The sequence below is a fragment of the Mytilus trossulus genome, chromosome 8 (genome assembly GCF_036588685.1).
Source record: "Mytilus trossulus isolate FHL-02 chromosome 8, PNRI_Mtr1.1.1.hap1, whole genome shotgun sequence".
In the NCBI taxonomy this organism is placed as follows: domain Eukaryota; kingdom Metazoa; phylum Mollusca; class Bivalvia; order Mytilida; family Mytilidae; genus Mytilus; species Mytilus trossulus.
The window spans coordinates 53,727,999-54,007,578 of record NC_086380.1 but is presented as its reverse complement, the minus strand read 5'-3'; the positions used below and the strand labels follow the sequence as shown (position 1 = coordinate 54,007,578).

The 279,580-nt window shown below is 32.2% G+C and overlaps 13 protein-coding genes across 20 annotated transcripts; 6 read left to right on the top strand and 7 right to left on the bottom strand.

The window, feature by feature from the left end:
* Positions 1-13,590: 13,590 nt before the first annotated feature.
* LOC134681150 (actophorin-like) lies at positions 13,591-17,430 on the top strand. Its single transcript, XM_063540606.1, has 3 exons — positions 13,591-13,707; positions 14,879-15,150; positions 16,659-17,430. Exons 2-3 carry the CDS (start codon positions 14,879-14,881, stop codon positions 16,813-16,815), a joined length of 429 nt encoding a protein of 142 aa, XP_063396676.1. The 5' UTR covers positions 13,591-13,707; the 3' UTR covers positions 16,816-17,430.
* A 2,975-nt stretch (positions 17,431-20,405) lies between these two features.
* On the top strand, positions 20,406-27,248 carry LOC134681982 (uncharacterized). Of its 2 annotated transcripts, none has more exons than XM_063541602.1 (8): positions 20,406-20,756; positions 21,768-21,874; positions 23,670-23,757; positions 24,223-24,380; positions 25,066-25,102; positions 25,405-25,491; positions 26,018-26,053; positions 26,914-27,248. In XM_063541602.1, exons 1-8 carry the CDS (start codon positions 20,697-20,699, stop codon positions 27,040-27,042), a joined length of 702 nt encoding a protein of 233 aa, XP_063397672.1. In that variant the 5' UTR covers positions 20,406-20,696; the 3' UTR covers positions 27,043-27,248. The 2 variants fall into 2 exon arrangements, with proteins under 2 accessions (XP_063397672.1, XP_063397673.1); XM_063541603.1 differs by having other exon boundaries at positions 20,408-20,756; positions 26,018-26,094; positions 26,914-27,033.
* Positions 27,249-34,317: 7,069 nt separating this feature from the next.
* On the bottom strand, positions 34,318-40,478 carry LOC134681149 (deleted in malignant brain tumors 1 protein-like). The gene is made up of 5 exons (XM_063540605.1): positions 40,340-40,478; positions 39,403-39,598; positions 37,664-37,806; positions 36,773-36,814; positions 34,318-35,245 (listed from the first exon to the last, which is right to left on the bottom strand). The coding sequence occupies exons 1-5, from the start codon at positions 40,383-40,385 to the stop codon at positions 34,950-34,952; spliced, it is 723 nt and encodes a 240-aa protein (XP_063396675.1). The 5' UTR covers positions 40,386-40,478; the 3' UTR covers positions 34,318-34,949.
* A 5,888-nt stretch (positions 40,479-46,366) lies between these two features.
* On the bottom strand, positions 46,367-50,734 carry LOC134681148 (mediator of RNA polymerase II transcription subunit 31-B-like). The gene is made up of 4 exons (XM_063540604.1): positions 50,636-50,734; positions 49,284-49,358; positions 47,996-48,092; positions 46,367-46,711 (listed from the first exon to the last, which is right to left on the bottom strand). Exons 1-4 carry the CDS (start codon positions 50,667-50,669, stop codon positions 46,516-46,518), a joined length of 402 nt encoding a protein of 133 aa, XP_063396674.1. The 5' UTR covers positions 50,670-50,734; the 3' UTR covers positions 46,367-46,515.
* Positions 50,723-75,009, top strand: LOC134681147 (integrator complex subunit 2-like). Its single transcript, XM_063540603.1, has 22 exons — positions 50,723-51,117; positions 52,817-52,955; positions 53,515-53,617; positions 54,987-55,100; positions 55,797-55,927; positions 56,336-56,524; positions 56,960-57,123; positions 57,669-57,794; positions 58,426-58,497; positions 60,213-60,321; positions 62,971-63,039; positions 64,489-64,623; positions 65,196-65,523; positions 65,973-66,099; positions 67,999-68,132; positions 68,686-68,887; positions 69,611-69,739; positions 70,542-70,758; positions 71,138-71,248; positions 71,830-71,937; positions 73,387-73,492; positions 74,224-75,009. Exons 1-22 carry the CDS (start codon positions 50,831-50,833, stop codon positions 74,550-74,552), a joined length of 3,429 nt encoding a protein of 1,142 aa, XP_063396673.1. The 5' UTR covers positions 50,723-50,830; the 3' UTR covers positions 74,553-75,009.
* Positions 75,010-80,854: 5,845 nt separating this feature from the next.
* LOC134681145 (uncharacterized) lies at positions 80,855-102,589 on the bottom strand. Of its 3 annotated transcripts, none has more exons than XM_063540600.1 (19): positions 102,372-102,589; positions 101,304-101,472; positions 100,280-100,454; positions 99,105-99,277; positions 97,935-98,007; positions 95,020-95,094; positions 93,956-94,105; positions 93,204-93,406; positions 91,685-91,909; positions 88,882-88,998; positions 88,321-88,472; positions 87,488-87,765; positions 86,799-87,001; positions 86,009-86,155; positions 85,564-85,648; positions 85,450-85,488; positions 84,010-84,189; positions 82,925-83,021; positions 80,855-82,221 (listed from the first exon to the last, which is right to left on the bottom strand). In XM_063540600.1, exons 1-19 carry the CDS (start codon positions 102,500-102,502, stop codon positions 82,092-82,094), a joined length of 2,802 nt encoding a protein of 933 aa, XP_063396670.1. In that variant the 5' UTR covers positions 102,503-102,589; the 3' UTR covers positions 80,855-82,091. The 3 variants fall into 3 exon arrangements, with proteins under 3 accessions (XP_063396670.1, XP_063396668.1, XP_063396667.1); XM_063540598.1 differs by lacking the exon at positions 85,450-85,488 and adding an exon at positions 85,000-85,038; XM_063540597.1 differs by lacking the exon at positions 85,450-85,488 and having other exon boundaries at positions 85,525-85,648.
* Positions 102,551-123,958, top strand: LOC134681146 (adenosine deaminase domain-containing protein 1-like). 2 transcript variants are annotated; one of them, XM_063540601.1, is made up of 13 exons: positions 102,551-102,693; positions 105,301-105,416; positions 106,166-106,445; positions 107,120-107,220; positions 110,281-110,393; positions 113,666-113,783; positions 114,931-115,069; positions 117,551-117,680; positions 118,765-118,941; positions 119,901-120,010; positions 120,497-120,679; positions 121,378-121,603; positions 122,382-123,958. In XM_063540601.1, the coding sequence occupies exons 2-13, from the start codon at positions 105,309-105,311 to the stop codon at positions 122,626-122,628; spliced, it is 1,932 nt and encodes a 643-aa protein (XP_063396671.1). In that variant the 5' UTR covers positions 102,551-102,693; positions 105,301-105,308; the 3' UTR covers positions 122,629-123,958. The 2 variants fall into 2 exon arrangements, with proteins under 2 accessions (XP_063396671.1, XP_063396672.1); XM_063540602.1 differs by having other exon boundaries at positions 102,581-102,720.
* Positions 123,959-136,730: 12,772 nt separating this feature from the next.
* LOC134681144 (elongin-B-like) lies at positions 136,731-142,323 on the bottom strand. The gene is made up of 4 exons (XM_063540596.1): positions 142,113-142,323; positions 140,029-140,172; positions 139,078-139,177; positions 136,731-138,205 (listed from the first exon to the last, which is right to left on the bottom strand). Exons 1-4 carry the CDS (start codon positions 142,113-142,115, stop codon positions 138,093-138,095), a joined length of 360 nt encoding a protein of 119 aa, XP_063396666.1. The 5' UTR covers positions 142,116-142,323; the 3' UTR covers positions 136,731-138,092.
* A 6,079-nt stretch (positions 142,324-148,402) lies between these two features.
* Positions 148,403-166,701, bottom strand: LOC134681142 (proline-serine-threonine phosphatase-interacting protein 2-like). Of its 2 annotated transcripts, XM_063540593.1 has the most exons (14): positions 166,544-166,701; positions 164,496-164,596; positions 163,436-163,510; positions 161,714-161,855; positions 161,041-161,103; positions 159,620-159,724; positions 159,081-159,126; positions 157,804-157,883; positions 156,663-156,761; positions 154,326-154,422; positions 150,944-151,174; positions 150,609-150,653; positions 150,118-150,209; positions 148,403-148,923 (listed from the first exon to the last, which is right to left on the bottom strand). In XM_063540593.1, the coding sequence occupies exons 1-14, from the start codon at positions 166,574-166,576 to the stop codon at positions 148,783-148,785; spliced, it is 1,350 nt and encodes a 449-aa protein (XP_063396663.1). In that variant the 5' UTR covers positions 166,577-166,701; the 3' UTR covers positions 148,403-148,782. The 2 variants fall into 2 exon arrangements, with proteins under 2 accessions (XP_063396663.1, XP_063396665.1); XM_063540595.1 differs by lacking the exon at positions 150,609-150,653.
* A 3,686-nt stretch (positions 166,702-170,387) lies between these two features.
* On the top strand, positions 170,388-193,244 carry LOC134681141 (G-protein coupled receptor 143-like). 2 transcript variants are annotated; one of them, XM_063540591.1, is made up of 9 exons: positions 170,388-170,520; positions 171,591-171,905; positions 172,750-172,844; positions 173,624-173,712; positions 174,008-174,100; positions 174,975-175,087; positions 191,104-191,212; positions 192,102-192,186; positions 192,602-193,244. In XM_063540591.1, the coding sequence occupies exons 2-9, from the start codon at positions 171,632-171,634 to the stop codon at positions 192,800-192,802; spliced, it is 1,059 nt and encodes a 352-aa protein (XP_063396661.1). In that variant the 5' UTR covers positions 170,388-170,520; positions 171,591-171,631; the 3' UTR covers positions 192,803-193,244. The 2 variants fall into 2 exon arrangements, with proteins under 2 accessions (XP_063396661.1, XP_063396662.1); XM_063540592.1 differs by having other exon boundaries at positions 170,425-170,484.
* Positions 193,245-195,074: 1,830 nt separating this feature from the next.
* Positions 195,075-241,962, bottom strand: LOC134727765 (VWFA and cache domain-containing protein 1-like). Its single transcript, XM_063592151.1, has 24 exons — positions 241,239-241,962; positions 236,695-236,894; positions 234,077-234,139; positions 232,783-232,950; positions 232,106-232,314; positions 231,172-231,337; positions 230,181-230,412; positions 225,457-225,582; positions 224,244-224,317; positions 223,571-223,715; positions 222,033-222,312; positions 220,807-220,918; positions 219,046-219,223; positions 216,360-216,496; positions 211,064-211,230; positions 209,909-210,019; positions 207,294-207,389; positions 205,118-205,232; positions 203,005-203,100; positions 202,140-202,280; positions 199,787-199,890; positions 198,169-198,288; positions 197,409-197,542; positions 195,075-195,959 (listed from the first exon to the last, which is right to left on the bottom strand). The coding sequence occupies exons 2-24, from the start codon at positions 236,824-236,826 to the stop codon at positions 195,649-195,651; spliced, it is 3,417 nt and encodes a 1,138-aa protein (XP_063448221.1). The 5' UTR covers positions 236,827-236,894; positions 241,239-241,962; the 3' UTR covers positions 195,075-195,648.
* A 5,901-nt stretch (positions 241,963-247,863) lies between these two features.
* LOC134681140 (VWFA and cache domain-containing protein 1-like) lies at positions 247,864-277,542 on the bottom strand. Of its 2 annotated transcripts, none has more exons than XM_063540590.1 (20): positions 277,338-277,542; positions 276,667-276,832; positions 275,561-275,795; positions 275,009-275,134; positions 273,817-273,881; positions 272,753-272,897; positions 270,245-270,521; positions 269,175-269,286; positions 268,288-268,468; positions 267,500-267,636; positions 265,013-265,179; positions 263,326-263,436; positions 262,576-262,677; positions 260,880-260,982; positions 259,974-260,069; positions 259,480-259,614; positions 252,211-252,311; positions 251,643-251,762; positions 249,369-249,502; positions 247,864-248,364 (listed from the first exon to the last, which is right to left on the bottom strand). In XM_063540590.1, exons 2-20 carry the CDS (start codon positions 276,760-276,762, stop codon positions 248,051-248,053), a joined length of 2,757 nt encoding a protein of 918 aa, XP_063396660.1. In that variant the 5' UTR covers positions 276,763-276,832; positions 277,338-277,542; the 3' UTR covers positions 247,864-248,050. The 2 variants fall into 2 exon arrangements, with proteins under 2 accessions (XP_063396660.1, XP_063396659.1); XM_063540589.1 differs by having other exon boundaries at positions 247,867-248,367.
* On the top strand, positions 257,110-258,574 carry LOC134681483 (uncharacterized). The gene is made up of 2 exons (XM_063541119.1): positions 257,110-257,666; positions 258,035-258,574. Exons 1-2 carry the CDS (start codon positions 257,157-257,159, stop codon positions 258,572-258,574), a joined length of 1,050 nt encoding a protein of 349 aa, XP_063397189.1. The 5' UTR covers positions 257,110-257,156.
* Positions 277,543-279,580: the final 2,038 nt, after the last annotated feature.

Sequence of the window (279,580 nt, the reverse complement as noted above, 5' to 3'; positions counted from 1 at the left end):
GGCCAAAAAGGGCCCAAATAAGCATTTTCTTGGTTTTCGCACTATAACTTTAGTTTAAGTTAATAGAAATCTATGAAATTTTGACACAAGGTTTATGACCACAAAAGAAAGGTTGGGATTGATTTTGGGAGTTTTGGTTTCAACAGTTTAGGAATTAGGGGCCAAAAAAGGGCCCAAATAAGCATTATTCTTGGTTTTCGCACAATAACTTTAGTTAAAGTAAATAGAAATCAATGAAATTTAAACACAATGTTTATGACCACAAAAGGAAGGTTGGTATTGATTTTGGGAGTTTCGGTCCCAACAGTTTAGGAATTAGGGGCCAAAAAGGGACCCTAATAAGCATTTTTCTTGGTTTTTGCACCATAGCGTTAGTATAAGTAAATAGAAATCTATGAAATTTAAACACAAGGTTTATGACTATTAAAGGAAGGTTGGTATTGATTTTGGGAGTTTTGGTCCCAACAGTTAAGGAAAAAGGGGCCCAAAGAGTCCAAAATTAAATTTTGTTTGATTTCATCAAAATTGAATAATTGGGGTTCTTTAATATGCCGAATCTAACTGTGTATGTAGATTCTTAATTTTTGGTCTCGTTTTCAAATTGGTCTACATTAAGGTCCAAAGGGTCCAAAATTAAACTTAGTTTGATTTTAACAAAAATTGAAACCTTTGGGTTCTTTGATATGCTGAATCTAAAAATGTACTTAGATTTTTATACGACCGCAAATTTTGAAAAAAATTTCGTCGTATATTGCTATCACGTTGGCGTCGTCGTCGTCGTCGTCGTCCGAATACTTTTAGTTTTCGCACTCTAACTTTAGTAAAAGTGAATAGAAATCTATGAAATTTTAACACAAGGTTTATGACCACAAAAGGAAGGTTGGTATTGATTTTGGGAGTTTTGGTCCAAACATTTTAGGAATTAGGGGCCAAAAAGGGCCCAAATAAGCATTTTCTTGGTTTTCGCGCTATAACTTTAGTTTAAGTAAATAGAAATCTATGAAATTTTGACAAAAGGTTTATGACCACAAAAGAAAGGTTGGGATTGATTTTGGGAGTTTTGGTTTCAACAGTTTAGGAATTAGGGGCCAAAAAAGGGCCCAAATAAGCATTATTTTTGGTTTTCGCACAATAATTTTAGGTTAAGTTAATAGAAATCAATGAAATTTATACACAATGTTTATGACCACAAAAGGAAGGTTGGTATTGATTTTGGGAGTTTAGGTCCCAACAGTTTAGGAATTAGGGGCCAAAAAGGGACCCAAATAAGCATTTTTTTGGTCTTCGCACCATAACTTTAGTACAAGTAAATAGAAATCTATGAAATTTAAACACAAGGTTTATGACCATAAAAGGAAGGTTGGTATTGATTTTGGGAGTTTTGGTCCTAACAGTTTAGGAAAAAGGGGCACAAAGGGTCCAAAATTAAACTTTGTTTGATTTCATCAAGAATTGAATAATTGGGGTTCTTTGATATGCCAAATCTAACTGTGTATGTAGATTCTTAATTTTTGGTCCAGTTTTAAAATTGGTCTAAATTAAAGTGCAAAGGGTCCAAAATTAAACTAAGTTTGATTTTAACAAAAAATGAAATCTTGGGGTTCTTTGATATGCTGAATCCAAACATGTACTTAGATTTTTGATTATGGGCCCAGTTTTCAAGTTGGTCCAAATCAGGATCTAAAATATTATATTAAGTATTGTGCAATAGCAAGTCTTTTCAATTGCACAGTATTGCACAATGGCAAGAAATATCTAATTGCACAATATTGTGAAATAGCAATAATTTTTTTTAATAAGAGTTATCTTTCTTTGTCCAGAATAGTAAGCAAGAAATATCTAATTGCACAATATTGTGAAATAGCAATATATTTTTTTAATTGGAGTTATCTTTCTTTGTTCAGAATCAACTCAAATCTTTGTTATATACAATGTATATTCACTTTTTACTACCAACTGATAAATTAAAATAATCTTTACCATTCAGTGATAACAAGCAGTTTTTTTACATCTTAATATTTTATGATGTATTTAAATGAGTAGTTATTGTTGCAAACTTCATTAGAAATTTAATTGAGATTAATTTGGAATAAGGGAAAGGGGGATGTGATTAAAAAAAATGGGTTCAATTTTCTCATTTGAAATGAAATTTCATAAATAAAATGAAAATTTCTTCAAACATTTTTTTGAGAGGATTAATATTCAACAGCATAGTGAATTGCTCTAAGAGAAAACAAAAATTTTAAGTTCATTAGAACATATTCATTCTGTGTCAGAAACCTATGCTGTGTCAACTATTTAATCACAATCCAAATTTAGAGCTGAATCCAGCTTGAATGTTGTGTCCATACTTGCCCAAACCGTTCAGGGTTCAACCTCTGCGGTCGTATAAAGCTATGCCCTGCGGAGCATCTGGTTGATTATTGGCCCAGTTTTCAAGTTGGCCCAAATCGAGGTCCAAAATTAAACATTGTTTGATTTCATCAAAAATTGAATAATTGGGGTTCTTTGATATGCCAAATCTAACTGTGTATGTAGATTCTTAATTTTTGGTCCAGTTTTAAAATTGGTCTAAATTAAAGTGCAAAGGGTCCAAAATTAAACTAAGTTTGAATTTAACAAAAATTAAATTCTTGGGCCTCTTTGATATGCTGAATCTAAACATGTACATAGATTTTTGATTATGGGCCCAGTTTTCAAGTTGGTCCAAATCAGGATCTAAAATTATTATATTAAGTATTGTGCAATAGCAAGTCTTTTCAATTGCACAGTATTGTGCAATGGCAAGAAATATATAATTTTACAATATTGTGAAATAGCAAATTTTTTTTTAATTAAGAGTTATCTTTCTTTGTCCAGTATAGTAAGCAAGAAATATCTGCAAGAATTTTTTTTTAATTGGAGTTATCTTTCTTTGTCCAGAATCAACTTAAATCTTTGTTATATACAATATACAATGTATATTCACTTTTTACTACCAACTGATAAATTTAAATAATCTTTACCATTCAGTGATAACAAGCAGTTTTTTTACATCTTAATATTTTATGATGTATTTAAATGAGTAGTAATTGTTGCAAACTCCATTAGAATATTTTAATTGAAATTAGTTTTGGAATAAGGGAAAGGGGGATGTGATTAAAAAATTGGGTTCAATTTTTCTCATTTGAAATTTCATAAATAAAAAGAAAATTTCTTCAAACATTTTTTTGAGAGGATTAATATTCAACAGCATAGTGAATTGCTCTAAGAGAAAACAAAAATTTTAAGTTCATTTGAATACATTCATTCTGTGTCAGAAACCTATGCTGTGTCAAATATTTAATCACAATCCAAATTTAGAGCGGAATCCAGCTTGAATGTTGTGTCCATACTTGCCCCAACCGTTCAGGGTTCAACCTCTGCGGTCGTATAAAGCTACGCCCTGCGGAGCATCTGGTTGTGTTTTGGTCTGTTTTTCTCATACTTAATGCAATGGCTATAATAGGTCTACTATATTTGGTGTATGGAATGATTGTAAGGTGTACATGTCTAGCTGGCAGGTGTCATCTGACCTTGACCTTATTTTCATGGTTCAATAGTCAAAGTTAAGTTTTTGAGTTTTGGTCTCTTTTTCTAATTCTATATGCAATAGGTCAACTATATTTGATGTATGGAAATATTTCATGATCTTATTGTAGGTTGCACACATTTTATTTGACCTTGACCTCCTTTTCACGGTTCATTGCTCATGTTGCTCAGTGTTATGATTTTGTGTTTTGGTCTGTTTTTCTTAATCTATAAGCAAAAGGTCAACTATATTTGTTGTATGGAAGAATTGTTAGCTGTACATGTCTGCCTGGCATTGTCCATCTGACCTTGACCTTATTTTTATATGGTTCATTGGTCGATGTTTAGTTTTCTTGGATAATGTTAAGTTTATGTGACAGTTGTAATAAAGCTTCATATTTAGGACTATCTACAGAATATCAATGATTAGTAGAGAAGGCGAGTCATTTCAGCTTGTGCACTCTTGTTTGTCCTTGACTTAACTTTCACAGTTCCATTGGTGAGTGTTTTTTTACGATTGCAAAAATTGAAAATGTTTTGGTCGTATATTGGTTATGTCTTGATCTGTTTTTCTTAACTTTTACAATCAGGTCGATATATTTGTTGTATATGGGATGTTTGTAAGGTGTATATGTCTGTCTGACAGGTATCATCTAATTACCTTGACCTCATTTTTATGATTCATATGTCGATGTTAAGTTTTCATGGTTAAGTTTTTTTCTTGAATACTATAAGTAAAAAATATCAACTAGAGTGATAGTAAGGTGTACACCTCTTCTATCATGATTCATTGGTCAATGTTTTGTTTTCCTGTTTAATAATGTTAAGAAACTTCAAGCAATAGATCAACTATATTTGGTGTATTTTATGATTGTAAGGTGAACATGTACATGTAATTCCGGTTTGGTTTTTATACGACCTCAAAATTTGAAAAAAATTTCGTCGTATATTGCTATCACGTTTGCGTCGTCGTCGTCGGCGGTGTCCGAAAACTTTTAGTTACTTTAGTTAAAGTGAATAGAAATCTATGAAATTTTAACACAAGGTTTATGACCACAAAAGAAAGGTTGGTATTGATTTTGGGAGTTTTGGTCCCAACATTTTTGGAATTAGGGGCCAAAAAGGGCCCAAATAAGCATTTTCTTGGTTTTCACACTATAACTGTAGTTTAAGTTAATAGAAATCTATGAAATTTGACACAAGGTTTATGACGACAAAAGAAAGGTTGGGATTAATTTTGGGAGTTTTGGTTTCAACATTTTAGGAATTAGGGGCCAAAAAAGGGCCAAATAAGCATTATTCTTGGTTTTCGCACAATAACTTTAGTTACATGAGTTAAAGTAAAAAGAAATCTATGAAATTTAAACACAAGGTTTATGACCATAAAAGGAAGGTTGGTAGTGATTTTGGGAGTTTTTGGCCCAAAGGGTCCAAAATTAAACTTTGTTTGATTTCATCAAAATTGAATAATTGGGGTTCTTTGATATGCCGAATCTAACTGTGTATGTAGATTTTTAACTTTTGGTCCCGTTTTCAAATTGGTCTACATTAAGGTCCAAAGGGTCCAAAATTAAACTTAGTTTGATTTTGACAAAAAATTAATCGGTTGGGTTCTTTGATATGCTGAATCTAAAAATGTACTTAGATTCTTGATTATCGGCCCAGTTTTCAAGTTGGTCCAAATCGGGGTCCAAAATTAAACTTTGTTTGATTTCATCAAAAATTGAATAAATGGGGTTCTATGATATATGCCAAATCTAACTGTGTATGTAGATTCCTCATTTTTAGCTCACCTGGCCCGAAGGGCCAAGTGAGCTTTTCTCATCACTTGGCGTCCGTCGTCCGTCGTCGTCCGTCGTCGTCGTCGTCCGTCGTCGTTAACTTTTACAAAAATCTTCTCCTCTGAAACTACTGGGCCAAATCAAACCAAACTTGGCCACAATCATCATTGGGGTATCTAGTTTAAAAAATGTGTGGCGTGACCCGGTCAACCAACCAAGATGGCCGCCACGGCTAAAAATAGAACATAGGGGTAAAATGCAGTTTTTGGCTTATAACTCAAAAACCAAAGCAATTAGAGCAAATCTGACATGGGATAAAAATGTTTATCAGGTCAAGATCTATCTGCCCTGAAATTTTCAGATGAATCGGTCAATCGGTTGTTGGGTTACTGCCCCTGAACTGGTAATTTTGAAGAAATTTTGCTGTTTTTGGTTATTATCTTGAATATTATTATAGTTAGAGATAAACTGTAAACAGCAATAATGTTCAGCAAAGTAAGATCTACAAATAAGTCAATATGACCAAAATGGTCAGTTGACCTGTTTAGGAGTTATTGCCCTTTATAGTCAATTTTTAACCATTTTTCGTTAATTAAAGTAATCTTTTACAAAAATCTTCTCCTCTGAAACTACTTGGCCAAATTAATCCAAACTTGGCCACAATCATCTTTGGGGTATCTAGTTTAAAAAATGTGTGGCGTGACCTGGTCAACCAACCAAGATGGCCGCCACGGCTAAAAATAGAACAAAAGGGTAAAATGCAGTTTTTGGCTTATAACTCAAAAACCAAAGCATTTTGAGGAAATCTGACACGGGATAAAAATGTTTATCAGGTCAAGATCTATCTGCCCTAAAATTTTCAGATGAATCGGTCAATCGGTTGTTGGGTTGCTGCCCCTGAATTGGTAATTTTGAGGAAATTTTGCTGTTTTTGGTTTTTATCTTCAATATTATTATAGATAGAGATAAACTGTAAACAGCAATAATGTTCAGCAAAGTAAGATCTACAAATAAGTCAACATGACCAAAATGGTCAGTTGACCCGTTTAGGAGTTATTGCCCTTTATAGTCAATTTTTAACCATTTTTCGTAAATTAAAGTAATCTTTTACAAAAATCTTCTCCTCTGAAACTACTTGGCCAAATTAATCCAAACTTGGCCACAATCATCTTTGGGGTATCTAGTTTAAAAAATGTGTGGCGTGACCTGGTCAACCAACCAAGATGGCCGCCACCGCTAAAAATAGAACATAGGGGTAAAAATGCAGTTTTTGGCTTATAACTCAAAAACCAAAGCATTTTGAGGAAATCTGACATGGGATAAAAATGTTTATCAGGTCAAGAACTATCTGCCCTGAAATTTTCAGATGAATCGGTCAATCGGTTGTTGGGTTGCTGCCCCTGAATTGGTAATTTTGAGGAAATTTTGCTGTTTTTGGTTATTATCTTGAATATTATTATAGATAGAGATAAATTGTAAACAGCAATAATGTTCAGCAAAGTAAGATCTACAAATAAGTCAACATTACCAAAATGGTCAGTTGACCCCTTTAGGAGTTAATGCCCTTTATAGTCAATCTTTAACCATTTTTCATAAATCTAAGTAATCTTTTACAAAATCTCCACTGAAACTACTAGGCCACAATCATCTTTGGGGTATCTAGTTTGAAAAATGTGTCCGATGACCTGGCCATTCAACCAAGATGGCCGCCACGGCTAAAAATAGAACATAGGGGTAAAATGCAGTTTTTTGCTTATAACTATGAAACCAAAGCATCTAGAGCAAATCTGACAAGAAGTTAAATTGTTAATCAAGTCAATATCTATCTGCCCTGAATTTTTCAGATGAATTGGACAACTGGTTGTTTGGTTGCTGCCCTCCAATTGGTAATTTTTAAAGAAATTTTGCCGTTTTTGGTTATCTTGAATACTATTATAGATAGCGATAAACTGTAAACAGCAATAATGTTCAGCAAAGTAAGATCTACAAATAAGTCAACAAGACCTAAATGGTCAATTGACCCCTTAAGGAGTTATTGCCCTTTATAGTCAATTTTTAACAATTTTCATTAATTTGGTAAATTTATGTAAATTTTTACCAAATATAGTTCTCTGTTACTAATGGGCAAAGTTCATGATAGATATAATTGTAAGGAGCAAAATCGTTCAGTAAAGTAAGAACTTCAAACACATCACCATCACCAAAATACAATTTTGTCATGAATCCATTTGTGTCCTTTGTTTAATATGCACATAGACCAAGGTGAGCGACACAGGCTCTTTAGAGCCTCTAGTTGGTCTTGTTTTCAAATTGGTCTACATTAAAGTCCAAAGGGTCCAAAATTAAACTTAGTTTGATTTTAACAAAAATTGAAATCTTGGGGTTTTTGATATGCTGAATCCAAACATGTACTTAGATTTTTGATTATGGGCCCAGTTTTCAAGTTGGTCCAAATCAGGATCTAAAATTATTATATTAAGTTTTGTGCAATAGCAAGCCAATTGCACAGTATTGCGCAATGGCAAGAAATATCTTATTGCAAAATATTGTGAAATAGCAATTTTGTTTTCAATTAGAGTTATCTTTCTTTGTCCAGAATAGTAAGCAAGAAATATCTAATTGTAAGATTTTTTTTTATTTTGAGTTATCTTTCTTTGTCCAGAATCAACTTAAATCTTTGTTATATATACAATATACAATGTATATTCACTTTTTACTACCAACTGATAAATTAAAATAATCTTTACCATTCAGTGATAACAAGCAGTTTTTTTTACATCTTAATATTTTATGATGTATTTAAATGAGTAGTAATTGTTGCAAACTCCATTAGAAATTTTAATTGAGATTAGTTTTGGAATAAGGGAAAGGGGGATGCGATTAAAAAAATTGGGTTCAATTTTCTCATTTGAAATTTCATAAATAAAAAGAAAATTTCTTCAAACATTTTTTTTGAGAGGATTAATATTCAACAGCATAGTGAATTGCTTTGAGAGAAAACAAAATTTTTTGATTTCATTAGAACACATTCATTCTGTGTCAGAAACCTAAGCTGTGTCAACTATTTAATCACAATCCAAATTTAGAGCTGAATCCAGCTTGAATGTTGTGTCCATACTTGCCCCAACCGTTCAGGGTTCAACCTCTGCGGTCGTATAAAGCTACGCCCTGCGGAGCATCTGGTTTTGACCTTGACCTCATTTTCTTGGATCATTTTACATTTTATATGATATTTGGGACTATCAACATAAAGTCAATGGTTAGTAAGAAAATGAGACATTTCAGTATGTGCACTCTTGTTTTACATTTTGCCGTAATATCTTTCAAAAATGTTTGTTAGATAGAAACTTTAAACAGAAGAAATGATGAGTAAGACACCATCTACATATATGAATTGCCAAATTCATAAGACAAAGTTTCAGTCGCATACATGTCCAATGTTCTTGACCGCATTTTCATGGTTCAGTGACTACTTGAAAAAAAAGTTAAGATTTTTTGTGATGTCAAATTCTCTTTTATTATAAGTAATAGGTTAACTACATTTGGTATGTGCATTTCTTGCAAGGTCCTCATGTCTGTCAGACAGTATTCAATTGACCTCCTTTCATGTATCAGTGAACAAAGTTAAGTTTTGGTGGTCAAGTCCATATCTCAGATACTATAAGCAATAGGTCTAGTATGTAAGGTGTACATGTAAAATTGGTAGGTGTCATCTGACCTTGACCTCATTTTCACGGTTGAGTGGTTATAGGTAAGTTTATGTGTTTTGGTCTATTTTTCTCATACTTTATGCAATAGGTGTACTATATTTGATGTATGGAATGATTGTAAGGTGTACATGTCTAGCCATCAGGTGTCATCTGACCTTGACTTCATTTTCATGGTTCAGTGGTCAAAAGATAAGTTTTTGAGTTTTGGTCTCTTTTTCTTATATTATATGCAATAGGTCAACTATATTTGCATGTTGTATTGAAATATTTATGATCTATATGTCAGTTGCTTAGGTTTTATTTGACCTTGACCTCATTTTCACGGTTCATTGCTCAGTGTTAAGTTTTTTGTGTTTTGGTCTGTTTTCCTTTAAATATAAGCAATATGTCAACTAAATTTGTTATATGAAAGAATTCTTAGCTGTACATATAAAAAAGAAGATGTGGTGTGTTTGTCATTGAGACCACTGTGAACAAGAGACCATAAACAGCTATAAAAGGCCCAGATATTTTAAACAATTCAAACGAGAAAACTACATGCCTGTCTGGCATGGTTAATCTGACCTTGACCTCATTTTTATGGTTCATTGGTCAATGTTTAGTTTTCTTGGTTAATGTTAAGTTTATGTGACACATGTTATAAAGCTTTACATTTAGGACTATCAATATAATATCAAAGATTAGTAAAGAAGGTGACATATTTCAGCGTGTGCACTCTTCAAGTGTTGATAAAAATATGAAATGTAGTATGATTGCTAATGACACAACTATCCAGAGTAGTTCAAATGAAGTGGATGTTTGCAATTATAGTCGACCGTAATATGGTCTTCTAAAGTGAAAAAAAAACCTGGATAGTCGTCTATAAAATGCTTGAGTGTACATGTACTTCAATGGTTACTGTGCTGCATGCAGTCCTTTGGGTACTTCCTGTTCTACTGTGCTGCCACATTCATTCAAGTGTACCTCCTTGGTAACTGTGCTGCATATAGTTATTTGAGTGTATTTCCTTTGTTTCTTTGGTACACGCAGTTATTTGAGTTTACCTTCTAGGTTTCTCTGCTGCACACAGTTATTTGAGTGTAATTTATGGGTTACTGTGCTTCACACATTCGTTTGAGTATACTTCCTGGGTAACTGTGCTGTATGCAGTCATTTGAGTAATTTCTGGGTTAATGTGCTTCACACATTCGTTTGAGTATACTTCCTGGTTTTCTGCTCTTCACACACACAGTTATTTGAGGGTTATTTCTGGGTTACTGTGCTACACACATTCGTTTGAGTATACTGCCTAGGTTAGTTACTGTGCTGCACACAGTTATTTGAGTGTAATTTCTGGTTAGTTACTGTGCTGCACACAGTTATTTGAGTGTAATTAATGGGTTCCTGTGCTATACTCATTCGTTGAGTAAACCTCCTGTGTCACTGTGCTGCAAACATTCGTTGTACATAATTATCCATTGATTTTTAGCTCACATGACCCGAAGGGCCAAGTGAGCTTTTCTCATCACTTGGCGTCCGTCGTCGTCCGTCGTCCGGCGTCCGGCGTCGTTAACTTTTACAAAAATCTTCTCCTCTGAAACTGCTGGGCCAAATTTAACCAAACTTGGCCACAATCATCATTTGGGTATCTAGTTTTCAAAACCGATGGAAATCTGCATTAGCTGTTGCAATGCAGTTAAATACAATATATGTACAGGTATTCTTTAGTTTTAAATGCCTAATAAATAGAGTTATGATATAACGTCACAGTTGGATTTGTTTTTTATGAATATTATATACTAGCAATATAAGAAACCAAAGAGTATTTGTGCTTGTACTATACAAATAGAAATTTGTTAATCTAAAATAAAAGGTCTGTATATTGCACACCACAAAAAGACATGTGAGTAGGCTCGAGGTGTTGGAGTACTAAAATTTAACATTCCTATTGATTAATCGTGATTTTTATGAATAGTTGGGACAATACCCCTAATGCGCCTTGAAATGAGGAACACAAAAGTCACGTGTAAACAAAAAATCTCTGTGTAGTGATATTTGACACATTTCTATGATAAACAAATGACTGAGCTGAAACATTGGTGTTAATTTAGAAAATAAGGGAACACAGCAAAAATGTGTTAAAACCATGGAGCTATGAAATGTGTTCAAAGTATTAAAATTTCAAAGAACTTATTGTGTTAAAATTTTTTACCATGAGGAGCGAGATCGCAAAAGGATACTCGGGGTTTGCTAAATTACGGGAAAATTAATCACACTTCGTACCCCGAAAATTTAACCACATATGTAAAAATGCCTCAGCTTCAAAACAAGCCATCATGCATATACAAGTTTACGATATGGGCTGAGCAACAGAAGAAAACGTTACCATTACGGCCTATGGAAAAACATTTGCGCATATTGCCCCAGTTCCTGAAAGAGGTTGCGCTTTACAATACCGGTGCATATTTAACATGTTTAATGAAAAGATAGAAGAGTGAGATATTCACCAAAGAGGAAATAACACAGCAAAAATAAGATAATAGAAGATCCTACAGGGTTGACACCTCAAAAGATTCCGCCACCAGTGATTGTAAACAACGACGAGTAGACTTAATAATGTGTATTGGGGTTTAGCATTTTTTTAGATACCTTACTCCCTCTTTTTGATTGGGTAATAAACGAGGGAATGTAAACATTTATAAGCACAGTAAAACATATTTGTACACCAGAGGTGTGTTGATATGACACCGTCCTTTATAGATGTGGATGTATCTAAGAAAGATATTTTAAAGTCGGAAATTTCATACGTAAGTTTAATTGATTGATGGGCGTTGTTTGCAAGGGTGATGAAATAATCCAGTTTTTGTTGGGATTCAATCCATTTCATGTTTGGATAAATAGGCTGAAATAATTTGTTTTTCTTATTTGCCCATGAAAATATTGACATAAGACGGTGCCATTTTCGTGCCCATCGCTGTTCCGTTTATTTGAAGGTAATGATCACCATTAAAGGTGAAATTGTTTCATTTTAGAACCAGAGTTCTAAAATATTGCGCGAGTCCCATACTTCCCTACAAGATTGTATGCCGTCATCATGAGGTATGTTGGTATACAATGAGGTGTCATCTAAAGTAATAAGGAGGGTTTTCGTCCCCATCGCTGTCCCGTTTATTTGAAGGTAATGATCACCATTAAAGGTGAAATTATTGCATTTCAGAACCCGAGTTAGCAGCTAGACTAATCATTCAGTAGTAGAGTCCCATATTTCCTTACAAGATTGTATGCCGTCATCATGAGGTATGTTGGTACACTAGTGTCTTGAATGTGGGAAGAAAGATTTTCTACATGAGATCTTAAATGAAAATCGATGAATTCCGAGATTTTCTCAGTCGGATGGCCTTTTGCGGATACAATGGGTCTACCAGGGTTGTTAACGTTGTGTATTTTGGGAAGAAGATACAATCGACCAGGCTTGGCATTCTCTGATTTTTAAATAACCAATTGTATCCTCATCTATGTGATCGTCATCGCCCATGGTTTGCTACGCTGTATTGATTTTGGAACTAGACTCGAAAGTAGGGTCATAGTCTAGCTTCTTATAAAATCTCTCATCAGAGAGCTGACGCACTGCTTCCGCGATGTAGTTAGCTTTGTCCATTGTCACAACGGCACTACCCTTGTCTGCTGGTTTTATCACAATATCACTCGGTTTCTCAGCAATTGTATGGCTTTTTTTCTCGTCAGGAGAGGTGTTAAAAAAAGACGAGTAATTGTTGCTAGCTATATGAACAACATCCGATTTGATTTTGTCGATAACATCTTCCAGTGTAGCAGATTTACTAGGTTTTGGAATGGATGAACTCTTCTTTTTAAAATGCGTAATTCTGATTTCTTCCTCTGAGTCAGACGTGTCTGAGTCTTCCTCATTATCAGCCTCTTTATCCTTGTTTCCAAAATATTCTTTGATTCCGGGGTTTCTGGCAAAGTTATCAAGGTCATCTTCCAGTTTCATATTTTCTATATTACTGGGAGAAGGGACACAATTCAAACCCTTAGACAAGACTTTAGTTTCGTCCTCAGATTATCCTTTTGGAATAATTCCTTGATCAATGTTGGTTATAAATATATATAGGAGGCTATTCCGAACAGATTTAACAAAGAGAAAACAATTTCCACTTTCATCAGAAATGAGACTGCAAGCTTTTTAAAACAGCTTTTACTTAATGTTCTATATCTTCACACTGACTATAGATTATGAAGGAACTTTTCCAAATATGGGGTAGAGATTTCGGGAATCATAAATTTATTAAAATGATTTTACTGACTAACATTATAAAATTAAGGAAATCAATGAGACATGAGTTCAAACGACGAAGATAAAACAATTATATGATACATCTTTGTTTACATACAATGATATACATACAATGTTGTCAGTAGTATTAAAATAGAATACAGGTAAGGAGAAATTCTTACTTTAAACATGTGTTTAAAAATAGGTATTGCCTAAAATAGGTAAAACATAGTAAATGGCCAACAAAAAGACTCATTTACCCATATATGGAAAAAGTAAAACCGTGACCAAAAATAATAGAAAGCAAAATGTTTGCTATAAATTGGATAAAAATCAAGTAGACTGACATATTAAAGGAGAATCAAAGCTTTCGTGTAACTCAACATTAATTAAGGTAAAACATTTGATATTATTTAAGTACTATTATTTTTTTAGCTCCATATTAAATCAAATTGAAATGTACATGTCTCACAAACAAGTGTGGACACATTAGTCAGGGCGAGGGTTCCGGGGGGTTGGAACCCCCTTTTTTGACAATAAATGCATTTGAATGGGGACATATAGTAGGACGCGAAAAATTCAAAACGACTCCGACAATACCCCCCCCCCCCCTTTTTTTCTTCCTCCCCTCAGGTGAAGTGAATTGGTTGATGCTATGCAATATCATATTTTCTCTGTTTGGCAGACCGTACACACTAAAGCATAGCGCCAAAGATCTTCACAGTATCATATTTAAGTGCACGATTTTGTTTTCAATGCAAGATATGCTCTTTTAAGAAGTTAATATAAAGTGGGAGGTGTTCCAACCGTTAGTCTTCATTCAAATGCATTGATCTTTAAAAAAAAAAAAGTGGTTCCAACCCCTGCACACACCCTTCCCCCCATGAAACCGCAACTGGTCTAGTCAGTCTTGTGTAAAACTTTGTTAAATCAGATGCGGGCCATCTTGAATTTTGGATTGGTAACAAAGACTCAAACTATGGTAGCTTATTATACATGTTATAATTACTTTGGTTTTGGATCATCTCAGTGCATTTTAAATTGATATTGAGACAGAAAGACTCTTCAGAATTTTTTGTACAATCTGTCAGTTTTTTTTTACCTTTACGGTCGTTTCAAACTTATGATTCAGATCCCCCCCCCCGCCCCCCCCCCGAACAAAAAAAAAATAAAAAACATCTGTCGTATTCTTAGATTAAAAAAATGTTGTATGTCTAGACTCCAATTTATTAAGGTTGATTTTACTGTATATTTGATTTGATTACAACTGATGATATTATGAACAGCATAATGTCACATGTTACTTAATATTCACTCCTCATGAATGATTGTTTTTCTTTTCACATTTTTCATATGCAGATTGTTAATAAGCTGTCTATACACTCTTACTAGTTGTCTAAGTTTCCTTGTTGTCCAGCAATATTTTTAACAATTTCTAGTTGTCCTACATTTATTCACAGTATAGTAGAGGGGATTAGCTATTAGTCTTCTTCCTCTGCAAAGTAAGATTTTGCTAAAAGTTCACTACCTATATCAAATAAGTTATATTTTCTTTTTCTTTGAAGATGGCTATGTCAGGAGTTGGTCTGTGTGATGGCGTTGTAAAAACATACGACACCAAACTGAAAACAAAGCATTTATTAGACGCTCTAGTACTGTTAATAAATAAAGAAGAGAAGAGGCAAATAGTGGCCGAACATGAATTTGAAGTCGGAACCTTACCCTTTGAAGAGCTAAAGAAAATTCTGCCGCCGAAAGAACCAAGATACGTTTTATACGATTACAACTACACCACAGAAAATGGACAACAACATAGTAAAATCATTCTTGTTTCGTGGTGAGTAATGCGACTACCCTTATCTTCAAAATAAGTTCCTACTCAAATACAAAGCCATGTACAAAGCTCACATTTTTCTGAAAAACCGGCATTTATTTTCGGTTTGCAGGTTTGAAGTCCAGCGTGTGTCGTGAAGTTTGCGACGACAGAAATTATGTAGAAATCATATCTAAAAAAACAGAATAAATGTTGTGTCATTAAGTCTTATGATACACTCAACCTGAAAACGTATATAATATCTTAGATAACCTCATATTTTTTTTTATTTTTTTTTTTGGGAGGGGGGGGGGTCCAACCGGATCTTTGGCTAGAACAATATTTGTACCTTTACTTCTCTATACACGAATATGTCCTACAGATTAAACACAATTTCACTTGTATTTAAAGATTTTCTTAATATCAAAGCACCGTGATAACATGTATGTTTACATGTTTCAAAGGGACAAGATACATCATTAAATGCGTACATTCTTTTTATAACTTAATAATGAATTTTATTTCATTATTGTGTCACATACTGATTCACAATAGAATTATACATCAAAACAATCAGTTCCCCTTTTTTGGTTGTCTTCTCCGTGGCATCATTGACACTATTGGATAATATTTTTCAAGAGCAACTGATTTTAAAACAGTACACTTGAATTTAAAGTCCCTCACAATAATAAGCTATACAACTTTCCAAACCATCAGTTTTTGAGAAATTTCATTGGTTTTATTGGGCACAGTATTCATTGTTCTTTCAAATCAACATTACATATGCATTCAAAGTCATGGAATATGTCATTATAGATGGAAGAATTTGAAAAAAATTAAAAACGTGATGACATAGGCTCTGCAATGGTCATATTTGCCTGGACTGACTGTTTTGTGTGAACTCTAGAAAAACAATCAGGATTTTGTAAATAAGGTAACCCCAATAGGCCAAGAGAGAAACAAAACTGCTATAGGGAAGCTCCAGGGAGGAGTTTATGTCGTTCTTGATTTTCAGTATAATTCCTTCATGATTTTTATGAAAATCTCATTTACCAAATGTAACCGATCCAATAGTACATGTAGATGAATTACAAAATATGATTTCGCTGACTTCAGAACTGATTTGTTTTGATTGTCATGATTATACTTCAGCATTAAAATTGCCTGACAGGATGTACTTTACATTTTCAAACAAGGAAAAAGAAAAAAAAACATAGATTTTTTTTCACCAAACACATCTTATTCTCCATCTTACAGTTCAAGGAGATAGCTAATATGTATGTTTTTGTCTATAATTTCAATAAATAAATATATATAGGCTGCTATATGTAGGTTACATGAATTATTTCCAACATGTTTCAGGCAAAAATTTAAAATACATTGATGGAAATTGACTTTTACATACGCATCACTGATTTAAAGAGTAATCTCCCTGTACTAAGGTCTACCCCCTTATTTTTTTTATTATTTTATAGAGTACATGTTTACAACTCTAATTATGTTTTTAATTAAACCGATTTCTTCGTTTTCAGGAGTCCAGATGAAGCTTCGATGAAAGAAAAAATGATATATGCATCCAGTAAAGATGCCGTAAAAAAGAAATTACAAGCTATTAAAATAGAAGTGCAAGCAAGTGACCTAGGTGATTTAGATGAGGCAGATATTGAAGCTAAATTGAAAAAGATTTAGGACTTATATTGACAGCGTTGTGTATAAAACTTTCAAACATAGCTATATGAATCATAACTTTACTGCTTAAACTTTGTGTCACTAACAGGTGGCAGTGCAGATATTCAAGTGGGTGCACTCAATGACTGTTGCCATGGAAATACCACGACCTATTACTGTACAGCAAGAACTATCAGCTTATCGTTTATCCTGCTTCTGATAGATGAGTTTGGGTAGTTAAAAATTTGTGTCAGTTTGTTGCCATGGATTTCAAACGTTTTTCCCTGAGAACTTTAAATTGTGATCAATATTTTTTTTTTTTTAAATTGTTCATGAATTTATGTTACCAGAAGAATTATCAAGACTTTATTTAAACATTGAATTATTTAATGTTTGTTATTTAAATATTGTTTTTCCTATACTTTCTTTTTTATACATGTATGTGTGTTGAGATTGTCATTTTAAGACATATCTGATATCAACAGTAATACGTCATCCCAAGGGAAATGTGTGGTATGATCAGATAGCCATGAACAATAGTAAATATAAACAATCAAGGAAATAGACTAGTTTTTTTCTACAAATTTTGTATAAATGCCAATTTAAATGTGAAAAGTATTATAAAATGCAGGACAAATAATTAGTTTTCCTTCTCTTCTTTTTCATGTTTGCCCAAAAAAATGATTTGAAATAATCATGATAACAACGTTTAATGTAAATTGTATTTGGTTATAATTGTTGAGATTTGTTTGTACTTTGGCAACAGTCAGATTCTGTTTCTGTCAGAAATAATTGTTGAACAGGTCTTTTTAACTGAAGAGACAAGTTCCAGTATTGTGAATTATATAAAGTAGAAATGATAGGGCCTTCCACTTCATTAACCTTTGAACTTATTACACTCAGGTTATGGATATTTGTATGGCCTAATGAGAATAACTGTATTTTCACAGAATTATAGTGCTTACTTATCATATCATAATAATGTTTGGTACATAAGTGGAAAGACTTTCATAAACAGGGTTGTATCATCTCAATAGCTATTATCTTAGAAAAGAGGGGTAGTCTTTTGTTGTTAGTTATCATGTTTTTAGCGTGAAACATTTGCCACTGGACATTACATTAACAGAAATCAATCTTATTTAAAGGGTTTGCTTGAACAGTAGTAATTTGAGTGTACCTCCTGGGTTAATGTGCTGCACACAGTTATTTAAATGTATCTCCTGGGTTACTGTGCTGCACGCAGTCATTTGAGTGTATCTCCTGGTTTACTGTGCTGCACGCAGTCATTTGATTGTACAACCTGGGTAACTGTACTGCACGCAGTCATTTAAATGTATTTCCTGGGTTACTGTGCTGCACGCAGTCATTTGAGTGTATCTCCTGGTTTACTGTGCTGCACGCAGTCATTGAGTGTATCTCCTGGTTTACTGTGCTGCACGCAGTCATTTGGTTGTACAACCTGGGTAACTGTACTGCACACTGTTATTTGAATGTATCTCCTCCTAGGTTATTGTACTGCACACAGTCATTTGAGTGTGTCTCCTGGTTTTCCGTGCTGCACGCATCCATTTGAATGTATCTCCTGGGCTACTGTGCTGCACACAGTTATTTAAGTGTACCTCCTTGGTTACTTTGCTGCACACAGCCATTTGAGTGTATCTCCTGTGTAACTGTGCTGCACAGAGTTTTTTAGTGCAATTTCAAGGTTAATGTGCTTCCCGCATTCGTTTGAGTATACTTCATGGGTAACTGTGATGCACACAGTTATTTGAGTGTTCTTCATGTGTTACTGTGCTGCACGCATTCGTTTGAGTATACTTCCTGCGTTACTGAGCTGCACACAGTAGTTTTAGTGTAATTTCTGGGTTACTGTGCTGCACGCATTCGTTTGAGAATACCTTCTGTGTTACTGTGCTGCACACAGTTACTTGAGTGTACCTCCTGGGTTAATGTAATGTACGCATTCCATTGAGTGTACCTCCTGTGTCACTGTGCTGCACATATTCGTTGGTCATAATTATCCATTGTTTTTTTTCAAAACCGATTGAAATCTGCACTATTGATAAGCTATTGCAATGCAGTTAAATACAATGTAATATATGTACAGGTATTCTTTAGTTTTAAATGCATAATAGGTAAATTCACCAAGCAACACAGAATTGCATACATGTATATTGTGCAGATAAATTTAAAAGCAATTTATACCACTATTTAAGAGTATGATATAATTACAGTTGGAATTTTTCAAAATTTTTTTATGAATCTTATACTAGCAATATAAGAAACCAAAGACTATTTGTGCTTGTACTATTCAAATAGAAATTTGTTAATCTAAAATCAAAGGTCTGTCTATTGCACATCACAAAAAGACATGAGAGTTAGGCTCGAGGTTTTAGAGTACTAAAATTTAACATTCCTATTGATTAATCGTGATTTTCAATTATGAATAGTTCCTGAATGAGCTTGTGCTTTACAATACCGGTGCATATTTAATGAAAAGATAGAAGAGTGAGATATTCACCAAAGAGGAAATAACACAGCAAAAATAAATAGCAGAAGATCCTACAGGGTTGTCACCTCAAAAGATTCCGCCACCAGTGATTTTAGACAACGACGAGTAGACTCATTAATGTGAATCGGGGTTTAGCATTTTTTTTTAGATACCCTACCTCCTCTTTTCGATTGGGTAACACACGAGGGGAATGAAAACATTTAGGCACAGTAAAACATTTTTGTACATCAGCATTTCCTGTAATTTTTACCCCACCCTCGCGCGGCGCATCCGTCTGTTAGGTCTGGTTAGCGCTGTCGTGAACGTATACAATTCTTACTTGACTGCGTACTAGTATATCATAGGTTGGTAAAAGCAAAACCTCGAACAAGTTCAAAAATCGATGCCAAATCCTTTATTCAGTATGCCCTAAGGAAATTTTTATTCTATAGAATTTGTGTAAATATTCATGAAATTTATATCAAAGGCTCATCGGCAATGTCTTGGACAAGTTCGAAAATCAGTGCCGATCAAATATTTCATAGAATAAAGGATGTCCCCATTATTCATTATTTTTTATTTGTTTTGCCTATTTTTCTGTATTCTGTAAAGGTATCAAATTTAAAATAATGTAAATGCTTTATTCGTTTCAACCTCGCAAAAGATTCAAGCTTTTCCCTTTAAAAAGTAAAAACATGGAAAATATAGAAAAACGACCTCCAAGGAATATTCCTTATTTTATGTCAAAATCAAAATCTCAAACACATCAAACGAATGAAAAACAACTGCCATATTTCTGACTTGGAACAGGCATTTTCTAATGTAGAAACTGGTCGACTAAACGTGGTTTTGTAGCGCTAACCCTCCCACTTGTACGAACGTTGCTCAAATTTCCATTATATTAACAACAGTGTGTGGACAAAACAAACAGACATGATAGATAAATGTAAAAAAAAGAAAAGAAAGAGACGTTATTTGAAATCAATAAAGGCAACAGTAGTATCCCGCTGTTCAAACTGATAAATCCATGGACAAAAAGCAAAATCAGGGTAACAATCTTAAACCGAGGAAAACGCATTAAATATAAACCTCGTTAATCAAATTTCCGCTCAGACCCTGTAAGTTGTTTTCAGTTAAGTACGAAACTTGTTAGACCCTCGAAGCCTTTCAAATGTTTTGATTAATATCTTAAGATATGCAGGTTTCCTACGTATTCAATGATTATAGATATGTTTGACAGTAGACTAAAATATATTGTCACTATATCAATATTGGAATATAAAACAGGAAGACATATTCAGACGAAAGTTTTTATCATCAAATATTTCAAGTGTATAGAAACAGTATCGATTTAATCACTGATAAACAATATGTTCATACTAGATAATTTGAAAAATATCAACAGGGAGATATGATTGTATATGATTTGTGTATTACAAAAGAAGTGTGGATGATTATACTTTTATTTATTGTGAGTGTTATCTTTTTATATTTTTTTTTATCACTTCCTGTGTATAAAGATTGACCGATTGTTATTTGTTTATCGTCCAGTGGCCAATACTTTATCATTCATAATTATGTTTTGGATGCGGATAATCTATTCGAAAGAAATTATTTGTCCTTAAATGAACAGTTGTATCCAACCGCTTTCTAATAACTTGATAACCTCTTTTAAAATACATCTGGTTTACTAAATAATTGTAAGTGTATAGAATTGCTTTTTACAAATAATTATGACCAATCTTGATAATATTGAACCGTTATCGTAACATTTGGATATAAATCAAACCGTCACTTAAATAAAATACATTTGAAATACTAAAATTAGTGAAATATCTTATTGGGCCAAATACTAATTTCCTGAAACTGAACACTTGCTATAGAAATACAATGTAACAGTCTAGTAAAGGTCTAGACTGAGTCGTGACAAAAGATTCCGTATTAAAAAAATTGTCAACGATTAAAACTTGTGGTGTTTGATAAAACATGCAATCTCTTATGTTTGATAAACAAAACAAACTTATTTGAACAGTACTTAATGAATATTTTTTATATACATGTACTTTTTATAGCGTAGATCTATATGGCACATAATACTTTTGCGAGAAGAGCAACTCGTGCATTTAAGAGGCTCGACAAACTTTGAATTTTTCGGAATTGTATTTCGTACCCAATTTTGGGACCTTCAACTTTGTTTTTTATTTTGCCTTTATTATTTTTTCATTCGAGCGTCCCTAGGGAGTTTCGTGCAAAAGTATTATCCTGAATGATATCTGTTTTGAGTTAACATACTGATATCGATTCTATTTATATTTTCCAATTGGGTTATAACTCTCAGTTTTGAACCGAAATGTATAAAGGAGAACTGGGATATAAGTCAATGATACAGCACAGAAAAAAATAATTATTTGTACATTGAGATCTTTTAACCTAATAAACCATTTCAACACTGAACTATTCTATATTTTGGTTATCTTTTCAGTTGTTTAGATATACAGATTTCATCCAAGGGACGAGTATCGAAATTTTAAGCGCAACATGTCCCAGATCTTGTGATAACGTGACAATCGAAGTATGTACTGGCCGTGGGTTAGTATTTTGTTTTTCAGAACACATCAGAACATAATATTGAATTTGTTCTATAACATAAATAAGGTTTCGTAAAATTATAAGTTCTTTCATACCAAATGTCCACAAATTATCTCTAAATTAATGATGTTGCGATAGTGTGTTCTTGTTGGTATATAAGGATATTTTTAAAACGCTCATGTGGAAAAATGTATCTGTAGATATACTTTCCCTTGCCGACCTCTTCAATTTTCATATGCATTGCAGTTTCTTCCGACACTTGTCTAAAACAAGAATATAAAAAAAGCCTTGTCGTTTAATTTCACATTCATATAGGTATTTATGAAGTTCTTCCCATTACCAACACAAACTTTTCTGTTTGGGTTCCATTAATAGATCCCCCAGAACTAGAAATTAAAGAATCAACAGACACGGCTTCCTCAGCCTTTTTTTAGACTTATACCTCGAATTTGACATACACGGTCATCTCAGTACCAGAAACTATGGCAAAAGAGACGATTCTAATTTTTAAATTATCATTTTCCAGCAATATACCAACTTCACCTGTATATTGGATATACATTTCCAAACGTATTCGGTCATTATTCAAGAGCTTGCAGCTACTACTAAGACTTTGTTAAACGTCACCAGTGTCTGAGTTAAAATTGATGAACCAGGGTTATGTCAAAGAACGTCTCGTCCTTTTTTTTTAAAGTTCAGCGGAAGATACCAGGACCTTGTTATTAAATATAACGTATCAATAATAATAAACGATGTTAATACAATGTAGTATTCTTTTAATTGTCTATTTCAATATTTCTTTGACTGTTTAATGTATTTTGTATTATATCCATTTGACTTGGCTCGGTATTTGTACATCCCGTCATTGTGTTATAATTGTGCTATGCTTAAGTTTTGTATTTTTGTCTTACATTTTTGCTTATGTGCCTTGCCTAAATGCCCTTTTGTGTTTTATAGTGATTAAGATTATAATAATCACAATTTTGAATGTTGTACCCCTATTTTGACATTTCAACCTACTATTTCTGTTAGATTTGTTCACATATGGAATTTTATGCGACTGCCATACGAGTGAAAGCTTTAGCTAGCTATAAAACAAGGTTTAATCCAATATTTTCTGCATGAGAAATTGCCTGTACCAAGCCAAGCATATGACAGTTGTTATCCATTCGCTCGATGTGATTGAACTTTTGATTTTGTCATTTGATTTGGGACTTTGCGTTTTTGGAGTTCGTTATTTCTGTGATTTTTCTTCTCACTAAGTATAAAATTTAACTATTTGACATAATTTGTAATGTTGGTTCCCCTTACGTTAACGGAAATTACAAAATTCCAAAATATCGAGTCTACGGCAAACTAATATCTAAACAGAAATAAACAAAATACAAACATCAAACAAGGTGATGTGGTATGATTGTCAATGTCCAAAATGACCCGATTTAACTCTATATGTAGCTATGTTTAAATACAGCTTTCAACAATGAGCAAAACCAAATTCGTATACAATCAGCTATACAAGATCATAGTTTACTACAGACAAGCAATTTCGGATATTGTTTTTGATGGTAGTAAAACTGACAATCCTAATCAATTAAGATTAGTGTCGATTGCACCTATCACGTGCAGGATTTGAACGCACAACCTCATTGTTGGACATGTGGCTTTTGGTGCAGTATTTCAACTTCTTTGACCTCAGCCACGGAGGTCCCTTAAATAATAAAAGATACAATTTCACTCATATGTTTAACATCTTTAGAACAAGAATTACCTAAATGTTTGTCTCTTATAATTTCAGTTGTGATATGAATGCAACTAGCACCTGCTTTTCACACAAATTCGAACCAATAATTGGCTATAAACATGTGTTTAAGTGCAGCGAAAAGGTAGGTATAATTGTATAATATTGGTCGACACACATACTATAATTATATAAGCACTATTCAGTATATTTTAGTGAATACAAAAAGAAGGTGATGTGGTATGATTGCAAATGAGACAGTTGAAAGTATACCCACCAAAGTTCAAATAAAGTGAATAAACGCAATTTATATACTTGTATGCAACCATACGACCTAAAACAATGAGAAAATCCCATAGTGTATAGTGGACTATAAATGGCCCCGACATGGAAATATGGATCATTTAATTGCAAGTGCATGCCACATCTTTTTTTATTATTATCTATAGGATCACTATAACCTTTTAGGGAAGGTCAGTTATCTCCATTTAAAGAGATTTATTTCATAAGTGATGAAGCGAGATTAACCATGTCATTATGTCAATTGTTCAATATACCATACAATGTTGAAATAATGGCTACTTTATTTTATAATATTATTTATTTTCAGTTCATAAATTTAATCAAAGGAAAAGTCTACTTTGGAAAAGAAAACTATACTTTATGCGAAAATCCACCCGAGCACGGTCCGAATGCTACTTGTCTAAAACGCCCAACTGCAACGTGCAAGATTGAAAATATCGAACAGGCACATAACTCTAACAACAAGTAATATAAATATACTTTTAATAACCTCAACATAGTTGACTTAAGTTATTTTTTCAGTAAGAACTGGGGATTAATCTATCAGACATATGTAGGTTTACACAAGTTAAGAGTTTGGTCTTTTATCTCACTTTTTAATGAAGGTTAAAGGCTTCTATAAATGTATACAAAATAAGAAAACTTATCGTCAACAGAAAACAAACTACAGTTAACCAGAAAAAAATCATGAAGATCCGACCGACATCTTGTGTCGAATGTTGAATGTTTTTGTACTTTGAATACACTATTACAAAGCCAAAAAAGAAAGAAATTATATTGATCTTCAAATTCGTTACAACTATTACATCGTCTGATAAATTCACTAGAAATACGATGGTCATTTTCGAGTATCTATTGTATTTATATATGTTGAGTATAGTAAACAACACACATTATTATGAGGAAAACCTTTTAAGAAGACTGACTCAAAAATATTGTTTTAGTGTAGAAATGATTAAATCAATCAAAAACAGTAGTATAATAGAAGTTTTATAAAATGTTAACAATGGACATACATGTATTGTAAGTCATGAGAAAAATATACAACCAATGATATGAGGTTACATCTAGCAAAAAAACAAACAAAAAACGCATAAATCAACACAATAAAGTATTACTGATATTATATATACTTTCGATTATATTATAGCTATTCGTTTGAAGTGAAAATAGGCGACGAGTGTACAGTATGTATTCTATAGTTATTTTGAATTTTGAACTGATTGAGTGTGTATATGGAAGTAAATTATATACTCGTATAACTTTTTTCCGATATTCAGAAAACGTTAAATTATTTTAAATACATGCACTAATTGGTTCCATTTAAATTCAAAAACAGTTTTACAAGTTTCAAACACATTCACTATAATTTCATAAAAATCTGAAATACTGCCAAATTACGCCATCCTTTGCATTAATGTGTATTTGTAAAAATAAATACTACATGATAACGTGGTATTAATCATGACAGTGATGGTTATTGTTACAGCGTACTAACTATTTACCATATATACTAACGGGAGTAGGAGTTGTCGCCCTTGCTTTTGCTGCAGTGATTCTATTTTATAATAGAAATGTAAGTAGTACGTAACACACTGATAAAAAAACGAATGTTGTCTTCTTATATGCTTATGTTTTTACGCCTATACTTTCAAATCTCATAATAATGCAACTAAGCGAACTTGCAATAATTCAATTGCTAAAGAACTAGTCATGGCGCGAACTGCATTTCATGGATGAAAGTCATTAATCAAAACTATTAAAAACCGTCACGTATCAACTTTCAAATTATCTTTAATCCGAATCAACAAAAAAAACTACGTAACCCAACCCGAAAGTCCCCCCTCGAAATAGGACTTGCAATCAGAAGACGTTGTGAGCGAAGGGGAACAAGCATACAATGCGAGAAAGAAAAAAGGGTACAAAATTAAAAAGAAACAAGCAATGATTTATCTTTCTAAAGTTCAGATATAAATGAAAAAAACACCAAACACCATACATACTATTCAAGGATTTGTAGATTTAAAAAAAGATGTTTCATGACCAATCAGAACTGATATGTCGTTAAACTTAGTTCTTATAATACTCTTTTTGATTTTCAGGCCTGTGTCCAATGTATCAAAGGAATAGCGCAGAAGGTATAGACAATGTTAAAGTTACATCCATCATACCATATAAGGTTATTTTCTTCTAGGTATCATTTTGTAATGAATGTTAAGATTACATCATACCGCATAAGGTTATTTATCTAGGCAGTATTTTGCAATGAAAAAATAATAATCATCTACACAGATAAAATACTTTTACTGGTAAAAAGAACTTTTGTATGTGTTTTATGTACAAGACCTTATTTTCCTTCAATTTTTTTTTTATTTCGTGTTGTGGAATAAAAAACATAACACAACAGTTTAAGCGACAGTCACCATAGTTTTTTTTTAAATTAGCCGAACAAGTTATTCTCCGTTGCATAATTAAGAAGTTATCAAGAAATAAGGTTTCGAATTTCTTAGACAAGGTTAAACTTAGTTGAACTTGACTATTTTTTTTATATATTATATCAAACAAATCAACTCAACAAATGGTGTCATAAATGACCGACAATATCACAGAAAATACGGATACAACGTCGAATGTAAGACAACCTCCATGGTATGGTAAAATTTATAAAAAAAAGTTACCTTAGCCGTATTTGGCACATTTTTTTGGCATTTTGGATCCTCAATGCTCTTTGACTTTGTATTCGTTTGGCTTTATAATTATTTTGATATGAGCATCACTGGTGAGTCTTATGCAGACGAAACGCGCGTCTGTCATACTAAATTATAATTCTGGTACCTTTGATAACTATTTCGAGTATACTCGTAAACACTTTTAACAAATTATTTTTAACAGTTTACAGATTTTTGCATGACATTCACTGTTCGGTTGCATATTTTAACACTTCATTCGGAGTAGTATTTTTTTCAGGATATTTATTTATCTTATTTTCAATTTATAGAGAAGAAGGAAGGGTAATCGTGTAGACGATTTAGATCAGATAGACAATGAAGATGATGCTATACCCGCCATATTAAGAGAAAAAACAACAATTCAAAATCCAAGAGGACCAATTCAAACCAATATATAGCATACTTTTTAGATAAACACAATAGTTCCATTTCATTAAAGTAACGACCTAATCATTAAAGTAAAGTTACTTAAAAACAGAAAAGCAAGAAGTTAATCATATGAACATCATGGCAGTGCAGGAAAATGTAAACAGAACATTCTTTTTGTGCTAAAGACCTTTAAAGAGTGGAACCATTTGCCTGGCTCAATTATCAAACCTCATTAAATTTGTTTTAATTCATGTTTGAATTCTATGAACTCATCTAAATCCCTAAGATATTGTACTATATACGTAACACAATCATTTCATCATGTTCATGTGTAAACATTTTTTCATCTTTACGATATCTGTAAATATATCTGAGTAGCTGATGTCACGTCTTATGACTATTATGTATGTCTACTTTTTTTTGTTAATATGTCCTTTGATTGAGTTGTCAGTTGAGTCATTTTAATTTATATTTTGTAGTGTGTTTTTATGTGTGATGTTACATTATTGTTTCTGGTTGGATGAAGCGTGGTGCATATTAAAACAATAAAACCCGCAGCATTTGTTTGCACCTGTCCTAAGTCAGTAACATGATGTTCAGCGATTGTGGTTTGTTAATGTGGTTCAAAAGTGTTTCTCGTTTCTTTTTTTATATAGATTAGACCGTTCCTACTCAAGAGGGTAAAACATTGATCATTGTTGAAGGCCATACGATGAGTTACAGTTGTTAATTTTTGTGTCATTTTGGTCCCTTGTGGAGAGTTGTCTCATTGGAAATCATACCACATCTTCTTTTTATATACATTAATGAACAAGTGATCAGTATGCTGGAGTTTCTTATTGACAACATATGATTGCTAAATTTGGACCTTGACTTTTTCCAAAAATTGTCGGCATTCCTATGGGAACGAAGTGTGCGCCTCTAATAAAATTTACGGTACCAATTTTCTTGCACCAGATGCGCATTTTAATAAAAATTAAAAAAAATTTAATTTTAATTGACAACCTTTTCTTATTTTCATATGAATCGGAGTTTCTTCAGACACTTGTTAAAACAATAAGATAAAAGAAGTCAGGTTATTTATTTACAGTTTCAAATACATAAATATATCCCACATAACTAGAAATTAAAGAAACAACAGACACAGCTTCCTCCGCTTCAATTTTAGTCTTATACCTGGAATGTGACATACACCATGTACACAGTCATCTCAGTATCAGAATCTATGACTAACGAGACGATTTTAGTTTAGAAATTATCAATTTCCCTCTACCATGTAGCAATATACCAACTTCACCTGCATATGGGATATACATTCAAGAGCTTGCAGATCCTACTCAGACTTTGGAAACTGTCACCAGTGTCTGAGCAGAACGTTGATGCACCAGGGGTATATCAAAGAACGTTATGTCCTTTTTCCCCCAAAAAATGTTCATCTAAAGGTACCAAGACCTTGCAGATAAATAATCCGTATCAAATTCACAAATAATACATTATGGTTTTGATTCTGCGTACTGACGTTGTCTAATATCTTAATAACGTGTTATAGTATACTTTTATTTGTCTTTATTAATTTTACTTTTACAGTTAAGTCTGTTTTTTTATTCTTTTGATGTGGTTCTGTACTTATGCATCACTTCATTCTTTAAAGGACAGAATTATTCCATATTTCGGTGTGACTTCAAACGCACGATTCTACGTTAGAGTTAATGTTAAACTAACCATGATCAACCATCTGTCAGTCAGGTCCCATTACTTAAAATCTTTTAATCCTTTATGGGTATATTTTACGAAGATAGATAAATGGTATAATAAAAAAGTAAAATGAAGTTGTTAATTCGATGTATGCTCTTTTGTGCTTCTTTGATACATTAGTTTTTTTTTAGTGATTAAGATGATAACACAATATTGACTGGTGTACATCTATATATGACATTTTGCCTTTTGTGTCTCTTTATTGTGTTCACGCAACGAAGTCAATATAATGGGATTTAATGTGACTGTCTTTCAAGTGAGAGATTTAGCTAGCTATATAACCAGGTTCAATTCACCATTTTCTACATAAGAAAATGCCTGTACCAAGACAGAAATATTGCAGTTATTGTCCATTCGTTTGATTTTGCCATTTGATTAGGGACTTTCCGTTTTTAATTTTCCTTGGAGTTTTTCAGTGATTTTACTTCATAGCCGACTTCGTCCAATACTGTTTTCTCGTATTCTTGAAACACATGTATCCCCATCTTGATATTTCACTTCACGGCTAAAGGGAAATATAAAATTCTATTTATACGAAAAAGTGGAAAAGGGATTATGTTTACAGAGGTAAATGTAGTATCAACTACTCTATCTACTATATTGTGATAAAAGGAAACATATGTTAATGTTGTTTGCCGTCTATGTAAGGTTTGCATTAGTGTTTATAATAAATATTATTAACCATATTTTAATTATCATTATGAGTTTATAAAGTTGAATTGACCTTTAGAAAATGCTCTATTTCCAAACAACAGGATAAAAATCTTTCTATACATATACGAATTAAAAATTTTACAATTTGATAATAGGTATTTCCTTACAAAATGGCATTTGTAAACACTTCACAAAAATACTTGAAATTGGGTGAAAAGGTACATTTTAAAAATAAATTGATTTGTATGTGTCCGGGTTATCGAGTAAATAAACAATTATGTTTGAAAATGCAATCATACTAGTATAGGAATGGAAAATAATTACTACGTGCACCAAGTGTTATTATAACTAGTGAAGAGCTGGCTATCAGATTTACAAAAATGTGTCTATCTTGGAAAGTTTAAATGTGATTCTATTCCCTAGTAAGAAAAATATTAACCTAAATCCCATCCGATGTTCTTTTGGTGAGATTAATGGACCAATATGTAAATAAATGTTCGTGTGCAGTTAACATGGTTAACACTATATTAACACAAAGTTTGAAATTATGTCAGGATTTCTGTCTACTCAAAAAGTCATGATAGGTAAATCTGGAGAAAAAAAACCTGGTATACCCAACGAATGCTGAAAAAAAAAAACATTTTCGCTTACCAATTTTACGATCCGAAGAACTTTCTGCATGAAAAACTGAATGAGATGACAACTCCAACTGTATGCACATGAATAGGAAACTGCATCATTTACCACCTTCTTCAAGCCACTGTACAACTACTAAAAGAGGACGAAAGATACCAAAGGGACAGTCAAACTCATATATCTAAAACAAACTGACAACGCCATGGCTAAAAATGAAAAAGACAAACAGAAAAACAATAGTACACATGACACAACATAGAAAACTAAAGAGTAAACAACACGAACCCCACCAAAAACTAGGGGTGATCTCAGGTGCTCCAGAAGGGTAAGCAAATCCTGCTCCACATGCGGCACCCGTCGTGTTGCTTATGTGATTACAAATCCGGTAAATAGTCTAATTCGGTAGGTCAAATTCATGAAAGGGAAGGAGATTGTAGTTACGACGTAAGGAACATATCCGATATTATTTGTGAAACGGTTATTCCATAACGGTCAACCAACTCGTGATGGCGTCCGTAAAATTTACGAAGGGATGATTTCAACTTCACCATTTGGAACTCTTGGTTTAATAGCTTTCTTGTGAGCAGTAATCCTCTATCAAGAAAATCATGATCGGAAATGCAAACACGGGAATATCGTATCAATTGGGAGATATATACCCCGTATGCAGGTGCTGCTGAAATGTTGCTACTTAGAAATGTAAAGTTCACAATTGGAAAGCTGAAATCATCTCTTTTGCCGTAAAGTTTTGTCTTCAACCGACCCTCATTGTCAATTTCTACATGTAAGTCAAGATATGAAGCCGACTTAACTGTTTCTGAAGTATCCTTTATCTCAAATTCGATGGGATAGATGCGTTCCACATAGTCACCAAATTTTGAATTGTTTAGTGAAAGAACGTCATCTATATAGCGGAAAGTAGAGTTAAAGGATTTGCTAACTTCTTATCTTTCTTCTTAAGAAGTTCCTTCTTGAAGTCAGCCTCATAATAATAAAGAACCAAGTCAGCAAGTAGAGGGGCACAGTTTGTTCCCACTGGGATGCCGACAGTCTGTTGAAAAACACGTACTCCGAACGTAACAAATATGTTGTCAATCAAGAAATCAAGCGTCTTGATAATATCGATTTCAGTGAATTTTTGGTTTAAATCAGAGTGATTCTTTACAAAGTAGGATTTATCCCTCCCTAAGACAAGATACTTGTATCTACGTTGGTCATTCTTTTTTATGAAGCAAAGTAATACCAACTCTTTTAATTTGTCTTTTAGTTTGGAATGTGGAATACTTGTGTAAAGAGTAGAAAAGTCAAATGTTTTAATACTGTTACAAGATGAAAGAGAGTTAGATTGTATGTACTCTAAAAGATCTTTGGAATTTTTAAGTATCCACATCTGATTCACGCCACCTCTAGAATAGGCAGTTTCACAATAACTTTTAAGCCCGTCTTTGATTGCTGATAAAATAGATGTTAATAATTTAGAAAGGGGTTTCGTGTAGTACTTGGATGACCCAGCAATATACTGTTGTTTGTAAGGACACTTATGTAGTTTAGGTATCCAATACAGTGATGGAAGATCCAGTTCTTCATCTTTGGTTGAAATACCAAAGGAACAAGGAACAGACCAATGATTATCCAGGATTTCCTCTTTGGTAAGTGTTGTGAAGGTATATGTTGAGTTTCCAAGAGAATTGTCTATACCTAATTCGTTTATCAAGCAATTAATGTAATGACTTTTACAGACAAAAACGATGTTATTTGGGGCTTTGTCTGCGGGGACAACAACATATTTATCATGGAGGTCGGATAGGTGTTTAGCAACATTTGGGTCTTTGAAGATTGACGTAGCATGGGCATTGATGGACCCATTAATCTAAACTGTCTATTCTTAATTGACAGTTTAGATTAATTGGTAAATCGAAAACCTGGTATTATATATTTTTTTTAAAGTAAAATTGAGAATGGAAATGGGGAATGTATCAAAGAGACATCAACCCGACCATAGAAAAAACAACAGCAGAAGGTCACCAACAGGTCTTCAATGTAACGAGAAATTCCCGCACCCGGAGGCGTCTTTCAGCTGGCCCCTAAACAAATATATACTAGTTCAGTGATAATGAACGCCAAACTAATTTCCAAATTGTACACAAGAAACTAAAATTAAAATAATACAAGACTAACAAAGACCAGAGGCTGCTACAAAAAGGTCTACAAAAATAGTGGAATTGATAGCTTTTAGAGTGTCAAACATTCGTTGGACGTACTTAACAAATTATATACTTATATTGGTGCTTAAGGATAAGTGCTATTTACAACTTTGGCACACAATTTCTTTAAGAAAAAAATCAAAAACCTAATTAAATTGTCATTTCGGGGCCTTTTATAGCTAACTATGTGGTATGGTCTATGCTCATTGTTGAAGGCCGTAAGTTGACCTATAGTTGTTAATTTCTCTGAGTCATTTTGGTCTCTTGCGGAGAGTTGTCTCATTGGCGATCATACCACATCTTCTTTTTCTCTATATATATATATATATATAATACTTTTTCACTTTAACATATCGTGGTAAATTTAATCATCTCATTGCAACGCAATATTTTCATAGGTATAGAACTACAAATTCGTGCTAGGTCCCAAAATACATACAAGAAAGTACATATGTGGAACATAATTTTAACAAAAAAGTTCCTTCATTTAGCAGTAACTTTGTTTAAGAGCAAAATATTTACTTGCCAATATTGGTATTATATAAAAGTGCAAGGACTTGTGTTAGTCTTTGAAACTACCATTATTATGAAATGACGATAGGAATGCATGTTTATTTGCACAGTTGATCAGATCAGAAGGACCAGTTTTCTATAACAAACTTAATTCTGTTGAATTTTTAGCACAGTTCAGGATAAGGTATAGTTTGACAGCGAATTCAGCTGCCACTATATATTTGAACAATAGACAAGTATATACTAATGCTTGCAATTGCATTGTTTATTATTCGAAATTAAAGAGGCAGTAAATTAGTGGTTTTATTCCTACATCGGAACTTCGGTGAACGGTTCCGGCGAGTTCTGTATTTGAGATGAAATTGACTATTTTTTCTTATGCCCATATTCTATAATGTGTATAATTAGTGACAAATTTTTAGCAACAACAAATATATATATACATTTATTGAATCATAATTCATACATTCGTTTATAAAAATAAACTACAAAATATATTACACAGAGAAAAAATGTGATAGAATTTACTTCAGACCTTTGCATATTACTTTTTTTTACAATATTGAAATGTTCTTTCACAAAACACATAACTTATATCACCATTTTTACATTCAAATGTTATGGACGAAAGCAATTTTGCGTCAATTTCATTTTTACCAAACTTTGAAAAAATATGATAAATAAGATACTGTAAACGATAAAAAGAGTTCTTCCTGTCCTTCATGTTTGAATCTGAACAAGGGTAAATGAGATATCTGTATGTAACAGGGGAACATTAACAAGAATACACCGACTCGAAAAGACAGAGTTTATTGAATAATCCGAAGCAAATGTATATTACACGAAACGAGGGAGACCACACTTACAAATATAAAAATCATAAACAGGATTTACTAAAAAATTGTCAAGATCACAGGGTAGCTGATTGAGGTTATTATTATCTAACATAGAAACTGTTGACAAAAAAAAAGATTTACATCGCATGCCATTACTTGTAGGCGAAACAAGATGTATGGACAAGAAGTAAACAGTTAATGTTTTCATTGGCTAGTAAAATGAAGACACACCTTACAAACATATTAACACTGTACGACGGTAATAAACTATATTATAGATACCTGTTTTAAAATTGTGTACACAAGGTAATGTAAAATGTGAGTTGTTTTCAATTTGTTTGATGTGCTGGAGCTTTTGAATTGCCATTTGATTAGTTATTTTTCGTTTTTAATATTCCTCGGAGTTCGGTATTTTTTTTTTTAATTTTTACTGTTTTCATCTACCGCAAAACACATAAGAAAGTCTCACAAGTGACTCTCGTATACAAAAATCAAATTAAGAACAAAACTGAAAAGCATTGAGGACCAAACATTTCGAAAGGTTTTGCCAACTATATCTATAAAGGCTATAACGAACAAGCGTTAATTAATGTGTAGTTTGGTCATTCTTAATATTATTCTCTTTCTGCGTGTTCTTGTTCTGGCATTACCTACTACTGTGTGACAATTAAGGAGGAAACTGATTCATTTCACAAGTGAAGTGTGGTTATTATTCGACTCGGAAATCACAACATTTCATTGCAACCAATGTTATAAATTTGTGTATATCTAACTATAACAAAAAACAAGCAACGCATGTAATGATGTATGATTACAAAGATAGTATCTCATTTTCTTGTTATACATGAATATTTTTTCTGTAGAAAAAATGAATGCCGCTTCCCAGGGTTCTGGTGCGTTCACTTTCAACCTTCATTGAATAGAATTGTCGGCTATAAAGCGTAGGTTTGGTAGTTTTTACTGATATTTTCCAATAGAGCCAATTGTGCTGAAAGTAATGTTAAACACCAATCAATCAATCAATCATATAGAAATAATGTTCTTTGATATCAAGATATATCGTGCATTTGTATTAAAGGAACATAACAAAAAGAAACAAATATTCCATTAAATGGCACCATAGATTCCTAGAAACAAATAATCCAAACATTGTCATCACATGTTTTAAGAACCAATTATTCATCTATTTATCAATCTATTTGGTTCAAATGTTCAAAGAAATAAAGCACTGATTGGTGTAGTAATTTTCGCCGTCATGAAATAAAACGTCTAGTGGCATTTTACTTTCGGTGCTCTGAGTTAAATCAAACCATACACGTGAGTGGTTGTTTTTACTCATTACACATATCTTGTTGGAGTCCTGTTGTCTCTGTTTGCTTCCGCTTTTGAATCATCGCGAGAGTTTGACTTGCTGTATCGTCTGCTTTTTGTCGCTATGATTGGTGTCTGAAATACAACGTTCCTGTTGTAGTTGCTGTTCTGTCGACGGTTCTTTCTGTTGATATTTACAATGTAGTAGACGATCAACAGAATAAGGCTGACCAGTGCAAGGCCTAGCAAACTGACCAGTGTTAGGAACAACACGGAGTCCGTTAGCTTCCCTTCCACGTACTTCGTCACATTAGCTCTAGCAGCTGGAATAAATTAAGCCGAAAATATAACCAATAACACAATTTGTCGGAAAATATGCAATGTTGGTACTCATGAGGTAGTTATGATCAATTGGTGAACCTTTTGGTGACATTTTCATCATTAAAACACTTGTGATTAAAGTGATTAATATGCAGGATGGGGAAGTCAAAAAGTAAAACTACAAAAATACAGAAATCTGAGGAAAACTCTAAACGGAAAGTTCCTAAGTAAATCACAAAATTAAAAGCTCAAACAAATCAAACGAATTGATAACAACTGTGCCTAAAGTATCTGTTATTTGATAACTCAGTCATTGATTTCTGATTTTATGCCAATATTACTTAGTTGAGGTTTTTTTTTAACATTTAATCATTTATCAAATATAAAAACCATTTTTGATATCAAGGAATGAAAATTAACTCAATCTTTTCGTTCAAGAACATTACATTGTCTATTTAGTTTCATATTGCAAATAACACTTGAGAATATAGATGATGCAATTTTCAATGACGTCTACGATAAAAATGGTGAATAAACAAAATTGACGAACATCACATTAAAATCTGTGTTGCAGTTCACCCTCTCAGGTATTTTGTTGTCATTAAAGGCAACATTAGTATACTTCTGTCCAATGGTTATAAATAGATTTAACTTAAACAAATCTAGTAAGCAAAAAAGTAAAATCAAAAAAATACTTAACATCGAGGAAAGTTCAAAATGGACAGTGCCTAATCAAATGTCAAAATCAAAAGCTCAAACACATCAAACGAATGGACAATAACAATTTTCCTGTCTTGGTACAGGCATTTTTTTCTTATGTAGACAATGGTGGATTAAACCTGGTGAAAACACTTCAACTATAAAATTTAAGAGGAAACCAAAGAAGCATCAGACACACTGGACTGCTACAAATATAAACGCTAATATACAAAATTAGCTATAGAAACGGATTATTTAATGACAACTGCCATATTCCCAACACTTCGGTATGGACATAATTTGTAACCATTTACTTAATAATATATATATATATATTTTTGGTGGGGTTTGTGTTGTTTATTCTTTAGTTTTCTATGTTGTGTCATGTGTTTGTGTCAGTTTGTTTTAGATATTTGAGTTTGATTGCCCTTTGGTATCTTTCGTCCCTCTTTTATAACAAACATTTCTTCTTTAATTGTCCGTCTATAAACTTAGAAATCATTAAGAAACTAAGGGTTAATATTTTATGTCTTTTTTGACCATGTAGATTTTCAAATGTTTCGGTTATTATACATAATATTTTTTCAAATATTGTTTCAGATAAATAACGTTCATTGAAATATTTTTACAATACAATTACGTTGTAAACACTGAATGTTAATAAAAAAGATGCTTGTTAATTTCTCAAGGTTAAGAATCTTAGCTTCTAACATGTCTAAATAATTCTTTAGTTTATGAACGCAGAATTAAATAACGTGTTGTTATAAAATATACCATCTGATTTGAGATGTATCTGGGTTTTTTTTTATCGAGAAGTTATGACAACTTACCTCTCTTTCTTTCTCTGTCATTAATTGTCTTTTCTATATCACCTTCAATAAAATGAAATATAAACATGAAGAAATGTTTGACAGTTGGACGAAAACGACAAAAAAAGAGAACTTTCTGTATTCTTCTTTACATAAGCTTACATACTTTTGGTCTTTTTCTTTTTTTGCCATCATTGCATTGTCATTTCGTTTTTTGCCATTATTGCATTGTCATTTCGTTTTTTGCCATCATTGTAAAGTTATTTCGTTTTTCTGTCATCATTGCATTGTCATTTCGCTTTTTGCCTTCATTGTAAAGTCATTTCGTTTTTTTGCCATCATTGCATTGTCATTTCGTTTTCGACTGATGAGTTTGAAAATTCCTTTGGCATCATTGGTTTCTCTTTTACAGAATGCAAATGAGGTGTTTTCAATACTTGCGCAACTATAACCATAAGATCCCGTTAAAAGCCTACTTTTTTGCATGTGAACATGCATATACCAAAGAATCATATACTAGTAGACAGACAAAGATTTTATGCAAACATCTTAGTAGTAAAAAAAGTACGAGGCAAATACAATATAGCTGTAGATAAGCTTGTACTTTACTGACATAATCATTTCCAAATAAAAAATGCAATTTATTTATCAAAAAAAACCCACAAATTTAAATGAATTATTCGAAATACTAAGGACTTTCATATCACATACATAGACTACTTAAGCAGTACTTGGCACAATTTTTTGGAACTTTTGGGTCCTTAATGGTCTACAACTTTATACTTGTTTGGCTTTATAACTATTTTGATCTGAGCATCACTGATTAGTCATATGTACACGAAACGCGCGTCTGGCGTACTAAACTATAATCCTGGTACCTTTGATAACTACGAATACATTGTAAGAACTAACCTTCTGTAACGAAATGAAGAACTTCAAGATGAAATCCCATCTGCTGCATAGAACCATCAGATGAAAACTTAAGCAGTATTTCTGGTCCTTTTGATGTGTACAGACTTCCGCTAGACTTTGTTCCACAAAACTTTACAGAGGTCCTATAAGACATATAAATCGACTGATAAAGGTGATGTGTGCATACACCAGATCAAAATTAATATAGAAATAAAAAGTGGTTGCATCCTAACGAGTATTCCTTTCTACTTTTTATTCAAATCATTAAAAAGATTTAAAAATCATGAAAAGATAGAAGCCAACTAATTTTATCTCATTTCATAACTAACTTTTTATAGACATGTGTGAAGGTCTGGATGGAATTTACAGAATAGAGAATAATTTACAAAAATAAAGACTAGAATATAATCGGCAAAAATATAAAGAAGGGAGATAATCAAAACAAACCAAAGAATATAGAAACGACGGACATCAACACGCAGCACCTATAATAACAACATACCGGGTATTATATATTTTAATACTATGTACAAATATTTTTTCAAGATACATTATTTGACTCAAAATTTAATATTTTAGACCTATACGTTATATTGTATCAACCTAAAGAAGCGATGATCGCTTATAAGTTGACCATAGTTTAAAGGTTGGGGTAGGAAGGGGTGATGTTCTTGAAGATGCATTGAGGTATGTGGTCTTAATATAAAATAATGTAGTTTGATAGACTGTTAAAAGTAAAATCACAAATATACTGGACTCCGAGGAAAATTCAAAACGAAAAGTCCTTAGTCAAATGACAAAAATAAAAGGCTCAAACACAACATTGAATAACAAATGTCATATTCCTGACTTGGTTCAGGCATTTCTTATGAAGAAAATGGTGGATTAAAACTGTGTTTATAGTTAGCTAAACTTCTCACTTGTATGACAGTTGCATAAAATTCCATTATATTGACAACGATTTGTAAACAAAACAAACTGACATCATAGGTGAAAATGTCAAAAAATTGGGGTACAACAGTGATTATTGTGTTATAAACGCATATGTAACAAAGAAGCACAAAAAGGTATATACATAAATTAGGCCGTTAGTTTTATCGCTTAAATTGTTTTACATTGTCATTTCGGAGCCTTTTATAGCTGACTATGGGGTATGGGCTTTGCTCATTGTTGAAGAACATACTTTGACATATAGTTGTTAATGTCTGTGTCATTTGGTTGCTTGTGGAGAGTTGTCTCATTGGCAAAAATATCCAATTGTCTTCTTTTATATATTGACAAAGCATATAAGCAAAAATGAAAGACAAGAATAAAAAAAAGATAGCACAAAAACACTAAGTACTAGTAAGACAACTAGCCAACAAAGTTCATATTATGAAAATTTGCCATAATGACCAACTGTACGGCATTCAGCAATGAGAAAACCCGTACGTATAGTACATTTTGCTATAAAAGGCCTTGACATGAAACAATTCAATTGAGAAAACTAACGGACTAATTCATAACAATATATTTTTCCAAAAAAAAATGATGACAGACATGAGCCAGGGACGACCACTGATTCAAAGTCTCATGACTTCGAAGTTCATCGATGATAATTCAAGTACATGACAGTTGACATGATAAAGAACATCATTAGACGGTCTTCTTTTGTTTACTCTTTGTCTATCATGTCTATGTTAAAGTATTTTTTCAGATATTTGCGATGTTTCCTATATCATGTATATATATCAACTTACTTGTTTTCCATTATTTCCAGGAAATCTTTCCTGCAATCCAGAGAATTTTCCAGGAAGAATCGATCGATGCAAACACTCCACACTCCATAGTTATGTTTAAATCTCCATATCTTGGTGGTATTATGTGGGTAGTTATCTGGGTAGTTTGGTGTTTTAACTTTAATGTCACTGCGATCACGGAGAATTTCTTCTGCAGCTATTGAACATAAGAATAAGATCATTAATGTTCTATGAGTTTTTAAGATTTTAACAAGAGCTAGACTTACAGTAAGCGACACATGAAATGTCGATAACGAAATATTTCTTCGAAAAGATGTTACTCAATTGAACCTTAAAATTTAAGATATTTTCTCTTAAAATAAAAGAAAATGTTCTCTGACAATTTAAACTAAGTCAGTAGCTCAGTTTTAGTTATGTAGCTCCGAAAAAAATTCGTTAACCAATACACATATTCGCCACTTTGGAGTTTTGACTTCCAATGTTTACATCCAGCATTAATGTATTCATATTTTCTTTTTCTTTTATGATTTCGGTTGGATTATCTGTTATGTCTTATCGTTTGTCGATGTTTCCTCGGTTTCAGTTTGTAATCCGCGGATTTGCATCCTCTCAATCGATTTCTGACTTTTAAACATCGGTATACTACTGTTGTCTTAATCTATAATCCTTTTCGGTGTTATACAAGGCATCGATCTACTTCACGAATAAGATTGGCTGCATTTAACATCTTTAACCGTTTATTATTATTATTATTATTATTATTATTATTATTATTATTATTATTATTATTATTATTATTATTATTATTATTATTATTATTATTATTTGTTTTTTTGTATTATAAAAACATTTTATTTATGGCAAGTTTACAGGTAATCCATAAAGAATTCACTGGCAAGTATGTTAATTCCAAATAAAAATAATAGATAAATATTACCCAAGACTTCGTGAAGAAAAACAACGAGAGATAATGTAAGAATCATTTTTAAATCCAAATGTAAAAATCTCAGTAAACATTCATATCATCTCTCCCTCACATTGTATCATGAAATTTCAAGCACACTACTTAAAGTACACTTTAAACTTAGCTGAGTTATTTCCGTCAGATGGAAGGGATATATCCTGTGACAAATATGTTCGTGGTAAAATTTATATTTGTTACATATTATATTACAGAGCACCTTTGTTTATGAAGAGGCGGAATGTAGACTGCGATTTTTATATCTATTAGATTAAGGTGTTTCTGGATCTCATATCAGGACTAAAATCTGAAAAGGAAGGCATTATTCAAATGTACTAGGACATTATGTTTAAGGAAAAACGCTGATTATATAAAGAACAATGTCGTTCTGTTGTTTTCCTCTTGTTGTTAGTGTGTTTTCTTCTTGCTGTTAGTGTGTTTTCCTCTTGTTGTAAGTGTCATTTCCTCTTGTTGTTAGTGTGGTAATATTGATATATATATAATAGGTATATTGGCACATTTTTATTTGTTTTTTGGTCCTCAAGGCTCTTCAACTTTATACTTGTTTGGATTTTTAACTTTTTTTAATCTGAGCGTCACTGATAAGTCCTATGTGGACAAAACGCGCGTCTGGCGTAACAAATTATAAGCCTTGTACCTTTGATAACAATTAGGTTACAAAATTAATGTATTGAAAGAGACCACAAACAAACATCTTGTGATTTATTCGACAAAGGTCAAAACCCTACTTATACTCTTGAGTGAATATATTTAGTATGATCGTGTTTATTCAAAATATTCGATTTTCATATCCTGAGTTTATTGATGATTTGTTAAACCCACTGCATGTGTATTCACCTGACCTAAGTCAGAAGGCTTTTAGTCAGTGTTTGTCGTTTGTTGATAAGGGTCATAATAAGTTTTTATAGATCAGACCGTTGGTAATCCTCTCTGAATCGTTTAAAACTAGTATTTTTGTTGGCCCTCTATAGCTTGCTGTTCAGTGTGAGCCAAGGCTCCATGTTGAAGGTTGTGTCTTGAACTATAATGGTTTACTTTTATAAATTGTTACTTGGATGGAAAGTTGTCTCATTGGCACTCATACCACATTTTGTTTATATCTATATATAAAAAGATAAGTTGGGACAATTATTGTATAGCTTCATGTTCGGTGTGAGCAAAAGCTCCGTATTCAATGCCATACTTTGACCTATGGTAGGTTTTTTTTACAATTTGTTAATTAGATTGAGAGTTGTCTAATTGCATATATACCACATCTTATTATTTCTATGAGTAATATTACCAAACTTTCACTTCTAATGTTTGTATATTTTTATCTGAATGTTGCTGTTAGTTCATGACTAGGATATCCATCCAAATCCGGGTCAATTTAAAGAAAATTCTTTTTCATCTGAATTCTAGAATTGTTAAAAATAAGATATCCTGTATCTGAATATAGCATTTGAATCATGAATCAATTATCTATCATTTGTTAAACTGAAAGTCGCCAAGAGGAAGTTTTGAATTCTGATATAGGGGTTATTTTCTGAATTTCAGTTTCAGTATATTCCTTTTTTTCTGGAGTCTTGAGCAAATTTTTTTTTCTGATCTTGCCAGGACTTAAAAACTTATAGCAAAAATAAAAGAAGGCAAAATAAGATTTAAAAAAATCGATAACTGAGTTTCAATGCTACATACAACGATATGTTAAGGATATTGTATTGGGCAGCTAAACGGCTCTACAACTTAGATTTAATTGTTTCTACTATTTATCAAGCTCATAATGATAAGAACCATCTGTTTTTGAGATGCAAAAATAAAATCACCAGTTTTTTTTTACCAAACCATTATAATCAACTTTGAAATTCGCCCAAATTAATTTCAGGGTGTTCTTCAACCATTAATTATGCAAGAAAATATCCGGAACTAAATCGTCTAGAAAATTCATTATTTAAAAATGATAATTTCCGAAATCATTTATAACTGACAAGTGGTGATGAATTATCAGAATATCTAATTCCTTAAAGACTTAAATTATAAGTTAACGACTAGTCATTCAGATATATGAATTGCTAATGTAGATTGTATTCATCCCGTCATTGTGTTATTGTACTATGGTAAATTTTGTAACCTTGTTTTCGTTTTGGCAATTTGCTTTTTCTGTATGACGTACGTTTTGTTTTTCTTTGTTGGCATATTTGTTCGTTTTATAGTGATAATGACTGTTGTGACTCTTTTTCCATATCTATAATGCAGGTTTGTTTAGTTCACACACCATAGCCATGGACTTTGTGCAATTGTCATACAAGTGAGAGGTTTAGGTAGCTATAAAACCAGGTTAAATCCATCATTTTAAACATGCCTTTACATGATAAAGACAACAGTAGTATACCGCTGTTAGAAATTCATAAATCGATTAAGAAAAAAACCAAATCCAGGTTACAAACTAAAACTGAGGGAAACACATCAAATAGAAAAAAAAAACTACACAACAGAAACACAAAATTGCAACATACACATAAACGAAATAACAATGGTCATTTTCCAGACTTGGTACAGGCTTCAACCCACCAAAAATGGTGGGTTGAACCTGGTTTTGTGGTTAGCCAAACCTCTCACTTTCATGGCAATGTTAAATATAACATTGAAATGACAACATAACATGACAGGACTACAATACAAATAAATGGGAGAACAACACACACAAATCAGTTATATGATAGTTGTTATCCATTCTTTTGATGTGTTTGAGCTTTTGATTTTGAAATTTGATTATGGACTTTCCGTTTTAAATTTTCCATGAAACTTTTAACACTATTGTGCTGTTTCTTGTCGGTCAATTGTTTTTGGGGAGGGTACCAGAGTGACAGGAAAGAACCGACAACTTTTGCAGAATAACTGACACTCCTATTCAATCAACTTCCGATTCGAGCTCACTTGCCTTGTGCAGGATAGAACTCACAACCTCAGTGTTGACAGCTTGGTGATACAGAAGTTTGACTTCTTAGCTAGGCCACTCTACCATCAAGGCCCATGACTATAAGAGGGTTGATAGCCTGCATGAGCCATTTATTAGAATTATAGAGTTAGGCTTTTATTCACTGTTAGATTGGTATCTTTTGGTGGCCCGGATTGTTTTCTCTCAGTTGATTTTTGACTTTTGAACAGAGGTATACTACTGTTGCCTTTCAACTGATTGTTATATTTTCTTTGTACTAATCTGATAAGTGTATGCTTTTTTCTACTAGTTTAAGTTTTTTTTTTTATTTGCTGTTACATTTCTGTTCTAAGTCAGGGGAAGGGGCCGATATCTCACAAACATGTGTATCCCTATCACCTTTGTATGGGCCTGTCCCAGGTCAGAACCTAGTACTGCAAATTCCGACGTTTTTGCATGCATTTATTATACCGATGTTTTCATTTTAAAATTAAAATGCAATTTCAATTTTTGTGACATTGGTGAAAATCCTATTTAATTCATAAAAAAAAAATGGGATTCTAAAATATTTCGATTATAACAATGTCCCATTTTTCGCAATTATTTCAGAATTTGCAGTAATTAAAAGTTTTTTTGTTGGTTGAGGACCGTCTTACTTTCGTGTGTTTAAAGCTTTATCATAAGTCATACTTCTGGTTGTTTTCATTTTTTATTAATTTAGGGTCTATTTATAGCAGACTATATGTTATGAGTTTTGCTCATTGGTAAAGTATGTACAAACATCTATAGTTCCTTAAATCAATCTCTTTGGGTTCTGTCGGCTCATGACTGTCTCATTGTATTGCATACCACATTACCTGAATTTATATGGCTTTTCTGCTAGAAAAATGCAATAGCATGCTTGCAAAAGAAACAGCAAATGTCAATATCAAAGTTTTTGGTTTAACCAAACCACGGATAACACCTATGACCTTCCTTTCACTCAAGGTCAGCTAGTTTTCACCAAACCCTTTACATACGAACTGACCTCTGAGTTACACCTATGACCTTTCATTCACTCAAGGTCAGCTAGTTTTCACCAAACCTTTTACACACGAACTGACCTCTGAGTGTACTTTGTTCTCATGAGGTTTTTTTAATATTGTTTCAATTAAATACTTAACAGTAATTTCCTTCCTTCCTTTTTTATTAACTTCAAATATCAATACAATAAAACAGGAAGACCATATGTTTATGAACCTCCTAAAGGGTTTTTGATTTTTTTTAATACCTGGTTGTTTTTATAGTGATTGTTTGATTATTAGTTCAAATATTTCATGATTATGTGATTATTCCATAAACTGTGATTGCCATTTTGATTATCTTGTTTAAAACAAAATTAATGACTATGCGATTATATTGGAAAAACATTTGTGATTATGTGATTACTAGGACATCCCTATGAGGGGCCTCTTTTATTGCTTTCCCTATTTATACAGTACCACAGGAAATTCCTTATTTCAATTGTGAGAAAAATAAACGTGACTTTTTTAATTCTACTTGAATTTCACAAAAAGGGGGGCCTGGGCCACTGTATAGCTGACTGATATAAGCTACCATTTATTACTTACTGTCCTTGTACACCATATTACCTACCATAGCTGTATTAAATTGCCAGAACATTTTGAAATCACTGCTCTTCAACTTCGTTTGGTCACAGTTCTTGTCCATTCGTTTTTGATGCGTTTTGTTTTTTGATTTTGCCATGTGATTATGGACTTTCCAAATTGATTTTTCTCTGAGTTCAGTATTTTTGTGATTTTACTTTTTATTTAAGCCTCAATGATAAGAATTTTGTAGAGGAAATGAGGCTGGCTTTTACATTTTAATCCTGAGAATTATGCACTGAGTAATCTTAATTAACTGAATACTTTTTTTGTATCAATACCCTTGTTCTATAAGTAATATTAAGTATTAGGACAAAAATAAGTTGATGACCAATGGATGTGAAAATCATACAGTATAGCATACTATGCAGTATGGGCCTTGCTCATTGTTAAAGGTCATGCAGTGGCCCATTGTTAATAATTTATGTGTCATTTAGTCTCTTGTGAAGAGTTGTTTCATTGACAATCATACCACATCTTCTTTTTTATATAACTATGGATGAAATCTTCAGGAAGCTCTTATTTGTAATTTCAGAGAAAAAAGGGAGATTTCATGGGAGATATGACAAATAAATGGACAAATGTTAATCATAATAATAAATATAATAGAGAGTGGAAATGGGGAATGTGTCAAAAATACAAGAATTCTACCAAAAAGCAGAAAACAGATGAGGGCAACCAATGAGTCTTCAACACATCAAGAAAATTCAAAACCTGGAGGCGGGCTTCAGAAATCAGTGGAAAGTCAAAATACAAACTTGTAAATCTAGGCCTGATAAAGCATGCTATGCAGCATGAGTTTTGCTAATTGTTGAAGGTGGAACAGTGACCTACACAGCTACAGTTTCCAACATCGTTTTGTCACTGGTTGATAGTTGTCTTATTGGCAGTCATACTGTCAACATATATTTGTTCTGCCTGACAGATACTTGTATGGAGACTTGCTTATAAACCTGATAAATAAAGCTACATCATCTGTTTACATTAGATTTAATATTTCTTCTAAAATACAATATTGTTTGTTTTCCAAATCCTGACCGACCCTGAAAATATGGTGCTACTCACTAAATGTTATTGTTAAATCTAAGTTGAATATTATTTAAGTCATTTCAGATTTTTATGCTGGCCTGATCGTTCAATAATGTTCAAGCTTTTTGGAAAAATAAAATTATTTCCCTACCTACCTACCTACCCATATCTGGCTTCAGAGGGATTGGGGAAACAAACAATATATAAATTTAGGCCCTATTTGGGAAAAGATTGGAACTTATATCTAAAGGAACTTCTGTTCAATGAAAATACAATATCTCTCTATACAAAATTTCTTCATTTTATATAAACTACCTAGGCCTGGAAACTGTGTATTGAGATGAAACATTTCCAGCTAAATACATCATGTACAATTTACATCTATGACAAACATCAACTTTGAAAATTTTACACATGAAAATTTTCTTTTTGTAAGTTTTAAAGATGACAATAATTTTGACCATCCACATAGCTGCCATTATAATTCAGAGAATATCTCTGACCCATTAAACTTAAAAAACACATTTATTATTGCTGTGTCAGCTAGTTTTATCTTTTTGATCTTGTTTATGTCGTTCTGCTTCGTCGATCAATAATTTCATGCGTTTTCTCTGATAATGCTGCCAGTGAAGGAGTTGTTGATCGTCTATAAACTTAGCACATTGTGAATTCACTAATTCCTTTCTAAAGTGTTCATATTGTAGCAGCTCCAATAAATGTAAACATTGGGGATATCTGAAAATAAAATAAAAATTATGAAAATAAATTAAATATTGCAAGAGATAATTGTAAACTAGTTATACCATGGGAAATCTATAAAGCAGATATTCCTTGGTGTATCACAACTCATACAGTGTTTATTTGTCAACTTAATAAGCTTGTAACATAAACATTAAGGTGGTACCTAACACTACAGGGAGATAACTCTGTAAAATCAGTTAAACTTTAAAATGGCATTGTGTTGTTAAGGGAATATTAACCTCCTCAATGATCAAAATTATTAATTGTGAAACTGCTATATAACCAGTGTAATTTTTTCTGATAAAATGCTTGGTTCAAATTTTTCGAAATTTTTATATTATTGTCAAAGGGTCAAAGTAAATACTTTTTTTTGTCCAAATTTTATGAAAAGTAAACGAGCCAAATTTATTTTAGTGAAAGTGTTGGGTACCACCTTAACATAACAACATAAAGAATTTGCATCTACTTGTGTGAACTGTACCAGGCATATCTGTCAACTTCTGGAAATGAAAATCTGATTCATATCCTGCATTGAGCAGGAAAGTGTAAGGTCATAATGAGTACAATTTTTTTCTGTTGAATTTTTAATTTTGAGAGTTTTGTTTCGTATAATATCTACAACTGTGGATTTATTGTTTTTTTATGGGGTACTAATTTTTAAGATTTCGAGGTTACAGATAAACCACATATACAAATGTTCAAAGAATTACAGATTTTCTATAACATTTATATATAGAATAATAGGTAATGTCGAAACTACCTATTATTTTGTTTATCCATAATGATGACCTTACACAATGTTTTGCCTAATATTTTCAGAGATACAGCCAGTATGTTGATACTTGAATATATTAGGCAGTAAGATCAAAGGGAAAATATACGAATTACAGATAAAAGGTTGTATGCAGACTTTGGAAAACCATGAAATCAATTAGCCACAAAATGCAAGATTTTCTGAATCCACGAAAATTGGAACATACATTGTACAAAAATACAAAAATGTAGATGAATCTACAGTATAACGTATACAAGATTCCTACAAAAAAACACTATGGTAAATTTTTGTACAAACTTACTTGAGGTATTTAGCATATTTGGGTTCTTTCCAGTATTGTACAAACTTACTTGAGGTATTTAGCATATTTGGGTTCTTTCCAGTATTGTACAAACTTACTTGAGGTATTTAGCATATTTGGGTTCTTTCCAGTATATTGTACAAACTTACTTGAGGTATTTAGCATATTTGGGTTCTTTCCAGTATATATTGTACAAACTTACTTGAGGTATTTAGCATATTTGGGTTCTTTCCAGTATTGTAGGTATTTAAGGTAGTTGATAAATGTCTGATCTTTGAAGAAACCTCTCTGTGCTAAAACTATAAAAAATAAAATACTTTACAGCTCCAATAACTTAAAATTGTTCATACAACACATAAACAAGGATTAAGTATGCAATCTTATCAAATCAGTGATGTTAAATTTTCATGGCTCAATATTGGGAGAGAGCAATATATTTAATAATAAATGAAAATTAAAGAATTCTTTTAAGAACTCTCATGACTCTTAAAGGGGTCTTTGCCGGATTTGGTGACACGAATCGAACATTGCAGGACAAAGGTTCTTTCACTATATATACAGATGCAAACAAACTTTTTTCAAATTGCAGCCCAGCTTGTATTACATCTATCAAAATCAGTGGCAAATCTTCGGGTGTGTATTCTTTCATGAAATATAAAATTATCTTATTGTTAAAAATAAACTTTTGAGATGTATCCAATTATTGTCATCTAGGCAGTATGGTTGCCAATGACTGACCATCTAATGTAGAATATTGACAGTAGATGTCATCCAACCTAAAGAGGTTTTACATTTTAAGGTCTGGACATTCAGTGTTGCCCTTGTTCAACGGTACATATAAACAATAAAATTGAGAATGGAAATGGGGCATGTCCCAAAGAGACAACTAATCGACCATAGAGCAGACAACAGCAAAAGGTCACCAACAGGTCTTCAATGCAACAAGAAATTTCCGCACTGGGAGGTGTCCTTCAGCTGGCCCCTAAACAAATATATACTAGTTCAGTGATAATGAACGCCATACTTAATTCCAATATGTACACAAAAAACTTAAAGTTAAAATAATACAATACTAACAAAGGCCAACATTGGCCAAAGGCTCCTGACTTGGACAGGCGCAAAAATGCAGCGGGTTAAACATGTTTGTGAGATCTCAAACCTCCGCCTATACCTCTAGCCAATGACGAAAAGTTAACGCATAACAATAAGCACATTAAAATTCAGTTCAAGAGAAGTCCAAGTCAAGTTTGTTCTCTAACTTTAGTTTGCCTCCACCAAATGTTATGAAACCTCTCATACTTATACACAATAGTTATCACCACAAAACACAGACCAAGTAAGAATATAGGTGTTGTCACTTTTAGAGTTGTAGATATATGTCACTTTATAATGTTATATGCAAGCATGGGACATCATCTGTCCCAAAGACACATTCTCAATATTTCTATACTTGTCAATAGGATTGGTTTTTATTGACATTGTATACTCACAATTAAGGTAATTAGGATTAGCCAAACATTGTACAAATTCTAACTCTGTCTGAAATCTCACTCTCTCATCTGCTTCTGAAAAAGAAATAATGTTTTATTTAAAAGATACAGCATTCTTAATGATATTTAGTGTTTTCCACAAAAGATGATTTCCATTCTTTGTAGACTCAATCATGTTAATCCCAATGACCCCATCTATAAAAAAAATATCTTTCTGGAAACTGCTGCATCTCACTATAATTTACGTTTTATTCCATCTTGTCCCTCCTTGTAAAAAAAACTATATATGAGGGTAGTCATTTTTGGTAGTAACGGCCTTTACTGTCAGGCTTCAAACAGTCATTTTCAGCTACCGTTAACGTCAAATTGGTTAAAATTTTACCGTGAATTATCAAATTATCCTTATTGTGATTTGCCAATGGTGGCAAATGATTATGGTTACCGTCATTTTCGGGAAAAATTTAAAGTGATTCGTCAAAATCAGTTGATTGTTTTGTCGTCTAAAAAGAAAGTATACATTTTGATATATCATGCATCTAAAATTACTGTTCATTGTGTTACAGTTAATCGTCATGAAAGTATTCCCATTATCACCCTCATATATGACGTACAAAAACATATGAACTGACCAATTATTTGGTGTTTAGGAAAAAGGCTTACAAATGTAGTTTAGTTTAAACATATTTATTAATAGTGGATTGAGAAAACAAGTTTTGCAACTTATATCAATCCCTTTCCACTTCGCGGGTGCGGCATTAGCCTGCTCTTTTTCGAAATCTACAAGGGTGCCTTTAATGTACAAGAGATATGACTATCTCTTTACACGGGTCAGCCATTTATCGTCGACCTTTATTGTCCCCTTCCGACGAACTATCATCGTTTCCTCAAGGCTGTCCATGTATGTGTATAACTGTTTGTAGCAGAATGACCATATGGCGGATGAGGGTAAAACTATACAGCCTTAACCACCTTATGGCAGGGTCATAAAATATATTTATTGAATGAATTTGCTGTTTGAGTTGTAAAAAGCTTTGTATTCAATTGGTTTTCATACTGTCATAGTAGTCCAAATAATTATGACGTCTTGAAAGGCTATTATAATTTTTTTCTTTGACGCCTTACATCGACGTTGTAAGGCGTCAAAGAAAAAAAAATATAATAGCCTTTCAAGACGTCATAATTATTTGGACTAACTCACTAAGTTACTAACTGTCATAAAAGACCTATTGTTTTGGCAATGACAAGTTTTTATGAACAGCAATAGTCATGGCAGAACTATATGGTGAGAGGGGAACCATACTCTAATTATTTTTGGTCTGTTGTTATCTAGAGCAACATTAGCATTATTTTACCATGGGAGGAATTCTGTCTTGCAGCTGCAGCCATAACAAAAAATATGATCTGTGTCCTCGTCGCGCTTGGAAGTAACGCATTTACAACAAAGCGTCAGACTGACGTTGGAAAAGCAAAATGGCTGCCCCCATGAAAAAATTTTCGCTTCTAAAATTTTAGTAAATCCTTTACATTTTTCAGGTTAAACAATAACAATGCAGAATTTAAAGTGTAGTGTTAAACCAGAAATCTTCAGAGCAGTACGAGATGTTGACATCTCTTCACTCAGTGATTCGAAGGAATTTGATTTGCGTCCAGTTCTTCCATGTCTTGTTAGAATGGCTCTGTGTAAACCACTTGATGAGAGCCCCAATTGGACAAAAGCTAAAAAAGAAGTTTTAAAAATCTTGTCTGGGATAGAAGTTGTGAATGGCATTGTGGCATTGCTATCTATTGATTTCCATGCTTTAGAACAAGACGTTAAAAAAGAACAACAGCTCAGGTACACCCTAGTCCAAATAATTATGACGTTTGGCAAGGCTATTTTTATTTTTTTTCTGGGACGCCTTCCTACAACGTCGTAGGAAGGCGTCCCAGAAAAAAATTAAAATAGCCTTGCCAGACGTCATAATTATTTGGACTAAGGTACACCCCTAAAAGCAGTTACTTAGGAAGGCACTGGCTAGGATCGCGTTGAAATGTTACTTTAACATATATTTTAAAGAAATAATGAACAACGTCTTCATAGAACGAAATCTTTATCTAAACTACATGTAGGAATACAATATCGTCGCTAAGTAGCGATGTCAAATATACAGTTACGTATCGGTAGGTCTTTTCACCACCAAACACCACCGCACACCACCGAACACAACCGAACAACCCAAAAATTATTTTTTACATCTTTTTGCTGTTATAACATAAATATATATGTATAAATGTGACCTAAATATAATATTTTTTAAAGCTATCAATTCTACAAATTTAAGATTATGAGACCAAATATCAACTTCGAACAGACAAAGAAAGTCTATAATATTAACTCAAACGCACATGCTCAAACGTCCACCACTGGTCAACTCAAATATTTGTTTTCATCATTTTACTTATACTTTTATAAAATAGTTATTATACCAATAAAAAGAAAAGAGACAATGTTAAAATCCTGTACAAAATTTAAATAACTAATATATATTATAAGTATAAAAGTCTGAGGTAATAGATGTCAAATCATAGTGATTCTTCACACACAATGTAAATTAAATCCAGAGAAGGTTTTCAGTATATTAATTATCGTCTTTTTGAGAAAAATGATGCATATAAAAGTCAAAAAAATTGTTCAATTATATATAATTTGATTGATTTTATCGTTTTATTTTATAAATTAATAATTTTAGATCCTGATTTGGACCAACTTGAAAACTTTTATTAAAACCACTGGTTTTCTTAGTGGTTGATGCTTTTTGGGGTGCTCTGCGGTGTTTGGTGGTGTGCAGTGGTGCTCGGTGGTGAAAAGACCCACCCGTTACGTATTTACTGCCGTAAACAACGTTAAGATGTTTACCAATTATTTGAAAATGTCTATAATAAAAGAATGTAAAGTAATTTACAACAGTTACAATAATGTGAGGCAGGCATTACCTGTGAAATGGGATAAAGTTAATCTTTTTATTTTAATTCAAACATACATTTACATGACATATTCAAACTTTAAAATCTGTTCTTAAAGAAACCAAAATATCTTACAGTTTCCTTTATTGGTCCTGTTGTTAGGGATTTTAGTTGTGCATCATTTAAGTTATGACTTCATTTTCATTGTATACAAAGAAGGCTATCGTTAGGTAACGTTATTTTATATGAAAGAATTAATAAAAACGAAATTGTTGTTCTGCTTCTTCCTCATGTACATGTATATTTTACTCAGTCTCATGACAATGAGACAGAAGAAAGAAAGTTATATGCAGGAAAATAAGAAGTTCATGATTTTGAGTTCAGTAGTACATTGATATTTTTTTATTATTGATTTTCTTGAAATTGGAGTTTTTGTCCCCACATTAAACATGATAAAAGAGTTATTGTACATCTAACATGTCTAAGTATTGATGAGGAAATTGTTTTCCAGATTATCTCTCCATACCTTCAGAAGTGATGACATATGTGTGTTTTTTCCTTGATAATAATCTTCACCTTATTCCTTGCAGGACAAAGATTGGTACATCACAGACTGACAGTGTCCTGATATCTCAGTTACAGTGTGGGCTTGCTATGGAGTTTGAAAGAAGTGACCATGCTCGTAGAATTCGTCTGCTATTAAGTGAACTTCTCTTTGTAGCATCACAGGTTAACTATCTTATCATTTGCAAATTGAGCACATCTGGTACATTCATCTTTCACCCCTCGTTTTTCAACAATCATCATTTAATTTTCAATTTTACTCTATTGTGAATATTCATTCAACTTCATTAAAGACATTACATTTTAATTAAGTAACAGCATTATGTATGAGAATCAGAGGGAGGTATCAATTTTCGTGCATTTAGGAAAACTTGTGGATGTTTTTAAAAATTCATGGTTTTGTCGAAGTCTGCATACAACATGTACAAGCATAAAGAAAATTTATCATTCTTTCAAAATTTAATTTCATAGTTCAACTGTATACACAAAATCCACAAAAATAGTATCCAATGAATAATAATGAATCCATAGTACATCAGAGTGAGGATTAAAGACTCAATTTTTAAAGAAGTACAATGTAGTTTCTATATAAACTATTTTGTTTGTGATGAGAGTAGATATGTTATTATCATTTGGATTATGTTTGGTCAATCCTCGTTTATAATTAATGAAAAAAATTGAGATAATACTTTTATTACAATGTCAATATTATATTTGTTTTTAGATGAAAGAAAACAAGGCAGAATTTTATTTCAAGTCATCAGAATTACTGGAGAGCATCGTTTACCTTGAAGAAGTGTCTGATGTATTGTGTATAGCACAAGCAGGTAATATACATTAATAATGAAAACCATACTTTGACCTAAGTAAGGAATATGATGTACAGTAGTTGTTGTTTGTTTATGTAATTTATATATGTTTCTCGTGTCTTGTTTTTTTATATAGATTAGACCTTTGGTTTTCCTGTTTGAATGGTTTGATACTAGTAATTTTGGGGCCCTTTATAGCTTGTTGTTCGGTGTGAGCTAAGGCTCCGTGTTGAAGGCCGTACATTGACCTATAATTGTTTACTTTTTTGAAAATTGTTATTTGGATGGAGAGTTGTCTCATTGGCACTCACACCACATCTTTCTATATCTATTTGACCTAATGGCTTACTTTTATAAATTGTGACTTGGAAGGAGAGTTGTCTTATTGGCACTCATACCAATTATTTTTATATCTATGTAAGAGAGATAAGAAGATGTGGTATGAGTGCAAATGAGACAACTCTCCTTCCAAGATATAATATTTAAAAAGTACAATTTAAGGTCTTAGTACAGCCTTAAATACAGAACCTTAGCTCACTCTGAAAGGCAAATTATATATTTAAGGGCCCCAAAATGACCAGTGTAAAGCAATTTAAACAGGAAAACCAACTATGATTTATATTAAAAAGAGAAATGAGAAACACCTTTGAAACACAACGACATACAACAACCACTGAATAACAGACTCCTGACTAAAAACAGGTGCTTAAGAATGCAATGTGATTAAATATTTAAACTGGTGCCAACCTTCACCCTTATCTGAGACAGTATTGTAACATTACAACACAAAAGGACGCTATAAAATATTCAATCGAAATGACTTTAATTGATCAAAAAGACATTTAAACAAAAACAAGTAAATGCACGCCTCCAGGTGCGTGAATTTCTCGCTACATTGAAGACCTGTTGGTGACCTTCTGCTGTTGTTTTTTTCTTTGGTCGGATTGTTGTCTCTTTGAGTTTGACACATTCCCCATTTCCATTCTCAATTTTATACACTGAACAAATAAGTTTGATCTATGACACACCGTCGCACAATATAAATACAATATTAAAACATAGGTCCCTGTATAACACAGACTTTAATACAGTTAGTAATAAAGAAGATGTCAATAAGTCAACGCTTACCTGGGACAAAATGACATTAAATAAAACATAGAATATTTGCAAGCAGTAAGGAAGTATACATTTTTGCAAAATTTATAAATTGTTTTACAGAGTAAGAGTACAGAAGTGTTACATATTAGAAATAATGAGATGAAATACAACACAAAAGTAAAAAGTGAAATCACAAAAATAGCCAACTCTTAGTGAAGTATAGATTTATATCTTGTGTATAGCAAATGCAGGTAATGATAATAGAGAATAATTTTTTGTATATTTGTAGAGCTTCCTACATTACTTCAAATAAAAGAGGTAGCTGAGACATTGTTACATCTACCAAATGGAGGCTGGTTGTTGTGTCGTCTGGTGGCCAACTCTCCTGACAGCTTTAAAGAAGGTATATTTGTGCTGCCTTGGATGGAAATCTACCTTATGCAAGTGCATGTATACATGTACCTGTATAAAACCTTAATTGATTTTGGAAAATTGAAATATGAAATAAAAGATAGAATTGATGTCTGTTTTGTAGGATTCCTATATCAAATCAATTTTCAAACCCTTACAGACCTTACATAGAAACTTTTTCATCCTGAAACATGTTAACAGCTGTATTAATATTCATTTGCATAAGGGTGATTTCTTTCCGACGCAGGTCATTTGATTTTATTTGACTTAGAGAAGTCTTATGCATTTACTGTTGTAATTATTCATTTGTTTAAAGATTAATTTTGAAAGCTTTGAACTAATTTTAGCTAAAAAATATCTACATTTTAGCTAAGAAAATATTTTTAAATTCACTACATGAACAGCACTGGGTTTCAAACAACAATCAATATTAAATGATGTTTAGAATTAAGTAAAATTGAGAACGAAAATGAGGAATGTGTCAAAGAGACAACATCCGGACCATAGAAAAAACAACAGCAGATGGTCACTAACAAGTCTTCAATGTATGTAGTAGGAAATTCCCGCACACTGAGGCGTTCATTATAACATTTAGAAATAAAAAAATGTGATAAACAAATAAAATTAAAACATCTTTCAAACGTTAATTGACCTTCGTGTCCTTATCGATTTCTTGTCTTTGTTGTAGTGTGTACCAGTCTGGTGGCAAATGGAGAAACACAAGACGAAGAATCAATGAGTGGAAGAAGGAGAATGGAAGTCTTGTTAAATCTGTGTACCATGAATCCTGGAGAAATGTTAAACATCAGGGCTCTTTGTGTAAGTTGTCTGTCTGGCCGTCTGTACTGGGGATAAATTGAGTGTTTGATTGAATCTTGCATAAGTTCTAGTGTAAAAATATGTATTGATGATTTAATCAGGTGAAGCATAAAAATTGTGTCTAGCAAAATCACAAAAAGAATTGATTTCTTTTTTACTGTTGACAAGAAGGACATGTTGGATAGAGATTGTCTAGATACATTTTGAAATAATCCCTTAATTAAGCTCTGTTCATATTTTGAGATAACCTTCTAATAGAGTTCTGAATACATTTTGAGATAACCTCTAACTAAAGCTTTTTTTACATTTTGAGATAACCTTCTACTAAATCTCAGTTCACATTTTGAGATAACCTCTAACTGAAGTGCAGTGATATTTAGATATACCATGAATATTTTTTTAATTCAGGTTGAACATTGCACAATGCCTGGTTTAGCTGTGGCCTTGACATTGTTGACAAGTAAAGATTATCATGGTGTTGCCATGGATATAAAAGATAAAACAGCTGATGTTATTGCTTTTGTGTGTGGGTTGTTGCTAAGCAACAATTTGAATGTTCGAAGCTGGTTTTCACAATATGTAAAACTAGGTCAAAAAGTAAGTATAAAGTCTAAAGTATTTCAATGTTGTTACAATTTTTTTTTATGATTAAGTTCATGGCTTTTCTGTATAACATTTTTTGTGTTTGAAACAGGGAATCAGGATGTGTAAACCTTTAGACATGTATGCTAACCAAGCTTATGTATAATAATAATTTATTTATTTTTTTAACTAAGAATTGTGGAAATAAAGCCCTTATATAAATCCTTGAGTATTTGGGTGCTTACAGATTGTAATGCATTGAATAAAAAAATTGTAGTTTGTGATAGTTAATGTTATGGTATTTATTAATTGTACATACAAACTTATATGAAATTGTAAATTGATGAAAATTTAAATTTCTGGTTCACTAATTCTCAAATGAAGTTAGTCACAAAAGTAAATGGAAGAAAGAAGAAACTACTGATTAATATTTATTTATTTTTTCCTCAGAAAAGACAGGATCCTCAAGCTTCCACACTTCAGGCACTAAGACATCATCTGTTAGAACATCTAGTCTCAATACTACCAGCAGGACGAGAGCCTATCAGTGATATACTACAAGCCAGCTCCTTCATCAGACTATACTGTGTACTGAAAGGCATGGGTGGACTTAAGTATGTATCATAAACATCGTAAAAAAAACCCCAAAAAGTGAAAACCAATTGATACAAGGGTTTTGATAGTAAAATGAATGATTCTTCTTATTAAAAATACTAAAAGATGCACATTTAAACTTTGAATTAGCTAAGAATTTGTTCAAAGGGAAGTGACACCCTGTAGAACCCCTGAATTGGCCACCACAGTTGACAAATAATATAAATAAGAAAATGTGGTTTGATTGCCAATGAGACAACTCTCCACAAGATACCAAATGATACAGAAATTAACAGCTATAGGTCACTGTAAGGCCTTCAACAATGAGCAAAGTCCATACAGCCTAAGCATGCTTGATAAAACCTGAAGCTAAAGTATTTATCAATATTAATTTGGTTTGCTTTTCAGATGAAATATTCCAATTAGCTATATTTTATTCTTATTTTATTCCAGATTTTCTGATGAAATGTAGTTCCAACTAGCTGTATTTTTTTCTCTCTTTATTCCAGATTTTCTGATGAAATGTAGTTCCAACTAGCTATATTTTATTCTCTATTTATTCCAGATTTTCTGATGAAGAAATGAGATTACTTTTGCGACTTGTAACATCACATCCACTACAGAATAAAGCTGGATCAAGATTTGTCTCCCTTGGATTGTCTATGATCATGTTGTGTCCTTATCTTCTAACGTAAGTTCCATGTTGAAAATTCAAGTTCAAAATAGTTTTTTTTTTAATTTAAAGATTTCTGCATTTTAAGATCTTGAATTTATTACTTTTAGAATAATTAAAGATAACTTTATGATGTACATTTGTAGACTTGTATATTACTTTAATAATATTGATAATGCAGGTAGATACAAGTATACAGTTGAAAGTTTGAATGTTCAGTTTCTTGGTATTTCACTAAAAGCATAAATACTAGTTGTTTAAAAGATATTGTGTTCATGTTTATATTTTGTGACTCAGCCTCCTTTTCAGAGCTTCATTTATTAATAATCAAGAATTTTTACTAGTTCCACTTCAAATTTTGACTAGTTTAAGAATCTGCTGTCCACCTTTTCAAAATCCTGGATCTGCATCTGCTTAATCTTCTAAATGTTATCAACCCTGGAAATTTCTAGAAGTTCTGTACTGACGCATGGCATAATGATCCACAATATAAAATTGTTGATGGCACCCATCACTATACCCTATTTGTCTCTTTGTTGCTAGAAATACATTACCAGAAATTTATATAAGCAAAACAACAAAAAACATATTTTATTATTACGATATCTTGATTTTCTAGTATTATATCATGTTATGTCTACTTTGATAGGAATGGTGAACAAGAGAAGCATGTCATAGAATGGATTCGATGGCTGATGGATAGACAGGAGGAATTTGAGCAGTGAGTTCAGCAATCAGTAACACATTGTGTAAACAAAGAAGAAATGTCCCTTCATATTTATATCAATACACACTGCCTCATTAGTCTAGTATAAACATGCTCGCCTTGAGTACTGGAGGTTGTGGGTTCCCTGACCTGGTCAAATAATTGCCCCAAAAAACTTAAATTTTATTGCATATTGCTGTTCATAAATCAATTTTTATTTCTCCAAAACTCAAAACATAGCTGTACAATTGAAAATGGAAACGGGGAAGGTGTAAGAGACAAAAACCCAACCTAAGAGCAGAAGGCAGCCAAGGCCACCAATTAGTCGTCAATGCAGTGAGAAAATCCTGCACCCAGAAACGTGCTTCAGCTGGCCCTTAAACAAATACGTGTACTAGTTCAGTGATAATGAACGTCATTCCAAACTCTGAAATATATAATTGAAGTAAAATGAAAAATTATACATGACTATCGAATTAATATGTAATAATGACTTTGAAATCAGCATAAACAATCTCCCTTCAAAATCAATTTCCTGAACCCGCCTCTGCTATTGTAAAATAAAAACACAACTATTGAAACTGGAAGCTGACTTCCTTCCATTTATCATACTTCCTTTGTTTCTTTAGGTATTGATAAAAATTACATAATCGATAATTTTTTATTTCCTTATTTCCGTTCTGAGAATTTTAAACTGATGGGCTGTTTTTGCACTGTTAATTACTTTCTATTTCCTTAACAGACTGAGAACGCGACAACTTCATGTACATGTTTTCAGTTCATTTTGCATTGTAAATCACTTCATTTCCTACCAGACTTTGTAAACGATTGAACCGTGCCGGTACTGCCTAGCACCTTCCGTTTACGACACTCCTAAACGCTCTGGTTGTGGCGTCTGATTCTTTTGATCTTGATTAAGCTTTTATTCAAAAGCATGATTAAAGTTCACTTTATTGAATATTTACTAGTATACAAAATTGCATAGTGTTGTTTATATTATTACTTTAAATGATTTTAGTAAAATATTTGCTAATTCATTTTAATTGTAATAGTGATGTAATGGATTTAGTATATTTTATAATACTCATGGCTACCTACAAATTTCATTGTTAAAGAAAACAAAAAAGAAATGTATGCAGGCATCAAATATTCACCAAAATACATAATCCTAATTCCACATTAATTAGTAACCACGGATACAAATGACTAGACTGAACAATCCTCTTTATCACAATATCATTGATAGTGGCTAATAGTTGTACTGTTTATTTTACAAAAGTCATTTTCTTTTTTTCTATCAATATATCTTTGTTTTGGATTGGGGTTGTTTGGTGTTAATCTATTGATCACATAGATTATTGGGTTTCTAATAGCAAAACAAGGGTTTTAAATGTGTTTTGGTGAGGAACTCATATTTTTAGAGACAATGCCAGCACTTTTTTCATACCTGTCAACTTTTCAAAATTCCCATGGGGTTTTTACGTGAAAGATGGTTTATATAGTCCTACAAAACCTTCAAGGGGCTTTCAAATATATTCTAATGTGTTTTTTTGGCTTCTTCCTGCTTTAACAACCTCATTGCCATTGTTAAATTAATTGTTTTCTTTGAAATAGTGGACAAAGTTGATCTTACAAAATTTCCATTTGTGAGCCTCCATGGGGGAAATCCCCCGCAAATACTGACAGTTGGCGGTATGTTTTTTTACTATTTTTATTTCCATATTTTTCAGAACTGTTGGTGATAGTTATGGAGAAATGTTATTTTTGATTGCTATTCATTTCCATAGTAACAATACAACAGCCATTGGAGAATTAGTCAGTTCCACATTGGGCATGAAGGTAAAAAAAAAATGCTGTTTAAGTGTATGTTGGTATCGATTTGTTGTTCTGTGAGGGGGGTAGGAGGGGTCCTGATCCCCAATTCCCAGGTTTAAAAACATGATATCCCAAGGTCCCGAATTTAATTTTTTTTTTTTTACCAATATATACTACAAAGCTTCTTTTGCATAGGTACTATGTCTGGTACTATGTCTGTACCAAAAATCCGTAGTACTGGAAATCTTCTTCTAATATTCAGTACTATTTTGTTACTTCAAAATTATTGTACTATTTAGGTACCTGTATTTTACAGTACAAGGGTTTTGTACTTGATTTGTACTTAAAAATTTAAGTACTACATATTTTTGGTAACAACGTTACATTTACAGCATTTTGATAGTATGTCTATTTTAAATCTCTTTAAATTATGAATTCAAACATGGAATATTGTGATCGCTTTTGGTATTATTTCTGTACTAAAATTTTAAGTACCAATCAAGTACTGTAAAATAAAGGTACGTAAATAGTACAATAATTTTAAAGTAAAGAAATAGTACTTATATCAAAAGTAAAATTTCAGTACTACAGATTTTAAGTACACAAATAGTACCTATGCAAAATTGGCTGTGTAAAAAACATTTTTTATTTGATATATTAATGTTTTGGCTTTTTTGTTTCGACACATAAGAACAAACATTCCAAAGGATACAACTTATGCAGAAACTTAAAGTTAGAATGATTTGCATTTTGAGGGTTAATTGGTCTTTTGGAGGCAAGTTTTGTATAATTAAACTTGCCTTAAAAATATTTTTTTTTTGGTGTCAGAAAGTGTCTGATATTCAGCTCACTTATTGAGTTGTTAAAAAATTGGAAACATATAAAATAGTATTAATACTATGTTGAAAAGGCATAAAAGATTTAAATAACTTCAAAGTTTTTGTTTTTCTTATATAAAAAAAGATGCCTGATTTTAAAATTGAATGAGAAAAGAAATGTTTTATGTTTTTATAACCATCGATGAACTTATAACATGACAAAGCAGTGTACAGGAATATTTTTCTTTTAAATGCATCATTAGCAGGGAGATAACTCAAACATTTTTCATTATGTTATGACCCATGTTAATGTGGATTTATCGATATTCATTGAATAACAATTTTCTTGGGTTCAGGGGGACCACAAATTTAGATTTGAAACGAAATACAAGTTTTCTACAGACATATATGTAGACTTTGCCAAAACAACAAATTCATGTATAAACAAATATGCAAGTTTTCATCTATCCACGAAATATGGTACCCATGAATATGAATGAATCCACAGTAATTTGTATCTACAATGTACTACACTTTTTTTAACTAAGGATTTCTGTTGTTTGATTTAAACAAATAATTGGTTAGGCAATTTAAAAGAATCAACCTATGATATAACGGGATCATTGACATGCACAAAATGTCCGTCATTTAACATGAATCATGCAAGGTTTATATCTTTTACTCATATCAATTTGTTTACCTCTATGTTTTCATTTAGAATGGATTGAACATGTTGTTATTTCTAACATATTCTTCATGAGATCTTTCTAAAACAAAATTAGACTAAATTTATGTTCAAAGGGAGATAACTAATGGTTATTGTTTGAAATTTAAAGGTTATTTTCACTTTTGATGTTATATACTTTAAGTTCTATGCTATGTTCCCTCATTGGTGTACTGTAATCTTTGTTATTTTCTCATCATTGAGTTCATACTCAGTATAATGAGAATATTGTATTGTAATGTGTTATTTTTTTACAGAAAAAAAAACCAACATCTTAAAAATCTAGATATGAAATTTGATGTGTACTGTTGAAAGCATGACATAATCTGTTGAAAGAGGACATTTTTCCTCAACCAAATTGACTGATATGATAACAATAAATGTAAACAACTTATAGTATATGGTTATAAAAATAACAAGAATTCTCTTTTATTACTTTAGTGCTTTAATAAATTGTACTAACACTAGTCAGGGACTTTCTATACTAACAAGACTTGTCTTTATTGATTTTAACTGATTACTAAGCAGCCTGTTTAAAGCTACCACCCAACAATAAACTCTCTGATATACGATGCTAGTAGTTATTTGCATATTTCACAGGACATTGTAATTATATAATTATTATTAGTTGCTAATAGAAAAATCTGATTAAAAGCCATTTACGATAACAAAAAATATAAGATTTTGAAAGAATGATGAATAATTAAACTTAGATGTATTGTTTTGAAGAACATCCCAGTTGTGTAAAATGGTTTACATATCAAACAAGATGGCAGCTACTGAAAAAATTCAACGAGCAAATACCTCAAAGTTCAAAGATCAATATTTAAAAAAACGATCCGAGAAATCTTTTGAAAAACAGCATTTTGCAATTACAAAATGAATGAAATTTCATAAAAACGATTTTTTGTTGAATTTGAACATATACTTATAAAGAACACTTCATAAATGTGAAATGATAAAGCTAAGTGACATCAGCTACGGCCAAGATCAGTCTGATTATGTGTATAGACATTGTTATAAGTGACCAGTCCCTTTAGTATAGAAAGTCCCTGCACTAGTTTATGATTTAACCCATGACCTTGATTTATAAAGTGCCTACTGTGAATTATCTATTGTAAATGATTTCAGGCTCCAGTGAAGGGAAATGCGTTATCTAGACTAAGACAGATATTTACTCAGGAGATATTCAAAGAACAGGTATGTAAAACAAGGCTAGAGAGGTATAGAAAGTGGTTTGCAAAAATTGAGAATGGGAATAGGGAATGTGTTAAAGAGACAACAACACAACAAAATAGCAGACAACAGCCAAAGGTCACTAATGGTTCTTCAATGCAACAAGAAACTCTTGCATCCAGAGATGTGCTTCAGCTGAAGAAGGGATATCATTTCTATATAGACTTCTTGTGTACAATTTGGAAATTAGTATGGCTTCATTATCACTGAACTAGTATATATTTTTTTAGGGGCCAGCTGAAGGACACCTCCGGGTGTGGGAATTTCTCGCTACATTGAAGACCTGTTGGTGACCTTCTGGTCTTGTTTTTTTCTATGGTCGATTTGTTGTCTCTTTGACATGTTCCCCATTTCCATTTTCAATTTTATTATTATAAATACATGTAACAGGATTAAAATTATGTATCATATATTATTATTTCATCACAAATAACTCGAGTTCTGCTGTAAGGGTACTATAGAATTATTTTAAAAGTTAAAGAGTGAAAACTCAATATTTTCTGTAAAGAAATTTCGTATTGTGATTCCGAATTCATTTCGTTTTTTACAATCAAAATGATACATCTGTGTTTCCGGTTTTTATTCAGGCTCAAAAGATGCATGTTGCATAGCATCAATTTGCTAGATAAAGTCATGAAAAACCTTTTCATTTGTCAACATTTGCTTTACAAATTTCCTTAACCGTTTACATAACCCATACACATTGTTTTGTTGTTGCTGTAAATGACCCATACCCGTAATGCCTATTGGGTTCATGACTTCTGAATTTTACAGTGAAAAATAAGCTCCACATGATTTTTAATCCCCATAACAATTACCAAAATTAGCAAGAAAACTATCTACTAAAGGGGGACCATGAAGGCTTGGCCGTTGAATGTTTACAAACGGCAATTATTGAAAATATTTATAATGAAAATTAAAAAAAAAAGTGATTTGAATATTCAATGAAATAGCATGTTCACCATTCCTTATATGGAGGATTAAATACTTTCGATCATGTTACACTGTATGGCGTAGACACAGTTTGTGATGGTGAAAGTTCCTCCATTGTTCAATTTTCATCCATGGAGATCCCTGGTATGCTAGACTTGTGTTCTTTCTAAAAAAAAAAATCAGTTATATGCATGAAATAAAAAAAGATTTAAAGTCAAAATAAAGTATGAAGTTAAAGTGCAATAAGGACCCAAATTCAAGAAGGCTAATCACTGATGTTTGATAATCTATTTCTATGGTAAAAAATCCTTAGTGTTTGGAAAATATCTTAAACTTTTGTTAACAGTTATTCTTAATAAAGAACTTCTAAGGACTTTCCTCCTACATTGAAAATTTAGATCACCTAAATAGGGTAATATGAACTCTTCATGTCACACATCAGTGAATGTTAGCAAGTTAAGATCTGGTTTTATTTTGTAGGTTGTAACTACACATGCAGTCAAGGTACCAGTTACACCTAATTTGAATGGTCACATGACAGGGTATCTACCAATCAACAGTGTTTATCAGCTTCTGAAAACAAGATCCTTTTCAAAATACAAAGTTCCTATAAAAGTAAGTTATTCTCATTAAACAAGTGAAGAATCTTTTTAAAATGCTTGTATATTAAAAAAATGGATATCACTACATGAAAAATGGTCTCTGAAATATACTGTGAATCAACTAATGTGCAATTAAAAATTATTGTGAGGTTTTTAATAAAGCAAAAAATGCAACGAAGGTGAGTATCCCAATAATACGAACACACATTTTTGTAAATGATACATCTTTATGTAGATTTTCTGGAAATCACAATATTGAAAAACACATTTTTGTCAATTCTTCAACAATCCCAACAATATTCAAATTTACAGACATTTTAGTAGGTGACACAAATGTGATAATCTTGCTGAAGGAATTTAAAATAAGAAGAGAAAGAGATATAAATGAATTCACTGCATTATTATTTAATTTTTACAGGACTGGATCTACAGACAGATCTGTAGTAGTGGATGTCCACTCCATAATTTACTACTTTCCTTTATTGAGATTTAACTTTTACAGGACTGGATCTACAGACAGATCTGTAGTAGTGGATGTCCACCCCATAATTTCTACCTTCCCTTATTGAGATTTAATTTTTACAGGACTGGATTTACAGACAGATCTGTAGTAGTGGATGTCCACTCCACAATTTACTACCCTCCCTTATTGAGGTCTATGTGAACTCAATCATCATCAAAAGTACAAAGACTGACCATCTCAATGAACCACTGAGTAACCAGGAAGTTTTGGATGTGTATAAATCATCAGTGTTTGGTCAGAGTAGGGGAGATAACTCATTTAGTCAGGAAGATAACTCTGCATCCAGTCAGAAGGGAGATAACTCAGTCTATAACTTGACACCACAGTTAATTGTGTTGTATTATCTGCTGTTGTACGAGGATACAGTTCTGAATCATATGAAAATAATAGGTAATTATAAATTAATGGTCAAGTAAATAAACTCATCATAGAGACCAGGATTGAAATTCTGTATTTGCGCCAGACCCACATTCTGTCTACAAAAGACTCATCAGTGACGCCCAAATATAAAAAAGTTGAAAAGGCCTAATAAAGGGCAAGGTTTTAGAACATTGAGGACCAAATATTTCTGAAAGCTTTGCCAAATACAGCTATGGTAACCTATCCCTGAAGTAAAAAAAAGCCTTAATATTCTAAAGTTAATGAGAAAACTTTAAAATCTCATGATTTAATTATTTTTACAAAGATCAAGTGGAAAAAACTTCTCATTGCTTATACTTTCAATTACAAATGGAGGTGTGCCAAGCACGACATTTAACTTTTTACTATAATCAGTTTTTATTGGGTATGCATATACTGAGAATAATATACTTTATAAATGTCACCACGTTATTTATCAGTTGCAGGAGACAGAAAAGTAAAGACCTACCCAGATGGAGTCCTCTCTAAGATTCCTATTAATTTCTTACTACAACAAGCTCAGAAAAATCAACATCAGTATCCTGGACTATTCCCCTCATTATTGAAGTAAGTGTTGGGGACATCAGGATATACTGTTAATAAACATGTATAATCACAATTATTTAATAATTTATTCATAGTGTAGACAAATATTGTGAATTGTGCAAGCTTAAATAAATGATTTAACTTGTGTAATACATATACACGACGACATACAATAGATCAGTAGAAATTTAAACAAAAATTGTATACTTACCAAATTTTATATAAGTTAAATCCTGTTTATATAAGAATATTTAGACACACTTGATAATGCGATAACGCACATGATTGCCGAACCAAAACTATGCCCAATTTCTTTCAATGGAACACAGATCATTTGATAAAATTGATAACGGAAAAAAATCCAGAAAAGTTAATGTATAAAAAAAAAGACAAGAAATTTTTAACAAAGATCTGTATGTGTATTCACAATATTTATTTTATATAATTGTGAAATCAATTATACTATAGATACTAATATTATGAATAAGTTATATCTTACCAAATAGTGTTTCCCTAAACTATTAGGTAAACTAACAAGAGGGATACTAAGTTACAAGCTGTAAACTTAGTAAATTGTTACAGCAAATATGAAATAAAGATATTATTACATTTAAAAAAAATAAAAAAATACTATTATTAAAAATTTAAATCGATGTCTTGAATTTTGCAAAATTGTGTTGATAGAAGTGTTGCAAAAATAGATAAAAGCAATTTAAAATTTTGACAGCATTATTTGAATGAAACTTTTCCTGAAATAATAATGATTCAACTGAGCATTTGTGTCGATTATTCAACAATGGCATTAATAAATGCACCCAATAATTTCAAAATTTACAATCTAAAGGACTAATGGGTAATTTCATGTATCATGCCAAGATAAACTCTGGATCATTTGTTAATTTTCCATTAGTATAAATACATTGTTTTACAATTGCAGTAGTTTGAACGGGGACCCATTTATTTGCCCCATTGGAACACATTGAAAATCATAGTAAATACATAGGGTCCTGTTCAATAAATAATTTTGATAGCCACCTTGGGACTTCTGGTTCATGTTAGACATTCATTTTGAAGTGTCTAAGTACAATCTCAGTGCCTCATGACCGGCAGTGTGTCTACTTCCGGGGAAGAATAAAGACTAGAATTTAGGCAATTTACTCTATGTCCTGACGCCAGATTACATTTAAATCAATCAAAATTTTTACAGAAATTCAAACTAGAAAGCCTACCCTTTCAAATAAATCTACATTCAGTTACAGAACTAGTGAAATAATAACACTACACAATTTATGATAAAAGTTATATATTTTTTTAAGAACTACATTCGTAGGTACCGGACTGGTTGCCCTAACTGGGATCCTATTCCAGTTATATAGTGTAAGCTTTTGAAAATATAATCAAATATGCATTACACTTGATGGGCATATTGACATTGGTAAAATCATCTCAATAAAATAGAGATATGTTCAAGCTATGCTTACAAGGACCTGATAACAATCTGTTTGATTTTCTGTTCTGGTAACCAATAAAACAGCAAATGAAATTCCAGACTTAATATTTTGGAGGGAGTGTATTTATCCTACAAAACCAAAGAATCCCAGAATGTCTTTAAAACAGAAAGAAGAAAAGAACGTTTTCAGATCCTTGTGTGTAAAGCTTGAAAATATGATCTGTATTTTAATGACTGTGGGGAAAATTTGATGCTTGATGATGAATTTGAGTTCAATTAAATAATGTACAATGAATATTGGCTGTCCTTTTGTTAAAACATTCCCATTTGGTTTCCTGACAACAACCTAAGAGACTTTATCTAAGTTTCAAGTTGTGTCTAGCTGTATTATTGGACTTTTGTTCTAGGCCCAACTGGGTATGCAAACTTTTTTTCCCTTGGTAAATATAGGTCTATTGATTATTATGTAGATTACTGGTAACACATTATCCACATCTCTGTACAATAGAAGATTGGTTAGAGGAGAGTCTGACAATACAGTCAATATCTCAGGAAATATCACCCCTCACTAAAACAGTTATCACCCTGGAACAGTTTCAACAAGGTAATAACAATATAGTCAATATCACAGGAAATATCACCCCTTACAAAGACAACTATCACCCTGGAATAGTTTCTACAAGGTAACAATATAGTCAATATCTCAGAAAATGTCACCCCTCACTAAAACAACTATAACTCTGGAACAGTTTTAACAAGGTAATAACAATACAGCCAATATCACAGGAAATATCAATCCTTTCTCAGACAACTATCACCCTTGAACAGTTTTAACATGGTAATAACAATACATTCAATATCACAAGAAATATAATTCCTCACAAAGACAGCTTTCACCTGGAATAGTTTCTACAAGGTTATAACAATACAATCAATCACAGAATTTTTTTTATCATACAGACAGTCAAGATACCTGAATACCAGGTATGATGAAAAGTTTTGATTTGATTAAAATGTGGCAATAATCTTATAACACAAAAAAGAACAGACAGAAAACTGTTTTAAGATTTGTATATAGAGATAGTTTGGTGCTTGTATATCAGAATGACTTTTGGTCTAGATATATTTTATCATATTTTATTTTGTTCTATTTTTAGCTATAGATGGTTTACCCTTGAGAACATCAGAAATGATTGTAGCCTTACAGACCTTATTAAGAATGCCAGCAGACACCATACTACAGTTCTCAGACAAGTTCCTGGGTTGTTTGATTCTAATTTTAGACACAAGAATTCCCAGGAAAGTTGTTGACCTTGTCAGGAAGGTCTGGATCAAACTACATTCTATATCCCCTAGAAGGTAAGAATAATAGATATAGATGGGTAGACATGTATAACTATAAGAAAACAACACAAAAAGCTGAAAATCAATTGAACAATAGTCTATACAAAATGTCAAGTTATTATTTCTCAAAAGTGAGCTAGCTGTTGATATGTTCTTTAGGTGATTTTTGTGTCAGTCTTTTTTTTTTGGGAGGCCCTATGCTGTATTGCAAATTCCTATTTTGTGAACGACTTGTGATGAGTTGGAAAATGTGATCCTCTTTGGATCTGTCAGATATCTTTTTCCTGTATGCCTATACCTTAAACTTTCAATAAGTTGAAAAAATTCAAAATGTTTTGTTTCAAATTTCTGCAATACAAGTGAACACAATGACTTTATATTTGGTCTGCAGATAAATAGTGATCAGTTGTAACATGTGCACTCTTTATTGGTATATGTTACACCAACTGTAAACCAACTTATTTTGCAAGCGATTTATTTTACAACTTTGGTAAGAAGAAAAATTAACAAAAATATAAATCGTGCCAAAAATGTTAAAAAAGTTTGGATCTTTCCTAGTCTAATTACATCTAGAAAATTAAAAAAAAGCGAAATTAAAAGCCACAAATTGGGCTAGAAAAATCTCAATGTGAAATAAAGTATCCCCAAGTACTGAAAGGAAATAACATAAGTTTCAGATTTAATCATTTTGATATTATTATTGCTTGGAATAAACGGAAATAAATTGTTTACTTTCAGTATTAGACTAGCTACAGTTAATGCTTTAAGAGAAAGTAATAAAAGGGGAGCAGTCATTACACAGTATACAGAAAATGATGTGACTATAGACCCACTAATAATACTCAGGTGTGACAATAGAGTATACAGGTAAGTACCCTTTATAGCAAACATTTATTAGTCTTTTTATTTTCTTTTATAACTTGGTCTAACTTGGACCCAATAATCATTCAGAAGTGGCTGTTATATTTGAAAGATGTGTACATGCGTGCTCTTCAATCACTACCATACAAAAACAGTTCTGCTGATACTTAAAACAATGAAATTTGGTCCAGAGATGAAAATGACCAGGCAGTACTTTGATTAGGAGAAAAGAGATATATAAAAAAAGAAGATGTGGTATGCTTGCCAATGAGACAACTGTCCACAAGAGACCAAAATGACATAGAAATTAACAACTATAGGTCACTACATGGCCTTAAACAATGAGCAAAGCCCATACCATTCTAATCATACTAAATTATATGTCTGTTTGCTTATATTTGATATACAAATGTACATGTATATGACAAGAAGTGAAAATGTCCACAAAACCACCCCAAGTCATGCTTGGACAATTTTAAAAATGCATAGCAAAATTGGGAAATTTTGAATTTCATGTTAAGATTGTGTAACTAAGAATCTGATTTTAAATCTATCTTAGCATTAATGGAATCATAATCCATTATCAGCAGGGTAAAGAACATTTGCATATAATTTGCATATTTTTGCATATACGGGAAACTCAGACATATTTTTGAAAATAATTTAGTATGGTTAGAACTAATTACATTAAATGTGAAGTAAATAGGCTACTCATAAAATATTGATATCAACCAGTTTTAAAGAAAATTTGAAACTAAGTAGATTCATTAAAGACAAAAATAAAGGTTAGTGTTTGTTTTAAATCTAGATGTCCACCAATATTAGAGATAGTACTGTGTATTCTGTCGGCGTACATGCAGGCATCTAAGGTCTATCTACATAACCACACACTGGTCAACCCAATCCTTGACCATGCCAGTCAGACGGATCAGGAGAGAAGAGATCTGAAGAATGCACTCATCATGGCTCAAGATAGTGCTGTTGTACAAATACTCTTAGAATGTTGTCTACCAAAGGAAGATGAGGTATTCAAATATCTACTTTTGTTTCATTGAACTTTTAATTTAAAATAATATCAAAGATTAAAGACATTTTGAAAATTCCATTTTTAAGTAGTAAATCATGAAAAAACTTTGACATCACAGGCATTAAAAAAAAATGATGTCTATGTGCTGATAAACAAAATGTTTCAGCCAATCAGAAGATGTGTTAGATCCATAATTAGAATATTATAGATTATCTGATTTAACAAGATGAAATCATACTTATGTCTGATGGTCATGGAGCAGAAACAGAAATTTCTGCAAAAAGTTTGTTTTAATACTTAAAATTATGTGTGAAACCCCAGAAGTCAGCTGATTTGATGAAGACATCTGTGATAATTTGTATTATTTTTTATTTTAGGAAGAAGAAGGTCTGCTCCACAACAGAAGAGAAATTCAATGTGTTATCTGCTCGTTCATCCATAAAATATTTATTTCTGATCCCCACCTCGCTAAACTTATACATTTCCAGGTAAGATTTGTAATACTGGAAATTAAGAATGGACGAAAATGCAAGTTAAAGAAAAGCAATTTTGATTAAAATCTGCTTACAGATCTATGTTGTAGTTATCAGAATGCTAGTTTTTATTGCCATACTCACCAAGTCGCATTAACCACATTCCTAGAAATCTCAATATTTTTTGAAATTACAATTGACTTCTGAAGAGAATCAGATGAAGTTTCTTTGTTAATTTTTTCAATAGACCTTATTTCTATTTGAAAACCTGTGACACTTCAACTTTCGATGCAAACAACAATCACTTATCCATTGTGGTGTCAGACATTTTCTATTTTGATGTCAAAATTCTACAGGAGTTTTTTTAATGTCGAGTAATTGTGAATGCTTTATGAATAATTTCATTCTATATAATTATTTAGTTATTTTTGGAATAGAGGTATCCTGAAGAACTACCAAATATAACTGTACTAGGGATTCATTCTATAGTTGAATCAATTGGTTATTTTTGGAACAGGTTATTCTGAAGAATAACTAAATATAACTTTACCAGGGATTCCTTCTTTATATAAATCATTTGGTTATTTTTGGAACAGGGGTATCCTGAAGAATTACTAAATATAACTGTACCAGGGATACCTTCCATGCATATCTGTTTAGACTTTGTACCAGAATTACTGAGTCAGCCTCAGATGCATAAACAGGTAATTAAATGTTTATATATATCAAATTTTAAATTCAAAACGGAAAGTCCCTAATCAAATGGCAAAATCAAAAGCTCAAACATATCAAGCAAATGGATATCAACTCTAATATTCCTGACTTGGTATCGGCATTTTCTTATGTAGAAAATTTTGAATTAAACCTAGTTTTATAGCTAGCTAAACTTCTCACTTGTATGGCAGTCACATTAAATTTCATTACATTGACAATGATGTGTGAAGAAAAACAAACAGACATAATAGGTGAAAATGTCAAAAATAAGGGTAAAGCAGTCGTGTTATAATCTTAATCACTATAAAAACAAAATAATTAGTCAACAAATTAAAGAAACACAAATAGGCATATATATCGTTTTTTATATAGATTAGACTGTTGCTTTTCCCGTTTAAATGGTTTTACACTAGTAATTTTGGGGGCCCTTTATAGCTTGAATTTCTGTTTGAGCCTAGTCTCCGTGTTCACGACCATACCTTGATCTATAATAAAATTGAGAATGGAAATGGAGAATGTGTCAAAGAGACAACAACCTGACCATAGAGCAGACAACATATCTGTAATAGTTTACTTTAATAAATTGTGACTTGGATGGAGAGTTTTCTCATTGGCACTCATACCACATTTTCCTATATCTATATAGAAGATTTAAGTATAAAAATGTATTAAAATTGTTTTTATGCCCCACCTACGATAGTAGAGGGGCATTATGTTTTCTGGTCTGTGCCTCCGTTCGTTCGTCCGTCCGTCAGTCTGTGCATCTCTCTGTGCATCTCTCTGTGCGTCCGTCTGTCCGTCCGTCCGTCCGTCCGTCCCGCTTCATGTTAAAGTTTTTGGTTAAGGTAGTTTTTGATGAAGTTGAAGTCCAATTAACTTGAAACTTAGTATACATGTGCCCTATGATATGATCTTTCTAATTTAAATGCCAAATTAGAGTTTTGACCCCAATTTTACGGTTCACTGAACATAGAAAATGATAGTGCAAATTTCAGGTGAAAGATTTTGGTCAAGGTAGTTTTTGATAAAGTAGAAGTCCAATCAACTTGACACTTAGTGTACATGTTCCCTTTGATAACATCATTCTAATTTTAATGCCAAATTAGAGAATTTATTCCAACTTCACGGTCCACTAAACATAGAAAATGATAGTGCAAGTGGGGCATCCATGTACTGTGGACACATTCTTGTTTAACACTAGAAAAGTAGGGTTGATAATACAATATTCAAGAATATTTGCAATTACTAAAAGCCAACTTAAAGTGCTAAATCTGTTGATATGAAATAATGCATATTTAGATGGATTTATGTTGATATTCTGAAAATTAAATAATTTTTGGACACTTTCAATTTCTTTTTTTTAATTAAATTTTATTTTCATAAATGTATCAATTGAAGACGAAGAGGTATTTTTTATAAGATTCCTCTTTATTTTACAGATATTTGCCATTAAGATGATGGCCCATTTATGTTGCCAATATGCCTTGCCTAAATCTCTAAACATTGCCAAGTTAGCTGTTAATGTTATGTTTACTATGGTTAATGGTAAGTATGAACCTATATGTCATTGTCCATGTTTTGTTTACTATCATGGTTAATGGTAAGCATGAACCTATATGTCATTGTCCTATTAATGTTTTGTTTACTATGGTTAATGGTAAGTATAAAGCTATATGTCATTGTCTTATTAACGTTATGTTTACTATGGTTAATGGTAAGTATATAACTATTTGTCATTGTTCTATTAATGTTTTTGTCTATCCAGCAACATTTTATTGTCAAAGTAAGACATAGTGATTCTACGTTCCGTTGTAATGGCATCTGAAGTTTTTTGGAACAATTTGGATTTTACTGATAAATAAACTTATGTGTCATTTTGTTCTCTTGTGGACAGTTGTTGCATTGGCAATCATACCACATCTTCTTTTTTATATAATCATCAATTAACAAGTGTCATATACCCTGAAAGACATGTTACTTAAACAACCAGACTGTAACCTTCAAGTTATGTGATTACTCTCATTAGGATGTCATCATTATCCTCGTCTCATTGGTTTTTGTTCTTTTTAGAATGATGTCACAATTTCCATTGAAAAAGCATGCATAGTACGATTTCATATGATTTAGGAAAACATATGATCTGACCATATGATTATCCATCTTGTATTTGCCGCTGGCCTTTTATCACCTTTCAGGTATTCAATCACATGAATGTTTTTATGCTTGTTTATATTTAGGGCTCATTTATGTAATAACAATTTTTTTTTTCTTTGCAGTGTTGGGAGCTGGTGACAAATTGGAGTTTTTCCTTGAGACCGTTCCATATTTAGTCAAGGTGTGTCAGGCTTTCCCACCATTGTTTGAGGATGTGACTTCCCTATTATTACAACTTGGTAGAGTCTGTGTTTCTCAGTTATCATGTAACAGTAATATCATAGCAACAGAACAGACAGATTTGAACTTTGAACCAAGCAAAAAGAAATCAAGATATAGTTTACTTACACCTGAACTCACTGTACAATTTGAAGAGTTACATGGCTTAGTCAGGAAAACTTTCTCTAATATCGTAAAGAAATCCATAGTCACAAGGAATATTTACTCATAGTAGTAACCATAGCAACAACATATAGAACTACACGGCATAGTCTGATAAACTTTCTCTAATATCGTAAAGAAGTCCATAGTCACAAGGAATATTTACTCTTAGTAGTTACCATATCAACAATATATAGAACTACACGACATAGTCTGATAAACTTTCTCTAATATCGTAAAGAAGTCCATAGTCACAAGGAATATTTACTCTTAGTAGTTACCATATCAACAATATATAGAACTACACGACATAGTCTGATAAGCTTTCTTTAATATTGTAAAGAAGTCCATAGTAACAAGGAATATTTACTCTTAGTTGTTACCATAGCAACGACATATTGAACATTCATTCATTGAAGTTATGGAACTGTTACTCTGACATGGAACCTACCATTGTTATTTGTAATAATAATTTTCATATGTCAGAGAATTTTGAAGGAAGATCTGCTCTTTTTACAGTAAAAAGGAGAGATGTTTTTTTTTTATAAAAATATGCAAATAACATCAAAATATCTTTTTAATGCCACTTCCTTTTCAATGATATTAATGATCTACTATACTTTTATACTGGTGTATAAAAAGTAAACATTTATAGGTCAAAGTATGCCCTTCAACATGGAGAATTGGCTCAGACCAAACAGCAAGCTATACAGGGCCCCAAATAGAAGTGTAAAACAATTGAAACAGGAAAAACAATGGTCTTATCTAAAAAAAAAACAAGAATCACTTATGAACCACACAAACAAAACACTTCCACCAAACAAGTTTTCCTACTTAAGATGTTTAAATGGTTGTAACTGTACCAAACAAGAGGCTCTCAAGAGCCTGAATCGCTCACCTTAATTCTTTTGGTTAAATCTCTCATCAATGATTATTTTGGCTTTTCAATTTATTTAAATGTTTTTTGGATCGTCCTATTTTCTTCAAAAGCAAAAAAAAAATCATTTTCTCCGATGTTCTATTTTAGCCATAGAAGCTATGTTTCTCGACAAATAAAATATAAAATTTATACTAGATACTATGAAACTCATTTAGCCTAAGTTTGGCTGAAATTGATACAGCAGTTTCAAAGGAGAATTTTTTTAAAGTAAGTCAACATGATGAACAAATTGTGAAAAAAATCTTTAAAGGGCAATAACTCCTTAAGGGGTCAATTGACAATTTTGGTCAGATAGACTTATTTGTAGAACTTACTTTGCTGAACATTATTGCTCACTTTAAAGTTTATCTCTATCTATAATAATATTCAAGATAATAACCAAAAACAGCAAAATTTCCTTAAAATTACCAATTCAGGGGCAGCAACCTAACAACAGGTTGTCTGATTCATCTGAAAATTACAGGGCAGATAGATCTTGACCTGATAAACAATATTATCCCATGTCAGTTTTGCTCTAAATGCTTTGGTTTTTGAGTTATAAGCCAAAAACTGCATTTGACCCCTATGTTCTATTTTTAGCAATGGCGACCATGTTTGTTGACAGATCAAAACCTCGGATACAATTTATAAACTAGATACCCTAAGGAACATTCAGTTAAAGTTTGGAAGTATTTGGCCCAGTAGTTTCAGAGGAGAAGATTCTTGAAATAGTTTACGACGACGACGACGGACGACGACTGACGCCAAGTGATGGCATAAGCTCACTTAGCCCTTCGGGCCAGGTGAGCTAAAAAAGAACAATTCAAGCGTAAAACCTAAAATTCTCAGTGATGTAATTTTAGAATTGTTCTCAATCTTAAAAATTTCACTATTTCAAAGTAGAAAACATGTAAAAGATATCAGAAATTACTTGACCAGTTCAAATACCAAGGTATACACAGACTAGCAATTACACAGAGATAATATAGCAATGGGAAGGAATTTATATGTCAATGGGTCATGAATGTTCAGCTTCTGTTAGGATGTCTGTTAAAACTGGTCTGATCTTTTTATTTTAATAAAGATGTCATGATAGGTTGGAAACATATAAATAGATTGTGGTTGTTGGTGCCAGGTCATATTTGTTTTTTTTATCATGAAACATTATTATTAATTGTATTTGATAACAGACATATGACCTGATTTTCTCATTAATGAAGGCTTTACAGTGACCTATATTGGCTTACATCTTTGACATCTGGACGATGAGTATTCCATTGGCAATCATATCACATATTATGATCTTTTTATCAAGTGACTTAATGGAGAACCACTCAAGTTCCATGTTAACAAATGTAGTTTAACAAATTTGAAATAGAACTGCTTGAATATTGGTATAGATTATGTTGTACTGTTAAACCACTGTCCAAGGTTAGGGGAGGGTTGTATGTGCCTGTCCCAAGTCAGGAGCCTATAATTTAGTGGTTGTCGTTTGTTTATGTGTTGCATATTTGTTTTTTGTTCAATTTTTACATAAATTACGCCGTTAGTTTTCTAGTTTGAATTGTTTTACTTTGTCATTTCAGGGCCTTTTATAGCTGACTATGTGGAATGGGCTTTGCACATTGTTGAAGGCTGTACGGTGACCTATTTTTGTTAATTTCTGTGTCATTTGGTCTCTTGTAGACAGTTGTCTCATTGGCAATCATATCACATCTTCTTATTTATAGGGATTATTTTCCCATAATATTTTTCTAGAAAGAGGATGACCCAAAATAAAAAGTCTGAAGCATTAAGCAAACCATTTTTTTTATAAATAAATATACCCAAAAATAAAATCAATAAAGCTTATATAAAATACTGGCTAATATCATTGCTTATATATATATAAATATAACTTGTAACAACAAACAAAACAAATAACAATCCCAACAAAAATGACTAGTTGTAGAAATCACAGAGCATTTATAAAATGAATATGGTTTAATATTATTTTCACTCACACAAGTTATCTCCCTTGTAAATTATAATTAGAAACAATTATCTCCCTTGTAAGTCGTTATTAAAAATAACATTCTAGTTGATTAATACTAAAGGGCTACACTGCCAGGGGTTGTTTGCCTTGAAAAGTAAAGTGTAACACTTTAAGTGGTATTATATGGTTATGCAAAATGGAAACTTAAAAACTAAATTCCACTTTAATATTAATATACACAGGCCAGAAAAATATTTAAAATAAAAAGTCATGAACAAAGAAAAAATATTTGGAATACATTTTGGATTGATTTACACTGAAGGGGAAAGAACTGACTTAAAATCTGTCTGAATATATTTGTGTGGTGTTTTCATTCTACTGCTTATTTTAGAACAAATGCAAAATTATTTTTTAAATAATGAAAATGGGAGACAACCCACTAGTATGCCTCGTTTAAAAAAAATATTTCCTGAGTTAACGATTAATTGATTGTTGTTTGCTAAACGTCCAGAGGCAAATATTTCATGCATATTTAGGATGATCCTAGAGTTGAATAAGTTGGAAAATAAGTTATAATAAGTATATTTTATAGATTTAAGAAGCATGATAGAATAAAAGTTTTAAGTAAAAATAAAATAATACACTTCCATACTGAAATTCAACGCGATCTGAAAGACTTGGTAGGAGGATTTCGCATCAACATAATTTAACAAAAGCTAATAGTGAATTAACTTGGGCAGTTATAGCAATGATAAAATGGCACATGATAGCAAGTAACTTATTGTAATATGATTATGACAAATGTAGCAAAGTTTGCCTGAAAAAAAAAATCATTTGAGAATTTTTTTTACTTGGCAAGTTGAAAAACCTAATTTGAATGAAATAAGACATAATAAAACTTATGTGAGAGCAAAGTGTTTTGCACAGAATACTTCAACAAATTTAAAGACACACATACATTTTAACAGAATATAACAATAATCACTCGAAGGCACTTATGTTAAACAAGATATGTAAAACAAGAGGCTCTCAAGAGCCTGAATCGCTCACCTGATTTTTTTTGGTTAAATCTCTCATCAATGATTATTCTGGCTTTTCAATTTATTTAAATGTTCTTTGAATCGTCCTATTTTCTTCAAAAGCAAAAAAAAAAAAAATCATTTTCTCCTATGTTCTATTTTAGCTATAGGAGCTATGTTTCTTGACATACAAGGAAATAAAATATAAAATTTATACTAGATATTCTGAAACTCATTTAGCCTAAGTTTGGCTGAAATTGATACAGCAGTTTCAAAGGAGAAGATTTTTTAAAGTAAGTCAACATAATGAACAAATTGTGAAAAAAGTCTTTAAAGGGCAATAACTCCTTAAGGGGTCAATTTGACTTATTTGTAGATCTTACTTTGCCTAACATTTTTGCTACTAACAGTTTATCTTTATCTATAATAATAACCAAGATAATAACCAAAAACTGCCAAATTTCTTTAAAATCATCAATTCAGGGGCATTATACCTGCAAAACCAGTTACCTGATTTGGCTGAAAATTTCAGGACAGGTAGACCTTGACCTAATAAATACTTTAACTTCTTGTCTTATTTGCTCTAAATGGTGGAGTTTTTGAGATATAAGCCAAAAACTGCATTTTTACCTGTGTTCTATTTTTAGCCACGGCAGCCATGTTTTTTGATGAAATAGAAAATAAAACACAAATTTATTTATTACACCCTACTGATCATTCAGTTGAAATTTGGTTGAATTTGGTTGAGTAGTTTTAGAAGAGAAGATTTTTTAAAGTTAGCAAATATGATGAACAAATTGTGAAAAATTGTCATTAAAGGACAATTACCCCTAAAGGGCTCAATTGACAATTTTGGTCATATTAACTTATTTGTAGATCTTACTTTGCTGATCATTTTTGCTGTTTACAGTTTATCTTTATCTATAATAATATTCAAGATAATGACCAAAAACTGCAAAATTTCCTTAAAATTACCAATTAAGTGGCAGCAACCCAACAATGGGTTGTTTGATTCATCTGAAAATTTCAGGGCTGATAGATCTTAACCTAATAAACATTTTTACCCCTGTCAGATTTGCTCTAAATACTTTCTTTTTTTTAGATATAAGCCAAAAACTGCATTTGACCCCTATGTTCTATTTTTAGCAATGGCTACCATGTTTGGTGATAGATCAAAACTTCGGATACAATTTATAAACTAGATACCCTATGGAACATTCAGTTAAAGTTTGGAAGTATTTGGCCTAGTAGTTTCAGAGGAGAAGATTCTTGAAATAGTTTACGACGACGACAGACGACGACGGACGCCAAGTGATGGCATAAGCTCACATGGCTATGCCAGGTGAGCTAAAAAACAAAAACATATAAGTGATATACAGATTTAAATCTACGATATAACTATTAGCAGGAAAACAGCTTCGTCAAATAAAAAAAAAAATCTTTTTAAAATCTCTTAAACATCTGAGATCAATGGAACAATGTTAACTAACCATTTATGTCGTTGATAAATAAACGAAAAAGAAATATTTCACATCTGAAATTATTTTGTACTATAATTAGTTTAGATCAAATGTTTTATTCAAATTTACTCTTTAGCACTGAGCAAAGCAGATATTTGCAGTTTTATACAGAATCAAAAATACTTGAGATAACATTATCTTAGTACTGTGAATTTTTTAATTTTTTTAGGTAAATTTTCTTTGACGAAAAAAATGCTTTATTACATGTATTATGAATAATTGATTTAGTAGTTTTGTCATATTCTGCAAACAAACTAATTGAAATTTGTATTTTGTCAAGTTTAAATTCTTTTTCCACCTATACTCAGCAATATTATATTATTTAATAAAGAATCCACAGTATAAAGTAAAAACACAAAAATACCCAACTCCGAGGAAAATTCAAAAAGGAAAATCAAAAATCAAAAGGCAAAATCAAAAGTCCAAACACATCAAACGAATGGATAACAACTGTCATATTCCTGACTTGGTACAGGCATTTTCTGATTAAGGCATTAAGATATGTTCCATAACTTTAAGACCATTAATGTCTAGGAAACATATCCCAGACATGTCAATAGAACCTAAATAAAAATGTGAGTACATGTAAGTGATTATATACAATATACAATATAAGTGTAAAATAAGCTGGCTAATACATGCTAACACTATACTTCAACAATCAACTACTGTAATCTAAACAAGTTTTCACAAGCTATATACTTTTGAGGACTTTAAGAGGTAGAGAATAAAGGGACATGAATTGTTACAAATGTCTCAAACTTTGATGATTCGAAGATATGAATACACAAACAAAGTTAAAAAAACACAAAATTTTAAGAAGTCAGTACATAGACTACAGTTGAAAAAATATCTCATCATCTATGAATAAGTTGGTTTACAGAATCAGAACATATAACTTCTAAAATGTTAAACAATATTCTTAATATAATAACAATCAAATATACTAATTCCCTCCTTACATTCACATTTTAAGTATAATCCCACAAATACAAGAATTTTAAGAATATATTTCCTTCTACAGCCATTCAACAAACAGATATAAAACCCAAATATATAGATCAAGGAGCCTCTCCTTCTCATAATATCATTTAATAATGTCTCCAGCAAACATACAGTTAAAAAAATATCCAATCAAATATAAACTCTACTATTAATAGTTTCAAATACATGTAGCTAAACTATAATCTGCGTAGTCAATAATGTCTTACAAATATATTATCCTCTTTTTTTAAATACAGTTCTCAAAAACATGTCTGCTTTTACCATAAAATATGTAAAATAAATGTAATTTCCTCCGCTTTGACCATAAAATATGTAAAATAAATGTAATTTCCTCCGCTTTGACCATAAAATATGTAAAATAAATATAATTTCCTCCGTTTTGACCATTAAAATATAAAACAAATAGAAGTTCCTCCCATTAAACCATTAAAAATGTCAATCAAATATAATCTTGCCATTTAACAATAATAAATTTCAATAAAAATTTAATGATATACTTGTACGATTCTAGATGGAACTGTATAACATTGATTGTCTTATAATAAAAACAAGGTGATAAAACGTCTGATTGTCTTTTTATATATAATACCCATTTGCGGTTTCTGTTGTTAAGGTGGTACCTAACACTACAGGGAGATAACTCTGTAAAATCAGTTAAATGTTTTGAATACGTTGTGTTGTTAAGTGATTATAAACATGATAAAGCTTCTCAATTATCAAAATAAGGGGTTTTCAAACTGCTATATTACCAGTGTAATTTTTCTGATAAAACGATTGGTTCAAATTTTTTGAGACTTTTGTATTTTTGTCAAAGGGTCAAATTAAATACTTTGTTTAAATTTTAAGAAAATTAAACGAGCCAAATTAATTTAAGTAAAAGTGTTGGGTACCACCTTAAACCTGAGAGAATTTTAATACTGTATTACTGTGGATTCATTTATTCTCTTTGGCATCATTTTTCATGGATTGAGGAAAACTTTCATATTCGTTGATATTTTTAAGTGGTTTTGGCAAAACCTGCATACAATCCTTACAAAAATTTGTCATTCGTTGAACTTTACATTTTGTGGTTCACCAGTATGAAAATTGGTATCCAAGAATAATAATTAATTCACAAAAGTGTCCTAGTCCCTGTCAATGCTCTAAAATGTCCCCCTCCGCCTTGTACCACCTAATGTGTATGTAGCCTGGGTCTAAAGCTACTTTCCTCACTATCACTCATATCACTATCATTCTCCAGTGTCCATTTGTGTATGTACTTCATTGTGTTGGCTATCAGTGCTGTCCATCCTGTCTGATGGCTGAAGGTAGAAAATAGACAAAATTATATATTATATTCAGTGTCAAGATATTTGTCTGGATTACTACCATCCACCGAATCTCCAGTTAAATGTGTCTTCTCTTCCATTGAAATCTATATGACAAGTATTTCAATCATAAATACATTTTTTACATCAAAATAAATATTTTTTTTGGGAGCAGAATGTTACTTTATTAAATGAAGATAAGGGGTGCATGTATAACGTCCAGCAACAAATTAAAGGCTTATTCAGGACATGAACTTGTTAATATGATATGAGTATTAACCCTGTATTGTACTAGACTGACAAGTTGAGAAAGTTCACTTTTATTCTGACTTTGACCTGACCATTCTTTGCTCATGATATTCAATGCCACCTGCTTAGTGTAGAATAATCAAATACCAGTTTAATAATTGTGGTTTGACCCAGCCAGGTTCAAACCCAATACCATCAAGCATTCCAGGGTGACAATCTACCATAAGATCGCCTAAGTTGGTTTCCATTATTTGAAAAAATGAATTCTGGAATGGTATTTACCAAACTTTGAACGAATATTTGCATAGTTGGATGTAAAAGGCAAATTGAGCTTAACCGGTAATCTGATAGCCAAAAACAAAAAACAAAATTATATGATATATAGATAACCTTATTTACAATTACATTTCAAGAAAATGTTTGACATGTTGTTACCATGGTTACTTACCTTGCTCCACACCCTCTACCTGTGTCACCATGGAAAAACTCGTAAAATAAAATGAGATCTTTGAAGTTAGGGTCCTTGTCATACTTTTCACTCGGTCCTGAATAATAAATAATTTTTACTAAGCAAGCTTACAACCCAACATCCTCACACAAAGGAAAAGAACTATGCTAAGTGGCATGTTGGCAAAATTATTTTTGTTTATTTTGATGCATGATTCTGTTCCTTTATTAAATCAAATTTGTAGGAAGTCTTATGATGGATTAAGTTCCTATTCAACATGTCGAAGTATCAAGGCCTAGTAGTGATGAAAGTATCCCTCCAAAAAATAGTCTCTAACTTTATATATTATTTTCATGAGCCAACTCATCTGTGGTTTTGATAAGTGAAAAACTTCACCCATATTTGAAATGGACCAAAAACAAATGGTCCATTCTTGAGACAAACAATTTAATTTATTCACAGCTTTCATGAAAAATTATTTGAAGTTTGACATACATGTATTAGTTAGATTGACAGTTGTATATTTGTATATTTTTTATGCCCCACCTACGATAGTAGAGGGGCATTATGTTTTCTGGTCTGTGCCTCCGTTCGTCCGTCTGTGCGTCCGTGCATCTTTTCGCTTCAGGTTAAAGTTTTTGGTCAAGGTAGTTTTTAAAGAAGTTGAAGTCCAATCAACTTGAAACTTAGTACACATGTTCCCCATGATATGATCTTTCTAATTTTAATGCCAAATTATAGTTTTGACCCCAATTTTATGGTCCACTGATTATAGAACATGATAGTGTGAAGTTCAGGTTAAAGTTTTTTGTCAAGGTAGATTTTGATGAAGTTAAAGTCCAATCAACTTGAAACTTAATACACATGTTCCCCATGATATGATCTTTCTAATTTTAATTCAAAATTAAAGTTTTGACCCCAATTTCACGGTCTACTGAACATAGAAAATGATAGTGCGAGTGGGGCATCCATGTACTATGGACACATTCTTGTTATTATTAGTCATAAATTGCTTGAAGCTCTTTTATATTTTATACTTACCATGACATGGTAGATGTCTAAAACCTGTTAAATATTATAATTACCATGACAAGGTCGATGTCCTGTAAGGTCGGGTAGGAATATGTCAGCTAACCGATGGGACAACTCCTTGGCTACATCACGCATTCTCATTAGATTTCCCGAACCTGTTGGACATTCCACCTTCAAACTTTCCCCGTAATAGTAGTCATATCTGAATAGGTTCTCTATAATCAGGTAATTCACTGAAAAATAAACATTTTAATGTAATGAGCATAACAATCATCTGACAATAATCTAAACAATTATTGCACATACAGTAAGTTCTCATTGTCTTCCACAAAATTTCAGATGAGTTGATATTTTCCTGTGGTCCTGAAGTTGTATTGGTGTCAATTGGAAAATGACCAATTACCAATGTTTAAAAATATAGAAATATGAAATGAAACTAATTTGTGGGTGAACTCACAAACTGACATTTCCCCCCTTCATAGCACTATTAGTTAATTAAAAATATAAAAGACCACAAAAAAGTAGCAGGGCAAATCTTTTTTTACTGTTTTCCAGAAGCAATTATCCATTTAATATTCATGAATGGTCCACTTTAGTCGTTGTTCTTGATTTAAAACTTTATAGCAAACCATTTTAGTAACACCAAACTGAGAACAAGATCAGGGTTCTTATTTTTGTTTTATCTATTGTGGATTCATTATTATATACTTAAAAGCAGAAATTTTTATAATCATGATATGAACCAGATATGTTCTCCCAAATTACTGTTACCATCAAACAGTTAACACATATATTGTTAACCTGCTTACTGTGGTTTCATTTATTTTTGTGTGTACCAATTTTTGTGGATTGTTGAAAACTTGCATATTCATGAAAACTTGCATATTCGTGGAGATTTAAATTCATTGTTTAGACAAATTCTGCATACATTCAAGTACAAATCGATATTTCGTTAAACATTTAAATTCGTGGTTTCCCTGTACCCAAGAAATTCATGAAAATTGGTATCCAACGAATATCAAGAAATCCACAGTATTTCTTACTTGGGAACCAGATAGGTCCTCTCCAATTACTGTTACCACCTAACAGTTTACTTGTTATCCCTGATAATTACTTAGTAGGAAACCAGATAGGTCCTCTCCAGTTACAGTTACCACCTAACAGTTTATTTATTATCACTGATTATTACTTACTTGGGAACCAGATAGGTCCTCTCCAATTACTGTTACCACCAAACAGTTTATTTATTATCACTGATTATTACTTACTTTGGAACCAGATAGGTCCTCTCCAATTACTGTTACCACCTAACAGTTTATTTATTATCACTGATAATTACTTACTTGGGAAGCAGATAGGTCCTCTCCAATTACTGTAACCACCTAACAGTTTATTTATTATCACTGATTATTACTTACTTGGGAACCAGATAGGTCCTCTCCAATTACTGTTACCACCTAACAGTTTATTTATTATCACTGATTATTACTTACTTGGGAACCAGATAGGTCCTCTCCAGTTACTGTTACCACCTAACAGTTTACTTGTTATCCTTGATAATTACTTACTTGGGAACCAGATAGGTCCTCTCCAGTTACTGTTCCCACCAAACAGTTTACTTTCAGACTCTCCAGGTTCATACCCAACCCTAGCTGTGTTGTCATCCAGGACAAAGGGTTGTTCTTTATGATGCTGTGAGGAATAACAGAGAAAAGACATTAGTGTGAGAGTTCATACATTTATAGAATCAGATTCCTGCTGTATGTGGTTTTTCACTTTAATATACTTATATAACCTTGAGCAAAAATGTTTGTCAATTTTGTCTAACTTTTGTAAAACTTGGACCAAATATCAATTAAATTGCAGTGAAATAGTGTCACCCAGCCAAAGAGAATATTCACATTTTTTGTAAACAAAATGTTTCATCAATTTTTCATCTTTTTCCAATCTAATGTTAAAAGTAAAGTTATTTTCCTTTGAGCATGCCATGATTTTACAGAGTAACCTACCTTTGCTAAAATTTTAGTACCACATGGTGAGAGAGTTACATACCTTTGACAAAGATCTTATACCATAAGGTGACAGAAACTCATTCTCATTTAGAAGATGATGGAGAACTTTTTGCAGCTTTTCCTTGTTAACAATGGCCAGCAACAAATTTGGATTTGGCTTTTTCTCTCTGCCACACATGAATGATATCTGTTAAGCATAGATATTGTTTCAGGTTAGGGTGAAGATTGGTACCTATTAAAATGATTTAACCCACAGCATTTGTTTGCATTTGTCCTAAGTCAGGAAGATTGATTTTCAGCGGTTGTCTTTTGTTGATGTGGTACATAAATGTTCCCTGTTTCTTGTATAGACTAGACTTGGTTTTCCCGTTTGAATTGTTTTACACTTGTAATTTTGGAGGCTGTAATAGTTTGCTTTTCAGTGTGAGCCAAAGCTCTGTGTTGAAGGCAGTACTTTGACCAATAATGGTGTACTACTACAAATTGTGACATGGATGGAGAGTTATCTCATTGACATTCATACCACATCTTCTTAATATATCTAATGAGTGTCAAACCTGTATTTCAAAAGGTTTTTTTACCAATTGTCTAAGATTTTGTTTTAAATAAATGGTATTATCTATGTTTTTTCTTTAAAAATCAATAGTTCTATTATTCCTACAGCCTTTTTGATAATCCTGTGATTTTTCAATAGAAATATATACAAAAATGTTTATATTGTTCATGTCACTAAAAGATAATATGTGACTGACAATGTATATATTATCTCTTACCTTATTCAAAATTAAAATCAAAGCTCTCTTGTGGTGACAAATCTCTTTTGATCTTACCGTTTTGGACAAGTCTTTTCTGTTTTCCAGAAACCATTTTGTTCTTTTATAAAATCCTGGGAATTGTTTCATGTTATCCTCCCTGAGAACCATACAGGAGAATAGAGGAACCAGTCCAACCATGGATAAGATCTTCATTGGACAGGTATGGTTGTTAGTGTGTAAATGATCATAGTAAAACCCATCCTTCTCATCCCAAAGACCTTAAATGTAAATAATAACATTACATGTACTGTATATTTCAGTATAAGCTACTATTATGATTGGCTAAAATAGATATATTGAATTGTTTTACATTGTCTTATCAGGGCCTTTTATAGCTGACTATGTGGTATGGGCTTTGCTCATTGTTGAAGGCTGTATGTGGCCTATAGTTGTTAATGTCTGTGTCATTTTGGTCTCTTGTGGACAGTTGTCTCATTGGCAATCATACCACATCTTCTTTTTTTATATAACTAACAGGAATCTCATATCATTTTGAAATCAACATTCATTTCAAAGTGAATATTGTAACATACATGATGACACAAGCTTCCGCAATAAAGTGCACAGGTACATTTTGTAATTAATAAAAACTTGAAAGAAAAATCATGTTTTCATGATCCTAGCAAAAACTATAATCATAAGTATTGAATGCTTCATTTTTAGTAATTTTATAGGGTTGTATAAATAAAAGGAAGTCAATTTACCTATCCCATCCTTTTTGTTGATGGCGTCTACAATTGCCACAAAATGTTCAAAGAATTTACTGGCCATATCTTCATAGACATGATCCCTCTTGGCCAGGATGAGGCTTATTTCCAGCATGATAAGACAGAAGAATGCCACCCAAGCTGTGGCATCAGCCTGAGCAATCTTGCCACCACAGTCTAATGGTTTAGATCTGTCAAACACACCAATGTTGTCCAGACCCAGAAAACCTCCAGAGAAGATATTCTTACCATCTATATCCTTCCTGTTTATCCACCTGTAAATAACAAGCAAACTTATGTTAGGGTGAAGGTTGGTACCCAGAAATCCTCCAGAGAAGATGTTCTACTCATCTATATCCTTACTGTTTATCCAACTGTAAATAACAAGCAGACTTGTGTTAGGGTGAAGGTTGGTACCTATTAAAACAGACTGAATGGTTTAACACTGGTCATTTTTGGGGCCCTTCATATCTTGGGGTTCAGTTTGAGCCAATGCTACTTGTTGAGGACCACACTTTGACCTATAGTGGTTTAAATTTACAAATTTTGACTTGAGAGTTGTTTCATTGACACTCATACCACATCTTCTGATATTTATTTAAGTTTACATGCCTGTTTGAGCAAAATGACTTGAGTTTGTAGGTAAAGGTAATATTTTTGGCTAGCTTGCATGCTAGCTCCTTTCTGAGTAGTCTAGTCCTACAGACAGATAGATTGGTTTTCTGTCTGACTAGTGTACTTTATTTCATATTAATCTGGCAGGGAAGACTCTCTTACCATGTGAAATTAAGAACCAGTTTATGGAAACATCTAGAAAGGCACACACTCACCATGTAAAGTTAAGAACCAGTTTATGGAAACATCTAGCAAGGAAGACTAAATCTCTTTTTCCTTTGGGTCCGGATGCTTTGTAAACTTTTAGTACAGCATAACAATGGACAGGGGGATTCACATCATCAAAAGCAAACTCGTAAGCTGGGATCTGAAAAAAATATATCCGTAAATTTAGAATAAGTGCATGCATCTGATAATGCAATTGCTGAACAATTGTCACCAATGTGAGCTAAATTATGGCATTTCAAGAAATGCTACATACAAATCATGCTTTTAAAACTTAAATGCGAGTTTGTATATTTATCATCACCTATCTTATCACAATTTTTACAAAAATTTCTGACTTAACAATAGTACCTAAAAGTCAAAATTTAAAACGCCAGTTTGTATATAAAACGTCACCTTCTTATCTTAAATGAGAAGAGATAATTGTTACTGTCAATAAAAGAAAATTCATTTTAATTCATGGCGTAATTTAATTCCCAGTTAAAACACAAAATACAGGGTCAATCTATGAACATGATGAAGGCAGATAACACTTCTTATTTCTTATTTACCTGTCCATTTGGATGCATGTACCATTCTCTCAACATTAACAACAGTTGTTCTTTGGCATACTGTATATCTACATGTGACATGGGGATCATATGGAAGGCTAGGTCCCACGCTGCATACTGAAAAATAAAGAATACTTTATATATCTACATGTGACATGGGGATCATATGGAAGGCTAGGTCCCACACTGCATACTGAAAAACAATTGAAAACTCAATTCTGTTAAAGTTTACATAAGCTATACCAAAAGAAATATACCAAACTAATGTCATATCTCCTTATGGCTTTTCATACCTGCATTATTTTATAATGAGAACAGGTACTATCTTATATATATATAACATTGTTTTTATGTACCTGTTTTGATCCTCCATAATACTGGGATACATGTCAACTCGTACTTTCGGCAACTCGTACTCAGCCAACTCGTACTTTCGGCAACTCGTACTTCTACCAACTCGTACTTCTACTAAGTCGTACCCTATATTTTTTTTAGCATTATAATATAAGTTTTCTACGTTTATATCCGTAGATATGGATATTTTAACTCCCTGAAGTATCCCAGTGCACCCTGAGGTAGATCCATAGAATATGACTGACAGGATATATTTTTTAGTGAACATTGCGTTAAACATGTTTTAGTTTTTTCGTGTTAGTAGTAAATATTTATCTCTTCTTCCTGTTGTACTAGCTGATTATACAACTCTTTAGAAATGCCTATAAGAATTTAAATGTATTGGTTTAATTTTTTATAATTATGATAGATAATTTTATTTCATAATTCAATTTTACTAACAATTCTATGCAAAGGCACTTGACATCTAAACATTATTGATAATTTTTTAACCTATAAGAAATTACAAGTAATATGTGACACTTTGATAAACAAATTATTTATTGCAGTTCGCGTGCCGGTGATTAATTGATCATTGATCATTATTTCACATCTGAAGCATGTCGATTACCAGTAAATCGGCCCTTATTCACACACGAAGTGTGCCATTAATTAACCGCTATCAAAACAACTTCACGCCTGATCAAACCTTTCTGCATGTACGTTTGCACAATATTTTAAAATGTATATTTCATCCGAGATTTCATCACAATACTACTATCATTTATATACGTATTGACATCAATTATACAGTAGCACATTTGGATTGTAAAAGTATAAAAGTTAAAACAAAAATTAAGCCAATATTTAGAAGAATTATGAGAGACGTATAAAAAAAACCCACTAGTATCACTAATATTTACACGCACATTGTAAGAGTTTAATCATAAAACATTTTTACAAGGCTTTGTTGCTATAATTTATAATAGTAATATGGGTTTCTCAAAGCTTGGTTTTTACAACGTTTAAGCCATGCATTTTCTTTTCGATGAGGATGGTGATTGTTTAATCAACGGTCTTTGATGTTCATAGTGCCGCACTTAAACCGATTTTTTGTTTTCAATTACTTCTCTCTGTTTATTCTACTTTAACAAATACATTCTATTTTTGTAGGTATGTTATCCACTAATGACCACTGATTAGCATATTGTGTACTCATAATTATTTTAATGTGCATATCAAATAAATTGCCGTCCAAAAAATTTCAAACAATCAATTCTAAGGAATTCTAATGATTATAACGATTAGCATTGTATAATCTTATTTAAAACAATTATGATTGCATTTTATTAGAAAAGAATTTTTAAATGAAAATACATATAATAACTTAAATGATATAGATAAATTAAAACATATCCTCAATCCTGAAACAAAACAGGACACTTGCAAATTAGGCTCCTTTTTAAAAAAAAGTCACTAAGACTAGGGAGTCCTTGATATAATTTGAATCTCATATATATATATATATTGATTTAAAAAAAGACAAGAATTATAGTTAAAAAAAGTGTCTCCATTGTTTGTTTTCATTGTTTTATGTAAACTGTATATTATGTATAATGTTTTAAGCCATTGGCCCATATGGGCGTAAAGTGCTTTTCAATAAAGTTTATTAACATTGAAAGTTGTTTTTTTCGTTTGTATTTTGCTATATAATGATATAGGAAAGAAAGTTACAATAACTATGCATATAAACTAGATAAATAATATCAAATAAAACATGGTTACGAGTTGGTAAAAAATAGGGTACGAGTTGGTTGAGTACGACTTGCCGAAAGTACGAGTTGTCGTGTACCCTAATACTGACATGACTGATATGATTGAATTAAGTGCTTTAACCATCATTTCTATATATTGCAATTCAACTGTATATTTTTTTTTCTCTGGAAATCAAGATAAGGAGTTCTTGTATAAAACAAGTTTAATGTATAGGAGTCTAAATAAATAAAAGGGGTTGCCCAACAATCCTCATTGAGACAGCAATCCATCAATATAAAACTAGTTAAATATATATTGGAGTCTAAATAAATATCAAAAAGGGTGATAACTCAACAAAGAGAAAAGCTTAAATCATAAAAGTTGAACTTGCAATCTATCAATAGAAAACTAGTTAAGTTAGTGTTACTGTCAAGACTACACCAAATATGGTAAAAGCCTGCTCTCTGATACATACCCATGAGTATTCCCATTATAAGATTAAAATGTGATTTCTGATACATACTCATGGGTATTCCCATTATAAGATTAAAATCTGATTTTTGATACATACCCATGGGTATTCCCATTATAAGATTAAAATGTGATTTCTGATACATACCCATGGGTATTCCCATTATAAGATTAAAATGTGATTTCTGATACATCCCCATGGGTATTCCCATTATATGATTTAAACGTGCTCTCTGATACATACCCATGGGTATTCCCATTTATCTGGCATTGAGATTACATCCCTGTTAAAAAGATGACCCCATTCTGCATTCCTCCCCTCTCTCCGACAGAACGGTGGTGGTGGGTGACCTTTATCCCCTCTTAGCCATTCCTCAACCACGTAATAGTAGAACTGTTTACTCCATAGTAAACCAGCATACGCTTGTCGTATGATGTTTCTTTCTTGTTTATGATGATTCTTTATCACCTGTTCAAATATGCATATATTTTTTTACTAGGCAACCCTTGATGTTGCCTACCCATGATTTGTAGGGTTAACCATTAGGTATTTGGATTTAAGAACTTTTATATTAACCAACAACATAGGTAACATGTGGGCATCACTGGTGAGTCTTGTGTGGACGAGCCGCGTTTTTGGCGTATTAAATTTTAAACCTGATGCTTTTTGTTATCTATTAATCATTTGTTTCTTTGTTTAATACATTCTCCTATTTATTTGTATTGTACTCGTGTAATATTATGTTGTCATTTCAAAGTTATATTTAACATAATCATTAAAGTGCGAGGTTTGGCATGCCCCAAAACCAGGTTCAACCCACCATTTTTTCCTTTAAAAATGTCCTGTACCAAGTCAGGAATACGGCCATTGTTATATTATTGTTTGTTTCTGAGTGTGTTACATTTTAACATTGTGTCATTTGTTTTCTCTTATTTTTGAGTGTAAATTCACATTGCGATAAGATGTGTCACGGTACTTAACAGTTGTATATTCCAAATTCATGTATTTGGTTTTAATTGGTTTTGGTCCATTTCTGGGTGTGTTACATTTTAGTGTTGTGTCGTTGTTCTCCTCTTATATTTAATGTGTTTCCCTTGGTTTTAGTGTTTTACCCCTATCTGTTTTTTGTCCATGGATTTATGAGTTTTGACAGTTTTTTGTCCATGGATTTGTTAGTTTTGAACAGTGGTATAGTACTGTTGCCTTTATTTAAGATATGAAAAGGACATAAGATCACGAAAAAAACTTCATAATTTTTTTGGGGTAAGCTGCTTTTTTTTTGGGAAGTATGTAGGCAACATCAAACAATTCTAATTAAAATTTGGCCATGTATCAAAATTCATCTGTTTGTTTGTCCTTTCTGATTTATTGTCACTTTTTGTACATTCCTCAAATTCAATAATCTAACGATTTGAAGAACAAATGTTTTTTACAGGCAATCTGAATATAGAACAGTACAGAACTTCAACAGTGTTTTGTACATGTATATAAATTTAACAGGACATTATTCAGAGCATAAAAGCAGACATTTCTACACAAATTTTGGCATGGGATGTCATGATTGCTCATTACCAGAGGTATGCAACTATGCAGTATAAAGGTGTGAATCTCATATATATCATTCATCAATACAGAAGCTGAGAAAGGTGGTAAAATTAACCCAAAATAAACCAGACAATCACACACTTGTGACACAGGCAGAAAAATGGATGGATGGAAAAGCTAATGTCAGAACTCCCTTAGTATAAATATAAATACATACTTCATCATAGAATAGATCAGCCTCTAACTTCCTCTGCTGGAATATAAAGTCAAAATCTCTCGTACCAAATGCTTCAGGTGGAGCCTCTTTCTCATAATACAGTCGTATCCTTATTTGGGCTTTTTGGCCTGGATTCAGAAATACACTGTAATGTGCTCCACACTTGGTGCCAATGTGTTGTGGATTCACAGCTTTCACATTACCTATCAAAATAAAACGAATGTGTACAAATGGTGTTCTTCTCTTGTGAATGTTGGAAATCTTTAACTAGGATCTCAAGTGTAGGCTAGTAAAATTCAGATTACTTCTGGTTCCAATTCACGTTTTGAAAATCTAACGCATTACATGGTAAAAAAATTAAAAGTGTAAACTAAAACATCGTGATTGGTTAAAAAAACGTCCAAATAAATGAAAAGTCAACCAATGATATGACATTATTGTCATTTTGGGGCTCAAACAATTAAATTATCCACAATTAAGATTCTACACCAGCTAATTGGTCAATTAGTTTCTCAGTCCTTACTGCTGTTATAAATTGTACCTTTCTTCGAAATCTTTGTACAGAATTTTTTGTTTTTTCATCTTCAGCCTCTCAACCAATTAAAAGAGGGGATGTGGTGTTTTGACCACAAAACAAGTACTGAGTAGAGTTTTTTTTTACTAATAACCCAGTTCTCTGTTCATAACTTAACATTTCAACATAGTCGAGAATGTGATCTTTAGTGCTATGTATGGTATTTATATCCAATTACCCTTTACTATATATTCATGGAAGGCATCTTTTACATAAGGTGACTGATTCCCTGTTCCATACAGCTTTTCATAATTTGTATCATTCTCTGTAAATAACAGTTGTGGTGGGTGATTTTCTGGACCAACATCAACCTCAAAGTAAAATGGATCTGAAATATGATCAAACAATATATATGTAACAACAGACAATTTATTAAACAAATAGAAACTTTTCATGCTTTCAAATAAACTAAAGATAGGAAATATTCATTAGTAAAATTAACAACTTTCTTCAATGGACATAATTCAATAATTAAATGTCAAGTTTTATGCATTTCTCTGAATTGTCTTATGTGACATTCCCCCCTTCTCCCCAAGAAGACTATCATGAATGATAAGAGTTTGAAACCTTTCAAAGTTCATTGATAAAAAGGTTAATTATCCCTTATAAATTTTATTAACTATGAATTTGCATTCAGGTATCAAAGATAAAATTTATTCGTTCATTGTGTGTTAATTTGCATGGTTTTTTTTTATTGAGTTAAGCCATCCAATTGATATTTTATAGTGTGTTTTTCTATGTTGCATACCTGCCAACTTTTCAAAATGCCCATGCGGGTTTTGTGATGGCTGTCATACATTTGTCATAGTCTTGAAAAACTTCAAGGGGGCCTGCAAATACATTTTAATGTTGTTTTTTTTGGCTTCTTCATACTTTTATAAGCATTAAGCCAACATTGTTGTGATGTTATACTATTGTTTCAAAAAAGGCAGAAGGTTTGGTACAATTAAAACGTTTAATCCTGCTTCAAATGTTTGCACCGGTCCTAAGTCAGGAATCTGATGTACAGTAGTTGTCGTTTCTTTATGTTGTTCCTACATGTTTCTCATTTTTATATAGATTAGAATGTTGGTTTTGCCATTTGAATTGTTTTAAATTACAAATTTTAGGGACCCTTTATAGCTTGACCTATAATGGTTTTATAAATTGTTATTTGGATGGAGAGTCGTCTCATTCGCACTCATACCACATCTTCCTATATCTATCTAAGGTTTGTATTGGTGATTTATATATTTGACTTACACGTTGTAGGCTCAGCTTGTTCTTCTATTACATCATCTCCGGAACTAAAGACTCTTTGGCGAGACTGACATATACCTAAATAAACATGTTAAACTGTGATTGATTGATTGATTGTTGGTTGCTTAACGTCCAGTGTTTAACTGTGTGACTTTAATGTTATTGTCTGCTCTATGGTCGGGTGGTTGTCGCTTTGACATATTCACCATTTCCTTTCTCAATTTTATTGTCAACCAATTCATTTGTGAAACCTGTAAATGTCCCTGATGAATATCATACAATACTGAAAGGAAATATTGCAATCAAGATTAAGTGACTTAAAACCTAAACATGCAATTTCTGTCAAAAGTGTGTCAATAAATATCTCATCATAGAATTTTTTTTTGGTTTAATTTTTCACTGGATTTAAATCCCAAATTGCAATACACTCAACAGCCTGTTAAGGGGGTTCGCGGGTCTAAATCATTTATATAGGATTTCTTTATATTTTTCTATAAATGAATTTTATCTTATAGTTAATAGAAAAATGAAATAAAAAAGTGGGGTCACCGTTCATTTGCGCTCACAATCTGCCTTCGAAAGAAGCATACAAGTGGTTTTTTTTCTGTTGAAGTAATAGGAGAAATAAAGTTAATATCGAAATAAAAAAAGAAATTTATTACAAAAATCGCTCATATTTTACAATAATTTAGTTTAAGTACAGCTTATATGGAAATTATATTAAAAAAAATAGGTCACCGATGAGTTGAAAAAGATATTTCAATTTTAAAGTCATAAGAAACCTCAAATTAAAAAAAATATGCATATGTTTCTACTATAAACTAAATGGATAGTTTACATTATACAACTTATGTACATATACTTTTCTTCTGAGGAAAATTCTTTAATTTGTCCACATTTAGAAGAAGTTTACTTATTTTTAAAATATAAAGCAATTCGCAGACATATTTTCCGTATGCATAGTGACCCGAGCGTAACCCTCCTCGTAAACATACGGTGACCACAATACACATGGATCTGTCATTGAAATTAACAAATATCTGATTATACATGTTAAGCACATGCTCAATACCCATGCTTTTTGTGATTTGTTTACTATAAGGTAACAATCGTTAAAACTCCGCTTCAAAACACGGCATTTATTGAGCAGCCATATTTGTTAAATCATAACAAACAGAGAGAAAAAAAATTGACGATTATATGATATATTTGCAAAAATAATGATAAAATCGTGCACAGAGGACTAAGTTTATGATGTATACATGCACTGGTTCAAGAATTGGACAAACATTATTTTTCACCACTCACTCGTTTCATATGACTTTAAAGCCAAAAAATTGCATTTTTCCACCAAAGGGAGATAATTTGGAACTTTTTCAATGATGTATACATTTTAAAAGTCATCTGGGGCCGACACAATTGATTGTTTTGAATGATTTTTGTACCATATGATAAAGTAACAACTACAAATGGTAACAAATAAAATTTGTAATGAAAAACAAATGCTTGATTTTTTCTGAAATTTTTATACCCTCGAGCCTCCTTAAAATTGATTATGACTGGAAAATATTAGCATTTCTGCTCCCTTAGTGTCGGAGAAAAAAACCCAAAAAACAGGAAGAATTTACCAACCTCACTACCCTTATCAAATAACTGGTCAGGTTTGGGCATACAGTGAAACTTCTCTAAACCGGTCCCTCTTAATACCGGTTCTCCCTTTATACCGGCCAAACCAACAAGTCCCGGCCGGCGAGTATGTAAATAAACGGTCAGGTAACCTTATAAAACCGGCCACCCCTTTAAACCGGATACCGGCCGTTATTTGTGTATTTGTGTAATCAAAATCAATAGAATATCACCTCATAAAACCGGCCTTCTCATTTGTAATCATTAGTCCATACATAATACTGTTATATAAACAAAGAAGTTAATCCGGTCAATTAGACACCTGCATGGCCACTGAGTAGTGTTTATACCTGTCAATGTCAAATCAATACCCGAATAAATTATCGGTTGAGAGATTATGATCTTCACCCACGCTAATCAATGTTCATTAAATGTTTTAGCTTGGCTTCTTTATTTGATCATTTAAAAAAAATGTGTTTTAGGCAATTACAGAAATTAATCACTTTTATCTTTCACAATAATTCGTAAATAGATATTGTTGGGATAATCTATTGATGTGTAATTTCAAATAATGATACACGCATTTAATAGAAAGTTTGAAGTTGTAATGGACATGTGTAGTGCTTTAATGTTTGTGTAGTGCTTTTGAAAAATATGATTAGACATCGTATGGTACCGCTGATTAATGAGTGCTATCAATTTTCAATAACGTTATATAAATTAAAACTCTTTTGTTATATAGTTGCATTTTATATGTTATTCCTGCAAAATAAAAAATAATAAAGATACAAATGATGTTTTAATATTTATTTCATAATTAATTTAGAATACAAAGCTAAATTTACACAACAAAACACACTTAAAGATTGAGCTACAATACATGGTTGAAAAACACAAATGCACACATATTGAAGGGAAGTAACTCTTGTTTATTTCAAATTCACCAAACCGGCCACCCCTGAAAACCGGCCGAATCCCGTGGTCCGACGGGCGGTCGGTTTTGAGAAGTTTCACTGTACTGAAATATTTCTAAGGCTAGGGTCTGACTTTTAACAATACACAAGTGTATAAACATTATGTCAAGCTGATGATTTTACTGTGGATTCACTAATATTCGTTGGATACTAATTTTTAATGGATTTCATAGGTAAAGGCAAATCATGAATCAATAAGAATGCATGTAAACTTTGCCAAAACCATGAAATTTTATATCCTTGAATTTGCAAGATTTCCTCAATCCACAAAAATTAGTACCCATGAAAATAAATGAATCCACAGTAGTATTTACATACCTAGAGTTGGATGATAGCATAGAACCTTGTTATGTCCCACTTGTTTCAGATATGGTTTCTTCTCAGGGCAACCCTGTAAGTACAAATAGAGAATGATTGTTTATGTTTAGCAACTATTTTCATGCATGGATATAATTTCTCCCAGTCGTTTAAGATCATGAAGAGTAAAATCAAAACATACACCAATCAAAATCTTAACAGGTATTGGTGAATGCCCTATCTAAAAATCCAAATTCCGCTATTCATTTTTTTATAATAAAAATCAGTAGACTTATTTTAAACCCATATGCTTTAGATTGAGTAAAGGTACCAGTCTTGTATTATAACTCCAGTTTCCGGTGCATTTTAAAACATGGAAGGAAACAAAATAGTGCATTTTTTTTCTGATTTTTTTTCTGAACTCAATTTTTTCTGTTAGATTATAGGTTTATGCTGAATTGAAACATATATATAGACTTTAAAAAAAATCTTGCATCTTTTGGGGATATCAATCCAGGAAAGTGGAAGGATATCATGTTTACTGGAAGTGGTGTGGCCTAGTAAAAATAGAAAACAAAAAGTAGATAAAAATTGTTTTGACTTCAGGATTGAGTAAGTTTTTATACTTCGTTGAGTAAGTTTTTATACTTCGTGGCAAGACCCCATTTTTTTCCCGATTAAATCACAATTTCACATTAGTACATACATGATATGAACATGAAATGTTTTTTCTATGCAGCATTTTTTATTTTCAAAGATCAGCTGTTTTGCATGTAAGCCTATGGAGCAGTCAATTACAAGACTGCAACCTAAAGATTAAATTTTTGAAAATTGCTTACTTACATTTGATACTTACTCATATTATCCCTTGATCTTATCAAAAATTCCTGAGTGAGTTAACATAATATTCTTATAAAGTCTGAGCCTTTCCATGCATGCATGCCATGATCAACAATGACAAAAACTAGTAACAATTACATCCTTAAACAGCTTGGTCATCCACAGAATCTAACATTCTTATCCCCAACAACCTTGAAGACCTATAAGGGTCTTGCATAGTCAGCATATACATATCGTGTTCCTTAAGTCTAGATCATTTCGAAAAACATTTCTGACAGAACACTAACAATAACTTACATAGCTTGCCTCTCCCCAGGACCATACATTTCTGTAACAGTAACAATTACTTACATAGCTTGCCTCTCCCCAGGACCACACATTTCTGAACCAGATCTGTGGGAGAACATGTATTATAGCTGGATCTGGTCCCCTGTTGACAACAGTATATTTCCCAAGGAGATCATTTGGACTGGCTTTACAGAAATCTGCTGTTACATCAAAGTAACGGTTATCGTCAAATATACCTGCAATTATATACAATACCATCATTGCCTGCTGTCAATCTAAACTATATACACTGTAACAGAATTAAGTCATCATGTGTTGTAATACCTTTATGACGAAAGACCGGAATAGTTTACAAATTGTGAAAGTGTATTCGAATTACACAAAGTTAAATGTAGTGAACTATAGTTTTTAAATTTCTGTGACATTTGGTCTCTTGTAGAGACAGACAGGGGTACTACTTGTACAAGAAGTAAATAAAATATACTTGTATAAGTTAATTTTTCTCAAGTTACTTAGCTCATAATTTTTTATTAGAGTTCAATGTTTTATCTCATCAATTCAACAAAGAAACTGATTGCATAAAGATCTTCAGTATTTAAGTGAGGACTTCAAAAATTGCTCATTGGTGGCTTGTTAATAAGCAGTGATCTGAAGATAACAGACAAATGAGATTTTCATTGTCCATAAAATTACACTTAAATGATAAGTAAAAACTTCTGCAAAGGACCGACAATTAAAAATTCTATTACAGCAAAGAAGTCCTTAGATTTCAAGAAAAGAAGATAAATGTACTTGTATAAGTAAATAAAAATGAGAATGTGTCCCCATGGACAAAGATTATGCCCCTGCTTGGATACAACATTATAAAAGGGACATAACTCAAGAACACTAAAAGTGATGCTACACAAATTTGTACTGAGTTTTGTGGTAATACGTATTGTGTATAGGTTTCATAATGTTTGGTTTGGGTAAACTTAAGTTACATATAAACGGAAACTAAATATTTTGCAATTTTTGGATTTATAAAGGTACACAACTCTAGAACTGTTTAAGTGATGCTACCAAAATTCAGATTTGATCTGTATTTTATGGCATTAAGCACTGTATAAAAGTAAAACTTAATGCCCCCTCCACTACGGCCGGGGCATGTAAATTCTGAATGTCTAAGTGACATAACTGCAAAAACATGTATATGAAGAAATGAAAAGGGCTGGGGAAAGGTATGGAGATAAACCTACCGGTATCCATTAATTCATATTCCTGTTGATGTACTCCCCTCCTAGCATTCTCCTCCACAAGCTGTCTGTAGGGGAATTCCCCCTGAGGATACTTGTACAGAGACTTCATGTATGTATGGGACGGGGTATTGTCTAAATAATAATACAGCTCTTTTACGTCTTCTCCATGGTTACCCTGTAAACATGAATATGTCACCATAGATACTGCTGAACAATAAACTGTACCATGTATAATAATTTTTAACACAAGAAATTTCTGGAATATTAAGGCATCAACATTAAGACTTCAATTTATCAATTTTCTATAAAATTAATATTTAGAAGGGGCATAACTCTTTAAAAAAAAACATCGATCAGCACTGATTGTCGAAATCTTCCTAGACATTGCTGATATAAACCTATGTTGAAATTTGAAAAATAATTCTACATGCATTGAAATGTGAGAGTGCTAAGAAGAGAATACAGACAGACAGACAGATTGGTTAATTACCCCGGTGTAAATAACACCCCATCCTTGTTAACCCCGGAAAAGATAAAATTTTGCCAAAAATTTGCAAAAATAAAATTAAAAAAATGTTGAACAAAAAAAAATTATTAAAAAACATAAATTTGAGGGTAAAAATCCTGAAAATTCAAAGGAAATTTATTTTTCTGAATTTCCCAAAAATAAAGAAAAAAAGTGTATTACTATATGCAGCAACATCAACGTTAAAAATTGTTACCCTGAAATTTTTTCATTAGCATTTTTCAATTTTACATCCCGGTTTAAAAATGAGTAATGAAATTGTTCATTAGAAATAAGTTCATTATCTTGGTGTAATCAGGGATGTACAGAATTTAACACCGTTGTTGATAATTCATACACCCATTTGGCTGTGTCTCAGGGTGCGTATGAATTATCAATAACACTGTTAAATAGATGTACACCCCTGATTACACCAAGATAACTAATAGTATCCCTGCAGATTGATTATTTGAAAAATTACTTGTGTGTTAAAGTTATTTACAAAATTACATGAATTACCTGCTGACTTGTCAATCCAAACAGTCTTTCTTTGAGAATAGGATCTTTGGTGTTCCACAGCGCCAAAGATAAACATAATCTTCCTTCTCTATCACAAATACCCATCAGTCCATCTTCACCCCATCGATAGGCCCTAGATCGGGCCTCTTCATGTGGAAAATAATTCCAACTACAAAATAAAACATGTTTTGTCATTTATCATGTTCATCAAGCTTCTAAAAAATATCTGGAAAGATAATATACAATGAAGTATTAGTATATATAAATCTGATAAACTGTAAAACATTGCTGAATTTATTTTAATTTTTAATTAACAATAATAACATGTTTAATCTGATTCAGATTGTACCCAACTTTAACTTCAATATAATCTTGATATTAAATGCACATTAATTTTTAATTTTATTGTTGATTGAATTAAATTATACATGTATGAAGTCGAAAACATATTACAAGTGAGAGATTGAGCTAGCTATAAATCCAAGTTTAATTGACCATTTACAACTCAAGGAAACATTCAACTGTCACTCTGGTATCTTTAAATTCACCTCTGTTTTGTACCAAGTCAGGAATATGACAGATGTTTTCAATTCATTAGATGTGTTTTAGATTTTAATATCCCCATTTTATACAGGATATTCTGTTTTGCATTTCCCCTTGGACTTTTACCATGTTTACTTCTTTTTCTTTTTCTTGATTCATTATCATGATTATAACATGATTACATTGATTAATATGAAATTAATGTGGTCCTTTTCAGTCATGTCAGTGGTGAAGAGCCTTTCAATATGACAAATATGACTTCTTTGAACACCTATTTTGCAGTAATCAATTCATATGATTGATTGTCTTTTATTAATGTCCAGTGGCAAATATTTCATACATCTTCAGGACAAGTGGCTATACTAGTTTATAAATGTTATAAGTGTAATACAATGAATATGTTCTGCAAGAAATCAACCACAAACCATGATTTTTTGTGAGAATGTCTGTTAAAAGGATTATCTCTTAAATCTTTAAAAGGTTTAGTTAGTTGAAATCTTGACCAGAGTATCTAAAGTGCAATACCAGTCTCCATCAGCAGAGTAATCCTCCCTGACAGTGCCCCACTGACGCTCTGATAGGTAGGGACCCCATCTTTTCCAGTTTTTTGCTCGTAGTTTATCTTCTTTCAATCGCTTTGCCTCAGCTGTCGTCATTTTTAGAGGTTATGCAGCATCATTTCTTTTCAAGTGGCAATTACTGAATTAGAGTTACTGTTCTGAAATTATAGGTGGCGCTGCAACCAAAACAGGAAGTTAGATTTTGGCAGGGCCTTTCAAACTGAAAAAAAGTAGAAAAACAAACGATTTTACCGTTTTAAAGTATTACAGATAGTTGTCATTGTCAGGTGAATATTAAGATTTCTTAATTGAAGGTGAACACTACAAATAAAACTGCAAAAAGTACCACTGAGGGGAAATCTTTGAGGATTTATATTTTTGATTCGATCTAAAACACTTTAAACAGGAAGAAAAACAATCAATCGACTTTTGGATTCTGAGTCTGGGTCGTTTTTCTGAATGAGACACACACATATTTTTCACTTTATAACAACTAATTATTAAGCTTACAACCGTCTCGTTTCTTGCTAACCAGTACAACCTATTAGATGACACCCTATTGGAGTTATTGCCCTTTAATGAGGGTTTTTACTAATTATGTGTGTTTTTCCCTTATCTTCAATAACTGTGATAGAAAGATAGAACTTTAAAAATAAGCCAACATGATATTAAAGCCGGATAAAATCTTCAAATATATTAACTTAGCCGAGATTTTCTGAATTATGAAGAGGGTGGTAAAGGGTTATTTTCGTGCAACGTTTTTCGGCCTTTTTATTTCCCTGTACATTCGTGCTCTGACAACTTTATTTCTCGTTTTCTCGTGTTTAGCTCCATTTGCATGCTTCAGATTCCACTTATTTATATTCCGTGTTTCGTGGCTGTGCTCTTAATTTCTCATGCATGTCCCGCATTTGATTAAAAAGTCAGTGTGTTATAATACCTTCCGAAATTTGTGTTATCTTATAGTTATTGATATCAATGAAGTCCATCAAATTACTATGAATAATAAAAAAAAAATCAAATAAAATGCAAGTAGCGGACGCTAAAAGTTGACCACAAGGTCTCCATGCTCATTAATAAAGGCTGCATCAACTCCAAGAATGACTGAGTAATAACTTCTGGTACTTTTTCCTTAATCATGTTAATCATGTTATAATTAATATTTACGATTTTATTTCTCATGCTTCTTTTTCCTGATTTTTATTTCATCGTGAAATTTTCATGTGTGTCAGTGTTTAATACCCCGGCCCCCTTTACCACATTCTATGAATATTATACAATTACTGTCTTTTGATGAGGTAAATGTGTGGTTTTATTGACTTTTGAAAAACTGATATTCACTGAGGCCAACTTTTGAAAAACTGATATTCACTGAGGCCAACGGCCGAAGTGAATATCAGTTTTTCAAAAGTCAATAATATAGTGTTATTAACTGGCTGTTTCTGTATTGGCACTGGTATAGATTCAAGGTTTGCTGTATTGGCCTCGAGACCCGTAGGGTCGAGGGCCAATACAGCTGACCGAGAATCTATACCAGTGCCAATACAGAAACAGCCAGTTCATAACACTTTTATTAAATGATTATAATAGAATTAAAAACCGGAAGTGAACGTCCCGTATTAGCCCATGGGCCAATACAGCTTTTTTCCCGCTTTTTTCTGTATTGGCCCTGTTTTTTTCCATTTCAAAACTTTAAGACGTTACAAAACATTGCACATCATTTAACCTGTTTATTTTATGACTTTAATTTAAAAAAATATTATACAAATGTTTTTATGCATAACGATACTTCCAAAGTTAAGTAATGGCTAAGAAAATTGAAAACCGGAAGTGAACGTCCTGTATTAGCCCTAGGGCTAATACGACTTTTTTCCCGCTTTTTTCTGTATTGGCCCTGTTTTTTCAGTATTGGCCCTGTCCGAAGAGCAATATTAAATCTTGATTTATATCGACAGTGGAACGTTTTTAGTATTGCACATGCTGATTTATCCGTATTAGGGCTTATTTGCTCATATCATTTAATAAAACCACATATTTATCGAAACAAAAGACAGTAAATGTTTTATTCCATATTCCGAAAGAAATGAATGTAAAAGAAAATATTTACCAAAAGCAATTGTAAATCAAACGTTTTTTTACCAAAATTGTACACGAAAAAGCGCGGTGAATATCCTTTTTACGCAGGTGAATATGCTTTTTTATTCATAATCCAATTCATATAGTAAAACCTACTAATAGTTTATGAATATGGAATAAACCTTTTTACTGAAGTATATTTAGCCTATTTGCAGCCAACTTCTTTTCCTTCTTTCATAGTTCCCTCAGGTTTAAGAGCACTCAGGTGAGCATGGTGAGATCGATTAACTATATTTAGAGAATCTGTACATTATAAAACACATTAAATCCTTCATACAACATTGCCATTGGCATGCATATACATGTATCATGTAAATCTGATACTTAAAAAAAACAGCAAATCAGTGTTTGCAAACTCTTCAAAAAGATCTTAACTCACTTGGTATTTCGGAACACATGGAAAATGACATTTCATCCTGACATGTGTAACATAATGTCCATCAGCCTAAACAAATATCCATTTGTACACAATTGCACTATACATTGCCACATTCTTGACCTAGGTGATCCTCTACAATGCTCTGCTAAGTGGAAAACAAAACTTTTTATCACTTTAAAATTCACTTATCAGCAGCACTCGCAGTCCAGACAATTTATATGCAATGTCACTGAATGTAGGATGGATCATTCAGATTTTAATTCTGCAGGGTCCTCATATTCTTGGTATTCATTTTGACTATACAAAATTTTCATATCATTACACTTATTTAAAAATGTTCCATGTTCATAAAATAATGTTTAAACTGATTTTGTTTTAGAAAAAAGTATGTTTAAGGCTTCACAGACTGCACAGCGATATATACCAGGTCTAAATCAAAGACCAGCTGATGTACCTCAGGAAGATGTTGTTCCTAACAGTCAGATACCTAAAGATGTAAGTACAGTGACTATTTACTTTATGACCAGGAACCTGGGTGGCTGATTGGTCTTAATTAGTTCACACTAGCATAGTCATGATAGTGAGGTCATACCATGCCGGTGGCATGATGTGTTTAATTAGTCTTTGATTTTATGAAATGCAATTAACAAGGATTATAACTTCTCCTACTATACATGCTATAGGTCGGTTGTTCTTTTGAGTCACTGAACTTTTCCACCATTAAGAAATAAAATCATGATAATATAGATAGATAGTTTATTCTCATAAAACCATGCAAGTACAAAGGTTACAGAGAAGTTGAAAAATAATATACATAAAAAAAACAAATTATGCATTTAAAATGCATAAAATTCAAAAAATTTCGGATGAGATAACATTTTAAAGAATATATATATAGATTTTGATAGTCAAGTGTAATAGTTAAAATTGTATAAAGAAATACTTCCTATAAGTATAGGTATGGTATATAAATTATGGTTGTTAAGAAGGAGTGAGCTTACTATTAATACATCTTATAAAATGGCATATAGACGTTAAAAAAATGAAGCTGAAAGTAGTGTTTAACAGTTAACACAAACAAGCATATTCCATTCTGAATTTTATATAAACAATTACATCTACACACATACACTGTAACACTTATAAAACATCATGCACATATGAAACATATTTTAATAAGTGAATAAAATTCATTTGTCTGTTTGTGTATTGCCTATCTGTACAGCTTGTGCTATCTTAAATAGATTCCACCAGAGTTAGTTAGAGATTTTAAGAGTGGAGCTAAACATCCAGTGAGTGCTCTGAATGAATTTTGTGCCTTACAACGGAGGAAGTTAGAAGTAAGAGAAGTCGCAGTCACTGTTATGACACTTAGTGTATCGTTTGCCAGTCAATGTGATGTTGACGGGAGAAAATTTCCTCAGGGGGTCGGTAAAACTAAGAAAGAGGCTAAAACTAATGCTGCACATATAGCGCTGAGTATACTGTTAGGTCTACAAGATCATCACCAAGATGAAGATGAAAGTAAGTTTTACACAATGTCTTACCAAGGGGGTTGGTGCAAGTCAGGCTCCTTATCAAAGATTCAATTTTACACAATTTCTGTAATTTTGAAATGATTTAAGAAACCTTTCTCAATGAAATAACCAAAATTATTTCTGTAAGATATCAAAATTTTTCTTGAATCCCAATCTGTCGTTTTGGACAAAAAGCTTTCAATTTAGGACACGTCTGGTAAATAGGACTGATTCTTGACCCTTGGATCTCATATTAGTGTAAACACCAATCATACAAAAATTTGAAATTCCTAGTACAAAAAAAAACCCAACATCTATAACTACATGTATATATAAGAATTCAAACCTCTCTTCAATATCCATGATTACCTGTAAATCCCCCATCCTTAATAAATATATATTGTAAGGGTAAACTCTGTCATCTATTTTATTATCATACTGCATACTTCCCTCCCAAGATTACTGGTACCAATGAATGTGAATAATGCGACAAAGTGAGTATAGCATTGATAAGATCTTGCATTCTGATATCTGATATTTGTTTTCAAATATTCCTTGAATTCCAATAATTTATCCAACATTTTTGTTCATTCTTCTGCAATTAATAAATGCAAACATTGGCATACAATACTGACAAAAAATTATAAATTTTCAATACCATGTTTTATTTATATTAAACAGGTGGGAATGTGATATTTGATTCAATGGGAAGAAAGATAGTAATGAAAGATGGCCATGAGAGAGCCGTATGTGTCAATGCACCATTCACTACACAGGCTGAGGTAAGATTTTCGCTGTCAATTGGGGATTTGACAGCTTCAAAAATAGATTTGATTTAAACATATTTATTTATCAGTCATGGGTACTACTCATACAAGTGTATTTTATTTACTTGAACAAGTAAAAAAAAATATACACATATAAGTAAATTTGTAGGATACTTATAAAATACAAGTGATTTTTTTTTTACTTGTATAGGTAAAAAAAAAATTGGCTGATTTATGTCCCTTCGGCATTCAGATTTTTTTACTTGTATAGGTAAAAAAATCAACCTTTCTTCTTTTCTTAAATTTTGAATATTTCTTTGCTCTAATAGAATTTTAGATTGTGTACCCTTTGCAGATGTCTTTACTAATCATTTAAGTGTAATTTCATGGACAATGAAAGTCCCATTTGTCTGTTATCTTCTAAACACTGCTCATTTACAAGCCCCAAAGGAGCAATTTTTGAAGGCCTTGTGCAAATATACAAGATCATTGCTCAATCAGTTTCTTTGATGAATTAATGAGATGAAACATTGAACTTTAATGAAAAAATTTGAGCAAACCTGGGAAAAATCATTAAAGGCATGATTTTACACCTCAAAACTTGAGGATTTTTGTTGGATTGTAAGAAAAATTTACTTATACAAGTAAATTTTTCAGAAAATTAAGGGGAGATTATTCAAACATTATTTATTTACTTATATGTGTATATTTTTTTTCACTTCTTCAAGTAAATAAAATACACTTGTACAAGTAGTACCCCTGACTGTTTATGGTGGATTGGGAAACAAGTTTTGCAACTTATATTAATCCCTTTACACTTTGCCAGTGCGAGCTATGCCTTGTAGTGGCATTAGCCTGCTCTTTTTGCTAAATCTACAAGGGTGTCTTTAACATGCAAGAGATATATGGCTCTCTCTTAACATGGGACAGCCATTAATCGTCCCATTCTGATGGACTTACATCATTTCCTCAAGACCATAATCGCAAATGGTGTCAAGGGAGAGCAGAAAATTCAGTCCCTGAAATTTTCATCCCGGAAAGGGAATTGAACAAGGAACCTTTGTGATAGTAGTCCGATGAACTAACCACTACACCATGTGTTTTAAAAATAAATGTTTTTTGTTGGCTCTATTTCTGTATTTTGATGCAGCTAATGTTATTATTTATCGATATTTGCTTTATTGTTTAAGCATGATAATGAAGAAAAGTTTTATTTATCTTCTATGTCACTTATTTAAGACAGATTTTACATGTAGAAAGTTTTTATGCTATATTTTACAAATAAACATGATAAAGGCAACACTAGTATACCGATGTTACTAAAGTCATAAATCCATTGAGAGAAAACATTTTGGGGTTACAAACTAAAACCAAAGGAACACATCAACTATAAGAGGAAAACAAAGGAACATAAACTTATCACTCATAGTGTTCAGTTAATGTTAGAGAAATAATATCTTGCTACTTTTCTTCATGTGCTTAGTAAAGTCATGTAACAAATTAATAGTTTGAGAAGACTAATTTTAGCCTATAAAAAATAAGATGCGGTATGATTGCCAATGAGACAACTGTCCACAAGAGTCCAAAATGACAAAGACATTAACAACTATAGGTCACAATTTATAAGACCTTCAACAATGAACAAAGCCCATACCACATAGTCATCTATAAAAGCTCCCGATATGACAATGTAAAACAATTCAAACGAGAAAACTAACTGCCTTATTTAAATAAAAAAATGAGAGAAAAACAAACCAAAACCACTGAATTACAGGCTCCTGACTAGGGACAGGCACATACATAAATAATGTCATGAACGTGGCAGGGTTAAACATGAAAGTGGGATCCCAACCCTCCCCCTAACCTGGGACAGTGGTATAACAGTACAACATAAGAACGAACTATAAAAATCTGTTGAAAAATGCTTAACTCATCAGATGGACAAAAATACAAGCTGACGTGGAAAAATATTTAAAAAAAGACTGTGCTGGTGAACAGGATAGAAACTGCAAAGTTATAGATTTGTGTAAACAAACCACTTAACAGCATGAACAGTATCAATAAAAGTACAGGCATTGATAAACGATATTTAATCTTAATAGCCTTACACACACTTCCAAAGTTGTCACACTCATCTGCATGGCAACACCATTTTCCAGACAGCCTCACTGTCTTGACTGACACACTCTTCTAACAGTCACATGACAGCCATACTTACCAGACAGCATCACTTTAATTATAGTTTTACTCTCCTCACAGCATCACTTTAATTATAGTTTTACTCTCCTCACAGCATCACTTTCATTATAGTTTTACTCTCCTCACAGCATCACTTTCATTATAGTTTTACTCTCCTCACAGCATCACTTTTATTATAGTTTTACTCTCCTCACAGCATCACAGCATCACTTTCATTATAGTTTTACTCTCCTCACAGCATCACTTTCATTATAGTTTTACTCTCCTCACAGCATCACTTTCATTATAGTTTTACTCTCCTCACAGCATCACTTTCATTATAGTTTTACTTTCCTCACAGCATCACTTTCATTATAGTTTTACTCTCCTCACAGCATCACTTTCATTATAGTTTTACTCTCCTCACAGCATCACTTTCATTATAGTTTTACTCTCCTCACAGCATCACTTTCATTATAGTTTTACTCTCCTCACAGCATCACTTTCATTATAGTTTTACTCTCCTCACAACATCACTTTAATTATAGTTTTACTCTCCTCACAGCATCGCTTTCATTATAGTTTAACTCTCCTCACAGCATCACTTTCATTATAGTTTTCTCTCCTCACAGCATCATTTTCATTATAGTTTTACTCTCCTCACAGCATCACTTTCATTATAGTTTTACACTCCTCACAGCATCACTTTCATTATAGTTTTACTCTCCTCACAGCTTCACTTTCATTATAGTTTTACTCTCCTCACAGCATCACTTTCATTATAGTTTTACTCTCCTCACAGCTAACCCTTCCTGAATCTTTCTTCGCTGCTCCTCTTTCCAGATATTTGTCAGCCATATCACCATGTTAACTGATTCAGCGCATTTTTCTTTACAGACCAAGGCAGCTGCATCTTTACAGAAAACTCCAGTCCAACAGCTACAAGAATACTGTTCACAGCGAAGAGTACCATTTAACATAGAAGTCAGTGAACATCCTGGACCATTTGGGTAGGTACCTGTAACAATTAGCTACAACTTAACATAAGGAAATCACCTGAAGTTTTGACTAGGGGATACCCTACAGCTACAGTACGGGTAGGGACTTATTTTTATGGATGTCTTAATCCGTCTAGTCGGATATCAATAATCGGACATTTTTATGGTAGGTAGTATGGTCATTAATCAACAAATCCAGGTGTGATTGGCAATATATTTGTCCTTTCATCTTAATCCGTGCTGCTAGAATTACGGTTCACTGATTTCAGAATCAGGTTACCTGTAATTTTAACCTCTCAGTCACTTTAATGATTACATCGTTTTTGACATAAAATATTTTTACAGGTGAAGAAGTACTGGAGAAAACTTTGTTTTAATAAAAATAGCCTATTTTTTTAATTATGGTTTTTATATTTCAACTGCTATTTATTTTCTAATTTGTTCCTCAAAATTATTTTTGTTCTATGTTCTTTCTTGTTTATTTTTGTTGTTTTTTTGTGTATCTGTTTCTTATTTGTTTGCATAAAATTTCAAACATAAATATTTTTACATGTATTCTATTTCTGGAAGCTTACGGGTATTTTTGTTTTACTCGTAAATCCATTAGCAGAATGCTGTCTCCAGGGTTAGTTAGACGCGGCCACATGCAAAATATTTCTATAATATGTATTTAATATTCAATTCCGTCTGTGTTGGGTCAGTTCCGAGATATAAAAAATAATTACAGTGAGCAATACTTGTATATTATTTAGCAGCTTGCTGATTCTTTGTAGTTTTTACTTTTTACTGTAAACAATTTATCGTCCGAAACTTCAAAGTTGGAGATGTATCAATAAAATATAACGCAAATAATAACAGTAGAAGAAGATATTGATTCTTCCCGGACATAAGTTTATTTTAAGATTTCCGTGTTTGTTCATTATGTTAAATTTATATAATTGATCTGCATTTGGGGGTAGGGGTAAATAGGGTCCGGATCTCGAAATCCCGGGCTTAAAAACACGAAGTCCCAAGGTCCCGAATTTAAATAAATCAAAATCCCGACATCGCGAAAAAAAGAATTCCCAGATCCCGAAGTGTTAATCCCGAAATCCCGAACTTAAATTAATTGCGTAATATTAAATTACGCACAATCCATGTAAAAAAGGAAACTTGTATGTTATATATTTTTAACAGCAATTTGTTAAGAAAAAATTGCCGTGAAAAGATAATTGCATGATACACATATTAGTGATCAACAGCGTGTGCACGTGGTTGAACTTTAACTTGACTCCACTCACAATATTATTGAATGCTAATAAAAGATGTTAAAGATCGATTTTGTCCACTGCACGAGATTCTTATATGGCGGGAAATGTCGTTACAGTAAACTCAGGTGACCTTACTGAACGACCGTGGGAAAATCCATTCATGATTAAATTTGATGTGGAATGATTGACAGTATTGTGCGTTAGTTTTGAGGCTCTTAATCGATTGACCAGAATAGAAATTTAATCGATTTACATACATGTAAAATCAAAACAAGATTTAGTCTTCTTTTATCTATTTTTTGTTTTATTTTTATCAGTCATTTCCCGGATTCCCATTTAAATATTCTACTTTGGAGAACTCCTTTAAACTTCGGACAACATCGATTTAAAAATTCTAACGGACTGCGCGAGCTATAGAATGACTAGAAGTACGACGAAAAAGTAAAGACAGCTGATCATGAATAGTACGATTAACCTTCAACCCCATTGGGGTATAAATGTGCATTTATTCAAAAAACTATATAAAGTTAAATCTTGATTTTCGTGTATCGATTCGTAAAATATATTTATAATAAAAACCAGCGATTTTCATAAAAGAGTCGACTGAGACATGAAAATAGAGTGCAATATTTCGATTGTCGACAATTTTTTGTTAAATACAAAATAGGAATCGAAATATGATCACGGCGTTATAAATATTGTATATAAAGAAACCAATTGTTTGACTTTCAAAGAGATTAACGGGAAATATGTCAAAATAGAAAGCACGAGTGATCTGTCTGACCAAAATGTTTAACTTGCGAGAAATGATTGACAGGTGTGAATTGATGTAGAGGCTCCGACGGGGAAAGTTGTATCAAAAGGAAAATAACTTTATTCACAATGCCTATACATATTTTATAAATACGATATGTTGGCCTTATACTTAAAATTGTGTTTCTAATAATAACATATAAAGGAACAGGACGTTAAAAGGGGGAAATAATATAACCATCAATGAAAACTCGTATAATTTACGGGATTGATGTCTCAACAATTTGATTTAAACTTCGATTGAAAACAGTCTTGGTTGTTATTAGATATAGGAAGATGTGGTGTGAATGCCAATGAGACAACTCTCCATCCAAATAACAATTTAAAAATTAAACCATTATAGGTTAAAGTACGGCCTTCAACACGGAGCCTTGGCTCACACCGAACAACAAGCTATAAAGGGCCCCAAAATTACTAGTGTAAAACCATTCAAACGGGAAAACCAACGGTCTAATTATTAGGCTTATTATTTTGAATTAGATGAAATATTTACGGTTTACAAATGCAAATCCAAATACAAAATAGTTTATTGGCACAAAACTATTATAATAATTGGCAACACAATATATTGTTAAAAATCGTCTTTATTTCATTTTCAAATTATAAAAAAAAAAAATCCCACATTCATGATATTCAATTTTAATTTTAATTCTAAATATTCAATTTTTAATTTAAATTCTTATATTTCATTTTAATTTCAATTCTTTCTCTTTGAATACAAAACAATATTTTACATTTATCTATTTTCCATAAATATAAATATATCTGTACAGGTAAAATTTAATTCTAATCAAGCTGGTAGAGATTGATTTACGACCTTCCACTTGGATATTGCACAGCAGGTGTTTATTACTCTGGGACAACTGTCCGACCAGTCTGACATCTAGACGGATTAAGGCTTCCATAAAAATAAGTCCCTACCTGTACTGTACAACTACACCACAACAACATGAAGATGTGCTATTTATAATATTTTTGTCCATCTATCTGTCCATATGTTTGTTACGCTTTTTTGAGAACTTCCTATCAGAAATATTTCATATTTGAATATCAGCTTTACAAATCAGATATTAGGTGTAAAACTTTCTACATCAGCTTGACAAACACAACAATGTAAAGTTGATGTTAAACAAGTCATACCAGATCTATGTACCCAGGCATAGATATTTAAAATTATTACACCATATAAAATATAATAAGTCTTTTTTTTTCTTTTGTCAGATTTGAAGCATTGGTATATGTTGATGATGATTTAATCGCTAAAGAAAGCGCCAGAACTAAAAAAGATGCAAAGAACCAAGCTGTGTCAGAGGCTTTGTCTCTTCTCATACAATCTAATGTAAGTTACCATAGTAACAACCAACTTATTAAAACTCATTTCATCTTGTCACATTTTAATTTCTCTTAAAAACAACTAAAAAAGATTCTCAAACGTATGCTTTCATGTTTGTCTTTAAATTATTGCGAACCCAAATTCAGATTCAGATTCACCTGATAGTTACCTGTTCATTTAAACTTTTGTCAGTTTTTTTTGTTTGTCCCATTGAACAAATACAATAGCTATTGTTCCCTGTGTAGTTTATTCAATGGGACAAAAGAACTGCCAAAAGTTTAAATGGACAGGTAATTATGAGGTGAATCTGTGGGAAAGTATCTTTGGGTTCGATATAATACTGGTTTGGTTTAAATTTACATCGTAATGTTTAAGCATACAGAATATAGGAATATTTTTTAACCATCAAGGAAAAAAACCTCCAAGTAAATAAGTGACTATACAACAAAGAGGATAACTGGAGATTGTTTACAAATTTATTATCATGTTTTTGTCCTTCTGGAGTTCTGCTTCTTAGACACTACAAGAAATACCTCAATTGGAAGGTTTCCAGGTAACAAATATGGAGTTGCAATATTATCAATAGAAATCTAACGATGGACGGTTCCAGAACAGAATATGATCCTAATTTATTCTAATTTTTCTACAGATACAACTGATTCTGCTCTTGCAGTATTTAGGCATGGGACATTTGTGTCCCTGGCCACATTCCATTTTAATCTCAAAAATCTATCCATTGATCTTGAGTTGTTGACATCTAAATGTTATTTGGATTCTGTGTCATTGACATACCTATACTGCAAATCTTCTTTTATTCATATGTGTTTGTTTTATGTTATATCTTGCATTAAAATTGATTTGCATGAAAGAAATTTATAACCAAATGTAAGGGACGACATCAAAAGTTCAATGTAGGATAAAAAACTTTATTCACATATTTTTTTTGCTGACCCCCCTACCCACCTTCTTAACTTAATTTGGGAAAAATTGATTTACCTTTATGAATATATGTAAAATCGATTTAAGATTAACAAAACTTGCAGCAATATTGACCCCCCACCCCCAAACTATTTGATTTAAGTTTTTTATCCTACATCGATTTTTTAATGTCGTCCCTAAATAACTCATGTATCTAATTATCATATATTTTCAGACATACCCTACTGTAAATAAAATAATTGAAGAAGACAGAATAGCTCAGTTGTCTTTTAAAGTATTAAACGAGAAACTAAAAGATGTTCCAGAGATAGCCAATGATAAGATCTCATTAGCTGCATTTCTTATAAAGAGAGGTACAAAATAATCACTTTTATTCTAAATAGTTACATTACATGTATGATTCTTTAATTATAATACGTTATCATCATCAAAGAAAATGATCTACTGTCTTAAAGGGAAACTTCGCAAAAAAATCAAAAATTGATATTATGTCCATTCTGTATAAAAATGCTGAAATTTATAAATATTAAAGTTTTATTCCGCTAGATAAGAGATCACCATCGATTTTAAATTTTGAGTATCAGTTCTCTGCGTTCCGCCATTTTGTTATCTTGTCCAAATAAAAATCACGATATGTCTATAAACCACAAAGAAACAAAACGACAGTAACCGATGTAGTCGTAATTACGTGTCGATATCTTGTCAATTGTACGGTTGTTTTATCTGACTAACTAACTTGATACGGAAAATGTTCTTATTTTTTTAACAACCATATAGTCTGTTATTTTTAAACTGCTAATATTGGAATTAGTTAAAAAGTCAAAGTTCAAATCATTATAAGTGTTCCGTGAAAATTGTTTTCGAAAATCTAATTCGTTCATAATTCTTTAAAGTAATATACTTTATTCAAATAAATTAGGATCTTCGCTCCACTGATCACCCGCATGGCTTAAGGTATTACTCCCAAAGGTATTGTGAGGGGTGTAAGGTGACACGTCCAGGTATTCAAGCGATTTCCTGTCGGGCTTGCAAGTTCATGCATCGTTTCACTTCTGTAGGTATTGATCAGTGGACACGGCCGATAACTTATAACTTTCCATTTTGAACTATCAGGTGCATGTATAATATACATCTCTGTCTTGCGTGTCCGAAAGTGATATAATATACTAGTCATTACTTAACTCATACGCTTGTTTATAAATAAAATTTCTGGTGTAAAGAATATTATTTATAAAAAAAAAAATGATACCAAAAAAAAAAAAAAAAATTGAAGATATACAAATATACGTATTTTTTCCAGGGTTAATTTGGGAAAATCAGAGACTTATAATTGTATTATATGTCTCTGGGAAAATGTAATATTTACTCGTTGTCAATAGTAAAGGACATAGTTGGATCATTCCAGAAATGTTGATTTAAAAAAATGTGCGCACTTGTCGACGACTCGTTTATACGCCCGGATAGAAAGTTACGGAACTACAGCGCAATTTAAAATATATACATGTATACAAGGACTTAAAATAGATCTATATACGTCCCTGATGTATACATTGAACATAAGAAAGAAACATACATTTTGTGCAAATTGGGGTAAAAGTTTTGTAAATAGACTAGTCCACGTATACCAACAGTATGTAATCATCCAATTCGATAGACTATTGTATACCAAAAGAAGAAGAAGAAGAGGACCAATTTGATTTAAATACAGGTCGATCTATAACTTGCTTTGGTTCATCGAAGTTATGAACATAGTAAAATCACAGATTTATATATCAATTAGATTGTTCTCGAATAAAGAAAGAAATTCGTCATCACCACAATTGTTCCGACATATGCAACTGGACGTACACTAATAATCCCCGAGGGATGTGAATATTTTCTAGGAAAGCTATTGAGTATTAAAGTTTCAAATCATTTTCGGGATTTATTTTCTTTCTTGATATTCAATGACAGCAAATTTAAAGAATAAACTGCTTGTCAGATATTTGTCCGCTTTAGGGGAATTCTTGCCAGTTGAACAGACTTATAATTACATTCAAAAATAGGGAAAGATGACATTAAATTCGTTGTCTTTTGTTTTTAAACATCTTTGGTCAAATAGTTATTAAGTATTATACATTGTGAGACGAAGACTAATTTAATAAGGACGTCCCTGATTATGATTAAATTTGGTTTACGTTTTTCACACTTGATAAAGAATATATATTCGTAATTTTTCGATTCCATTCCAAGAAGACCTTAAATTTGCTGTCAATTTTTTAAAACTTCTCAAGTACAAAAGTATTTTTTCTTTATTCATTCATATTATATTCCGCTTCGGTAAAAGTCTAAATCTAAGTGTTCTCATTCATTTATTTGCCTAATAAAGACAAATAAAAATACTTTGGTAAATTAAGCTATTTATAATTTCTAAGTTCTCCTTTTTATTAGACATCAATCAAGGACAAAATTATCTTATTATTATCAGATGGTTATTAGATAAAGCATAAGTCATCGGCGCGCTTACGATTACGTTAAAATATGATTAAAAACCAAGACTTTTAATGATTTTATTTTAAATCCCGGCATGCATAAACCAGGAGAAAACGTCACGACCTACAGGAAGTAGTTAATATTTTTTCATTAAATATTGAATTTCTCCTTTATTACTGCACATATAGCAATAAAACTTTGTGAATGTATATATTATGTCATAATGAACATATTTAAACCATAAGTAAAAAATTGTGAATTTTCCCTTTAATTCTCCAGCTTCTGAAAGTTACATTTGTATAAAATTGTGACACAAGAACGCTAACTCTTGTGAATGAGCTGTGTAAACTCTGTTATTTCAGGTGACTCTGAACCACAAGTTGTAGCTTTTGGCACCGGTAACTGTTGTCTATCTAAAGACAGTCTGACATTGGATGGACGATGTATGATTGATAGCTATGCAGTAGCGTTGGCTAGGAGAGCACTTGTCAAGTAAGACTAAATATCTATGGGCATATTGTTTTGATTAGGCTTTTTTTTCTGTCTGACAAGAGTGATCAGTTTTCAAATTTGAATCTCTAAGGGAATGAAATAGGAATTTGAATTTTGTTATAAAAGTCATGCATCCTTGCATAAAAAATTTGAGGGAGGGTTATTATTCCTGAAACGGTAATAGATGCTGCCAAGAGGAGCAATTCAAAGTTTTTGGGTGTTAAAATTTTAAGCTTAAAAATTCATAAAAATTGTGAGAAACATGAGATTTTTCTTTGATTGATTAATCAAACAGATGGTATACACCAACTTAGCACTATCCTGGATACACCACTACACGTAGACTAGAGAAGTTGGCATTATTTAACATGTGCCGTTTTATTAACCCAGATAAATAATTTATGCCTTTAATTAATGCTGTTGTAAAAGTTAAGTCATCAAAGATAAAAATGTACATTAAGGCTATAGAATATTGCATTGTTACTTTATATATTGTTAGGCAATTTTTTACCTTATTTGTTTTTCCATGCCTTGAGTAATTAAGAATTAACTAATAGACATGTAAACCTATTACTGTATTCCTAATTGTACAGGTGTACCGGTATATAAAAAATAAGATGTGGTATGATTTACAGCAAAAAATGCCATCCACTGAATTACAGACTCCAGACTAGGGAAAGGCACATACATAATGTGGCAGAGCTAAAGTAGTTAGATTGAGTTAACCCTCCTTTAACCTGTAATAGTGGTGTTGCAGTTCCTCATAAGAACAAACTATTAACAACAGTTTATAACGTCTTAACTCATTTGATGAATATAACAGTACAAAACAAAAAAAGTAGCAAAAACACAGTGTGGATTGTACAGGGTACTTATAAAATAGTTTAATTGACATCTAGAATTCCACTCAAACTAGGCTTGCAATAAAATTCTGAACTTAATGTTGCAAGGCCTCACTGAAACTTTCAGTTGATTAACAATAATAAAAGCACAGATTTGGAATCTTAAAGTTTGTGTAGTGATTTAATGAATTGATCAGTTTTACTGTTTTACTGAATACACTATATACATTTTATATTTTTAGATACTTTTTCAAAGAAATAAAGAGTTTTTGGGAAGGTGGATCTGGAGCCAAGATATTATCCATCTTTGAGCAGGTTACAGAGACATCTCGTATGCTGAGATTAAAAGAACACATCACCTTACACTTGTTCGTAACAGACCCTCCAACTGGAGACTATGGTTACTACGCTGATTTGAGGTAACTCTAAATATTTCACCTCACATATCAAATCATCTCAGTGGTTACTATAGTAAGGGCTATTCCATTAAAATGTATGTGGGAGGGTAGGAAGGACTCTTAAAATATCCCTACAACCAAGAACTACTGTTATATGGATTTGTGGGTATCAATTTTCATTAATTGAAGAAAACTTTTATAAAACCAGGTATATTTCAAGTTCTGATTGCCATTGTTGTGGGTATTTGATTTCATGGTTTTGCCTATCTCTGCATTAAAAAGCCTATAAAAAATGTGTGATTCATTAAACATTAAAATTCGTGGTTAACCAATATACATGAAAACCACGAAAAAATTGGTATCCAACAATTAATAATGAATCCACAGTATTTTTTTTTTATTTTTTAGATAATTTTGTATAATGGTGATAGATACATACTGAAAAGACCCATGACCCACATTCAAGAATTAAACTTTTACTTCCTACCCTCCCACACACATAATAATGGAATAGCCCTTACCATGCTGATTTGAATTGATCTCTAAATATTTCACATCCAATAAAAAACCAACAAACCATCTTTTGTGGTTTCTATTGTTACTTTGTTGATGTTGGGTAAACATACTGCAATTCACCTGTTGATAACAAACCCTGTGATTGGTTTAAACAGATTTTATGCTGATGTCAGGAGCAAAACTCAACACCTGTTTGAACAAACCATTTTAGTGGTTGTGATTGTTTCCATGCTTTAGAAATAGAAATAGAAATAAAGAGACAAAGTATAAGAGCTAATGAGACTATCCGTCAAAAGTTCAATATATGAAACTACAGGTATATTTGATAGAAAAAAATGTCATTCTTGAATTTACAAAATAAATAATTAAACACAGTTATATATACTGCAAATCTTTATCACAGCGAGTACTGTCAAATGTTGCTGTCACTGTATATTGTTAACTTCTATAATTGACTTTGACAGACCCTGTACACCATTATCTGACGAGAAACAACAGTTGGTATCACAAGGAGCACACTTTCCAAACTTTGCAGAAGATTTACCTGGCTGGTTTAATACAAAGAATGAAGATGGTTAGTGCTGTTATCGTGTACACCATTGAACTTGAAAGTGTTATGTTACCATATTTCCTGTTGGTCTCATTACTGGGGAGTCACTTATTTCCTTGGGTACCATTTATTGTGGATTAGAAAAAAACTAACATGTTCCTGGATATTTAATTTCATGGTTTTGTCACAGTCACAATTCAAGCCTTTAGGAAATTTGTTATTTGTTGAACTTTTTAAGTTGAGGTTCACAAAAATTGATATCCAACGAATAATAATGAATCTACAAGATATTTTCTAGTCTGGGTGTCCATCTGATATTGACTCTGTTTAACTGATTTTTATCATGTTAAAGTCTTGCTGTAATGATCTAGAAGTCGCTCTTGCAATGTTTTAAGGCTATTCTATTAAAAAGTATGCAGGAGGGTAGAAAGGGTCTTTCCCTTCCTACCCTCCCCCATACATTTTGATGGTATTGTCCTTATGTTTTCTCCCTTTGGTATGTATTTACAGGTGAAGTTTTACCTGTAGAAGAGGACCAAGAACCACGACAAACCATGGCCGATTTGAGTAGTGATCAATCGTTATTACTGATGACGTGTAGTGATAAACTGTTACTATGGAATGTTGTAGGTGTCCAGGGGGCACTGTTCAGTAACTTTTTACAACCAACATACATATCTTCCATAACTGTAGGTAAGTTGACTGGTAGCAAGGCCAATCCAGCCATTTTCAAAAGCGGGTGTTCCTGGACCAAGATATAAGGTGGATTCTAACTATATGTCACCATTCAAATGCATTGATCGTCCAAAAACGGGGGGTTTCCAACCCCTGGCAATGGGAAGCTATTAAAAATTTTAGAGATGTGATAATAGTATGATCATCAAAAGAAGCAATGAAAGGCAATCATAGGGCCTTTAACAATGAGGAAAAACACATGCAGTAAAGACAGCTGTAAAAATTCCTGACATAAAAAATGTGAAACCATTCAAATGAGAAAACTAACAGCCTAATTTATGACAAAACAATTTATAAACATATGAATATGTATGAATATGACCAACATGAATCAACAAAAAGCTCCAGACTTGGGACAGCGGCATAAAGAACATGTTTTAAGCTCAAATTGTCCTAACCGAATCATGGTGTTACTGAGTTCTTTTAGGTATTATAATTCTATTTTGTAGTAATCTTTCAACTGATGTTTTAAAGCTAAGAGTGCTGTAATTTTTCCAAATTAAAATGCATGTACAAATTTTTCTTTGTATAAAGTTTTATATTTTATTGGTTTTTTTGTCTCAAGGATGGGATGCCATTTGCTAATTTCCTGACCCAAGGTTAGACAAAATTCATAGCTCATTTATGTAGCATGAACATTTATACAATATTTTCAGGTCGTCAGTATGATCATGGACATTTCTCACGTGCCATGTGTTGTCGTGTGTATGATGTCCTAGAAAAGGACCTTCCTAACGGTTATCAAATCAATCATCCCACCTTGACAACATTGTCGTCTCCCTATCAACACCACGATGAAACGTTAACACATTTGTGTATGAACTGGTCAGTGGAGGATGAAGTAGAAGTCATAGATGGTCTGGAAGGTAGAACTGATGATATGTAAGTCCTTAGGTTGCTACCATTTAAATGTATGTGGGAGGATAGGAAATGAAGTTAAATTATTGAATGGGAGTCATCACCATTATGTGAACTTATCCAAAAAATTATTCTTGGTTGTTGGAGTATTTTAAAGTCCCTTTCTACATGTTCTACCCTCCCTCATACATTTTTATGGAACAGCCCTTAGTTAATTTATTTACAGTGGATTCACTTTATTTTTGTGGGCACCAGGATTGATGGAATTTTTGTTGTTGATATTTGAAATATCAGTACTTTGAATTTTGATACATTGTAGTATCCACTGAGTATATATTAATAAGAAGTTTGCACTTCATTTCCTTGAACTCCTTTTATGAACTACATCATAGATAATGTAATAGTTTTGATGAATTATATGAATAAACTTTAGTTTTCTCATTTGAATTGTTTTACTTTGTCATTTCAGGGCCTTATATAGCTGACTATGCGGTTCTCATTATTGAAAGCTGTACAGTGACCTACAGTTGTTAATTTCTGTGTCATTTTCATCTCTTGTGGACAGTTGTCTCATTAGCAATCATTCCACATCATTTTTTTATATTTGTGAAATTAAAGTGATAGTGATATAAATATTTAAGTGGAAATAATGAAAATGCTCTGACAGCAGAACCTCATATTTCCTAGTTTATATAGATACATCTATTATGTAAACTGTGTGTAGCATATCTACAATGTGTGTACCATTTCTAAATTTTTTATAATGTACCATGAGTGTAGCATATCTCCATGTCTTTTACAGATCTCCATCCAAAACTGGACCTACAAAAGCAAGTCGTCTATGTAAAGCTGGTTTTCTTCATAGATATAAAGAGTTAGCTAAATTGACTTCACAGAATCAACTTCTTCAAGTGCCTACATACTCTGCAGCCAAACAAATGAACAAAAACTATCAAAGAGCCAAACAGGCATTCAGAAAACATTGTCATGACATTGGAATAGGAAACTGGGTCCGTAAACCAGTTGAAGTTGATCAATTTGTCAAGTGACTATACAGAACATTGGCAATTGGCTTTACAGAACATTGTCAAGTGACTATACAGAACAGTGGCAATTGGCTACACAGAAGATTGTCAAGTGACTATACAGAACATTGGCAATTGGCTATACAGAAGATTGTCAAGTGACTATACAGAGCATTGGCAATTGGCTATACAGAACATTGTCAAGTGACTATACAGAACATTGGCAATTGGCTATACAAAAGGTCTTTCATGTCATCCTGTACAAATGGAATGGATCATCAGTCATATGATACTTGTTCATGTCAACATAAATCATATGCTCTTTTATCATGTGATCAATAGTCTAGTGCTCATTTATCATTGTTCATTGCAATTGTCATGATATTTATCATTGTGCATTGCAATTTTCATGATATTTATCCTAGTTCATTGCAATTGTCATGAGATTTATCATTGTTCATTGCAATTTTCATGAGATTTATCATTGTTCATTGCAATTGACATGAGATTTATCATTGTTCATTGCAATTGTCATGAGATTTATCATTGTTCATTGCAATTGTCATAAGATTTATCATTGTTCATCGCAATTGACATAAGATTTATCATTGTTCATTGCAATTTTCATGAGATTTATCATTGTTCATTGCAATTGTCATGATATTTATCATTGTTCATTGCAATTGACATGAGATTTATCATTGTTCATTGCAATTGTCATGAGGTGTCCCATGGTGATCTAATTGTTTTAATTGATTTTGTATTTTCAATGAGATTTTTGTGCAAATTTTGACAACATTCATTTGTTGACATGTGTAACATTGTCAACAGAAGGCAAATTGTCCTGTTCAGATTTGTGATATGAACTTGCTCAAACTTGTGATGAAATTTGAGCTTTTGCTCTGTGTTGAAACCACGGAGTGTGACTTTCAGATGAAGAACAGCAATATTAGAATCTATTCCTGTGCAATTGTCAAGTGTGTGTACTATTTTGTTTTATGGATTGATACACAATATCTTTTCTATTACATTGTTTCTGGGGACAGTTGTCTTATTGGTAGTCATACCACATGTACAGGTGTGTCTTCATTTTGTTATATTTGTATGCATTGTTTCATCATTTTAAAAATAGCTATTCAATTTTTAAAAACCATCATGCAGTCAGGGGAAATGCTTAGGCAGGTATTATTTATATATACTTGCATCAACTTTAAAATAAGTCTTTGTGGGTTAAAACATTCCTCTTTTTTTCTATTTCTGGATTGTTAATTATTTTGTAGAATCAACTGTTCAATGTTTCTAAACAAAGACATTTATTGCTTATAAATAGATGTAGGCAGTTTTTAAAAATAATTAAGTACAGCTCTTTGTAAGAACCAGACAGAGTGTGATACATGAAGGTTTCAGATTTTTTCTATAATTGGTCTAGTAGAAGCAATATATGAAAAATGCTCAAAAAATAATTTTGAGTAGGAAAATATGAGTGGTTGCCATGGTAACGGACACTCTATTTTGTGGTCGTTAAGCATGGTAAAATCTTTCAAAAATCAGCTAAATCACCTCAATTCAGAGCCTGATTATGAATCAAATCGTGAATTTTTCTTTAATTTTCATATGTAACATTGATAGAACTTGGTTTAAGCTTCATTTTAGTGAAGATTGCATGTGAATCAAATTTGTAATTTTTTTGTAACATTTTGTGAAAAACTGCATTTTTTCAACTTTTCTGAAAATGGGATTTTTGTTGAATTACCCCATTTTCTCTGGTGTTTTTCAGAAAAGTGCAAATGTGTACAGAATAGTTAGCACTGTAGTTATGAAGTTTGGATACTACTTTACCAAATTTAATAGAAAAATGTGTGGGATTTTTTTTAGTTTTATCACCATAGCAACCGATTTTTTCCTTGGAAACGGAGTTTTTTTTGCAGAATATTGCAGTTTAAGAGCTTAAATGTCCTGGATTTTCCATAGCCGATTAGAAAAATACATAAAAGCTAACGCAAACTTTGAATTGCAATCGTCAAGTGTTGTTGACTTCAATTTTTACCACGGAAACACATATTATCCTTAGCAACATCCACTCTGAAATTGCATAAATAGAAACTTATGTAAAAAATACATAAATATAGGGTGTTTATTTTCAAATTGGAATATTACTGCTTTGCTTCACTTACGGTCTATTCTGTTTATTTCATAAGTTTCAACAAATGTAATATATAATGTAATATTATGGTTGGAAGATTAGAAAAGGGGGGGGGGGGGGGGGGTGGTAGGTTTATTTTTTAAATATATCATACATGTAGATTCTTGAAAAGATTATGTTTGGTCCGAGAGCCTGATTATAAATAGAATCATTTTTTTTTCAGAAATTTTATATATATAAGATCGATAATTTATAGCTTGGGTTTAGCTTCAGAGGTTAGTTAAGGTACATTGCAGTTCTCTAGCCATGTTTTTGATTTTTTTGGTCAGATTTTCGGAAACCTCAGGTTTTATTCATTTGAATGCCTTAATAAAATGGTATTGACCCCCATTTATCTTTTTATAAATCTTTTACATGTATAATGATAAGCAATCTGTTAAAGTTTTATAAAATTCAAATTATTTTTTGATAGTTTTGAGAAGTCAAGAGAGACTATTTTCCCGCCAATATTTCAATGGCTTATATCTCGAAATCAAGCACATTGATCTGTATATTTTTTTACTCTTTTGATTCCTTTATTAATCCCCTATCGATATCCACTAATATTTAATTTGAAAGATTGAAAATAATGTCATACAATTGTGAAACTCCAAGTCAAATGGACAAATTTATCTTTCTGCTTTAAAATGAATTTTTAATAAGCAAACATTTTTTTTTAAATCTCAGAATATGATCAAGATTCTTTGATAGAAAGTCATTAAATTTTCATTTCGATATAATGAAGTATTTTTTAAGAAACTTGGATAGCAATTTAGATAGAGAGAACATAATTTTATTAATAAAACATCTTCATTCTATATAGATTTCTTGCCAACCTACTTTACACAAACGAGAGCTTACTTTGGTAGTATATTTATATTCGGTTATAGCTATATTAGCAGGGTTGAATTTTGTTTTCCCGTATAACCGCAATTTACTCAATTTTCTTTGTAAAATTGAGAATGGAAATGGGGAATGTGTCAAAGAGACAACAACCCGACCAAATAAAAACAACAGCAGAAGGTCACCAACAGGTCTTCAATGTAGCGAGAAATTCCCGCACTCGGAGGCGTCCTTCAGCTGGCCCCTAAACAACATATACTAGTTCAGTGATAATGAACGCCATAATATATATATACTAGTAACAAGGATATCGTTTCTGTGGGGCCTTTGTAGTTTGCTGTTCATGCAGTGTAAGCTAATGCTCCGTGTTGAAAACCGTATTTTGGCCAGTGATGGTTTACTTTTCGGAATAGTGACTTAGATTAAGAGTTTTCTTATTGGCATTCATTCCACATTTTCTTATATTATTCTGCTCATTATTGAAGTCAATGATATGATCTAATTATTCAAGGATTTTACTTTACAATGACTACAATAGTGATACATTTTAATATATACAGCCTCTTCTATTAATAACAACTGTTTCCTTTGAATCTTAAATAAGAAATAAGATAAAACAAAGGTTTGCAGTATTTCGTAAAGGTTTGCGTTGTAACTCAAACATTGGAAGAAAAATTTGAAAAAAATATGTGGCCCTTATACGCTTCCGTAGATTTTAAGAAAGGTAGTGCATATGTTAGTTAAGAATCAGTGCTCACCCATTACATTAAGAATTAAAAAATCTAAATGCACAGCTGATAGAGTTGAGGATGAGTGTAATTTTTCAATCGAATGCTCACTTCATAACAATTTGAGGGAGGAACTCTTTCAGCACATTTCTAGCACATCTCGATGTTAACACAAGAAAAAATGACTTTTATGGGGAATACTGACGATTGTACTGTTAAAAAATAGTTTTTTTGAATTATGTAGTACATGTCTTGATACTGACTGTTATTTGAGAAATATAGTTTTTTTTTCTATTTTGTTTTGGCTCCGATTGTGACTGAGGCTTATGGTGTTGTAAAGATAATTGTATCATATTATTATTGTTATAAAGTCTTTATGTTGTTCCAATCATTATACCGCCGCTTCAAAAAAGTGGGGTATACTGTTTTGCCTCTGTCTGTCTGTCCGTCCTTCCAACTGTCCAGTTCATCCCTCCGTCCCATGGATATTTTCGTTGAATTTTTTGAACTGCTTTTCAAGGATTCCTCAAAGGTTTATTGAAGTCGGCTATATCGTGTGATAAGCTTTCAGATTCATCACTAAACCACTTCCTGTTTACCGAACATTTTTCACATGACAGCCAAGTTAAAAAAAAAAAAGTAGTTTGCACCATCATTGGTTGTTTATATGCTCTTTATAGACCCTTTAATTTGGAAAAATGAAATTTCTGTTCTGTTTTATTCTATATACAAATTTCGAATTGAGTATATAGAAAGTATTCAAACTACCTAAGCCTGATGTTATATATACAGAACTATTTCTTTAAAAACATGTTTTTATATCTAAACGTAATAATACAGACAGACATTTGTGTTTTATCCTGTTACCCTTATGCTTGACTTCATAAGTGTTAAAATTGTGGATTGTCGAAGTATTGGGCTGTCGGACCTATAGGTTTTCGGACTAATGGATTGTCCGACCAAGGGGCTGTCGGACTAATCGGCTGTTGGGCTAATGGACTGTCGGACCAATGGGCTGTCGGAATAATAGCATGTAACCTATATGGGCCAGTTAACTAAAGAAATTTCTAAAAGTTACCATTTGATCTTAGGAGAACCTTTCTGGAGCCCTCTTTTCGTCATACATACAATTACTATATTTTTCGACTTTCATGTAGATTTTGTAGACCCAACAACCGATTGACTGATTCATTTGAAAATTTCAGGGCAGATAGATCTTGAGCTGATTAACATTTGTATCCATTGTCATATTTCCTCAAAATGCTTTGGTTTTTGAGTTATAAGCCAAAAACTGCATTTTACCTCTATGTTCTATTTTTAGCCGTGGCGGCCATCTTGGTTGGTTGACCAGGTCACGCCACACATTTTTTAAACTAGATACAACAAAGATGATTGTGGCCAAGTTTGGATTAATTTGGCCCAGTTGTTTCAGAGGAGTAGATTTTTGTAAAAGATAATTTTAATTTACGAAAAATGGTTAAAAATTGACTATAAAGGGCAATAACTCCTAAACGGATCAACTGACCATTTTCGTCATGTTGACTTATTTGTAGATCTTACTTTGTTGAACATTATTGCTGTTTACATTTTATCTCTATCTATAATAATATTCAATATAACAACTAAAAACAGCAAAATTTCCTCAAAATTACCAATTCAGGGGCAGCAACCCAACAACCGATTGACTGATTCATCTGAAAATTACAGGGCAGTTGGATCTTGACCTGATAAACATTTTCACCCCCATGTCAGATTTGTTCTAAATGCTTTGGTTTTTGAGTTATAAGCCAAAAACTGCATTTTACCCCTATGTTCTATTTTAGCCGTGGCGGCCATCTTGGTTGGTTGACCGGGTCACGCCACACATTTTTTAAACTAGATACCCCAAAGATGATTGTGGCCAAGTTTGGATTAATTTGGCTCAGTAGTTTCAGAGGAGAAGATTTTTGTAAAAGATTACTTAGATTTATGAAAAATGTTATGATGAAAAATGTTGAAAAGCAAGAGAGGTCTCTGATTTAAAACTTAATCATTTAACTTTCATATAGATCATTGATTTGAGTGGGTACTTCAAAGTCGTTTCAGTTACACACATGTTTCAAGCATACAGTTTTACTTATTTACCATGGTCTAGAAAAGAAAACTGTTGTTATGAAGAAATCTATTCAAAAGGTTGGCATGAGAGTAACCCTTCAATGTAATGACTACACCTTAAACGAGGGATCAATTCCAAGTGATAAGATGCTTCGTTTTGTTGTAAAAACACTTCTCATTTAGGGGGGGGGGGGTGAAAAAAAAGGAAAATTTTAAAAGAAAAATATATTTGTGTCACTTGGCGAAAAAAATAATAAAGTGGCGAAAAATATATTGTTTTGGCGAAAGAGGTACCCTAATGATGATTGTGGCCAAGTTTGGTTTGATTTGTCCCAGTAGTTTCAGAGGAGAAGATTTTTGTAAAAGCTAACGCCGGACGACGACGGACGCAAAGTGATGAGAAAAGCTCACTTGGCCCTTTGGGCCAGGTGAGCCAAAAATAAGATTGGTATGTACTGCGCTGTTTCTGGTGTTGCAGTTAATTGAATGTATGGAATGTGTATTCAAATTATTACTGTTATTAATCTTATATTTATGCAGACATTCTCAGCTTAGTGGTTTCATTCCAAATCTCGGGATTAATGCAGTCTTTTGTAAAGGTTAAAGAGACAGATACAGAAAATAAGGGCGTAATTCATGTAAAGGTTAAAAAAAAACGTTGAGAGTAGCAAAGCATTTTTTTTGAAGATTCATCCTAAAAAATTATACCTCTATTTACCGGTTTACTATCTTAAAGGAGAGGAGGGGGATTTCAGAAGGATAAGAAGTGTGCTTCAGCTGAACCCCCTCCCTAAAACACACACACACAACAAGATATAATGTTATCGGAATCTAGAACTTGTGAGATATATGTAGAACGACCCATAGTAAGGAATGATTCCTTATTGATACAATTATATTGCTTTATAATTCTGATTTGGTACTTTTGCCGGTAATAGCATAATTATTCTACCGGGATTAACACAATTCCAACTTAGCAGATGTATTCTATTTGTCTATCTCAGAGATCCTGAATTTCAATTGCAGGATAGTAGTACAACAAAGCAGTTATTGATGAAATGTGAATAGCTACATGTATATATTGAGAGGATTCCATTATACTGGACTTCCGATATTAGCTATCACCCATTGCGTATTATTATTTTTAAAATCACCACTAACGTAAAATGTGTTCAATTTGCCTGTCCGTCTATATCCAACTGTCCATCACACTTCAGTTTCAGTTTAGAAATGTTTTGACCAAATGATTCTATTAATGGTTTGTTAATATTATGTTACGGATCAATTTTGTGATTTATGCTGGTGGAATAACATCTCATCTGCCATAAGAAATTAAGATTTTTTTTACATTTGTTAGGGCCATATATCTCTCGTCTTTCCATAAGCCAGGTTGACCCAGCTATTGCAATCCCATGAAGTTCATCATCTGTCAACCTTAAACCAAATGCTCCACAGGGGCAAGTATGGACACAACATTCAAGCTTGATACAGCTCTGAATTTGGATTGCGATTAAATAGTTGACAAAACATAGTTTTCTGACCCAGAATAAATGTGGTATGAGAACTAGAACTCAAAAACTTAAAAATTGGACATTTACCTATTATGGTCCAATATCCAAAATCTAAATACATGATTAGATTCAGCATATCAAAGAACCCCCAAGAATTCAGTTTTTGTTAAAATCAAACTAAGTTTAATTTAGGACCCTTTGGACCTTAATGTAGACCAATTTGAAAACGGGACCAAAAATTAAGAATCTACATTCACAGTTAAGATTCGGCATATTAAAAAACCCAATTATTCAATTTTTGACGAAATCAAACAAAGTTTAATTTGGACCCTTTTGGTCCCTAATTACTAACCTGTTGGGACCAAAACTCCCAAAATAAATTCTAAACTTCCTTTATGGTCATAAACCTTGTGTTAAAATTTCATAGATTTCTATTTACTTATACTAAAGTTATGGTGCGAAAACCAAGAAAAATGCTTAATTGGTCCCCTTTTTGGTCCCTAATTCCTAAACTTTTGGGACCAAATCTCCCAAAATCAATCCCAACCTTTCTTTTGTGTTCTTGAACATTGTGTTTGAATTTTATAAATTTCTATTCACTTATACTAAAGTTATTGTGTGTAAACCAAGAAAAATGTCTAAATGGGCCCTTTTTTGGCCCCTAATTCCTAAACTATAGGGACCAAAACTCTCAAAATCAATCCCAACCTTCTTTTTGAGGTAAATAACCGTGTGTTTAAATTTCATAGATTTCTATTAACTTACAATAAAGTAAAAGTGCGAAAACCATTGTTTTTTCGGACGACGAAACGCAATTAACTTTTCAAATATCTACTTGTATGCAACATTTGAAAAAATCAACTTACCCCCTCCCCCCTATTTCCAAGCACGCCCCCCCCCCCCCCCCCCCCAACCCTAATGTTTTATGACATTACATTTATTGAACAATCTGAAGACAAAATCCCAGACAAGACTGTGAGTGAAGCAAAGAATGAAGTCATATTCCAATTTGAACCCTTTATTTATCTATTTTTTTCACATAAATTTCTATTTATGCAGTTTTTTAGTGGATGTTGCTATGGATAATATGTCTGTTCGTGGTAACTATTGAACTCAACAACACTTAACGATTGTGGTTTAAAGTTTGCATTAGCTTTTATGTATTTTTCTTATCAGTTATGAAAAATTCAGGACATTTAAGCTCTTAAACTGCAATATTCTGCAAATGAAAACTCTGTTTCCAAGGAAAAAATCGGTTGCTATGGTGATAAAACTAAAAAAAATCCCACACATTTTTCTATTAAATTTGGTAAAGTAGTATCCAAACTTCATAACTACAGTGCTAACTATTCTGTACACATTTGCACTTTTCTGAAAAACACCAGAGAAAATTGGTAATTCAGCAAAAATCCCAATTTCAGAAAAGTTGAAAAAATGCATTTTTTCACCAAGTTTTACAAAAAAAATACAAATTTGGTTGACATGCAATTTTCACTAAAATGAAGTTTAAAGCAAGTTCTATCAATGTTACATATGAAAATAAATTAAAAATGCATTGTTCTATTCATAATCAGGCTCTGAAATGTGGTGATTTACTTGATTTTTGAAAGATTTTACAACGCTTAACAACCAAAAAATTGTGTGTCCGTTACCATGGCAACCACTCATAATTTCCCACTCAAAATTATTTTTTGAGCATTTTTCATATATAGCTTCTACTAGGCCAATTATAGATAAAATCTGAAACCCCCCATGTATCACATGTATATGGCACACTGTCTGGTTCTTATAAAGAGCTGTACTTAATTAGGGAAACTTTAAAAATGCCAGCATCATTAATTAAAGATACAATAGTAATTATGTATTTCACCATTTTTATTTGAAAAAGGAATTGAATTACTTGATCTTAAAAAAAACACTCAGAAGTATAACTTAATAATTATGTTTTTGTTCTTTTTTGCTAGGTTGCACATAAAGTATGTGAATACAAATATTTTATTTTTGTATTCCACAAGATTCACAATACTATTATAAGTTATCAGCATTCATATCTGTATATATTGGTATTTTAACACTATGAACATAAATGACAAAATTGTTCCTGGTCTTAGTCAAAATCAAGCTATTTGTAGGGAAATTCTGACACAAAGCGTATAGGGAAAACAACGCTCAAAATCAAGCTATTTGTAGGGAAATTCTGACACAAAGTGTATAGGGAAAACAACACTCAAAATCAAGCTATTTGTAGGGAAAACAACACTATTTTAGATCCCTACAGGGAGTAAAATATAAGATGTTTATATTACATTGACAGAGAAACCAGAATATATATCAAATTTGGTGCCAAATGTTTGAAGTGTTATCTCATTGACGGCATGACTTCAACATGGGTAACATGTATTTGCATAGCTAGTCAAATAGTCCCGTACATTGAAGAGGTGGTAGCCAAGTTAAAAGCTTCCTCATGGGGATTTTGATTATGTGATTATGTGATTACTTGGTCGTTTTTATAATGATTATTTGATTTCCAGACCAAATATTTCATGATTATTTGATGAGCTAACATATGTTCTTTGACCTATACTGTTTTACTTTTACAAATTGTGACTTGCAGAGGCAGATTTAGGGGGTTGGCCCAGGGGGCCTGTGTCCCCCTTTTTGGGAAAAAAATTGGTTACTTATATAGGGAATCACTGAAGCGTGACTAAAGCAGGCCCCCTTTTTGGTCAGTCAGTGGGCCCCCACTTATGAAAACTTCTGGATCCGCCACTGACTTGGATGGATAATTGCCTCATACCACACCTTCTTAAACATGTTAAATCTATGTATGTATATTGAAAACTCATTTAACTTTTATGTTTTTGCAATAGCAAGATGTGTATTTCTGAGTCATGTATTATAGTATCAATTAAAGGATACATTGATTAAATATATTTTATATTCAACCATTGAAGATGAAGATATGTTTCTGTTAATGCTTTGCAATAGTATTTGCAGTTGAAAGGTTAATTCATTTTAAAGATTTTATTTCAAGTTTATCTTTTTAAAAATTAATATAAATAGACCACTTTCGAGTTCATCCGTCACCGGCAAAAACTCGTCAATTATACACGCCTTTATGACGTCATTGACCAGATAGAGGGGCTCGCCTGTATCCCTGCACTATTTACGTTCATCAAGCGTCTTAGTGATCGTCTTTGTGTAGGATAAAATAGAAATAATAGTTGCTCTGTAGGTACTTACTGACAATTCCCTAATGACAGCAGTGTTGATTGTCAATTTTGAGAATTCAATTTGCCGAATAATTCGTACAATATAGAATTATAGTTTTCCTACCACTCGCTCAACATTGGAAGGGAAGTGACGACGCCCCTTAAACGCACAAATGACGATGATAAAAGCGCGTATAATTGACGAGTTTTTTCCGGTGACGGATGAACTCGAAAGTGGTCTATTGAATTAGCACATACAATCAGTATGCATTCATTTTTTTTTATGGTTTAAAGTACATTTGAGTAGTTAACCACAAGTTCATGGTTATATCAACTAGAAACTTAGTTGACATGTTATTATTGTATGGACTTTTATTTTTTGTATGTGCCAAATTGGTGCTGTGACCCTGAATTTGCAGTTTACTGAAAATGAAATATTGGGTCATATGGACGCATATTCATGTTTTTATTATTTTGTTTGTAATGCAGTGGTAAATAGAAAATAGCTTGTGATTATTATTAAATGAAAAAGGTTGTTACCATCAGTTTGGAAATTCTATAGAATGCAGTGAACATTAAGAGGAAGGTTTCTCATTTATTTGCAATAAACTGTATAAAAAATTAGGTGTTATTATCTTTTATGTGCAGATTGAATACAGTAATTTCATTTCTATTTGAAAAATGTATTTCTACATTGTATATTTCTGTTATCAAAATTTGTTATGGCTGAATTTCAAAATCTTATGAACTTGGACATTGTATTTACAAATTTTCAGTCTCAAATTGTAAGAAAGGAAACCTATTCTCTGTTTAAATTTTGGTAAATGACCTTTTATGAGCTAATGAAGTCTTATATGAAAAGAAAGTTGGTGTTAAGGGGTTAAATATTTTCCCCTGTATCTTAATTCAGGTTTTAGGCTCCTTGCCCCCCCCCCCTTTTGACTATAATCCTTAATATCAATCAATAAACAATGAAAATGAGGTCAGGGTTAGATAAATCCTGTCAGGTAAACATGTTCACCTCAAAATCATTCTGTACACCAAATAAAGCTGATCAATTGCTATAGTATCCGAGAAACCGATAAAACCACAAAAGTTTTATATTGTTCAATGAACCATAAAAATGAGAGCAACCTCAGATAAATCCTGTGATAAACATATACACCTTTCATAGCTTACTTTTTGCTTATAGTATCAAAGATATGGACTTAACCACATAAACTTTCCCTTAAATCATTGATCCTTGAAAGCATATAGGTTTTTGACACAAAATGAATGTGGTCAAAGAACTGGCAGATTTGAAAAAAAGACATTTACTTATGGTCCACATCCAAAATCTCAAGTACATTTTGTACATTGTTGGAATCAGCATATCAAAGAACCCAAAGGATTGCCTCGACTTTTATTGTAGAAAGCTTGACACAGGGATAGTTGTCATGTGGGATCGGTGTTGACTTACTTCTTAAAAGCTTTATATTATAGAAGGTGGAAGACTTAGATGCTTTATATTTTGAATATATATATACTACAAAGTTTCTGCCTGTCATGAGTCTATTGGCAGTATTGCCCATGAACTCAGGATTGAGGATTTTTGTAATGTTAATTCTCTCTTATGAGTAATAGGAAAACTATATTTGATATGTGCATACCTTGCAAAGTCAGACAGTTTTCACTTGACTTCTACCTCATTTCATGGATCAGTGAACAAGGTTAAGTTTGGGTTATCAAGTCCATATCTCAGTTACTATATGCAATAGGTCTAGTATATTTTGTGTATGGCAGAAGTGTAAGGTGTACATGTTCAACTGACAGGTGTCATCTAACCTTGATCTCCTTATATAGTTCAGTGGTTCAAGTTCAGTTATTGTGTTTTGGTCAGTTCTTATACCCTTTCAGTTTTGGTTATCAAGTCCATAACTCAGTTACTATAAGTGATAGGTTTATTATATTTGGTGTATGGAATAATTGTAAGGTGTGCATGTCCAACTGGCATGCATCATCTGACCTTGACTTCATGGTTCAGTGGTCAAAGTAAAGTGTTTCGTCTTTTATTCTGATAATAAATGGCATAGATCAACTTTATAATGTACATGTTAGCCTCACAGGTTTCTTTGACCGTGATCTCATTTTCATTGCTCAGTGTTAAGTTTTTGTCTGTTTTTCAGAAACTATAGGTCAACTATATTTGTTGTATGGAAGAATTGTAAGCTGTTCATGTCTGCTTGGCATGGATCATCTACCATGACCTCATTTTTATGGTTCATTGGTCAAGTCTGTTTCTTAGAAACTAAATGCAATTGGTCAACCACATTTAGTGTATTGAAGTATTGTAGGTTGTATATATAAACAAGAAGATGTGGTATGATTGACAATGAGACAACTATCCACAAAAGACCAAATGACACAAATATCAACAACTATAGGTCACCGTACGACCTTCAACAATGCCCATACAGCATAGTCAGCTATAAAAGGCCCTGATAAGACAATGTAAAACATTTCAAACGAGAAAACTAACGGCCTTATTTAAGTAAAAAAAATGAACGAAGGCATATTTATTTCTTGATTGATATGACCTTGACCTCATTTTCTTGGATCATGTAATTTTTTGTGATAGTTGTAGAATTTTATTTTTAGGACTTTCAACATAATTTCAATGAATAGAAAAGGTCAGCATGTGCAATCTTGTTTATGAATTACTTAATAATTACTGTTCAAACGGAAATATCTCAAAATCATGATCATATAAGAAGAATTACTTTCACTACTGACAAGTCTACACCTCAACAACAATCTTCTAAAATCGTGAAATTTGACCTTGACCTTCATTTAGTCAAAGGAAACAACATAAATTTGAAATATTTCGTTGAAGTGTTTTCATGTTCACAGTATGGCAGCTGCCTGGTGCACATGCCTAAATCAATAACATATTTGTATTTCGAAAATCCCCAAAAAATCTGTGATGTAGATGAGGGTTATATAATATTATTTCCATGTAAATTTTACATTCAAATGTTAATAAAACTGGATACCAAATATCATTGCATAACCATTAATGGTTTGTCTTAAACTGATCTAATCACTTACTTTAATATAACAACTACATAAAGGTTTACAAGTTTCTTTAGATTATGACTGATGGGCAGGGGCAAAACAATATCCTGGTATAGAAATGAGATGTTCCAATTCTTTAACATACCAAATATAATTACTGTAAATTCAGAAATTATTGCGAGGTTTTTATTATTGTGAATAATGCGACTGAGTTGTAAACGCAATAATTAAATCTCGCATTTTGTAATATTTTAACTGAATTAAGCATGACTTTTCTCAAAATCGTAAAAATTAAAATCGCATTCAAGTGTAAAATGACAAAATCGCAATAATAAATGCACACAATAATTTCTGAATTTACAGTAACTAGTAATAAACAACTGTTTATTAGTGAATAAACACTTTGTTGTGAAAAGAAATCTAAGAATTTTGAAATACAATTTAAGACAGAAGTTATAGGTTTTCTTTCCAGGGATAATTAAATGGCAAACAAACTAAAGTCTTAACAGTACATTCTATATTTATATCGTGTAACATTTCAGTCCAATACAAACATGTACAAACAAACTGCCGAGACAGCACTAAACACTTTTCATACATCTTTAATTCTTAATAAATGAACTTCTTATTGCATGTACAACTTTTCATAATAAGTAAGAATCAGAAACAAACTCAGAACTGAAGAAATTCAATACACATTTTATGGAGTATCGCCAGTTAAAATATCAGTTTCAGCAATTTTTTTTTTTTTAACATATTTTACAGACACTTTTATAGAAAATTTTAGTTGTTTTCTTGTTAACAATGTTTAAACTGTATATTTATCCTTTTTATAATGTGTTAAAAATATTGGTTAAATAAATATAGGAAGTGTTAGGAAAATATCTATTGAACAGCAACCTAACAATTATAATAACATTGAAAATGTAAATGTAAGAACTTAAAACAATTGAGAAAGGCTTAATGAATTTAACTATGTGGAACCGAAGCCTATTAATTATTAGTTTCCTGTATAATCATGGACTGTTAACATTTGTTCACGACTTAATAAACAAAACTTGTTCTTGGTAAAAAAAAAGTGTACAAGTATAAACAAATCAGTTCAAATTCTCCTCAATAAATACACCTATTACTCCGATTAATAAATCAAACCAGATGGAATTATGTATAAATGCAGAACTGTGAGTACACATATTTTCTGACCATTTCCCTTTGATGTATGGGCAATAAATTTAAACACTTTCTCTTGAAAATTTACAAATAATGATTTTTTCAAAAGAAAAATAAATCTTGCATAAATAAAGAAAAGAAAAAGTTCTACAAAATTAAAAAACTAAAAGCACTTAAGATATTATTAGTGTTTACATGAAGTTGCATTTTCATTGCTTTCTTCAATAGACATCACTGGGGGCCTTGCTTCTTTTAAAATTGATCAAATATGGAGAAATAAAAAACAAACAGTAAATTTGATTTTTACTAAATATCTTTTTAGCTGTACTGAAAACAAGCAGTCCCAGAACAATGGTTAAAACTCATTTTAATCTTTTTAAGATTGTTCTTTCTATTCTCAGCTGTCTTCAATAATTAATCATGAAGCCACGTCTAAAGTGGCATTGGATCATAACATTGCAAATACTTTCATATGGCAGTAATTGTTAACAGTTCTTAAAACATGCAACCATCCTTCTTCAAACAATCAACCATTCACATCCTCAGTAAAAAGACAATAAACAGTACAGGAAAAGTACAAAATAAATTAAGTTAAAATGTCAAAATAACTGCTAGTACTGATGGCTTAAAAAAAATTATGAGAAAATTATCTCCCTTTAAACAAGATGATCTGATGATAAGTATGAGGAGATAACTATGATGCTGTTTGTTCCTGTGCATGTGTGGCTGTATCCTGTGGCTTCATGACGTCTGGTAATTCTGGAGGATTAGACAATGGCGTTACTTCTAATGCCTCAAATTCTCCATCTGAAAAAAAAATGAAAAAAATCTTAATTTCGGACAATTTAATATCTATTAAAGCTACACTGAAGTTAAAGATAGAAATAAAACCATTTAAATACGATTAATTGTGCTCAAATATAGCACTATTAAGTACACAGAATTCGACTAACATACAATGTATTCAAAAATAAACTGATAGCAAAGTAGATAAGGGATTCCGGAAACTATAGTAATTTTACCCAACATCATAAAATTACAGAAATTCGTGATTTTAATAAATGTTGAGATAAAGTCTTGGTCTTGAGTTAAAAACAATAACTGATGAGTAATTCGGTGTGTTCTAAAACAAAAAAAATAAATTGTAGGTCCGAAAAGGTCATGATTATGAAAATTTTCGTATAAAATGTTAAATATTTAAAAGGAATGCAAAAGCATGCAGACTTACAGTTGCAAATATTGTTTTTCAATATTTGAAGAATCTAATTCACTTAATTATTCTGCACAAAAGAAGAGATACAACTAATTTCCTTTGCTTAATTTAAACATATTTTATTGTTCAAAATGAAAAAAGGATCAGACACATTCCTTTGCTTGAAAAACGTGTTGTAATTTTATAATTTTCCAGAAATTTCTGAAATAAACATTAATTTTACAAAATCTGCACCGTAAGATTTTGTGACCAAGCAAAAACCAAAGTTAAATCATTATTCTTTTAGAGAAATTAGCTGTATATTAGGTAAGTGCATTTAAGTCCTTCACTAGAGGTCTTTTTCAAATATCACACTTGCCTACAAAGCTACAGATTATTATGTAAACAACCCTGCCTTGTGTTATATAGATTAAATATACACTGCACTGTAATTGGTATAAATATTGTGACATTCTGTTGAACCTACCATCTTGTCTAAAAGCTAATCCAATAGTAGCTGGTGCTTGGGCTCTAGCTGTGGCAAACGTAAAACCATAGTCTCCTAACGTCTTATTGTCGTCCAATGGCTAAAAGAAGTAAAATAAACATTTTATCAACGTTTGCAGCAGAAAAATGAGAAGAAAAGATGGGTAACAGTAAAATGATTTCAATGATATTTTTTTTCAAATCCTATTGAAATATGCTATGTATTGCAGCCATCTTTCCATTCATAGAAACTATAAACCTGATGGCTGATGCACTAGATGTATTCAATGGATTCTAAACTACAAACATGACAAATAAATTCAGATACAAAACGTTTTCCATCATCAAGTAAACAAATCCATTGATGGTGCTGTAAAGGTGATTCTGAAATTGAGTATCTTTATTAAAATGCATGTTGGAGGGTAGCCGGCAGGAAGAGATTTTCAAAATATCCCTACAACCAAGAACCAGTTTTTTGATAATAGATAATGATGAACGCATACATACAAAAGACCCATGACCCAAATTTAATAATACAACTTCTCTTCCTACTCACTCACATGTATATATATTTTAATGGAATAGAACTAATAGTAATAAGAACTTAAGCAAAACCAATTAGTCTACAAACTGTGTTTGGGGTAACAATAAATATCTATTGTCTGCTCATGAAGACATACAAATTGCTGTGAATTTCTGATAAGAAAATACCATAATAATTTAAAAAAAAAATTCAACCTTCAAACTGCTCATTATTTTCATTTTTATGGCAAATGCAAGCAGGTTATAATTAATTACCCAGCCTTCACAATAAAGTTTCGAGTCCACAAGTGTGTAACTTAGTTTTTTGAAAATTTTAGTTGGATTCTGTTAGCATGAAGAGAAGAATTTTACAAGCCAATGCTGTCTTGTGGTTAAGCATGAAGACTGATGACCTATATAAAGTATTTACCTGGTCATCTTTATACAGCCTCTGATCTTCAGGTCTGACCTTGAGAATACCTTCAACTATTCTCTTTACTTCATGCACAGTGGTAGACTCCTTGGCATCAGTGAAGATAGTTGCCTTCTTCCTTCGTAACATTAAAAATACATCCTAAAAGTAGAATTAAAATAAAATGAATTATTATATTTTGGAAAATCAAAATATGTACTAGAATCAAGTTGGGGATTGAAGGAATAAAGGCAATTAAAATTCTGAAATGGAAAGATAATAGATAAAACTGTTTTAATGTTTCTCTATATAAATGAAGACCATCAAATTAAACGATTATTATTATGTTGTACAAAGTTTCTGTAAAAAAATTTAAGGAGAAAGAAGTAGCAGCAGACACGAAAGTAAATAAACTATGCACCCTTACAAACTTTTCAAACTAACATAGAATTTTTTTTTTAAAGAGTCCTACATGTATGTCATACACACTGAAACACCTTATTGCTAATCCCAGATGACTTGGCCGCTTGAACTTTTGATGCATTATACAACAATCACTTTTTCATTGTGGCGTCAGATATTTTGTTTTCAGACATCAAAATTTTACGGGAACCTGTGTGATATCATGTAATGGCCGACAAATCGCGATAAGGTGTAATAAACATCAAAATATCATGAATATGACTATAGAGAATTAATTACAAATTTATAAAATTAATTACAATATTTATTCATAACTGCAGGGGTTTGAGAATAACTTGATACATTTGTATCTTATTGTTTTGATATCATACAGGATCAGCCGTCAATTTAAAAAAGATACTTTATATGACCATGATGACTATGATTAATTGCCAGTATGCATGGTATGTATGTACTGGTAGATTCCTACATTATTCTGAGCACCCCTCTAGAGATGCCAGGGTAGCTGAACTTGTGTACCTTTTGGGATAAATGGAGATGTGTCACTAACTTATAAATTTACAACAATATTTACTAGAACATTGGGTAGTCTGTTATTATGGTGGAGAGAGCAGAAGAACTCAGAGAGAACCACCGGGATATTAGGTACATGTAGGAACAGACAAACAGAAGCAATTCTAGTAGATTGATCTCCAGATCAACATGGTCAAAGTAGGGGGCAACTGTGACCAACCCTAGCCCCCAAAGTACCCATTCTAGTTTTAACTACAGGCTGTGGAACCAGAGATGTATATGTTCCGGACTGTATGCATACGGTAAAGAAATGTTTAATTTCAATTGTTCGTTTGTTCAGTTAAACCAGCTAATTGTAATAATAACAATTTGTAAAACTAAAAATAAAGATTGTGATAAATTGTTTAAATACAACACATATGATCCAATCACATATATATGGTCAGCTCATACTGGACCATACGCAAATATACTCATACTGTCCAACCGTACGTGTATGGTCAGGCCGTACGAGTATACTTTTAGGGTCTGGACTGTACCCATACGGTCCAAACACTCATATGGTCTGGAACATATACATGCGAGAGGGGAAAATCACCCTTTTGATGTACTGATAATTTTTAGCATCCCGGAGTCTATAAAATCATTCTTGGGTCCTACATCATCGTAGCCATCGGTCTTAACCACTAGGCTATGAAGTTAGTAAACTGAATTGTTCATGGCTTAAGATCAATTTTAATCGTTAGTTTATTTTGTGAAACCGACTCATGTATCTTACGCAGTAAATTATAAATAATCGGATTCAAATTGAAAATTCGCAATGACACATGGTCACGGTGTTCTGAGTAATCGAAACAACTACTGACTCAACATTAACGGTAATTTTCCCTCTCGACTAAAATGTTGAACGGGAATTTCAAAAATACGGACCATAAAATGGACTCAATATGATGCAAAAACTAAGAAAATTCGTTGTTTTCAAGACCGGCCATAGTAACAACAGGATACTACGATCTACACCAACGGTTGGGGTTTAAGCCCTTGTACTTATTTCAGTTATTAAGATCTCTATTAAAACATGAGGTTTCATTCATTTTGTATAAACGAATATCTACAAAATTGGTTTTGTCTAGTCTATTTCTCAAAACGTTTTCGCTGTAACCCACCATCTTGATTCCTCGTTTTGGAGTCAACAGAACACAGCGCCACCTATAAACTATGAGATGAACTGCTTCTGAGTTTCTTTCTGGAATTGCTATTATGTTATAGTAAAAATTCTTCTCTTTACTTCTTTTATTGTTTTATTGTTAAATATCTGGAAAAACAAAAATGCCTTTTCATCAAGGCGTTTGATAAATCTAGAATGAAATGTAGCTTAATTTCCTATCCCTCCTTTTTGTTTAAAGGGCAGTAACCGAATTTCCCGCCATTTTCGTATCGACTGAGCCTGAACTTTTTTATTTGATAGATACAATTTTTCTGGGTCAAACACTGTCACATTTACATTAACATGATTAAGGAGGCTAGAGGGTACAGTAATTTCAACATAAGTTTAAACATTATGTTTTATTATGTTTTTCAAATAAGATTTATACACGCTTAACATGCTTAATAAATGTTTGAAACATTAATAAACGATTTCTGTATTTTTTTATTTCAATTATAAATATATATATATATATATACCTCTATTTCTCCTTTTAGTTATACCCCTGCTTTAAAAAAAAAGGGGGGGGTATACTGTTTTACCTCTGTCTGTCCGTCCGTCTGTCAGTCAGTCCGTCCCATGAATATTTTTCGTCGCATTTTTCTCAGGAACTACAATACAAGGATTTCTGAAATTTGGTTTCAGGGTTTATCTAAGTCAGCTATACCATTATACCGTGTGATGCATTTTCAGATTGATCACTTGAAAACTTCCTGTTTACCGAACACTTGTATGATTTTACACATCACCAGAGACATATATTATATGTCTCTGACATCACCAAGTTGAAAATTTTCGTCACACTTTTCTCACGAACTACAATACAAAGATTTCTGAAATTTGGTTTCAGGATTTATATAAGTCAGCTATACCATGTGATGCGTTTTCAGATTGATCACTTGAAAACTTCCTGTTAACCGAACACTTGTATGATTTTACACATAATAGCCAAGTTGAAAATTTTCGTCACATTTTTCTCAGGAACTACAATACAAGGATTTCTGAAATTTGGTTCCAGGGTTTATCTAAGTCAGCTATACTGTGTGATGCGTTTTCAGATTGATCACTTGAAAACTTCCTGTTAACCGAACACTTGTATGATTTTACACATAATAGCCAAGTTGAAAATTTTCGTCACACTTTTATTAGGAACTACAATACAAGGATCATCTGAAATTTGGTTTCAGGATTTATATAAGTCAGCTATACTGTGTGATGCGTTTTCAGATTCATCACTCGACAACTTCCTGTTTACTGAACACTTGCATATTTTTACACTATTTATATTATCCACTTGCGGCGGGGGTATCATCAGTGAGCAATAGCTCGCAGTTTCACTTGTTCAATCTGGGAACATTATATCTAACAGTACTGTATATCAATATATATGTTACTGGTTCAACAGAATAATGGTTCTTTACAAAATGCAGATTGAATGATGTGTCCTGAACTAATTGTGCACCACTTATTGCGGACCTGTTTTTGTACTGCTATGAGTTACAATTTATGACAAAAATCAGCAATCAACCATTCAAACAACATCTCATAAACAAATTTAATAATACTTTTAGATATTTGGATGATATTTTGTCTCAATAACGACGACTTTATTATTTGATAGATACAATTTTTTTGGGTCAAACACATTTACATTTACATGAAATTTACCCTATGGAACAGTTCAACTTACTTTAAATAAATCAAATGTATTCGGTAATAACTGTCCTTTCCTGGATTTAGCTATTTCGGTTTTAAACGGGGAAACTACACAGTCACTAAAATTTACGACAAGAGAGACGATTTTTCGTTCCCTGTTGTTAATTTTCCATTTTTAGATGGTGATGTTCCTTTGGCACCATCTTACGGTGTTTATATTTCACAACTTGTTCGCTATGCCTTTGTCTGTTGTGACGTTTTTGATTTTAACGAACGCAACCTATGCATTACTGGTAAATTATTAAACCAGGGATATCGTTACCATAAATTACTTAAAACCTTTACTAAATTTTTCCATAGATATAAAGATTTGGTTTTGAAGTTCGGTTGTACCTGTAGAAAACTTATTTCAAACGGGATAGCACATCCTCATTTTTTCGGAAATGTTGTTAACCGTGCCCGGAAATTTAGAAATGATCCATGTAAACTTGTTGCTCCTTTAAATAAACTTATTCTAAAACTTAAAGGTTACCTATTCAACACTGTAATACGATCATTGAATATTGTTTTTATTGGTATAAATATTGATTTTGTTATCAGTAGATTAAAAGCTAACTAAATATTACTAGTATGTTATATTCATCATATAGATGTTCATGGATCTACAATCTGTCGATACCTGTAACTTGGCATTGGACACGGTCATGTTCTTCTCTGGCTGTTTATGACGTCTTTACACTGAATCCATTGTATGTTGGATGTGTACGGATTGAGTGTTTAGTCTTAGAGGCATGATTTTTTATTAGTTGTTAGTGGCTTTGAACTAGCTGTCAGATAACTGCGAGTACTCTCAGATCTGTTCATTGTGTCTTTTTGTGTCGCGATGTATAAGTACCCTGCCACGTCCACTTGTATTTTTTGTCTATCTGATGAGTTAAGCCTTTTTCAACTGATTTTTATAGTTCGTTCTTATGTTGTACTGTTATACAACTGTCCCAGCTAGATTAGGGGGAGGGTTGGGATCCCGCTAACATGTTTAACCCCGCCACATTATTTATAATTATGTATGTGCCTGTCCCAAATCAGGAGCCTGTAATTCTGTGGTTGTCGTTTGTTTATGTGTTACATATTTGTCTTTCGTTCATTTTTTTTTACATAAATAAGGCCGTTAGTTTTCTCGTTTGAATTGTTTAACATTGTCTTATCGATCGGGGCCTTTTATAGCTGACTATGCGGTATGGGCTTTGCTCATTGTTGAAGGCCGTACGGTGACCTATAGTTGTTAATGTTTGTGGCATTTTGGTCTTTTGTGTATAGTTGTCTCATTGGCAATCATACCACATCTTCTTTTTTATATTAGCTTACTTTAAAAAAAGCTAATACTAACAATGACCACTGCCCGTTCCTCAATCTTGATATCTATATCACTAACGGAAAACTTGATACTAAAATTTATGATAATTGAGATGATTTTTCATTTCCTATCGTTAATTATACATTTTTAGATGGTGACGCTCCCTTGTCACCATCTTACGGTGTTTATATATCTCAACTTGTACGATACGCTCGTGTATGTAACACTGTTTTAGATTTAACGAAAGAAATTTATGTATTACTGAAAAATTATTACACCAGGGGTTTCGATATCACAAACTAGTTAAAACATTTACTAAAAAATCTTTTTTTTATTATCGGCCATATAAGGACATTATTCGTAAATATAGCTCAACATGCAGAATTTTTATACGTTCAGGTATTTCACATCCATTTTTTATGGAAATATTCTTTATAAAGCACAAACATGTAAGTATTCACCTCAGAAACTATTGCATATTTTGGCGTTAATATTGATTCACATATAGGGTCTTTGCATCGGAACTAAACACATTTATTCAAAAACCAGTTGTTGGCATGGCACGGGTTATGTTCTTCTCATATATGTTATGATGGTATGATACTAAACCCCTAAAGGGAAGGATAGTGCCTGATATTTATATGATGAAATCATAATCTTTCAATCTGTTTAATTGAAGTCAGGAGCTGGCATGTCAGTTAACTGCTAGTAGTCTGTTGTTATCTTTGTTTGATTGTCATTTTGTTTATTTTTCTTTGGTTACATCTTCTGACACCAGACTAGGAATTCTCTTGAACTGAATTTTAATGTGCGTATTGCTATGCGTTTACTTTTATACATTGGCTAGAGGTATAGGGGGAGGGTTGAGATCTCATAAACATGTTGAACCCCGCCGCATTTTTGAGCCTGTCCGAAGTCAGGAGCATCTGGCCTTTGTTAGTCTTGTATTATTTTTATTTTTAGTTTCTTGTGTACAATTTGGAGTTTATTATGACGTTCATTATCACTGAGGTAGCAATACACAGTTAGAAGTTTAGTTTCGCATTATGGCCCCTGTGAATTTTTTAAATATGAAAGTTTTTGTACAATAAAATAGATTTTTAGATAATTGAAGACTAATATAGCCTTCTTAGTGGGTTTATATGAACATTTAGATTGATTTGAACATGTTTTATAGGCCATTTCAATGATTGATAGTCCATATTTTCCTATCCGTACCGTTCATAGGTTCATAAATTATTGTAGTGTTTATCAACAAAGATTTTGCGCTCGATCTTTTTAACTCAATTTTATGGAAAAACGAGCAGGAAGACATATGATTTTTTTTGGACCACTTGATAGATATAAACCTATGGATTCAGGAAAGGTATCACTGTAATTCATTGAAATTTTCCCTAAATTTTGGAGACTTTTTTGACATGTTCACCCCCCTTTTTTGCTATATTTTGTATCTAAGAAATGCAGATTGTTGCCATGGTTACACACAAAAGGGATTATATTTCACCCTTATGACCATTAGAAATCAAATCTATGGAAGATTCTCTTTCTACAAGTATATACATGCATAACACACATATAAAGCCTTCTTTGTTAGACAGGAGGGGAAAGAGGGTGTTTAAAAATTATGAGTGTCAATTTTAAGTTTTTTTCCTAACTGTGTATTGCTACCTGAACTAGTATATATTTGTTTAGGGACCAGCTAAGGACGCCTCCGGGTGTGGGAATTTCTTGCTACATTGCAGACCTGTTGGTGATCTTCTGTTGTTGTTTCTATGGTCGGTTTGTTGTCTCTTTGACACATTCCCCATTTCCATTCTCAATTTTATTTAAAGAAAAAAAGTTATGAAATTTATCTATGAGTACTCACAGTTCTTACATTTACATTTTTGAAATACTAAGGCTTTTCTACCTCAGGCATAGATAACCTTAGCTGGATTTGGCAAAACTTTTAGGAACTTTGGTCCTCAATGCTCTTCAACTTCGTATTTTATTTGGCTTTTTTAATATTTTTGGATTCGAGCGTCACTGATGAGTCTTTTGTAGACGAAACGCGCGTCTGGCGTATATACAAAATTTAGTCCTGGTATCTATGATGAGTTTATTTATATGAGACAACCAACTTAGAATTGTGATTGAATTGTAGTAGCATGATAAACGATTGTGAGCACTTAAGATCATCACAGGTTTTTCTTTTGGTACATGTTGCTTCAGTTGTCCTCAGTTTTGCATATTGTGTTTAGAAGACTGTTGTTTGTTTTTCTTGCCATGTTGTTGACATTTTGTCTTCAACTAGTTAGTTGTGATATACATTAATTTCGGAATGGTTTTAATTTTGGTTCTTTCTTGGCCTTTTATAGCTGACTTTGCTAACCAGAAAGTGTCCCATGATCATTAGTGTTTTACATTTCAATCTGTTCCTTTTTTTAAGTCAGAATTAAACGCTTTTTTTGTAAAGTTCTTCATTGGGGTGTAAAAGCGTTGACCGTAGTACATTTTGTATGAAAAGTCTAAACATGACCGTACAACCCTATTAAGTTACAAAAAGGAGCATTTAATACTTATAATTACATTTTTAGCTAGGATCTTGAAAACACGATTTTTGTTAAGTTTTAAATTAATTCACCTGTGCACTTTATTTTGGGACCTCGTGTCATCATGAATGAGAATTTTATTGTGTAATGCATTGATAAAGAAATATAGTGAGATGTGCCGTTAGCCAATTAGAATAACGCATTTTATTGAAACATACATCTAATGCAATTATTGAGGTAAAGTGTTTTTTTTAAATGTCAATGATTGTATGAAATTCCACTTCCAAACGAAGACAAAGTAAACAAATAAGTGTAGAAATGTCCTCTTGGATCATTCTTTTAGATGGATGTTTTTACTGACAAATGATAACATAGTGTTTCAGGAATAGATTACCTTAGCATTATTTTGCAAACATTTTTGGTCCTCAATGATCTTCAACTTTGTACTCTAAACATTTTTTGGTTCGATCGTCACTGATGAGTCTTTTCTAGACGAAACGCGCATCTGGCGTAAAAATATTTTTTTTAATCCTGGTATCTATGATAAGTTTATTTGTATCTTTGGGTCATTTGGAATTATCTAAAGACTTGTGTTTGTTATTTGTTGGTCTGTTTGATTTATTTATAAGAACGATAAAACAAAACAATAATCGAAATCGATGTGACAAATCAATTGCAACGATACAGGTATATAGGCAAATACAAAGACTAAATAAATTAATTTATTAAGAACAGACTTCCCCATGAGAAAACTCAGAGAGGAATACTATAATACTGGCATTATTACATAAAATACACTGTTACTGCATGTGAAAGTGTAATCTAAAATCAAGATGCTGCATATTAAAGAAAGCTGCTTAACAATCGATTATAAATTTTATAAAATCGAAGCATGAATTTTGCCACATTACATTATTCTAATGCATATATATACTTAAACACAAATTTTGAAATTAAACATAAATAATTTGAAACTGATTGTTGAAGTCTGTATATTACATCATGGCGTCGCTTTTATTTTTATATCCGGGTATTTGCAGCAATCACTTGGTTCATAATGGTGAAAATGTGATCGAAGTTAAGTTTGGCTATACATATGCCATCATCTGTATACACTGTTTGGGTATTATCCCAATTCGTCCATTTTTCATAATTTGAACACTATTCCCCGGCATTTCACGCACAATTTCTACCACTTCACCTACTTTAACATTGTGTTCCGAAGGGCTCTATTAAATATGTTAAAATGAATATATCTTAATAGAATATTTAAAAAAATACAATATCAGTCACCACGTATTTACCTATACTGAGTCCCTAGTTAGTTAGGAAATGCTCATGTGTGTATGTATAGCTGTAAAGTAGTATATACTAGGATAACTATAATTGTTTCAAATTTGCGAAAGCTTTAATTTCGTTTTGTCGTTTATTCATTTGTATATATTTAATTTTCAGTTTCTTGAAAACTGTTTGTATGTGATCTAATCTGATTTTTAGTTCCCTTCCACGTTTTGATATCCTGCACCATTTGAATTAACCGCTTTCCCTAGACTGTATCCAAGACACGATACCAGTTGCACTCGAACATTTAACTGAATAAAAATGATTTTAAAACTCTTCCTATTGATAATTATTAAGGATGACGTATTTTGATACCTCTGCTGGTGGACTATCAGTCCCCGAGGGTATCATCAGCTCAGTAGTCAGTATTTCGGTACTGACATGATTAAACAAACTTTTCTAAAATTGTCCGTTTATAAATTTATAAATTATTAAGAAACTAAGGTTTCAACTCCCTCAGGCAAAGTTGGCTTTAGATGAATTTGGCTATTTATTTTAGGTATTTTTGACATACAGCTCTTCAACGGTTTCGGTACTTATACATCTTCGGATTTCAAATGTTCTGCTTTGAGCGTTCCTGATGAAGGTAAATCCAGAAAAGCGCTTCGGACGCAAGAAATTAATAACGTGTTGTTTTCAATATTTTTTTGCAAGACTTAAACCATATTTTGTATATGGTGACCGTACTTTGTATAATTGAATGCAATATGGCATTACATATTTTGTCCTATGTGTTCCTCAAAGTTTTATTACTTGTTATCTGTTTGTGTTATCACTTTGAAATGAATAAAAGCTATACAAGTTCCGTTCTTTTGTTTTTTTGTGATTTTTTTGCTGATACTGATTTTATATCATGGATGAATACCCCGTATCCTTTGTTTTTCTATTGTTAATATAGCTTTGTTGTATAATTAGATTCCCTAGCGTGCAGTTAAAACATGATTGCATCTCTGATAATTCCCGTTAAATATATATTTGTATATGCAGCCTTTCTTCTATTTTGTAATTACCTACTGACTGAGTGTCAAGTCTGCAATGACCTATTAATGACAAAGTCTTATGTCTGTAATTATTTTACATACCTTCGATGTGTAAGGGCGTTGTATTTTACCCTGTGCTCGTTCTGGTATGACGTCATGTACATCAGAGTACCCAGACTCCGTTACGTTCGGACCTGAAGTTAATAATAGTAGTTACATTCACCATGGACAAATTTACAATTATCTATACATTAAATCTTTTTAAGGTAAATATATCTTAACCTAAGGTTTTTAAAGATAATATTGAAAAAGCAATATACATGACTTTTTGTCTTTTACCTCAAGTCTGAGAGTGATGTGTTATTCTAAAGTGTTTCTTCTTTTTTTATGGTATTTCGAAAAGATAGAAAATATATAACAGTTTTGTCTTATAATTTAATTTTTTATTTCATTTTAAATTGGAGTAAATCGTGAAAAAAACGTTGATGACGCCACGGTCACATGACAAAATTATGTCTATGACCTAATGAACACAAAGACGTCAGCCAATCAGAAGACGCATCACATCCAAAATTGATAATTTAAAAGCTTACCTCTGTTTGGTCTTACATCAGATATGCTTGAATACCCACTAGACGCTGAAATTGTCAGTTACTTTATGAATTAAAACAAGTAAAACAATCCATTCTATTAAAAAAACTATTTTTAAACAAAATGTCGATTTTTTAGACGATATGTTGGATTTAGTTTTGAATTTGTGCACTAAAATTCATTAAAAGATAAATGAGCATGCTTAATACATTTGTAGCTTCAGATCTACAAGTATGGTCTTTCTCGATGAGTTTATTTAAAGCTACTAGCTCGATGCCACTATACTAAAGGAAATGGTTTATAATCAACAACACAATTGTTTCTTCATAGCACTTACTGATGTCATCATCAAAAGAAATAAGACATTGTTCTTTTGTCGTTATTCTCTCCGTGGGCTTTGGCTGGTCTGTAGGACGTGCAGGAGGGGGCCTTGCTCTTGGTTGTTTTGGCAAGTCCTGTGGAATGCGTTCAGGTGGGCGTCTGCTGAGTGTGGTTTTGTCATTGTGTCTTGATTGGTCGTGTCCAGAACTGCCCTTTTTGGCGTAATAATTTTCATAAAAGACCTCAGCTAAAATAACGAAATGTCCATTGTTTAACTCCCCTTTAATAGTTTACTGTATATTCATTATCAGGTATGTGGTATTTGTTCCTACGAGTAGTTGCAAATCAAAGTTAATATATTCAATGAAGAAATTCTGCATTATATCAAAGCAAATACAAAAAAGAATATTCGACTTTACTTTTCACAATTAAAATGCCTAATTCCATAATTTTAAAAATACTACGGAATTCAATGGCTTGGCCACATTTTGGTTGTGTTTTGGACGTGTTAGAAGTTTGATAAATGTATTTTGTTGTGATGGTACTTTTTAATTCTGGTTGGATATTGTGTTGTGTCTTATCGTTAAGGGTTTGCATTATATTTTAATCTTCTATTTAAGGAATGACTGTAATATTTTTTCTGTCTATGAAGATATAACATAAAAAAACACACACACAGAATGACGCGCGTAGCGGGTTATTTAACAGTGTGACATACAAAGTTATATATTTTTTTTGTGTATTTCTCTGACCTGAGTGTTATTGAATATATGAATAAATTTATTTGTAGAAGCATATAAAAAATGCTATGGCAATACATAATAAATACATAATGTGACAACATACTGGTAACTGAGAACAATACAATAATAACATACATGTTGTAGCTAACCATTAATATCAGATCTAGCTTTCCATGCACTCTTCAAATAGTTACAGAGCTTAATTGTTAGAGATCTAGAATTAGCTTTCAACAAACAAGATAGTTTAAAAATAGTAGGCCATGAACAATAATAGCGTGGCAAAAACAATATTCTAATTGCCCTATATGCTGGACACACCAATAAAAATGGAATTCATTCTCAACACATTTCATATTACAACATACACAAAGACGCATTTCTCTTGGTATATCAGAGAAGCGACCAACTTCAGCATTAAGTTTCAATGTACCACTTCCTAGTTTTGTAAGAATGTTACTATTATTAATTTAGCCAAAATAATTTTCAAGACAAAAATCAAACTTTATACTACTATACACACTTAATTTCTCACAGTCACACATATCTGCTGACCATTTTTGTAGATATTGGTCTTTAATGCGTGTCTTTATAATATCAAACGATATATCAATATTATTCTGATCAATCCAATTATGGTTCATTCCAGGACTAAATTAAAAATCACGCACATTAGATGCCCAATTATTGTATTTGTAAGAACTGTATTCCTGTCACGTAATGTTATCTTTTTAGCTGTATTTTCAACATTGCCAAATAAGCGAGAGGTTTGACTAGCTGTTTTGTTATCAAAAGGTCCTGCACTAAGTCAGGAATATGGTAGTTGTTATATCCGTTCTATGTATATTGGCGTTTGTTTTTGTTACAGCCCAGTTTTTATATTGCTCCCTTATTTTCCGCTTATAATTGACGTGTTTCCCTCTGTTTAGATTTATGACCAGGATTTGTTGCAGATATATCGATTTAAGACTATTGAACAGCGGACTACTATTGTTTCTTTAAACGGTTGCACTATTCCAATTTCGAAATATAAGTACACACAAACATTTATAACAATTTGTATTTACCAGTGAGCTCTCAATTAACTCATGTGATTTTGATGGCTACCTTTTATTTTTGTCAAATCTCTGAATCAAGTTTTAATCTCAAATAATAATACAGCCAATAAAATGTTGCAGTTGCATGCCAAGAGAGAGAAACAATAATGTTAGTAAGAAATAACACTTATCTGACGTATAAAGCGATGCAGTTTGTTAATATAAAGCACATTACATATTTCAAAGGCACTTCTTTTTTAAATCTGTTTTCATCACAGAACTGTTTTAAATCTACCACTTGCAACAGTATTTGTCATAAAAAATAATCCACAATAACTCAACCTTATATTTTGTATTTTAAAGTCACTGCACAGTTTCTATTCTGAATTTAACGAATAATTTATTATTGCAACCCATCAAGCAACCAACAATGGTGTGTAATTAATTAAAGCAAACATTTATATGGTTTTCGCTTTTCTTGAATGAGAAAAACAAGTCTACCTTCTTTAGCCCCAAAAAAGTACTCAGTTCTGCGGAGACACGTGTTGATTGATCATTCAATACTTTTACAAAAGTTATCAGTTTTCACATTGTCCGACATAGACATCATTCGTTAAATGCATGAATATATATATTTTGTTAAAAGTGGGTAAAAATATATCAAAATGTTTGTCAGTGACCTTATATGGTGTATACAAAGTCAGTAAATTTGAAATGAAATTTGCAGCGACACCCTCGTTCTTCACCATGTATATACAATATTAGGTCTATGACGGCATAAGTATGGTAGTATTGAACAAGAAACAACAGTTGCTAGTGGTAGAAAAATATAATTTATGGATGAATGCAAAGTTCTTATAAGAGAAACAGAGAGATACAAACATTTCGAGAGCAATATTAATTCCAAGCAAACTACATATAAACTCACTTGGTAATTCTATACAGAAAAGAAAGCAATTGACAGTGATGGTATTTTATGTTATATGTTACAATAAAGGTAAATGTGATGAAAAAAATAACCAACGACCGTTAAATTCAGTTATTGTTTTTAATTTGGGGAGATAACTGTATGAGTTATATTGGTTAAGACCTCACCAAGTACTTTTTTTTTTATTGTAGTGGTCTACTTCTGTGGAACTCCCGTTTCGTAGTAGGTTCAAGAGGTTCAATTTTCTAATTTATTTAAACTGTATTTCATGATATTTATCATACATTAGATCTGCTTTGATTGCTTTTCGTCAACGTTTGTAAACAGAATGGGATAATTGGATATTGGTCTCGAGCATCACTAAAGAATCATCAACTTATACATTAAAACGGTACCATCAATATAATAACGAGTTTCTGTTCTTCGTAAATTCAGTAATGTTTGTTCACCTTCGTTTGCAACGCTTAGAGTTAAATTGTGAAAAAAACTATGGAAAAAATGACGTTAGAAGTTCATGACCAAATAATCAACTCGTCATAGATACCAGAAAATACAATTAGTATGAGGGAGTTCCAATTTGATTTTTGTCAAACTTTCAACTTTTCACATAAGGGAATTACTGTTATTTTACAATAATGATAGGTGCTTTATATCAAAACGTGAAAATAAGATATTCATAATGTCGTAACGTACCTGGCCTCTCTGAACCTGTCTTATTTTTGTCAATAAAGTCATGTAATTCTTTGTCTATATCACATAGTTCTAACATTTGCCGAACATTTTCTGCACACTAAAATTACAAATGTCGGTTATTTAATAGCTGTATAAGGTGAAATCCGCTATTCCGAGCTAACGCTCACCTCACCTTGGTCGGGTTGTTGTCTCTTTGACACATTCTCAATTCTTATCAAAGTATAAGGGTATATTAAGCGATGCCTTCTTTGGACGTTTGAATAAAGACACAACACCGTTGACTTTACTTGGCGCTTAAAAGAAATATTGAACTGTCGGTCGCGATATATTTAATTGGGTCTTCGGATGGTTTCGGATAACATTTTGACCTGATAGACAATGATACTTGTAGTAGGTGTTCTGATTAATGGGATCGTTGCAAAGTAACATTAATTGTTGAATCCGTCCTAATAGATCTACATTTAGGGCTGAATCAATCTTATGATACATGTAGTATGCCTTTGAGATGTCAAACTAAATGGAAAAGAATGTAATTTAAAGGTTTTAGAGTAAAAATTACTTATATACGTAAGAGGTTGAATTGAATAATTCTGACTTCATTGACTAGGGTATCAATTAGTTTTGTCATTGAACATTTTTCAATTGGTTGCCTATGGATAACCTTTCGACCGATTACCGAGTTGTCTACAGTATATTACTGACGTAAGGGAAAAGATCTATTGAAAACCGGTTTGTTTTGTTTTGTTTCTGAGTTTAAAAGGATGTAGTATGATATGTATATAAACTATGTCTGTTTTATATCATTTACATTTCACAATGTTGAAAGAAGTGAAAAATAAACGTGAAATAATGAACTTAATTAGTTCATTTTCTTAGGTTCAAGCTTATAGATAATTAAAATTTATTTTAAATCTAACCACTTTGTGTATTGTAAAAATAATTCCAAGCATCAATTGACATGCCTTGCACAAGTAATTTACACAAGATATGAAATCGCTACCTTGATAATGATTCTCAAAAGCCGGATCATCTTAAACTGAGCATGATTTACTAAGACATTGAAGACGCTTATCATGTCAACGTACCCTGTCCCACACTTGAGTTAATGCAATTCCCTCATGATTTGGGTTTTACTTCGGTTTGTACGATTTAATAGATGTATGAAATATGGGCATCGTTAAACTACTTTTGCCTTTAATTACCCTTCCATGAAGTATCCTTACTCATGATGAATATTTAAGAGGGGACAATAGGTACGGGGCGCCGAATGGGACTCTTGAGGTTTTGTACAAAATTCAATTCTGTCAACACAAAATCATTGTTGTCTTACAAAACTATGTGATACAGACTTGTTTTATGGGAAATTCAATTTTGTGATGACATTATACATTTTTGGAGACAAAATTCATTTTTGTCATGACACAAGTCAATTTTGTCAAAAAGGTATGCAAATATGAACTGTCATCACAAAATCATTGTTGTCTTAAAAAACTATGCCATACAGACTTGTTTTATGACAACTTCAATTTTTTTATGACATTATACATTTTTGGAGACAAAATTCATTTTTGGAGACAAAATTCATTTTTGGAGACAAAATTCATTTTTGTAGACAAAATTCATTTTTGTCATGACACAAGTCAATTTTGTCAAAAAGGTATGCAAATATAAACTTATTTGCATACAAAATTGACTTTTGTTACCTGATATGGAAATTGATTCACAAAAGTCAATTGTGTGAGACAAGAATCGAATTTATGAGACAAAATTGACTTTTATGAGACAAAATTGGTTTTTGCATGTTTTGTGAGACAAAATTTAATTTTGTCAAAAGTAAATTTTGTCTCACAAAAGTCAATTTTGTCTCACAAAAGTCAATTTTGTCTCACAAAAGTCAATTTTGTCTCGCAAAAGTCAATTTTGTCTCACTAAAGTCAATTTTGTCTCACAAAAGTCAATTTTGTCTCACAAAAGTCAATTTTGTCTCACAAAAGTCAATTTTGTCTCACAAAAGTCAATTTTGCCTCACAAAAGTCAATTTCGTCTCACAAAAGTCCACTGAAAGATAATTTTGTATGACAAAATTTTAATTTTGTTAAACTGAACTCATTTTTGTTGAACAAATGTCACTTTTGTCTGGTCAAAATTAAATTTCGAGTTCAAAACCACAAGAGCCCCATTCGGCGCCCTGTAATAGGAGATCCGTTAACATGTTAACAAACGTTGATTTTGGCAAAACAACAAATGTAAAAATGCTAAAAACAGATAACATAGTGTTGAAAACAGTTAAAATATTACATTTAGCTTTCGAATCAATTGATTAACATAAGCTCTCACCTGGTCATGGTCTACACATGCTTGAGAGTCTATATTAGTACACTTCCAGATTAGCTCTCTCAGAAGCTCAATTCTTGCTTCTTCAAGATGTTCGAATTCCTGCAGAAAAAAAAATATATAAAAAGTAAAATAACAAATTATTGAATTCCAAGGAACATTTAATATGCTAAGTCCGTTATCAAATGGTTAAATAAAAAGCTCAAATACATAAAACGAATAGAAAATAACGGTCATATTCCCGACTAGGTAAAGGCCATATGTAGACAAATGGTTGGTTAAACCTGTTTTATAGTCAAATGATAAAATGCATATAAAATAACCAATCTGAACAGGACTGATGAACTAGGAGGGATTGGAGTGTGTAAAGTAATAATTTTTTTTTAAACAAATTTAAATATTAAAATATCAACACAAGCAATTGAAAACCCGTAGTCAAGGAAAGTTAGAACAGTAAGAAGTGATTAAATATTATTCAGGGCTTAAATAAGTATTACCATAGAAACGCTACATTTTTTACATTAGAAAATAGCTATAAAACCAGTTTAAACTAGCTATAAAACCAGGTTTAATCCACTATTTTCTACATCAGAAAATGCCAGTACCAAGTCAGGAATATGACAGCTGTTATCCATTCGTTTGATGTGATTGAGATTTCGAATTTGCCATCTGAATAAGAACTTACCTTTTTTTAATTTTTCTCGAAGTTCAGAAATTTTGTGATTTTACTCTTTGCACTTTTGCAGACAGATAACTGAAACTTACGCACAAAGCATAATCGTTTCGGTAGCATGTAATTTATACGAACATTAACCGATATTTAATTGTTGTACGAAATTATGGTTATTTTTAACATATTTCTAAAAGTGGTGATATAAGGTTCATGGCAGGATGCTTTTGGATTAGTTCTTTATTTGCAACAAGGATAAATGTCCCAAAATCTACCTAAATTGAAAAATCATTTAGGCGTCAAGGTCCATAAACTGCATGTGTTCAATATTCATTCAATACTAATCAAAATCTGCATTTGAAATACATTTGAAATACATTTGTGTTAACAATTAAAAAAAAAGACTTCTCGTCTTCAAGTACCTTAAATTATAAACATGATAAAATGAAAGTTGAAAAAAAAGTATGTAATTACAGAACATGTGTTCTCCATGTCTTTTTCCCATTGCGTTCTTGTGTTCTCTAAAGTTTCTATGCTGCTCTTGTACGATTGATCTGAAATTAATCAAATGAACTGTGTATTCTATACTAAATAGATATATTAAGAAGATATATGTTTTTGTCTAAAAGTAACGTAAGCTTACAAATAAATAAAAACGAATGTCATATAAGTGGAAGGCTGAAGCTTGATATAAAACCAGGTTTTACCAATCATTTTTATCCGCAAAACTTTACTAAGTCAGTAATATGACAGATGTTTTCCACTTGTAACGTGTGTTGATATAGTTTAAGTTTAATTTTTGTCAGGTTTTGAATTTACCTTCCAGTTTGGTTTTGTTTTCTAATATATTTCATATTCTATAATGTATAAAATTGAGAAAGGAAATGGGGAATGTGTCAAAACGACAACAACCCGACAGGCCACCAATGAGTCTTCAATGTAGCGAGAAATTTCCGCACCCGGAGGCTTTCTTCAGCTAGCCCCTTAAAAAAATATATGATTCTGAGGATCTTTTGTCAAACCGTTTTAAAGAGGTTTCCTATATCCTCATAAAGAAAGGTGGCATTTATATTAAATTACCATGAAGATTACCCGCTAAACGTAAGAATATAAGAAAAAAAATTTTGTTAGTTCAGAGACTAATTGTCGAAATTTATATATCCGACGAGGGACCGGTTATACTAAGGTTTTTCTACCTCAGAAATATTTTTCCCTAGGCTGTATTTGGCAAAACTTTTAGAAATTTTTGGAAATGCGCGTCTGGCGTATATATATATATATTTTGTTAACCTGGTATCTATGATGAGTTTATCATCAATCAGAAACTGCTAGTAAGATTGATATCGCTAAAATATTGCAATGTCATACGTGTGTATAATAAGGACTGCAATGGCGTATGTGTGTGTACTCTTGGTGCCCAACGTACTTTGTAATTGACTATTTATTTACCGTTTGGCGACACAAGGTCACTTTTAGAGGATATAGCTGTACATGTGATCATTAAGGCTTACTGATATGGAATATCTGTATGATCTTTGAAGTTCAAAGTACATTGTTTTCGCTTATTGTGCATCGTAAGCTTTAAAACATTTTGGCAATAGCGATAAAAAAAAACATTACTGTAGGACATTGAGTATCATTTTGCTATTTTGGAAAACGCTGAGATGAACTTTTTGTTCAAATTTTTGTTACCGGGGAGCATTGAGGTTAAATGCTTTCAGATTGTATTCCTGAAAACGAAATGACGTTACCTGCTTGTTCCATAGTTTCAATAGCTTTGTCTTTGACTTTCTCAATCTAAAGTTTAAAAGAAGAATGAGTTAATACAAACAACTCGATTGTAACCCATTGGTAGCCGAGGGCTTTCGTCGATATGTTGATGTCATTAATACATAACAGATTTGAGGAAGGGGTTTTATTTCCAGTGAGGACATCTCAAAATTACAAAAAATAAAGATAAGTTTTTTAATTAGTCCCATTAGTGAACAAAATTCAGTAAATTAGCAATTTCTTACTTAATGCAAGAATGCACAAAAAGGAAACAATTAAATATAATTTAGAGAGTTCATTTCATCGATAGATTTCGGAAATTCGAAAATAAGCACAATTATTTAGAACAAGCTTGACAAAGATAGAAACAACACACTACCGAAGACTACAATATAAGCAATAATAGTCACTCGCCAATTCAAAAGGGCGACATGAAGTGCTCTGAAAGAGGTCCTGCACATGTGTCTATAATCTTAAGTTAAATTATGTTTGATGTTTAATATAGAAAAGCAATGCCCACCTTGTCTAGATCCTTGGTTTTCACAGTGACACTTTGTTTTGCATTGTTGAAAGCCTCTTCGGCGTTATCCTTTTCCCGACATCTCTGTGTGTATTTTTCTTTAAGCTGGAAAATTTATAAACTTGTGCAATAAACGAAAATCTTAGTTGGAACTATCGCGGATGGTTTTCATGACTCAAAGTGACTGATCTGTTTTTAAAGTATACTAGTTTGGCTCAATGAGTACAACATTTTTTGGCGATTGACATTGGCGGACCCAGTACTTTTTATAAGAGGGAGACAACTGAATGACCTAAGGGGGAAAATTCAGTCATGCTTCAGTGATTCCCTATCAACTAAAATTTTCCCACAAAAGGGGAGGTGGGCCGACAGGCCCCCTGGATCGATCCGCCTTTGATTGACATAGAAGTAAGTTTGCTCAAATATGAGTGTCTCAATGTGGTGTATAAGTTTTTTTTTTTGTTTTTGTTTGTTTATAAAAGTAATGAGTAAACAGGAAATAGCACTTGCGGTAATTATAAATGTAACGTGTAAACAGGCGTTTATATCCCAAACGTTTATTCCAGTCAATACTTGCATCCAAGTTTTCCACAAACAATACGGCAATACTAAAAACTACAACTATCTACGTTATGCACAATGAACAAAAATATATACACGGGCTCTTTGACGATACAAAGTAAGTATGAACTCTTATATATACAAGTTTATACAATATAACAGTCTGTCCTCCTAATGGGACGATATGTCACTATAAGACAATGCGGCTGGTTGGTACAGCTTGTCCTCCGAATGGGACAATCTGTTATTACTAGACAGTGCAGTCTGTTACAACTTGTCCTCCGAGTGGGACAGTCTGTCACTACCAGACAGTGTGGGCTGGTACAGCCTGTCCTCCGAGTGGGACAGTCTGGCAATGGTTTGTCAATCCTGTCAACGCGTGTACGTCCACTTTGTACCCAGTAGAAAGTGTCCTCTGAATATCAAGGCTCTTCTAGCACTTTTAAAATATATCCGACGTACGGTACGCTCGGTTGAAGGATGACAGCTCTCATCGACAGCCAACCGACAGCCTCGAGTCAAACAACAAATGGAATTTTTTAACGACCTTGACTGGCTAAACAGCCCTTGCTTACCCTCGAGTGCCGTTTCTCATTCTATTATATACCTGTGGTCGATACCACTATTTCCTTGATAGGGGTGTTCTCTATATGTTACCCTTACGGAGCATATAGAGGCCTTTACGATCACCCCTATAACTTTCGACCCGGCCACTAATTTTCCCGCCAAACGTCTAAATCTATGTAAATCTTTCTCAAGCGTAAACCATGCATTGCTACACTAAGATTCTACTTGATTGTAACCTTAACGACTAATAAACATTACATAAATAAAACAATTGTCTGAATCGAAAAACTCACTGATATGGTATGCTTATAAGATTGTTGCTTTGATTGGTTTGATTTTCTTATAGTTTCGTCAGTCTGTAAAAAAATAATTCTGTAATAGAATTGTGTTGACAATCTCAATCCAGTTTTATTTTAAACAAATAAACCTGCGCACCGCTGTAATAGGAAGATAGATTAATGAAAATATACGATTATGAAAACTTAGTGGAAATAGTAGTTTCCAAAGCACTTTTCCAAATACCTCAATCAGAAAAACTCATATCCAAATTGACTTTTCTTAATCAGACTATTTAGTCACCTTATTCATTTTTTAGTGGAAATCAGATAGATTTGAAAAGACAGACGCATATTCTCTATTTTCATTGTATTTAATGAGACAATACACAGTTCATCCGACCGACCGTTTCTGAAAGCAAATGTTTGATCTTTCTAGGTGGGATTTGAACGCCTGCTTCTGTGACACCGTAGCAACTCCTCTTGTATACAATGTCCAGTGACCTAGCTATATAAGTAAAGAAAAACATTAACAAACATGAGGAACTATAAGGCAAGATGACACGGGAGATTAAAAACATCTGACAAAATAAAACGCTCGAGTATAAATTATATCAAGCAGAATAACGAATGAATAACATCTGTAATAATCCGGACAAAGCAACATCATTATAATCTGACATTGACGTACCGCATGTCTTTTACTATTCTGATCAGCACTGAACTCTGTTAACTCCCTTTCTAATGCCAGAAATTGCTTGGCTGCCAAATCATGAACAGCTGATATTTTCTCCGTCTCTCGTTGAAGTTGTAAAATCGACTTACCAAGATCTCTGAAAGACATACACACAAACACACATAAAAATAATACAAATATAAAATACCTAAAATGATAACAATAAAACAAAATGAACCATACAATAAGTAGGCATCGTAGCAATTGATTACTATAAACCAATTAAATATTGTTAAACAGAAATGTTCTAAAGAATAGTGTGATAAAAACAAAAATAAGAAAATTTAAAAACAAATTAAAAATATATGCATGCAACTATTTCACGTATCCCGCATCTCCAATGCATTAACAAGTCAAGCTAATACCATACAACTCTAAGTAAAAATTGAGTGATTCTTGAACTCATGTCCAGTAGCAAATAGCATATATATTCAGGGCGAGAACAAATAAATACAATAGGTTGTTTTAATAAGAAAACAAGGACGAAGGACATGACATTAAGATTGCAACAGGTTACCTACAGACCCTTCAAGAAATCTTGAAACTTGTATAGTTGGCAGTCTGTGTCCTCTTCACAAACAAGGTACGACACATCAGATTTAATGTTCTTATCCTTACCGGACGCTGCTGCATACTTATAAATAGCAAAACGAAAACTCTTCATTAACATGCGTATGTTTGTTCGGATTGGAGACATCCATGTGGCCATATATCTATAGGCTATTCGATCCTTGGGTACGAATCATATGTAGAAAATGGCAAAATTGATAAAATTAACCTGATTTTCGATACAAATCTAGTTTACTTTACAACTGAACTGCAAGATATAGCACGAATCAGTGTCAACAATACGGTGTCAGTGTTAAATTTTTTTTATCGAGTTTTTTTTCTTCTTTAGATATACTAGTAAGAAGATGCGGTGTCAGTGTTAAATTTTTTTTATCGAGTTTTTTTTCTTCTTTAGATATACTAGTAAGAAGATGACAACTCTCCATCTAAGTCACAATTTATAAAAGTAAACCATTAAAGGTCAAAGTACGGTCTTCAAAATGGACCATTGGCTCACACCGAACAGCTAGCTATAAAGGGCTCCAAAAATTTACTAGTGTAAAACCATTCAAAGCGGAAAACCAACGGTCTTATCTATGTTCATTTTTGCATAATTCTCTTATTCTTTCTCTATGATACATAACAGAAAATTACTATAAAAATAAAATTGAGAAAGGAAATGGTGAATATGTCAAAGCGACAACCACCCGACCATAGAGCAAACAACAGCCGAAGGCAACCAATGGGTCTTCAATGCAGCGGAATTCCCGCACCCGTAGGTGTCCTTCAGCTGGCCCCTAAAATATGCATAATAGTACAGTGATAATGGACGTCATACTAAACTCCGAATTATACACAAGAAACTAAAATTTAAAATCATACAAGACTAACAAAGGCCAGAGGCTCCTGACTTGGGACAGGCGCAAAATTGCGGCGGGGTTAAACATGTTTATGAGATCTCAACCCTACACCTGTACCTCTAGCCAATGTAGAAAAGTAAAGAATAACAATACGCACATTAAAATTCAGTTCAAGAGAACATGTATTTGTATATTGTTTTGCTTTATTCAAAACTCTGTTCAAACGGTTATGCTATAATTAACACAAACATAATAAAATGCAGCATACCCCATCTCTTCTGGGTTACCAATTTTCTTAACAGCAATCGACAAAGCCTTTGAATAGGCTTGCTCTGCTTTTATTCTTAAATAAACAAAAGGCATGTATAAGTTATTTCATTTTTAAAAAGTGTACAAATACCCCGCTAATCGTAGGTCATTAAATAAATATAGTGTCATCGACTAATCGGAGCTATGAGTTACTAGAAGCTGCAATGAGGTGCGAGTCTTTGATCTGTGCTTAAAATTGACGTTGGAATGAAGAGCTGCCTGCTGTTTAAAGCATCGTTCTTTGTCTTTGGGTAAAACAATATTTATATATTTGTGTTCTTGATAACCGACATATGTGTTTATGTGTCTTTTGATTGAGTTAATTAAGCCATTTCAATTGATATTTTATAGTTTGTCTTTCTATGTTGTGATGTTATACGAGTGATTCAGGTAAAGATGAAGATGAAGGTTGAAACATATCAAAACGTTTAGACCCGTTAATTTGTTTGCACCTGTCCTAAGTCAGGGTTCCCGATGCTGAGTGGTTGTCGTCTGTTAATGTGGTTTATAAGTGTTTCTTTTATTTTTTATAAAGATTAGATCGTTGATTCTCCCGTTAGAATGGGTTTATACCATTCATTTTTAGGATCCGTTATAGCTTGCTGTTCGGTGTGAGCCAAGTCTCCATGTTGATGACCATACTTTGACCTATAATAGTTTTCTTTATACAAATAGTGACTTGGATGGATAGTTGCCTCATTGGCACCCATACCACATCTTCTTATATCTATATGTAAAAGAAACACAAATTCAACGACTCAAAAAGTAATTTTTTACATAACTAGAGGGCGATGTATTATAATCAACAATAGACAATGTTTTTTTACAATATGCAAATGTCAAGCTCTCTATAGACATTGTGTAGCAGTGAAGAAACATTGCTACAACTTAAAAGGCAATGATTGCATTATTTCATGCATATAATGTCTTCCAAAACAAAGAAATTCGTTATTCATAATGGAAATCTGACTACATCACAGGCTTGTGTTATTAGTATATTGTCTTTTGAATTACTTTACCTTTCTTTGAAGAATTCGTCTATTTCTTTACACATTTTTTTGCCTGATTTTAACCGTTGACATAAAATTTCATAGCCTCGAACTCCTAAAAAGTCAGCTTCCTATTGTAAAAAACAAAAACAAACTAACATATAAGTAAATTTTTCATAATCCTCATTCGAAGCATGTGTATTTATATGATAGAATTGAGAAAGGAAATGGTGAATGTGTCAAAGTGACAACAACCCGACCATTGAGCAGACAACAGCCGAAGGCAGACCAATGGGTCCTCAATGTAGCGAGAATTCCCGCACCCGTAGGTGTCCTTCAGCTGGCCTCTAAAAATATGTATACTAGTACAGTGATAATGGACGTCATACTAAACTCCAAATTATACACAAGAAACTAAAATTAAAAATCATACAAGACTAACAAAGGCCAGAGGCTTCTAACTTGGGACAGGCGCAAAATTGCGGCGGGGATGTATGATATTAAGACATCTAGACCAGGACTAGCAATGAATATGATAATTGATCTATTTTTTTCCTCATTATTTATCAAGTATTTACAGAATAATGAGATGTGTTCAGAATTTTTGTTTGTTTTCAATTTTTGTTTGTTTGTTTTGTTTGCACTTACATTGCTCCGTACAATTTTTTTTCTATAACGGTTTGGTACAGGATAGGAATTTAGTTATTCCTCAACTTTTAGTTAATTTTCCTTTTTTCTTCATGTTTTTGTCCATTATTTTCTTTTCCTTATATGTTTCCGATCCATTATTCCCTGCATTCTTTGCCTGACTTTTTGCTGTTTTTTTCTATTCAAAATTTGTTGACCCATTATTCTCATTTTTATCAACCATATTCTCATTTATATTGCAGGCCCTCATTTATATAAGCATTCTATTGATCTATACTAATCCTTACACATAGGCACTCGTCCAAGAATTCCCCCCGGCCTTTTATACCTTTATAAATAGGATTTTTTTCTGAGACGAGTGCCTGTGTCCCTACACGATTTATGGTGGCCGGATGCGGCCATTTCACCTTTTCGATTTTTCGTGTTTTATCCTTTCATTTTGCAAACATGGTAAACGCAAAATCGGAAAATCGGGAAATCGCTAAATCGTGAAATCGCGAAAGCGAAATCGAGAAATTGAGAAATCGGAAAATCGTGAAAGCGAAAACGCGAAAACGCGAAAGCGAAAACGTGATTATGACATTGACTTTTATTGCTTTCGTATTGTAACTTCATGAAAAAGTCGACCATGCCTGATGATGTCACATAGAAAGATCTTTCGGAAGGAAGGATTGAATTTGTCTGCATATTAAAAAAACCAAAACATTAGAGATAGATTCCACCATAAAATCTTTTGCAATACGAAATTTATCCACTCTCGACAGTTAGATTTTAAGTATGTAAAACTCGGCAAGTCTCGCGTTTGAAATTTGAAAATTGAAGTATCTCGAGTGAACAAATATCGTATCACACTCGATACAGTGGTAGAATCTATATCTCATGTATCTATCTATAATTATATAATTTATATAAAACTAAACTTCCTGTTAAACTAGGATGTAGATAAGTTATACAAGTAGTCACTTCTTGTAGTTATATCTTTTTATCGGTTCAAAGTCAATTAAAGTATAGAAAGGAATAGAAACCGACATTTGCACAATCAAGATCAAACACGGAAAAATAAAATAAAATTCATGTTTATTAAAGGAAAAGAAAAAAAGAGAACAACAGAAAACATATGTACTAGCATATGTAGATTTGTAACAGCACGGTCTCTCTTAGTCTGCATCATTCAAACTTAAAGAAAATCCTACTGAAACCCAAAGAGTCTGCTTATAGCGTTTCTAATCTGGTTTGAATGTATTCCTAAGACCTCTAGCCAGTAGGTATTGCACTGTGTCTATATATATACTATCATAGTTGAACATGTTGAATACATATAGTTATCAAATTCAATACTTTAAACAAATTAATATATATGCATTCATTTGAAACCAAAAGTAATGTAAAAAATCCGTATTACCGATCGTTATATGTTAAATTTAACTTACCCAAAAACCGTCCACAAATTTAAGTCTTGTCATTTTGATCGAATGAGGAAGTTTAAATCTATAAATATAACCTGTATAAAGTTCAAAGATAAAGATTCTTTGGTTATGTTAAACATTAAAGTGTTTATATAAAGTAAGTTACGTTAAGATGCAGCTGAGTGCATACTTCCGTAGTGTACTGCAGCTAGTGGTCTAGACTATGTCTTCCCTATCATAGATTCTTTAAAACGTAATTTTACAAAGAAAGTGTGTGGGGGGGGGGGGGGTCGAGTTAACTTATTGGAATCTTTGGAGCACCTTAATTGAAACAAAACAGTGATATTGTCTCACTTTCTAATTTGATACACATACACACTTAACGCTGGCAGATCCAGGGAAGTTTGTTTTAAGATCAATGAATTTGAAATGGGACATATATTTCGACCCTCCCTTTTTCTACTGGGTAAGACCCCCCCTTTTTTTTTCAAATAAATGGCTCCACCCCAACAATATTGGCCTACTTTACCTGAATACAGAAGAAAGCAAAATTAAAGAAAATGAAGACTGTTGGACACTTACAATGACAGACAAATCTTTGGTTTTCTGGGAATATGCTAACATGGCTCACAGCTGGTACACATATATCATTACAGAAATCTTAGTTAGAAACGATGGCGGAATATGCTTATGGTAGGTATAAAACATTTCCGAAGTCCACCTGATATATTTGTGATTGTATAAAGCCAGCTCATAAAGCGGTTGCATCTTGACACAACATTATGATATCTATCAAAACATAAGAGAGGTTACCAAGAATTACGAAATATAGCTCACAATGGAACAAAGAGTAAAACAAAATATCTGACTCCTCAATATTAGTTCCAGTCAAACTTATTCAGATCTTAGTCCTCTAACCGATATAATCACGGGTGTAATATTTACCTTCATGTTTCCTGTTTATGTTTTACTGGTTTTGCTATTTGCTTTATTTTCATTTTTATAATTTGCTGTTTTCATTTGCACTTATTCTTGCAATGGTCTTTTGTTTGTATTGTAAAGAAATATGTGGTTTACCACGAAAAATTAGAAAAAATAAATAATAAACAAAGGGATTAAATATGATAAATTTGGGAAAATTAAGAAAGGGAGACGAATTTTGAATACCATATTTTAGTTATTTTTTTCGTAAGTTACTATTTTCGCAAATAGAAACAAGAACATATTGTTTAATTCAATTCTTTATTGAGTTAATTAATTTTTACTTAACATAACTCATATTTGCACATCTTAACCAAAATAAATAAAATGATTAAATTGAATTTCTTCAACATTTGGACAACGTCGTTAGAACGTAAGAGAAAAGCGAACAATACCAAAGAGTCATTTAACCTCTAAAGTCGATGATAAACCGTGGTGTAGTGGTTAGTGCATCGGACTACTAACACAAATATTCCTGGTTCGATTCCCGGTCGGGATGAACATTTCAGGAACTCAATTTTCGGCTCTCCCTTGACACCATTCGCGAGTATGATCTTGAGGAAACGATGATAGTCCGTCGGAAGGGGACGATAAATGGCTGACCCGTGTTAAGAGAGTGCCATATCTCTTTGCATGTTAAAGACACCCTTGTAGATTTCGAAAAATAGTAGGGTAATGCCGCTACAAGGCAGCACTCGCACCCGCAAAATGGAAAGGGATTTATATAAGTTGCAAAACTTGTTTCCCAATCCACTATTAATAAATATGTTTAAACTAAACCGAAAACGCAATGGCTAAAAAAAGTTTGAAAAAAAAGACTTACAGGCAAAAACAGTACACACAACACAATGACAGAAAACTATATAGACTGAGCAACATTAACACGAAACCACCAAAACCAGGAGCAATAGCAGGAGCTTCGGAATGGTAAATAGATCCTTCTACAAAAGTGGCACCCATCATGTTGATCATGTTAGTACTAACCCGATGATAGATCTAATTCGGTTGGTCACTCGGAAATAGGAAACGGGACTGTAGGTACGACAATTGGAACTTTTCCATTTTCATTTGTAAAGCGAATATATTCCATAACGGTCAACCAACTCGTGATGAAATAGTCCAGAAGTCGTTTTAAGCAGCAACCCTCTATCAAGGGAATTGATGGTAAAGATACGTCCAACATAGTTAACTAGTAGGGTTCAATTAATAATTTAGAGAACATGTTTGAAGGCAGCTTTCAATGAATAAAGATACAAGTCGACAAGAAGATGGACACAGTCAGTGCCCAACGAAATGTCGATTGTTTGTTAAAAAAAGAGTTCCCAAAACGTAACAAATGTTTTGTTAATCAAGAAATCAATCATCTTAAGTTGATGATGTCAGTTTAAGATAATGTTTTGTTTACGTAGAGTGATTCTTTGCAAAGAAAAATTCGTCCCTTTTGAAGCCAAAGTGATACTTGTATTTACGTTAGGCGTTGGTCATTCTTTGTATTTTTTTCAATGAAACAAGCACAACCAATTCGTTCGACTTGTCTTTTCGTCTGGAAACATGCATACAAAACGTTGGGTTGGGTTAACGCATACGATACAGTTACAGGGAAGGTAATGACGTTGCTAACGTAAAATGTTATTTTCGCGACGTCAAACTATGACATATCGGGAAAAGATAATTTTTTCGATTGATTTTTATCATTCGAACTGATTTAATTTTTGAGAGCATGGACATCTATTTTTTAAAACAGCAAATCGGTTTCATTTTGCAAGGAGATTATGTGACCAAAATTTTATAAAACTGTAAATAGAGCATTTTTTTTAATTTTGATAAACATGCAGCAAAAAATATACGTTTTTTCCTCTATTCATGAACATTTGATAAATATAGAGTTATTTCAGAATAAAAATTGCATAATTTTTAATGATACATATAAAATACAGAAATTACCGATTATTTAACAAAAAAACAATTCTTGTTTATCGTTAAAACAGTAAAAAAAAATACGGACACAAATCTGAATTTTGAGCAAATATACAAAATTTTGACCTCATTTTACTCAAAAAGTAGCACATGAAGGTATATTTTTTATTACATATTTGATTTAATCAGGTAAAAAATAGCCTATATGCAAATTTTCATCATCTTGTAAATACAGGTTCAAAACTGTATCGTATGCCCTTAATTCTGAATTAAGGTAGCTGGGATGTCTTTGCCCATAACAGATGATAATCGGTTTAGATCTTTATTGAAGTGTGCAAATTTCGAAAGTAGTCTGCAATTTATGTGTTAGACTTTTCGTGTTGAAAACGAAAATTATGTGTTTCATAAATGATATTTTCGACTGTACTTTACAAAATTTATTAAAACCAGAATATTTTTGTACGATTCATTTTTTCAGCTTTGTAACATAGTGGGAGATAACTTAGATAAAGTAAATTTTATAAAAAAAAATATGATTGGTGAAATAACCTGTCTTAATTATGTAGCAAAAAACGAGCCCGGTTTCCTCATTTTTCCTTTTCTTAGATATATCACCTAATTTTTATCTTAAAATTCAAGGTTAAGATTTCTTTTTATCACACACAATTTAGTTTTCCTTCCATAATCTATACAACATATGACTGTAGCGTTTTCTTTTTTATTTATACACTATTTCTTATAGTTCAGCACCACGGCATTCTATATTATCTACAATTTTAACTTTTTTTCATTTCAATTCTTTTTGTCATTTGTTCAGCCATCTTTCTTCTTTTTCTTCATTGTTATCAAAATTTTAATTAGTATCAGTTTTTTTCCACATAAGATAGCTAAATCATTGAATATCTCAGTAGTTTTGCGATAAGGGAAAGTTTAACGTTTTTTTAAGGTATGAGCACGGATACGTACCGTTTCTTTTAGAGAGTTTCTACTGAATCTCGTTGTTGTTACAAAACAAGGAACCAGTCGACATTATATCACATGCCAAAACAAAAACCAAATTTCCGACAGTAAACAGTTTTTTAAGCAGATTAATTGACAGGAAGGTTTGACATCCATTAATATACATGATAACATATTAGTTTCATTACAGATAAATGATTTGTATATTGGGAAAATGATCAAAATTCTAGTTAAACATGGGTCACACGGAAGTTGTAAATTATAGATCCTGCACGCAAATCTTCCTGATTTTTATTAATATTATAAAACAAACGACATGGATATCTATATCTACTAGATACCTAATACAATTAACTGAGTCCAAGAGTTTTTCTAATTTGGATGCAAACCGGTTCCTGTCTGGATTATGGACAGGAGTTCATATGAACCTTAACCAAAACGTTAAATTCAATTGAGGGGGATACCCGGATAGGACCTCTATCGGAACTCTGGAATCGGGTGTTTTAAAACTCAGATGTCGGTATTTATTTTTTTTTAAATTTGGGACATTGGGATTTTGTTTTTTTAAGCCCAGGATTTCGGGATCAGGACCCCTCCTACCCCCTCTCATCAATGATATAACCATTATTTTTTCAAAACCACTTCCAAAAATCCTCTCACACACATCTCTGGTACCCAGACCAGAGTTTAAAATAGAAGTGGTACTTTGGGGGCCTCGGTTGGTCAAAGTTGTCCCCTACTTTGACCTGGAGATCAATCTTCTAATATCTCTCTGGTTTGTCTGTTTCCACCGAGTGGCCCGGTGGTTCTCTCTGAGTACTTCCGCTTCCTCCACCATAATAACAGACTTCACGGTGTCCTAGCACTCCCTTTGTGTTGGGTGGGGATTGATTGTCCTTGTAAAAATAATTGTGGTATAAATATACGTTAGTGACACATCTACATTAACCCCGATATGGATGCCACTGTACCCTCGCAGCTTTCAAGGGGTTCTTTGGATATTGGAGGCATTTACCAGTACATTTATACATTTATAAGTTGTATGCATTTTGCATTTCAGAAAGATAACATCTTAAAATCTTGCGAATAGGTTTTCATTGCAAGAATTATGAATTACTGTTATGAAAGTTAGTGACATTATCCAATCAAAATGAACGTTACAAACAATGTTGCATTAGAATAATAAGTATTACATTTATGTTTTATTTAACAGAACACAATGGAGGAAGATAATCTCTAACAACAACAGTTACCATGGCATCACCCGCATTCTTCCATACCTGTGCTGTTTACAATAATATCACTAATCACGATCACCATCATGAGGGAAGAGTTTTGGTGGAGAGAGTTGTCACAATTGTTGCTATGACATTCTGTATGATAAGTTTGCTGGTTGTTATCTATCTCTTGCTACCTAGAGATGTGAGGGGATCCGAATGGTGGAGAAATCCTGGACGTATTTTAGTTGGACCAAATTTAAATGCTATTATAAGAGCTGTTGTGATTACAAGTTTCCTTGGCACTTTAGGTAAGAGAAAGATGAGGGTGCAGTGTTCTTCCAAGATATTTCATTTAGCATTATGGTTGGTAAACATGGTTAACAGAGTAGTTTGAAATACCATCTTGTTTCTTAAAATTTATAGCATCTCATCCATAACATAATCTATAAAAACAAATCAGATAACAGTGATGATCACAGTCATATACATGTAGTATTACATTACCATGATGCTAAAGGACCCTGGGGAGAACACTATGAGTCTAGATACATGTACATGTATGTTTGATTTTTGCGTATTTTTTTTTATGTACACACCTTCAAATTATCATGATTATTCATGATTCTGATAAACACTAGAGAAAGTTTCTCAGCCAAGATGTCATTGATGAAGTAAAAAAAACATCACAATATTTCATATCCATGTACATTTTTTGGACATGTACAATGTATCATCCTGGTAAACAGGGAAATTTGAAATACAATCTTGTTTTTAAGCATCACAATCATTATACAATCTATAAGAAAATCAATTAAGAAAGCATCACATTCAAGAAATATATCTTCATATTACCATGATGCTGAAAGGCCCTGGGGAACACTTCTTCATGTACAATGTAGTTGAAAGTAAGTAGATAATCTGTTACTTGTTGTTACCTGTTGGGAGATAATTTTTTGAGGAAATTGGGAGTATAATTCGTGATTTGCAGTTTGACATTGCTACATTCCAAAATTGATGAAAATAGTTTGTAAGTATCCCCATCTCTGCGCATACTGTAGCCATGCGTATAAATAAAAGTGAAAAATAGAAATTTCAATTTTGATCTTGGTTCCTAAGTAACATGTATAATGTCATCAATATAATCTGTTTCAGGAATTTTAGTAAGATCTGCAGTGCAGATGGATGAAAATTTCCCTGGTCCAAGTGAGGTTGAAAATGGTGAACATATTTTTTGTGTTGTAATTAATGTAAGTACTCCATCAATTTGTTGACGCAGGATTTCTTTCAAAAGATTTTTGCTTAAATTTTTTCGTATATGAATAAAAAGGGTATACGTATAAGATAACACTTTTTTAAAAGCAACACATAAAAACCTCTTAAAACATTTTTTTAAGCTCATCAATTTGAAAGATCATATAACATGTCATGCATGTATGATCTGCATTTTGGTAAGAAGTAATAATTTTTCAAATTGAAAAAAAAGTTGCCTTAATTACCATGATTACTGCTTAACTGCTACTTAATTATAACCCCAAAACAACAGATAAACTATTTTCTAACCACTCCTTCTAAGGTCAATTATTAAACTGTAATTTTCTAAATTCTAAATCTACATGTGTAATAAGGCCTAAAATAAAATATTTTTTGTTTCCCCAATCACAACCGACCCTGCAAAAGGGTGCTACTCATAAAATTTTATTGTCAAAACTAAGTTGAAAATTATTTGATTTATTTCAGATTTCCAGGCTTGCACTATCGTCCAATACTATCATTGACTATGATACTATTCAGGCTTTTTGGAAAAAACAAAATTATTTCCCTACCTACCTACCCACACCTTGCTTAGCAGGGTCGGGATTGGGGAAACAAACAATATATTAATATAGGCCTAATCAGTTTCAAAAACTGTACACATTATTTCCTTACATCTCAACCAATCTCAGTGTCAGTCCATGTGTTTGTATATCATTTGAGACTAGCTAAGTAGCTGAGATTTCCTTTTATTCACCAAATATTATCATTTCAGGTATTGATTGAATACTTCTTTCAAAGTTCCTACTTTTGGATAATTCTGTATGCTATAGAAGCTTTAATGGTGGCTAACAACAAAGAACTGTAAGTAGACGGTTTCATCACATAGACACTTACATGACAGTTGCTTGTCTCTAAATTTTTTTAACTTTTATGAATAAAAAAGATTTGGTGATTTACACTGATAAAAATAAAAACTATAGGATAACATAAGACAAAATAATGTATTTAACAATGCCACATGTCACTCTTCTATTGATAACCTCACATATTGTATGAGCTTTTCTTACCATACCATTAAATTTTTGCTCCTGCATGAAATATTTTCTGTAATCAATAACCAATTCAAACAAATCTATTTACCATTGCTTTGTTATAGACCCACAGCTGTAAAGTATATTCTGGGATGGATCATGCCAGGAATTGTATGTGGTTCAGGATTATTACTGCTTTATCATAATGGTATTAAAGAGTAAGTATAACATTGTTTATATCATAATCTGCCTTGTATATTCAAGTTAGTCACTTATTACTATGGGCGTTTTTTCCAAGGCATGAAACTACATATCTCATTTGTTATCCAATATTGGTGATCTTTTGGCAAACAAAGAAATAATTTATGGAAGGTACGGAAAATTAAAAACTATTGCAATATTTTAACTGTTGGGGAAAATATGCAACAAGGTTATAATTGCAATTATTTAAGCTCCCATTTTGAAACTATCTATATGAATTAAACAGGATTTTTCTCAATATTACAAAGATTAAAATGGTATTTTAGTCTAAAATGCCAAAATCACAATAATAAATGAACGCAATAATTTCTGAATTTACCGTAACTGAAAGCTCCAAAGTTTGAGAGAATTTATCAAAAAGCTATACACCAGTTTACAGTTACTTTAACAGACCTGAACCATGATATGTAACACATTATTTATTGAACATCCTTTATCTCATATAAACAGATTTCTAAGTAGATAAAAGTTTAATTTTGAGGGGAGTGAGTTTGTTTGTATTGGACATTATGCAAAGAGCAGTTACTCAACCTTATTAAATACTTTGTTAAATTTGAGGTATTTGGCCATCCAGTGTTACTGGTTCAACTTTTGAAGACTAAGTCCATCTTTTATGCAAGCTTGACTTCTAATGTCACTGAACTAGTACACATTTTCATTAAAAGGCCAGCTGAGGCCCATCTCCAAATGCTGGATTTTCTGCATGAGTTGAAGACACATTGGTGGCTTTCGACTGTTTTCTTCTCTTTGGTCTGTTTTTTTTTGTCTCTTTGACATATTGCCCATTTCCATTCTCAATTTTACAATGATTTTTTTTTTATTATGTTTCAGGTATGATGGAAAGACTGAAATAGAGAGAGTTATGTTGTACTTCATTTTTCTGTTTCCTATTTTACTTGTGTTGATTTGTAATCCATTCCTGTTTTATTTTGCATCTAAAGCAGGTAAGTTTGTAAAGACTAATTTCTTCACAACTCAATTCACAATAATTATAGTTTTAACCCTTTTATCCTCTTTCATCTTTTATTAATATTTCTGCATACCAGTTGCAAATTTAATTTGGAAACATAAAAGACATTTTGTTGTAAAGTCCATTTCCAAACATTTAAACATGTCCTTTACTGGAATTTTCCTAAAATAACCTTTAGTCTGGAGCTGGCATGTCAGTTAACTGCTAGTAGTCTGTTGTTATTTATGTATTATTGTCATTTTGTTTATTTTCTTTGGTTACATCTTCTGACATCAGACTCAGACTTATCTTGAACTGAATTATAATGTGCGTATTGTTATGCATTTACTTTTCTACATTGGTTAGAGGTATAGGGGGAGGGTTGAGATCTCACAAACATGTTTAACCCCGCCACATTTTTGTGCCTGTCCCAAGCCATGAGCCTTTGTTAGTCTTGTATTATTTTAATTTTAGTTTGAACTTTCTTGTGTACAATTTGGAAATTAGTATGGCGTTCATTATCACTGAACTGAACCCCCATTTGTGACATGTTTTACCTACTATATCTGTATGTTTCTTCACACATCGTTGTCAATATAATGCACTTTGATGCAACTGTCATACAAGTGAGATGTTTAGCTAATTACAAAACCAGGTTTAATCCACCATTTTCTACATTAGAGAATGCCTGTACGAAGTCAGGAATATGACATTTGTTATCCATTGGTTTGATGTGTTTGAACTTTTGAATTTTCCTCAGAGTTCAGTATTCTTTGTGATTTTACTTTTTGCATGAAAAGATATTTCTCACGAAACATGAATTAATCTGTTTGACCTATCTAGCATAATTAGACAATATTACAACATTTCCATTGGCTATCTGTGAGGTCATTGATGATTTTTGTCTCGCTTGACAGAGTCAAGAAGCGAGACATACATGTAGGTATGCTGATTCCGGTGACAGGGGCGTAAACAATGTATTAGTTTGTGATTAGGTCTAGTTTATGGTGAACCACTAGTGGTAAGTCAAAGATATTTGGTATGCAGTTGTATAAGTATTGTCACATCTCATTACCATGGAGATTATTTGACTCTGCCCCCTCAGTTATGGTCTATTGACTTTGAAACTTTTGCTTAGTTTTTCATGTATTAGTTTGTGATTAGGTCAGTTTATGGGGAACAACTAGTTAAGGTTAATGATAATTGGTATGCAGTTGTATAAGCATTGGCATACCTCATTTCCATGGAGATTATTTGGCACTGTCCCCCAAGTCATGGTTTATTGACTTTTAAACTTTTGCTTAGTTTTCATGTATTAGTTTGTGATTAGATCAGTTTATGGGGAACCAGTAGTGTTAGGTTAATGATATTTGGTATGCAGTTGTATACACATTGGCACATCTCATTACCATTGATTTTTTTTACCCTCCCCCTCAATTATGGTTTAATGACTGAAATTTTGCTTAGTTTACATGTATTAGTTTGTGTTTAAAGAAAACTACTTATAATAAGTCAACATTTGGTATTTGGTATGAAGTTGTATTAGCATTGGCACATCTCAGTTCCATGGATATTGTTTAGCCATGTACATTCAGTCATAATTCATTGACTTTAAATATTTGCTAAACTTACATGTTAAAGAGTTTTTTTTTTTTATTTCAACATTTGCATTTTTGAAATTACAAAAAAAAGAGAGACATATCTCTGTGATAATTTTTTTTCAATTACAGTACAAATGTGTATACTTTCCTTACCTTAACCTTAGTTCTCTCCGCGCCAGAAGTCGCATAAGGCCTCTGTATACTTTACAACTGAAAAACTTATTGTCAAATTTTGTAAATGCCTAATGTTAAAGTTTGGAAGCTTGTAGCTAAATCCCTCCAATATAAACCAAGTAAAAAAACCAGGTTCATTTATAAACCAGTCTTAAGGGTTGAGGACAGGGGACTAGAACACACCTGAGAAATCGCAGTAATTTAGAGCTTGGTTGAAAGTATGTATACTGTTATAGGGAGAAATTTTGTAAAAGATTTTATATCTGGAGAATTTCAGTAAAAGAGTTCATATCTGGAGAATTTCAGAAAAGGTATTAAAATTCATAGGTACTTGGAAACAGTTTCAACCCTCTCCATTGTTTCCAAAGTCCGTTATTTTTTTTCTTTTGTTAAATTCCATTTGCTATTAACTATCAATTTCAAGTTTCTTCTCACAGGCAATCACTGCTATATTATAAAGAGAGTCTCTATCAAACCGATAGTTATTGTGCTGTCCCAAGTACTCTTATGAAATTTATGTTCTAGTTTAAAACCGGAAGTCCTGTTTGACTTAAAAGCGAAATCGCGGGCATGTTAAGCTTGGTTAAAAGGTATCTCTTTTAGGAAGAATTTTTCTAAAAGATTTTATGTCTTGAGAATTTAAGAAATGATATCAAAAGTCATATAGGTACATGGAGACAGGACAATATTTTTAAGCTCTCTGTTTTTTTTCATAGTCCATTATTATTTTGTTTTCTGTTATATTCCATTATTTTCGCGTTTCTGTCTTCATGATGATCACTGCTATATTATATAGATTTTCTATATATATATTATTATAAACAGTAGTATTTTAATCATAGTATACAAACAGACAGTACATGCAGATAAACACAAAAATAATTTTCCAGTCCCTGTCTGAGTACTTTAAATTATGTGTAAGTTAAAACCGAGCTTTAATAGTAGTGGTTCTTACGATCTAAAAACCACGGTATGGACAAAACTCTGATTGTTATCTATCACACGATTAGTTCTCAATGTTCCGATGAAGCTAATTTGTTAAGCGAAATATTGCGTGAATAATATATAAAATATAACACCTAATTTTATAACACTCATTAGTGTGTTAAAGTTACATTCTTAGACACTTATATAATTCAATTTAGTAACTGCATCAGTTTATTTACAAACTGATCCACACCTAGATAGATTGAATGTTGATTGTTGCTATTTTTAGACACTATATATATATATATACAAAGTACGTCTGAGTCAGTGACAACTCTACATCAGATGTATCCATCGGATCGCCATCAATGATGGTGATACATGGCTGTGTACATAATGTATATACAACTCGTCTAAATATCAACCCAACAATGTTATATCTGAAAATTTGCTTTTGCAAATTTTTGGTTCCCCCCTGGCCGGGATTCGAACCCATGCTACTGTGATATCGTGACACCAAATTGCCTGCACTGCAGCCGTCCCGCTAGACCACACCACCACCTGGGCTCTCAAAAAAAGAGCTTTCGGTGGGCATGTGTTACCTTTCCACGTCAGTTTTAATCTAGCGGCGTACTGCATGTTACTTTTCCACGTCAGTTTTAATCTAGCGGCGTACTACCGCAACAAAAATAGCAACAATCAACATTCAATCTATCTAGGTGTGCATCAGTTTGTAAATAAACTGATGCAGTTACTAAACATCTTCATGCCTTATATATCATGTACTGTAGTACGCCGCTAGATTGCGAAAGCAAATTTACAGATCTAACATTGTTGGGTTGATGTTTAGACGAGTTGTATATATATATATATATATAATTTAAAAGTAAAAAACACAAAAAATCACATCATAAATTGTTTCTGTTAGTGCTTTCACTGCATCTCCAGCGGTTCATCAGACAGAATTGTTATCGTTAATAGTAACGACTTGTGACGTTACGTTAATGTAACGTCATGCGGTAATTGTATATATCTTACGGAATTTTATTAACGGACCGAATTTCACTTCCTATTTAGTGTGGGCTTATAAAGTTCAATAAAATATTGTTCCTTGGCTTCACGCGGAATTTTATCTTCGGTCCACATCTTAAAAAAGGGATATATTTTAAATTTTCCCTTTCCACATCGGTCAAAGTGTTCAGAACAGGGAGAATTTCGAATTGACGGGTCTTTTATCTGCTGTTTATGAACTCTCACTCTATCAATTAGTCTATTTGTTTGACCTATGTAGTTTTTATTACAAGTGGGACAGGTTGCACAATAAATAACATTTTCCGATTTGCAGTTCATGCTTTTATTCGGTTTGATTACTGTGCCGGATTTCAGAGTTTTACTTTGTCCCACTTCTAGCATTTCGCACGTTCCACATCTGGGATCCCCGCATTTTTGTATTTCTGCTACCTTCTGTGTACTGAATTGTGCTCGTGTGAGAAGTTTCTTCAGATTTGGTGCTTGTCGACGGCTCCCAATAAGCTGTGATTTGTCGACAAGATCTTTCATTTTCTCTGATTTGTGAAGAATAGGTAAAAACCCTTTAGCAGAATTTAAGATCTGGTGATTACGTGGATTATGAGTTATAACAAAAGGAATTGATTGTTGTTTATCTTTTTTGTCTTCCCTTGATACTGTTTTTCTTAGTTCAGCGATTGGAATTTTCAATGCATTTTTAATTCCATTTTCAATTAATCTGACTGGGTAGTTTTGTCTTTTTAGATAATTTTTCAATTCCTGTAGTCTCTTATCACGTAACTCCAAATTTATTACTATTGTGCATATACGTCGGGCTAAATTAAAAGGAATATTTCGTTTGGTATGTGACGGGTGACATGACCTAAAATCCAAATACTGATGGGTATCAGTGGGTTTACAGTATAAGTCCGTTATTATTTGTTCTTCTTCCTTGATAATATTGATGTCTAGGAATGGGAGTTTTGAGGAGCTGGAATCGTAAGTGAATTGTATTGATTCATTTAAGGCATTCAGCATTGAATGAAATTTATCTAGTTCAACTCGTCTAAACATCAACCCAACAATGTTAGATCTGTAAATTTTTCCGTTTGCAAATTTTTGGTTCTTCCCTCGCGGGGATTCGAACCCATGCTACTGTGATATCGTGACACCAAATCGCCTGCACTGCAGCCGTCCCGCTAGACCACACGACCACCTAGGCTCTCAAAAAAAGAGCTTTCGCTGGCCATGTGTTACCTTTTCACGTCAGTTTTAATCTAGCGGCGTACTACAGTACATGATATATAAGGCATGAAGATATATATATGTGTGTGTTCAACTCAGTTATTTTTTGTTTTCGTTACTTTTGTTTATGTCACAAGTATACTTTTACGTATATGACACTTAAGAATTATGAATTTAACAAAGTGAGAGTGTTGAACAAAAGAGAAATAGGGTTTACAACTCATGAGAATTGGACATTGATTGATATCAAAATGATCAAGATTTGTTATTTTATCAAAAATTAATAATAGTAAATGCAGGCTGATTAATTTCTATATTGAAAGAAATAACTTGAGTTATTATTCAACGCTGAATAAACTTTTCAGTTTCTTGATTTGCACACAAGTTATCTCCCATGAAAATGACACCACAGACGTAAATAAACAAAAAAGACAGCATTAAAGTTATATGAAAACAACATATATGACCATTTTGAACAGTTAAACACTGGGATTGCAGAGCAGTAACACTAAACAACCATCTTTGCTGGGCAACTAGCTATTGTAAGACCTGTCCAATCAATTTCACTATAAATGTGTGACATTCAAGGAAGATAGCAACATATAATAAGTTGCTTTCAGTATTGTCAAAATTCAGGGATAGAAGAAGGGATTGTTTTTTTTTTTATGAAAATTTGATCATATCCATGGTCCTTAAATGACATATATTTATGTTGTGTACAAGATGCATGTTTGTTCATATTATAATTTGTAAGGTTTTTTTGTACAAGTTTTTTTTTTTTTTTAAATATATCAGCTTTATATCATGAATTAAAATTTCTATACTTCAACCTTACTTTTAGTGGTATTCTCCATGTTGTTAACTGTAAATAAGGACCCCTGAAAGGTATATACTAAATTCATTTTAACCCTTATACCAAAATCATATCTTTAAAATGTCTTTTTGTGTTTTTTTTTTATTTTTTTTATTGTTTTATGTATTGATCAACATATCATGAAGTCATGGAAATATGACAGAAATATGCAAAACAAAAGACTGTGCTTGTGTCATCCATTAAAATCATATGCCCTAAAAACAGGAAATTTACAGAAAAAAAAAGAATCATTTACATGTCACGCGAACAAAAAGGTGTTAAATACTGGGCTTGTTACATATAACCTGCCAGGACTACATATAAAAAAGAAGATGTGGTATAATTGCTAATGAGAAAACTGTCCACAAGAGACCAAAATGACACTGACTTTAACAACAATAGGTCACTGTACAGCCTTCAACAGAGGGCCCGAGAACACAGTTATTTCGTAGTGCATTTCTTTTAGACAATAAATTCAAATTAAAAAAATCGCACCTGCTCTTTCTCAAAAAGATTTTTACAGTGTAGTGTACTACCAGTGAGACAAATAATATCAAAATTATAGAAACTTCTACCAGCTCTAACTCAAAATATTGACAATTCTGTGTTAAGGGGGTGTAAAATTCAGTTTGACAGCTTCAGACGTGCTAAAATTTGACCTTTTAGAACTGGACCAATTTACTTCTTAACATAAAGATTCAGCACCCAATTTTTTTTTACATGTTATTACATCCCCCTACTTGATATTTCATGCATTTAATATCAAGAAATAAATTGGGAAAGTGTATCAAATAAGACATGCAAGTTATACACTGTTTACACTAGGGACTATATTCGTAGACAACGAAAACCAAAGGACGATAACTGTGTCCTTGGACCTAATAGGACAGAAAGACTTGACCAATCTTTATAAAACTTTGCATAACCTAAGCTTAGGCAATTGTGAGATAGGTTGCCAAGTTTCATGGCCATATGACATATATTAGAGACACTAGGGTCATTTTAATATAGACATTTGAATGTTTATTTTTGACGTGTAAATCAAATATCTTCAACTGTCAAGATTTTGGCCTTAAAATTTAAAATTTTGCAAAAATTTGCTTTGTAAATGCTCTTGAATATCAAATATTAAGTATTAAAAGCATCTGAACACTCATTTTATTTATCAGATGTATTGTAATTATTCCAAAGTTAAATTTATATAAGCCTATGCCTGAAAATAGAGATTTTCCAATTTAGGGACGCCTTATATAAATATGCATTTTTCTCAGCCAATTTGAAGATTTTGAAGTTTTTTATGCCTAATTTATTCTTTCATATATATAAAATGTACTTTAAATGTATAGAAAAGTGTCAAAAAGCATACCACATGAGTATAAAATGGTCTTGGGCCATGTAGTACTGAGAATTATTTAGAGTCGATTTAGGCGGTAGCCCATATTGACATATAAAAATGCACACAGAAGCTATTAGAAATGAAAATGTGTAACTTTTTGGTCATTTCTATGCTAAGGCGTTATGATACAAGAAGTCTAATTGCAAAAGGACTCTTGCATTTAAATTTTTTAGAAACAATATGGTCTGATGGCTAGTTTTTTCACTTTTCAATGGAAAACTTGCATTTAGTTTTAGCCTTAATAGGCATAAAGTTGGACCACTTACTATCATACAGAGAGAAAAAAATGGTAGCCTATGAAATGAGTAAGGTGTACTGAGTATAATAAAGTGCTTTTTTTACAGATTTAGTGAAATATTTGTGATGGACTACAGATTTGATGTACAAAGCTCTTCACATTTTACATACATCTATTAGGCCATTTAACCATGACCGTGAATACAAATATCTGCACTTTTTTTCTGTGATAATCTACTTTTCTCTATATCCAGAGTTCACAAATGGTTAATTAAATTTGATTTAATCATAGAAACACAAATATCAGGAACAAAAAAGCTGTCAGATAGAAAGTCAGCATGCCTCTTAGCCATAAAATGTAAACTGCTTTAAAATGCTTATTATAGCCGTAGAATGCCAAAATGGCACATTTTAACAGAATTTCTGTAAACCAAAGATGTAAATCCTTTACTTTGATTGAGTTTGACAAACTGAAACCAGCAAATCATTCAGGAAAGTTGCCAAAGTACAGAATCTAGATTTCAGGAATCCATCTCTTAGGCCCGAGAACACAGTTATTTCGTAGTGCATTTCTTTTAGACAATAAATTCAAATTAAAAAAATCGCACCTGCTCTTTCTCAAAATTTTTTTTACAGTGTAGTGTACTACCAGTGAGACAAATAATATCAAAATTATAGAAACTTCTACCAGCTCTAACTCAAAATATTGACAATTCTGTGTTAAGGGGGTGTAAAATTCAGTTTGACAGCTTCAGACGTGCTAAAATTTGACCTTTTAGAACTGGACCAATTTACTTCTTAACATAAAGATTCAGCACCCAATTTTTTTTTTACATGTTATTACATCCCCCTACTTGATATTTCATGCATTTAATATCAAGAAATAAATTGGGAAAGTGTATCAAATAAGACATGCAAGTTATACACTGTTTACACTAGGGACTATATTCGTAGACAACGAAAACCAAAGGACGATAACTGTGTCCTTGGACCAGAGAGAAAAGCTTACACCTTAAAGTCAGCTATAAAAGGCTCCAAAATGACAATGTAAAACATTTAAAACGAGTTAACTAGCAGCCTTATTTATATAAAAAATGAATGAAAAACACATCAACAAACTGCAACCACTCAATCATAGCCTCCTGACTGGGACAGGAACATACATACACGTGGATGGGAAAATCATGTTCACCATCTGTTACATCTACCCAATGGTTGAAATTATCTTCAAAGATACCTGGTTAAATATTGTGGTATATCACAGTCTTTGCCAAACTGTTTTAAGGTTTGTCTGACCGAAAGTGAAATTTGGACTTTTCTACTATATATTCAACCAAAATATCTTAAAATTACTGTCTGTCCGAATGAATTTTTGTCTGACATTTTGTTGGTCAGACAGATTTTGGGATACACTGATTTCAGACTTTTTTTCCACAATATAGTTATTTATTACTGTATACAAGAGCAATTTCATTTAGACTACAGCACAATGATTTAATGTATAAATAGTTATCAAAGGTATCAGGATTATAATTTAGTCGGCTTAGTTCAGACGCACATTTAGTCTACATAAGACTTATATAAAGCTGTAAGCCGAGACATGTAAAGTACAGATATCTGTGAACTAACACAAAATAGTACAGTGTCATTGTGAAGAAATTCTCAAGAACATGAGTTCATCCTTTGTTTATGAGGACAAATGCAGAGTTTAAGGAGGCATTACTTTGCCTGGTGTGTCCGTCTCTCCAAATCTGAATAATTTTGTTTTGTTAAGGTAATAAATGATGTAGATATAGTCACATACAATTGATACTTAGTGTACATTTTAAACATGATGAAACTTTTAAAAATGTACGGTTCACACTACATAGAATTATGGGTATATTCACAGGTGACATGTTTTCCTTGAGGAAGTTAACATTAAATCTTTAGTCAGATAAACTTAGAACTTGGTACCTATGCTTATTATGGGTTTGAATGATTTGAATTACTTTACTGATTTTACATGGCTATCTGAACATGAATTGACAATCATACCACATCTTTTTATTTTTATACACAGGATAGTGTAAGCAGGGTATGGTGTTCTATGAACATATATTCTTGTCCTATGTAGTGTTTTGTTACTGCCTTTTGCATTTAGTCACTTTAATCTTTAGCATTGTGTTTTCTTTTTCTGGTGTGTTTCATCTACATAAAACTCTACAGTAACACTTGAAATCAAACAAGTTAAAAAGGTATTAACAGCCCAGTAGCCATGAAATACGAATGTTTAGTGTTATTAAAATTTGCTGTTACAAAATGTTAGAAATTGTTATAAATTAAGGAATGTATCTCTCTCATGCAAAGCTCTGATTCCTTCTCACGAATTTGGCTATACTTTTTGAACTTTTTGGGTAAAAGCTCTTCATCTTTTATTCAAGCTTTGGATTTCATATATTTGGCCACGAGCATCACTGAAGAGACATGTATTGTCGAAATGCGCATCTGGTGCAGGAAAATTGGTTCTGTTAATGTTATAAAAAAGGAATTTTTGTTTTAGTTTTTAAAACATTAAGTTGAAAAACATAACAATGTATATATATTCGCACTGATGCCATACATTTTAATTCTATACAAGTAGCAGAAACAAAATCAAGGTTTATGAGAACATCCCTAAATGTTTAAAATCTGAAATCATTAATTTGAACCTTGATATTTTGATAGAGTATAAATATGGTACTCTTCTGTTTCCGAGACAAAAGAATATAGCTATAGCATAATGAAGTTTATTCTTTATAATTCTCCGGTCTGTCGTCGTCATTTTTGTCTTCTCTCAGTTCGTCATTTTCCTCTTCAACGTTTTCTAGTAAAAGCTTTTTATGTCCATCCCAACATGTCTTTTTGTGGTCACACCTAGTCATGACGAATGGGTTTTTGAGATGTGGACGGTATTCAATAGTCACACGATGGTCATGTCCACTGTCCTCGCTACTGCGAACTGTTAACCTCTTTTTCGATTTTAAAGTAATGACATGTTCTGGCGAAAGATCAACATAGTGATTATGCGGACCTGGATCGGGTGTAGTTGCCATTGACATCATAAGAGTTATTCCCCTTTCAACTGAAAGTTTTATCTGGTTCTTTCTCAGTTTATCATTTTTTTCATCTTTAGGTAGATTATGGAACATTTTTAGATAGTTGTTATTTTCCAAGACTATGTCTTTTAAGGACTCCATTTCTTTATACGCTGTGTTTCCTTCACTGTACAGAGGCATAATTGGATATCTCTGACGTATGATCCCAACGCCTCTGATTTCTGGAATAAACACTCGGATTCCAGCTGCTCTTGTATATCTCACTTTTCCGTTTTCGTCTAGCACACCGATGCCTCCGTGCCCTTTTTTATTTTCATTTCCACTATAAAAACTCTGTGGGATTTGAAAGAAATACCAACTATTTGTTCCATTATATGCTGTATATATATCATTCCCGCCAGTTCGGTTTCCATTTTCTGTTACAAATTTTGCTTCCGGGTCATTCTTGTAATGACCTTTGTAGGTAATGTTATAAGGATTCCAATTTGTGAGTGGGTTAAGGTATATAATTTCGAATGGAACGGCATATGACCATCGCTGGTGATAAGATTTACAGGCTTTTTTCTGTAATGAGTCTTCTTTCGTGCAATAGTTTAAACTTTTCCCCGCTACTTGTGGCTGTGATGTCATTGACATAAACAGATTGCTGTCAGAAAATGCACGTTTTCTTAAGGATAAGCGCAAGTAATCAGGTCGTATTTCTTCATAGAATCTGTGATAATATGCAGTGTTTAATATCTTCTGTTCTTTACCCGGACAGTATGCTGGCAGATTTAATGCTTCGTCTGTCAAATTCCCGCCATAATTGTCTAAACCTGGTATTTCGCCCATTAAGCTGTCAATAAATCCAGGACTTTGATCAAATCTTTCTTTCCATTCTTCTTTGTCCCTTTGATTTAGTTTAAAACGGGCACGTCTTGTCTGTATCTCTTCCTCTTCTGAACGAAGGAACATCATTCTTGAGCTCAAATCATCGACCATTTTTAAACGACTCAACGGAAGATCACGTTTTAATGGATGGCAAACAATTCTGTATATCCATTGAGCGTAGGAAGATGATTTCCCATTTTCAGTGTATATTATTGTTTTAGGAAGCCACCCAAAATTCTCCATGCCATCTTTTCGTCCCCCGTAAGATGTAAACATTATCTTGTCTTCGAGGTCCTCGAAAGTGCTAGCATCCAACTTGTGTCTGTCGCTTAGAAAAGGTTCTATTATATCAGTATTGTTATCATAAACCCACATTCCCTCAAGATAACACAGCACAGGTTTGAAATATTTGCGGTAATCTCTTTCTTTGTGATTTTGATCTTTGAAAGCCTTAAACCATTCACGCATTTCTTGTACTTGCTCAGCCACAGTTTCTTTTTGTGTTACTTCCGGTGGAACTTCAGGAAAAGGTATTTCCTCAGTTTCTAAGAAATTTGATGAAGTGGTACTCGGCATGCGTAGTTCAGGATCATTGTGCCGTGTTCTGAATTCAACTCCATTTAAAACAGCCACAAATTCTCCAACACCAATTGTGCGTTTCATATGTCCGTGATCATGAATGGCAGCAATTCCTCTTTTCGATCTTGTTGTCGGAAAGTGGTACGGTTTAGATCCGTCGTTTAGAATTCTCGTCTGTTTTAAACCAGAATCTCCTTCACTTCGAGTTTTTTCTTCTATAAATAATTGTTGTAGCATAACTTGTCTTGAGAGCTTATCAATTTCTTTCTCTAGTCTCTCTATTTCCTCCTTATTTGTAGAAATGGTCCGTATAGATAAGATCAGACACATACATTGCAAAAGTTTCAGTGAGAAATATTTTATATCCATGCCAAAGAAGACGTTCAAATTTTAATATTTCCCTGAACGATGTCTTGGAAATCTTAATTTAAATTGTGTGGATCGTCAGAGTTTAATATCGGAAGTCATATACAATTGCCATCAACTACAAAGAAAACAGATAATAATTTCACATGTCATTGGTAAATGTTTTGCTATCTTCTGTTGTACATTTTTTTTTTAAACAGAGATCTTTATTTAATTATAAAATTGTATAATTTTTATGTGATTTTCAATCAAATTTATTGTGAAATTGAAAATTTTAGTGACTTATAGATATATGTTTTACCTGAGAATTTATTTACTTCTGTGAATTACTTTTTGGGAATTTTGTTTCATTTGAATTCTTATTTATGACTTCATGTACAGCTGTAATTGCAATTTCATTAATCTAATCTTACCATTAAATTATAATTTATATGATTTACTGAAATGATTTTGTCCTGTGTAATGATCTGAGATATTTAAATATATAATATAAGTATATACTGATTTTTAAAATATTATAAATGCCACGCTTTTGTACACTAATCTTCGTATATAATGATGACATAATATATAATATTAAAATTCTTGATATTATACGTCCACTCTAAATATGACGATTTTTTACCCCTTTCAATGTCGGTCGTCTGTTTGTGTGTAAGTGCGTTTGTCCATATGTCCGACGAACAAATATTTTTTCCACAATTTCCAGAAGAGCTTCATTTCAGGGTCTCTTATAGCTGACTATACGGTAAAGGCTTTTTTTATGACCATACCGTGACCCTATAGTTATGTTATGTGCTGGAGCGTTGTCCCATTAGCAATCATACTATATCTTTTTGTTATGGGCACAAACTGTGCTATGGGCACAAACTGTGCCCCTCTACTCGCCGACTTGTTTCTTTATTATTATGAGGCTGACTTCGTGCAAAAACTTCTTAGGAAGAAAGATAAGAAGTTAGCAATATCCTTTAACTCTACTTTCCGCTTTATGGATAATGTTCTTTCACTAAACAATCAAAATTTGGTGACTATGTGGTACGCATCTATCCCATCGAACGGGAGATAAAGGATACTAAAGATACAGTTGAGTCGGCTTCATATCTTGACTTACATCTAGAAATTGACAATGAGGGTCGGTTGAAAACAAAACTTTACGACAAAAGAGATGATTTCAGCTTTCCAATTGTGAACTTTCCATTTCTAAGTAGCAACATTCCATCAGCACCTGCATACGGGTATATATCTCCCAATTGATACGATTTTCCCGTGCTGCATTTCCTATCATGATTTTCTTGATAGAGGGTTACTGCTCACAAGGAAGGTATTCAACCAAGAGTTCAAAATGGTGAAGTTGAAATCATCCCTTCGTAAATTTTACGGACGCCATCACGAGTTGGTTGACCGTTATGGAATAACCGTTTCACAAATGATATCGGATATGTTCCTAACGTCGTAACTACAGTCCCCTTCCCTGTCATGAATGTGACCTACTGAATTAGACTTTTAACCGGATTTGTAATCACATAAGCAACACGACGGGTGCCACATGTGGAGCAGGATCTGCTTACCCTTCCGGAGCACATGAGATCACCCCTAGTTTTTGGTGGGGTTCGTGTTGTTTTATCTTTAGTTTTCTATGTTGTGTCATATGTACTATTGTTTTTCTGTTTGTCTTTTTCATTTTTAGCCATGACGTTGTCAGTTTGTTTTAGATTTATGAGTTTGACCGTCCCTTTGGTATCTTTCGTCCCTCTTTTATTACTAATATTTTGTCACATGCCTGAGCTCGATGACATTTTTTTGGATCAGTAAGATACTCACATCATGTTTGCTTATACTTTGAATGATTTAATCTGTTGAAGGGATTTAACAATTTCGTCTGACTTTTATAGAAAGTATCAAATAGAAGGACTTTACATTTGTACTTTCCCTATCTTTTCGATACGAGCAAACTTGTTAATTGAACCTTTAAAACGTTCCCGATTTCTGTTGACCTCTGTATAACTGGTTGATTGAAATTCTCATATAATTAAAAGCATTCTAAAACGTATATTTAAATGAGAAGAAATTTAAAATAAACAATTTCTGATACATTGGTTCGATATTATGTTTCATCATTTCGTGTGTATTTCAATCTAGACTCCCTCTAATTAACCATGGGACTATCTCTGAAGACTGCCAACGATCATATAACACGATTTTAACATAGAATATATAAAAAAAGATAACAAACTCGTGCAATTCGATTTTTTTATTCTGTTTTATTTCATATTAAACATGTTAAAGGTTTAAAGTACATATTAAGCATTAGTTTAACCTGTATAGGAATGATTGTTTTGGAATCAAACCAGTCAATTAAAAGATTTACCACTTTATGTTCTATTGGTATTGAATTAAAACGTGTAAGGCTTACTTTGACTTACCAATGCATGTGGTAGTTATCTTCCGTATCAACTGCTTTGCTCTGCTGATATGAAAGCTCAGTGAAAATTATAGTTAAATAAAATATAACATATATAGTTATTATTTAAATGACACTTACAGAATATGGATTACTGAGATGGATGAGTAAACAGTAACACAATCTATTTATAGATAACATGATATTCGTGATTTGTTAATAACGATAATAGAGGACATTTACTGTCGTTAATAGCAATTTATTAACCAAGGCATGATCTCTATTATCTGTAAATTATTTACGTCACTTTTGATTTGCAGTGGGGTTAGTGACACAACAAAAAAAACCAACATTTTATTTTACAAGTGCGATTGTATTGACAACTTAAATCCAATACCCGAAAGAAAAAAAAATACTTGAACTAGGGCCACCTTGTTTTCCAGTTCGTTGCGTGTAAAGAGTGCAAATTTCGGGTTTAACTTTTCATTAAGTTTTGCTCACATAAACTAAAATCGTAGTTCACTTCTACAAAACATTGCATTGAAAACGAAACACTGTGACACAAGACACAACACTACTAAAAAAAAGAAAAAAAAAGAAAAAAACACGCCAAGGGGGTTGTTCAAAAGAGGGATGAAAGATACCAGAGGGACACGTCTAACTCATAGATAGAAAATAAACTGAAAACGCCATGGCTAAAAATTAAGACAAACAGACAAATAACAGAACAATGACACAACATAAAAAAACTAAGGACTAAACAACACTAACCCCACTAAATACTGAGGATGATATTATGTGCTCTTGAAGAATAAGCAGATCTTGAATGAGACAACTCTCCATCCAAATAACAATTTATAGTATATATTTGTGATTAAATCAAAATGTCTAGGTTTCATTATCTTGGTTATTGAGTCAGGCTTGCTGTCATATGGACACACATTGTGTTCATCTTTTGACAAATTCCTATTTTAAAAATAACACCTGGTATTATAGAAACTTACTTTAGGAACATTCTACACAGTTACAATAATTTTAATTAAAAGAAATTGGGGATCTGAAATATTTTTCTCAAGATGTCATTTACAAAAGGAATTTTTAATTGATTGAAAAAGTAAAATCACAAAAATACTGAACTCAAAACGGAAAGTCCCTAATCAAATGGCGAAATCAAATGATAAAACACATCAAACGAATGGACAATAACTTGGTACAGGAAAATGACACTATTACAAAACACACTATAGATTGATAATTTACTGAACTTTTTATTTTAGCCAAACGTGCATTAATATGGCATTATGGGAGATACACAGCTAGTGAAAGAAAACTGATAGATTCAATCCACTTCAAATTTATCCTCATTTTAGCTGCTTTCCTTACAAGGTAATAATTTTATATCGAATTCACTTTAAGTGTGTTTTAATGGTTCTTAATTAGTTATTTTATAATGCTAGAAGAACAGTTTATCCACATGATAATTCTACGTTTGGTTATGTGTCATTAATCTGTCTTATGTACAAACAACCTCATGTTCTTTGAAACTATTTTCTAATCTTTTGAGTTAATCTACATATAGGTTTTCAATACAAAGCAAAGAAAGTTACCAATGTGCAAGTATCATTTAAGTTAGGGTATCTAATTTAAAGTCTAGTTGGGTTATAATTTTTTTATAAGGAATTTTACATGGAAAAAGAGAAAAGAGAAAGCCTAATGGGATCATTTGAATGCAAAATAGACCTGAGAGTGAACAGGATTACCATAAGTCTTGCTATGAATCTGAACAACACTAATGAATATGATACATTGGATAAGCCCACCATTTTTTCTTAAAAATATCCTGTACAAAATCAGGAAAATGGCCATTGTTATATTATTCTTCGTTTCTGTGTGTGTTGCAGTTTAGTGTTTCTGTTGTGTTGTTCTTCTCCTTATAATGAATGTGTTTCCCTCAGTTTTAGTTTTTTACCCGGATTTGTTTCTCTCAATCAATTTATGACTTTGGAGCAGCAGTTTACTACTGTTGCTTTTATTGGATAAATTTAGTAATCAGACTTGTACTTTTTTCTAATGATATAGGATAGATAGAAAAACAAATAACAGATACATTACATAACATTTATTAGTGGTTTGAAACACTCGTCACACTGTATGTATCAGCTACTAAATTCATGTTTTGAACAAGTTAAACTGACAAGTCCATAGTACACATGTTTTTTTTTTTCTGTTTTCAGCCTTTTTAAATCATATATCACTTTCCTGCTTTTTATTTTAGCTGGCTGCCAAATATAATTGATGCTGTCATTCACATGTCACAAAATGACAACAAAACAGCAAAACTAACTATATGGATAATTATGGTAAGTAATTGTACTAAAAAATAACGGCAATGGAATAAGAGATGCATGCAATTCTTCTGACAATAAAATAACTTTAAGGAAGAATTACCATCTCAGGAAAGCTGAAATGAATTGCAATCACAATAAAACAAACATTTCTAGGTACCAAATGAATCAGTAGACAGAAAAAAATATTAGTGATTCCTTAAATAATTAAGAAAAGTTTCCCTGTGATGGTGAAAATGACATTATGCAGATCATAATGATGCATTTTGATTGTGTTTTTAACTCCTAATATATTTTTCTTTTGTTTATTATAAACAAACCAATCTAAGTTAATTGAAAAAAATAATCTAGGCTTTGATGTATTTAATATACTATATCATTGGCTTTTCAGTGAGTTTTGTGTATTCATACTATAGCATTGCCTTTACAGTGTGTTTTGAATCCATTACAACCTGTGTTGTGTGCATTGGTGTTGTGGGGACTTCCAGAAAGCAGAATCTCATTTTCATCTTGGTGGAATAACACGTCTACAGATCTGTCTGATGTTTCGTCCAGTAATGTCAACTTTTCTCGTAGCACTAGTAGTGAAACTGAACCACTTATCAGCTTCCGTAGAAAGGAACGTAAATAAACATTGATACCGCTGGTGCATAGTTAAAACTTTATAAACATCATAATAGGGAGAAACAATCAAATTGATGCTTGTTTTTTTAAATTTATATTTGTTATTGTTTTTAAAATTGAAACATGAATCTGTTGTGTATTTTATTATGTGAATTTAAAATCGATCACAGTATCTATTTATTTTCTACATGTATATCTAATGTGATATAAGCAACTACAAAAACTGAATGGAATGAATATTTACTGTTGTAATGGAAAACAGTATTCTATGTTAATTTATTGTATTAAACTAGATAATGTCTTTTATTGTCTACATGCAATTCTATTATATAAAAATGATTTGTACACATTTACAATGGTGTTAGAGAGTGATAACACATTCTCATTACTTTCTGTTCCAATATGCTTACAAATGATAGATCTGTTAAACATTAAAATTTTGTTTGTTCTGTTATCAATACCATAGTCCTATCTGGCTTAAATTGGAAAAAATATCCTTTTCTTGTTTTTCAATCATTTTCCTATTAATTACATAATAACATATTCCCAAAATAATTTTAGTTTTTTCAATTTCGAAAATAAGCCAAAAGACTGCACTCTTTGAAGATGTAAAGTGCAATGTAACACATCCAAATTCAATGTACTGCCAGTAGATCTGTTGATATGTTAACTATATAATATTATTGATACACATATTGTTTTAAGTTATTATATTTTTAATTAAATACAGAATGAAAAGTTATCTTATTTTACTGTTTGACCTTGACTTTTACCAGGCATTTCTAACTCCAGAAGGATCGATAGGCTAAACATCTAATTGTTGTGGTAATTTGAATGAACACAAGTAGTGATATTAACAACACACAGCAAAGTGCAGTCAATAAAGCACTGCACTTAATACAAATGATTGATCATACATAAACATACTTTTTGTCCTACAATACTTGGTCTTGGTTGCTCTTGAAGTGGAACCTGATCAATAGTTGCTCCTTTCGTAATGTCATTGTTATGCAATATTCCAATGAAATCTGTTTATTTTATTTAATTGCTTATGTTGTTTTAACCAATAGTGGAACATTTCTGGCATAATGTGTTACAGATATTTCATAACAATCAACATATCGATGGGTTTTTTTCAATATATGTCCCAAACGTAAAATATGTAGTGAGAAGACCTATAAATAAAGAAAATAGTTTTCTTACAAGGATTCTTTAAATGATGCAGTTATTTTTCCTTTCTCCCCCCTTGGGTTTCGAATTTAATCTTATGCTGACTGGACTTTCTTTAAATTTATACATGTTGCCCTGACAAAAGGATGCTACTTGCTGTCATGGGTTTTACTGCCGGATAAAAGAAAATAAAAGTCCATGGATTTTTATACGACCGCCCAAAAAAATACGCATCGTATAATGCTTAATGTTGTCGTCTCTGTCGTCAGCGTCTTCATCCGAAGACGCATGGTTACCGGATAATAACTTTAGTATACGAAAAAAGAAATCAACAAAATGTTAACACAATGTTTATAACCACAAAAGGAAGGTTAATTAGGATTGATTTTGGAGGTTATGGACACACAGGTGTAGGGATTAAGGGGCCCAAATAAGCATTTTTGTAGTTTCCAGTCAATAACTTGTGTTTAAAAGTATAAATCTCTCTAAAATTATACCACAATTTTCCAAACTACAAAGGGATGGTCATGGGGGTTATGGCTCAAATCATTTAGCAATTAGAATAAAAAAATTGGAAAACAAGGGTTTTTCTGGTTAAAGGACAATTGAGACAATTTGAAAGCAGTGTAAGGGAGGTAATTTCATTAACATTCCAATTCCATTTAAGGAATACTGTTATATGTATGTTTGATAACCTCCCTTACACTGCTTGAAAATTATGTATTAAGAAATGATGATTGTCTTGAGATGATTAGCTGCAAAAGTTACTAATAATTAATATCAATTAGAACCATGACTGTATGTCATTTCAGATCTCTGAAATTTAAAAGAAAATTTCTTCATTAATGTTTTTTGAGGGGATTATTATCAAACATAGTGCATTGCTCAAAAGCAAAAAATTCAGAGCTGTATCTAACTTGAATGTTGTGTCCATACTTGACGCAACTGTTCAGGGTTCCACCTCTGCGGTCGTATAAAGCTGTGCCCTGTGGAGCATCTGTTTTTTTAATATACCTCAGTCATACTTGGGTTCACCTTTTGAATATCAATATTCCATAGCATTTCAATAACAACTAAGACTAATGCATGTTTTATTAAGATATATGCAGCAGTCTAATTTAAAGACCAATATATTGTTATATGATGTACCATATAAGGAGACTTATTAAGTATTATTTTGATTAAGTAATTTCACAGAATAAAATTTATCAAAAGTCATATGCAAACTGTTTTTGGTTATGTTGTTTAATCTTCAAGACATCTCAAATTACATGTTTGCACTAAAGTTACATCATTCAAGTTAAAATGGATCCTTACAAATCGATAGTGTTTATTGTTAAAAGTGAGCTCACGTAAAGAATTTTATTAAAAAACTATTTAGCAGCCATCTTAATAAATACTTTTCTTAAAAAGCAAACAGTCAGGTAATAACTATTTTCCCGACTAATTTACTATAAAATCTTGGATGTCAAAAATTAAAAACCAAACTGAAAAGGAAAATATACATAGAAATATTCAGACACCTGATGAATATGAAAACATGAACATGAATATAAATGTGTTCCAGTCTTAAGGAGACAATCCTTCAAATAATATTTAGATATTTAATATAATATAGAAGGGTATTTTATTTACATTTTTTAAATATGTTTTAGTAATATTTGTCTATATTTAAATGTTTTGTTAAGAAGCCGAGTCACAATAAAAGTTTTGATTAACTTCTGGTTGCATCTTGTAGGGTGGTGGTAGCGATTCAGCACTACTGAATTCCTCTTTTTCTGTGTATTGTCTAAGTTCCTGACCAGGAACAGCATCTAAATAAGGATCTACATCTTCATTTGGATATTTCGATCGGAAATGCTTTATTCCAAATATTATAATGAGCGTAAGTAGGATACCAAACACTATTGATCCACCAATTATACCTCCAATTGTACTTGTATCAGCGCCACCTGACGATTTATCAGAGCCACCTGGAGTAGCTGGTAGTGGAGCTGAAAAAATAAGGGTTATATCATTGATTAACATTTCGCTCAAATATTTATTTCTCCTTGTTAAGGGTGACTCGGTGGTCGAGTGGTCTAAGTGTTCGTACTACTGTATCTTTAGCCTGACACCACTAAAGTGTTGAGTTCAAATCCAGCACGTAACAGGTGTGCTCGACTCAAATCTGAACTCACTAAGATTGTTACTTTGGCTTCCAAAGGTCGGTATTTCTCTCTGGGCAATCCGACTTCCTTCACCTATAAAACTGACCGCCAGGATATAGCACAGTAGTACTAAAGTAGCGTCAACCAAACAATCAGGATTCCTGCAAGTGTTTTGAATACCGTGGTTGATGTCGCGTTTCACATACCGTATATAGGGTTTACGTCAGCGCTAGACGTAGCCTTATCAACAATCTGTATATATGATGTCAACATTAAACAGTATAGCTGTGCCCCGTCAGTTAGACGATAACGCATGATAAAATTACATATTTAATCGGTTGCAATGAAGTAACCCGATCTGTCGGTTAAACCTATTAAATAATCCGGTATCTCTGGGCAATCCGACTTCCTTCACCTATAAAACTGACCGCCAGGATATAGCACAGTAGTACTTAAGTAGCGTCAACCAATCAATCTGGATTCCTGCAAGTGTTTTGAATACCGTGGTTGATGTCGCGTTTAACATACCGTATCTAGGGTTTACGTCAGTGCTAGACGTAGCCTTAACAACAATATGTATATATGACGTCAACATTAAACAGTATAGCTGTGCCCCGACAGTTAGATGATAACGCATGATAAAATTACATATTTAATCGGTTGCAATGAAGTAACCCGATCTGTCGGTTACACCTGTTAAATAATCCCATTGATTTACAATAAAATGTAGATATACCGTAATCTCCTTTCATTTATTAGATTTTGCATTTGTTCAAATTAAACAATTATTCTAAGCAATACTCGACCTATACAGATGACACGGTATCAAGTGATAGAAATGTTCTAAAGCAACGATATCATTCTGCTTTCCTCATTCAATAATATATGTTTGTACCGTATCCTTGCACATTTAGATTTGTCATTGCATGAGTTTAATAAAAGATGAACAAACAAATCATTATACTATTTCCCTCAATTTTTGGTTGTTAAATCTCAATCGAATTGTGACTTTAAACAGTGGTATCCTAGTGTTGTCCTTATTCATTTCACGAATATTTACGCAAAGAAGGATTAACAGTAATATTCCTTCATCAGGAGAAGTGATAATGACCCTAGATATATATACTATCTATGCATTGCTTTTCTTTTTTTGTAAAGCATATGACAGTTTTTTTCCGTTCGTTAGATATTTTTGAGCTTTTAATTTTGCCATTTGATTAGGGACTTTCCGTTTTCATTTTCCCTTTTTTTTTCTTTATATCTTTTTTACTTTTTCGAGTTTTTTTAACGTACCACAAGTATCTCTTGTTGATGATTTTGTTTTTCCGAAAGTGCATTCCTCCTTTAATCTACAACATGGCGTTTCTATCTGTTGACTTGTGTCCGTATATTCACACCAGCTACACTCAGCCTCGCTAAAACAATCTCTAAAACAAAATTTTAAACAAGACTCATAACTGAGAAATCCACAAATATTTCCTATTCTGGTAATATTAACAAATCGAACAATATTTGGTTTTTTTTTCGACAAAAGAATATGGAATGAGATTTATATAAGCACTTGTTGCTTGTTTCTGAATTCTAATGGTGATTGCGTTTATAAAAAAATATAAACTTGTACATACGATCTTTTTAACATGATTAATACGGTTTATTAGTACTTCGGAATGTTTCTTTTAATTTTGAGGCTAGGTCTCATTTGACAAAATATAAAATATCAAAAAATATACAATAAATGAAAGAAAATACCAACTTACGTTTTCATTCCTTATCTGCCATGAACTTTATGAATCTCTCATATGTGTAGGTTGTAGATTAATATACAGAGTTGACCAAACGATGTTAAAATTAATATTTATACAAAATAGTCCAATTTTTTTTTACTTAAGTACTTTTGAAAAAGGATCAAAATACAATAGAGTAACACGCATACTTTAAAGAAAAAAGAAAAGTATACAAAAAAAAGTACACAATACACAACATAAGTATTTTCTTTTCTTGTAATCATTGTATTTATATCTCGTATATTGAAATAAAATGAAAGTAAACCTACTGGTTTTCTGATTTGAGATGACAGGTTGGAATATAGCATGTGCCCAGTCCAGCTGTAACATCAGGTTCACTTACTCCTGATGTATCAGGTAGTCTAGCACTGCATGGGAAAGGGGCAGATCTAAATATAGAAAAACATATTCTGCAGAAAGATCATTTCACCGTAAACTCAATTGTCAAATAATTATTTTTTTTAAAGATAACATCCCTTTTAGTGAATTATTTTTTATTCATAGGAAGCATAAGATATATAACGTTGTTTGCATGTTTTTTGTTTTGTGTCTTTTATGGAATCTATTAAATGACTTAAGGTAGATCACCAGTATATATTTTTTGAGACAGAATTTTTTTATAATTTGCCAAAATGAAGATTTTACTATGCTCTTTTCAAAAATTTAATAAAAAGTATGGGTCACCGTGCTATTTTTCAAGCTATGAGTCGTTGAAAATTGCCAAAATTTGGTTAGTTTGTTCATGAAAAAACGCATTAGTGTGCATAAAAAAAAATCTATGAGATAGAATTTTGAAATAAATTGTGAGAAGAAAGGTTTCATAATATGTTTTAAGAAAATAAAAAGAAAACATGGTGTCACCGAACTTGTTTTCTTGCTACAAGTAAATATAAAAAAATTCCCTATTAGCCCAGTATAAATTTTGTACTAAAAGAGTTATCTCCCCTCAAATGGCTAATTTGAAAAAAAATGGTTTTAAAACCAAAGAAATTGACATTTGTTAAAATATTTTGTATAATACAATTAATTAACAAGTTTTCTTTAAATAGAAAAAAAACTTCTAACAATTGAATTGCAAATCTGTCTCCAAATTTGCAGATTTAGGCAAATAACTAGACCGATTTTGTACTGTGATTGTACAATACAAGATGGCGGTATACCATCAATCTACCTTTATAATATTAGGAAGTCAATAGTAAAATGAGGTAAACATTTTCAATTGGCAACTCCTTGAAACTTGACAGTGTATTTATACTTGATTAATGTTGAAAAATGTGAGCTGGTTTCTGATTATATTTTGTTTTTGTGTTGTTGAGGTGAGTCTTTGTTTTATGTTTGATAGTGCAAGTATCATAGATGAGGAGAGAATGTACAAAAGAGACAAAAACCCGACCATAGAGCAGCAAACAACCCGAGACCGTAAGAGGTCTTCAACGCAGCAAAAAATAACACATCCGAAGGTGGCTCAAGCTGGCCCCACAACAATTATATATGCATGTACTGTCAAACAAAAAAGAAGACAAAATAAACTCCGAAACGTGCAAATGTCTAAAAGTTGAATAGACTTACAAAGCCCAGAGGTTCTTGGGACTTGGGACAATGCAAAGTAAAGGGGCAGGTTATAATATGTTTTTTTAGATCTCATGATCAATCCTCCTCTATACCTCTAGCCAACGTTGGTAAAGGTAACAAACTTAGCAACATGACGATGGTCAACATAAACTAACAAAAGAAAACTAACAGTTACTGACATGTTTTAGTTGATGTGTTTCCCTCTGGTTTAGTTTGTAACCCGGATTAGTTTTCTCTCTATCGCTTTATGTCTTTTGAACAGCGGTATACTACTGTTGCTTTATTTATGACATAAAAAGCTTCAGTGATACTTACTCTGTACTATATGAGTTGGCACAAACATCGTGGATGATAGGTTTATGACACAAACAGTTACAGTTGCTTTTACATTCCACAACATCTGGGGACTTAGAGTCATCCTATAATTAAAATATATCTACTGAAGCCGACATTTAAAAGAGATTTACAAATCAAAATTGGTTCAAACAATCGTCGAGTTTCAAACATATAAACAGACTTTAGTATTGTTTTACCTTGTTAATGTCTCCTTATCTTTATTGAATTTCAAGAATCGCAAAATTGATAATAATCTTTATAGTTGAAGGTAATCGACTCATATAATGAGTCAGCCGACGAATTTCGCGATGTTGACCTATGTGATGATCTTAATGATCATTAATAAAAAAGCATTTGAAAGTTTTTATCTATCTGTTATAGTTTTTAAGATGATAGGCAAACACTCTAACAAATTGAAACAATCTTCATCACAGGGCAATAATTCCTATAAGGAGTTGATCAGCGAATTCAGACATGACACTTTTAACTGAATATTTGTTTTGCTTTTTTTATTTGCAAAAGAAGCAAAAGGGACTGGACACAAGTTAAACATTATTGACGTCCTCTCCCCATAACATATAAACAAAAAGTATAACGACTAACAACCTAGTAGAAATGCAATATAAACTACAAAAAAAAACCTCCAAAAAAACCACCTAAAAATACAATATAACATGGAATAGTTTATAAAACTGTATAGAACTGGACTTAAGTGAATAGTTGAGGTATAATTAGGAATTTTAATTGAGTGTCACAATCTTTATGAAATTCTAGTTAATGATAAGACAGACTTCATCTTTCATTTAAATAGATTTATATTTCTGAAAGTACGTTTAATGCTATTTCATTCAATTGTAGTAGACAGAAAAAAGGATTTTCTGATTATCTCTAGTCTGTATAATAATTATTGTTGCGCAAATCATAATTAGATATTTGGCCAACTAGAAGGGGCATACAATCGCAGAGATAATCAGGGGTAGTCCCATAATATAAGAATAGAACAAATTGACCTCTCTGGACTTTCTTTCGTCCACTAGCAATTACCAGCCTATTTCAAAATATATAGCTTCCCAACTAGCGAATACGAGCAACCCAGTCACTAATTTTTCTGCTTCCACTGCTTCCAACTGAACATGATCTAAATTGTCGGAGTCTTTTTGAATACAACCATCCCATAACTCATACTGAGGATTCTTTAGTAATCGCTAGAGATCATTATTCGTGGATTCTGTGTTAACACAAGACCCACAAATTCTAATGTTCAACGAATAACAAATGGTCTCTAGGAATATAGGTAGTTTTTGGCGAAACCATGAAAACGCAAGTTTTCTTCAGTTTACGAAAGTTCGTACCCACGAAAAAAAATGAATCCACACTTTGCATATTCCATAACGAGTCTTATTGATGTTAGGTATATCCGAGCAATATAATTTCTATTCAATACAATGTTCAGCTTTCTAAGAACATTTAATCTTGTGCTAGCACAATTTAGAAAATGTTTTCTATATGTGTATGGATTTTACCATTGGAAGCAAAAGTTATTCCTAAGTGTTAATGATAAAAGACAAATTCTACTGCTTGGATTTAAATTCTATTTTGATATCATCTGGGAGAGTATTATAGAAGAAAAGCAAAACCATTGTATTATAAGAACTAAAATTATTAAGCCAATTTTTAAACAATGCTGAGATTCGTTACTAAATTGCTTTTTCAGACAACCTCCATTGTGTAAGGGCTATTAATTTTATGAAAAAGGGATGTGTCATCAGCAAACAATCGAATTAAACTTATCAAATGATCAGCTATTTAATCTCTTATCTATTTTGTATTTTTTGAAGGAAAATGTCAAGAAAGAGTATTAACTCTGGTAAATATATGTGATATTATGTTTGACATTTAACGCTCTTCAACTTTGGAATGGTTGGCTTTATAAATATTTTGATATGAGCGTCACTGATAAGTCTTATGTAGACGAAACGCGCGTCTGGAGTACTAAATAAGAATCCTGGTAACTAATTAAGCAATTGTTTTCCATAAAATAACATCGAAGTATTTAGAAAGTGCACCATTATCATCACGATCATACTGGTATACACAAAAAAGAGACCGTATCACAAAATTGGGGATTTCGGGTGAGGTTATTACATCGAGGATGTAAGACATTTTACGATATTAAAGCAAACACAGAAAACATATAAGTAAGTAATTATATTTCTAAGATATTTTTAAAAGTTTTAAAAATTAATGCATGGTAAATGAACTTGGTGACGTTATGGCAAAGTGGTATTCTATGAAATATTAAAATCAACATGATTAACTAGTTTACACTTACACAAGTACAGGTTAGCGGTACATTTGGCTTGGACTTCCTTCTGATGATAAATAGATTAGTTTCAGTTATAGGTCTTAACTCAAACGTGTTGCTTGTTTTGGCAAAGTCTAGTCCGCTCGACATTATTGTTGGTAACGTTACCTTGAATAAATGAAATTGACTGATTGAATTAGTTTTAATCTGTGTTGGCAATGTCTAGTCCTCTAAACGTTATTGTTAGACGTTTAACCTTTAATAATTACAATTGACTTACATACATTAGTGTTTTGAGTCAAAGTATATTCCGCTAGATGTTGTTGCTGGTAACGTCACATTTAATGAATAGAATTTACTCTCATAAATTAGTTTTACCTGTACACGATTATGCTGGTTCCGTCTTCTTTGATAAACAGAATTAACTCTACCAAATCAGTTTCATTTTTGTTGGCAAAGTCTTGTCTGCTGGACGTTATTGTTGGTAATTTCACATTTAAAAACAATAATGTTATAAAATCAGGCAACAACGTGTTTAAGGTATCTGCTATACAAATGGACTACATGCAAAATACTTAAATAAACCATTTTATATTATATGAAGGAACGCTTACGTATGTGGTCTTTTAAAACGTAGAGAAAAATAGATTTAATGATATTGATATGTAGTTCTATCATTGATGTATATACATTAAAACCATTAAAATTTCAAAAAGGTCACCCTTATAAGTATTTTAATGTTTATGTTGTGTCAAGTACTACATATATTGACTCATAGTTGTATCACAATGGTTTGTCAAATATATTAAATGGAAAATTCTGACCTTATAAATGTTGTACGCGTTATTTCACATACTATCTAGCAGCGATGGTCCGAATATATAATACTAACCCTATAGGACGTCAGTTCTTTATTCGTAGAATAATCTTGGCATGATTTTGGATTTAACACTCCTTGACTGCGTAATACATTTGCAATTTCAGGTTCCTACAAATATAATATATCCAGTTAGTTGACTAATGAATTTGTTGATACTAATTGTCCCTCTTTTTGCACCGCACGTTGTGATTGGTTTAACGCCGTCACGTGGTGATCCCTTATGAGATCGTAGGGGGTTTGTAAATTTCATAGGGGGTTCATGACACGTTAATGGTTATGTCATCTATTAATGTTGTTGTATTTTGTTGTTTATTTTCAACAAAACGCAGCAAAAAAAGTTTAGCGTGCGATAAATTTGTTATACGGTTAACTACTGACCCCCTACGGATCCAAAGAGGGTGAATAAAATTAATAGGGGTCTCGACCTCCGGCCCCACCCTCTATGGATTCTAGTAACCCTCTATGGATCCGTGGGGGGTCAGTAGTGAACCATATAACTCATAGTATGGTTTTCCTCGCATTTATTTATCACTCATGTTTGATATCTGTAACTATCATTCACTGCTCTAATTAAAGAATTGACTATAATTAATTCCTAAAATTTAACGTTTCAAAACATTATTTAATTGGTTTGTATTTCAAAGTTGCAGATGTTGAGTTTAAATGTTGTTCGAAGCAGTAAAATGAGTATTGTATTCCTATTGCAGTTGTCGTAATTCAATTAATGCAGTTTAACAACGTTCTTCGGGTTTCTTGATTCAATTAACGCAAAAAGTAAAATCACAAAATTCTGAACTCCGAGGAAAATTCAAAACGGAAAGTTCTTTTTGAAACAGCAAACGAATGGATAACAAGTGTCATAATACTAACTTGGTACAGGCATTTGATAATGTAGATACATAATGGGTAAAAAAAAAGGGAAACAGTAGTCAACATTGTGTTATTATCTGAAGAACAATAAAAGCAAAGTAATATTTAACAAAGAAGCACAAAAAGGCGCATATCAAATTAAACAAACTCATTCATTTCTTTTTTATCTTTAATTCTTTTTATGCCAAGGTCAAAGTAGTTTTTGATGAAGTTGAAGTCCAATCAACTTGAAATTTAGTATACATGTGCCCTATGATATGATCTTTCTAATATAAATGCCAAATTAGAGTTTTGACCCCCAATTTAACGATTCACTGAACATAGAAAATGAAAGTGCAAATTTCAGGTTAAAGTTTTGGTCAAGGTAGTTTTTGATAAAGCAGAAGTCCAATCAACTTGAAACTTAGTATACATGTTCCCTTTGATAAGATCATTTTAATTTTAATGCCAAATTAGAGAATTTAAACATAGAAAATGATAGTGGGACATCCGTGTACTGTGGACACATTCTTGTTCTTTTTTATGCAAAATCTGTCCATCCATAAAGGATAACACATTATATCTGAAACGTAAACTCACGCGTTTGACGTCAGAATGTAAACATCAAACAGGTATGTATGTACATTTGAAGTTTATTTTGCTCTATTTGCCGCATGTCTATATGCTTAGTGTGTATTTTATCTAATAAAAGAGCCACGTCATTATGTATTAAGGAAACTCAAAGGACGAATTAAACGACATTCCTTCTGCAAGTTTCGTGATTAAATTAATGTAATTTAACGACGTTCTTTCTGCAGGTGTCGTGATTCGATTTATGCAATTTTAACAGCGGAAGTATACGGATGTTCAGTAAATAAGTTGTGTATACCGAACAAAAAGAAGAAAGAAAGCATATATTTTTTTATTTGGTTAAGTGAGATAAGGTGTGACAAAAGGATGAACAATCTATTCAAACATACACATTCTGATAAGCAGTAACATGACATAGTTTGGTTACAATAAATGAACATATGAAAATAAACTCATCATAGATACTAGGACTAAGTTTTGTATATACGCCAGACGCGCGTTTCGTCAACAAAAGACCCATTAGTGACGCTCGAATCCTTAAAAGTTCAAAAGGCCAAATAAATACGAAGTTGAAGAGCATTGAGAATCACAATACCTTAAAGTGTTGCCAAAGGACGACATAATTTAAATGAAACTGCAATATTGTTACGAAAAACATATTTATCAAATTCTATTGTCAGCAAACCTCTACAGTGATATGCTTGGGTTCCTTAAATGCATTTTCATCAGATGTCTCTTTGAGTCGTGGATGCATTACAACAAATCCACTGTCATCTATTATAATGCAACTGTAGTCGTCACTAAGAAAAATAATTGAGTGGAAAGATTTCAACAATGTTAGATAAAAACAAAATCACATATTTTCATAAACACAATATAGTGATGAACTTTAACATTTTACTAACATACCAAATAAATGAGTCAAATCTGTCTAACGCAATATTTTTCTAGGAGTAGAAAGGCAAAGAATTTCGGCCATAATTTGATGGGTTGGTTGATAATGCTTTACGATAAAAGAAATGAAATTTTTCCTTTTAAAATTGTTACACGATGATGACTGATGTACTCATATTTTGACTATCTTATTTGTAATGACTGTTTGGTTCACGCATCTGTTTGGTTCACGCATCATTTTAAATATGACGGAATTTGACAAGACTGTCATCAAAGGGAGAGGTTTAGCACTAAAAAACTAAGTTTAATCCACTATTTTCTTCATTTAAACTGCCTGTACCAAGTCAGGAATATGAAAGTTCTTGTCCATTCGTTTTTTATGTGTTTTGTCATTTAATTGTGCCATGTGATTAAGGACTTTCCGATTAGATAAATATTTTTCTCTGAGTTCAGTATTTTTGTGATTTTACTTTGCAATTGAAACACTTCCATTTTCATGTAATAACATTCCAGCAGCGAAAGAGAGAAAACAAAAATACACACTGACACATGTAATAATGAAACAAAATTTTGAAATGGAAAATCTTGCTAGCCTGTTATCGCTAAGGATTGATTTTCACTAGTTCATGTAGTCATGAACCAATTAAAATATCTGTTATCGCGACAGTATGAAACACTCATGAAGTGAATCAATTAAAATATCTGTTTTCGCGACAGTATGAAACAATCATGAAATGAACCAATTAAAAGATCTGTTATCGCGACAGTATGAAACACCTATGAAATGAACCAATTAAAATATCTGTTATCGCGACAGTATGAAACACTCATGAAATGAAACAATTAAAATATCTGTTATCGCAACAGTATGAAACACTCATGAAATGAACCAATTAAAATATCTGTTATCGCAACAGTATGAAACACTTAGGAAATGAACCAATTAAAATATCTGTTATCGCAACAGTATGAAACACTTAGGAAATGAACCAATTAAAATATCTGTTATCGCAACAGTATGAAACACTTAGGAAATGAACCAATTAAAATATCTGTTATCGCAACAGTATGAAACACTTAGGAAATGAACCAATTAAAATATCTGTTATCGCAACAGTATGAAACACTTAGGAAATGAACCAATTAAAATATCTGTTATCGCAACAGTATGAAACACTTAGGAAATGAACCAATTAAAATATCTGTTATATAATTAAAATATCTGTTATCGCGACAGTATGAAACACTCATGAAATGAACCAATTAAAATATCTGTTTTCGCAACAGTATGAAACACTTAGGAAATGAACCAATTAAAATATCTGTTATCGCAACAGTATGAAACACTTAGGAAATGAACCAATTAAAATATCTGTTATCGCAACAGTATGAAACACTTAGGAAATGAACCAATTAAAATATCTGTTTTCGCAACAGTATGAAACACTTAGGAAATGAACCAATTAAAATATCTGTTATCGCAACAGTATGAAACACTTAGGAAATGAACCAATTAAAATATCTGTTTTCGCAACAGTATGAAACACTTAGGAAATGAACCAATTAAAATATCTGTTTTCGCAACAGTATGAAACACTTAGGAAATGAACCAATTTAAATATCTGTTATCGCAACAGTATGAAACACTTAGGAAATGAACCAATTAAAATATTCTCATGGAAAATTTGGTTTACCTCTTATCGCCAAATGAAAAAAATACACACATTTGGTGAACCAAGAAAAACATTGCACTGAAAAGTCTTGCCTACTTGCCACAGGACAGATAAACACAGGCAATAAAACAATTCAAATATTCCCATGGAAAATTGTCCTGAAAATTGATGAATACACACTTATTATGAACCAATCAAAAAAATCGAATGCAAAATATTGCTAACCTTTATGCCAAAGGATAGAACATACTTGTTATGAACCAATAGAATGTTGCCAATGGAAATTTTACTTACATGTTACTGCCACAGGATGGATACACACTAGTAATGAACCAATTAAAGTATTCCAATGGAAAATCTGCAGCTGATGCAGCAGTTACTATATTCGAACTTAAAGTAAAATAAACAATAGATAATTAATTCATCTTTTCTAGACTTCATGTAATAATTAATTACCATTCCAGTTTACAGACGGAGAAAAAAGCAGGTCTAGTACAGATCAAGTAGATAGTAGTAAAAAGTAAAGTTGCAAACTTGTTGTCACATTCTAAACTTGGTATTTGTGTGGTTTTTTTTTTGTTGTCAAATAGGAAACGATTCAAATTACATAGAACCATTGACAATATTAAATGGAATCTATAAGATAAAGTAAACAAATGTTATAAATATGAAGACAAAACAAAACCAGACGTGATAGATTTACCGTTAATGCATATTTATCTTACCTCCTATACATTTCTAGGAATGTAATTGGTTAAAAGCGCCCTCGTGAAGACCGTGTATATTTGATTTTAGGTTAGTAGGGAGGTGGGGCTTATCTCATACACGATTAGTAGTGGTGTTACGTCCCTTTATAAAAACAAAACGGCACTGAGAAAAAAACGTTAAGGTTTCCACAGACGAAGAAATTGATGATTCATAATGAAAGAAATTCATAAAACACATCTAAACCAAACAAGTGGTTATTGTTGGTATCTGTTTTGTAAGATCAATGGAAGTAGTTTCTAAATGCTAACTGTATTGAAGACTTGCTCATTTTGATAGGTCTAAATTTCACACGTTAAGATAGTCGGTAAGATATAATTCGTTACATAGTGTCTTGTGACCTTATACGGTTCGCTCTCACCCCACATGGAATTTACTGACCCCATATATACCGTATTAGGCCACTTGCACAGTATGTAACTAATAATATTCGTTGGATGCTAATTTTCATAGAATTTGTGGTTACAGGGGGAACAAATTATTCTAAAGGAATGTATGCCGACTTTGCAAAAATCACAAAACTAAATATCCACTTATATGCTAGTTTTCCTCAATCCAAGTAAATTGGTACCCACGAAATAGGATGAATCCACAGTACTTTGACAATAATTTAACGGTTAGAAAACTAACAAAATCATATTTTTTTTCACTTTTTTTTGCTTATTCCGCATTTCTTGCGGGGTATGAGAAAATATTCCTCATCACTAGTAAAATATCTGTTCTCAGCAAATTATTGGTCGAAATTTATCATGACATTACAGTTTGATGGTTGCTGTAGAATTTGATATTGTGACGTCCTGATAAAAGGGACAATACCTGATGACATCATTGCTCTCTTGATTGGGGAAATAGCGTAACATATTTTTTGCAGTGATAGAATCAATATTAGTAAATTTTATCCCACGCTGGTAGGAAAAAGTCTTAAAAAGTCGGAATGCGAAAACATATGTTCACACTCTTTTATGTAATTTTTAGGAGCAACCAACACAGAACTATGTCAATTTAACATGCTTTGATACTATATCTGCCATTGAATTATTACTTAATTACATTTTTGTTCGCCTTTGAGATCCCGCATTTCGTCAAGATACTTGAATGTCATTGGAGACTAACTGTGTACTACTTATTGCGGACCTGTTTTGTATTGTTATTAGTTACGATTTATGACTAAAATCAGCAAAGACAATATCTGATGCAAAAAAATAACAGTTGTTTTAAAATATTTGGATGATATTAAGGCTCTCAGTAATGACGACTTCAGTATGTATACTAAAGGAAAAAATCCAGTTTAACTTACGTTGATTAAAGCTAACACTAACAATGACCACTGTACTTTCCTCGATCTTGGTATCTATATCATTAACGGTAAGCTTAATATCAAAATTCATGATGAGATGATTTTTCACTTTCTATTGTTAATTATCCCTTTTTAGATAATTTCAACTCGTACGATTTGCTCGTGTATGTAACACGTGTATGTTGTACTGCTCCTCATGGCGTCTTGTTTGACAAATAAAACTTTTTGGTGTTGTAAAAACGTATTAAATTTTAGCGCGAAAAAAATTGTGTATTACTAAACAAATTCTTACACCAGGATTTTCTGACCCTTGTTAATCTTGTATTAATTTTAGTTTCTTTTGTATAATTTGAAGTTTAGTATGACGTCCATTATCACTGAACTAGTATACAGATCTGTTTAGGGGCCATCTGAAGGACCCATCTAGGTGCGGGAGTTTCTGGCTGCATTGAAGACCCATGAATGACCTTCGGGTGTTATCTGCTCTGTGGTTGGGTTGTTGTCTCTTTGACACATTCCCCATTTCCATTCTCAATATTATTCAATGCACTGCTTACATTTTGTTTCGACCTCATTAAATCTAAATGGGCCAAGCCTTGAGAGTACAAACAGTAAAATTAAGAAGTCTGTTCTAAAAGAGTAGTATGTACACACATTATAAACACTGCTTACTTATCTTTTTACAATTTTAATATCATGCTATGAATATGAAGGTTGTAATTCCCTATTTTGTTATTTTAAAAATCTAACAGCGTCCTCGTTCTGATACAACTTTAAAGCTATAAGAACATTATATTGTTGGGGTCTCTAAAAAAACATTGACCATTTCATTTGATAGAATAATTACCCTTTTTTATGTATCGTATGCACAAATGTTAGAACTATTCCTGATCCCCAGGCATCAACATAGGGTGTGGTTACAAACATGGAGCCTGGGTGTGCCATCGCCTGTCGCCACCTACAAGAACATTTTTGACATTGTATTTTTTGAATGACATATATTGAAGTTAAGAATCAGGAGACATTTAGATTTAGGTCTGAGGAATAGGTTCCAGCAACAACCAGGTTCAACACACTATTTTTTCTTTAAACATGTCCTGTACCAAGTCCGGAAAATCGCCAATGTTATATCATAGTTCGTTTCTGTGTGTGTAACATTTTTACGTAGTGTTTCCGTTGTGTCGTATGTTTATATTTGAGTATGTATTCACATTACTATAAGACGTGTCACGGTACTTTTCTATCCCAAATTCATGTATTTGGTTTTGATGTTATATTTGTTATTCTCATCGGATTTTGTCTAATGCTTAGTCCGTTTCTGTGTGTGTTACATTTTAATGATGTGTCGTTGTCCTCCCCTTATTTTTTATGCGTTTTCCTCAGTTTTAGTTTGTTACCCCGATTTTGTTTTTTGTCAATAGATTTACGAATTTTGAACAGCGGTATACTACTGTTGCCTTTATGCTGCATAACAGAGATATGTTTATATGTCCAATTTCTTTTTACTTTTCTTATTTCAAGAAGAATCACAAACGGAATTCAAAGGTAAATTCCAGTGCAAAAAATGAAACAGACTATCTGTAGTAGAATACAATAATTCTTATCTATCAAATATCATAATATTATACACCAAGCCATGTCGACATTTTATTTTTGTTCCTTATTTTGTTTTAAATAGTTGACGTATTCTTGTTGATCAGTCTTAAGTTTTCTATGTTTTTTTGTGTTCTTTTGTTTGTCTGTTGGTCTCTATCTGTTTTAGCCATGGCGTTGTCAGTTTATTTTCATCTTATAAGTTTGAATGTCACTCTGGTATATTTCGCCTTTCTTTCACTCAACATTATAGTGGTTTTAAAGATTGTATTGAATATAATAAATATCTGATTTGGAAAGATTTTTAATGATTATATTTCTTATTTTTCACTTTGATTTACTTTGCAGATCAGTATGCGTGTCGGCAGTTTATTTCGCAGTGATTATTTTTCATTATCTTAATGCTTACCATCCTCGTTTTTCATGATCATATGATTTCAGTAGATTAACTCCAGGATAAATCCTGATCAGCCCTGCTTTTGTTGCAATGTATCTCCATGCCACGTACCTCGCCTTATTACTCTTCCAAAATTCTTCAGCTTTATATGTAGCCCACACTGATGATCGAAGTGTTGACTACGATGATTTTAAAAATAAGAAAAATAATGAAAGTTGAGTTGGGTCTACTAATATATTGTAAATAGTTATCAAATTTACCAGGATTATAATTTAGTACGCCAGACGCGCGTAAAGTTTGATAAACTGTATACCTTCATTTTGGCTTATGCAATAGCAATACACAGTCGGTATAGTTAATTGCTTACAATCAGCTAATGTTGAGATATTTGCAATTGATGAGTAGCACTATTATTCAAATAAAAAAATAAGTGATGAACTGCAGTGAGACTGTTTAAAAAAATACAAAATAAAATTGAGAATGGAAATTGGGAATGTGTCAAAGAGACAACAACACGACCAAAGAAAAAAACAACAGCAGGACACCAACAGGTCTTCAATGTAGCGAGAAATTCCCGCACTCGGAGGCGTCCTTCAGCTGGCTCCTAAACAAACATATACTAGATCACTGATTATGAACGCCATACTAATTTCCAAATTATACACAAGAAAGTAAAATTAAAATAATACAAGACTAACAAAGGCCAGAGACTCCTGACTTGGGACAGGCGCAAAAATGCGGCGGGGTTAATCATGTTTATGAGATCTCAACCCTCCCCCTATACCTCATAGGCTTAGCATGACCAAAAATAATGGTACGGTTTCGGGAACTTAGACATGGGACACGAAGTGGCCCATCCAGCCTCGCATAGTGAGGCTGCATTACGGCAGGGGGTATTTGGGCCGCTTAAGGCCTCCAAAAGCTCTGGGGTTTATAGCGTTAAAATCCTGCATTCTGAGAGTTTCATGGCACTTGAAATTGTTTTTGAACAGCAGCAGTTTTTACAAAACAATTTGAAAAAAATGAATGTCTGTTTCCTGCAGGTTTTTTAGTGTGTTTTTCTATTTTTGTGTCATTTACAAAGCAAGCTCGGTGAATGAGAACAATACTATCATACTATACCTCGCCACAAATCATTGTGCAAAATTCATGATTTATAAGTGATTTCTGTCAGTTTATTTATTATAAGATCTTAATATTCATATTATTATTTTTAAAAATAAAAAAAATCAAAGTGCAGATAGTAACCTTTGAACTATAGTGAACAGAACAATTAATGAGGACCGGGAATGTGTCAAAGAAATACGGGAATCCTCACCTACTGCAAAGGATAGGCTGCAGCCAGCCCGGTAATCCTATAATATAAGACTTCCGAGGTTCATATCATTTATATTCAACGTTTTTTGCGGATATTTTATTTTTACTATGAATGTTGAACTCGAATTCGGGTAGTATCGGATATTTTTTTTACTATCAATGTTGCACCCAAACTCGGGTTCAACTAGCCAGAAATTAGTAGTGGTTTTGCTAATAAATATTCATAATATGTAAATGAGAATTGTACCACGTGATTATGATTTGAACGAGACTTCCTTGATATCGTTAATATCTTTAAAACACGGATATTATAAGTTTCCCGTCACGTAGTCCTGGTTTATAATCAATCTAATATTTCTCAAAGTTGTCAGGCGCTAAAAATCAAAACTATGAACGCGAATTAAGCGTTTTTTCGTGTTCTCGTGAGTTAACTCCCTTAAAATATTGGCATATTAACTTTACGTGGGAACATAGAGTTCAACGACTACACATACAAAGTTTAGACTTGCTTATTCTTTGGACATCCAAGTTTCAAGTTTTACCCCGGCAACTTGTTTTTCTAATGACCTTGTTAGCAAATTTTCAACACGAAGTTTGCAAAGTTGACGTTTCAGCCATTTTCCTCTGTATTTTATACCGCAATGTTTAAAGCCTCTCGCTTCGATTTTCAAAATAGCTCAGGAACCTTGATTTTTGCAACGACAGTCATTATGTTTCGTTTAAATGGTGTATATTGGTGTGTATATTTATTTTCTGCCCTGGCAACAAGTCTATCACTTAAATTAAAATTAAAATAGAAATTTTTACAAAAATCCCTATCATTTCAATATTATTTCCGTGACCCGTATCCGATTTCATTAGTATAATATTCAAATGAGCAAAGTGGCGTTGATTTCTGGATATAGGCCTAATAAAAAATGATAAAAGAAAACATTGAGTGTAAATGATATGAACCTCAGAAGTCTTTTTTTATAGGACTGTCGGTTCAGAAACAACTTGTTTCGAGGAATGCGCACATTTCTAGACTCCATAACATACAAGAGAACTAAATTTGAAAACAATACAAGAAAAAAAGTATAAATATTTGAAATGATCATGCAGCGACTGTCAAGATGAAGAACTGAAATAAATCGCTGTGTTCTTGATAATTTGTATCTATATGTATTGTGTACGATTTTGTCATATGCACATTTACTAGAGAGTCTGTCGCAATTACCGTGATTTTTTGGAAAACGGTTGTCTTGCAAGAAGGACATGCTTACGCTTCTGGAGCACCTTTAGTCGCACCAGTTATTTTAGGGGTCCGTTGTTTTAAATTTGATTTTAGTTTTCAATGTTGAATGGTGTTGTTTATCCTGTGGTCTCATTTGTTCTTTGGTTTGTCTTTTGTTTCTTGATCGCGATTCTTTTTTATAAATACAATGCACTTTCTACACAAAAATCTACATGTAATAAACAGTGGAGAGAGTAAATGGACGGTCTCGTGAAAACCGACCCCTGGTGAAGTATAGATATGTAAAACTAGAGGCTCTAGAGAGCCTGTGTCGCTCACCTTGGTATATGTGAATTAAACAAAGGAAGCAGACAGTTCATGACAAAATTGTGTTTAGGTGATTGTGATGTGTTTGTACATCTTCCTTTACTGAACATTCTTGCTGCTTACAATTATCTCTATCTATAATGAACTTGTCCGTGTAGTTTCAGTGGAAAATGTTAGTAAAAATTTACAAATTTTATGAAAATTGTTAAAAAATGATTATATAGGACAATAACTTCTAGGGGGTCAATTGACCATTTTGGTCATTTTGACCTAATTTTTAGTCTTAAATTGCTGTACAATATTGCTGTTTACAGTTTATCTCCATCTATAATAATATTCAAGATAATAACCAAAAACAGTAAAATTTCCTTAAAATTACCAATTTAGGGGCAGCAACCCGTTAATGGGTTGTCTGATTCATCTGAAAATTTCAGGACAGATAGATCTTGACCTGATGAACAATTTAACCCCCATGTCAGATTTGCTCTAAATGCTTTGGTTTTTGAGTTATAAGCCAAAAACTGCATTTTACCCCTATGTTCTATTTTTAGCCGTAGCGGCCATCTTGGTTGGTTTGCCCGGTCACAAAACACAACTTTTAAACTAAATAGCCTAATAATGATTCTGGCTATATTTGGTAAAATTTGGCTTAGTAGTTTCAGAGAAGAAGATTTTTGTAAAAGTTATATAAAATTTACGAAAAATGGTTAAAAATTGACTATAAAGGGCAATAACTCCTAAAGGCGTCAACTGACCATTTAAGTCATGTTGACTTATTTGTGAATCTTACTTTGCTGAACATTATTGCTGTTTACAGTTTATCTCCATCTATAATAATATTCAAGATAATAACCAAAAACAGTAAAATTTCCTTAAAATTACCAATTTAGGGGCAGCAACCCAACAATGGGTTGTCTGATTCATCTAAAAATTTCAGGGCAGATAGATCTTGACCTGATTAACAATTTAAGCCAAAAACTGCATTTTACCCCTATGTTCTATTTTTAGCCATGGCGGCCATCTTGGTTGGTTGGCCGGGTAAAAAAACACAAATTTTAAATTAGATACATCAATGATGTTTGTGGCCAAGTTTGGTTTAATTTGGCTCAGTAATTTCAGAGGAGAAGATTTTTGTAAAAGTTAACGACGGACGACAGACGAAGGACGACGGACGACGGACGCCAAGTGATGAGAAAAGCTCACTTGGCCCTTCGGGGCCGGAGAGCTAAAAATGGTGATTTATGCTCGGGTTTTATGTTACTGAAGGGCACTCAAACAAAGGCACAGTGCAGTAATAATTGGATATACAGCCTTAGAGGTCTTACGAAGTCCAGAACATAACCAATCCCGACTTTTAATGAACAATTCCGATAAAGGTAATATCCCCTTTTGCAATACGATATCTTTGATTATAAAGAACGCCCCCACCTCTGATTTCAATTGACATAATAATTGAAATATTTGCAGCAGTACGTTAAGAAAATAAACAATCAATCAGCTGATTTTGAACTTGACTTGTGGTGAGTTAATTTAAAAAAACGAGTGAAATCATTTCATGTATAGGTTACCTGTTAAACCTAAGGATATGGCATTGTACACACAATAATATTACTATTTCCAATTATTTGAATGTAATTAGATTTATATCTACATCATCTGGATTCAAAACTTGCAATAATTAATAAAAGAAAAACCGCCGTCTCCTTCGACCGTGAAAATGTTTTGAAACTGAAGCGTTAAACTTAAAGAACTAGCAACATTTTGTGGATATTTTCTATTTGGTGGCGATTGTTGCTGGCTATGGCATTCTTCAGATCATCAATCAGTTTCAGTTTATTAAGTCTGTGTCAGATTGACGCATGAACCAATAACAACACCCAACGTTATTCTCAACAGCATCCAAAACAATTCCGATTTATTAATCATTTATTGCTAATCAATGCAACTGAGTACGGTAAGACTGCGGTTACGTACATTGACGTTTTCAGTACTTTTAATGTTGAGAGACGTTTTTTTTCCTTTCTTTCTTTAAGAAAACAGGCAGAGGTAAATGTAATACGTTTACTGTCTGGAGTGTTTGCATAATAGTCTAGCATATTTTTTTTTCATATTTTGATTTTTTTGGTACGGTTCGTCACAACTTTTTAAAATTTTCCTTTTATAGTGTTGTTGTTGATTTGACATTTTGAACTGTACGCGTCTAATGTGTTAAAAAATTAACAGTCCAGTGTCTTTGATTAAATAGTTTAAGACTCTAAAAAGCTAATAATTAGTGATACAGTTATATTATATGTATAAAAAGGGTTAATATGCTTGAAATATATATTGTTCTACCTTTTCAACTTGTACTACCTCGGTTTAAAGCAAACGAAATCTTAATTAATTAACTAGTAGTTAATTGTTATTATTACCTACAATTCTTTGATATGTTCAACTTTGAATTCAATTTACCTTAAACCCAGGATTAATCTCGTTCTTGTTTGTTAGAAAACCTTGGTATTTACTGACATCTTCCGCTGTCTCGTCACGGTCTAAATATTGAAAAGGGTTTTCAAAGGCAGCCTGTGAAAACTTTACACAACTACGATCTGAAACAAAAATGAGTAAATAGTCTTTATTTAAGGTGGTATAGGAGTCTAAAAACTTGGCCCAGTAGTTTCAATGGAAAATGTTAGTTATTTACAATTTTATGAAAATTGTTAAAAATTGACTATCACGGACAATAACTCCTTAGGGATCAAATGACCATTTCCAAATGTTGACTTATTTGTAAATCTGACTTTGCTGAACATTATTGCTGTTTACAGTTTATCTATATCTATAATAATATTCAAGATAATAACCAAAAAAAGCCAAATTTCCTGAAACTTACCAATTCAGGGGTAGCAACCCTACAATGGGTTGTCCGATTCATCTGAAAATCTCAGGGCAGATAGATATTGACTTGTTTAACAATATTATCCCATGTCAGATTTGCTCTAAATGCTTTGATTTTTGAGTTATAAGCCAAAAACTGCATTTTACCCCTATGTTCTATTTTTAGCCGTGGCGGCCATCTTGGTTTGATGGCTAAGTCACTGGACACATTTTTTTTAAAGTAGATACCCCAAAAATGATTGTGGCCAAGTTTTGATTAATTTGGCCAAGCAGTTTCAGAGGAGAAGATTTTTGTAAAAGATAACTAAGATTTACGAAAAATGGTTAAAAATTGACTATAAAGGGCAATAACGCCTAAAGGGGTGAATTGACCATTTCAGTCATGTTGACATATTTGTAGATCTTAGTTTGCTGAACATTATTGCTGTTTCCAGTTTATCTCTATCTATAATAATATTCAAGATAGTTACCAAAACAGCAAAATTTCCTTAAAATGACCAATTCAGGAACAGCAACCCAACAACGGGTTGTGCGATTCATCTGAAAATGTCAGGGCAGATAGATGTTGACCTGTTAAACAATTTTATTACAGTCAAATTTGCTCCAAATGCTTTGGTTTTTGAGTAATAAGCCAAAAACTGCATTTTACCCTTATGTTCTATTTCTAGCCATGGCGGTCATCTTAAATGGTTGGCCGAGTCACCGGACTCATTTTTAAAATCTAGATACCCCAATGGTGATTGTGGCCAAGTTTGGATTAATTTGGCCTAGTAGTTTCAGAAGAGAAGATTTTTGTAAAAGTTAATCACGCAGGACGACGACGGATGACGACGGACGCCGGATGCCGGACGCAAAGTGATGGGAAAAGCTCACTTGGCCTTTTAGGCAATGCTTTGAGAATATCAAAAGAAAAGGTAGGGTCACCGTACGTTTTATCCGGCTAAAATACAAAATAGGAAAATTCAATGTAGAATCCTTCAGAAAATGCACTATTTTAGAGTTACCTCCCCTTAAAATGCCACTTAAAAAAAACCCCCAAAAAACAGCCAAATATAATCAATCTTTGCAAAACTATTTATATTTATAAGTTTTATTCTTATAAATTGGTTCTTTAAAATGAAAATTGACACGCAATATCTGCATTCCTGCAACAAATTTTGCTAACTTGATAGAAAATCTGGACCTTTGGTTCTCTATTTTTTACAATATCAGATGGAGGAAGACACCCATACCACCTTAATATAATCAAAACATTATGGAAAAAAACATCAGAGGAAAAAGGAGAAATAATATTGAAATATGATAATTCACTAAAACTGAATGCCATACACTATGCAATATCATGTAAAGATTTGTAGGACTTCACAAATATCTACATAGGTTTTGTACATGTATCATTCTGTTTCTTGATTGATAGTTGCAATCCTGAGAATAAACAAATAACTAAGTGAAATTGGTACTTTATAAATCTCTTCTACCAAAGCGATTTTCCTTCATTAGGAATACCCAAATCTTAACATTTGAAAGCGTAAATATGATTCAACGTTAGGAATTTTATGACAAAAAAAAAGAACCTAGCATTTGGTTTTAAAGTCAACACTTTAGTTGAGGGAGTAGGATACATGATGTATTAATAAGTTTCTAAATTTGTAATAAAAACGATTTGGATTATTTTGATAAATTTTGATGAAAATTGATTTTCATCCTTTATCACCGAAAAATCATAATAAATATATGTTTTAAATTATGTCAGTACCGAATCACTGACTTTTATCTATCTACTGATAATTCTTATCGGACTCTTCTGATTATATCTGTTTGAATTTTTTTTTAAATGGTTCACATTTTTTTTCATTTGAGATTTGGTTACTAGATATTCATTAAAACATCTGATGATAGGTTTTCTAGAATAATTTATAATTCGCCGAAATAATATCTGATGTATGAAATGTAGAACTGTGTGTTCTATTATTTTTTTTACATGTTTATGTCATTTTGAATAGTGATATGTTTGGTGTTTTCTTTCACACATCGTTGTCAGTATATAATTTACCATTTTCTACATACGGAAATGTATGAAGTCAGTTATATGGTAGTTTTTATATGGTTAGGGAATTTCCTTTTTAAATTTCCCTCGGAGTTCAGTTTTTTTTGTGATTTTACTTTTCGATCTACATCTTGTAACCTTTGTTTTCGCCCGCCTTATCCTTAAATTGCCTTTGTAACTAGACTTTCCGGTTCTATTTTTAAATCTACCTACCTAATGTTACACGCCTCTTGTAGAATTTACAATCAGGAAAGTTATCAGTAAGCAAACTCCGATTATGGTACATAAAAACCATGTCTATATCTGTGTCACTCGGAAATTTGGATTCAGAAATTTCTGCGTACGATTCGTTTACAAAAACAACGCACACAGAAAAGTTACTCCTCGGTATCTACAATTCACAAAAAATGTATATTAGTGTCCGTTTGATTATACGTTTGTCATGGAATGATGACGTATCTTTGGTTACTAAATCATATTATAGTTAAATACACACGATAAGGTTATGGCATAAAATTACAATTGGATTAACGTAAATGATGAATTGAATTTAATACATGATTAAGTATTTGTCCTCTTACGAATCTAGGAAAATCATTTTTTGTGTTTTTTTCTTAACTGAAGGCTTCACATTTTTTTTGCAATTAATAGGAACATGAGTAAAGATGACGAAAGTTCATAATATTGTTCAATTAGTGCCTTACCAGGGCAGATAATTGGCAAAAATTTTAGTATATATTCTATAGAGTATGTGCAACTTATTTCGCTCAATAAATAAATATCACCTGTTGAGGCCCTTTATACAATCTTTTTGAATTTAAAAACTTTGTCTCTTCTTTATAAGATATTATTATTTTCTTTTCGTAGATTTGTCATCCATGAATCTAATGTTCGTAAATATATCAGTTCTTTTTTAAAAACTGCCTTAGAAATTGAACTAGTTATAAAACCAGGTTATCTAGATTTAACATTTGCTAGAGGTATAGGGGAGGGTTGATATAAAAAAACATGTTTAACCCCACCGCAACTTTGCATCTGTCCCAAGTCAGGAGCGTCTGGCCTTTGTTAGTCTTGCATGATTTTTAATTTTTGTTTCTTGTGTATAATTCTGAATTTATTATGAAATCCAATATCACTGAATTAGTATACTTATTTGTTAAGGGTACAGCTGAAAGGAGACTCCGGGTGCGGGAGTTTCTCGCTACATTGAAGACTCATTGGTAGCCAAAAAAAGCTGTTGTCTGCTCTATGGTCGGGTTGTTGGCGTTTTGACATATTCCCAATTTCTATTCTCAATTTCATCTCATCATATTCGTCGGAGGATGTCCGTACCAAAACAGAAATATGACTTTTGTTTCCACTGGTTCCGTTGGTTGATAACATTTTATTTTGTAATTTGTCATGGAATTTACTTTTTTGAATTTACCTTTGATTTTTATGATACCTTTTTAGATTATGCATTATTCATATGTTGACTAACACTGGTCTAACTAGTTAATCACAACTCTGAAGACTCATTTACTAATATTTCAAATTTTCAGTTGCTCTTGATTCAAACCGGGTCATAACAAACTAGATATCGACCTAAAATGTCTTTAAAATTGTAAGATTTCACTTTGTTAATATCATCATGACCTTTAATATATTGACCTCTTCATGGCATTTTGTTGTTTGCTGCTTTATTGTGTATAAGTTTGATTGTACACTTTGTTTTCAACTTGTTGTAAAGCTCTTCAACGTTTGAATTTATTTTTCAGTTTTCTAATAATTGGCATCTGTTTTCGGAATGGTTATAGTGTGCAGTTCCATTTGTACTGTGAAAGTTAATAAAAAGAAACAGGGTTAAGTATAATGATGATTTATGACTAAAAATTATGCAGATTAATTCAGTAAATGGTACAACTGAGATGGGTGTTTCTTAATTTAATACGCTGGGGAATGACTTGTTATTCTTAAATGTATATAAACCCGTACCGAACCCCAAAAGAAATGTGCTTGACGACTGGTATCACTACTACCATCATTAACCAGTTTACCACGTGGTTTGGTAAAGAACTTCGTAAATGATTTCGAACCAGTGCCTCCACTAAAATAAAGAAAACTGGTATAAACAATCTTTTTTAATAACATTACATTTTTAAACGTAATGTGCCCAGATGTCAACACTACGGTGTTGACATAAATATCAATAATGTGGTAATTTTTATAAATTTCCTGTTTCCAAATTTATAATTTTTCGAAAAACTAAGGATTTTCTTAACCCAGGCATAGATTTCCTTAGCCGTATTGGGCACAACTTTTTGGAAATTTTGAATCCTCAATGCTCGTCAACTTTGCACTTGTTTGGCTTTATAAATATTTTGATATGAGCGTCACTGATGAGTCTTATGTAAACGAAACGCGCGTCTAGCGTACTAAAATATAATCCTGGTACCTTTGATAACTATCGATACATTTGAAATTCAATAATTGTGATGGGTGCAAAATCATTGGATTCCATTATACTACAACTTCCGTTTTGAGCAACCGACGAACTTAAACATAGACTTGGTATCTCCGATGAGTCTTATCGCTCGATCAATCATTAACCACGGAAATCATCGAATATATGATTTAATAGACCAATATTACAAACATAATACACCAGTGTCTTTGAAATTTGCTTGTTGGACTTGAGATGGATATAAACATCCATTCGTAATTTTATGGACCCCGTCAAGAGTTGGTTGATCTTTATGTAACATCACATTCACAGATGATAAAACTGTAGATGTTTCAAGTTTCGTTACAACAATCTATTTCCTTTTTCATGAAAATGACCTACTGAGTAAGACTTATTACCAGATGTGTACTAACATGTGGATCAGAATCTGTTAACTTTTCCAGAGTATCTGATATCAGCCCCGTATTTGCTTGGTATTGTATTTCCTAGTCTCAAGTGTGTGTTTGTGTACTATTTGACTCTTGGTCTCCTTCTTTTTCAACCATTTCAGGTTTTTTTATTACTTATGATTGATTTAAAATAACATTAAAACAAGGTGGTATTATAAAGTTGTAGACATATTTTACTTGACTATACTGTTCGATGCTAAATATCCGAATGCATTTTTTCTTTATTCCTTTCTACGTATGAAAACCAAAGAATAAAGACTTATTCAACTTGTACCATGCAACAAAAAAATAACTTAACATCAGATTACCTTTTCATTGACTCAATAACTGATTTGGCAGCGTCTCCTCGTTCGAACACACCAATATCGACAAGAACAGGATCTTCCGTAGACTTAACAAATGCTGCATTTGGTAACAAAGGATGCATAAGTGTTCTCCCGGTACCGTCTATCATAAACGCATAGGTGAATTCGTCCTCAGAGAAGTACTCAATTTCAGTCAAAAGTTTGCTTATTTTCACATCGGTGCACATTACTCCATGCAATCCACTCGATACTTGCACACGTCGACATAATGATGTAATTAAACCTAAAAAAATATAAAGGTAATCAAATCAAATACATTGTGCTACGTTGTATTCATACGGTCACAAAGATTACACTAGGGGACATAATTTAAGTTTAAAAGTAAATTTTAGTTAATATTTTAGATCAACCCCATTGTTTATCAGATTGTATTTTTCTAAGTTGTGATTTTCAAAGTTTAGTTTTCTATGTTGTGTTGTGTTTTGATTAATTCATTTTTAGCCATGACATTGTCAGTTTATTTTCGACTCTCCTCTAAGTAGAAGACACAAAAATCCCTTCCTACATACAGGTTCCAGTCTAAAATATTATCATAAATGAACACATCTTGACAAATTAGAATGTCGAAATCATTATCATTAATATAAATAAAGGCAACAATAGTATACCACTGTTCGAAATTCATGAATTTATATAACATCTCATAAATTCGTTTCTAAAAATGCACATTTGTGGTTTTATACGAATCTGACTCTACTATTTTAATATTTTAATGACCATGAAAAAGCTGAACTGTACACAAATATAAATAATGCTGTTAAATTATGAAATTGATACATCATTATAGTCAACTAACCAAAAAGGTGACTTTTCATACCTCTATGTATAATTTTTATTTTTTTTAATCTATCATAGGCTATTACATGTAACACACATTGGAATTTTTAAAAATATGAAATCTTGAGAATGTAATATTTATACCGTTTTCCTTCCGACCAGAACTCATAAAACAAGGGAATATTCAGTGCTAAACATTACTATTTGTGTATTGCAAGTTCTCTGGCGTAAATGCAAAAAAATAGTCCAGATATCTGTAATGAGTTTATTTACAACCATTTGGTCGATGCCACTGTTGGTGGAGATTTATTTCCCCGATGGTATCACAAGCCCAGTAGTCATCTCTTTTTGTGCTGACACGAATTGTCATTGATATGGTTATATTTAAAAATTATCTGTATACAATACTTTGAATTCTTTGAAATACTAAGGCGTTTCTACCACAGGCATATATTACCTTAGCTGTATTTGGCAAAACTTTTAGGAATTTTGGTCCTCAATGGTCTGCAAGTTCGTACTTTATTTGTCCTTTTTAACTTTTTGGATTCGAGCGTCACTGATGAGTCTATTGTAGACGACACGCGCGTCTTGCGTATATACAAAATTTAGTCCTGGTATCTATGATGAGTTTATTATACGTTTTTCAGTCATAACTTTTGTAGCGTCATTTTTTAAGGTGTCAATTATCATGCCGGTATACGTACCTACTCCCGAGAAAGGATCTACATACGGCACAGTGTATGTTGATTGGTCTGCTTGGCCTCCTGTTGGTAGATGCACATAAAATGTAGCCAATTTTATTGGAAAAAATGTCTGGTTACCTTGGTCAAAATACTCGAAGCGTCCAATCTGAAAATATAAAGAAAAGGTAAAGAAATAAAGGTTATTACAACGTTTGATGTTATCTTCGTAATACTCCTATATGTAAAGATACGTGTAAAACGAACTTACTGTTACATATTTAAGGCAACACGATACCGAATGACGTTACGCTACGAGTTATTGTTCCTGACGTTATCGAATAACCTTCATACATACAAGCCAATTCAGCAGGTTCTGCAATCACTTAACTAATGAAAGTTTATTTCTGCCTTAAATGAACTTTCAAATAATTCTTTTTAAAAAACTTGAAATGTGTTGCCTTTCAAATATTTTTTTTCAAAGCCACTTAATTTAAAAATAATAAACACCACATAGAATTGTGAGCAATTAACCTACAATACAGATAACTTTCTTTAATTGAAAATTTGTTGAAAATAAATAGATTATTGACAGTGTAAGCACTGTTCAGAAAGGTTTGCCTTTTCAAACATATATAGATATAGTAAGATGTGGTATTAGTGTCAACGAGACAACTCTCCATATACGTATACTTACTGCTTTCGGTCCATAGGAAGCATTGTGTAGAGTCTGATTCGCCATACCTTTTAACATTGTCTTTGCATTTTCCTCTAAAAAGATATGATTTAAGAGAGGTCAAAAGATTAATTACAAGTCTTGTATAACAAAATGAAATTGAGATAGAGATTGGTAATATATTGGTTTTAAGGTAGTGTGGGTGTCTTTCTCAATCTTGGATTGTAAAAAACAGAGAACCAAAGGTCCAGAGTTTCCATCAAGTTAGCAAAATCTGATGCAGGAATGCAGATATTTAATTTGAATTTTCATTTATAAGAACTAATTTATGAAAATATAACTTATAAACATTATTTTTTTGGCAAATATTAATTATTTCAGGTTGTTTTAATTTTTTTTAAATTGGCAATTTAAGGGGAGGTAACTCTATAACAGTGCATTTTCTGAAGGATACTACATGGAATTTTTCTATTTTGTATTTGAGCCAGAAAAAACATACGGTGACCCTATCTTTTCTTTTAATATTCTCAAAGCACTGTCTGAAAGCTATCTTTTCCTGACGTATTTAACAATTCTATAGTTTTGTTTAGTTTCTAATCACAAAATTGAGTTTTTTCCTGTATAATCCATACAAAATGTGTCATTTTGTCCCGTCCTGTAGCTTGAGAAAATGCGGGGTGACCTATCATTTTTATTATATTTTTCAACATGTATCAATAGACACTATGTTTTGGCGAAGTATGAACATATTCTATCATTTTTATTTTAGACTCCCATACCACCTTAATCACCGTGAAGGGAATACAAACATTACATTGATAAGAACGATGATTCACACATTCGTATATTATTTTTAGTTTGTTGGATACATGAATGTGATAAATATATTTGTTTCATGCCTAGTATTCAGCACTTCTGTTGGGACATCAGTTATCATTAAAATAGTCATAATTTTAAATTAACTGTTTACCGAACTTATAATTTTGAAATAGACAGCTTTTCTACCAAGGAATAAATGACCTAAATTGTATATGACAAAATATTTGGAATGTCCTCGATGCTATTCAACTTCGTACTTTATTTGGCTCTTTTTTTTCTTTTTTTTTATTCCAGCGTCACTGATGAGACTTGTGTAGACGAAACGTGCTTCTGGCGGAAATATTTGTTTTTAATCCTGGTATCCAATGAAGTATAGTTTGAAAATAATTATATAACACAGAAAAAAAACTGTTACCTTGTCCTAGGAGATAAGTAAAAATTGCAATTTTATTTCCATATTTTGAATTCTCACTGCTGATAACTTGGACCGGGTTATTCCCAGACGAAGAGATCCCATCAGTGATGAATAGAATTATTTGTTCTGAAAAACAGTAAATTAATCAAGGGTGATATGTTTAACTGCATGATCCTCTTTTGTGGCTATCTTTGCAGATATTCATTCCTTTTTTTTTATATTTTAGAATTCAAGTTAACAGCAATATAATAGAGTCGTTTAGTTGTATGTTTCCACAATTAGCTATGCATAGCTTGCTGTTCGGTGTAATCAACAGCTCCGTTCTTTGACCTATAATGGTTAACTTTTACAAAAAGAGGGACGAAAGACACCAAAGGGACAGTCAAACTCGTAAATCTAAAACAAACTGACAACGCCATGGCTGAAAATGAAAAAGACAAACAGAAAAACAATAGTACACATGACACAACATAGAAAACTAAAGAATAAACAACACGAACCCCACCAAAAACTAGGGGTGATCTCATGTGCTCCGGAAGGGTAAGCAGATCCTTCTCCACATGCGGCACCCGTCGTGTTGCTTATGTGATTACAAATCCGGTAAATAGTCTAATTCGGTAGGTCAAATTCATGAAAGGGAAGGGGATTGTAGTTACGACGTAAGGAACATATCCGATATCATTTGTGAAACGGTTATTCCATAACGGTCAACCAACTCGTGATGGCGTCCGTAAAATTTACGAAGGGATGATTTCAACTTCACTATTTGGAACTCTTGGTTTAATAGCTTCCTTATGAGCAGTAACCCTCTATCAAGAAAATCATGATAGGAAATGCAAGCACGGGAATATCGTATCAATTGGGAGATATATACCCCGTATGCAGGTGCTGCTGGAATGTTGCTACTTAGAAATGAAAAGTTCACAATTGGAAAGCTGAAATCATCTCTTTTGTCGTAAAGTTTTGTCTTCAACCGACCCTCATTGTCAATTTCTAGATGTAAGTCAAGATATGAAGCCGACTTAACTGTATCTGTAGTATCCTTTATCTCCAATTCGATGGGATAGATGCGATCCACATAGTCACCAAATTTTGAATTGTTTAGTGAAAGAACGTCATCTATATAGCGGAAAGTAGAGTTAAAGGATATTGCTAACTTCTTATCTTTCTTCCTAAGAAGTTCCTGCATGATGTCAGCCTCATAATAATAAAGAAACAAGTCAGCAAGTAGAGGGGCACAGTTTTTTCCCATTGGGGTACCGACAGTCTGTTGAAAAACACGTCCTCCGAACGTAACAAATATGTTGTCAATCAAGAAATCAAGCATCTTGATAATATCGGTTTCAGAGAATTTTTTGTTTGAATCAGAATGATTCTTTACAAAGTATGATTTATCCCTCCCTAAGACAAGATACTTGTATCTACGTTGGCCATTCTTTTTTATGAAGCAAAGTAATACCAACTCTTTTAATTTGTCTTTTAGTTTGGAATGTGGAATACTTGTGTAAAGAGTAGAAAAGTCAAATGTTTTAATACTGTTACAAGATGAAAGAGAGTTAGATTGTATGTACTCTAAAAGATCTTTGGAATTTTTAAGTATCCACATCTGATTCACGCCACCTCTAGAATAGGCAGTTTCACAATAACTTTGAAGCCCGTCTTTGATTGCTGATAAAATGGATGTTAATAATTTAGAAAGGGGTTTCGTGGAGCACTTGGAAAACCCAGCAATATACCGTTGTTTGTAAGGACACTTATGTAGTTTAGGTATCCAATACAGTGATGGAAGATCCAGTTCTTCATCTGTGGTTGAAATATCAAAGGAACAAAGAACAGACCTATGATTATCCAGGATTTCCTCTTTGGTAAGTGTCGTGAGGGTATATGTTGGGTTTCCAAGTGAATTGTCAATACCTAATTCGTTTATCAAGCAATTAATGTAATGACTTTTACAGATAAAAACGATGTTATTTGGGGCTTTGTCTGCGGGGACAACAACATATTCATCATGGAGGTCAGATAGGTGTTTAGCAACATTTGGATCTTTGAAGATTGACGTAGCCTGGGCATTGATGGACCCATTCAGTTTCTTAATTCTGATCTGTATTAACGACCTCACTGCCTTAATCCATTCGGATAGAGTGTCTACGTCTTCATTCTCGCGCTTAGCCCATTGCCTGGCATAATCCTCGACTGAATCCATCAAAATTTTAAAGTTGTGTTTCCAATTGATGGATTTAGGCTCACGATATATCGGACCTTTTGATAACACGTTTCGTAGAGAAGTGTTATTAACAATGTTAAGGTCACCGGTAATAACGTGGCCAGCAGGATTATATGTGAATTGGGAACTAGCACAAGTGCAATCAGGAGGTTTAGACTTGAAGTCGTCAATATCGAGATCCTGCAAAACGCGTTTGTAATTGAAAATTTTAGTTGCAATAGGTTTGGTATAGGTATAAGAAATTATTGGTACAGACTGGTCTTTGAAATAAGGAGGTATTTTCGATTGAACTAATTTATGATGAAGGATATTGCCTAGGTTGACGCCATCGAGACCTTTGTTGGCAAAGGAAAGATTTAGAAAAGATCTTTTCTCTTTTTCATCTTTTCCAATGCGAACTGGCTTGAAAAGTCTGTGACTAGCAATATCCAAAATTATAGCTTGTAGTTTGTATTGGTTTGAATGAGGGTTTGTTACAGTGGATTCCAAACATAAATTGAACAGAGAATGAAGTTTTGAAAGGGGTAATGAATAAAGTTTCGTGCGAATGTGATGAATACCTAACGGTTTTTGTATGCATGGCAGCAAGTCATTAATAGAGACATCATGCAGAGAGGGTGATGTATAATGACGATGGCCATGACTACGTCTACGTCGAGGAGTCGAGTTGAAAATATTCATCACATTCACCGAGTTACACGAAGGACTAGATAGAATACCTATACCATCAATTTTGTCATTGCAGCCATACGGTGTTGCAGTTCCCAATTGTCTAATCCAGTAGTCTTCTTTTTGTCTACGGAGAGTCGTTGAAAGATTAGGATTGTTCGAGCGATGGTATATTTTTTCAATAATTCGAACTGTCATAGAAACGATGGAATGATCGGGCTGATTGAAATGCTGGTATAGAATGTCGTTAGCATTGAGGTTAATGTCTGATCTATGACCGCACATACGTTTGTTTAGCCTTCCTTTCGTTTCACCGACGTATACCAAGCCGCAAAGGTTGCACTCTAATCCGTAGACGACATTTATCGATTTACAATTCAGATCATCGTAACTTCTGGTAAAATATGACTTCTTGGTCAAATTGCTAGTGAATTCAGCATCTGTAATTAAAATAGCACAAGTTTTGCAGCCTTTGGTCTCACATTTTGAAATGCGACAGTGTTGTACTGTGTCATCAAAAACCAAAATGTCTTTAAGGAGAACTGAACAAGGCTGTATATGTGTAATATTGCTGTTGTCACTAGGACGATGATCTGAATGAGTCGTGTTTGGGTTATTTGTCATGTCTGGTGACGAGGGGACACCTGCCGTATCAGACGACACCGTGTCCATGGTGACGTCTGTTTCGGACCTTTTTATACTGGGCGACGTCCGAGCCAGTTTCCTGTTAGTTCTTCGTAAGTTCATGCAATTGTGACTTGGATGAGAGACTTGTCTCCTTGGCATTCATACCTCAACTTCTGAAATCTATAGTTTGGTTGAAAGTCAGATCAAAGAGTTCAACATTTGTTTAGATATGTTTAAGATCTTATAGGGTTATTGCGTTCAAGGGCTTGAAATAAGATACTACATTATGAAAGGGACTAAACAATAATTCAAAAATTTCTGTGGAGAACAGGTTAAAGGGACTTTCAAATTTGATTTTTTCTCGGAGTTCAGTATTTGTGTGAATTTACTTTTAAGACAAGAATCCAAACAAATTGGTTTCGTTTTTAAGTCAATAATTCAACATCATTTGATTAAGTATGCATTCGGTCTGCAATTTAAGTATTAGTCTCGTTCACCGTTTTTCCAGTTATTAATAGAAAACAACTGTTAATATTAAAAATTAATAAAACAAAAGGGAGCCACCAGAACGAACCATCACATTAATTTGAAGCGACAACAAATAAAGCTATAACTGATACTCACAATTAAATCAAGGTTTTTCTCTTATTTCGGTGTATTTGATATTTTCAAAAATCAAACGAGACACGCACTTACGTTTTGAAGAGTTGACCTAGCAAACTTTAGAAAGAAAACACATTTTTTCAAACAATTTTAACCACTGGGTTGACTCTCTGTGGATATTACCAGCACAGTGGTATGCTATTCAGTGTTGGCATATATTATCTTAGATATAGTCATAATTTTGAATAAACAGTTTTCTTAAGTGTTTAAATTTTTAAAATACAGCATTCGATTACCTTAGCTCTTTTTGGCAACATCATTAGGAATTTTTGGGTCCGCAATGCACATTGACTATGTACAATATTTTGCTTATTTTAGTTTTTTAATTCCACCGTCAATGATGAGTATTTTGTAGACGAAAAACACTACTGACGCCGCATTTTAATTCTGGTAGATATGAATATAGTTTACTTGAATTAGAAGCAAAACATACAAGATACACTATAATGGTTTACTTTTATAAATTGCAACTTGAATTGAAAGTATTCTCATTGGCACTCATGCCACATCTTCCTATATCTATATAACACACACAATATACCTCTATTTGCAAGCTGAACATCTTCATGAGAGGAATTATAATATTTGAATGCAGCTAATAACGCATTTTCAAAGTTATGCTCAGAATTCCCAGATGGCTCTATAGAAAATATGTATCCCTTTAGTTTGTCCGTATTTTCTTTTGTTGCAAATGCAAGTTGGTTTTCATAACATGAACTATATGTTCCTCCTGTTGGAGTATATGCATTGTTATCAAATCGAACAATCCCTACCTATTAAAAAAAGTAAAAACAAATTTTTATCGAATCGAACAATCCCTACCTATTACAAAAAAGTAAAATCCAATTACAGGCAAACCTGTTTTAAGAGACCACTTTAAAAGTAGTCTCTTAAGACAGGTGGTCTATCAATACAGGTTCAATATTATATGAAATGTACTAAAGAGGGGTAAAAAATTTGTGTTTTTTTTTGCACAGGTTTTTTTGGTAAATATAGGTGGTCTCTTAATTGTGACTGTATATGTATACAAAACAAAATCAATTATTATAAACAAAGGATTATTGTTAAAAATACATTGGAGTTACTGTCGTCTTTTCGAAGTCTTCTGCGAATGCTGTAAGTTGATAAATTTTTCTATAGATAATAGTCAATTTTGAATAGCTTACATCAAGCAGGCCGTTATATGTTTTGTTTCGCATTTGACATTTTCGGGGTCTTTTAGAGATGACTATGCGGCAAGGGTTTAACTCATTGTACGTGACGAACAGAGACTAAAGTTGTTAATTTCTTTGTCATTTGGTCCTTTTCTATATATTTGTCTTATCATACCACATCTTCTTATTTTATCCAAAAGATACATCAATTCATTCATGTGAACATTAATGTATATATTGGAGAAGACGTTACTAAGTTGAAAAACTTGTGTCTATTCCATTTGTCAATTTTGAACAATAAATCATGTTTAAACTAAACAACATCAGGAAACTATCACACGGCCTTTTCATTTGTAAACAAATAACAGGTGAGCTTACCCTATCATTTGGTTTAAGTGTTTGCAATACATTGTTTGCTGCTCCTTTGGCAAGGACAATCTTAGTTTTGTCTACCACTCCAGTTGGCTGTCTCATAGACGCACTTGCATCTATCACAATCACGACATCCTTATCCGTTGGCGAAGCTGCAGCGGCGTATGAAGATCTGAATTAAAAATAATGTGGAAAAAGAAAAATAATCGGTGGTTTCATACTGAACAGAAATAAGCAAGACATACATTACCCGAAAATCAACTTAAACATATCAGATAACATTGAACATGCCCGAAATATACGTCAATAAAACATATGTTTGATCTTTCCCCAGTTATCGGAGTGCTGTTTCAACCGTTTATCATCAATCAATATATTTCTTGAAATTTCCGGGTCTCTTTCTCATATGGACATTATTTTGCATTAGTATGTATTTTCTTTATTTTAGATATCTAAATTTAGAACAATATTATTTGTGCAAGCACACTACACACAAAAATGTAAGTGACTGTAGACGCAATCTCTAGATGGAGTGAGACCAGTTGAGTCAGTCAAGATAAGTTAAAAAAATATAATATACAATTACAAAGAAGGAGAATTTGTCAAATTTTAAATTGTTTGTTTAAAACCTTGTTATTGACAAATGAGTTTTGTGTAGACGAAACGCGAATATAAAATTTTAATCCTGGTATTTATTATGAGTTTATTAACAACCACTGGTCGATGCCACTGCTGTTGAAGTTTTAATTCTCCGAGGTTATCACTAGCGCAGTAGTCAGATAATTGTGAATTAACTGTTAACAAAACTTTGTATATTTGAGATAATAAAGCTTTTCTACTCAGGAATAAATTATCTGTATTTAGCCTAACTTCGTACTTTATTTGGTCTTTTTAATATTTTTGATTCGGGCGTCACTGATGAGTTTTTTTATATCCTTACTTAAACCTTGGATCAAAGTTCTGACAGTTCTCCCACTTCGTGGCTGGGTAAATAACAGACACACCCTCTGTAGTGCTGTAATGCTGCCATAACACGTTCTTATTGTTTTCATAGTTGGTTTTCATTACATCACTGATTTGGTCTGTCGGGTATTTCATATTGTTTCCAGCTAACAGCGATGTGGTAACACACGCTTTACTTCTATCGACCTGAAAAGATATAGTGACACAACAAAATAAACGATTGGCCATTTGGGCCGGCTACGTGTAGGTTAACATCCCGCAAAACACAATGGTCGGTCTTTTTTGACATAGGTGTTTCTGAAGTATAAGTAGGAGAAAACTAAGACTTACTATTATTTATACAAAGCCAGCACTTTTTTTATTCTTAGTGAAGAACATAAAATAAAATAATAAATACTACATCTATTTGTTAACCTTAATAATTGTTTGTAAACACTTACAATGGGATATTTACTAAATCGTTATCAATATTTAAACCAAACTTTACTTCCTTTGCTTATAGTAATGTTATAACACATAATACTTTTCATTTATTAACTTGCAAATTTTCGTTGGACAATGGAAAGTAAATCCTGCATGTATTTTATGAGTTTAAACGCATAAAGACACCCTTTGAACCTACAATGCAGAAACATATTTTAAAATTTTACTCACCTTTGACTGAAACTCCGGCAAGTACGTTAAGTCACTTTCCTGTAGTTCACAGCATCGCTGTAGATTTGTTGATAGAGTATCTGATGTATCATCTGATATAATTTCTGAATAAACATTGTCTAGTACCATATTCAAGTCATTCAGGGATGTTTCAAGACTGGATTGAATCTAATAATGGAACAAATAGAAAAAGTAAGCATTCAATTACAATTTGAAAGATGTGTTTTCGTTAGCAAACGTATAAAACAGACTTAAACTTAAATATGTATTACAATTCAAAGTGTTTATTGAGGTCCTTTTTGTACTATTTAGGTTAAAGTGTTCTCAAAGAAGTTGAACGGTGATTGTTCGAATAAACTATAATTGTTTTAGCAATATTTATCAAGCGAGCTTTGTAGAGCATTAATATTATTACAGTAACTTCTGATTTTCAATGTGTTCGTATTGGTTGATGGCTGAATTTGTTGCCTCTACATTGGCATGCCTTTGCATTATATTACTCGTCTACATTTGAATGTTTCATATAAGTCACAGAAATGTAAAACAAAAAATGTATACAGGTTGAAATGATGCACATGCCGTTATAGTATTGTTTGAGAATATTTTTTTTTTCTCTGATTCTACAAGAGTTGTAAACCTTTCAATATTAAGAAAAATGTTACAAAAGTCCCCCATATTTGTCTGATTAATCTGTCCACGTTCTTGAAACGGTACATAAAGATTGTATATACATGTTTTGGAATTACGAACCTGTAATTAATAAACTGTTTAAAGATTTTATTCTCTTTTTGAAAATGGTTTCCTCAACGAAATGGTACCAATAAACAGTTTTAAACTCATGTTTCTTAAAACATATCAACAGATAGACGCTAACGGAAGAAGTTTCAGTTCTATTTCAAAAGTTGAATTTGAATTTGAATTCCATAATTATTCTTAATGTAGGAAAAGTTTCCCTTTTGCTTGCAAAATTTTCAAAATTTTCTAAATAGATTGATTTTCTCGTTTGAGCCGTTACGACGAAAGTGAGAAAAGCAATCAAGTTGATATGGCCAATGATAATATGTCAATCGCTATTGTACCTATGACGACGTTGTGAATTTTACTGACAACGGCACGTGCGTCCTTGGTTATAGCAATAGTTGTGTTGAGAAAGGAAATTATTAAGATAAAAAGAAAATCTCGTAAATTAGCGATTATAAGCGATATATATGTAACCTGGGCATTTGATTCTTAAGTTATTTTCCAACTGCATAAGTTTTTTAACATTTATGTTTTTTTTAATATTGTGTCTTACCTTGTTTAATAACTGGGTCCCTGTATCCGACTTAATGTCATATTGAAATTTATTGAATTGTTCCTTAAAGAAGATATGTGAAAGTAATTTTATTAACATCACTGCAGAAATCATGTAACATATTTAAACCAATAATAAGACATAACGAAACAAATTCAGTATATTGATTTGTAAGCATAAACAGGTTAATTCTGTTGTTTCAAAATCAAACGCTCAGTTTGTTTTCAACCAACCGAAAGAACAGCGGTCAAATTCTTGTCTTGCTAATTCATCTTTTCTCAAGAAAATCGTGGGTTAAACTAGTTTTATCGCTTGTGTATTCACTCCTAACAGATGTATATATTTTTCCGTTTTAAAGCCAACATTGTGGTGATCAACTATTAGATAATTAGATAATACAGCAATATATTATATTATAGTGGTGATTGTCTAAATGATTAGTAAGACAATATTGCCGCAAAGAAGTTTTCAGAAAGCTGAAACAGCTTTTTATAACTAATTTGTGTTGCACGGTTATGTTTAGTTTTTAAGGATTTGAACATTCAAACATGAAGATACCCGCAAAAGACTATGAGGTCCGTATTGTCTCATTGGTACTCATACTACATCTTCTTATTTTTACTCAACAATGAGAAAATATTGATTTTTCTGAATTAAAACTAGGATACAATGTCACAAGGCCATTAATATTTTGACATTAAATAAACTATTACATAAGAACCATTAAAGCATCTTCTTAATTAATTCCTCATAGGACTTATTTTGTTGGAAATTAAAAAGTTTTTTGAATACAAGAAAGAGCCATTCAAATATAACACGGAATATGTTTTAATTGTTAAGCTTATATAGATTTTTTATCGTCATATACATCAAATTCGCGGGAAATCATACGATATATGATGATGGTTCCTTATATTTTAAGTAAAGTACCTAGATAAACTATACCGGGAAGAATTTTTGCGGAAGATTCATCTTATATTTTTTCTTATATAAGATTTGTAATTTTCTTTCTTTTTGAAACGAATTTAAACCTTTATAAAGAATATGGCTAATCTGTATTTGGTAGACTACAAGATGTTGAGTAAATATAAGAAGCTGTATTATGAGTACCAAATGAGACAACTCCCAATCCAAGTCACAATTTGTAAAAGAAAACAATTACAGATCAAAGTACGGTCGTCAACATGGAGCTTGTAAAGGACTCCAAAATAGTGAGATTACAATAATTCAAACGGGGAAACCAACGGTCTAATCTATATAAAAAAAACAAGAAATGAGAAACACTTATTAAATACATTAACAATGCAAACGACAACCACTGTACATCAGGTTCATGAAAGAGGGGCTAAAGATACCAGAGAGACAGGTTGCGACTGAGGTCTTCATCAAGCTTTTAGTCCAAAAATGCTCCCAATCAAGATAGTTTGACAATATAACCGACAATATAACCGATGTGAAAGCCTAGAATGTACTTATATAAAGAGAGATATAAAAAAGTAAGGCTTTTGAAATAGACCCACATTAAAACTTAAATATAGCCATATTGAAATTACTGATCAGGTTGAATTTCAAAGCGATAATTAGTCTAATGTAAAACTTGTCAATTGTGTCATTCCATGACGATGACGTAATGAAACAATTATCTAAAAGAGATCAAATGACACAGAAATTAACAACCAAGGGTCACCGTACGGACTTCAACAATGACCAAAGCTCATACTGCACAGTCAGCTATTACGGTCCTGAAATCATGAAAGTTTTACACATCAAACAGGAAAACTAACGGAATAATTCATGAATAAAATAATAAAAGTATATTGAAGCAAGTACATTGAAGACCTGTTGGTGACCTTCTGCTGTTGTTTTTTCTATGGTCGGATTGTTGCCATTTTGACACATTCCCCATTTCGATTCTCAATTTTATTGTCACAGAGCAACAATAAAAGACTACTGAACTACAGGCTCCTGATATAGGACAGACAACTTCAGAATATGGCGGTTCTAAACTTGTAAGACGGCGCCAACCCTACCCCAACAGCATTGAAACTTACAACATTGAAACAAACAATAATAATCGGTTGAAAAAATTAAATCATCAGAAATGCGTCAAATAGAAATACATATAAACAGTAAAAAAGTAATATCACACAAATACTGAACTCCGATGAACATTTAAAATGAAATATGCCTACTCGAATGGCAAAATCAAAAGCTCATACACATCAAACATATGGAAAACAACTGTCATATTCCTGACTTGGTACAGGCATTTTCTTATGTAGAATATGCTTTTTGCAGCTGACCTGTATGACAGTTGGATATATTTCCATCGAATTAACAACATATTTAAAGTTTCATTTTTATGTTAATGTTTTGTCGACATGCAGTCACGCAGTTATAAGAGTAGTTTTAAAATATACATCAATTACGTTAAAATTGCAAACTTAAAAGGTTGTACAAAACTTGTATTATATTTATATACTTAATTTCGAATATTTATGTTCAAGCTTTTTACAGTTTTCTGTTTTGTTATCTATTACAATCAAGTCGCTATGAATCAAAGATATTTGTTTAGTAATTTCAGAATGGAGCAATATGTATATCTTTATGCATTTTACCTGCATGTGATCAACACCGATATCTTTTTTTATTTTCTTAAGTTCCTCTGCTAATCTTTTTCCGTCAATGCTTTCAGCAGCATATCCACAGGAAAAAGTGCCAAGTATGTATACAATGTATACAAACAACATTTCCCTTTTAAATTTCAATTCTTAGCTGCTGACTTGTGATTATTTGGGATTCATCAAACGTCTTTTTTCTAAAAGAGAAAAACGTATCTTAATTGAATATAATATAAAGCTCTATGCTTTAACATTGCTGCTATTAAAAAAACTTAATCGCGTTCTCATCTTCTCTTCAACATCAACAACAGAAAGTACAGATTCAATTAAAACAAACACATTTATGATATATCACGTTGGGTATAGAAATATATTCCTAAAAAAATAATTAATCATTAGAAATAGAAGGAAGTATAATCTTCAAACAAGATTATCCCAACATTAAATAAAAAGTTTAAAGTTGTATACAAATTGAATTGATCTGCGTTATCTTGATGAAGGGTACCAATTTCAATACATACAAACAGATATTTAACTCCAAAAAAGATTAAATGGGTTCGTTTTTGTTGCTTAATAATTTGTTTTATACATATTTAAAGTAACCTCGAGGTGATCTTTTTGTTTTCACAATGAGTCAAGGAGTGTCGACCTATCATATTCACGTAATTGTAATTGATGTATATACTAGTCAACAAAAGACACGATACCCGACATTGTTTTCGAATTGAAGATGACGTTTTCAGTACATACGACAAATATTGAGCAGGGTAATACTGAATGACCACAGAACTATAAATCTGTTTACAAAAAACATTTTTGGCTTCCATGACTCAATTGGGCGAAATTATTATTTTTGGACAAAATTTACAAAAAAAAAAGACAATTTTAAAAACAGAAAATCCGACTAATGATGACACACTCATTTTTAAGTTATTTTTTTTTTTAATATAAAAATTTTTTTTTTTTTACAAAGAAACAACCCTTAAAAAACAATATTTCAACTCGTAATTTATAGCATGAACATAATTTTATTACTGTGGATTCATTTATTTTCGTTGGTATCAATTTTCGTGGATTACTGCTTGCATTTTCGTGGTTTTGCCAATCACTGTATACAGAGCCTATGGACATATGTTATTCATTGAACATTTGAATTCGTGGTTCACCTCTACCAACAAAACACACGAAAATTGGTATCCAACGAATAATCATGAATTCACAGTAGCATATTACATATTTTAAAACAAATTTGAATTTTGTTTTAGTACTTTGAAAATTGTGTGTCGATTTTCTTTCAATTTTGTTTTATATAAAATACATTTTGATTAATTTGATTCCAACGTCGTGTATCATTTCTTTTGTTGACTAGTATTGTTTATCTAACTGAATTGCAAAATGTATTGTAATATTTGAAAATCGAAATGTTATAAAATTCCTACATAACAGAGGGAAACTCATTTATCATCTCGTATTCAAATGTTCCTAAATTAATCAGAGTCTTTATCATGTGGATGTGAAATTGATAAGTTCTATCCGACGGACCTCATTTATTATTATAATTACGAATAATCTTATGATTGTTTTAGAGTCTCTTAATTCCCCATATACCTTACTGGTGTATGTTGTAATAATAACATTATCTTTATAAGTAATAATATTAAACCTTTAGCAGTTGGGTATCGGTTTCTTAAACTTAGTACAATTGTACCTTTAAAAATAACCTTGACCTAGATTTAATGAAATAAACATTCAGCGCATCATTATAACGGAAAAATATAATAATCTTTTGACACATCCAAACAAAGTAGATATCGTTCTTTACAAACTTGAATAAAATTATATTCTGTCGAGCAGAACGTGTTTTGATCCCAACCGATGAAAAAAATGTTCGCCCCTTTAAAAGAGGATTGAAAAATAATAGAAGGACATTCAATTTGTCGAAAATAAATAGACTACAATATGAATAAACTAGAGGCTCTAAAGAGCCTAAGTCGCTCACCTAAGTATATGTGAGTATTTAAGAAAGGAAGCAGAGGGATTCATTACAAAATTGTGTTTTGGTGATGGTGATGTTTTTACATCTTACTTTACTGAACATTCTTGCAATTTACAATTATCTCTATTCATAATGAACTTGGCCCAGTAGTTTCAGTGGAAAATGTTAGTAAAATTTTACAAATGTTATGAAAATTGTTAAAAATTGACTATAAAGGGCAATAACTCTTTAGGGGGTCAATTGACCATTTCGGTCATGTTGACTTATTTGTAAATCTTACTTTGCTGAACATTACTGCTGTTTACAGTTTATCTCAATAATAATATTCAAGTTAATAACCAAAAACATCAAAATTTCCTTAAAATTACTAATTCAGGGGCAGCAACCCAACAATGGATTGTTCGATTCATCTGAAAATTACAGGGCAGATAGATCTTGACTTGATAAACAATTTTACCCTATGTTCTATTTTTAGCCGTAGCGGCCATCTTGGTTGGATGGCGGGGTCACCGAACACATTTTTTAAACTAGATACCCCAAAGATGATTGTTGCCAAGTTTGGATTAATTTAGCCCTGTAGTTTCAGAGGAGAAGTTTTTTGTAAAAGATTACTAAGATTTAAGTAAAATGGTTAAAAATGGACTATAAAGGGCAATAACGCCTAAAGTCGTCAACTGACCATTTCGGTCATGTTGACTTATTTGTAAATCTTACTTTGCTGAACATTATTGCTGATTGCATTTTATCTCTATCTATAATAATATTCAAGATAACAACCAAAAACAGTAAAATGTCCTTAAAATTACCAATTTAGGGACAGCAACCCAACAACGGGTTGTCCGATTCATCTGAAAATTTCAGGGCAGATAGGTCTTGACCTGATAAACAATTTTAAAAATTATTTTAAAATATAACATATCAGATTTTCTCTTAATGCTTTGGTTTTTGAGTTATAAGCCAAAAACTGCATTTTACCATTATGTTCTAATTTTAGTCATGGCGGCCATCTTGATTGGTTGGCGGGGTCATCAGACACATTTTTCAAACTAGATACACCAATGATGATTGTGGTTTAGTTTGATTTAATTTGGCCCAGATTTCAGAGGAGAAGATTTTTGTAAAAGCTAACGCCGGACGAGAACGGACGACGGACGCCAAGTAATAAGAAAAGCTCTCTTGGCCCTTTGGGCCAGGTGAGCTAAAATCGGAAAACACAAATAAACAATAGATCATAAAACACATACATATACAGATACATAACATGCATAAAACACAAATCGTTTTAATGTTGTTTCACAACAACACTAATGAACTTTACCGTGGATTCGATTATATGTTATACTATTTCCAACATATTTATAAAATTATAGCTAATTTATCTGACATCAACAATAAAATAAAAAGTTATATTCGGTAAAAGTCGGATTTCCAGTACTTGAAGTGTTGTTCTTTAGACATATTAACTAATTAACAAAATCCGGTACCAGATCAATATAAAATAAGCACGAGATGTAATAGGCAGTATCACAGAAGTCATGAAAATTTCGTATGCGTATCCTTTCTCAAATAAGATAATTTTTTTTACAAAACAATAAATGCATTTACCCAAATTGTTTTTCTTAATTATAATCGTAAAGACGTACACTATGTTCATGATATTTAGCGTTGTCATTTTTTGTTACTGATAAGTAAAAATAAAAACAACATGTTTTTAAATTAATTTCAAGCAATTGATGCACTCATATGAATGCATATTAGAAATCTGTTTACTATACAGATTGCCCTTTTTACGTCTTTTATCTAATCTAGTTAACATATCTTTTTATTTTTATTTAGTTAACATCCTTTTTTTTTTTTGCTATGGTCGGGTTGTTTTCTCTTTGACACATTCCCCATTTCCATTCTAAATTTTATATATAAAAAGAAGATGTGGTATGAATTCCAATGAGACCAAACGACACAGACATTAACACCTAGAGGTCACCGTTCGGCCTTCAACAATGAGCTGAATTCGTACATAGTCAGGTATAATAGGCCCCAAAATGACAATGTAAAACAATTCAAACGGCCTTATGTATGTTCATGTTTTAATATCTTCATTATAAAACAAATTTCGATAAAGTCACAAAGTTTTATTTGTTTTTGTTTATTTAATATTCATATATGTATGTACAACTAAAAAGTAAGAAAAAAAAATCCAAAATAAATTGAACGCAATGGGAAATTCAAAACGAAAGATCATTCTTAAAAGGTAAAAAATTAATAGGTCAAACACATCCAACGAATAGGAATCATATGTCATATTCCCGACTTTAAAACTTGCTTTTATTATGTAGAAAATATTTGATTAAACTTGGTGTGGTAGTTAGTTTATTAACTCATTGATAATACAATAAATTATATTAACAACAATGCGTAATCAAAACAAACAGATATAATAGGTTAAAATGTCAAAATAATTTGGAAAAAAATTGAACCATGTGTTAAATTAATCCTTATAATTTAAAAAAACAAACACTATTTGATTTATAAATACATGACTAACCTTATGATAATTCACTAAGTATTCCTCATGATGCAAAACATAAATTAACAGGAAATATTAAAAATTACTAATATATGTTCAAATCTTTTCAAATCCATTGAAGCGATTGTAAACATTTAAAGTACCGATCGTACTGCCATCATTATATTTGTATTGAATATAAAAGTACGAATATTAAAACACTATATTTGTACAAAAAATTCCGTAACGGCTAGTAACTCTTTTGTTCTTTAGTTTGTTAGATTCCCTGTGTTCACCAGCCTGAGGAATTTTATTTGATATATAGCAATTAATATTGATATTAAAGGTGGACAGATATAAAGACGAATTTAAATGTTATATGATATGTTTACTATTTTTTTACAACAAAATTTGATAGAAAATGCCATTGATATGTTAATAAGTATATTAAAACGAATGAGTTTAAATAATTCACAATGTAAACATAAAAATAACCAAATTACATATGTTTAAAGACGACCTTCGTCGATCTTTTATCTAAGTTCTGCTGCAATTCGGTCCCTTTTCTTCTGATTGTTTTTATACGTACATGTTGGCTATTTAAAAACCCAATTTTCCTGTTTTTTTTTAAATTCACAGTATCACATTCAAATGTGTTACTAGCAAAAAAAACAAAATAGGTTTAAACTTAATAATCCTGTCACAATACCTGTACCAGGTCAGGCACATGCCAGTTGTTTTCTATTCGTTCCAAAGTTTTATGATTAATACATTTTAATTAATGTAATCACGAAAAAAACGATCGCCGATGAAATTCAAAACGGAAAAAAATATTTTCTGTTGTCAGTTTATTTTCGATCAATTGTTTATGGTACACTCCAATAGCATGATAGTCTATAGAAAAAAAAAGGTTTTCTAGATTCCTATTACAAAGACTGACATTTGTTCCAAAGTATGCACAATAACAACATAAGTCATTATTAAGGAAATAAACCTAGTTCTATATAAAGCTATGTTTCAGGAAAATTCGTTATAACTTCTTGATGAATAGAAAATATTTAAAATCCCTAAAATACTGAACTACGAAGAAAATTCAAAAAGTAAGGTTTCTAATCAAAAGGCACAATCAAAACCTCACACACATCAAATGTATGGACAACAACTGTCATATTCCTTACTTGGTACACGCAATTTCTTATGTATAAAATGGTGGATTGAACCTGGTTTTATAGCTAGATAAACAGCGCAGAGAAGATTTGTATTAAGCAAAGAATGGATCCCACTAGCATTCCTTCTTATGACGTTCACAAGCTTCACCCTTCCGAAGCAACTGAGATCACCCCTTGTTTTTGGTGGGGGTTTGTGTTGCTTATTCTTCAGTATTCTATGTTGTGTCATGTGTACTATTCTTTGTCTGTTTGTCTATTTCATTTTTTGCCATGACGTTGTCAGTTTATTTCGATTTATGAGATTAACTCTGGTATTTTTCGTCCCTCTTTTACAACTGAAGATGTACGAATGGGATGAGACCAATAAGTCATAAAAAAAAAGTTGTTATAAGGACAATACAGAAACGATCATTAAATTATAATCAATTGAAAAGCATGGAAATTGTATACGCAATGAAACATTTATTTTTGTGTAAACTGGATGCATTGTCATTTTTATTCCTATTCATGTTATTGGTCGGGAAAAAGAATTCTAATGGCAAGTGTTAATTTGATTGATTATTAAATTTGGTTTATTTGTATCGCTTTACTTTTTTAAATTTTCAATTGTTTTAGATAAGCATTTTAATAATTGCAATAATTGAACATAAATTTAATGTAATTGTTAAGTTCAGTTTTCGGAGCTGTAATTATCAATAAAAACTATTCTTATTCTTATTCATTTGAAAAAAACATATGGTATCGTCTTGTTAATTAACATAATAGCAATTTGTTAAGAATCATGCCCCTACTACCTAGTATTCTCACTCTGCTGTATCTTTTATTAATACCATACCAATTCAGCAAGACATGCTGTTTACCATTTTTTTTTAAAACTGTTTTTGAAGAGCCCATTATAAAAAAAAAAGAAATGCAGCAATTATGAAAAAGCAGATGTCATCCAAATTAAGACGTCTTTCTGTACATTGAGAATGAAAATGGGGAATGTGTCAAAGAAACAACAACCTGACCATAGAGAAGACAACAGCAACCAAAGAGAAGGCAACAGCAGCATGCTCATTTTGTTCGTGGTATTATAAACGAAATATGATTATCAACATCCCAGTGTTTTATTAAATTGCCGGTAAAAATATCTTTGCAGCTATGTCATTAAGGATTTAATAATAAGGAATTTGACAAAAAACATGTAATTTGTGTTATGTGTGTGTACAAATTAATAAAAGGATTAACATAATCAGTGAAGCTGTTATTTTTCAAAATCATTTGTTATTTAAGGAATTTTATAGAATCCCTGGTTTAACATTATCACTTTTACATGTATACTAGTCAAGAGAGCGTGATCTACTATGGCAGGAAACTTTAAGTATTGATACTGTTCTGAATGTAACGGCAATTTAATAGTCAATTTTTCACATAACCAACTTTTGACTTAAGAATTACTATTTTTTCGACAGATTACCTTTACTGTTGTAGAACATTATCACGGGTAGTAAGGTCGTCATATCGAGGAGCGTTTAGTACAGTGATTTTGTCATAGTTTGGATAAGTTTGACATGGTTAATTTATGTTGTTTCCCCAAACTATTGCTTCAGTTCTATTCACACGAGCAGATAAAAAGCAAATAAGATGCTTGAATCTATATTGGAGGTCAAACGATCTATATTGGAATTGTTGTTTCACGAAATTAACGCAGAATAAGCAAGATATCGGAATTGCTATGGTTCAGTTAAGCGATTGACATGGGTCGGCTAAGAGTCTAGAAAATCGTCATGGTTTTGGTCAAGATTGTCATGGTTTAGATCGAAATAAATATATAATATGTGTTTCACTTTAATACTGAAAATTTGATAGATAGCGCCTGTTATTGAACGAAGTTACACTATATATTAACTGCCTGAGAAGAAAAAAGCCTGTTTAACCAAATTTAGTGGGTGTACTCGTAAAAGCGTAAATTAACATATCATGTTACTTTTCGTAAGTTTTCTACAATAGAAATTTTAAAATTCACTGCTCTTTTAAACTAGCTTTCGATAAAATTTTACAAAAAAGACAAAGCGTTGCTTCTGTTTCACATATAATCTTTAAATTTCTCCATATGTCTATGCTCGACTCTGACGGGGATATCATGAGCGGCATCACTAGTGAAATAGCTAAAGACTTCTACTCAAAAGTGGCAGCCAGTCAAAAAGTAATTTTTGTTTTTCATTTTCTTTTCTAGAAAACTATACATTTGTTGGTTGTTCTTTGTTTTAAGTTTTGAACCAGTTTATGATGAATAAAAGGAGATGTAGGGTCATAAGTTCATGATACAGTAACCCAAATACAAAACTAATCAAAAGATATTAAGATGACATCATAAGTCTTCAACCATTTACGAAAACTTGCGAAACCGAATAGTTACGCGTGGCATGGACAACAGTTTGAAAATTTATTGGTTTTAAAATTATAATAGGTGAAATTACAATAAAAAGTACTTTCAAAGTATGTGCGTCAAGTTGGTTACTTATTCCCTATTCCCTATTCGTTACCTATTCCCTATTCGTTACCTATTCGTTACCTATTCCCTATTCCCTATTCGTTACCTATTCGTTACATATTCCCTATTCCCTATTCGTTACCTATTCGTTACTTATTCCCTATTCCCTATCGTAACCTATTCGTTACTTATTCCCTATTCCTTATTCGTTACTTATTCGATTTTTAATATCCTTACCCCTTTTTAATTGTTTATAGTCTATTATCTGGTAATATTTCTAAATTTTTTGAGGTAAAATTATCTTTTTATGACCTATTTCTATGTGTTTGTGATCAACCGATCGTTTTACTTCATGTTCGATACTCATTTGTTCCTTATTTGATTTTTTATACGTTCTACCTTTTAACTGCTTTATGTCCGTATGTTTGAAGATGGATCTTGGTTCGAAGGGATGACATCACCGTGTTAGCGCTTGTATAAAAAAGAAGATGTGGTATGATTGCCAATGAGACAACACCCTACAATAGACCAAATTGACACAGAAATTATCAACAATAGGTCACTGTACGGCCTTCAACAACGAGCATAGCCCAAACCGTGTAGTCACCTATAAAAGGCCCAGACATGACAATCTCAAACAATTCAAACAACAAGACTAACGGCCGTATTTCATATACCAAAAAATAAACGAAAAACAAATATGTAACACAAAAACAAACGGCAACTACTTAATTTCAGGCTCTTGACTAGGGACAGGCACATACTAACATAATGTGGTTGGGTTATTTACACGATAAGGCTCCAAATTTTACACAAATGCATTGAATTGGACTCATACAATTTTTTAGAGGCAACTGCATCTATTGCTCCTTTAGACGGGTCATTTGAACCTGTTGGTGATACTGATTCATTTCTAGTATTCATAAAGTTTAAATGATATATTGTCTCATTTTCCAGATAATGACATATTTAGATATCATAACAAGCTCTTTTATGGTACTGACGATGACTCCTTGAGCACCATGTGCAAATCCATCATATGGGTTCACGATTGCACTTTTACGTTTAGCAGTAGATCGTCGGGGTTGGTGAAACATTGAATGGCTACTGAAATAAATAAACTTAGTATTGGTTTATAAGTTCTTTAGGATTCAAGTTTATAATATGACTGCGGCAACAAAAGATTTCTAAATTAAGAAACAAATATTAAAAAATAGGATCCTCTCAATATTTTTCATATAATGCTATTCAATGAAACTACAGTGTTAAATATTTATCGTTATTTATTGCTAGACATAATCCAAAGATGCTCACAATATTGGCAGCATAATTCCACCCTGAAATTTAAAAGAAGCTATCTAAGAATCATGACTTTTTATCATTTGTTATTAGTTTGAAACTAGGTCCTACTAAATATCTGTACTTTATTTGTATTTTTAGTGTTTCTGTTACTTGATTTTCTTGTTTAAACCCGATCTGGTGAGTTTTACATGTGTGGTATGGTTAAGGCAAAGAAGAGGTTGGGGAGCCCGCAAACATGTTTTACTCCGCAATAGTTTGTTTATACTGTCTCAAGTTATGTGTCTGTAATGCCGTGAATATCGTATGTAACTGTGTATCATATTTTGCTATTTATTTTGGGCAGAAATTAGGCTGATGGTTTTTTAATTGGAATTCCTATACATTGAATTTTGTCGCAGCCTTTTATATCTTGCTTAAAAACATGGTATTGCTCATTGTTGAATGTTGAAGGCCTCTTGAAGACAAATAGCTGCTAACATCTACGTCATTTGATTTCAGGTGGATATATATATCATTGGCCATGGTATTGCATCTACTTATACCTTATTACTACATTGTATGTGCGTTCTTATGTCCTTTTGTGTTTCAAATGGAACGATTTTTGTCAATTTTGATAGTAACTCTTCATTATACACGACAAGAATTACATAACTGAACCATGTCGAACATGAACTTAACCATGACACGAATGAACCAAACCATGACACAGATATTTCAGTAATTTTGAATTGATTGTAAAAGTAGGTATTTTTCAGAATAATTTACAGCAGTGTTATATCACGAAGATATATGTGATGTAACAGACTGTAAGAAAATAACTTTTTTTATGCACGATAAACCAATAGGCAAGTTTTAAATTTTGACATACGCAAGCTTTGTTCTGTGTTAAATCATTAACCATATGATACAACTTGTAATGTACTCACATATTAACTTTATACAAAGGTACTTACCAGCTTGAATTAATGATCAAGAGTTTCGTTTACAAAATATCCCAATGTTTACATTTTTGCATTGATTTTCATCAAAAAGACTTAACACCGTCATGTCAAACTTATCCAAACTATGACAAAATCACTGTACTTAACGCTCCTCGATATGACGACCTTACTACCCGTGATTATGGTACTCAATCAAGCAAGATCATCGCGAATGAATAAATTAAAGATTTTAATCGGTACAATTTTGAGGGAAAGTTAACTATTCAAATGCTTTCTATACATGACTTTATCATCGAAAATCGACAAGTTTTTCCCCCAAAATTGCACTGATCACATCTTTGATTTTCACTTTTTTTGACTGCTTGTAATTGACATAACACAGAAACAGAGAGTAGATAACCTGTCGAATAATTGTGGAGTCTATAATATGAAAATAGTCTATAACATGTCAGCTAACATTCGGCAAACACCAAACTGAAATTATGTATACTAAACCGAATGTTGAAAGCAATTGATATTAATAAACATTTTCCGGAATTTTAAATTTACAAACGTGCATTCATAAGAAGAATTTAAACATGCCACACACATATATATTAATATTAAATTAGGATATATAAAACTAAAAAAAAAATAAGTAAGAAACACATTATGTAAATTCTTCATATATAAAAAAAATGGTCTATGTATTATCTGTTCTAGATGTGACGTCTACTAAATTATCAAAAATTTAAAAAACATGCAATACTAATCCTGTTTTTTAGTATATTTATTCAAATAGGTTAACAAAGGGAAACATGATAATATATGTATGTATATAATTATAAAATGAGGAGATTTAAACTTTAAAAAATTAAGTCAGAAACAAAGAATATAAATAATGTTCAATATATGGGTTTGTATAACATGGAAACTAGCAGAAAACGGATGTTACGAAAAAAACATTTTATGACTATTTGTCTATCAAACTTTATGTCCAGGAGATGAGTCAACATAAAAATTATGATTAATTGCCGGTTGAATCTGGTATGGCGGTGGTGGTGAATCCGTACTACTACATTCCTCCTTTTCTCTGTATTGTCTAAGTTCATAATCTGGAATAGCCTCTATATACGGATCAGCATTTTCATTACGATTTCTAGATCTAAAAAACTTAATTCCACAAATCATTATGAGAGTGAGAAGGATGCCAAAGGCGATTGATCCACCTATTATTCCGCCAATTTGTCCTGCATTTATTTCATCTGACGTCTTGTCAGTTGTGGTTGATGGTGCCGCTGCTAAAAAAGTATAATTGGTATGTTCTGTTACCTTATTGATATTCAGGCTCCATTTATTTTCGCGTCTTTTGAAAATTGAAAAAATAACGGGAATATAATAAGTTGTTTAATAAATGTAACTAGATTTTGTCCTTTAAAAATAAACGAATTAGAGTTAACAAATCAACTAACAAATCGCTGCGAAGCAAGCTGAAATTTTCGATGTGATGAGTCACAGGTGATCTTTACAGTTGGTTATTAGGGTTGGGTGCTCGTTTACATTCTGTATATTATGCTATTCTAAAGTCAGAAATCTGTTATTCAGGGCTGTCAACTTGTGTTGATATTTTTTTATTTGCATATCATTCTGTTTTTTTTGTTCTGTATATTCATAATTTATTTGAAGTGTTTAACTTTATATGTGGTACAAGGTTTGTTCATTGCACATATACTGTTGATTATATACATTTTCGTGGATTGAAGAAAACTTGCATTTTCGTGGATATCGATTTCATGGTTCAACTGTAAGAATAAAAAAAAACACTTCACTTTATCTCCGGTGATTTGTTGTCATTTGTAAGTATACGACATCTTCCTATTTTCTGTTTCAAAGTTCCTAATGCACAAAAAATATAAAAATGAACCGAACACTAAGGATTATAGAGAAACAGTTCATGATAAAATAGTACCAACATAATGGTTTACTTTTATAAATTGATACTCGGATGGAGAGTTTTCTCATTGGCCCTCATTCCACATCTTCCTATATCTTATCATTTTAGAGCGCGTTAAAATTCATATATCGATAAAAAAAACTGACATCGTCTGGGCAAACCAAAAAACCAAAAGCAACGGACGAAAAAATTAGTAAGCAAAACATTACATACAAAACTAGAAACCAGGTAAAACGAATGCAAACCAACACTCTGATAACCCGTTATAAGATGCATACATTGCTCCCCATAACTTGCACTCATGTTACATTGTTACTCATTTCTAGTACATATTGGTTTTATACATACCACACGTATTTCTGTATTGAGATTTTGTTTTACCAAATGTACATTCCTCTTTAAGCCTACAACATGGCGTAGCTATTTGTTGTAAGAGGTCGTTATATTCACACCAACTACATTCTAGTTCGCTGAAACAGTCTCTGAAATAAGGTCAAATGAATAAGTTTTGTGACATTTTTTAATACTATCCGGGAAAAACCCAAATATATCTTCCTTTCAAAAAATAGTAGATTCATTCATGACCTTTTTTACTACTTTCCGTGAATAGAGATGAGGATTTAAGTATATATTTGATTTCGTGGTTTTCGACTATTAGACAATAGAAAAAAATGTTTTTTGTTGAACCTTTAAATTCGAGATTCACGGAAATCGTTATATAACGAATAATAACGAGTCTACAGTTACAAAATAAGTTAAATGTTTGCGAATATGACTTTCAATGCCACAAAGATGTAAGATTTGTCTAGTCTCAAAACAACGATGAGTTAAGATAAAAAAGCAACAGTTTTATACATTATATATGTAACACTCCCAAACGTGTCTTTCCCCCCAAACGTGTCTGACTCTCCCAAACGTGTCTTTTCTCCCTAAACGTGTCCGAAATGTACAATATTCCCCAAACATGTCCAAAATGTACAATATTCCCCAAACGTGACCGATTTCATAACCCCAAACGTGTCCGATAATTGTTATTCGCCAAAACGTGTCCAATATTTAACGCCAAAACGTCACACGTCTTTTAGCGCTGATACTGGTATCTCCTAAATAAAATCGCTGATAACGTTTACGGTAACTCTATGATGGGAGACACACGTGATGAAGTTGTCATTTATTAGATTACGTTAGTTCGATGTAGGTTTTTAATGATCATAATAATGGCAAAATTAATCTGTTATTATTAAGTAACTTTGTCTGCAGGCATATTTAGAGAGAACATACAAGTTTTATTGTTTTTGCAGTTCTCTTTAGAGAGAATATAGACTACCTGTTTTTATTTTTTTTACATTTGAACATACATGTTTTAATTTTTTTACTGTTATATTGTTAAGATAAACTTAAGACTGCTGGTTGCGTATTGTCCAGTTGCAAGTAGTTCATGCAAATTAGAAAAAAAACATACAAGCTTGAATGTTTTTATCAGTTCTGCTGAGTAAATTAACTTTAGACTGTTGATTGCGAATCATGCATAATTAGAGAGAGCATTGAAGTTTAAACGCGCAGAGAAAGGGACACTTTAACCCGTTAACGGTACAGTTTAACTCAACATGTGTGCTTACAATTTACATACGATATAGTCGAAATGACGCCCCCACTTTAACCCAGTTTAATTCTTCCGGTTTGAAAAAGTACTAACGTGCCTTATGTATATTTTTAATGAAATGGTAAAATTAGTATACGTTAAAGAAATAGCAATAACCAAATAATGCTTGATATGGACACGTTTTGGAGATTGGACACGTTTGGGGATTAGTGAGAAATGGACACGTTTGGGCGTTTATACAAATGACACGCTTTGGCTCAGTTTTCAACTAGACATGTTTGGGGGAATCGGACACGTTTGGGGGGAAGGACACGTTTCTGAGTGTTACATATATATTGTGTCATACTTTTTATACTATTAAGAAATATGTTTAAATAATTATTGTTTTTAACGAAAACTTTATGGATATTTGTATGAATTTCTTCCCATTATTTTTGCCAATATTGAACCACTTCTGAAATCAGTTTTCGTATTATAATTGAGGAAGTAAATTAACGAAGTTCAAAACACAATAAATCGTCAAAATTGACATTTTGTTGTCGAGATTGTTCAAATTATAATTTTAAAACACTCATCAAACTATAGAGTAGAAAATTATATAATTGACAACTTCCGTTTTTTTTTCTTCGTTTCTTTACTGGTCGCTTCGATGGTTGAGGGTAGCCTTCTGCAAGTGCCCGCGACACGCAAGTGGGTCAATCCTAAGCCTTTAATTTTTTCTTCATTTCCGATATTTTGTAACGAACCCAGTAAGTTATCAAGTTATATTAATTTTTTTTAACCCCTCCGTATTGACAAAAAAATCCATCTTGCTTTTCTGTTTACTATTTATTTGTTTTCTATTCCAATGGACTTTTTTTTTCTATCTTAAGACTAAACACTTTGAAATGAATATAGTGAATTTAAAATGTGAAGTGAAAATCAATTTCTACACTTAAGCCGTCATTTGTTGACTTTTTTAAACCTTAGGCGAACAATCCATAACATAAAATTTTTGGATATTATTTTTTAACACATACGTCTTTGTTGCTTTTTGATGACATTTTGGAACATAACATGTGGTAAGACCTTGTGTATCATCTGGTTGACTTACACCCGATGTATCTGGTAATCGGGCACTACACGGTGGACTAGCAGACCTATTGAAACAAAATAACATCTGTTAAACTATTGCTTAACTTAGTTGTATACATTGAGTATCCAAATTATACATTTAATCATTTGCGTATTCTGAGTTTATTTAGTCCATTTTCAAAAATAGCAAAATCAAAAGCTTAAACACATCAAATAAATAGAAAACGTCTGTCACATATTCCTGACTTCACACTTTCAACTTTACATTTGCCATTTCAAGGTAGAATGAACAAAAACAGTACCTTAGTGAGGAGCAGCCATTCGGAACAAATATAAAATTATAATTGAGGCATTATTTTCAAATTGAAAGTCCGTATGATATTAAAAAGAAGATGTAGCATGATTGAAAATGAGACAACTCTTAATAGGAGACCAAATGACATAGAACAACAACTTAAGGTCACCGTAAGTCCTTCTACAATAAACAAAGACTTTAGTTGTTCGCATACTTACCCTGTATTATATTTGTTAGAACATACATCATAAATAATTGGACTGTGGCATAAACATTCACACTGGTTACTGCATTCTACGATATCAGGTGATGTAGAGTCCTGCAAGATAACACAAAAGAATTCAAAGATGAATTAGAAGTTTAAATATATCATGTAAGAATATACAGCAAATAAAATGAGTTCCGATGTGTTATTTGAAAAAATAGAATTCGCTAGTGTCTGCAGGTCAGTGTGAAAAAGCAGTTATTTGTTATATTACTTTCACCGATAATGCACTATCGTAAAAAGGTAAAATTGATATTCATATTACTAGTAATTGAATAGTGTTTCTTTACAATAAAAATCGTTTGATATCAATTCATTATAGACACTCACAAAAATAACAAAACACTCATCAAGTATTTACGTTACATACATGGCATATAACATCAGGACTAAAGAAAAACTACAAACAAGGATAAGAGTAAGAGGGGTACACTTGGTTTTAGAAACCCGTCTTAATGCACGAGATGTCTGGAACGTCCGTAAAGACATCAGTTGTGTCTGATCAACACTTATACATGTAGAACAAACATAACACAAATTATATATATATGTATCTCTGTTTTTTTTTTGTGGGTTCTTTTGGTATATTTACTTGTCCAGTATAAATATATGTATGCATAAACAAATTTGAATACAAAAATGTATACTTAATACTTTAATATCTTTTAGGGTGTAACATAGCAGTAAGTATAGTTGTGTTAATGTTCTGTTCTTGTTTTACTTTTTGTGATGTGTGTATGTTGGTGTATTTTATTTTTTCTTTGCGTTATTTGTTTGCTAAACTACAGCTTTATATTTTTATTTTAGTGCTTTCCAGCATGTACAGTTGGTAAAACAGGAATGTTTTCCTACCCCACTGAAATAGCCAAAATAGGATACTAGGTTAAACTTTGTATGTCTTATATACATATTATATAGACACCAAATTATGAAGCTTAATGACTATTCTTTTCTCACGCTTAAATGAATGGTCGTAAGGTCAGTACTCACCCAATAATAGAAACTGTAAAACAGTTAGATTTACACAAAATTCATCATTAGAAGTCTTGTTCTAATGAAACCTTATGCAACAGATTTTTTTTTTTCTAAACTATTATCTGGTTTCAAATAATACCATGATAGAAGGTGAGATTATTACAAATGAATGATTAAGTGAAGCTGGCTTAACAAAGAGTACCATTAATTTAAAATTTATTGAGAAATTTAGAAATTTTATTTCTTTTAAAAGAGAATCAATCGCTTATCCTTTTCAAACATGCTTTATGTTTTCCACTAGTGCTTACTGCTTAGCTTATATTAATATGATTTTTATTTGTGTTGATTTGCCTGACGCTTAATTAAAATGTGCATGACTGAAGCTTAATTTGTACATGTCAAGAGCTTTTATATTAGCTGCTATTAATTCTCAGTTACTTATACATGTTTTCCTGTGCTCATGGTGTAAATATCATAAAGTGCATTAAATATACACTTGCAAAATCCTGAAAATGTTAACACTACATGGACAATATCTACTGATTTTATTGAAAACCAAACATTTGTTGGTCTGTTTGTACAAAACTAAATATACACATTTTTATTGTCTTCATTAACCCTTAATTTCTTTCGGTCTGGGTCATTTGAATAGACCACTTTCGAGTTCATCCGTCGCCGGCAGGGGCTCGTCAATTGTACGCGCCTTTATGACGTCATTTACCAGATAGAGGGGCTCGCCTGTATCCCTGCACTATTTACGTTCATCAAGCGTCTTAGTGATCGTCTTTGTGCAGGATAAACTAGAAATAATGGTTGCTCTGTAGGTACTTACTGACATTTCCCTAATGACAGCAGTGTTGATTGTCAATTTTGAGAATTCAATTTGCCGAATAATTCGTACAATATAGAATTATAGTTTTCCAACCACTCGCTCAGCATTGGAAGGAAGTGACGACGCCCCTAAACGCACAAATGACGATGATAGGGGCGCGTATGGTTGACGAGTTTTTTTCCGGTGACGGATGAACTCGAGAGTGGTCTATTGAAAGGAAATAAAAACCTACTTTAATCAATCAAAACAGTGTATATTGAATGCATTTAGATTTTGATATGAAAACACATTATATGATGGAGATAATTTTTATTATAATTTAAATTAGATAGATTTATCTCCCTTTGTACACAGTATTTCTGTATTAAAAAATATTTGAACACAAGTGGATAGGTTGCTCTTCACTACAATAGTAATTTGTTTTTAATTTTTATTATATATCTTTGATATTTACACTATGATCTCAAATTTTCTTTCTTTTTGTTTCTTTTATTTTTTATGCTTGTTTTTCATTTTGACACAGTATTACTTATTATATGAAAACTATGATGTATTTAGGATACAGCAGGAAATTAATGCAGACAATGTAGAGGAGGTCAGACATTTCAGAGTTACACTATCACTTATTTATATAAAATACTATGGGAGAATCGATCGCATTACACTTATCAAATCTCATGTATTTATTATTCAGCTATAAAAATAAATGATAAATGAGTGATAATGGTATAAAAATTGTTTCATACAACTGTCAAGGTTTAAATTCAAAGGAGAAGAGGAGAGATGTTTTGGATTATCTAAGAGCAAAAAATTGCCACATATATTGTTTACAAGATACACATTTTTCAGAAAAAGAAGAAATATCAATAAAAAATCTATGGGGAGGAGACTGTATTTTCAATTCTTTTGCAACAAACAAAAGAGGGGTAGCAATATTTTTTACCAAAAACTTTGAATACAAGATACATAGGATAAAAAAAGATGATCAAGGAAATCTGTTAGGAATTGATATTGAAATTGAAGGAAAAAGAATAACTTTGATATGCTTATATGGTCCAAATAAAGATTCACCTGAATTTTATTCTAGAGTAAGTGATATAATAGAAGACTTGAACAACCAATCAGTTATAATAACTGGAGATTATAATTTAGTCCAAAACCAAAATCTTGATACTTATAATTACCAAAATGTAAATAACCCGAAAGCCAAAGAGGAAGTTTTAAATATACTAGAAAATTATGATTTAACAGATCCCTATAGGGAATTGTACCCTGAACAAAAAAAATTTACCTGGAGAAAAAATAATCCCATTAAACAAGCAAGATTGGATTTCTTTTTATTATCGCAAAGCCTTAATCAACATGTACATGATATACACATTCTTAACAGTTATAGATCGGATCACTCCCCAATAATGTTACATTTAAAGATGAATAACTTTATAATTGGTAAAGGTCTATGGAAATTTAACAATTCACTTTTACATGACATTGAATATTCAGCTGCTGTTAAAGAGACTATAAATAAAGTAAAAGAACAATATGCATCACTAGTATATAACAGAGAAACATTAGAAAAGATAAATGACTTAGAAATTCAATTTACTATAACCGATCAACTCTTTTTAGAAACTTTATTAATAGAAATTAGAGGAAAATCAATTGCATATGCTTCTTTTAGGAAGAAACAAAAAGATAAAAAAGAAAGAATACTATTAGAAGATATTAAAAAACTAGAAGAACAAATATTGTCAGAAGAAATATTTTTTGAAATTGAAAAAAAGAAAACTGAGCTTAAAGTATTAAGACAAGAAAAGATGAGGGGTTCTTACATCAGATCCAAAATGCAATGGATAGAAGAAGGAGAAAAACCTTCAAACTTTTTTCTAAATTTAGAAACAAAACATTTTATAAATAAAACTATTCCAAAATTAGTCAATGAAAAAGGTGACACTATCAGTGAGCAAGATAAAATATTAAAAGAAGCAAACAATTATTACAAAAGGCTTTATACTAAAACAGAAAGTTTGAATAAGGTCAACCTAAAAAATGAAATCCCTGATACTGATATCAAAAAAATAAATAATACCATCAGAGAATCTTTGGAGGGTGAAATTACTTATGATGAATTAACAACAGCTTTGCGAAAAATGAAAAATGAAAAAAGCCCTGGGTCAGATGGTTTCACAAATGAATTTTTCAAGTTTTTTTGGATAGATATAGGAAAATTTGTATTTCGGTCTATAAATAATGGTTACGAAAAGGGGGAATTATCAATAACTCAAAGACAAGGTATTATAACCTGTATACCAAAGGGAGATAAACCTAGACAGTTCATGAAAAATTGGCGACCAATAAGTTTACTAAATACCACATATAAATTAGCATCAAGCTGCATAGCTGAGCGTATAAAATTAGTTCTACCCCAAATTATTAACAGTGATCAGACTGGTTTTATTCCGGGTAGATTTATAGGGGAGAATACTCGTCTTATTTATGATATATTATTTCATACAGAACTTAATGATTTACCAGGACTGCTCCTTATCATAGATTTTGAAAAAGCTTTTGATTCTGTATCATGGAGTTTCATTGAAGAAGTTTTAGATTTTTTCAATTTTGGCCCCTCTATAAAACAATGGGTGAGAACCTTTTACAAAAATATAAGTTCTGCAGTTTCTCAAAATTGTATTTTATCTGAATTCTTTGAAATTCAAAGGGGTTGTAGACAAGGGGATCCTTTATCTCCTTATATATTTCTTTTATGTGCAGAAATACTTGGAATATTAATTAGAAAAAATAAAGAAATAAAGGGAATTAAAATAGATGACACTGAATATTTGATCTCTCAATATGCTGATGACACGTCAATTATTCTTGACGGTACACCAGAGTCCCTTGACGCATCTCTCCGCTTATTACATAAATATGCTGAAATGTCTGGTCTCCGAATGAACTTAGACAAAACTAAGGTGGTGTGGATAGGAAAGAAAAAATATAGTCAAGATACCATGTGTGTAAAGTGGGGATTGGAATGGGGTTCCAGTAGGTTTACACTATTAGGAATAAACTTTTCTGTCGATTTGCAAGAAATGGAATCTTTGAACTATTATCCTAAAATAAAAGAAATTGGAAATATAATCAATATTTGGTCTAGACAAACACTTACTCCAGTGGGAAAGATAACAATTATCAAGACACTAATTATTTCAAAATTAAATCATCTATTTCTAACATTACCAACACCATGCAATACTACTCTTAAACAACTTATTCATACACTATATTCATTTATTTGGGAAAACAAGCCTGACAAGATTAAAAGAAAAATATTATGTCTGGAACATAAATTTGGGGGGCTGAAAATGTTAGACATTGAAGAATATATAAAAGGGTTAAAATTAACGTGGGTCCGACGGTTGCTAAAAAACAATACAAAACTCAAAAAACTTATAGAAAGTACAGAAAATATTAATATTGAAGATCTAGTATTTCTAGGCCCACCAAACAAATGTAAAAACCCCTTTTGGAAAGATGTTTTTAAAGCATGGACAGAAATGCAATATAAACTTAAACCAAAAAATGAAGAAGAATTTTTAACAGTTTCACTTTAGAATAATGAAAATATTAAAATAGGTAGCAGATCTGTGTTCTATAAAGACTGGGCAAATAACGGTATTTTGTTAATTAGCGATCTGGTAGATAATGAGGGTAAATTAATGTCGTTTGAACAATGGAAAAATATTTATGAAATTAAATCTAACTTTCTAGTTTATAATGGAGTTATATCAGCAATAAAATCATATCAAAATTCACTTAAACATAATATCTCTATAGAAAATCTTTATAAAGTTCATGGACCAGTTCTACCAAATAATATTAGAACATTTTTTTTGTCAGTTAAAGGATCAAAAGATATGTATAATATTTTCTTAGAAAAAAGTAATACTAGGCCTACTTGTGAAGATAAATGGTCTTTAAGATTAAAAAAAAATTTGATTGGAAAAAGGTGCATAATATGTCTTTCTACACCACAAAAAGCTCTAAACTTCATTGGTTCCAGTACAGAATAGTGCACAGAATCATAGGCACAAATGAATTTTTATTTAAAATTAAGGTAAAACAATCAGATAAATGTACTTTCTGTAATGAAGCTATTGAAGATATTGAGCACATATTTTGGACATGCCATAAAATTTCAGATTTATGGATTGAACTTGGTGATTGGATTTATAACCAAACACAAATATTGATTCCAGTTAATATAGATATTATTTTATTTGGAAATTTAGGTTACAATGGAAATGACAGGATAAAAAACTTAATAATACTCCTGACAAAATTCTATATTTACAGAACTAAACTCTGTGAAAATATTGTAAATTTTACAGGACTTAAAAACTACCTCAAAGAATCTCTGGTACTAGAAAAGAATTTATTTTTTAAAAGAAAACCTTTCCATAAGGCCAATATCTGCTGGGACCCCTGGCTTCCGATTTTAGAAGACTAGTTTATTATCAAAAATTGGTACATTATGTACCAGAATTATTTTTACGTACATTCCTTTCCTTATCCACACCACCACCTATGTTATAATTTAATACTGTTATATGCTGGTTTTATATATATGCTTGATGTTTTGTCTATGTTTATAACTACATGTAGGTTCCTCTAAGTTATTGCCTGTATACAAATATTTGAATAAATATATCCTGCAAGTAAAATATATTTATTATTTTTTATTTTTTTTATTTATTTCCAAAATTCAAAACTTCTGTGTTTTTTTTTTTTATTTATTTATTCTTTATAATTTATTAATTTTTTTTTATCTATTCAGATTTATTGATCATTCTATATTGATAATGTTTTTAGTTGGATATATTATAATTTACAATGATTTATGAATGTATATATTACAGTTAAGAAACTAACAAATACTAATCAAATTAATTATATGCTACTAACGGTTAACGAGGCCGGGATAAGGTACCGGTATTTGATGTATCCACTAACAAATGTAAAAATATCAATAAAGTATGATTACTTCAAAAAAAAATAAAAAAAAAAAAAAAAAAAATTACGTTACATACTACGCACTCTACAATTTTAAAAGAGCTCTATGTAATTTACCATCATATTTTCTATCAGCAGTCAACACACGATTGTGTGTTTTGTGCTGTTTTTCCTTTCAAGACTAAAAATAATTAAAAAAATACATGTTTAAAATGCAATATGAAACATATGTGTGATTATTATTCTCATCTTATCAAGCAGTAGAAGAATATCAATGATTTACAATCTCTGTGATATTTCTCATAGAAGTACCTCTCAAGAGAACTGAATCAAAATATTTAACATATATTTAAGCGCTAATAATAAAATACGTATATTGTAATGAAGATAAATGGTACTCACACATTTACAGTTGGTAGTTGGTTGTGTCTGTCTCCTTATGATAAACACATTCGTTTCTGCAATAGGTCGTATTTCAAATGTTTCATCAGTGTCTTTGAAATCAAGCCCTCCTAATTTGTTAACTGGCATAGTCACCTAATCAAAAACATTAAATAACTTGTGTTGAATTTAATAATAATTATATTGGATATGGTAAGTCCGGATTTGGTCAATGAATTAGATAATTAGATAATTGTACACTATTCGTAGTGGATTAAAACAACTTTAAACTCATCAAACACAATCTATTTAAGTGACTTCTTTTGGCGAAATATCTACGAAGTTTCAGCTTCATATCGATGAGAATACCATACAAAACCATGTTCGAAGTTGTAAAGCTAATAAAAAATTAAATGAAACATTTTTTATACCAAAGAAGTAAAAGAAACAGATGTTACCCATTGATAATCATTTTATTGTGAAGTTATATCCTCTTTTACATGCTTACAACTCACCCGAAAGGACCTTAAATTTGTATTCTTCGAAAAATCTTGGCACTCTTTCGAGTTAAGTACACCTTCCCGTTTCAGAATTTTTGCAATACCTGGTTCCTAAAAAATGAACATTAGGAGAACAAATATAAAACAATATATTTCACAATGATATTGAAATTGCAGAGCATGCAGATGAATAGTTTCAATGATGGCTCAAAACAGCATCAGACACTGAAAATAATCAGTTCTATGCACAAACAAAGATAGTCAGACATGAACATGATGAAAACGATGACATAAATCGCATTTATGCATTTGACTCCTTTTTTGTGTCTGGCTTTTACTCAGATATTATTCAGAGTACATAGTTGTCAAAAAATTATATTATAAATATCTGAGGTCAGGATTTCTTTTGATATTAAAAGAACTTTTAATATATCAATAAATGAATTTGTTAAAAAATTGAGAAATTAAATATGAGATTAGATTCATGTTTTTATTATGATAGGTATATATAAAAAATAAGAGGACTGCCAATGAGACAATTCTCCACAAGAGATCAAATAACACAGGAATTATCCTATTTTTGTTTGGGGTAATTGATAGCAGGAATGTACACATTTTAGGAATAACAAACTGCAGTTTAGATATATTTGAAGTTAGGGAGAGAAAGTAACTTCCTCTTTTTTTTTCTCGGTTATTGTTTGAGAAGATTATATTAAAAAAAACGTATATTAAGAAAAGTTAAACGCACAGAAAGGTAAATATGAAATTTTGATAGTGGAAATAATTTTTTTAAATATGATTTGTTAAGGTGTTACCCAAAACTTTGATTTGTTAAAGGTACTTCTTACATCGATAAACCAAAACGTTATTATGAGCATTATGTCTGTGACAAACCTTAATAGTAATATGTTTGCGACAAACCTCAATAGTAATATGTTTTGGTTCTTTAAAGCCAGATTCAATCGTTGTTTCTTTAAGTCGTGGATGCATTACTATAAACCCACTGTCGTCAACAATAATGCACCTGGAAAAAGAAAATGTATTAGATAAATATAAGCCAAGACACAGAGTGTGTTATTTTTAAGCAGAATGGTAAAAATAAGTATCAGTTTAAGCAGACATTAATAGGATATCTGTATCTTCGATGTTCCAAGACTACTCATGAACATAAGGCTTGCGATGATAGCTTTGCTTTAAAATTCTAACCAGAAGTAAAAGAGTCGTTTTTTTCTGAGTTCATGTTTTTGAAATTAATTAGTGACTTCAAAACCATCAAAACATTTGAAATGTAGTTTTAATTCTTTGAAAAGAAAGTATTTAACATGTTTAAAGAACTATGTCATATTTCTGTTCAGAGGTAACAACAACGATTTATAATCATCCTTTTGTTTGCAATGACCATTAATTTATTTTGAAATATGTTTCGATCAATGCAAAGCAACTAAATGAAGAAAGGCACAAAACTATAATGAAAATTGATAAAAAAAATCCGAATCGAAAAATTGAAAAAAATATAATATCAACAAGAATGTGTCCATAGTACACGGATGCCCCACTCGCACAATCATTTTCTATGTTCAGTGGACCGTGAAATTGGGGTCAAAACTTAATTTTGGAATTAAAATTAGAAAGATCATATCATGGGGAACATGTGTACTAAGTTTCAAATTGATCAAACTTCAACTTCTTCAAAAACTACCTTGACCAAAAACTTTAACCTGAGGCGAACGGACGCACAGACGGACGCACAGACAGACGCACAGACGGACGAACGAACGGAGGCACAGACAAGAAAAAATAATGCCCCTCTACTATTGTAGGTGGGCCATAAAAAGCAAATAATTTAACGTTATCTGATTGACTAATAATTACAATGCACTAGCTACACGTATGATGCTACCCTGAAAAATATATGAAGCAAACAAGAACTATCTTTAAAAAAGTTATCCGATGTATTTAAATTTGAGTATATGTTTAAACCTATCATTTCGATAACCTTCAGAAGCACAATGACTTAATGATGCAGGACCTCTTTAATAAAATCTCCATCTGAATGTATCTACAAGAAATTCTTTACCAAGTCTGGTAATATTAAGAATATTGTGATGACACCTAAAAAATTTATTTGTTAAAAAATCCAGTGCAAATAACAAGAAACAAATATACATTTACTACTGTTTACATTGAACTTAATTCATGGTTAACAAAGCTAGAAACTATTGGTAGTATAAGTAGTATCTTTTTGTTTAAGTTCACCAAAGCCCCCGGGGAAATCTCACATGCGTAGGTGCGTTCTAAAAGTCATGGAAGAATTATATAATTGTCCCGAATAAACAGCTGTCATGGATACAAACAACTATTGGAGAAACAATTATTTTAATAAAAATATCAATCTTTGTAACATCTTGTTCAAATATTTAAAGTTTTTCACTTGCTTTCCAACACGATATAATTTTCGAGGCGTTTTTTCAAACACAACCAAATCACCCACCATGACAGTATTTTGTCCAATCACAGAAAGGATTTTCGAGCATGCGTATTCTGTTGCCATAATTAAGCGTCCTTAGGTTCAAAGTGCACAAACAGAAACTATACCGACTACGTCGGAAAAACGTACCAGTAAGATACGTCATTACAAGTAGGATAAACACTACTAAACAACCAATTGAAGTATTCCAGGGGGAAATCTGCACCAACAGCAGCAGTTACTGTGGTCGATCTGCAATAAAATATCAGAATTTAATAGGGCAAAAAAGGTGCATGTTACAATAGTACTGAAAACGTGTGTTTATAAATTGAGTTAACTTATATGATTTTAATGTAAAATAAATAAAAGTTGACAATCAGAAACAACTTTGAAATCATATGAATAAAATGTACCCGGAGACATGCATGTAATTCATATTACAAGCAATGTCTTTTCTGGTCATAACACAAACCAGTTTAAGAATAGCAAATAATGAAGATCAGAAAAATTCAATAAGACAATATTTCGAAAAGTCATTGTTCGGTTGAAGATATATTTCTTTTGGTGCAACAAGAGTAAAATCTCATCAAAAACACGATTGGATGTATTCCCATTTTATTGAAAATTGAGAGAAAAATGCAGTGTTTCGTAAAGCGGCAGAGCAACGGTATATGATGATACTCATATGGCAGTTGGCGTTTCTTTTTGTTACACTTCAGTGTTTCTGTTGTTTATTTGTTTTCCTCTTATAACTGTCGTATTCCCCTTGATTAAAGTGTGTAACCCGGATTTGTTTTCTCTCATCTAATTTTTAACTTTTGAAGAGCGGTATACGTCTGTTGCCTTTATTCATAACTTTATCATTAATATCTTTAGTTTTTTACAACATACACGACTTACCCTTTCTTGTATATAGTGTGCACGAGAGACAAGACTATTCCAGACCCCCACGAATCAACATAAGGAGTAGTTAAAAACATTTTATTGGGATGTGCCATGGCCTGACGCCACCTATAAATAAAACATGTGACGTACACGATATGCATGTGAAGTAAATCAGTGGAAAATCAAGTTTACCTTTTACTTGAAACGTATGAATACTTTTAAATCATGATCGTGAAAAATATGATTGTTTGTCATAGCATTAATTGTCGAAAAATATAAGTAGGCTGAAAGTGTATTAACATAGTGAGAAACTAATACTTTTTTATGAACAATTCTATCGCTTATAAGTATTTATATTCCAGTATTTTTGGATAATCTACAGAATAAACTTAAACATGTTTAACCCCGCCACATTATTTATGTATGTGCCTGTCCCAAGTCAGGAGCCTGTAATTCAGTGTTTGTCGTTTGTTTATGTGTTACATATTTGTTTTTCGTTTATGTTTTTACTCAAGTGCCGGGCCGTTAGTTTTCTCGTTTGAATTTGTTTTACATTGTCTTATCGGGGCCTTTTATAGCTGACTATGCGGTATGGGCTTTGCTCATTGTTGAAGGCCGTACGGTGACCTATAGTTGTTAATGTTTGTTTCATTTTGGTCTTTTGTGGATAGTTGTCTCATTGGCAATCATACCACATCTTCTTTTTAATATTAACGAAATTTTTTCCAAAAGTTACTTTGAAATTTTTTTGTTTCGTGTAAAGCTTACCATGATGCATAGGTTTTGCTTATTGTTGAAGGCCATAAAGTGACCTTTAGCTGTTTAAATCCAGGTTCTTTATATTCTGGCAGATTAACATTATTTTATTGGATAATTTGAAATATCAAAACAATATTTTTGCCCTTACTTCTTACATATATTTATCAGTAAAATAAAGTTAATATTTAAATGTTGTTTATCTGAAATTCGACTATGACCGTACCTGATAAAGGTAAATGCAAATAAGCGCTCCAAACGTATTCAATTATTTTCATTTTTTTAATATCAGTAAAAACCAAGTTATAAGAAAAAAAGGATGTATGGCCCATTACATCATGTGCGTTGCCTGAAAGGGGGCTCCTGGGTATAAATTTTTTTTTCTAATATAGGAGTACTCTATATTTTTCTCTAAATAAACTTTATCCTATACCTAATAGAAAAATAAAATAAAAATATTTGGTCACCGTTCATTTAAGCTCACAATCTGCCATCTAAAAAAGCATGCATTTCCTGTTTAGGTACTTTTTTTCTGTTAAACTAATAGGAGAAAAAAAGGTGGAATCGAAATAAAAAAAGAACCTAATATAAGAAATTGCTTAAATTTTACAATTGTTTAGTTTAAGTGTAGCTTATTTGAAAAAAATAATGAAAAGTATAGGTCACCGATGAGTTTAAAAAGATATTTTAATTTTAATGCCAAAGGGAGATATTTGGAGCTTTTTCAATGATATCAAAATTTTAAAAATCACTTGGGGCTAAAACACCTTGATTTCTTGGGTTGATTTTTTAACCATATCATAATGTTACAACTATATAGTTTAATGAATAAAATTTGTTATGAAAAAAAATGTTTAAATATTTGCTGATTTTTTTTGTACCCACGAGCCTCCTTAAATGAACTACATGAACAGTCACAAATCAACAAAACTTATCCGTTTCTTACCATGCTCTCTTTTCGTGATCATAAGGTTTTTGCAATGAAACTCCAGGATAAATTCTTATCATTCCTGCTTTTGTTCCGATGTATCTCCATGACACGAATCTCGCAGGATGAGATTTCCAATACTGCTCCGCTTTATATGTAGCCCATACAGCTGATCGTAATGTCGTCTGCCAAAATAAGATGTAAACTAGTTCTATTGATGATTTAAATTTCTTTCATGTTGAAAGCAAAAGTGAAAAGTAAAATATCAGAAATACTAAAGTTTGATACAAATTCCAAAACCTTACCTAAGTATATTCTTTACATTAAGTCCTGTGGTACTTAATGTATACTCTACGTGAATAGAATAGAAACACGTTTATTATGTGTAGTACATATATGAAACAACTAGAGTTACTATTCCTTAATTTGTTCATTTCAATTATTTTGATATATTTTTTAAAATAAAACATTGTTACAGCATTTTTCTATAAATTAAATGGAGTGATAAAAATGTAAAATACAAATGACAATTACATCTCAACGAATTCCTTCTCGACAGTGTAACTGCAAAAAGAAGGAATAAGAAATACCTCAACTTGCATTATTTTGAATTAGATAAAATGATTCGTTTCGATTTGTTCCCTTGCACTCTTATCTAATGAAGGGAACTGAAGGTAAGGGTGCCAACCTTACCAAAATTCTGGTAGGCAGTAGTGTTCTCGCCAATGGACTGTCATAATATACAGCGCCGACGGAGGAGAACTCTTTACTGCTTTAGCCGTGCATCTGTACAAGGTGTATTTTCTTATGGGTCTGAAATGGCACTAAAGAATTTATTTTGGCAGGGATCTCTACCTATCTTTCTACTTGTTCTTCATTTCTATTCAAAATTCACCCAATCTTCCTTTCAATCCGTTTTCATTTCCTCTCACTATATCTTACAATCTCACACTATCTGTCTTTCACTTTTTACGCTCAATCCTTCTCTTTTCCTTATTTTCTTTTTTTCTCAATCTTTCTTTATTCTCTGTCTTTCACTCTATAACTTTCTACAATCCACCTCTCTCTCTATATATATAATAGGAGAGTATGTTGGAAGGATTGTAGAGAGTGATAGATAATAGAAGACTGTGAGAGATTGACTGGGCGAAACATGGGGAGTGGAAGAGAGAGGAAGAGGATGCAGAGTGTGAGAGAGTGAGAGAGCGGAAGAGAGAGAATGGAAGGGTGGAAGAGAGTGAGAGAGTTGAAGAGTGGAAGAGAGTGGAAGAGAAGGAGAGAGTGAGAGAATGAGAGTGGAAGAGTGAGAGAGTGGAAGAGTGAGAGATTGAGAGAGTGGAAGAGTGAGAGACTGCAAGAGAGAGAGAAAGTGCAAGAGAGATAATGGAAGAATGAAAGAGAGTGAGAGTGATTGAGTGAAATAAACAGAGTTTGAGAGCGTGAAAAAGTGAGAGAATGAGGGTGAGAGAATAGAAGAGAGGGAGAGAGTGGAAGAGAGGGAGAGAGTGAAAGAGAGGGAGAGTGAGTGAGTGAGTGAGTGAGAAAGCGAGAGAGTGGAAGAGAGTGAGGGAGGGCGAGAGAGAGTGAGGGAAGGCGAGTGAGAGAGTGAGAGAGTGAGAGAGTGAGATAGAGTAAGAGAGGTGCAGACAGGGTGAGAGCGGATGTGAGGGACTGATGGGTAAGGGTATACTAGAAGCTGACACAGACAGCTGGAATGGGTGAGAGAAAGAGAGTAAAGAGTATCATTCTTGATTTTGTTCCGATGAATCTCCATGACACGAATCTCGCAGGATGAGATTTCTAATACTGCTCCGCTTCATATGTAGCCTATACAGCTGATCATTAAGTCGACTGCCAAAATTAGATGTAAACTAGTTCTATTGATGATTTTAATTTCTTTCATGTTGAAAGCAAAAGTGAAAAGTAAAATCTCAGAAATACTAAACTTTGAGGCAAATTCAAAACGGAAGGTCCCTAATCAATTGACAAAATCAAACGTTCATTGATATAAAACGAATGGATAACAACTGTCATATTCCTGACTTGATACAGAAATATTTCTTCAGCAGAAAATGCTGGATTAAACCTAAAAAAATGATTGTAATGAAAGTTGTAATTTTCAATCTATATTCTAAATCTTTTTTTTTTATTTTCAAAATAATAACCTTTAAACCAACAGTATACAACACACATCAATTTAAATCAATAAAGGAGCTTCGATTCTTACACAACAAAGAAAATACGAACATTACAAAAACCCGGGTTAGTCTGATGTTAGATTTTTTTTTTACATTTTGTAAACACTTAAGTATCTATGTCAATAGATACAATTGGTATTGTAAAAGATTGTTGACCGACTTGGTAATTATAAACGCTCAAATTCAACCTTGAATACGAAAGATCTATGATCAAATATGTCTCTTAATACCATTGTTCTGTGGTTAGTCCAGATATGACCAGTTTTTCAATTATTATTATGTAGAACTACTATTATGATTATCACACCTTAAATCCAGGATTTGTTAATTTTTGCCTTGTAAGATAATTGCCATAATTTGTGACATCTTCAGCCGTCTCATCGCGGTCTAAGTACTGAAAAGGGTTTTGAAATGCAGACTGAGAAAATTTCACACTACTTCGATCTGAAACGTAGAAAATATCTTTATATTGACATAGAAATGTAACGAGCTTTTTAGTTAAACTTTAGTTAACTTTTTTTGAAAATTTCAACTTAATATTAAAATTCGCTTTTGTTATATGTTTTGTTTTTATAACATGTATAAGGAGACTGGGAATTTTGTTTACACTACTTTGATCTAAAAAAAGTAGAATATATTCATTATATTGACATAGGGAGTTTCTTGTTGCATAGGAGACCCATTGGTGACAATCGGCTGTTGTCTATGCCATGGTCGAGTTGTTGTCTCTGACACATTCCCCATTTCCATTCTCAATTTTATAGAAAGGTAACGAGTCTTGTATTTATTCAAATAGCTACGTTGTGTAAACTAAACTTTCTAAAAATATCATTTTAACATTAGTGTACGCATATGTTACATATTTTGTTTTGAAAAAAAATTGATAAGATGCGGTATGATAAACAATAAGACAATTTGTCATCAGAAATCAAACGACAAGAAGTAGGCAATTATAGGTCACCGAACGACCTTTAACAATGAGCACATCATATTACGTAAAGCAAACTATGCAACGACCCGAAATGAGAAAAGTAATTTTAAACGAGAACTGATTACGACTTGACTTTTGTACAAATTAAAACAAACTTTACCTACCTGATGTTACTCGTCTTGAATAGAATTTGCAATCAGAAAAGGAGTCCTTCAAAAGGCTTATGTTGTGGTACATAAATACATTTGGTAAATCTACGTCGCTGAGCTGGAATTGACTTTCGTCTATTTCGGAATACGACTCGTCCACAAGAACAACACACAAGGAAAGATTACTCTGAGGTATCTAAAGATGAGACAAGAAAGTTATATTGTATATGAATGAATACAAGAGTATCCATGGAAAACCATCAAATGGCAAAATCAAAGGCTCAAACACACAATTCGAATGGAAAACAACGGTTATATTCCTAACATTGGCCAGCAATAGTCTTCATGTTCTTTTATGAAAAAAAGTTTTATGTTTACGAAAGGTTTATATACATTAAAGTTTCCTGTTCTTAGCTTCGATTGACAAATGCGTCTAACAGGTTGACCGAACGTTATGTTGTTAGAACATTTTCCAAAGTTTTGGGAGAGATGGGCGTTTACAATTTTTTTCAACTATTAAATTCTATACGTTTGGTTGTCTACGTCAAAGGGCCGTAAGTTCAGAGTTTTTTGTCTGTCATATGTGTTTTTCGCTTATCATTGTTTTCGTTTGAATTGTTCCATACTTAAGCATGCCGGGCATTTAATGCTGATCAAACATTGTTGATTTTACTCATTATACAGTTGCTTAAATTAGAACATGGTGGATAGTTCTTGTATCTGCATTCGTTCCAAATATCCGTATCTGATAATTGTGTTTGATAAGCGATCATATACAAAGCTTCCATTTCCTATAACTGTAACATATCAAAGAATGAAGATCGATTATTATCTGATTTAAATGAATGATTTTTGAATTATAAAATGTATAAAAACGGCTAAAATGACGTATAAATACTTACCGAACCCCAATAGAAATATGCTGTAAGACTAACATCTCTGCTTCCATCATTCACAAGTTTACCACGTGGTTTCGTAAAAAACTTCGTCAATGTTTTCTTTCCCATACCACCACTAACACAAAAATTGAAAACAACAATATTTCAATGCAATACTTAATAAAAGAGGGACGAAAGATACCAAAGGGTCAGTTAAACTCATAAATCGAAAAGATAAAAAAAAACCAACAACGCCATGGCTAAAAATGAAAAAGACAAACAAAAAAAACCCAATAATACACATGACACAACATAGTTACTAAAGAATTTAAGAAACACGAACCCCGCAATAAGTTATTTAAGTACGTTCATCAAGAACAACTAAAACCGAACATTTGAAAACCTGGAAAGTAGAAGAACCGCAACATTTTCTATGTTCAGTGGACTGTGAAATTAAAGTCAAATCTCTCATTTGACATCAACCAAAAGATCATATCAAAGGGAACATGTGTACTAAGTTTTAAGTTGATTTAACTTCAACTTCAACAAAAAACTACATGGACGAAAAACTTTAACGCAACCACTATCACTATCATTTTTCTATCATTTTAAAATAAAAATAATATGATTTTTAAACAATAATTTTTTAGACAAGAATGTGCCAATTGTTTATGGATGCCCCACTCACACTATCATTTGTGGACCATAAAAGTAGTTTTAAAAAAACTCTTATTTTGCTTTATTCTGCCTCATTACACATTAGGGAAATGATATTATAAGGAACAAGTGTAATAAGTTTCAAGTTGATTGGACGTAAAATACATCAAAACCTGCATTTGACCAAAAACGCTAACATATGTGGACTGACAGACGAACAAACGGACGCACAGACCGAACACCACAATGTCCTTTGCAGAGGCAGAATAAATAAAATCGTTCTGGATTATCAAAATTGTTAATCTTTGAGGAAAATCTGCTTCATAGTTTTTGAAATGATTAAATTACTCTTTTAATAAATGGTCAAGATGATGGACAGAAACTGTAACAATTCCCCTACGACATAACGTGCAGTACTTGTTTTAATACGAAATTACCTTTTCATAGACTCAATAACAGATTGAGCGTCTACTTCTCTTTCCAATACACCAATATCAACTAACACAGGGTCTTCGGTTGATTTAACAAAAGCTGCATTTGGCAACAATGGATGCATCAAAACTCTCCCGAGTCCATCTATCATGAAAGCATATGAATATTCATCTTCTGAAAAGTACTCCACTTCAGTTAAAAGTTCACTTATTTTCACATCTGTACACATGACTCCATGAAAGCTTATGACGTTAACAGGACGGCATAATGATGTTATCAAACCTACAAAATATGTAATTTATATGTACAGCGGTGAAGTACTACGTATAACTTTAATCAACCAAGATCAAATAATTCCTTCTTTATTATTTCATTTCAGATACATTAATGTAAGGAATAAATTGAGTAGTACTTGTTATTTACAGGAAAATCTACAAAACATAATGAATGTGCGTTAACAAGTTAGCAGTGGTGATATTGCATAAACACATATGCAATGAAAGCATATATTCGCTGTTTGGATGAAATTACCAGTATGTAACAATTTTACTGGCTGTTGGAAGGATGATAGACTCTGGTACTAACAGTTCATCAGCAGTGGTATCAACCAACATGACTGTATCAATGATTACTGAATACTAGAATGTGACACTAACTTAAAGTTCATCAGACGAGGTACCGATTCTCTGGTAGAAATAACATCAATGATTACTGAATACTAGAATGTGACTCTAACTAAAAGTTCATCAGACGAGGTACCAACTCGCTGGTAGAAATAACATCAATGATTACTGAATACTAGAATGTGACTCTAACTAAAAGTTCATCAGACGAGGTACCAACTCGCTAGTAGAAATAACATCAATGATTACTGAATACTAGAATGTGACTCTAACTAAAAGTTCATCAGACGAGGTACCAACTCGCTGGTAGAAATAACATCAATGAATACTGAATACTAGAATGTGACTCTAACTAAAAGTTCATCAGACGAGGTACCAACTCTGGTAGAAATAACATCAATGAATACTGAATATTAGAATGTGACTCTGACTAAAAGTTCATCAGACGAGGTACCAACTCGCTGGTAGAAATAACATCAATGATTACTGAATATTAGAATGTGACTCTAACTAAAAGTTCATCAGACGAGGTACCAACTCGCTGGTAGAAATAACATCAATGATTACTGAATACTAGAATGTGACTCCAAGTAAAAGTTCATCAGACGAGGTACCGATTCGCTGGTAGAAATAACATCAATGATTACTGAATACTAGAATGTGACTCTAACTAAAAGTTCATCAGACGAGGTACCAACTCGCTGGTAGAAATAACATCAATGAATACTGAATACTAGAATGTGACTCTGACTAAAAGTTCATCAGACGAGGTACCAACTCGCTGGTAGAAATAACATCAATGAATACTGAATACTAGAATGTGACTCTAACTAAAAGTTCATCAAACGAGGTACCGATTCTCTGGTAGAAATAACATCAATGAATACTGAATACTAGAATGTGACTCTAACTAAAAGTTCATCAGACGAGGTACCAACTCGCTGGTAGAAATAACATCAATGAATACTGAATACTAGAATGCGACTCTAACTAAAAGTTCATCAGACGAGGTACCAACTCGCTGGTAGAAATAACATCAATGAATACTGAATACTAGAATGTGACTCTGACTAAAAGTTCATCAGACGAGGTACCGATTCTCTGGTAGAAATAACATCAATGATTACTGAATACTAGAATGTAACTGTAACTAAAAGTTCATCAAACGAGGTACCGATTCTCTGGTAGAAATAACATCAATTAATACTGAATACTAGAATGTGACTCTAACTAAAAGTTCATCAGACGAGGTACCAACTCGCTGGTAGAAATAACATCAATGAATACTGAATACTAGAATGTGACTGTAACTAAAAGTTCATCAGACGAGGTACCAACTCGCTGGTAGAAATAACATCAATGATTACTGAATACTAGAATGTGACTCTGACTAAAAGTTCATCAGACGAGGTACCAATTCGCTGGTAGAACTAACATCAATGAATACTGAATACTAGAATGTGACTCTAACTAAAAGTTCATCAGACGAGGTACCAATTCGCTGGTAGAACTAACATCAATGAATACTGAATACTAGAATGTGACTCTGACTAAAAGTTCATCAAACGAGGTACCAACTCACTGGTAGAAATAACATCAATGAATACTGAATACTAGAATGTGACTCTAACTAAAAGTTCATCAGACGAGGTACCAACTCACTGGTAGAAATAACATCAATGAATACTGAATACTAGAATGTGACTCTGACTAAAAGTTCACCAGACGAGGTACCGATTCGCTGGTAGAAATAACATCAATGATTTGATTTCCAATTGATGCGAATTTCAACAACTAATATGAAAAAGTCAGTATCATTGACAAAGTGTCAATCTATGAATCGGTAAAAAAAATTGACAGAAATTAACATAATATTGCAATAATTCTTACCAACTTCTGAGAACCGATCGACATAGGGAACAGTGAAAGTAGATTGTTCAGACTGACTACTTGTTGGCAGATGTATATAAAATGTGGCTAATTTAGTTGAAAGCAGCTTCTGGTTATTCTGGTTAAAATCTTCGAAATGACCAACCTGAAAGAATTGTTTACATCATTTTTAAATAACAACAAGCAAAATACATTACTTAATTGTGTCCAGTTTCTGATTCATATATCAAACAACAAAAAAACAAATTTAAATTAGAAAGATAAAAAAAATATCTTGTTTCCCATGATGGTACAGATAACACGAAATCTTTTACAAACTACATTATAATACTAACATTGATTGCATATACTGTACTAAGATACACATCTTATTCAATATTTGAAAATCAATTAACTATAACTAGCGAGATTATGTAATAAAATAAAAGACAATCACTAAATTTATGAAATTGGACTTATGCCTATCCTACTTTTCCTGGATCTAACATAAGAAATCGAAAATAAAACAATGTATGTTCATCGGAATTATTGTGTGAGCTCCTTTAATTTGGTGTAAAATGATATACCATTTTCCAAGTTATATACCTAAATGCGACGACACGTTGTTTCCGTTGTTGATTTTAAATTGGATGTATATGCAGGTAGCAACTAATCGATTGTAAAATTCCAACTTCCCTAAACGTCATGTAATGTTATCATTTAAGCGGTATATTTGATATAACCACATAGCGCGGAGTTTCGCTAGCCACAAAACCAGGATCAACCCACCATTTTTTTCTAAAAATGTTTTGTACCAAGTCAGGAATATAGCAATTGTTATCTAAAAGTTCGTTTCAATGAATGTTGCATTGTAGTTTTTGTTTTGTTGTACTTCTGTGTTCTGTTATTTCGCAGTTTCCTCTTATAGTTGATGTGCTTCCCTCGGTTGTAGTTTATAACCCGGGTTTGTTTTCTCCCAATCGATTTATTACTGTTAAACAGTCGTATACTACTGTTGCCTTTTTTCATGATTGTCTGCATTTACTGCTGAAATGATCATATGAACGAAATATTCCGATACTCACTGGCTTAGGTCCAATTGCAAGAACTTGATTAGCCATTCCTGTTAATTGTTGTTGTGCATCTATATCTGTTAGATATAGAATATGAAATTAACATATCATCACATGAACAAAACAATGGAGACACATGTGGAACAGGATTTGCTTATCCTTCCAGACCACCCGATATCATCCCTAGTTTTTGGTGTGGTTCGTGTTTCGTAATCTTTAGTTTTTTGTGATGTGTTTTGTGTAACATTATTTGTTTGTTTGGTTTTTTTTTGCCATGGCGTTGTTACTTTATTTTGGATTTATAACTATGAATGTCCCTCTGGTATCTTCGCATTGTGTTAAATCTTAATAATTATAAAAAAACAAATAACTATCCCAACAGACAAAACAAAAATCGACATAAAGACAATGCACATGAGCAAAAGTTATAAACAGACACGACTCTTCAGGTGTGTATCTCTGAAGGTGTACCTAGATGTGAGAAGTTATTAAATTACAAAATGAATGTACTTTTAGAGTGAGCATTAGACACCCATGCTTTGAATTATTTTGTATTATTTGTTGAAAATAAATACAATTATAAATAGATACGACTCTTGAGGTGTACATCTATGAAGGTATACCTAGATTGTCAGAAGTTGTTATAAAATACAGATAATGCATTTGTGTAATCATTGTATAGGTACATTGTTTAGCAAATCAAATCGTACAAATTACAGAATTACAAAGCAAAAAAACACGTATTAGTAATTGATATTTCAATATTGAATGTATCTGTGAAGTATATGCATAATAAAACGTACATGAATTAATAACAATTGATCTGAACTGAAATACACAAAGTCAATTTTCCGGCCTTTGACTTCTTTTCCTGGACGAGAACAGTCTGTAATTCTTTGTCCCATTTAAGCCAATAGCTGTTGCTGTTTCTCAGCCTCATCTTAGTGCAACCAATCAGAATCTATCATGTGATGAGTAATTTATTCATGTATGTCGACTGAAACTAATAGCTCCGCATCGTGATGCGAGACAAAACAGTTCATCGCATGCAATAATACAGCGGCATTTTACTTCACTTGCGATAATAAACTATTTCAATTTTTATCTCATATATCTTAACTGGGAACATATTTCTTAAGTACAAATTATGAGACAATTTAACCAAAACTGTGGAGGAGGGAAAAATTATAAAACATAAAATAACCTTGTCCTATCAGATATGTGAAGATTGCTATTTTGTTCTGCAATTTGGCATTCTCTTCACTTATTACTTGAACAGGATTTCTTCCCAATGTTGATTTTCCATCAGTTATGAATAAAATCACTTTCACTGAAAAAAATCATAATGTCCAAAAATGTATATTACTTTCAAAGTTCACAATTGAGACTCAGATCAGTACTTTGTGTATTATGTGTATAAAATGCTTATATTTACGATTGTGTATTTTGTGTATTTTGATCTCTAAAATGCTTAAATTTACGAACAGGTATTAAGATAAAACATCAAGACTTACACAACCAAGAAGAAACGTAATCGTTTAGTATCTAATTACACGGTATGGACAATATTTAAATCTGTGTGAGAGAGATTGAAGGAAAAGAAATTAAAATTAAGACGATTTTTGATATAGAATAAAAATAATAAAGCCTAAATTACATATACTACTTTAAAACTTAACAGAGTCAAGAAATTTATCCGAATAGTTCAATTTATTAGATTAATAAATTTATTAGAGGCAAGGATGTATTAACATACCTCGGTTGTCGTTGTCTAAAGTGTTGTTTGAAGAATGGAAGTAATTGAAAGCCGCTAACAGGGCCTTTTCATAGTTTGAATCTCCTGTAGTACCAGTGTTTAATGTGAAGATATACTGCTTCAATTCATCTGTATTTTCCTTCGTTGCAAAAGCTAACTCGTTTCCATAACATGAATGACTGGTTGACGGCACCGATGGTGTTTTTGCCTCCTTATCAAATGAAACCAGTCCAACCTGTTTAATATTTTAGTAATTTTGTGTATTAATTGATGACACAAAATCACAACACAAACACAAGAGTCAAATAAACTAAAAATAAATAGCTATTTAGGTTTTTCATCTTATTATTATGAAGAGATAGCACTGGCATATTGAAAAGAACAAATCATACAAAATTATTTACAATTTTACAAGTTATATGGTTGTTTTTTTTCAATAAAAGAAAGGTCCGCCAAAACAATAATTTGGTATTGGTCACTGGGGAAATAGAGACTTGTTTGATAATTACATTTTCTGTTCAACCCTCTGAGAATGTGGAAATCCTCTTTTGATTAATTTAGAGGACAATAGTATTAATACAATAACTCGATTAGTCCTCTTTTTATTTCTTTGTAGTGCCAATCTCGACGTGCATATTACATAATTTAATATATCAGGTACTGTGAAATAATTTCCCGAAACAAACCTCCAGTCGAAAGGGAAGAACATAACAATTGAAATTGTGTACTTTGCTATGAGTACTTTTGTTAGAGTGCCAACCGCACGGCAGTGAACAAAATGAAACGGACTATGAAATGGACTACGGTTAGAAGTAGCTATGTATTTATGCATCTCGTCATGCAGAACAGTTATTTTAGAACAGTACTAATACATTTACGTCTGCTACACTTTGAACTAATTCAAATTAAAGCAGAGCACTTAACGCTTGACCCAATATATATGATCAAATATCGTTACAGACAAATAACGACTAAGTAAAAGAAAACAATAGAAAAAACATAAACGTGCAAACAACAGCTACGACATGGTCATAAGATGTTGATTCACAAATTACCTAATGTAATGGACGCATTAGTTTCACACCCATGTACATATGTATACTTACTCTGTCGTTCGGTTTAAGCGTTTGGATGACATTATTTGCTGCCTCTTTAACAATGACCATTTTTGTTTTGGCTGTAATACCAGATGGTTGTTTCATGGAGGAACTCGTGTCGATAACGAGGACAACATCCTTATCTGTGGGAGAAGCTGCTGAGGCATAGGACGACCTGTCATGATGGAATAGTAAATAATACCATTAAAACTCTTCCATATGTATGACACATAGTAGTGGCTTGAGTAAATCCATGTCATTTTGTAATTGATTCATTGCCATCATATTACATCTCTTCTTTTATATATAAAATATAAACATGTCATAAGTGGATCCTGATATATCACACGCCTTTTGATTTATTCTAAAAAAAAATGCTAGCAGTTCTATAAAGCTTTCCTTCTTTATGTTTCGTGTGATTTTACCTTGTCTATAGTACCTGTAGTGGTCTGGATCCTTTTAGTCCAGTCAATATATGAATTGACCTCAAAGAAATTGCAACGCAAACTATTTTTGGAGTTTTACAGTTTCCTCGGATTTGGGGTTTTTATACCTTGATTTGAACATTAGTAAACTACGTATTTTTTTCTGTAACTACTCATAGTAAAATCATAAAATGATATATAATTTGTAATTTAGAGATACTTAATTACAGATTTAACAATTATATTCAAACTTACGTGTATCTGGGATCAAAGTTTTTACAATTTTCCTAATTAGTTGCAGGATAAATAACAGATACTCCTTCTGTTGTACTGTAATGCTGCCATAAAACGTTCTTGTTTAAGTCGTAATTGTTTTTCATGGTTACACTGATTTGATCTGTCGGATATTTTAAGTTGTCCATTACAATAGGTGAAGCCGTTACACACGCTGTACTGACATCTACCTAAAATGTCAATCGGTAAACATCGGGTGATTCTGCCTCTCTCCATCTTTAAGATGAAGGTACGGAATCGGCCGAGTTTTGACGAATGACTGTGTCGCTCACCTTGGTTAATATGCATATTAAACAAAGAACACAGATGGATTCATGACAAAAATGTGCATATTAAACAAAGGACACAGATGGATTCATGACAAAATTGTGTTATTGTGTTGGTGATGTGTTTGTATATCTTACTTTACTAAACAATCTTGCTGCTTACAATTAATTAAAACTATCGATATTAGAATTGGCCCAGAATGTGACAATGGAAAATATTTTGTAAAAATTTACAATATAATATAATAAATATAATAAAAGGCAATAACTCCTTAATGGGGTCAATTGACCACTTTTGTCATGTTGATTTAATTTTAGCTCTTACTTTTCTGTCCATTGTTGCTGTGTTCAGTTTATCACTTTCTATTATAAAATTCAAGATAGTAACCAAAAGCTGCAAAATGTTCTTATAACTACCAATTCAGGGGAAGCAACCACACAACAAGTGCCCGTCGGTCTGAAAATTTCAGGGAACATGGATCTTATCCTATTGAAAAATTTTATCACAGCAGATTTGTTCCAAATGCTTTGGTTTCAAAGATAAGAGCCAAAAACTGCATTTTACCCTATATACTATTTTAAGCAATGTCGGCCGTCTTGGTTCGCTATTTCAGCAACTAGGCAAAAACTCCCCAAACTAGATACACGGTTAGATTCAGCATGTCAACGAATTCCAAATATCTATATTAAAGGACTTTTGTCTATAAATTTGGACCCCACAAAATTGAAAAAGGGACCAAAAATATAAAAAAAATGCATGCATCGGATACATTTGTTATTGAAGGCATGACTGTAACAATAGGATGAATATACAAAAATATCTTATTCTGGGGTCTCATTGGGGATTTCTGATCCCGGATCCCGCTTACTGTTTTGGCAGATTCCCGTATTACGCTTATTGTTTTGTCAGATTCCCGTATTGAATGCAGTTCTAATACTTTGTAATTATCCGTGTCCCGCTAGACTTCATTTCCCGTTTTTCACTACACAATCATTTGACTTTCACCTGTCACGCTTGCAAAAAATCGGCAATCCGGCGTGACGCTGATACCCAAATGCGATCTAATATTTTACTCTATTTTGACTCATATTAAGCCCATTATAAATATATTAAAAAAGTAGCGTAGATTTTTTTTTCCTTTTTATCCCGTCTCGTTTTGTTTTTGCGCCATATATAGATGTCGTATGTGACAATGAGACAACTCTCCATCCGAGTCACAATTTATAAAAGTAGACCATTATACGTCAAATTACGGTCTTCAACATGGAGTCTTGGCTCACACCAAACAGCAAGTTATAAAGGGCTCCAGTGTAAAACCTTTTAAACGGAAAACAAAGGTGCAATCTATATCAAGATGTACGTAATTAGTGGTGAAGTGTCATGGAAATGGATAAAAAAAAATAAGGATAAAGATCCCTATACGCTTTATAAGAAACTAAATGGAATACATTTGAAATAAATGTTATTTCTATTGAATTTATTAGAGTGTTTTAAAACCAAACTTTCCTCCGTAAGTTAAATTTTATCAAATCTTTCTCTTACTTTATCTATTGTTTGAGCAAGTCGGCTAAATTAAGGCTTTACAGCTAATTTCCTGATGCATGTAAAGCAAAACTTTGGTTGGCTTGCTTGCTTTGTTTGTATAATTGTTTATACAAACTTTGTAAATAAGATTGACATTTTTAAACAATATGAATAGGCATAGTTTAATCTGTATTTTTAATATTTGAATTAAATTGGGTGTTATCATAATGATTATCCAATAAAAAAAAGCAAGCAAATCAACTAAAGTCTTGCTCTACATGCTTAAAGAAATGAGCTGTAATAGATAAAAAAAAAATTATACAGTGATAATGCACCGCATATACAATAATAATGATTCGCTCCACAGTGAAAATGAAAGAATAGTATCATTATTCGACAGTAAACATGACTAG

Bases quoted from the DNA above. Each gene is read 5' to 3' on its own strand.
- LOC134681141 (XM_063540591.1), top strand. From the start codon at position 171,632: ATGGCATCACCCGCATTCTTCCATACCTGTGCTGTTTACAATAATATC. The intron at 171,906-172,749 runs GTAAGAGAAAGA...AATCTGTTTCAG, and splicing joins AAGTTTCCTTGGCACTTTAG to GAATTTTAGTAAGATCTGCA. The intron at 191,213-192,101 runs GTAATAATTTTA...TTTTTATTTTAG, and splicing joins TTAGCTGCTTTCCTTACAAG to CTGGCTGCCAAATATAATTG.
- LOC134681145 (XM_063540597.1), bottom strand. From the start codon at position 102,502: ATGACGACAGCTGAGGCAAAGCGATTGAAAGAAGATAAACTACGAGCA. The intron at 87,002-87,487 runs GTAAATTGACTT...TTTACATTTAAG, and splicing joins CAACAAAAAGGATGGGATAG to GTCTTTGGGATGAGAAGGAT. The intron at 86,156-86,798 runs GTAAGATCAAAA...TATGCTTAACAG, and splicing joins GAAAAGACTTGTCCAAAACG to ATATCATTCATGTGTGGCAG.
- LOC134681148 (XM_063540604.1), bottom strand. From the start codon at position 50,669: ATGGCTGCAGCTGCAAGACAGAATTCCTCCCATG. The intron at 48,093-49,283 runs GTGAGTATACAA...TATTTTTTATAG, and splicing joins TAATCCTAATTACCTTAATT to TTTTAGCACAGAGAGGTTTC. The intron at 46,712-47,995 runs GTAAGTTTGTAC...TTTTATTTTCAG, and splicing joins AAATATGCTAAATACCTCAA to ATATCCCCAATGTTTACATT.
- LOC134727765 (XM_063592151.1), bottom strand. From the start codon at position 236,826: ATGTTGTTTGTATACATTGTATACATACTTGGCACTTTTTCCTGTGGA. The intron at 225,583-230,180 runs GTATATTGTGTG...ACTGTTTTTCAG, and splicing joins TGTTCAGCTTGCAAATAGAG to AACAAATAATTCTATTCATC. The intron at 222,313-223,570 runs GTACGTATACCG...ATATTTTTTTAG, and splicing joins AGATCCTTTCTCGGGAGTAG to GTTTAATTACATCATTATGT.
- LOC134681150 (XM_063540606.1), top strand. From the start codon at position 14,879: ATGGCTATGTCAGGAGTTGGTCTGTGTGATGGCGTTGTAAAAACATAC. The intron at 15,151-16,658 runs GTGAGTAATGCG...CTTCGTTTTCAG, and splicing joins AAAATCATTCTTGTTTCGTG to GAGTCCAGATGAAGCTTCGA.
- LOC134681144 (XM_063540596.1), bottom strand. The intron at 139,178-140,028 runs GTAAATACTTTA...TACTTCTTTTAG, and splicing joins GGCTGTATAAAGATGACCAG to CCATTGGACGACAATAAGAC. The intron at 138,206-139,077 runs GTAGGTTCAACA...TTTTTTTTTCAG, and splicing joins ATTAGCTTTTAGACAAGATG to ATGGAGAATTTGAGGCATTA.
- LOC134681149 (XM_063540605.1), bottom strand. From the start codon at position 40,385: ATGATTCTTACATTATCTCTCGTTGTTTTTCTTCACGAAGTCTTGG. The intron at 37,807-39,402 runs GTAAGTTGATAT...TATGTCTTATAG, and splicing joins CTGGAAATAATGGAAAACAA to GACCTCTGTAAAGTTTTGTG. The intron at 36,815-37,663 runs GTTAGTTCTTAC...ATTTTATTGAAG, and splicing joins TCTTCATTTCGTTACAGAAG to GTGATATAGAAAAGACAATT.
- LOC134681483 (XM_063541119.1), top strand. From the start codon at position 257,157: ATGGAATCTTTGAACTATTATCCTAAAATAAAAGAAATTGGAAATATA. The intron at 257,667-258,034 runs GTTTCACTTTAG...TTGTGAAGATAA, and splicing joins ATGAAGAAGAATTTTTAACA to ATGGTCTTTAAGATTAAAAA.
- LOC134681140 (XM_063540589.1), bottom strand. From the start codon at position 276,762: ATGAAACAACCATCTGGTATTACAGCCAAAACAAAAATGGTCATTGTT. The intron at 265,180-267,499 runs GTGTGATAATCA...TTATTTTGGCAG, and splicing joins TAACAAATCCTGGATTTAAG to ACGACATTACGATCAGCTGT. The intron at 263,437-265,012 runs GTAAGAAACGGA...TTTTATTTATAG, and splicing joins GATCACGAAAAGAGAGCATG to GTGGCGTCAGGCCATGGCAC.
- LOC134681147 (XM_063540603.1), top strand. From the start codon at position 50,831: ATGCAGAATTTAAAGTGTAGTGTTAAACCAGAAATCTTCAGAGCAGTA. The intron at 55,101-55,796 runs GTATATTTGTGC...TCTTTGTTGTAG, and splicing joins TCCTGACAGCTTTAAAGAAG to TGTGTACCAGTCTGGTGGCA. The intron at 71,249-71,829 runs GTAAGATTTGTA...TTTTTGGAACAG, and splicing joins CTAAACTTATACATTTCCAG to GGGTATCCTGAAGAATTACT.
- LOC134681142 (XM_063540593.1), bottom strand. From the start codon at position 166,576: ATGACAAGACTTAAATTTGTGGACGGTTTTTGG. The intron at 164,597-166,543 runs GTAAGTTAAATT...TTTTTACAATAG, and splicing joins AATTTGTGGACGGTTTTTGG to GAAGCTGACTTTTTAGGAGT. The intron at 156,762-157,803 runs GTAATTACATAC...TTTTTTCTGCAG, and splicing joins ACATGGAGAACACATGTTCT to GAATTCGAACATCTTGAAGA.
- LOC134681146 (XM_063540601.1), top strand. From the start codon at position 105,309: ATGTTTAAGGCTTCACAGACTGCACAGCGATATATACCAGGTCTAAAT. The intron at 110,394-113,665 runs GTAGGTACCTGT...TTCTTTTGTCAG, and splicing joins GAACATCCTGGACCATTTGG to ATTTGAAGCATTGGTATATG. The intron at 120,680-121,377 runs GTAAGTTGACTG...CAATATTTTCAG, and splicing joins CATATCTTCCATAACTGTAG to GTCGTCAGTATGATCATGGA.
- LOC134681982 (XM_063541602.1), top strand. From the start codon at position 20,697: ATGATTGTATATGATTTGTGTATTACAAAAGAAGTGTGGATGATTATA. The intron at 21,875-23,669 runs GTTAGTATTTTG...TTATAATTTCAG, and splicing joins GAAGTATGTACTGGCCGTGG to TTGTGATATGAATGCAACTA. The intron at 24,381-25,065 runs GTAATATAAATA...ATTATATTATAG, and splicing joins GCACATAACTCTAACAACAA to CTATTCGTTTGAAGTGAAAA.